Below are 288,358 nucleotides of genomic sequence, written 5' to 3' on the forward strand. Positions count from 1 at the left end.
AAGCGATACAGTAAAGGATATGTTTGAAAAATTTCAGCGGACTGGGAACGTGACGGATGAACGTGCTGGAAAGGTAGGGCGACCGCGTACGGCAACCACAGAGGGCAATGCGCAGCTAGTGCAGCAGGTGATCCAACAGCGGCCTCGGGTTTCCGTTCGCCGTGTTGCAGCTGCGGTCCAAATGACGCCAACGTCCACGTATCGTCTCATGCGCCAGAGTTTACACCTCTATCCATACAAAATTCAAACGCGGCAACCCCTCAGCGCCGCTACCATTGCTGCACGAGAGACATTCGCTAACGATAGTGCACAGGATTGATGACGGCGATATGCATGTGGGCAGCATGTGGTTTACTGACGAAGCTTATTTTTACCTGGACGGCTTCGTCAATAAACAGAACTGGCGCATATGGGGAACCGAAAAGCCCCATGTTGCAGTCCCATCGTCCCTGCATCCTCAAAAAGTACTGGTCTGGGCCGCCATGTCTTCCAATGGAATCATTGGCCCATTTTTCAGATCCGAAACGATTACTGCATCACGCTATCTGGACATTCTTCGTGAATTTGTGGCGGTACAAACTGCCTTAGACGACACTGCGAACACCTCGTGGTTTACGCAAGATGGTGCCCGGCCACATCGCACGGCCGACGTCTTTAATTTCCTGAATGAATATTTCGATGATCGTGTGATTGCTTTGGGCTATCCGAAACATACAGGAGGCGGCGTGGATTGGCCTCCCTATTCGCCAGACATGAACCCCTGTGACTTCTTTCTGTGGGGACACTTGAAAGACCAGGTGTACCGCCAGAATCCCGAAACAATTGAACAGCTGAAGCAGTACATCTCATCTGCATGTGAAGCCATTCCGCCAGACACGTTGTCAAAGGTTTCGGGTAATTTCATTTAGAGACTACGCCATATTATTGCTACGCATGGTGGATATGTGGAAAATATCGTACTATAGAGTTTCCCAGACCGCAGCGCCATCTGTTGTTGAAAATTGTAACTACTGTAATTTCGAAAGTTTGTCTGCCTGAAAATGTACTGTTGTCCCAAGCATATTGCAACAAACGGTGTATTTCTATCGCTGCTCGTTTAGTTTTTATTGCCGTTTCAAATATACCGGTAATTTTTGAAACACCCTGTATGTAGTGCCAATTGTGTGGTACGAAGAATGTGGTGTTACGGTGTGGGTATGTTTCTCGCGGTTAGAGTATGATCCCCTCAGTGTCGTTAAGAAGGCGATAAATGTGAAACGGTATGAGCACATTTACAGCACTGCCTGGTGCGTACAAGAGGAGAACAGTTTGAAGGAGGTGACTGAATCAGCATGGCAGTATACCATGCCAGAAAGCGGCAAACGTGACGCTATGTTTAGTGGACAGTAACGCTCCTGAAATGGACTGACCTGCCCATACCTCCGACCTGAACCCAGTGCAACAAATCTTCGCTGCGGACCCCAACGTCCAACATCTACATAGTTTGACTTTGACTCTTGAGAAAGAATAGGCTGCCATTTGTACAAAGATATTCACACACTTTACTGAAAATGTCTCCAGCAGATTTCGAGATGTCATAAAGGAGGGAACACCCCATATTAATGTCGAATAAGATGTATCCAAATGCTGTTGATCAGACAGTACACGCCTCTGTACACGTTATCTCTCTCTTATCTTATTCTCACTAATCTTACGCGAGACATATTATGGTGGCAGCAGAGTGGTCACACAGTCTTGTTCGAATAACTGTTCTCTAAATTTACAAAATACGGTTTCACCATAACTTCGTTGTTTTGTTTCAAGGAGTCCCACTGGCTCGCGAGCATTTCTGTAACACTTCCATATTGACTATGTCAGCCTTTTACGATGCTGGAAGTTCGACTGTAAATTCGATGTTTGTTGTGATGTCTACCTCATAATGATTCTAAAAGCTGGAACAACAGATAGGTCGGACTAGCATTTGCAGTTTTTATGGGTAATAACTTAGAAGGCGGTGAAAAACATAATAATGCTTTATTTTGTTTCAGGATTGTCAGCAAACATGGCGTTACCGTTTGAACAACGGAAATGGGTGCTAAAGTGTTACTGGAAAACAGAGTGTGAGTGCGGTACGCCGACGTTGGAGAGAGGAATCTGGAACACCATCACCTACAAGAGTAACAATTACAAGAATCAGAGATAAGTTTGAAGTCGAAGGAAAGGTGCACTATATGAAGAAGGGACATAGCGGACGAAAGAGAAGTCCAACAGACAATGCGAATGTTGATGCAGTAATCCAGGCATACACAAGATCCCCGAAGAAATCTGTGCGGCAATGCTCTCGTCGGAGCGGGATCTGCAGAAGCAGTGTTCATAGAATATTGCGGTCTGAGAACTTTAAGCCTTACATTCCAAGACTTCTCCATGCTCTTAACGAGGATGATCCTGATAGGCGAAGCGAATTTTGAGAGTGGTTCATTAACAGGAGTGAAGAAGAGCAACGTTTCCAATATAGAATTCTTTGGTCAGATGAACCGACGTTTGATCTAACAATTAACTTCTGCTCCTATATCTCGGGTTCTCAGCACTACATCAAACGCTCCACTATGGTGATTATGTGGCTAAAGAATCGTCTTGACTGGGGTGTCACAGATCCATCTTTTCCGCTGCTTCCTCGGTTCGACGGGTTTTTGGAATGAGTGTGAGCACTCGTAGAATACAGCGAGCGGCAGTCTTTTTCATGTTCAAAATATTGTACAAGATGAAAACCGATCCACAGCTGGTTTCACTTTTTCCACTAGAGCCACGATTGTGATACGCCGGGCTTCGAGCACCAGGGCCTCCAATTCTTTCGTGATTCCCAGTTCTTCACAGGATGATGGTATGTCAGTTCGTTCTTCTTCATTCAGACTTGTTTGACCACACTGGAATAATCTGCGCCACCTGGTCATTGTGACATACGGTGGTATATTGTTGTTGTACATTTCCACCAATCCAGCGAGGATTGTTGCAGCGTTATTTCCCTTTAAATGTAGAAAACGAATTACTGCACAGAGCTCCTCTCTACCAATGGACTGGGCCACTTCGTTTCGGATCATGTAATGGCGTTCTACGATATTGTGGCGTATGGATTTCAGTGTGTACCACGTTTGCAGAGAAATCTGAAATTAATTACGTGGAAGTAAAAGCTCTTAGTCTTATTACCACTGCACAAGATGGAGAGAGAGGCGGGCCTATCGCCTCCGCAGCATATTACCCCCTATCATTGTCAAACTAGACCTGTATATGTGAATTTTTTTTTGTTCCTAAGCTATAACACCACGACATGTGTAGTACCCTTGGAAAAGTAACAAACGGTTTAATAAAAGTATTACTGTGACTACTAACACCACCACCGCTACTGTAGATGTGTGACGTAGGAATCTGGATCGCCGGCCGATGTGGCCGAGCGGTTCTAGGCGCTTCAGTCCGGAACCGCGCTGCTACTATGGTCGCAGGTTCGAATCCTGCCTCGGGCATGGATGTGTGTGTGGTCCTTATGTTAGTTAGGTTTAAATAGTTGTAAGTCTATGGGACTGATGACCTCAGATGTTAAGTCCCATAGTGCTTAGAGCCATTTGAACCATTTGAATCTCGATCGGAATCTCCGTGCGGCAAACAACTTTAACTTGTCTGAAAGGTTGATTTCGTATTTCTTGCATTTTTCACAACGTAGCACATGTTATCAGAAATATGTTTAAAAAGGAAAAGGAAACGGTTAATACGCTTTCAGACTGACAAACAATAATTGAAGCAACTAAACCAAAAAATATATACAGTGTCTTCTATGATAATTCGCCGTTACAGGTTACGAGCTATAGTGTTCTTATGAGTAAGATATCAATAAAATTGAGTTTAACTTTTCTTGCGAGTAGCTGCCCATGTGTTGGAAGATCTGAGGATATCTAGAGAGTGCCCAGTAGTAGAGAAAAAGACCGTGCGACTGCTACGGTCGCAGGTTCGAATCCTGCCTCGGGCATGGATGTGTGTGATGTCCTTAGGTTAGTTAGGTTTAAGTAGTTCTAAGTGCTAGGGGACTTATGACCACAGATGTTAAGTCCCATAGTGCTCAGAACCATTTGAACCATTTTTTTTTTGTTGCGTATAGGTTCACTGAAATTGCACGTTAGTCTATGACGACAAAGTTTTCTTTGTAGCACTGTGCGTGCGGTTCGCTTCAACGCTCGAACCGTACGTCTTCCGCGAGAGAGAGAGAGGCGGGGAATTTCGCGGCGCTTCCTCTGCACTCAGAACTCGCGGTCCCCAGCGAACGCGTATGCAGGCCACTGTGTGAAAGAAGTCGAGATTTGTGCAGAAATTGGAGGATCTGCTGGAATTGCGGCAGTGCGGGGAGAGGGCGGGGCGCCCGCGAACGCTGGGGTCGGGTTTCGCGGCGCGTGTTTGCCTAGCGGAGCAGCGACGCTCAGATTCCGCTCATGCCTACAGTCATGAGCAAAGGCGGCCGCCACCGCCACTGCAGCCGCGGGAAATTCATAACACGGCGGCTCTCCGCGCACACAACGCGATGCCCCGTCCGCTGCGTCCTTTCCAATTTTGGTTTCTTGTACGAATAAAGCGCAGTTGACTGTACGTCAGGCACAACCATTCGTCATAAACATTATCAATCCGCAAAAAATTAAATTTCGGCTATGATATACATGGCAAACTGATATGGTACATCGCGCATCTAAGAACCAGTAAACACATAGGAACCGGTGATCGTAATGGCAATCCCGGCAACTATATGGCTTTGCAGGTATTTTGTCACATGCTACAAATTGATGCACACTACAGGAGATGCCCAAAGTTTTGTCCAGATGCATCGAGACACGCCTGAGATCGACGCTGCATTGAACGGCGCACCCTCTAAAAGATACATGGTGTATCTCGAAGATAGCCGGGGATGTAACAGACATTTCAGCAACAAGGCCCTTCAGGTGCCTCCACGGGAAAAATCGACTGGAGACAGCTCGAGTGATCGTGTCGGCCATGCGACTGGCCCACCACAACCAATCCAGCGTCAGCAAAAAGTTGCCTCCACATATGCCCTCGCTTGTCTGGTGAAATGCGCGGGGGCTCCATCGTCCTGAAGTCGAATGCTGCGGTGATTAGACATGGGAACATCATTCAGCATGTCCGGCAGAACCTCTCGCAAGAATATGAGATACGTGCGACCGTCAAGTCGGTCCAGGAAAACATACTGCCCAATTAAACAGTCTCCGACGACGCCAGCCCACACGAGACCGTAGCGCCCTCTTGTGGTGTTTGCGATCCCCGGTTCCTATGTGAATACGGATCCTTGTTCTGTGCCCGATGTCGCCAGTTTGTAAACCCTATAGAAGATGGTGTTGGTCCTTCTCTGTACTGTCACCCTCAAATGTGACACATTATTCTCAACGATGGATGACTTGTCAGACTTTGGTTGTACTCCTCTACATGTTCAGGTAACGATTCACGACGAAAATAACCTGATCTTGATGTAGAAAATGCTCGCCCCAGAATGATCTTGAACCATGTCGAAGTATCGACCTTGCTACGTCGGGGTCGAGCCGCAGTTTTTCGACTGTTCTTCAGAGACACAGGCTAAGCAGCTGGTCTGTATAATGGATATCTGAATGTTGAGGGGGGGGGGAGGGGAGGGAATAAGCTGGAGGGCGAGGTTGGTGGACAGAGCGGCGAGCGCGAGCGTGGCGTGGCTGCCTGGAAGTGAGCGTGATCACCCTGAGAGGGCGCACCCAGCCGAGCAGCACGGTACCGCTGGGCACTAACACCGGAAGTGTACAAATTCTCCTTCCAGCCTGCCTGCCCCTATGCCCACCGCAACCACAAAAGCAGTTCAGCCTGCCACAACGGCAACCTAGAGTACGTGTGTACTGGAAATGGAAATGAGCGTTTGACGTCATTGGCCGGGAGGCCAGTTGCGGTTCGGTCCGGCCGCCCTGGTGCAGGTCTTATTACGTTCGACCTGCGCGCCGGATGGGGATGAAATGATGATGAAGACAGCACAACACCCAGTCCCTGAGCGGAGAAAATTTTCGACCCAGCCGAGAATCGAACCCGGGCCCATAGGAGGCAATCCGTCACTCTGACCACTTAGCTGTAGGGGCAGACTACGTGTGCACTGAAGCACAGTGTCGAAGCAGGCCGACCTACGTTTCCGCAAGACTGGCAACCTTTACTGGACCTGTTGAGCCTGCTGCATCTGACAATACGTTGGGCTTTCAATTCAATGTGACTAGCCTGATACAAGATTGCGTGAGTAGTTTCATTGCAGCTTATCTACCATAACGTTGGCAGCAGCAAAATGAACAAACTAAACTTAAAAGAGATTAAGAAGAAATTAATTTGAGAACGTACACTAGTGACGAAGCAGACCCAAACTCCAGCAAGGGAGAAGCAGTCATATATTTTTGAGACAGCTTCAAATAAATCGATGGGTGCCTCGCAACGTAAATTGTGTAAAGCACTCATTCGGGAACCTCGAGTATGTTACGAAATGTTTATAAATGTGACTAGCAGCTTCCTCACTCCAGAATATTTTGAAAGAGGAAAAATACGTAGTGGAAATGTGTGCCAAGAACTTGAGGTCACCTAGCAGTGTACAGGATTTCTAAATTTAAGCATTGATTGAAATAAGAAGCAAATTTGGCTCAGTAGGGATTAAAAACATAACATCGTGGTTGTGTGCAAGGTGGTGAGGGGAAAGCACAGCATGCAAGAAAAGCTTCTTTTATCAGACATGTATTGCTTACACTAACATCATATGGGAAACAACCTTCGTGTTTGAGAAAATGCATTTGGTGAATTTAGAATGAACTACTTTGGCTACTTAGAACGAATTCAGCGAAACCGCGGTACACATTCTGAAAGAAGTAACTAAAATTGGGTTCGTATTGGGGTGGAGCACAGTACGTTACTGATAATAATATTCTAAAACGTTACTTTATAGACGTCTTCAGGTTTATAGGCACAAAGGAACTCGACTTTCAGAGACAGCTCTGCTTACTACAGAAACGATTTGTTAGATGATTCTAACAGAGGATAGCCACTACTAGTGTAAGGCTGAAGTTGAAGAGAAAAGCGTTCATATCGAAAAAAATTAATAATCTCGAAGTATACCGGAATAAAGAAAATGGACATATATAATAAAATCCACTGTTTCGAGGCCTACAGTGATCCAAAATTAAGATATATTTCACTGAGCATTGTCTTATGATACTCGGATAAAGAAAGTCTTTTCAACAACTTCCGAACCCTACTCACAAAATTACAACGTACGCGTAAAAAATAGACGGGGAGGCAACTAACAAGGGAACCTCCCCATCGCACCCCCCTCAGATTTAGATAAAGTTGGCACACTGGATAGGCCTTGAAAAACTGAACACAGATCAATCGAGAAAACAGGAAGAAGTTGTGTGGAACTATGAAAAAAGAAGCAAAATATACAAACTGAGTAGTCCATGCGTAAGATAGGCAACTTCAAGGCTAACGTGAGATCAGGAGCTCCGTGGTCCCGTGGTTAGCGTGAGCAGCTGCAGAACGAGAGATCCTCGGTTCAGTTCTTACCTCCATAGAAAATTTTAATTTCTTTATTTTCGCAAAGTTATGATCTGTCCATTCGTTCATTAACGTCTCTGTTCACTGTAATAAGTTTATTGTCTGTGTTTTGCGACCGCACCGGTAAACCGTGCGATTAGTAGACGAAAGGACGTGCCTCTCCAATGGGAACCGAAAACATTTGATCGCGAGGTCATAGGTCAACCGATTCCTCCACAGGAAAACGCGTCTGATATATTCTATACGACACTGGTGACGGCATGTGCGTCACATGACAGGAATATGTTATCGACCCACCTAACTTGTACACTTGGCGAATGGGTAAAAAGATTCTTCTACCTTACCCGATTTCGGTTTTCTTGTGGATGTGATAATCACTCCCAAAAAAGTGATGAAAACATAAGAGTTTGTCACATAAACTGAAAAAAAATTAAACTTTTCACTGGAGGGAAGACTTGAAGCAAGGACTTCTTGCTCCGCAGCTGCTCACGCTAACCACGGGACCACGGCGCTCCTGAGCTTACATTATCCTTGATGTTGCCTATCTTGCACATGGACTTCTCAGTTTGTATATTTTGCTTATTTTTTCGTAGTTCCACACAACTTCTTCCTGTTTTCTCGATTGATCTGTGTTCAGTTTTTCAAGGCCTATCCACTGTGCCTACTTATAACTAAATCTGAGGGGGGTGCGATGGGGAGGTTCCCTTGTAAGATTCCTTTAGCCTACTCGTGTTGGGTGTAGCTTGCCTTGGATGGGAAGTGCAGCAGTCTGAACTTTTTGCCTGATAACGTAGGGCAACTTGCCTGTCTACCTAACAGGCTAGCATGGGCACGGTTAAAGCGGAATGCGAACAGCTCTGAGTGACACACGAAACAGGCAGAGCAATGGACTCGTCAGCTAGTGACGAGGTGGACAGCGTGTGGAGGGGAAGTTCTATCCACTAGCTGCTGCTCGACTATGCCATATCACCGTGCGTCGATTGGTAAGGATTCAGAGAAGACAGAGGAACGGGCAGCTGATGTTTGACAACGCGCTGAGACAGACGGTAGATGAATCTGGGGAATCGGCAGATTTAGTAACCAGTGAAGCCATGTTTTTGCCATGTGGCAGTGCTCGCGAACACAATTAAAGTGTATTACAGTTCTGTCCAATACAGGCAGAGTATGACTGTCAAGTAAGTAGGACTCATGCGTTACTGTAGCTGGCGAATGGTAACTTCATAAAATATGTTTAATTTTGCTGCGTTGTTCGTGGAAAGTCGGAGACAAAACGTGACGTTGTCTGAAGTTAAGAGAAACAGACCAGTCAAAAAGTAGTGCTTAAAAAGTAAGTAGCCTTTAAGTATCAGGTTCAAGTTAAATGCTGCATGTATACTTTGTATTGTCTTTTACTGGGTGTATACGATTGCTAGTGGCAAGAAAAGTTTATAAATTTTCTGAAAGACAGGCTAATACAACTAATGTGTTTAGAGCGTAGTTGTCCAAAGTTCTGTGTGACGTGTAGAAGGCTAATAAGACAGTTAACAGCAAGTGAAGTTATTTTTATGAATTTATAATTTTTATTATCTGGTCTACAACGTAAAATTGAGAAGAAAATTTCCTTATTTAGACAGTATTTAGAGAATTAATCTTTCTGCTAATAACTGAGTAACACTGTAGAACGCGGTATAGCTGTGCAGCAAAGTTTGATTCTTGTTTGGAATACTGGTGTCAAATAAAAGTTTCTAGAAGTTTCCCTTAGCATTCAGTAAATCTCCAATACGTTCCGCTCCCATAATCAGTGTCTTGTGATTGTTCGGGTTTCTTCACCCCAGAAATGTTACCGTGTGCCATACGAGAAGAATACAAGGGGCGGTGGGTGGAGGAAACTTTCGTAGTACAAAGAAGCAACGACTGTCCTGTGCAGAATGACCTGAGGCCTCGTCATGGAGGACAGAACAGCGTCTGGAAACCTTGTCAGCAGATTTCACTAGTATGCCCTTGTGATGGTTTGCTCCTTACGACCAAAATCTATAACCAGTTCCAGAAAATACTCAGCATCACCTTGCCCGATTAAGACTGCTTCATTGGCCTAGGTGAATCCATATTTTTTCACCATTTCCTTTGCTCCTGTATCCCGGGGTCATAGCGCTAAAACAAACGCTCCGCTGTGGTGAATAGTCGTCTGGACCGGCCCGCCACATATGCCCGCCACATATCGCTTCCGCTGCTGCCTCAGTTCGACAGGTTTTTGGAATGAGTGTGAGCATTCGCGAAATGTAGTGAGCGGCAGTCTTTTTCATGTTCAAAATGTTGTGCGGGCTGAAAACCTATCCACGGCTGCTGTTCAGTTTTTCCATTACAGCCACGATTGTGATATGCCGTGCTTCGAGCACCAGGGCCACCAATTCTTTTTGCGGTTCCTAGTTCTTTACAGGGTGGATAGTCTGTCAGTTTGTTCATCTTCATTCAGACTTGTTTAATCACACTGGGATAATCTGCGACACCTGACCATTGTGACATACTGTCACAATGTTGTTGTTCATTTCCACCAATCCAACATTGATTCTTGCAGCCTTACTTCACTTCAAATGCAAAAAAACAAATACCGCACGGAATGCCATTGTACCAATGGGCTATGCCATTTCGCTTCGCATTATCTAATATCATTCTACGATATTGTGGCGCAGGGGTTTCTGTGTGTAGCATGATTGCAGAGAAATTGGAAATTAATTAGCTGACGGTAAAGACTGTTTTGCAAACGCAGGAGCCGGCGGCTGGTGGCCGAGGGGTTCTAGGCGCTTCAGTCTGGAACCGCGCGACCGATACGGTCGCTGGTTCGAATCGTGCATTGGGCATGGATGTGTGTGGTGTCCTTAGATTAGTTAGGTTTAAGTAGTTCTAAGTTCTAGGGGACTGAGACCTGAGATGTTTAAGTCCCATAGTGCTCAGAGCCATTTGAACCAAACGCAGTTCCGGGCTCTTGGTTTGACTACCGCACAGCGAGGTGGAAAGGATGGCGTGCCTATAGCCTCGGCAAAGCATTACACCTGGGAACAATTGCAGGTATTCATTTGACAGTAGACCGAGTAGACCTTCAGCCAACCTGCAGGTACTGGAACGAGAAAAATTCCGTACTCTATCCAGGATTGAACCTGGACCTCCAAGTCTCTAATCCAGTGCTCTATCTACTAGACTATCGTGTACTAGCTGGTTTGTTCAGGCTGTAACATTACTTTTCCAACTCAGCCAGTAACCGTAGGACGAACTGCTCTAAATTTGTCTCCAATACTTTTACCCAATCACTTAAAACACTCGTATACAATAAATTAAAAAAGGTAATTCATCATAACCTTCAGCAACGGCGGATACCCTACATAAAAAAGATAAATCTATCGATAACCCTAAGGTTCATTTCAGCACTAGATTGCTTTACTTGGTTTGGTCCTATTGGATGACTATGTTTTTGGATGTAGAGTGCTTAACATCTATTAGCTTACCCAGATATCAACAGGGGGAACTACAATTTAATGTCGATCAGAACCATGACCCGACTAGATATTTTTTACATTAACCAGTCATTACACAAGAAGTTCTTGGGCCAACTGGGATTCAATCCCTGTACCCCCGTATTTCCAGTCAGGCATTTACCTGCTGAGCCACGAGACCATCCAAATAACTAAACCACTAAAACACCCAGGACCGTTAACTCACACAAAAAGCAGCTACCAGCCATCCACCATTTGTCAGGCTAAAACTACTAACTGGCCAGATACTGAGATTGCCTCTTCCCAACGCCCTTCATACCTAAAAGCCCTGTGCTACTAGAATGAAATCTGGGTCATCCCAAAAAAGACTTGCTTCCTACATACGAACTCTTTCATAATACGAATGAATCCCTTACCAGCCCAACAAATTAGCTTTATGTTTCGAACGTATATACCAAGCGAGGCGGCGTAGTGGTTTACACACTGGACTCGCATTCGGCAGAACCAGGGTTCAAACCTGCGTCCGACCATCCAGATTCAGGTTTTTCGTGATTTCCCTAAATCGCTCCAGGCATGTGTTGGCATAGTTCCTTTGAAAGGACACGGGTGATTTCCTACCCCATCCTTGAGACAATCCGAGCTTGTGCTCCGTCTCTAATGAACTCGATGGCAAGGTGACGTTAAACCCAATCCTCCTTCGAACATCTACTTATATCCACAACGCTTTGAGACGTCTAAAATGACATTATCACTTTCCCCCAGCCCCCCTCAGGTTTTCATCGATCACGTGTCTAGATCTGGTAGACTCTTCACTGATTTCATCCCATCGACCCCTTCTCCACACACGAAGTAAGGTACATGAGCGTTCTCTGAGGTTAGTAAGTAAGAAGAAAATATTTACTGTACTATCTATATGTACATTATCTGATGAAAATATACGGACACCTATTACTGGACAGTAATTTGCAACGTGACCTCGCGCGCCTTTACGACAGCTTGAACTCGACACTGGAAACTTTCAGTGAGGTGCATGAATGCCTGCGGGAGGATGGCAGATTGTTCTTCCTCCAGAGCCCAAACCCAGAGAAGGTAGTGTCATGTGTGTCCTCCGAGTCGTTCGTAGCACCACGTCTGAATAAAATCTTTTCGGTTTTGAAAGCGGGGAAGATCTCATTTAAGGTAGGGGTGTTGGACGCTGGGGCCTGGAGGGAAGTCGACGTTCCGTATCATTCCAAAGATGTTCCATAGGGTTCAGGTCAGGATACTGTGCAGACCAGTCCATTTCAGGAGCATTTTTGTTCATTGCCTCACAAATTCTGCTTTATGTCACGGTGCATTATCGTGCTCATACAGTTATCGTCTCCGAACTGTTCCTCCACTGTATGTCTTCAGGGGTGGATACCTGAGAGAGAATCAGCACAGTGGTCGTGCTTTCACCAAAGATAATTCCAGTGGACATCTACAGAGCTTAGTGTGTGAAATTGCGGGTGGCACTGAGGAGATACATCATGAAAGCATCGTTGTTGTCTGAGAAACAATTCTCAACTTCTTTCTGATTTTATAAGTAGAACAACAATTCGTGGTACGACAAGTCCAAGGACTCTTTGAAACAGGTGCAGGACACTCTGTGTATTTTTTAAGATTCATCGATACAACTGAAAAAAATTTACTGCTCTCTCTTTTGAAATAAGAGTGTAAAATCTGAATAATGGTTGCTACGGCTCGTTCGTAAGTTTAGCAGGTCAACCAGACATTTGTGAAGACACGTTTCTACAACACTTTTTTACTTCTCTAGTAGGGCTGCAGCACATCATCAACACTTGTAAGGGCCGGCCGAAGTGGCCGAGCCTTTCTAGGCGCTTCAGTCTGGAACCGCGAGACCGCTACGGTCTCAGGTTCGAATCCTGCCTCGGGCATGGATATGTGTGATGTCCTTAGGTTAGTTATATTTAAGTAGTTCTAAGTTCTAGGGGACTGATGACCTCAGAAGTTAAGTCCCATAGTGCTCAGAACCATTTGAACCATTTTTTGAACACTTGTGTTACTCAGGCTCTCGCTGTTCACGAACAGATTGTTATTTATTTACTCAAGAGTCATATTAACTGCTCTTGCGTACATCGATAAAAGCGTCATTAACAAGAGAGATCACCTAGTAATGGTTCCTCATAGACTCCATTCCATTTCCATCGCTTGCTTCCTCTGTTCATTTAATTTTTATAAATTTCCTTTATATACACATTTGAATTTTCAGTTGATTTTTCTTTGTTATTCATTAGGATAATGTTACACTTCCATATATGTAAGTAATTACTCTGTAAAAAACGTTTTTGATACGTCTTTATCCAATACACGTGAATGTTTAATACTTGTAGAGTGTCTTTTATTAAAGAAAGCTTTATTATCTATGCCACTTCACTTATGATGTCACCATTGCTTCGGTTGTGTTGCGCTATTATGCATCCCAAACTGTAATTATTTTCCCACCTTGTTCTTTGACGTCCCCATTGGAGACATTTTAAGTCTCTGTTCTCCTCTCTGCCATTCGTCACATCTGCTATGTTTATAGTTGCCTCGCCCGTGTCACCATACAAGCCTCCCTAAGTTCCGATGACATGATCGAATTCATCTGCGAATTAAGCCTTTGTTACTTCTAGTTACTTTCACATCTATACCTTCCGTTATTGCTTTTTATCTCAAGATGCAAGATGAATAACAATGGTTGTAAGTTGTCATCTTGCCTCATTCATATAGTGATAGACAGTACGCTGACTTTTAATTTGTTTTCAGATTATTACAGCTTCAGTTCCGTCGTGAAAAATTGACACTTCAGTGCTTGTAATACTGAGCTGCTGTTATTTCACTTGGTGGGTAGGTTTTATAAGGTGACTAGCGTGAGATATAACATCCTTTTATTTCGTTAACGTGTGAAAACATAGGTTTTTTCGGAAAATGATAATAGCAGATGGGCATGGCACTTAGTTTTATGTTTAATAGTCAGAACACTTCTCTCGATCGAGGTACCAAAGGAAGTATGATTTTTTCCCATGGAACGATATATTTTTGCGAAAGTTCCTGAACCCTCGATCACTTTTGTGTAACACTTGTTAATGTTGTCATTGAAACTTTTCGCAGAAGTACCGCAGAAAAATTGAAGGGCAAGACAGCTGAAATCGCCCAATGCCATGCAAACACCGTCTGGTCGGACTATCATGCTAGTCTCCATCGTTGTGTTAAGCCTTTCTATTGTTTACTTGTTTTACACAAAAGCTGTTCACTTTAAATACTAACTAGTACACGCATTTTAAAGGAGTTTTGCTATTTTGGGAGCAAAATAACTGATGATGGTCGAAGTAGAGAGGATATAAAATGCAGACTGGCAATGGCAAGGAAAGCGTTTCTGAAGAAGAGAAATTTGTTAACATCGAGTATAGATTTAAGTGTCAGGAAGTCGTTTCTGAAAGTATTTGTATGGAGTGTAGCCATGTATGGAAGTGAAACATGGACGATAAATAGTTTGGACAAGAAGAGAGTCGAAGCTTTCGAAATGTGGTGCTACAGAAGAATGTTGAAGATTAGGTGGGTAGATCACATAACTAATGAGGAGGTATTGAATAGAATTGGGGAGAAGAGGCGTCTGTGGCACAACTTGAAAAGGGGCCGGTTGGTAGGACATGTTCTGAGGCATCAAGGGATCACAAATTTAGCATTGGAGGGCAGCGTGGAGGGTAAAAACCGTAGAGGGAGACCAAGAGATGAATACACTAAGCGGATTCAGAGAGATGTAGGTTGCAGTAAGAACTGGGAGATGAAGAAGCTTGCACAGGATAGAGTTTCATCAAACCAGTCTCAGGACTGAAGACAACAACAACAACACGCATTTGAAACAGTATCCCCAATCACTACCTCATACACTAGAAGTCAGCATGTAATTCCGTTCACAAATCGTAGCGGACCCTGTATCTCTGTTGTACGGCATAAAATAGAGCCAAGAAGAAATTTGTTTTATCTCAATAGCGTAGGACTGTCTTCTCGCTACCCATTGCAACGGAGCACGGCATCAGGGTCTCTCATGGCGGTGTTTACACCACACTGGCCAACCACAGCCACACTGGCTTTCAAGTTTAGCTTATGTTTAGGACACTTCTGCGAAGTTTTCGACGTCAAAAAGCGTTACATCGCTGTACACATCTTTTCACTTGATATCTGCCTTTCCTCTTGTTCTATCGTTTGCTTCTCACACTGCTCCCGTCACCGCATAGTATTCGTCCTCATCACATGCAAATATTACGCTTTTCAGTCTCATTTCTCTTGATATGGTCCTCATGCTCTGGTACGTTTTTCCTAAGCTGAGAAAATGGCAAGAAAAATGCAGTTGTAGTGTCAACTGTACTACTTCGTTGCAGCTTATTCTGCTTACAAATGCTAAACAGAAGCAGTTGCAGATGAATTAGAATGCCTAGTCAGTCAGTTAGTTACGTGTTCCATAGATCATATTCTTATACCGAAGTGATATGGAATGTGAAGTGTTGGCAGAAGAGCCAACACCGTGTTGCTAGAGGAGGCCGAAATGCACGCTTTTAAGCTCACGCAGAGTGGCGTGAGGTCTGGAACAGTTAAGGGAATTAATAGTAGCAATTAATGTACGTAATTGATGTAATACTTAACTTTAATCCATAATTGGTGAACTTTGGTCTGACGGTACAGGCATCACAAGTTAAATATCTATTGATAATGGCGCCTTGCTAGGTCGTAGCAAATGACGTAGCTGAAGGCTATGCTAACTATCGTCTCGGCAAATGAGAGAGTAATTGTCAGTGAACCTTTCCTAGCAAGGTCGGCTGTACAACTGGGGCGAGTGCCAGGACGTCTCTCTAGACCTGCCGTGTGGTGGCGCTCGGTCTGCAATCACTGACAGTGGCGACACGCGGGTCCGACGTATACTAGCGGACCGCGGCCGATTTAAATGCTACAACCTAGCAAGTGGCGGTGACACCACAGAATGAGTTATTTTACAGGTGTACGTAATTAGTCTTAACATGAATGAACGCATTACTTTTTAGTTGTACTCATGGCACTACACTTGAAAACTGGTTTCATTCTATTTTATTTTTTGTTATGTTTCTGAATAGGAATTTGTCCATGTAATAGAAGGAGTTGTCCAAGAGAAATGATTTTAGGTTAGATGTAAAACATGCTTTGTCAGACACTGTATGGTATTGGGAAAATGATAAAAAATCTTTGTTGCTGCGTACTGAACTTCTTTCTGAGTCACTGACACCTTTAAAATGTGTAATAAAGATCTTTTTTCCTCAAGTATCGTAGGTATGGATGTCTAAATTTTTCTCAAATTGTGATGCATTCCTTATGACGAATTTCACTCGCGAATATATATATTGTGATGGTGCAGTTAACATGCTAAACTCCTTGTAACTACATAACCACTATAGGTGAACACCACATATTATTCTCACTGCTCGATTTTGTGCGATCAGTACTTTCCTTCTCCATAATTGATGCCCTGTCTCAGAAACCGTGACCTTTTTGCAATAAATAAATAAACAAACACCGTCTGGACTACAAGTTTTCATTTACCAGCTACTGGTTTCAGACTGGCGTCGCAAAGTGCAGAGTTTTTGACGATGGTGTTAGTCAACTGTTGACAAACTGTACTTTACTTCGCCAGATCTGAAGATTATCTTCAGCGCAGATTGAAACCAGTAATTGGTAAATAAAAAATTGCTTATGTACATCCTTCTAAGTTATGAGATACCTTAGAAAATTACTGCATAAGACATTGCTGAGAACTGAAAGGAACATGCTACACATTTCAGGAGGTTGATTTGTTTATTTCCAAGACTAGCAATTGTACGAGGAGCAAAAGTATCTGTACTTAATTGTTTGAGAAGCTCAATAATTTGGTTTTTCCATTTGATGTTTGCATCAATATGTACAGCCAAAATGTTGGAGCATGCTACCCAGTTTACTTACTCCTGTTCATGTGCAACATAAGATGTTGGTATGATTCTGCTCGTTGCACAGAACTGAATATAGTGTATTTTTTCAAAATTTAAGGGTAGCCAGTTTTCAAAGAACCAGTCAATAATTCGTTATAGACCATCACTAACAACCTCTTCTGTTACTTTCTTTGTAATAGAATTTCTTATCAGACTAGTATCATCTGTAAAAAGTACCAATTCTTCTTGATGAATGTTAAGTAGAGGGTCATTTACATACACAGGGAAGAGGAGTGGAGATATAACTGAACCCTGTGGGACTCCCTTTGTGATTTCTCTCCAGTCCCTAGAATTTAATAACTTTACAATATTGAATTATTCAGCGCAATTACTTACCTTCTGCTTGTTAAGGATCATTGAAACCAGTTGTATGTAAACCGTAAGTTCAATTAAACTTCAGTTTTTCTGAGCGAGTAACATGATCTACACAACGAAAAACCTTAGAAAGATAAAAAAAATAGCAACTGTCGATACTTCATTATATATTTACACTACTGGCCATTAAAATTGCTACACCAAGAAGAAATGTAGACGACAAACGGGTATATATTGGACAAATATATTATACTAGGACTGACATATGACTATATTTTCACGCAATTTGGGTGCATAGATGCTGACAACCACCTCTGGCCGTAATAACGGCCTTGATACGCCTGGGCATTGACTCACACACAGCTTGGATGGCGCTTACAGTTTCAGCTACCCTTGCAGCTTCAACACAATACCACAGTTCATAAAGAGTAGTGACTGGTGTATTGTGACGAGCCAGTTGCTCGGCCACCATTGACCAGACGTTTTCACTTGGGGAGAGATCTGGAGAATGTGCTGGCCAGGCAGCAGTCGGACATTTTCTGTATCCAGAAAGGCCCGTAAAGGACCTGCAACATGCAGTCGTGCATTATTATCGTGCTGAAATGTAGGGTTTCGCACGGATCGAATGAAGGGTAGAACTAGCGGTCGTAACACATCTGAAATGTAACGTCCACTGTTCAAAGTGCCGTCAATGCGAGCAAGAGGTGATCGAGACGTGTAACCAATGGCACCCCATACGATCACGCTGGTTCATACGCCAGTATGGTGATGACGAATACACGCTTCCAATATGCGTTCACCGCGATGTCGCCAAACACGGATGGGACCATCATGATGCTGCAAACAGAACCTGGATTCATCCTAAAAAAATGACGTTTTGCCACCGAGGTTCGTCGTTGAGTACACCATCGCAGGCGCTCCTGTCTGTGATGCAGCGTCAAGGGTAACCGCAGCCATGGTCTCCGAGCTGATAGTCCCTGCTGCTGCAAACGTCATCGAACTGTTCGTGCAGATGGTTGTTGTCTTGCAAACGTCCCCATATGTTGACTCAGGGGTCGAGACGTGGCTGCACGATCCGTTACAGCCATGTGGATAAGATGCCTTTCATCTCGACTGCTAGTGATACGAGGCCATTGAGATCCAGCACGGCGTTCCGTATTACCCTCCTCAACCCACCGATTCCATATTCTGCTAACAGTCATTGGATCTCGACCAACGCGAGCAGCAATGTCGCGATACGATAAACCGCAATCGCGATAGGCTACAATCTGACCTTTATCAAAGTCGGAAACGTGATGGTACGCATTTCTCCTCCTTACACCAGGCATCACAAAAACGTTACACCAGGCAACGCCGGTCAACTGCCGTTTGTGGATGAGAAATCGGTTGCAAACATTCCTCATGTCAGCACGTTGTAGGAGTCGCCACTGGTGCCAACCTTGTGTGAATGTTCTGAAAAGCTGATCATTTGTATATTACAGCATCTTCTTCCTGTCGGTTAAATTTTGCGTCTGTAGCATGTCATCTTCTTGGTGTAGCAATTTTAATGGCCATTAGTGTAGTAGGTAAATGTGTATATAGCATTCTAAATTACGTAACCTCTCTAGAACCCATACTGTGATGTGCTAAGTAATTCGTTTCTATTTAAATGTGAGACTAGTTTCGAATATATTGATTTTTGGAGTTTGTTATAAAACACTGGCCCTGTCACGGTCGCCATTTCAGCACGTGCAGCTCCGCAGGCCCGCTGACTTTTCGGCCTCCCCCCACCCCCTCCCCTGCTCCCCCACCGGGCCTGCAGCGAGTGCCGATAAATTCCGGCAGCCCGGCGGCTCCCCGGCTCTGCTGGCTTGCGATGCATATCGGCGCGCATATCCTGCGCCGGAGCGTCCGCGCGCGCGACGCCAACAAATTAATGACGGCCGGCCCTTCCGCCCCCAAATTGAATTCGTAATGGTTTTCCTATTCCAGAAATCGTTACATTCGCAGCAGCGAAACAATTCGGCCGCCCCTCCGGACATTACGGTGGGCTCGCCATATTTCATTAGCCCGCGCCGCGTCGGCGTGGAAGCCCGTGGGGGAGCAGCGCCGCGACGCAGCGCGCCCCGTTTCGGGCGTCGGCGCCAGGCTGCCCGGGAAAACGACGCCGCGATTAGACGGCAGATTGGAAAGCCGCCCTGATTATGCGTCCTCCGCGGGCGCAGCGAATTAATAATGTATATTCTAATCGGGCGGTGCCGTGGGACCGCCTGCAGAACATCTCGTCTTACTCGTAAAAAAAGGGTATTTGGTGTATTCTTTTATGGTTCATTGAAAAAACTAGTTATTAAACTGAGGATTTATAAAGACTCCACCGCGCGTGATATAGGGGCTTCACTTTCAAAACTGTTTCAACGTGGTTTTAGGGAGAACGCCGCTATTCGCAACGGTAGAATGGAACACAAGAAGCTCAGTAAAAGTTAAGTGCTGAATGATTTGAGACAATAACCCACAAAATTGCTCCTGAAGCGAAATAACTTCTTTTCCAAGCCCGAGAATCGGAGAAAATAAAAAAAACAAAAAAAAAGCTTAGAACTAGTGCAACTGAGAGATCAAAGGCTTGTCAGTATAAAAAGGTCTTGTAGACTGCGTAACCCTAGACATTATTGGCACGGAACTAAACATCTATCGTCCATAGCATGCTAAAACGACAGTACTGGCGAGCCTCTGCAACACAGCTACTACAGGTAACCCCAGATGCTCGACCCATCGAAAAACAGGCAACCGCTGGGAAACCGTACTGTACACAGCACGCAAACAAACCAGCCACACACACCCCATACACTGTGAACCGATCTATTACCGATCGCCCACTAATGTATGACCACCTCGAACTGTTACAGGGACGCAGCAACTGCAGCAAGCCCCACAACGAGCTTCCGCAACCACAAAGGTAACGATGCACGGTACCTCGCACTAACATAACCACACCTTGCATGCGCTGTCGCAGATAGAAAGCTGCTACTGCCCTTACTACCCGTCCTACTGTCGCAGGGGTTTTTTCCCTTGGCGCTTGCCTTGGTACTTTTTTCCCTCTGCCCTTACAAAGCGCTACCCTTCGATCGCTTTCGTCCACTTTCTATCTCCTGATGGACAATGTTAATGACTAATCTTACGCATGGATAACATAACAGCACGCATCCTGTGACTCCTGATTCAAAAACTAACATGTTATACGGAGGTGACAGTAGCACTTTTGGCTTGGTCACCACATCGGTGTGGGCGTGGAGGGGCCCCATCTTTTGCGTAACCCTGTGCTAACTGCTACTGCCCAACAGCCTTTAACCTGAGTGTATAACTAATATGATATCGGGTATTAATGCTCTGATAATATTTCCCTTATTTTACGAGTCTTTTATCCAGAAAATGGCTACGCAAACTGGCTTCTATTAATGAGGTATTAGGAAATAAACATGCTTCCACAGCGCAGTGGGTTAAATCAAGAGCTCTCTAATGTGTGTTCTACATTTTCATCAATATGTACATCAATAATCCGCAAGACACCTGATGGAGGGTACTTCCGGTACCACTGACCCCTCCGTCCCCGGTCTATTAGCTAGAATTTTCTCGTCGTGGTCATTTTGCGAGTTTGTGGGAGTAAGTGATATGTTGCCCCGACACTTCCCTGAAACTACTCTCTCGAAATTTCGATAGTAAAACTCCCCAGGATACAAAACGCCTCTCTTTTAGTGCCTGCCACTGTAATTTGGTGAGTATTTGTATCAAGTCCCTGTTACATGATACATTTTCTTGTCTCAAATGATTACTCGAAACAAGAGAGTCTACTACAGTGCCTCTGTGGCTTTATTCCTGTGCTGAAACTCGGCCTGTTTCGAGTGGTCATTTTCGTTTACACGTCAGAGCCAAAATTGCGTGTGTTCTGAGAGCTGTCTGCTGTGTAGTTTGGAGGTGAAAGTGAGGTTACGAGAAACTAACCTTTCTACGAAAAAGTAAAAATGTAGTACCAAAATATTGAAACAAAAATGATAATAAAGTTTATCAATGTCCACAGCAGAATTCTTAGGGAAGTTCTTGTAAAGGAATGTACCAGTATACATTTATTTGCTCGGGAAAATATATACTTGCAAATTACAATAACTTTAAAACAGTAAATGGTGTCTTTTTGCTTTATCTTTTATATCTCGTTTTCTTGCAAAGTGCCAAATAACATCGAAAATTATGTGGTGGCTCTGAGCACTATGGACCGATGAAAAATATGGTTCAAATGGTTCTGAGCACTATGGGACTCAACTGCTGTGGTTATCAGTCCCCTAGAACTTAGAACTACTTAAACCTAACTAACCTAAGGACATCACACACATCCATGCCCGAGGCAGGATTCGAACCTGCGACCGTAGCAGTCGCACGGTTCCGGACTGCGCGCCTAGAACCGCGAGACCACCGCGGCCGGCGAAAATTATGTATTTCATCAGATAACTCTGCCTTTTACACGGTTGAAACCATTTTCATTAAAGCACATTATCTACTTACGTTCTTATTTGTACATAGTGTATGCTTTTTCTCTTTAATACATAAATACCTCTTTGGTTTCATATATTTCGTATATCTTGTAAGAGAAGACTAGAAGAAAAAAATCTCAGGATCTTGTACAACTTTTCAGTGTGACAGGAAAACAAAGCGAACCGCCCAATAAGAATGAAGGAGGAAAAAAAAGACATTTCTATAATAGGAGTGAGCTCGGCCAGAATAGGTTAACTTTCGATATTAGCAGACACCGCCAAAGTTCCTTGTGTGCACCATATCCGGAAATAATGAACTCCGCTCTCGGCACACTCTACAGATCAGTGACGTCCTAGACACACTCTCATCGTGGTTGGTTTCTGATTTACATGCAGCCACAAAAGGTACACGTACTTTGAGTAGTCAAATTTGACCAGAAAGTCGCTCGGGTAAAGCGGGCTTCACGCTCTCGCGCCGACTGAACGATCAAGTGACTAAACTCGCCGTTGTTCGTTGGATCTTCTCTATCTGTTCTGTCAGTCCTACCTGGTAATGGTCCTAGGCTCAGGAATGTGTCAAACAATTGCCTTCTAACGCACTTCTCCAGTGGATGAATTTATTAAGATTCCTACGAATCTCAGTCGCTCATTTGTTTTTCCTGTCCTTTGTTTTGAGTGTTCATTCCACTATTCCGGATAAATACTCTTGAATATTTTAATGTCCTTACTGTGTCCTGTATTAATGCAGAATTATAACTACAACATCTAATTATAAGTGCGTCTTCGCTTATAGAAAGAACGCGAGCTATGCAGATATTCACTGCACCTTGCATTGCCTAACTCTCCATAGTGGGAAGCAGGAATCTCACAAGAACCAACTCTCGATCTATCCAGGACCGCAGCACATGACTCGAAGGTCTCTGAGACTGAAGTTAAAACCTTCTGGGTTGTTAGGCTGCGTCATATTTGCTCTAAAATAATCGACGTTTGACCCCTCTGCTGGGATCTTCTTCACGATCTTCCGGTGTCCAATACTGCTAGTGTTCCCCTATTATTTCTGCTGTGGACATTGATAAACTTTATTATCATTCTTGTTTCAATATATTGCTACTATATTTTTACTTTTTCGTAGAAAGGTTCGCACGACGCAGCGGCCGACCCGTTCACGTGGAACTTCACACAGGAAATCTGTGAGCATCCAGCTCAAACGCTGTCATTAATGCATGGGTACTCGAGCCGAAAGCTGTTCCTCATTATATTAATTCTGCTGAAAGCAGATTGTTTTTCAGTTAACCGTGCTCTTATCAAATACGACGTTGAAGAAATGATAAATAAACATTCACAGTGTGATTCCGTGCTGATGCTACAAACCTTCAGAGATAATGGAGAAGGGTAAATGTATCAGTTTGTGGTAAGCGTCCATGGCCCGGAAACGACCGAGACGAAAGTTATAAGTGAAAATCTTTTTGATACCTCAGACAGAGGACCTTGTCTAATGTAACCTCTTTGCTTTCCATATTTTGAGAGGAGGTAGTATGGAACAAACCAAGAAAAAATATCCAGCTAACATCTCATCTAAAGTGCATACCTTAAGAGAAATGAGCACTTGATCATCTTTACCGCGGTAAAACTCGTCCCTTCTAATGAACAAGTGCTCATCGCTCGTAACGTATGCGTTTTAGAACCGATGTTTACTGGACAAATTTTACTTGCTTTGGTTCTTACTATCGCCTTTCAAAAGGAAAGGAAAGAACTTTCATTAGAAGAGATCCACTGTCAGAGGTATGAGAACGATTTTCACTTAAAATTTTCGACTCGGTCTTTTCCTGACCGGTGTCCCTTACGTCAGACTGATGCATAATTTACTCTTCCCCATCATCCACGATAGTTTTTAACCTAATCACGGGATTACTCGGTATTAAATGAGCATAAATGTTGAGCCAATTTGGTGCTAGTTCGATCTCGAATGCGATAGCGCGATTTGGTCTTACGTGTACTACCATTCGCCTGAAGTTGGCAGCGGTGTTTCTGGCGGCGGCGCCGTGTGTTTTGGCGGGGCTTCTTGGTGAGCTGTTGCGGGTACGAAGAGTCGGCTCGTGAAGCGAAACAGTGAGGTTCCGCCCCATGGCTATGACTTCTTGTCGGCAGCAGTCAATGTTTATCTGTGGAGTCGCGCGCAGAGTCCGTAAAGAGTGTAGGCGGAACCGTGGTAACGCTTATGTACTAGCCTGCTAGGTACAAGGGACAAACCTCATTCTCAGTCAACTTCGGGCAGCCTGTGTATCCCCGCGCTCGGCGTCACTAGTGGTTTACGGGACGTGATGATGTTTTGGTAGATCTGGGTCGTTTCTTGGGCGTAGAACGGTCATGGTCGTTGAGGGACGAGGTGTGATCTGGTAGACTCTGCAGTATGGCGGCCGTAGATGAGGGGCTAGTTTGCAGAAACTGTCGAGCCTAACTGCTGAACGCATCGCTTGGCAGGTTGCTGTTTGCGAAGGGTGAGCGTCGCGTGTGTTCGACGCATGAGCTGTTTGCCCGGGCTACTTTCTTCGCATATTATTGTTCTAAGAATTCACCTTCAATATCATTTGTATATTTTATTGTGGTTTCAGTCATCACTTTCTTATCGCCAATTGCTCTCTGCTTAACTTCCGAGTTTTTGAAAATTAGTCTAACCACGAACAGTAAGTTGTGGAACCCAGATTTCTTGTTTACCTCTTTGTGAAATGTTGTGCACTATTACAACTTCATGATCGATCATTAGTACTTAAGCTGTTTGCTATAAATAATTTGTCTCTGTGGTGCAGAAATAGAGTTATTGAGTTTGCTGTAAAGTTTACCTTACTTAAATTCATGAATTTGATGTCTTTCAGTTGGTCAGTGTTATTTAAATGTTCTTAAAGAGCTCATTACTTACAGCTGAAATCACAAATCTTAAATTTTACATATTGATTAGTTTGTTTTAAAGATTTTTTTATTATCTAGAGCTAAACACAAACGTTTCATTATTTAAGGTCTTGTTGCTCACTTCTTAAAAAGAATCCTTAGAATATCGCTGTCTAGGTATATGTGTCAGATTCTGGCTGGCCTTAATATTTTGTGTTTTACATCTTCTGCAATGTACCTTCTCTGTGTGTTAGTTGTGCCTTGATTGTCCAAGGGGCCTGTCTGAGAATCCGTTCCTTTGTGTAGGAACTGCATCATCGTAAAATTAAATTTGAAGTGTTCTTCCTTTTATAAAATGCTAAATTTTGCTACGAAATGCTGCAGTCTTTATTCGTTGATTCACTTGGGCTGGTTGTATCAAATATTCTCAAGGATGAATAAGGGACTAGTTTTGTTAAATATTTTCGTGGCTCAGATGGTTACCTTTCGACTTAAATTCTTTCTCCATACCAAATACCACAAAATTTAGAAATGTTTATAGGAGCAAAAAGATAGAAGTTAAACTTGAAATGAATTCACGTTGTTCACAGAACAAATCTGCAACGCTAAAAAACATATAATGAGGAATTACGCCAACGCAACGCTAGATAGGAGAGCTCTCACTATAAATCCTAAATAGTGCTGCTTAGAAATGCCCATCTCCGTAATACGCAAGAGGCCAATGTCTGAATTAATCACATAGAACTAAATAGTTCGCTGCTGCAATTGCCGACCACGCGAAGATCACAACGGCAAAAATGTCGGAAAAGGAAGTAACGTTCTTTGCGTCCATATGGGCCATGCGAACCTAAATCCTAACCATCTACCCACTTGGGATACGCAGGATTCAGCCTTCAAAGTACTTCTCTGTAAAACTAGAGGTGTGAGTCTCCTAGCTGTCGAAAACAGTGAACAGACAGTCATTGAGACATGTTAGTGACTTGCAGCTCTTGTTATGATAAATAACACGAAAGACATTTCTAACAGACGGCTTTCACCTTCATTTATCTCGTCGTGGGGAAGGCTATTGTTCGCAAGTCTGCTGCACACATGAATAAGTCTTTGTCATCCCTCTGCTTACTAAGATCGACTGTCGCGGCACATATCGATATTTTTGCAAAGCTCGTCGTTCACACGGCGTTTGACACATGCTTTGCTCTGGGGACGTGACGTCGCAGGACTTCCGTCGGCAAAGCAAAAAGAATGGTATAGGGCAGGGGTTCCTCCAACTTCTTCTCTGACGGGACACTTTGAGAATCTTGGCACTTTTATAGAACATGTTGTTTATTTTGAAGATTAATACATTTTTTTAAAGAAAGTGGGAACTTATTTTATTCAGTATTACTTCAATTTTAAATCGCACTTAGAAACAAAGAAATCATATTCACTTTTTCAAAAAAGTCAATAGTATCGTCAATGTGACAAAATAAATAAAGCAAAAAAGCTATGTTATCAATAGTCTTTCGCAGACTACTTACTCGCTTCGCGCGGACCACCAATGTTCCTCGGAACACGATTTGGGAAACCATCGTATACTGCAAGATTGCAGCACTGCAGGAAAGATATCATAGTCGGACGCATGACGCAGCCACGTGGCACTTCACACAGCAAATCTATGAGCATCCAGCTCAAACGGTGTGATTAATGCATGGATACCCGAGCCATACTCAGATTAATAGACTCCGAACTGATATTTTTTGAGTCTCTTTCCAAAATCACGACACATTCTGCCACACGGTTCTTTCTATCTTCGTTCAATAACGTGCACTCTTTCTTGTCACTATGAGCTACCACGAGCTTTTCTTGATTAGAACAATTAACATTTTCCACAGTGCAGCAGACTTGTTTACTGGTCTTCATAAGCCAGTGTTTGGCATTGAGCTCACGTAATTATCCATGTTTGTTACTGATTCCCTGAAATCAGCGATTTTTAGTTTCTGTAACTTTTATTACGTCTATACGACTAAATGGAGTAGAGATATAGAGTTAATTCCTTCTTTTATACGACATGGCCAATCTTTCTTTGAAGATCCCTGCCAAGATTTACCATGTAAAAACAAAAGAAAAAGAATCTTTCATCTGAAAACGAAACTTCTATCAAAATTTTAAAAAGGAAACTTTGAAGTTGGTAATTTTTTATTGATTAGCAGTCTTTTGCTACATATGGTAGTCTTTTTGGGAGCGAATGTTGGGCGGCGACTAGATTGCAAGAGTGTGTGTCATTTGTAGCGACGCCACACTACACACGTCTTACGGGTAGCTGTGCGATATGTGGATGAAGCGTGTCGGTAATAAAAGAGAAATATACACACAACTAAACTTTAAAAACTAATTTACACATTGTTATGGAAGGCCAAGTAAAGTTTATTCATTGCTGAGCTACATTTCAAATTAACTCAAATATATGACACTATTTTTCAGTATAGTTACCAAGACTCTGTAAACAGTGGTCGGAACGCTCAACCAATCATTTAATTACTTAACTACAGAGACCCGTTCCTCGATCATGGTGACGTTCGTGAACCGTTGTGTGAACGTCCTCATTGTTGGAAAAACTCCTTCTCCCTAGATATTCGTTCAGTTCGTTGAAAAGGAGTAAATCGCATGGTACAAGTCTTGAGTTCCGAATCAGTATCACCCATGGCTTTGCGGTTTTGGTCAAATAGTTAGCGCCATTTCACTACGGCTGTATACGATGATGCAGCATTTGCTTTATATACCACCACTTAGGCAGCTGCCGCACAATTTCACTCGCACGCTGGGATGGACGTGTTATCCATATCGCAGCAGAACTCTGTCTTCACGGAACACAGAAAATGTACTCTCTTTTGACAATGTGCCATTTCTGTTGTGCAATGATATTAGCGTGGAACGAAATGTGTAGAATACTTTCCGAAGTCCATACGTTCCGCGTTCTGTCATTACGCGGGCCAGTTGTATCCACCTTGCCGCCGTGTCATTCTTCGGCATCGATGTCATCGGATGCGGTATGGGGGTCGTGTGGTCAGCAGACCGCTCTGCTAATCCTCGATGTGTTGGATTTCTCGACCTTGGAACCGCTACTAAAAAAAAATGGTTCAAATGGCTCTGAGCACTATGGGACTCAACTGCTGTGGTCATAAGTCCCCTAGAACTTAGAACTAGTTAAACCTAACTAACCTAAGGACAGCACACAACACCCAGCCATCACGAGGCAGAGAAAATCCCTGACCCCGCCGGGAATCGAACCCGGGAACCCGGGCGTGGGAAGCGAGAACGCTACCGCACGACTACGAGATGCGGGCCGCTACTATAAGCGCGAATAGCTCGTCAGTTGGCCTCACAAGGCTAAGTGTAATTCCCAACCAATCCTCCCACCAAGGGAAAAATTCCTGCCAGCACCGGATATCGAAGCCGGTTCCTCCGCATGTCAGTTATCCGCGCTGACCACTACGGATGCGGAAACTTGCGTACTTAGAACGCATAAATTCTGTAGACACTGGAATCCAAACTAAAATTTTGTCCATCTAAGTTGCCAGGTATTGTTTGTATAGAATAGATCACACATCTGTAGTCGGACGTGTTCACGGCAGAAATATATACGTGGATCTTACTTCAATTCTACCAAATAATGAACAAAACACAATGATCTGAGTTCAGTCTGTTTATTAACTAAAGTCCCAGCCTGACGTAATAATGTTTAGACCGGCACTGTGTCGGGTTTCTGCTGGGCATTGTGAGTATCTCATTATCCTTCACAGATCTCATTGTCAGATTTTAAAAATGTAAGAACGATGCACTGATTGTAACTCTTACCTTTGAATACTTTTCTGATCTCTCGTACAAGTTGGGACAGCGCAAGCAAGATGAATATCACTAGTAGAATAAAATGTCTGCTTGGTAGCCAACTGTCCAGTGTGTTTGACTGCCAGAGGGAAATCTCAAGTTTGATCTCTTCGTCAGCAATTATGTTTAATATGAGTAGGAGGATTGTAACAGGCTACATAGAATCTAGTGAGGTTAGACGCTGACCACGTATCTTTGCAATACTTTCCCCGAGGAGGCGTTGCAATAGTTCCCCCAAGGAGGTAATGTGATTAAAGGATGATTTCGCCTCTGAGCTAATATTGGTTATGAATATACACTCCTGGAAATTGAAATAAGAACACCGTGAATTCATTATCCCAGGAAGGGGAAACTTTATTGACACATTCCTGGGGTCAGATACATCACATGATCACACTGACAGAACCACAGGCACATAGACACAGGCAACAGAGCATGCACAATGTCGGCACTAGTACAGTGTATATCCACCTTTCGCAGCAATGCAGGCTGCTATTCTCCCATGGAGACGATCGTAGAGATGCTGGATGTAGTCCTGTGGAACGGCTTGCCATGCCATTTCCACCTGGCGCCTCAGTTGGACCAGCGTTCGTGCTGGACGTGCAGACCGCGTGAGACGACGCTTCATCCAGTCCCAAACATGTTCAATGGGGGACAGATCCGGAGATCTTGCTGGCCAGAGTAGTTGACTTACACCTTCTAGAGCACGTTGGGTGGCACGGGATACATGCGGACGTGCATTGTCCTGTTGGAACAGCAAGTTCCCTTGCCGGTCTAGGAATGGTAGAACGATGGGTTCGATGACGGTTTGGATGTACCGTGCACTATTCAGTGTCCCCTCGACGATCACCAGTGGTGTACGGCCAGTGTAGGAGATCGCTCCCCACACCATGATGCCGGGTGTTGGCCCTGTGTGCCTCGGTCGTATGCAGTCCTGATTGTGGCGCTCACCTGCACGGCGCCAAACACGCATACGACCATCATTGGCACCAAGGCAGAAGCGACTCTCATCGCTGAAGACGACACGTCTCCATTCGTCCCTCCATTCACGCCTGTCGCGACACCACTGGAGGCGGGCTGCACGATGTTGGGGCGTGAGCGGAAGACGGCCTAACGGTGTGCGGGACCGTAGCCCAGCTTCATGGAGACGGTTGCGAATGGTCCACGCCGATACCCCAGGAGCAACAGTGTCCCTAATTTGCTGGGAAGTGGCGGTGTGGTCCCCTACGGCACTGCGTAGGATCCTACGGTCTTGGCGTGCATCCGTGCGTCGCTGCGGTCCGGTCCCAGGTCGACGGGCACGTGCACCTTCCGCCGACCACTGGCGACAACATCGATGTACTGTGGAGACCTCACGCCCCACGTGTTGAGCAATTCGGCGGTACGTCCACCCGGCCTCCCGCATGCCCACTATACGCCCTCGCTCAAAGTCCGTCAACTGCACATACGGTTCACGTCCACGCTGTCGCGGCATGCTACCAGTGTTAAAGACTGCGATGGAGCTCCGTATGCCACGGCAAACTGGCTGACACTGACGGCGGCGGTGCACAAATGCTGCGCAGCTAGCGCCATTCGACGGCCAACACCGCGGTTCCTGGTGTGTCCGCTGTGCCGTGCGTGTGATCATTGCTTGTACAGCCCTCTCGCAGTGTCCGGAGCAAGTATGGTTGGTCTGACACACCGGTGTCAATGTGTTCTTTTTTCCATTTCCAGGAGTGTACTTTCCGAAGTCCATACGTTCCGCGTTCTGTCATTACGCGGGCCAGTTGTACCCGGCTTGCCGCCGTGTCATTCTTCGGCATCGATGTCATCGGATGGGGTATGGGGGTCGTGTGGTCAGCAGACCGCTCTGATAATCGTCGATGTGTTTCTCGACCGTTGGATTTCTCGACCTTGGAACCGCTACTAAAAGCTCGAATAGCTCGTCAGTTGGCCTCACAAGGCTAAGTGTAATTCCCAACCAATCCTCCCACCAAGGGAAAAATTCCTGCCAGCACCGGATATCGAAGCCGGTTCCTCCGCATGTCAGTTATCCGCGCTGACCACTACGGATGCGGAAACTTGCGTACTTAGAACGCATAAATTCTGTAGACACTGGAATCCAAACTAAAATTTTGTCCATCTAAGTTGCCAGGTATTGTTTCTATAGAATAGATCTCACATCTGTAGTCGGACGTGTTCACGTCAGAAATATATACGTGGATCTTACTTCAATTCTACCAAATAATGAACAAAACACAATGATCTCACTTCAGTCTGTTTATTAACTAAAGTCCCAGACTGACGTAATAATGTTTAGACCGGCACTGTGTCGGGTTTCTGCTGGGCATTGTGAGTATCTCATTATCTTTCACAGATCTCATTGTCAGATTTTAAAAATGTAAGAACGATGCACTGATTGTAACTCTTACCTTTGAATACTTTTCAGATCTCTCGTACAAGTTGGGACAGTGCAAGCAAGATGAATATCACTAGTAGAATAAAATGTCTGCTTGGGTAGCCAACTGTCCAGTGTGTTTGACTGCCAGAGGGAAATCTCAAGTTTGATCTCTTCGTCAGCAATTATGTTTAATATGAGTAGGAGGATTGTAACAGGCTACATAGAATCTAGTGAGGTTAGACGCTGACCACGTATCGTTGCAATACTTTCCCCGAGGAGGCGTTGCATTAGTTTCCCCAAGGAGGTAGTGTGATTAAAGGATGATTTCGCCTCTGAGCTAATATTGGTTATGAATATATATTTGGAAACTCTAAAATTCAGGTTGATATCTTTTGCATTTGTTGATCCATTTGCCGGCCGAAGTGGCCGTGCGGTTAAAGGCGCTGCAGTCTGGAACCGCAAGACCGCTACGGTCGCAGGTTCGAATCCTGCCTCGGGCATGGATGTTTGTGATGTCCTTAGGTTAGTTAGGTTTAACTAGTTCTAAGTTCTAAGGGACTAATGACCTCAGCAGTTGAGTCCCATAGTGCTCAGAGCCATTTGAACCATTTGATCCATTTGTCGCAATGCTAAAAGAAGGATGGTCCTGTGAAAAGAATCCTGTAGACCTAGTAGCTCTAGATCTGGAGAACTCTTTCGTCTGGTACGTCTTTAAACGCCGTGTCCCTGTATCATGCGTCCCAGCGCCTTCGTACGAGTACCACCTGCCGCCCAGTGCGTAACATCACTCTGTCGTTTTCAGCAACTTTTAATCCGCATGGAGATTTGTATACGGACCAAACTACATCCGTGAAAACTAACAAAGCTGTGTGTAACGTGCCGTTGAGCTGCCCCGTCACTATCACCACGGGAAGTTCTGGTTCACTCTCCGGCGCGGGGTGCTGCAAGTTCACTGCGTAGCGCGTGATATGCAGGCTTCTCGCAGCGCGGGATGGTCCGTCATGTCCCCTGGTTCAGAACTCAGCCAACCACGGCTTGAAAAAGAGGCATGAAATGTGAACAGTTGGAAGCAAGGAGGAGGAGGAGATTAATGTTTAATGTCCCGTCGACGGCGAGGACATTAGAGGCGGAGCACAAGTTCAGAGTGGGGAAGGATGAGGGAAGAACTCGGCCGTGCCCTTTCAAAGGACTCATCCCGGAATTTGTCTTATGCGATTAAGGGAAAACCCGAATTAGGATGGTCGGATGCGTATTTGAACTGTTGTACTCCGGAATACGAGTCCAGTGAGCTAAACACTGCGGAGCAGCTTGAAATAAGGCACGGGGACTGGTTTTTCTACTAACATGCTCGTGAATGACTTAGCAAGTTGAACATTTAATAAAGGCTTCTCACTGAACTTACGCTGGTCCCCCGCACACGGAACTGCAACAAGAGGTTGTTAACCGTCAGTGATTTTACTCTACGAAACAGTTATAACCTCAGCTATATTTTTTATTACGTCATTTAATTTGCAAGACAGTCGATTGCGGAATCCTATGACAGCATCCTCAGGCACTTGTAACACACGCTCCCTACATCAAACTTCCGCCAAACCCCAGTAAAGTACCATGGCTTCAACGGTGTACCAACATGCCGACAGTAACCTTATGGATTTACAGAGCTAAAATGATGTCTTCTACCACAATAAATACTTCTGACTGATATTAGAAAGTTATTGAACAACTTTTAATTAAGGAAATACCAAGGTTTGCCGATCAGATAGTATCTGAGTCATTAAGGGGCTACGGAAAGGCTCAAAATCATGAAAAGTTCAATTTTTACTTTTTTGCGTTTTCTGAATCTGCAGACTATTACCTTTTAATAGATATATAATTTATTCAATTCCGAAGACTACAACTATTTTTAAATTTTTTTTGAAATGTGTTCTACATGGGCGTGACCCACTGTGGCGCTGTTAAACTGCTGTCAAATGGTGTTATTATTAACGTCCGTGTTCATCAGGTACATTTTAGTGATGTGAGATAAAGTATGTGTTGTGGCTAACCTGTGATGGTTCAATATATATCGCTGGTGTGATTGTCGATTGTTTCATGTTTATTTACTCTGTCGTTATCTCGAAAATATTCGTAATTAATTCTGTTTCTTGAGTCTCTGTTTTGTTGAAGTATAATAATGAGTAAAAGTAAAGTTATTAGAAATCCTCTGAAGGCTTTTAAGAAAAGGAGAAATGTTGGAAAGCCAAAGGTATTTAGAAATATGGGAATGAAGATAGGTTCTAACATGGTACGAGCGATGCTTGCTTTAGACAAGGAACGCCTTCGGGCTGCAGACAGGGCTGTAAAGAGTCTAGAAATACAAGCAAGAGTAAACAGGAGGAGGAACAAGAGGAAGCTGGAGGAGGAGTTTGCAGAGGATGAAGATAATCCATCCTATGGACCTGGAATGCGCTAAAAAGTTAATCCAATCTTTGTCGCTCGATTCCAAAAACTTTTATTTTCTCATACTAATTACATGTTTTCTAAGGATCTCCCAAACATATTTGTTTCAAACTTTCAGTAAATGTTACACAGTACCTTCTGCATAATTTAACACAGCCTTTTTCCAAAAAACTGTATATTTTTGAATATATAAATAAAAAATTGCAAAAAAATGTTGTGAATTTTCATTACAATCGAAAAAAAATCATCTTTAATAACTGAACTAAAATTTTGTAAAATCCCTGTGTTAAGTTGTAGCCCATATTCCAATAAATAATCTGTAAAAAGTTCAACTTCCTACCTCAAATACTTTGTGAGGAAAGATGTAATTTATAAGCGTTATTTTAACATTGCAAGTATAGGGCGTTCCGGAGCCCCTTAACGCTGCAGAGCTTATACCAGGAGGGTCGTTCGCCATCACAAAGAGAGTTCTCTAGTAACAGCTCTTTTGCTTTTGGATAGTCCGAAAAGACACATCATCAAAAATTACTTCTACCTACAGATTCACTTAATACAGAAACAGCGCTCATAGCTTCAAACAACACTTATTAAATCTGTATCGGCATGTGATCTGTCTCCAGGTTGCCGAGGGAGTTCTTTGACATCGAATATTAAGTTTCATCTACACTCTCGAGCAGCCGCTATAAACTGGGAGTACTCGTGCGATATGACTTGACGAATCCGTATGGGGGACGTAATCTGACTTTGGTGGCGAAAGACAGCAAACATCCAAGGATTGTGCGTTTAGTCATGCGTTAGTTTACACAACTCAAGAGCCTTGCAGAAATGATGATCCAACTCTTGTGACAGAGGAGTTAAGTAAGCTGCAGTGCATCACAGACAGACTCTGTGAGGTAAAAGTTCCAAGAAGTGTCAAGCAACTTGTTCTAGCAGTAGTGGACACCATAGTATCCTGAGGAAGATCTCAGCAGAGGGGTTGAAACGTCGATCATTTTAGTAGAAATTTGACGCGGCCAAATAACCCAGAAGATTTTAACTTCAGCGTCAACTTGTTTTTTATCACCGCGTGCAACACATGAAACGGCTGTGATATTTAAACAAGAGAAGTATAGGGTGTAACGGCAGTACTGCAGATATTTTTATTAGTGGTGAAAAGAGTGTCCCAAACATCACTAAATCAGTATGCATTTCATTTGCAAACTAGTAATTACAGCTAGTAGGCGTGGTATGTTTTTACGTTAGTTAGCACCTCCAAGAACATGTGCCAAGAGAAAGTCATTAATACTTACTTTCCCCTGGACAGCACTTCAGGTGTTGATGTGTGGATACAAGGGCACATAACGGTTAATGTATACTGCATGCATAGTGGTGCAGTTACCACCACACAAAAAACATCAGGTAATAAATTATGTGATCTGTTTGTGGGAAGACTGTTTGATGCAGAGAAAGAACAACCAATACAATGCTGTGTGTACATGATAAGGTACCACATATAAAAGTATTTGCATTTATACTCATTACACATTGTACATGGGCATATATGGAAAGTTATCAGCACTCATTCTTCATGAACAATGTTCAGGTCTAGAAGAGTACTATGGTACCATAATAATGGAACTCGATACATCTCCATAACATGCTTTGACGAAAAAAGCTAGTCTCAAAAGTATGGACGTAAGTAAAAGTTTCTGCACTTGCCAAGATGAATATCCATGTAACGAACCTTCGAATCTCTGGTCAGTGCTGTTGCGACCAGTGTAACTTTTCATTTAACAAGTAAATCGACTTGTGATGGAGGCGCTATAGATCATTTTGGATGTGGGCATCTTGCATCCACAGCGTTAATTACTTTCCTAAATTCTTCCTATCATACCTACAGTTTTCGTCTACTACCTTGATAGGTCGTACGCAGAGCCACCATCTCCATTATAGCTTTTTCCTGCTGTAGTCTGGTCAAGCAACTGCTCCATGTTTATATAAAAAAAATTGGGCTGAAAATGGAGCCTTGTGGGCACCCTTCTTTTTCTCTGTTCCTCTAGTGAACTATAACATTCTAGCCAGAAATATAGGCCACAGAACGGAACCTTGTTTGCATCCTTTTTCTCTGTTACTGTAGTCAACTACTACATTTTAGCTTGCCAGTCACTGCAGTAGTCCCTAAGGTACCTAAATGAAATTAACATACGCTTATGATAGTGCACGAATGTTGAACAGCAGGCCTACTTGGCGGTGCTGAGGTAGAGACCAGCCGCGCTGTGTGGCGTCTGCGCGCGCCGCGACTGTAGCGGACGGGTTGGCGGGCGTAGCCGGGTGGCGATTATGCAGCGGCCCTCCAATGGCGCGCCGCGGTCCCCGGCTAATGAAGAGACACAGGGCCCGGCGGGGGGGCGGAGCACGGCTGCGCCTGCGCACCGCCGCTAATTACTCGGCCAATTAACGCGCGCCGACGTGCAAAGTGAGGAGCCGAGTCCGCCGTGGCGACACCAAGGCCCTGCCCGGCACACTTCTCGCTATAGCCGGCCACACTGTCGAACCATAGCAACAAGGACCATCCGTGACAGGCTGCACAAGTGATACAAAATATTTGTCACCCCGTTGAAAGTACACACTGGTCGCTCTGGAGCGCTGTGGATGATGTAGAAGCCACCACTACCCAAAGTCACGGCAGTGACTTGGTGTGTGGCGGGCAGTTGCGTGGAATTAGCATAGTAAGATGGTCCACATGGACACGTTACCATAACTGCGCTCTAAAAAAAGTTTACAGATTTGTTGATGAGTCACAGCGGACTAACCAACGTACCATTCGGAAGTATGTACACTACTGGCCATTAAAATTGCTACACCACGAAGATGACGTACTACAGACGCGAAATTTAACCGACAGGAAGAAGATGCTGTGATATACAAATGATTAGCTTTTCAGAGCATTCACACAAGGTTGGCGCCGGTGGTGACACCTACAACGTGCTGACATGAGGAAAGTTTCCAATTGATTTCTCATACACAAACAATTCACCAGTGTTGCCTGGTGAAACGTTGTTGTGATGCCTCGTGTAACGAGGACAAATGCGTACCATCACGTTTCCGACTTTGATATAAGTCGGATTGTAGCCTATCGCGAATGCGGTTCATCGTATCGCGTACATTGCTGCTCGCGTTGGTCGAGATCCAATGACTGTTAGCAGAATGTCGAATCGGTGGGTTCAGGAGGATAATACGGAACACCATGCTGGATCCCAACGGCCTCGTATCACTAGCAATCGAGATGACAGGTATCTTACCCACATGGCTGTAAAGGGATCGTGCAGCCACGTCTCGATCCCTGAGTCAACACATTGGGACGTTTGCAAGACAACAACCATCTGCACGAACAGTTTGACAACGTTTGCAGCAGCATGGACTATCAGCTCGGAGACCAAGGCTGCTGTTACCCTTGACGCTATATCACAGACAGGAGCGTCTGCGATGGTGTACTCAACGACGAACCTGGGTGCACTAGTGACAAAACTTCATTTTTTCGGATGAATCCAGATTCTGTTTATAGCATCACGATGGTCGCATCCGTGTTAGGCGACATCGCGGTGAACGCACAATGGAAGCGAGTATTCCTCATTGCCATACTGGCGTATCACCCGGCGTGATGGTATGGGGTGCCAGTGGTTACACGTCTCGGTCACCTCTTGTTTGCATTTACGGCACTTTGAACAGTGGGCGTTACTTCTCAGATGTGTTACGACCCGTGGCTGTACCCTTCTTTCTACCCCTGCGAAACCCTACATTTCAGCAGGATAATGCACGACCGAATGTTGCAGGTCCTCTACGGGCCATTCTGGATACAGAAAATCGACTGCTGCCCTGGCCAGCACATTCTCCAGATCTCTCACCAATTGAAAACGTCTGGTCAATGGTGGCCGAGCAACTGGCTCGTCACAATACGCCAGTCACTACTCTTGATGAACTATGGTATCGCGTTGAAGCTGCATGGACAGCTGTACCTGTACACGCCATTCAAGCTCTGGCTCAACGCCCAGGCGTATCAAGGCCGTTATTACGGCCAGAGGTGGTTGTTCTGGGTACTGATTTCTCAGGATCTATGCACCCAAATTGCGTGAAAATGTAATCACATGTCAGTTCTAGTATAATATATTTGTCCAATGAATACCCGTTTATCATCCGCATTTCTTCTTGGTGTAGCAATTTTAATGGCCAGTAGTGTAACATGGCTTAAGAACAGTGGTAGTAGCGAGACCCTAATCGACAGGAACCGGAGACGAATGGGGCCCATTCTCAGTAACAATCGATTTCACATCTCGCGTTTAGAAAAGTCATGGGATGACGATATGCACATATACGTATGGCGGTAGTATCACGAACACGAGGTGTAAAAGGACAGTGCATTGGTGGAGCTGTCATTTGAACTCAGCACAATTCATGTGAAAAGCTTTGCGACTTCATTAGGATGGCACGACGAGATTTAACACATTCTGAACTCGTATGGGGCATTACAATTAGGAAATCTATAGGGAATACAATATTCCGGAATCCCCAATGACATAAGTGTGCCGAGAATACCAAATTTAAGGCATTATCTCTCATCACAGAATGTAGTAGCCGACAGCCCTTAGTTAATGACCTTGAGCAGCGGCGTTTGCGAAGTTGTTAGTTAAAATAGAAGGAACACTGCGTCAAATAACCGCAGAAGTGGAATGTACTACGATCGAATGTGTTAGGACAGTGTGGCGAAATTTGGCTTTAGTGGGCTATGACAGAATACGGCCGACGCGAGTGCCTTTTCTAACAATACGACATCGCCAGCAGCGCCTCTTCTGGGCCTAGATAACTCTAAAACCGTGACCTACTCAGATGAGTACCGATTTCAGTTGCTAAGAGCTGATGATATGCTTCGAGTGAAGCGCAGATCCCACAAAGCAATAGGCCTAAATTGTCAACAAGGCATTGTGCGAGATGGTGACATCTCCATAATGGTGTGGGCTGTATTTAGATGGAATGCACTGTGTCCTCTGGTCCAACTGACTGGAAATGGTTGTGTTCGGCTACCTGGAGACCATTTGCAGCCACTTATGCACATCAAGTTGCGAAACAATTATGAAATTTTTATGGATGACAATGCGACATGTCACCGTGCTAAAATTGTTCGCGATAAGTTTGAAGAATATTCTGGATATTTCGATCGAATGATTTGGCCACCCAGATCTCCTGACATGAAAGTCATCGAAAATTTATGGGACATAATCTGTAGGTCTGCTCGTGCACAAAATCCTGCCTCGGCAACACCATCAAAATTACGCGCAGCTATATACGCAGCATGGCTCAATGTTTCTGCAGATTACTTCCATCTACTTGTTGAGTCCATGCCTTGTCGAGCTGGTGCATTTCGCCGGGCAGAAGGAGGTTCGACACGATATTTAGAAACAGCCCATGACTTTTGGTCACCTTATTGTATTGCTGTTGACAGCGAATACAGGCATTCACAATGACAATCGATTTTATATCTCTATACAGATGCAGCTCATATAGTTTGCGAGTTATCATTGCGAAGGTAATTGCACACAACGACATGTTGGAGTCTCGTAATTCGCAGAAGTCTATTGCGCATACGGCCAAACAACACAGAAACTGGACAGTGTATTCAGACGAGTCATGTTTCGCCTCTTCTCAAATGAAGAAAGCCTTCGAGTGCAACGACTGTTCAATGAGGCATGTCGTTCTGTGATGTTTTTGGGGCCCACTGCTTCATACTACCGTGTCAAGAACCAGGAAGCATACTTCAACAGCGCCAGTGATTAGGTGTTGACATTTCGTCTACATCTTCATGAAAACTGTGCTGTGGTCCTCAAGATCAGAACAGCCATGATCAGACAGTTACACACATACCAGATGTATCAGTAAAATAATAAGAATGACATCATTGAGACCAATGTGGCAACGGTACGTTAATCTACTTGTGAGGAACGGTCTGTTCGCCCCTCAGTCAGAGTTTCAGTCGGGTACAGTCATCACGTCATTTTTGACAGCGCTATCATTAAAGTTTTGTTTATGGTCTAAGTTACGAAAATGAAGGGAAATTGATATTACGTTATGCCATCAAGTTTTTTGTTACTTTTGGCGAATCCGCGAGTGTGGCCTTCGAAAAGTCGAAACAGGCCTGTGAGGACCATTCCTTATCAAGAGCACAAATCATTTTTGGAAGGCAAAGGGGTTGAATATAAACTTCGCTCAGGGAGACATTCAAATTCAAAAACGTCGAAATTGTGCGTGTTCTTGTGTGACTGTTCCTCCGGGACAAACTGTCAACCAAGTGTTTTACAAAGGGCTCAGGAAAAGACTGAATAGAGTGCAACCGGACATTGCGGACAATCGAATACTGCATCATGGCAGCGGCCAATGTCACATGGCCACATCTGTCAGGGAATATTTGGCCTCAAGAGGCATTCCTGTTGTTACATATTCCCCCTATACACCTGATCTGAGTCCTTGTACCTATTTTCTTTTTCTGAAAGGACCTCATTTTGGGACTCTACCTTTCAACGCTGTTGTCAAGACGGGGAACAACGACTCCACCGGTGTAAAGCCGCGGTAGATAAAAATCAGACTCATGACTATCGCACGTCGTCTGTCTTGTTGTATCACCCGAGTTCACCCCACAGGAAATGTCTGGGACTAGTGGGAGAAAGGCAGCAATCAAGATCTTCACACTGTGGCAGGTTTGCGGAATGTAATCATCAATAAGCGGCCACATCTGGAAACTTATGAACCGTATTCCTTGACAAACTGAACTTATTATCAAGGTTATGTGTGTTGTTACACGCTGTTGGTGTGGTGTCTCCTGAAGGTTACTATCTTCTTACTCAGTGTGCTTACAAAAACACACATGACGAAAATTATCGTTGTAGCACAGAATATGCACAATGTGAGAAAAATAAAACTGGCTCGAAATATGAGCACCAACACCACTCTTAATACTATACACGATTGTTTCACCTACTGTGGACAATTTTCTAATGTGTACTGGAACTTGTTTTCTGAATTAACTTTCTCAATCTGCTTGAACCAAGAGGCCACTTCGGAAGAAAAGGAAAACGGAGGACAAAATTTTCCAAAATTGTCGGAAAAACTGAAAAATGACAAGCTGGTCTCGAATCTGTAACACTTTTTCAGCAGATAATTTTTAAGGGTATACGGGCACATCCTATTTCATAATGTCTTGACACGGAGATTAATTCCAAGTTGCAGACGTGACCGTCGTTGCTTTTTTGACGGACCTTCGCGCAGCTCCTCAACAGTTCGTGGACCTGCGGTTAGCTTTGTAGACTCTCGATCACGGGGACTCACGTTCGATTAACGGCCAGGTCGGGGATTTTCTGTGCTCGGGACTGGTTGAATGTGATATCCTTACCACAATACCGTCATCATCAACCCGTATGTCACCGAAATGGCGTCAAACAAAAAGACTTGCAAGAGGCTGGTGAGCTCTTCGGAGGAGGAGTCCCGTGCAGATACGCACATTTAATTTTGTGCACTTTATCTTTCACTTCAGTACCGTTTCCTGCTATCGGCATCTCATTGTCGCTCGGAGCACTTTGTTACTAAACACCTGAAACACTCTTCATTCTACTTTTATTCTGTCGCAAGGCAGTACGACCTGGAAAGATAGCACTTTTCAACTGCCACAGTCAATAAAGTTTTTTTCTTTTGCGATACTGGTTTAAATAATGCACCGTTTTGGTAAAAGTGCAGTAGTATTATATAACATATGGTAAACTACGTAAACTGTGTCAAACTGTCGGATTATGCAATAATATTCTCTGGTTTACATTGTCTCATCTAGCGCATGGAGCCGAACGGTTGCCAAAATTTTAGTCTCTGGACGTGCACCTCACGAATAAACAGTAGATTAGATATGATTTGATCGTCTGGAAGCAAGGAAGGAAGGGAGATTAGGGTATAACATCGTGACAACTATGACACCACTGGAGAGAAAACAAAAGTTTGATTGGGGAAAAATTGGGAAATAAATCTGCCATACTCTCTTCAAAGGAACAGTTCTTACTGGGAGGAACAGAGGAATTATGATGAAATCGCTGCTACAGCAATTTCAGATGTTTTGTTCAGTGATTCATTATCACACACTGTTCATCCAACCAGTTTTTACAGTTCTAAATATCCCTGCAGTAATGCCAACACTTTCATCACGTAGGCATTCTTACTGCCTGCGCGTCCTTTATCTGGTACCGCGCGCTGCGGAATTTGAATCCGCGCCAGACGTCATGGAGGCGCCACAGTGGAACACTTGGTTCCAGCGGCCAATAGCGGCGCCCCCGATAGAGTACTTAAGCGCCTGTCTAATCTCGCGTACGTCCCCACGTGGATCCTCTATGATCTCATTCCTTTCCCCCATCTGTTCCTATTCCTCGAACACATCCGCATCCTCTACACCTCCCACCGCCTTGATACCCCTCACCCCCTGGTTGCTCCTCTCCTCTCCCATCCCCGCCCCCTGCCACGTCTTCACTGTTGTGTCCCCCCTACCCTCCATCTCTAGACCCTACATCTCCTCTCCCAAGGTGGCTTCATCTACATCTATACTCCGCGAGCCACCTTACGGTGTGTGGCAGAGGGTACTTATTGTACCACTATCTGATCCCCCCTTCCCTGTTCCATTCACGAATTGTGCGTGGGAAGAACGACTGCTTGTAAGTTGCTTCCATCAACTCCCCCTCCCGGATGATGCCCTCTCTCCCTCCATTTATCCCTCCTATCAACTCTGATCCTCACTCCCCCTCCTTTCCATTTCCCGGGCTCCCTTTCCCCCCCTTCCATCCTCTTTCTTCCCCACCTCCCCTCTCTTTGCCCCCTTCTCTCTGCCGAGTCCTTTTACATTTCCCTCCTGTGCCTCCTCTCATTCCCTCTCGTGTCTTCCTTCTCCCACTTTATTAGCCCTCTCCCTCCTTGGTTCCCCCCCCCTTTTTCGTTTTTTTCCTTCCTCCCTCCTTGTTCTTCCCCATCCTCCAGGTCCCCCCCCCCCTTCATCTGCCTTTGGCTCGGGAGTGTCATCTTTGTGCCGCCACTTTCGTGCAGTGTTCTACAGTGAGTGTTCTACAGTGAGTGTTTTACAGTGAGTGTTCCGTGTTGTGTTTTTTGGGAAGTGTTGCGAACGGCCATCATACTGTCGCTGGGTGTGCCTTTTATCTCTTGCGAACAGAAACCAGACTGTCGCCGTGTTTTTTAATTGTGTGTGTACTATATTACTTGTCTGATTCCTGTGTCTTTTATTAATGTTGCCAACCCCTTTTGCTTTCTGTTTTAACTTTCCGCATTTTTCCGCCATTTTACACTTGATGTCACCGTTTTATCGCCCGTTTTTCTTGTTTCTTTTCTTCTTCCGGTTTTTAAAATAAAAGTCTGTAGGCTGTAGAGCAGCGTACTAAGCTGATGCCAGCCCGCCCCCTTCGGGGGGAACTGAAAATCAATAAAGGAAAAAAAACAAAAAAAAAACCTCGCGTACATCTGTCGACACCTCGCCTCGCCTTAGACAGCTTATTTCGTTGTTCTGTGTACAAGTGGACGTGTTTGTTTCGTTGTGGCTCCGTTGTTCGATCTTGTTGTATTCGCTCTGTCCTTCGTTGGTCGTGTCCGTCCTCTCCCGTTGTGTTGTTGTTAGCGGGCCTCTCCGCGGGTCCCGCCGCGCTTTCCGTCGTTGCCACCCCGCGACCATTCCGGTCACAGTTAAAACAATTTCCGTATCCAGTAACACTCTACCTATAGCGTGAAGTCCTACAAATTATTCTCGCAGTCCATGGAGACGGTACTATTTCAGACACTATATTACTTCTACCGAAATACTCCGATGAGGCAAAATATTTTTAACCAGTGCCCACAGCGAGAGTGAACGCTTTCTGGTTGTGTTGCGGACATATGACGCCGTGAGGAAAGTGTATGTAAGCAGAGCAGAAACGAATGGGGAATCGTTCTAGTGACGTCACGGGCCGCAGATGGAAGAATACACTGACATAAACGACTTTGATAACAAGCAGGTCACTATGGCCCGGTACCAGGGCACGAACATCTCGGAAACGGTGAAACTGGTCGGCTGTTTCTCTGCTACTGTCGTGACCTATCGAAAGTGGTTGAAGGACAGTGGAACCGCGAGTAGGCGAAAGGTGTTGGAAGTCTACGCCTCATCACAGAACGTCGAGTTCGGAGGTTTGCCCGCTCTGTAAAGCTGAATAAGCGGCGATCAGTGGCAGATCTGGCGACGGAGTACAATGCTGGTGCAGGCAAAAGAGCTTCGGAGTACATCGCTCACATTAATATTCACGCAAACAAATAGTTGACGCGGTGGCTGACGGAAGCGACTGTAAATGGGAAATGCCTTTAAGGTCGTTCTCATCAGCCAATGCGCCGAGTGTCAACTTGGTTTGCGTGTATAACACATTGTCGAACTTGCGGTTCCGCAGCAGGCGATCTCTGTGTGTTCACATGTTGACCGAACGACATGTCAGTTACCATTGCAGTGGGCGCGGGATAATGAAGACAATACCGTGGATCAATATAAACGTCCCGTCTGGTCGGATGAATCATCTTTCTTGTTCCACCGGGTTTATGGTCGTGTCCAGATATGCCATTGTGCAGACGAGCGGCGACACGATACATGTGCAGCATCACGGACGCAAGTCAGTGATGGGGCGGGGGGGGGGGGAGGGGGTGTACTATGCTATGGGGGAAATTCACTTGGCTTGCAAAGGAAATGAAGTTACCGTGACAGCTATTGAGTGCGTGAGCATTATCGCAGGTCACCTGTATTCCCTTCATGCTTGATGTCTAAAGCGATGACATTATCCAATTGGACAACTGCATGTGTCAAAAGACCAGAATATTGCTACAGTGGTTTGAGGAGCGACATAGTGAACTCACATTGATGTTTAGGCCATCAGATTCGCCTCACCTTAAACTAATGGAACACATCCGAAATGCTACTTGGCACCTCCTCCACACCTGCAAACCACCGGTTCGTAGTTGGCATGTGTGTAAATATGCCGTGCCACATACCACCCGAAACGTAGTAAGAACTTATCGAGTTCACACCACGCATAATGGTTGTTGCATTGCGTTCCGAAGTTTCACCAATTCGCTAGTAAGCAGGTGATTGTAATGTTGTAGCTCGTCAGGGCAGACATACCGTCAGTCTTTCTTCTGGTTCACTATACGTGAATGGAACGGGAAAATGAACGATTCTAGAACAATATCTTCGCGGCAGAACACCTGTATTTATTGTTTTTGGCTTTAACTGAGACAGATTATGAAGCTAGAAGAGAAGGGTGTAGGCATGTTATTCAGGAATCGGTGTGCAGTGCAGCCGGAGGTACACTTCTGTGCAAAACTTAAGGACAAGATAGATAAAGCAACATAACATATTAACTACCTGGTGGAAATGAATTGAAGTGCAAGAGGATGTTACCAGATATCTCCAAGTGGTGCACAGAAAGCTGGACGTCACATGGCGTGACGTCACAGTGACTATAGCGCCAAATGTAAGGCTGGTCCCGCAGCACGAGACAGTCGAAGGAACAAGAAAGAAAAGTGTGTGCCAATCAGCGAGCAGCTATTTGTGGGCTGTGCTGGTGTTCTTCATTACAAAATGGCTTGGAGACAACAACTGGATGGCCTCTCACGAGGAGGGAGAAATCACCGGCGACTGGAGGAAGGACGAACTGTGACGAGTACAGCTCAGGAGTTTGGCATTTCTAACAATAACGCTTCACGTGCATGGAGAGCGTGCCGAACTTCAATCACTGCTGTCCGAAGGAGAGGAACTGGTCGGCCACGCTCGACTACGATAGCAGATGACCGCTACATTGTGCAACAGGCAAGAAGAGACCCGCGTTAAAGCGCGGCTGCAACTGGAACCACGTATAACCGACGGCAATCTCACGCTCCACAGTGGCTCCGACCACCAATTCCTTGTGTTCCATTGACACCAGCACGTCGACGGCACCGTAAGTGATGCTACCAAGAGCGTAGAGTCGGTGGTGCCGCGTATTCTTCTTGGATGAGAGCAGATTCAGAGATTCTGGAGGTACCCCCATATGGCAAGAGGCTGGAACACATAATGCACCAAGGAATATGCTATTTGATGTAAGACGTAGAATAAATTAGTATCTGAATTCTATGTTCATGAATGGCATCTGTTCCTCGCTCCTGTATCCACTAAAGAACCACACAGCGTGCAAAGGAAGACACAACAGACTCCATGGAGGAAACATGATACTGCTTCCTTTAGCTCACTGCCATTGCTCTTGTAGTAATTAATGCAGACATTTCACTCATAACTAGTATGAACTTACTAACCAACTTCCACACGGAGCACGTCCATATCTCACCACTGACTTCTAGTATCAGTCGCGCGCAGTTGACGTCAACAAGAGTATGGGCCTGAAGACGAGGTTGTTACAACGCTGAAACTAGTTGCCAAAATGAAATCGACAGCTTAAATACAGCTGGAGAAATTTCTTCATTTTTAATATAAAGTTACACCAGCTGACGTCCCACTGTCCTCCATATCAACTACGGATGTAAGAAGATTTCACTAAATGGTATTCGAAGTGCCGCGCGCAATGGCCGCGTGGTTGGAGGCGCCATATCACGGATTGCGCGGCCCCTCCCGCCGGAGGCTCGTGTCCTCCCTCGGGCATGTGTGTGTGTGTGTGTGTGTGTGTGTGTGTGTGTTGTCCTTAGCGTAAGTTAGCTTAAGTAGTGTGTAACTCTAGGGACCGATGAAAAATATGGTTCAAATGGTTCTGAGCACTATGGGACTCAACAGCTGAGGTCGTCAGTCCCCCAGAACTTAGAACGACTCAAACCTAACTAACCTAAGGACATCACACACATCCATGCCCGAGGCAGGATTCGAATCTGCGACCGTAGCGGTCATGCGGTTCCAGACTGAAGCGCCTAGAACCGCTCGGCCACACCGGCCGGCTAGAGACCGATGACAGCAGTTTGGTCCCTTAGGAACACACACAAACATTTGACATACGAAACCAGTTGAAATCAAATTTAACGTCTCGATGTGGTATAGACGCGATGATTATTCAAATTACTTCATCAGTATGAAAAGAGAGCACGAGTTTATGATATACTAGGATCGCATAGCACCAATCCCGAAAGTAAATGAACGATCACAAAGTCCCAAACATCGTCAGCAGTACTGCCAAGTCTCAACTTCACTACTAACATGAAGAACTTCGTGGACAACTCAAGCCGGCCGCGGTGGTCTCGCGGTTCTAGGCGCGCAGTCCGGAACCGTGCGACTGCTACGGTCGCAGGTTCGAATCCTGCCTCGGGCATGGATGTGTGTGATGTCCTTAGGTTAGTTAGGTTTAAGTAGTTCTAAGTTCTAGGGGACTGATAACCACAGCAGTTGAGTCCCATAGTGCTCAGAGCCATTTGAAACATTTTTGGACAACTCAAAATGACCTCACTGCTGTCCACAACAAACTCGAACCAGCCCTCAGTGAAGATGCGCTACCAGCGCTGATCGAACTAATGGCTTCAAACCGACGTCGGATTACACGACTGAAAAATACGAAATCCTGTTCGGCTTCTGGAAAAAGCTTTTTTTAACAAAACTAAAAATGCGTGCAAAACGACCTTGCCCAGAAGTCAAAAACCAGTCGAATACTACACACTGCTGCCTTCAATCGCAGTGCATCTATGCCTGGTCTTATGTGATACACAACTAGAAAACTAGAATATCAGGAATAACACCAAATTGTGGATCTGTTATGGACAATAAACTAATACATTGATGATACAGATTAATAAATCCAAACTGCGGATTTATGTTCCGAACCAAGTACTTGTTGATCACTTTTTTTTAAAAAAAAATCTTTATTAACACGATACATCACAACTATATGAAGATACAAAAATAACCCACCATCTAAATAATTAGTGGGTCTATGTATTAAACTACTAAAATACAGCAAGTTCTACATTTCATTATTTTAACTGGCTTAATTGTGGACAAGGTTAATCTGTTAAGCTATTCTACTTTTCTAGTTTATTCTGCAGCGATTACAGGTGTGCCAGTTGGTATTACAAACCTACTGTTTTAAGGCCTGCTCACTGAGCTAAACCCATGTGAGCGTACCCCTAGCACTGGGCTGGCCAAGTCTGTGTTGTCGCTGCAGTCCCTACTTGTTAGTGTTGTTAGTGTTTTAAATCTACTACTACTGCTAATTGAAATAGTCCTATGACTAAAGTAGAGTGCAGTTGTCGTAGTCTGGTGGGTGATGCACTCGCTGGCCTGGTTCAGTAGTGCGGCGGATTCCAGTCAAGGGAGTCTGGCGAACTCCGCACCCGGCGGAATGGCGAGTACATCTCAGTCTAATTCGGGTTCAATATCATCTATATTGGGTTCTTAAAAAGTCTCGCAAGATCTTCTGTGATACCTCGTTTGCCAATGTGTTGAGAATACTGAAGGTATCGGCATGTCGTATTAGGGCATAAGTGTCGTGATCAGGTAATTGTGCTCGCAGGTCATGCGTCACATCATCATATAACGGGCAGTCATAGATGATGTGCTCAGGTGTTCCGTCTTGAGCGCCACAGTCGCACGCTGGTGTAGCTCTTTTCCCAAACCGACATAGGTATGTCGGTTATGGTCCATGTCTCGTGAGAAAGTGCAATAGTCCCCTGCTTGGCTCGAAGTGGGTCATCCCAAGCCGCTCTTTAATATTCGGTAGCAGCTGAAAGACCCTTTTACCAGTTTTTTCATTCTCCCAAGATGTTTGCCATAACTCCTCCCCACTATTTTTTATGGCAAGTTTATCTCCTAACCGAACCCCCAGAATGTCTCTTGTCTTGTCTATCTTTCCCCTAGCGATCCAGTACCATGCGGCTTGTTCCCTTAGCACCAGTAGTGCCCCCCCCCCCCCCAGGAGTCGTTCTATAGGCCCCTACAGACCGCATTATCATGTTTCTTTGCACTCTTATCACGGTCATGGCCGGCATCACCCTCGTGAGCCTGTGTGCCCAGACCCCACACGCATAACCTACTACTGATGACAGGATGCTATTGTGGTATAATTTGATAAGAGCAGGTGGCAGTTGAAATCTTTTGTGACCAATGTTGATGAGGTTCTTCAGGGTTTCTATGGCGCGTAGTGTAATGGTTTCGATATGAGATGTATAGCTCCATTTTTCATCAATGATTACTCCGAGATATCGCGCTTCGCGACGCCGAAGAACTGGTGTTCCATCTATTCTTACCGTGGGATGCCTAACCAGACTGCCTTTTAGGAGAAGGTATGTTGACTTGCTTGGCGCGATTTTCATTTTAGCTTGTTGACACCATTCAGCTAGTATGTTTATTGCTCTTTCTACTTTTGGTTCAAGTTCTTCAGGGCTACGGCCGCCGACCACCAGGAGGAAGTCGTCAGCGTAGGCTATCACGTCTAGCACGTCCTCGCTCAGTTGTAGTTTTTCTAGTAGTGGTTCTATGTTTACGTCCCAAAAGAGTGGCCCCAGTACGGAGCCCTGGGGACACCCCCTCGTAATGGTCTTGCTTATCTTGTCGCTAGGCGATGATAACCAGACCTCCCTGTCCCTGCAATAGCTCCTGAGACAGCCATAGAGGGGCCCTGGGCACTCCTTCTCACGCAAACGGGAGAAGAGCGAGGGCCACCACAGGTTGTCCAAGGCGCCACTGATGTCCACCATTATGCCGATCACATATTTGTACGGGGCGGAGCCACAAACCTCAGCCGCCAGGGCGATTGCGTCAGACGCCGATCGCCCCGGCCGGAGGCCGAACTGCCGGTCGCTCATCCCGCACAAAGTCCTGTGTGCGGTCAGTCTGTCAGCCAATAGCTTCTCTAACAGTTTCCCCATGATGTCAAGGAGAGATATTGGTCTGTAGGACTTTGACTCCATGAGATCTTTGTTCTTGCCCTTCTTGATGATAACCATATTTGCCCTTTTCCAAATTTTGGGGAACTTACCGGTCCTGAGACATTCGTTATATAAACCTGTAAGAGGTGCTATTAGCTGTGGGGCGAGGAACTGTACCACCTCCGCTACTATATCATCTGGCCCTGGTGCTTTCCCCCTTTTTAGAGACTTTATCTGTGCAGCAATTTCTTCTTCAGAAAAAGGATACACCCTGGTGTTGTTGGTGTACTCCTGCTGATCTGCCCTGCGGATTTGCTGTTGGGTCTCTGTTTCTCCATTTTCCTCATCATCTGGAAGTAGAGTCCGCAGGAGGACCTCTGCGGTCTCCCGCCAGGACTCTATTGTTCTTCCAGCCTCTCTGAGAGTGGAGAGGACCGCTGGGGACCTTATCTTCTCCCTTACCAGCTTGTAGGGAACTCCCCACGGGTCAGTTTCAAGTTGTCTTAGTACGTAGTTCTCCCAGCTCTTCATCCTTACCTGTTTTAATTCTTTCTGGAATGCTTCCTTCGCTTCTCTGTATTGCTGCAGCCAGTGTTGTTTTTCGGCCAGATGGCACTTCGCTGGTAGTACTTCCTCGCCCGTCGTACAGACTGGCGCAGACGTTCGAGGTCGACAGTCCATGGCGATTGGGAGGCCGCTACGGCCCTTCTCCTAGTCGGAACAGCGGCTTTTACCGCTCTAACTACTAATCCCACCAGTTCCACGGCGTACCTATCCACGTCCAGGTAACCCTCGGGCAATGGAGGAATACTACACTCTCGAGCCAGGCGTTCTCAGTTGGTTTTATTAAAGTTGTACTGTGTTTTACACCCCATGTCCCAGCGGCACTCTTCCTGACTGAGCTGAAATACGATCAGATTGTGATCGCTTGTAGTGACTTGATCTTTAACTACCCAACTTTGGATGTTACTACTGATGTTAGATGTGGCCAGGGTGACATCAATGTTGGTGGTCCAGACATTATGGTGTGGGGAGAATGTGGTGTCACCGCCAGACACCAAACTTGCTAGGTGGTAGCCTTTAAATCGGCCGCGGTCCGTTAGTATACGTCGGACCCGCGTGTCGCCACTATCAGTGATTGCAGACCGAGCGCCGCCACACGGCAGGTCTAGAGAGACTTCATAGCACTCGCCCCAGTTGTACAGCCGACTTTACTAGCGATGGTTCACTGTCAAAATACGCTCTCATTTGCCGAGACGAGAATTTACCATAGCCTTCAGCTACGTCATTTGCTACGACCTAGCAAGGCGCCACTATCAGTTACTATTGATATTGAATCATGCACCGTCAAGACCGACGCTCACCATTAACGGATTAAAGTTAAGTATTCCATCAGCTACGTCCTTTTTTCTAAATTCTAATTTCCTTGTCCTGTTCCAGACCTCACGCCAGCCTGCGTGAGCTAAAACGCGTGCCTTTCGGCCTCCTCTAGTAACACGGTGTTGGCTCTTCTGCCAACCAAAACAGAGAAGTAATGTTGCATGAGCATTCTGACCTCCAAATCTTTGAACACGGTACACTCAAGGGTAAACGTTATTGTGACACTGTAAGCCTTCCCTTGCGAGTAGTTTCAGAGGTGCGTTCGGCCCTGACTTCATTTTTATGGGTAACAATGCGCGGGGGATGGACCTCTTGGAACGGGAGGATGTTCGTCGAATAGACTGGCCTACCCATTCCACCGAGTTAAATCCCATGGAGCAAGTGTGGGACGTGTTGGGGTGACGTACTGCAGGGTGCCACCGACCACCCATCAGTAGTCAACCACGCTTGTAGAGGAATGGGACGTTTCCACAAAAAATCCATACCAACTTCGTGGGAAGAGCGAGAGCGCGCTGCAGGACATGCATTGTCGTCCGTGGCGATCACACACCCTGTTAAGTACCATATCCAGCGTTTTCCAGTTTTCACGGTACCACTATAAACAGCGGTGACTTCAGTATAATTTTTGTCTCGGAATGAATGTGCTATTTATCTTCGTCTCGTTGGGTATTTCTAACAATTACTGGTGCACTATGGTGTAGCATATTGTCCACGATTCATCGAACTATGAGACTGGAAAGTAACACATCATGCGAAAGCTAGACTACTGGCCATTAAAATTGCTACACCAAGAAGAAATGCAGATGATAAACGGGTATTCATTGGACAAATATATTGGTACAGACATGTGAATACATTTTCACTCACAACCACCTCTGGCCGTAATAACGGCCTTGATACGCCTGGGCATTGAGAAACACAGGTTGGATGGCGTGTACAGGTACAGTTGCCCATGCAGCTTCAACACGATGGCACAGTTCATCAAGAGTAGTGACTGGCGTATTGTGACGAGCCAGTTGCTCGGCCGCCATTGACCAGACGTTTTCAATTGGTGAGAGATCGGGAGAATGTGCTGGCCAGGGCAGCAGTCGAACATTTTCTGTATCCAGAAAGGCCCGTAGAGGACCTGCAACATGCGGTCGTGCATTATCCTGCTGAAATGTAGGGTTTCGTAGGAATCGAATGAGGGGTAGGGTCACGGGCCTTTTGATATGTAACGTTCACTGCTCAAAGTGCCGTCAATGCGAACAAGAGATGACGGAGACGTGTAACCAATGGCATCCCATACCATCGCGCCGGGTGATACGCCAGTATGGCGATGACGAATACACGCTTCCAATGTGCGTTCACCACGATGTCGCCAAACACGGATGCGACCATCTTGATGCTATAAACAGAACCTGGATTCATCCGAAAAAATGATGTTTTGCCATTCGTGCACCCAGGTTCGTCGTTGAGTACACCATCGCAGGCGCTCCTGTCTGTGATGCAGCGTCAATGGTAACCGCAGCCATGGTCTCTGAGCTGATAGTCTATGCTGTTGCAAACGTCGTCGAACTGTTCGTGCAGATGGTTGTTGTATTGCAAACGTCCCCATCTGTTGACTCAGGGATCGAGACGTGGCTGCACGATCTGTTACAGCCATGCGGATAAGATGCCTGTCATCTCGACTGCTAGTGATACGAGGCCGTTGGGATCCAGCACGGCGTTCCGTATTACCCTCCTGAACCCACCGATTCCATATTCTGCTAACAGTCATTGGATCTCGACCAATGCTTGCAACAATGTCGCAATAGGATAAACCGCAATCGCGATAGGCTACAATCCGACCTTTATCAAAGTCGGAAACGTCATGGTACGCATTTCTCCTGCTGACACTAGGCATCACAACAACGTTTCACCAGGCAACGCCGGTCAACTGCTGTTCGTGTATGAGAAATCGGGTGGAACCATTCCTCATGTCAGCACGTTGTAGGTGTCGCCACCGGCGCCAACCTTGTGTGAATGCTCTGAAAAGCTAATCATTTGCATATCACAGCGTCTTCTTTCTGTCGGCTAAATTTCGCGTCTTTAGCACGTGATCTTCTTGGTTTACCAATTTTAACGGCCAGTAGTGTACTTTTGCCCTCAAGTTCTGCACATGAGTATCTATTTGGTATGAGGCAGCTCATTCATCCGTCGACAGGTGTAGAAACAGCTGAAGTGCCAGCTCTCGTAGCCCGACTCGCGGCCGCAGGGCCGGGGTCCGCTGTGTCGCCGGGCTGCAGATGCAGAGCGCGTGCCTGGCCCAGCGCGCTGCGCGCAGCCGCGGCCCGCCCACGCCGCCTGCTTAATTACCGGACGAGAACTCGGCGACAGGGGGGGAAGCGGGGGTGGGAACCGGTGCCTGGCGCCGCTAACAAGCGCATTATTCGCGACGCGCGGCGCGCCTCAGCCTTATTACCGGCGAGGCTTCAATTCCGCTCCCCCACACCCGTCCCACTAGCAGTCGGCAGGCAGAGTTCCGCGCGCTGATAAAGCCGGGGCCAGGAACAGAACCAGAACCAGTTGCTGCGTGCGCCTGGAAAGCGCGATTACCGGCCTCCCGACTCGCTTCCTCTTCAAGTTCACCAGAGCGAGATCCGTGTCAAATCTGGCTGGAAATGTTGCGCCATTCGCTCGAGCACTGCGGTTAATTACCAGTTAAGGGAGACGGGAGAAGCGAGCAGGGGTGGGGCAGACTGGCGGAAGTACAAAGGAGGCGGCCCGGAGGCGGATCAGCGTGCGGTGGCAGAGTCTGTCCGCTACTGTAGAGTGGACAAAATGTGCGATATGCTGACTGCTATTAGTCCCTGTGCGCCAAGTCATAGCGAATGAGTGACAGTTGCACTCTGTCCTTATTTGCGCCACTGAGTAAAAATCGTTCATATACAAGGTGTTTCCGTGATGTTTCGCACTATCGGTAATGATGGAGAATGGTAAATGTATTAATTTGAGATAAAGCACCGTGATTTGAGTCGAAAATTTCTAAGCGAAACGTGGTGTGGGATAACTGATACGTCGTGGTATGGGAAAACTTAACCAAAACGTAAGCTAAGCAGAGCTCATAGCCTGCAGGGTGTGAAAGCGTAGACCTAAATGAGGTTACAGTTTCAAACACAATTTAATTTTATCAAACATTAAAAAACACTTGTTCACTGGTACAATATATATATTTCGTAAACCACATCAAATACTGACGAACCGATTCCACAGACCGAACGTGAGGAGAGGGGCTAGTGTAATTGGTTAATACAAACCATAAAAAAACGCACGGAAGTATGTTTTTTAACACAAACTGATATTTCTTTAAATGGAACCCCGTTAGTTTTGTTAGCACATCTGAACATATAAACAAATACGTTATCAGTGCCGTTTGTTGCATTGTAAAATGTTAATTACATCCGGAGATATTGTAACCTAAAGTTGACGCTTGAGTACCACTCCTCCGCTGTTCGATCGTGTGTATCGGAGAGCACCGAATTACGTAGGGATCCAAAGGGAACAGTGATGGACCTTAGGTACAGAAGAGACTGGAACAGCACATTACGTCCACATGCTAACACCTTTTTATTGGTCTTTTTCACTGACGCACATGTATATTACCATGAGAGGTGAGGTACACGTACACACGTGGTTTCCGTTTTCAATTACGGAGAGGAATAGAGTGTGTCCCGACATGTCAGGCCAATAGATATTCAATGTGGTGGCCATCATTTGCTGCACACAATTGCAATCTCTGGCGTAATGAATGTCGTACACGCCGCAGTACATCTGGTGTAATGTCGCCGCAGGCTGCCACAATACTTTGTTTCATATCATCTGGGGTTGTAGGCACATCTCGGTACACATTCTCCTTTAACGTACCCCACAGAAAGAAGTCCAGAGGTGTAAGATCAGGAGATCGGGCTGGCCAATTTCCTCCACGTCCTATGAAACGCCCGTCGAACATCCTGTCAAGGGTCAGCCTAGTGTTAATTGCGGAATGTGCAGGTGCACCATCATGCTGATACCACATACGTCGACGCGTTTCCAGTGGGACATTTTCGAGTAATGTTGGCAGATCATTCTGTAGAAACGCGATGTATGTTGCAGCTGTTTGAGCCCCTGCAATGAGGTGAGGACCAATGAGGTGGTCGCCAATGATTCCGCACCATACATTTACAGTCCGCGGTCGCTGTCGCTCTATCTGTCTGAGCCAGCGAGGATTGTCCACGGACCAGTAATGAATGTTCCGTAGATTCACTGCCCCGTGGTTTGTGAAACCCGCTTCATCGGTAAACAGGTAGAACTGCAACGCATTCTCTGTTAATGCCTATTGACAGAATTGCACTCGAAGATTAAAGTCATCACCATGTAATTGCCGATGTAGCAACACATGAAACGGGTGAAAGCGGTGACGATGCAGTATGCGCATGACACTACTTTGACTCAGTCCACCGGCTCTCGCAATGTCCCTTGTACTCATGTGTGGGTTCATGGCAACAGCAGCTAACACACCAACCGCACCCACTTCTCCTGTGACGGGCCTGTTACGGACCCGTTTGCGTGCTACGACCATACCTGTTGCATACAGTTGGCGGTAGATGTTTTGCAATGTGCGGCACGTTGGATGCTCTCTGTCCGGGTACCGTTCTGCATACACCCTGCAGGCTTCAGCTGCATTTCGTCGACACTCGCCATAGATGAGTATCATCTCCGCCTTTTCAGAGTTCGAATACACCATGGTCACAGTTCCTACAACACTAATCACAGACGTCTGGTAACACGGTGTACTACAGTTGGTCTGCGTGCGGAGACGAATGCAGAAACAATAGCAGCAAGCGCTACATGCAGACACTGCGACAGCTAGACCAAACCACAACAGTGCACTACAGCCACACTCGTAAACACGGTCATCATCGTAAACATGTCCCTGCAGATGCTGCTCGCCGACCGTGGCCCGTGTTTGTTACAACACGCAACTGAACGTCGGAGGTTCCAAGCGTCAACTTTAGGTTACAATATCTCCGGATGTAATTAACATTTTACAATGCAACAAACGGCACTGATTACGTATTTGTTTATATGTTCAGATGTGCTAACAAAACTAACGTGGTTCCGTTTAAAAAAACGTAGGTTTGTGTTAAAAAACATACTTCCGTGCATTTTTGTATGGTTTGTATTAAACAATTACACTAGCCCCTTTCCTCACTTTCGGTCTGTGGAATCGGTTCGGTTCGTCAGTATTTGATGTGGTTTACGAAATATATCCAGCGGTAACGTTAGGTGATTTTATATATATATATATATATATATATATATATATATATATATATATATATAATCACCGTAAAATTTTTTAGACTCCAGGCCTGAAGGGCCGCTGAACATTCACAACTGTAATGTCAGAATGACAACCTTAAGATTCAACATAAGGAGATAATCACGGTCTGAAGGACCCAACACCTTTGATTAATTATTGACCAATACAATAAGCTGCTGAAAGGAATGACTTTAATCATTCAGCCAGAAGGGCCAATCAAATATAACCACAAATGCTGTTTTGATAATGCCACAGGCCGGCCGAAGTGGCCGTGCGGTTAAAGGCGCTGCAGTCTGGAACCGCAAGACCGCTACGGTCGCAGGTTCGAATCCTGCCTCGGGCATGGATGTTTGTGATGTCCTTAGGTTAGTTAGGTTTAACTAGTTCTAAGTTCTAGGGGACTAATGACCTCAGCAGTTGAGTCCCATAGTGCTCAGAGCCATTTGAACCATTTGATAATGCCACAAGAATGCAAAACCAATTTTCTTCGTCCAAAGGAGCAGTAAAGACCAAAAGACAAATTCATATACCAAAGGCTTTTTTTTAAATGAAACAAGCTAACAACATGAAATTAATAACCAAAAAGTGGTAGTGACGTCGCCACTCGGCCTGATGGGCCTGAATAGCAGTAGTAATAAATATTTGAGAATGGTTGAAGTTAGTGAGTTAGCACTTAAAACCAGCCCGTGCTCCTCACCACTAGCAAAAATTTACAATCACCTGTGCTAGGACTGCCTGCTTTAGCAATATGGCACAGACCAGCAGAACAAGTAGAAACTTCACCAACGTGGCGAATCGTCCACATAGGGCATGACAGCAAAAATTACTAAACATTGAAACACATGGTTCAAAACATAACGCTTATCTAGGCGGGAACTGTTAATGACGCCCACTGGCCTTCGTAAATCTTCGACTTAAGAAATGTGACGGTCAGTACTAAATAATAATACCACTCAAATTGTAAAATACAAGATCCTTATTGCACTTGGGTCAGAATAAATTTCAACCACAGATAATATTTTACGTTCAGTTACTAAGGCACAGAGAGTTAACTCTCTTTTCTAGTGGTAGTTACACTTGACAGTATAACAGCAGATCATTGAACCGGGATTTCGGGCACGCCTGAGCTTACTAAAATTGCGAATCACCATGGCATACGACCTTAGAGCAAAACACACCCGACGACTCGGGCAGAAATTGAGTGAGACACATCCAGTCAAGAAATTCTCACCGTTAGTCTAGGAGGCAGAAAGCATTCGGCGACAGGTTGCAACCACCACCAACTCGAGTTATGTCAATCGCCCCAGTTCCGCCATAGCAACGCGGACACGCCGCGTCAACAGCTGCCACGCCGAGCTTCCTTATCACACAGCCCGTCCAGAACGACTGCCGCCGTCCCGAATACACACGCTCGTAGCAATCACGTGCGTTCACAGGAAGTTATACCACCTTTCCCGCAACGTTGCACTGCCACACAACCGGAAACTAAACTCCCCGTCTCACTCCGGCACCAGCACTCGATACTCTCGTCGTCAGCAGGTCTCTCCCCAGAACGCAGCGCCCTCCGAAATTTAAAAGCAGACGGACCAATAGCGTCAGAGCAAAGCCAAGGCTCCGGAAGACGATATGGTTCAATAACTAGGCAGTGAAAACGATAGAACGATTCATTATGTACATAAAATACGGCCGGCGGTCAGCCGACGCGGATTCTAGGTCTGCGCCGATCACAACCTGTACAAATAAACCCGCCGGCCGATATGGCGATGCGGTTCTAGGCGCTCCAGTCCGGAACCGCGCTGCTGCTACGGTCGCAGGTTCGCATCCTGCCTCGGGCATGGATGTGTGTGATGTCCTTAGGTTAGTTAGGTTTAAGTAGCTCTAAGTCTAGGGGACTGATGACCTCAGATGTTAAGTCCCATAGTGCTGAGAGCCATTTGAACCATTTTTTTTTTTTACGCTACCCCGCCCGTAGTCTAGCGGCTGGTATTCAGGCGCTTATTGACGTGAATGGTAATCTTACTCGCCTCATAGAAGTGAGTGGAGGTGACCTGCAATGGAGTCCCCTCTCTATTATTCGTGCTGTTTCTGGAGTCCTAAATGCGGTGCATAGCTGCTTTATTGGGTGGCTGGTCCTTATTGGGAGCAAGGGTTATCACCCGCGCGTATGACGATCACGTTATGGTAGTTCTTCGTACTAATGACGACATACCGGTACTCGAGGGTTTTCTAAATGCATTTTTCCATTTTGCGGGAGCACAGGTTGATCGTAAATGTCGGTTGCTCAGTTTTCGGGGATCTGTCGCGCTTGGGGTTGCCTGGGCTGTAGCGGTTGCCCGCCATCGATCGTTGGGTGTTATTTTTGATCACTGCCCAATGAAGATGGCTGCATTAAATTGGGAGTCCGTCACGGACTGAATTCAAGGAACGATCCTTGAACACGAGCGTCACTCCCCCTTGTTACTTCATAAAGTTCAGACCTTAGCAACTTATCAGTTCAGTAAAGCCTATTTTCTTGCACAAATTTTTTTCTGTTCCAGCGATGATGTCCCAAAAGTTACAGCGACTATCAAGCAAGTTTATTTGGCGAGAATCTATTTTTCAGGTGCAGTATGAAGTTATGGCTAAATCCTGGCTGGTGGGAGGTTTGGGCCTCCCTGAGTTTCGAGCCAAGGCTTCTGCTTTATTTCTTCGACGCACTATTTTAACGTGTCTTCGCGTCCCCCAGTGACTTATAGCTCGCGTTTTTGCCTGTATCCAACCTACGAGCTTAACTCCTCCAGTGGTTGTTGGTAAGATAAATAATGAATTAAGGCATATTTGGGGATTATTTCAACGGACATCTGTCATTCAGGGCTTGATATTGTTCCCCAGTCGCATCCCAAACATTTTCTTCTGTGGAGTGCCTGTCGTCAGAGACAGATTGGAAAATTGTTCGGTCCGGTGTCAGCCTATCCATTTTTCCGACGGAAGTGGCGTTCTCGTGGTACAAAATCGTTCATAACACTGTCCCCAGAAATGTTCGACTTTTTGCATTGGCCTTAGTCCGTTGCGGTCGTTGCCACAAAACAGATACATCGTCATCGGTTGGTCTTTAGAGTTTCCTCCCGTTACGTGAGGGGAGGGACGGGCCGGGGGACGGGGAGTGGGAACGGGTATGCCCGAACCATTGTGCATCTTACCAATATATAGTATATATCTGATATTATAGTCTTGCAGCGGTTTCTTGGTCTTCCCCGTGTTCTTCTTCCTACGAGGTACAGGTTGAAATACTTTTTGGCAGGTCTTTCGCTGTTCATTCTGATTTTATGCCAATACCACTGAGGCCTGCGTTTTTTTATGTCGCTAGTAATAGGAAACTCAATAGCAGCTTCTTTTTTATTCACCGCATTCCTGATTTTGTCCTTTATAGGCTTCTGATTCATAGTTCTAATGAATCTCATTTCTGTTGCCAGAATTCTGCTGAGTTCTTTCTTTATTAGGGTGCAAGTTCTTGATATTTCTTAGAATTTGTCTAACTTTGATCTTCGAAAGTGATCCGAGGCTAGGTTATATGTTTCAGAATCTTTACGTTTTGGATCTCTTGTTTCGCTTTCTGTGCAATGGTGACATTGTCAATTCGGAATTCATCGCGATTAGAATGTGGAGATTTCCAGATCTTCTGTTTTCTCGACAGGCGTTTGAAAGCAGTTGAATTTAAAACCATATTAAATACTCTATATAACTCCACTAGTTTGTCTCCAGTGTAGCTGGTTTTTCTGCTTTCATGTTAGCTTCTGATACAGTAAGAGATCGATATTTTTAAAACTCAAGATTTGACAATGCTGCGCTGTTATCGTACCAGAGACTCTGTATGCCGCAGAGGCTCTTAAAATGAGCAGAAAGGTCTAAAGGAGAAGCTTGAGGACAGAGAAAGCAAGGTATTGCGTAAAATCCTCAGTCCCATCAAAGAAAACAGCAAGTATAGAAGGCATCACAACCACGAACTATATAAGCACGTGGACAAGGTAAGTGACACCGTTCGGAGAAGAAGGATTGTCTGTTAAGGCCACATGACACGTATGAGCCCAAGAAAGATATCTGAAGGGATATTATCCGGATTTCAAGATATTGAATCCAAACAGGTATGTTTCAGGGATGTCGAGAAAGACCTACGTCTACTGGAAATTACTTCTGATGATATCCAGGAGCGTGATAGGCTTAAGGAAAAATTACGAAACCAAAAATTCTTCAGGAAAAGTTGAAGGTAAAGGCAGTGAAAGCGTGGGCCCAAGGGAGAAAAGATCAAAGCAGGAAACGAATAGAGGAGCAATGAGCGGCTGTTTAAGTTCGGCAAAAGAGCTTTGAGTTTTCTTAGTCCCGAGTTGGCTGGGACGACAAATAATAATAATAACAATAACTCCACTAATGAGCTGCAGACGAGGTGATGTGTACATTAATGTGGCCAGCCTTGAAGTAAAGATATGTACTAGTGCAGTGCATGTTTACATGTTGATGTGACGTTCGATCAGCCATAGAGAAAGTTGTATCCAGTTATGGAACTGGGAGGGATGTAAGGGTTGCCTAGACAGAGTCTGAGCCGTGCACGGCTCGCGTTTACCCCATTTATTGTGTGTCATCTTCTATTACGGTACTGCCGCCTCGTTTTCTTATTCCATTCACTTGCGTCACTAACTTCCTGCCTTACTTGCCCGTGTGTGGCAGCAGCAGCGCGTATTGGTAGTGCACTTTCGTACCATCTCTGGAGCGACCGACAGTATTTTCGGGCTGTCGTGTGTCTGGACGTCAGTGGGAGATGGACGAAGAGGGCGGTCGAGACGCAGCTGCAGAGAAGACGGAGACAGAGCCCCAGTGAGGTGCGCACAGCAAGTACCAGCGGGAACGACCGTTGGTTGGTCGTTCGGTCGGCAGTCTCATCGACGACGTCTATTTGGGTGGGTTCCTTCCTGTGCAGAGATGTAGGTTGTGTTCCCTCTGCATGGCTGGGTCCGAGCCAGTGTCGTCCGTCTGAAGGAAGTTCAGTTGGAGAGGGACCAGGAGTGCAGTCTGACACGGAGCAGTGAGTCGGCAGAGTGAGTCGGAAGGGAGACAGTGCTAGTATGCTCCGCGACCGTGGTCGACGAAGACGAAGGCCGTTGGTCGATCGATCGGCTGGTCGTCGCATGGCCACATGTGGTCTGCTGAGTACTGACACCAGTATCAGTCGGGAAGAGTTGGCAGCCAGCAACAGTCGGGTCCGTATGGTGTTAGTATTCGCCAGGACCGCTGTCCGCGAAGATGGGAAACCGTTGGTCGTTTGCTCGGCCGGTAGTCTCAGTCGACGACGTCTTGGATCCTCAGGACGAACACCATTTTCCGAGTTGGGATGTGGTGCGACCTTGTTGGTTCGTTGGAACTGAGCAGCGACGCAGTCTCCACAGCGTGAAGCCGGGCTGGGGCTTTTGACGGCGGGCACGCGCTGTTCCATCTGGAGGCGCTAGCTGTGCGAACGACTTTTCGCTTTCTTCCGAAGCAGGATCCTCAAGTTCAGTAATTAGTCTGATCTTAAAACTCGCTTGCTACGATTTGATCGTTATTTGAGGATTGTTGTTTTCTCAGCCCATGACGCGTGTGGTAACAAGTCGTATGTGGTCTTGCCTAGAATCTGCAGCCTTGACAGTTGTGACTTGTATTTTCGGATTCATTTAAACTCGTCTTGAGTGATGTTTGATGCCTTGATCTTGGTAAGGCACAGTTTGAAGTTATTGATATCTCGGTTTACTCTTCATCGACCGATATTTTCCATTATCTGTGCAGTTGGATCTGACCGTTGAGAATCGGTCAGATTGTCGGTCGGTCGTGAACCGTCCCTTGGTTGTGTTCCCTTCCGATTAAGAGCTTGTCGGTCGGGCTCCCTGTCTCACCTCAGCCCGCGTTAGTGTTACTTCTCAGGCCGATCCTTGAAACCTCTTGAGTTACGCTCCTTCTGTTTTACTTAGTGATTTCCTTTTACTTTTAATTACCGTGTGTGGCCTTCAGGCGAGTTTTAGCGTATTTAAATCGCAAGGCTGTTCTTTTAGGCCTTAAGCCGTAAAATTGTTTTCTGCATGGTGTGTGTGACCCTCAGCCGAGTTTTAATCTCTCTTAAATTAGAAATTCAAAATCTTTGTCTCGCCCTTAAGTCATAACATTGTTGTTCTTTAGTATGAGGCCTTCAACCGAGTTTGCACGAAATGTTTTAAGCTAAGGCCCTCAGACTGTTAAATTGAAAGCCCTTCTTTAAAACGTTAAATTGTTTGGTTGATATGCGGCCTTCAGTTGGGTTTCAGCCTATTTAGACTTGACACTGAAAATCTTTGTTTTGGCCTTAAGCCGTAACACTATTCTTGTTTAATGTGTTGCCTTCAGCCTATTTTTTATTGAAGTAAAAAGAAAATTTTTGAAAGAAGCGAAACTTCCAGAAGAACTCCTGTATCTCAATTCCTTGCTTAGGCCTTGGGCCCTGGATTTTCGTATGTCGCCTTCAGCCCATTTAAATCAAATCAAAGGAGCTGTTTCGTTAAAACCTTGAGAGTTTTTAATTCTTGCTAATGTTATTGTGTGTTTTAACTCATAAAATTTATATGTTGAGCGTAACTGACAGCACCTTATTTTGGCCCTTTTCCACAAATACAGCCTCACCTGCTCTGGCCTGCTAATTCAGGGATTTCAGCGTTATTATTTTCTTAATATTTTCTTTAAAAATATTTTCTGATATTGTTCAACTACAATTCATTGTGGCCTATGCGGATTATTAGTTCCTCTGAAGTGCTGCCAGTCTGTAGTCAAGAGAGAACGTGGGTGAGTGTTCATCAGAGTCTGGGGCATCGCCAGCAGTGCTCCAGGAAAGTGTGACGTAATCTCTCATGTTCTCTGTAGTGGACTGACAAGGCAGCCAGTCCACAGAGACGGATAGCCGAAAGGGCACACGTACACACACGCCGACTGGCGCGATGTCTGGAACAGGATACGTGATGAATGTGATAAAGAAAAGAAGTAGCTACTAGAACACTTAACTTTTATATCGTCCTTTGGTATACAGCATTCTGGATGATACAAGTGAGACTCTATCTTGAGGTACATGCAACGTTACAAATGGTTAATGGCGCCTTGCTAGGTCGTAGCCATTAACTTAGCTGAAGGCTATTCTAACTGTCTCTCGGCAAATGAGAGAAAGGCTTCTTCAGTGTAGTCGCTAGCAATGTCGTCCGTACAACTGGGGCGAGTGCTAGTACGTCTCTCGAGACCTGCCTTGTGGTGGCGCTCGGTCTGCGATCCTGACAGTGGCGACACGCGGGTCCGACATGTACTAATGGACCGCGGCCGATTTAAGCTACCACCTAGCAAGTGTGGTGTCTGGCGGTGACACCACATTCTCTATATGCATAAACAATCTTACGGCTAAGTGAGCAGCAATCTGAGACTATTTGTTCATGACGCTATAGTGTGCGGGAAAGTGTGGTCTTTGGAGGATACAAGATGACTTGGATAGCATGTCTATTTGGCTTTATAAATGGCTGCTTGCTCTGTATGTGGAAAAATATAAGTTAATGCATATGGTAGGAAAAACAATCGCATAATTTACGAATACAGTTTTAGTTGTATGCTGCTTGGCGCAGTCACGATAGTTAAATATCTCGGCGTTACTTGAGAAGCGACACGAACGAGCCCGTATGCTTGGCTTTAGAGAAGTTAAGGGGTGTACGGAACGTTTGTGCGAGCCAGTCTTGTGTACTGCTCGATTGCTTAGGACCCCCGCGAGGTCACATAAAGGACATTGAAACAATTCAGAAGCCAGCACGCGAGTATTTCAGAAATGTTACCTGAACTCAAATGGGAATCACTAGAGAGAAGAAGACATTGTTTTTTCGCGAAAACACTAATTAGAAGGTTTAAAGAAGCTGCGGAACGATTCTGGTGCCACCAAAATGTAGGCCTATCTCGCGTAAGGAATGCAAAGACATGATAAGAAAGCGTAGACCGGCTGGTGTCTTCGCAAACCATACTGGAACCGATACCCAGCAATGGCAACAGCTCTGCCTTCATTGATAGTGAACTACAAACAAAGAAAACGCCTAAGTACTTAAAATTATCCAAATCTGAACGATGGTCAACAGGAACCAGACAGCAATTTAGAAAACTGGTACATCATCACATACACAGGCAAAATTTCAGACACCTTGGCTAAAAAATTACATTCTCACATCTATAATGTACGTTTTATAATCAAAACAACGTAATTTTATTTAATGATGAAGGCGAACTGCAACCCCTGGGGGATAGCAGTGTGCAGAAAATCACATGCAAGTGCAGTAGAAAGGTATATGTGCGCTAGACAGGTAGAGCTATGGCAATTAGGTTCTCTGAAGCTGAGAGAAACTGGAAGCTGAGGAAGGTTCAGCCTTTAATGATCATCTTTTAACAGAAAACCACTGATATGATGTAAAATGTAAAGTTGTAAATTCTGTTAAGAAAAGCAGGAAGATGACCCTACTGGAAATAATGGAAATCAACAACGTATGACACAGAATTCCAACTTTGTATTAAATGAGCAAACTGTTTTCTTCTTCCCCTGTATTAAATTAAGATGTCGTGAAATCAGTAAGAATTAGTTAAATTCATCTTTAATTTTCATCATTTATTAAACGTATTTCCACATAAAAAGCTTGATTTCCTTTTTTAATTACTGTAACCGTTTTTGTGTTGCATAAGCTATGTAATACTTTCCATCGTAAACAGTCTACTTGTCATCATATTTGTATTGTCGGTGTAAATAAAATCTATATAAGTAGCCATAGAGCAGAAATATCTCTGAAGTGAGCAGTCATATGCGGAGAACGGATTTTGTGTTGCCAACATACATTGCCACCGTGCTCACATGGTCTCGAGCTGGCGTACATTTGTTCCAATGCGTCCTATAAATTTTGAAAGTCACTATATATATAACCTCTTCACCTCATGCATTACTTTTTTCCTTTTTTTTAACACAACTAATAACATCATAAGCAACTGCATTTTTCTCCTTAGTTAAAGCTGACCATTTCACTTAAAATGTTATAGTGTTTCGTAATGGAGATTTCTTCATCAACTTAAGTCCTTTTATATACATTGTGAACGTCAGTTCTGTTCTGTTTTTGTAAAACCTAAATAATTTCAGATATCTGACCTAGTTTGCCCAAGAACACTCAATGGAAAAAAAAATCCAAATCGCCATGGAACATTTGCCGTCTGCCACGAAATAAACTAAATAATAAAATGAAGCGTTCGAAGAAACAAAACCACAACATTCACTACTAAAACCTGACAGCGCGGCGATGATAAATTAACTTACGATGTTAGCGAAGATGGTACCGAGAAATCTTGACGTGCCCTGACGTGACTTGACGTGACAGCCAGTGTGAGCGCAACCATTTGAAATGCATTTTGGAATGATTTGACGTGACATGACGTCACGCCCGATGTGAATTGGCCTTAAACAGCGTCGTCCCGAGATCACGTGACATTTCCAGCTTAATGCTGACAACATGTGCACAACGCAGTGCTCACTCCAGTTACATTTCTACTCTATGTAAGTTGCACGTCATTTTCTCTGTGTTTGTGGCTTTTAGACGAAACCCGGTAAATATAATTCTGCAGAACATTAGGAAGTGTTTCCTATATAGTATGGTTATTATGTCTTCCAAGAACCAAGGGAAAATTCAGTTTGTTGTAAAGTGTATTTATTTATTTCGTATTAGGATCTCTCGAAAATATGTGCACCACTATAGTTAGACAAATACGATATAAAATAAAACAAAACATAAAACTACCAAACAGACTAGAAGAATATTATAAAACACGAGAAGTTAGACTAGTTAAGTGACTTTTGGTGAATTTGATTTGCATCCTATGTGTTGAGATAAGTGTGGAATTTATTTAAAATTTCTTCAAAAGTTGTCGCTTTAGGAAAGAGTCCTAGGTCGCCTGTTTCAGTAAAAGACTTGGTTGCAGATCCAGTGGGCTGGTCACCTCTGATGTGTATTTAAGACAAGAGGCACTAATACCATGCCCCGAGATATGCCGTTACGTTGTAATCTCCATTTTTCCTTTCTTCCCCGAAATTACATGAAAAAGGAGCCGGTATTCAAATAGTATACAGTTAGCGCAGCCAGGTATCAGCTGTGTACGGTATGATCTGTCTCATGTACAGCAGTTAGATGCACAAGGAAACTCGCGTCGCATTTCATCAAACCCATTCTCTCTGTGATGTACAAGTGTATGCGCCCTGTCTTCAGTCTGAGTAGTCTAGATTGCGGAAGGATCAGGTTACACACTGCAGTTGTCGCTAGTCTCTTTGGATTAATTCCTACCAGGAGTGTTTAAAGGTGACAATAAAGGAAGATAGGTCAGTAACGTTTCGTATCTGAATGTTTTCCTTGTTTTAGGAATTACTTCGACACGAACTTTTTCCCACATCTATAGGATTTTCGGTGAGGTGAAGCTGTTGGTGGAATGTGGGGTTAGTTAGTAAGTGCTACGCTTGCCCAAAACAGATATTGTCAAAACAGGTGTCTCTTCCGTTTTCCATATTCTGGGATGCCGTTTCCATCTCCAATAGAGTAATCGTTGAAGTTTGGCTATTGATGTTACGTGTGTCCTTCCTTATGTTCTTTGGTCTTTTTTCAGATCTTGCCATTCCGTTTCAACTGGTGACTTGATATGAACACGACATTGTGACTTGCTATGAGCTAGACGCTATGATTCGGTTTTGTAGAGAAGTATTTAGATTTTTGAGAAGTATTAATCTTTTTTTGTGAGATCGATAGCTGCTATAGTCGATATCCGTTTTTATCTGATCCTATTACCCGCCTCGACAGTGTTCTCCGATAATGATTTGCAGTTTTGGAAATTCGTGTCGATGTGGAGTTGTTTCGGATATAAATCCAGATGTGAACTGTGCCTGGCAGTTTCTTAGAGTTGACCTCATAAAAGTTTAATTGTGGCGACAAAGGGGACTTTATTTCTGAGATAGATTCTATAGCGTAAATATTATCAAGTATGTGGGAAGGTAAAAAATAAGGGTAATTTTTTAAAAAGAATCTTTTCATTCGGAAAACACGATAGTAAGCAGCACCGTTTCCTTGTGTTATCTGCCTCAACCTCTGTTAAGTGGGTCCGTATTTTGACGAGGTTCCTAATTCCCGTCCCGGAAGGAGTTATCGCATAAGTCCACTCTTATAACGCCTCAACAGAAGGCAACTCAAAATCGGGTGGGGCTGGATCAGGACTGTACGGTGGGTGTTGCAGCAGCTCAAAGCCAAGATTCAGAATACACTAGATTGTTCTCCCAAGTAATGAGAGCGGACATGATCCCAAAGCAAAATCACAACTTCTGGAAGGTTCTGTCTCCTCTGTGTCTCGAGTTTGGGTTTCAGGGCTCGCAGTAGATCGCAGTAGCGTTCATTAATCACGGTTTAGCCTCTACGAGTGCAAGGAACCAGCAGTGGACCTTTCATATCCCAAAACTTCATAAACTTTCCTACAGAAGCAAGACCCTTGAATTTCTTAGCTGTCGGAGTAAGCTGAAGTTTCCACACAATGCTTTGCCACGTACCGAACAAATATACTCGGCATCTGAATCTTCCTGATGAAGGTATCAACAGTGAAACGCATAACGAACCTTAGCGTAGCAGTGACTGAAGCAGTAAATCGATGTACTGTTTTCGTGTATTACCAAACCAGTTTCAACCAAGTACTCCATTACGGACGAAGAACTTCTTCTACCAGTTTTATTAATGAACTAGCTGAGTACCCGACGGTGCCTGGGTATTCATTTATTCCAGTCTTCTTTTAATCCACCTCCTCCCCCTCCCTCTGTCCATCTCCTCTTCCCCTCACTGTGTGTTTCTCTCATCCTGCCCTTCTCCATCTGCTCTCCTCCCCTCCCCCCACTGTGTATCCGCCTACTCCTCCCCCCACGCTCCCTCTCCATCTGTTCCTCTCCCCTCTCTCTGCCCAACGTCTTTCCCCCCCCTCTAACTCCCCCTCCTCAACCCTCTTCTAAGTTCTAGTCACCTCCTCTAAGCATTCTCGTCCTCTCTCCGTCCACCTCCTTCTCCCTCTCCCTGTCAGTGTCCTCTTCCCCCTCTCTTTGTCAATCGTTCCCCTCTCTGTCAGTCTCCTTATCAACACTCTCTCTGTCCATCTACTCTTCCCCCCTCTCTGCCCAATTCCTCATCCCCCCATTCTCTGTCCCTCTCAATTCTCTTCCCTTTCTCTGTCCACTCCTTCCTCTACCTCTCTCTGTTAACCACCTTCTCCGCCTATGTGAGTCTCCTCCTTCCCTCTTTGTCTATCTCTTCTTCCTCCTCTCTCTGCCTCTTTGTCTATCTCTCTATCTTGTGGGGGTCCCAAACAATCGAGCAGTTACACAATACTGGGTCGCACAAGCATTCCGTTCACCCTTACCCTCTCTCTGTTCATCTGCTATTCCATGTCCCTCATTCCATCTGCTCTTCCCCCCTCCTCTGTTCTTCTACACCTTCCCCCTCTATCCATTTTCTCCTCTCCCATCTCCGTGCCTACCTCCTCCTCCTCCCTCTCCTCCTCCCCTCTACACCCGCCCCCCCCCTTTCTCTGACCATGTGCTCCTCTCCTCTTCTGTCTTGCACCACCTCCTCTTTGCTTTCTCTGTCCATCTCCTCTTCCTCCCCTCCTGGTCCAGCTCCTTCTTTTCCCTTTTTCTGTCCATTTCCTCCTCACCCCTCTCTCTGTCTGTCTTCCCCTTCCCCTACTTCGCCTTTCTAAGTCCATCCCCTGTTACACCCTGTATGTCCACCAGCTGCTTCATCCTCTCTCTTTATCTCCTTCTCCCTCTTCATGTTATAACCCCTCCTCCCTAATAGTTGGTTGTTTGCCCTTACTCCCACAATATTTCTATCCAGACGGGAAGTAATATGTGTACCAAGTTACGTTGTAATCAATCCAGTGGCTTAGGAGGAACTTTTTACTTGCAGCTTCGCCAGAGTACACACATGTCACGTACATCTCGTATATAGTTTACGTATTTCTCACATATCTGTACACATATTTCACCTGCATCTGTAGCTGATTTCACCTTGCAGTTTCATTTTCATTCTGCTCAATTTTTTGTTTGTTATATCTTCTGAAAAATTTGTTGTACAAGAATTTAATTTGCAGGTACATTCAGTGGTTCATTCGGATACTTTCTGCGAAATGTGAATAGAATTCTTAACAGAGAAGTAATAAATTTGGTGCTGTCTTTTTACGAATCTCAGTGTTTATGACGTCGTACCTCCTGAACAATGGGTCGCACAATGATATAGTTTTGTAAGTACGTCCAATGGCATTTGTGAATATCGTTTTCGAAATTTTCTGGGAATAGAATTAGTAGCAGAGAAGTAATAAATTTCAACGGTATGCATGATGCGGCAGTTTTTCACGTATCTCATGTTTGTGACGTCATGTCTTCCAAACTATACGTCGTACGCTGATATAATTTTGCAGGTACATTCAGTAGTACTGTCTGCACAATGTGTCGTGAATACAGTTAGTAATAAATAAATAATAAATTGACACGTCATGCCTGATGCGGCAGTTCTACTGCATGAACAGCGAAAATGTAATAAGCGATAAACTCTTCCTTTCATCATTTTGTAGGGATTGGACGCGAGAATAAATTTCGCAACAGTTTTAAATTATACGTTAAGTTTGTTACAAGTTGCTAAGCGCTCTCATTCTCAAATAATGGATGAACAAAAACTTGGGCTTCGCGCGTCGCGAGGTACCCTTTTTTCCAACTGTGGAAGGTGGCACAGCGGTTAGCACACTGGACTTGCATTCGAGAGGACAACGGTTCAAACCCAGATTTAGGTTTTCCGTGATCTTCCTAAATCACTCCAGGCAAATGCCAGGATGGTTCCTGCAAAAGGGCACAGCCGAATTCCTTCCCCATCCTTGACACAATCCGAGCTTTTGCTCCGTCTCTAACGTCCTCGATGTCTACAGGACGTTAAACTCATTTCTATTCCATCTTTCCGCCTTTTTTACTCCCGCTCCTACTTCTTTGATGGTTTCTTCCCAGACAGTAAGTCATAAGTGTACCAAGTTTGCTTGAAATCTGTCCAGTAGTTTAGGAGGAGATGTGGAGCATATATACATATAAAGATACTTACATATGTTCATCCATTTTTATGATATGTATGGAGTATGTGTGATATATTTTTGAGGAAAAGAGATTTTTCATCAAACAGCAGAAGCTTGAATGTAAATTGAGGTCAATGTAGCGATGGAGATAAATTATGAGACGTTTTAATAATGACAGTTAATCATTGAAATACTTGCTGTGGTAATGGGCTATCCAGTTCGACAACTATTTAACATTGACAGTGTGCGACCTACCACCTCCGATCAAGCAACGGGGTGCTGGCTTTACGTAGGCTTGTCTTTAATGCCGCTTCAGTGCCACGTGAATGGTGCTCAGCAGGCACCCTCGAGAGGAAAATTCGCGCGACCTGGCGGAATTCGGCGTGCATTGGAACGCCATGGCGGGCGGCGTTAATGCCATCTTTTTTCCCCAGGCATTCGAAGCCATCAGCAGCGCGAAAATTGCAGCGGTGGCGTGACGCGACCTCCTAATGGAGCCAGCCACCCCCTACCCCTCACCCCTCACCCCTCACCCCTCACCCCTTACCATCCGACACTTGGCGTATGACGGTAATTATTCCTTCAACCCTTTTCTCTCCCTCAGCACGGCTGAATGAGTTGTCGGCAATAATGACCAACGTATTCACTACTGCCACCCCCCTTCCAATTACGTGCACACATACACAGACTCATATATATCTACGTATATATATATATATATAGTTTCTCTTTTCATCGGCCCTCTCTTTCCCGCTCGCTCCCTCTCTTCTCATCCTGCACTGAAATGTTATTCATATGAGTGCCATGGGGCCATCACGTGTACTCTCAAAATCGCTGCCGCAGTGGCCATTTGACGTTGGACACTCAGTGACACGATTATACAATGCAATACTAAATACTTTCTGACTTGAAGTTGGAAACGTTGATAAGGGGATTTAGGCGTATCTGTAGGTGATTGTGAAAGTAGGCGACTCACAGTGATGATATAGACAGGAAATTTTGTTCTGCGTTTGTATGCAGTTTTATAAACAATACACAGTTCCGAAAGAGTACCTGCTAAATCTCTATTATTCTCACATTAAGACTCTTTATAACTGTTTCTGACGATAATAACTTTGCTTGCGCTACGACAGAGCTAAATAGTTTGCGCAAATTGTGTTTCCCGCGCGGAATACATCTCTGCCAACATGTTTTTTTAGTGCCTGTAGCTGGCAATAATTCTTTGGTCCCCATCGTGCATCAATAAAAGTAAATCGAAAGCAGTGAGAAAGTTTTCTGCGGTGTCACCGCCAGACACCACACTTGCTAGGTGGTAGGCTTTAAATCGACCGCGGTCAGTTAGTATACGTCGGACCCGCGTGTCGCCACTATCAGTTATTGCAGACCGAGCGCCGCCACACGGCAGGTCTAGAGAGACTCCCTAGCACTCGCCCCAGTTGTACAGCCGACTTTGCTAGCGATGGTTCTCTGTCTACATACGCTCTCATTTGCAGACACGACAGTTTAGCATAGCCTTCAGCTACGTCATTTGCTACGACCTAGCAAGGCGCCATATAGAGTTACTATAATGTATTCTGAACAGATGATATTGTGAACCATGTACCGTCAAGAGCGACGTTCATCATTAATGGATTAAAGTTAAGTATCAAACTAATTACGTCCTCTTTCTGAATTCTAATTCCTTGTCATGTTCCAGACCTCACGTCAGTATAGTTCTTCCCTCCTCACGCCAGCCTGCGTGAGCTAAAACGCATGCATTTCGGCCTCTACTAGTAACACGGTGTTGGCTCTTCTGCCAACACAACATTTTCTGTCTATACTTGCAAATGGCTAGCGAAATACGTCGAGGTGACAGAAGCCATGGCGTAGAGATATGTCCATACACAAATGGCGGTAGTACCTCGTACACAAGGTATAAAACAGCAGACCATTGGCAGAGTAGTAATTTACTCTGTCATTTCAAAAACGTAAGAAAATTTCCGACGTGATTATGGCCACATGACTGGAATTAACAGACTTTCAAAGCGGAACTGGAGCTACACGCGTGGGATATTCGATTTCGGAAATCGTTAGGGAATTCAGTATTCCCAGATCCACAGTGTCACGAATGAGCCAAGATTACCACATTTCAGGCCTCACCTTTCACCACGCACAACGCAGTGAACTACGGCCTTTGCTTAACGACCGAGAGCAACGGCGTTTGCATAGAGTTGTGAGTGCTAACAGTTAAGCAACAGTGCGTGAAGTAACCACAGAAATCAGTGTGTGACGTGCGACAAACGTATCCGTTAGGACATCGTGGCGAAATTTTGCGTTAATGGGCTGTAGCAGCAGACGAAGTAATGGAATACCTTTGCTGTAGCACGACATGGCCTGCAGCTCCTCTCCACATCGGTTGGATTCTACACGACTGTAAAACCGTGGTGTAACCAGACGAGTCCCGATTTCAGTCATTAAGAGCTCACGGTAGGGTTCGAGTGAGACGCTGACCCACGAAGCCATGGACTCAACATACAAGACTCTGGTCCAAATGGAACGATCTCTGAGTGGAGATGATTATGTTCAGCTACCTGGAGAGCATTTGCAGCTTTCCTTAGACTTCATGTTCCTAAACAACTACGGAATTGTGACTAGGCCACAGCTGTGCGCGATTGGTTTGAAGAATATATCGGAAAATTGGAGCGAGTGATTTGGCCCTCCTAGATCGCTTGACATTAATCCCATCTAAGATTAATGGGACGTAATCAAGAGTTCAGTTCGTGCACAAAAAACTGCACCGGGAATTTCCATCTACTTGTTGAGTTCGTGCCACACCAATCCGCTGCTCTAAGCCGGGCAAAAGGAGGTCCGACACCATATTAGGAGGTATCCCACTGGTTTTGTCAACTCATTGTAGACGCAGGTTGTTTTCCAGCCTACCACACCTCTACCTCAACAATTTTAATGTCTCTAGCTACCAACAATTACTTGTTTCCTTTCATGCATCAATGAAAGGAAATCTAAAGAAATGAGAATGTTAGCTGTCCATACCCGCAAATTTGGAGCGAAATATGAACCACGATTTTACGATGGAAGCTTAATATTCATAGCCCTATGCACTTGTGCTGTCGTAAGTACTGTGAATGTCCAGCATATACCACATATCCTACACCTACTATCCTATCTTTTGCACCAGTTTCTTGAATTTTGGGTTCCTACCAGACCTGCTCCAGCAGGTGCACCAAAACTAGTATCAGTTCATCAGGTTTGCCTGGAGATGACAAGAAATCGGCTTGCCAAAATATCGCGCCTTCTGGACGAGGCCGCCTGGTGAATAACCCAGAAATATTCAAAATCCTCCTACGCCGAGAAAATCTATAGTCTCACGTCAAATACCTTTATGGGAAGAGGTGAATAAGAAAATTAAGATTCTTGACGAGCTTTGGAAGACGGATGATTGTCTGTTGGACTCGTTTGTCTTCTGCTGGAAGGCCGAGAGAATCTAATTATACCATCTTTTGCGAAGATCATTCATCACATCAGAAAACTAGTCACCAAAGAGATCACCAAAAAGTCCAGCCTGACCTTGGTCACGGAGAGGACCCGCCACACTCGAAGCAGACACGACGAATCCTCTAGACAACGATTCATGCTCCACCTAGAGTTGGCGTCAACCCTCTCCCCCGACTCCTGGTCATGTACAGACGCTTTTAATTGGGCTCAAGACAACAGAGCATGGCTGTTTGCCACTTTCAAAGAATCCGATAACTACGAACGCCTTGTGGATAAACCACCACAAGAAGAATCTTGGAAAACTGTAATCGACTGTAGTTGACGATGCTATCTTAGTCATACTAGGATAGAGGATAAATTTCGCATTGACACCGATGGGCCTACCAACAGCGGAATTTATCATCTGGTGGAACAGGTTGCTCTTGCAGAGAAATGCGACGTGGGACATGCTATACGTTTACCAGGGCTGTTCCACTGAAGTCAAACATCTCCAAGGAAGAGGGAAAGCGCTATAAATGCTTCTGCGAAGATTCTGAGACAGTCAGACAAAGGAAATTCTAGGGTCTTGCTACCACGCCAAGTACACAATCAAAAAATGTACGACCTTTTACAGGAGGAGGCATACAGGATTGAAGACAATCCTGCCAACCGAGTGTAGAGAAAGACCATCAATCTTTTCCGACACATCCCAAGACAAGAAGATGGTGAAGAGATTTCGACCACCTAGAGCTTTGCCGTCCAGACTTTGTGGTTTATCTAAATTCCACAAGGAAAGCATTCAACCTGCCCAATTGTTAGCAACAGTAGCGCATACCGTATGAATTATAAAAACACCTGACAGTGATGCTCGGCTCTTGTGTGGGTAAATGACAGCATCACATACGAAATTTGGCCCATTTCATATAGCAGTTCCAGAACTTCCAAATGGGCCAAGAAAACTTCATAGTTAGCTTTGACATCGTGTCTCTCTTTAGAAGGGCACCCCTAAGAGACTCACTAAGGTTCGTAGAAGGAAAGCCAGCGCTAACGAAAGAAATATTTGAATTTGTACTTATATCAACCTACTTTCTATTTTATGGAAATTACTATGAACAAATAGATGGAGTGGCGAAGGGTTGCTATCTATCAACGTTGGTGGTGAATATGTTTATGGAGCCATCTGAAGAAGAAGCCCTGGAGTTGACAATCTAAAAAGCCTCCTGAGGGAGAATCTCCACATCTCAGATAACGAGGCTTCAAACGTGATAAAGTATTCCAGTCAACATATGTGTATGAAAGGCGTTTTCGATTTTGAAACTAAATAATGCAGGATTATGTAGCAACATGAGTGCGAAAGTCTGTGAAACTGTCTGTGTCTTTCTGTATGCCAATGTTATGTACTACACGAAAATTATATTTTGTTTTCAGTGTGCCAAACATAATTAAAAAACAGTGAAATTTTTTGTGGTCTGTGCTGTTGAGCAGTGTGAAATATGAGATGAAGTTATATGTAGTGCAGCAGCATTGCCATGTACGTAAATGTGGCTCTTCCCCAGCTACCGTTTCTTCCTCCTCCTGACGCGTAGACAGCATGGCATGGTGCAGGGGCTAGTGAGCGCTGTTCACATGCTGAATTCTTGTTGTCACTGTGATATGTCTACTACATAACCACAACCAAGCAACAAGAAGTCTTCTTTTAAGCGTCTTTCAATATATTTTCAAAAAATGGTTCAAATGGCTCTGAGCACTATGGGATTTAACATCTGAGGTCATCAGTCCCCTAGAACTTAGAACTACTTAAACCTAACTAACCTAAGGACATCACACACATCTATGCCCGAGGCAGGATTCGAACCTGCGACCGTAGCGGTCGCGCGATTCCAGACTGAAGCGCCTAGAACCGCCTCGGAAGAGTCGTTAAAATCGAGGTAACTACAATAATACAATTTAGTAACATAGGCTCATATACCTAGAATTCCATTGATAAACTAAGTGCTAGCCCAAAAATGTAATGACTTGGCTTCACTACTTGATATACTGCTGCAATATGATACAGAACAGATTCGCATGTTAGTACGTGAGGAAGACAGAACTATGTATGGGTTGGAAGTTTCCTCTGGTAGCAGCGGGCAAATTGTTTACATAATTTTTCTGTTTAACGGCTGCTTCATTTTTATTTATTATTTTTAGTACTAAGAGATAATTGTACACGTTTTATTTATGAACGTTTCTCGTTGATAAATGTGTATGTACTTGGTAGCTTGATTCACGATTCAGATGTAAGCCACCAGTGGTAATGAGCAGATTCCGCAGCACGAGAACACTGCATAAAAGCAGTGAAACAACGCGAGTGACGGCGTGAAATATGCACGCCATCTGCTGGCCGCGGCGGGCAGAAAGTAATTAACATGCAGTCCGCGGCACGGCGTCGCCTCCCCAGCCGGCGTGACGCGCCGCTGTTGTAATTATAAGCGAGTTGACAATCACGGCGCCGGCGCCCCCGCCAAATTAGATTTGTACGAATGCAGGCACGACGGGCGCCGGGGAGGCGGGCGGCGGATTAGCGCCGCGGCGACGAGCAGAAATAATCGGGCAGCGAAGTGTTACAGACACTGACAGATGACGTTGTAACGCGGGGAGGCGCGCGCGCCGCTCTGCTCAAGTCGGCGGAATCTGACGGGACGCCGGCGGCTGCAGCGACCTGCGCTGTTTGTAAACACTGCAAGGCGACAGAATACCATGGCGAAAAAGGGCAGGCACTTAGACCAAATTGTCCAAGACCCATATAGGCACAATATTCTATATTCGCTATTATTAACGACACAGAACAGCCTCTTCATAGACAGCTACACTTCAATTATTACTAACGCTATGGCTGTTCGGAAAGTAAGGTTCGATACATCACTAAATGGAAACTACAGCGAAAATCCGATGAAGATTTCCACAGATGTGCTGGGCAGAGTCTCTAGTATCCGAGTCAAGCACGTCAGGTCGCCCTTTTCAGCTCCGAGCACACAACGAGCATGTAAAGATGCCTAAAACATGTCTCCTGCCAAGCATGGATGCCCAATGAGAGGTTGCGCCTGAGTTCATGCAACCCCATATAACGTACGAGGGTAGGTACTTTGATAGTGGCAACTATTTATTCACAACCGACACAAAAGAGTTACATATTTGAACCTGTTACTGTCCTTCAAAATAGACACCAGCTTTGTGTAGAATCCTTTGCCAGCGATGTGGAAGGCCTACTATACCTTTACCAGAGCCTGTTTCGTTGATGGTGCGAATGGAGCGGTCTACTGCCTGTCGAATCTCTGGAACAGTACTGAAGCGAATGCCACGAAGTGTTTTCTTCATCTTCGGATTCAAATCAAAGTCACAAGGACTTACGTCCAGGAAGTATGGTTGATGGTACAGTACTTTCGAGTCCCATGGACCAAACAGAGCAGCCACAGCTTGCACTGTATGTGCCCTCGCATTGTCGTGCAAAATGATAGGCGGGTTGTTCAAAAAATGTCGCCGCTTCTATCGCAAAACTGGTCGCAAGGGATGCTCTAAAAGCAAACAGTAATACTGTGCATTTTCTGTATGCCGTGGAGGAACGTAATGCGTTAGGATAACACCATCACCATCGTATACGACAATCACCATTACTTTCACCATACCGGGGCTCTGACGCACTTTCGACTTCCGCGGCGACCCATAATGACGCCATTCGTTGGATTGGAGTCTCAGTTTTGGCTCGTACGATGTGGCCCATGTCTCATCCAGTGTTACGATACGGCGTAAGAAAGCCTCTCCTTCGCGCTCATCCCGCTCTAAGTGCGTCTGAGCAGCGTAGTAACTCATCCATTTCAAAGTGTTCAAATGTGTGTGAAATGTTATGGGATTTAACTACTAAGGTCATCAGTCCCTAAGCTTAGCTTACTCACTACTTAACCGAAATTCTCTTAAGAACATACACACACGCCCATGCCCGAGGGAGGACTCGAACCTCCGCCGGGACCAGCCGCACAGTCCATGACTGCGGTGCCTGAGACCGCTCGGCTAATCCCGCGCGGCATCCATTTCTGCATTTCCGTCAATTCATGCGGAACCCATCGTGATGCAGTTTTTCGCATGCCCAGGCGTTCCTTCAGGATGCGAAGCACAGTCGTATCCGCTAATCCGGTTTCGTGGGCGATCTCACGAATCGTATGACGTCGGTCACTGTCCACTCGAGGCCCACGAGAAAGACAGGCCGCGGCGCGTACGTCACGAAGGTAGTCCTGAACTCGCTCGCTCGCTCAGCTCAGCAGACAAAATGCGTTTCAAAACCTGTTAACTCGCAGCTGGGCGTGTAAGTACTAACGATAATTCCATCTTCCACTGGAATCTGCTGTTACTAAGTCTTACTGATTAACAGTACTACAGCAAAATTTAATTTAAGAACAATACTCGCTATAAATGGTATAACGGCTTGTTTATAGCATTTAGTCTCTTCTACTTATCAGTACTCATTACATGCTGGAAGTTGTGCCTTATGCTACTGGTAATAATTTTAGCATGATTTTACTTCACTGCAAGCCAGTAAAGCCGTAACAAATTACACTCCTGGAAACTGAAATAAGAACACAGTGAATTCATTGTCCCAGGAAGGGGAAACTTTATTGACACATTCCTGGGGTCAGATACATCTCATGATCACACTGATAGAACCACAGGCACATAGACACAGGCAACAGAGCATGCACAATGTCGGCACTAGTACAGTGTATATCCACCTTTCGCAGCAATGCAGGCTGCTATTCTCCCATGGAGACGATCGTAGAGATGCTGGATGTAGTCCTGTGGAACGGCTTGCCATGCCATTTCCACCTGGCGCCTCAGTTGGACCAGCGTTCGTGCTCGACGTGCAGACCGCGTGAGACGACGCTTCATCCAGTCCCAAACATGCTCAATGGGGGACAGATCCGGAGATCTTGCTGGCCAGGGTAGTTGACTTACACCTTCTAGAGCACGTTGGGTGGCACGGGATACATGCGGACGTGCATTGTCCTGTTGGAACAGCAAGTTCCCTTGCCGGTCTAGGAGTGGTAGAACGATGGGTCCGATGACGGTTTGGATGTACCGTGCACTATTCAGTGTCCCCTCGACGATCACCAGTGGTGTACGGCCAGTGTAGGAGATCGGTCCCCACACCATGATGCCGGGTGTTGGCCCTGTGTGCCTCGGTCGTATGCAGTCCTGATTGTGGCGCTCACCTGCACGGCGCCAAACACGCATACGACCTTAATTGGCACCAAGGCAGAAGCGACTCTCATCGCTGAAGACGACACGTCTCCATTCGTCCCTCCATTCACGCCTGTCGCGACACCACTGGAGGCGGGCTGCACGATGTTGGGGCGTGAGCGGAAGACGGCCTAACGGTGTGCGGGACCGTAGCCCAGCTTCATGGAGACGGTTGCGAATGGTCCTCGCCGATACCCCAGGAGCAACAGTGTCCCTAATTTGCTGGGAAGTGGCGGTGCGGTCCCCTACGGCACTGCGTAGGATCCTACGGTCTTGGCGTGCATCCGTGCGTCGCTGCGGTCCGGTCCCAGGTCGACGGGCACGTGCACCTTCCGCCGACCACTGGCGACAACATCGATGTACTGTGGAGACCTCACGCCCCACGTGTTGAGCAATTCGGCGGTACGTCCACACGGCCTCCCGCATGCCCACTATACGCCCTCGCTCAAAGTCCGTCAACTGCACATACGGTTCACGTCCACGCTGTCGCGGCATGCTACCAGTGTTAAAGACTGCGATGGAGCTCCGTATGCCACGGCAAACTGGCTGACACTGACGGCGGCGGTGCACAAATGCTGCGCAGCTAGCGCCATTCGACGGCCAACACCGCGGTTCCTGGTGTGTCCGCTGTGCCGTGCGTGTGATCATTGCTTGTACAGCCCTCTCGCAGTGTCCGGAGCAAGTATGGTGGGTCTGACACACCGGTGTCAATGTGTTCTTTTTTCCATTTCCAGGAGTGTATAAGTAGGCCCATGGACTTCCCATCGTTATAAGACTAATAACAATAAGATTCCATAATAGGACATTCCAGTAGAAGATTCAGTTTTCATTTCTACCGACACGCCTAGTTACGAGTTAACACTTGTAGAAACGTAGTTTGTCTGCTGATTTGGGCTATCGAGCGAGCGCAGGACCACCTTCGTGACGTACGCGCCGCGGCCTGTCATTCTCGTAGGCCTCGCTGTCCACTAAAGCGGTAACAGCTTGCGCTTCTTCTTCAGAGACGCTAGGACGACCTGCCCAAGGCATATCTGCCACAGTTTGCCAACCTTCGTTGAAGACTTTTACCTAACGTGCCACTGCTCTGTATGGCATTGCAGATTCCCCTCACGCCGTTTGAAGACCTCTATGCCAGTGTCGTGCTGTACGAGTTCTGGCACATTCAGTCTTGATCCAACTACGTTATTTCTGTTTCGAAAACATAGTGACACCGTTTCGTTAGACCGCTCGCTCACAAGTGATTGTGTTTCCCTCGATTGTGCGCACTCCGGTGACGTGGGACGGGCGAGTCCATTTGCTCGGAGGTAAGGTAGGTATGTCAACAACGTGCGCTATCAGCGACAATAGTAGATTCCATTACATAGTGTCTACACAGCAGCGTTGCCACTATTTAAGTTGCAAACTACGTACCTGGCATGCATGTCCTTCTTTATGATTATTCTCGGCCGAACACTGCAGGGGCAATGAGGACGCCTCTGCAGCGTGTTCGATGGGAAGTATTTGATCACCAACTATACAGCCTGGACATGGCTCCCTATAATGAAATGACCTGCCGTGTGGCTAGGGCCTCCCGTCGGGTAGACCGTTCGCCTGATGCAAGTCTTTTGAGTTGACGCCACTTCGGCGACTTTCGTGTGGATGTGGATGAGATGATGATGATGAATGCAACACAGCACCCAGTCCCTGAGCGGAGAAAATCTCTGACCTAGCCGAGAATCGAACCCGAGCAATTTAGCTTGACATTCCTCCCTGTAATGTTCGTCTCTGAGCAGATCAACCCCTTGGCTATGAAGACAAAATTTTGGCACAGACAACGAACTGCAGACCAGAGTAGAGAAGTGGCGGGAAGCACAGACCAATGCCTTCTATGACGAGGATTGGGAAGGCGTAGTGGCCACTATGTAGAGAAGTAGCTCGAAGGTGTAGCAAAGTGTTAGGAACTTTTTTTTATTTTCATAGTTTCCATTTCGTCACAAATCACACTTTAAGTACCGGATAGCTCACATACACAGCTGGCCATTAAAACTTCAATATAAGGAAGAAAGGAATGTCATAAGCACTATCCGAACAGAACTAAAAGCACATCCATACACGGGCATTAAAATGGGGTGTGCATCCTTCGCCTTTACGGTAGCTTGAACTCTGCTGGATACAATTTAAATCAGGTATTTCTTAAGATGCGTTTACACTTGTGCACCTTGCGTCTAGATGACGTGCGAGTGTGGCTGCTTGGTGGGGCATTCGGATGTGACAGTGGTCTGATGTTGTACTGCACAAGAGCGAGAGAGCAGCCATAATCTTCATCATGGTTCCTGTCGATCACATCTGCCCAACACAGTGGAAGTCGCCGTATTGTGTTCCAACCATATTGTAACCTCTTCAAATCTACGCAAGTAATGGACTCCCTCCAACATTCTGTGTCACCCTGCACTATTGGTCCGACAACAGCCAGCACTAGGGAATCACCGTCCTACACGTAGCCTACTGTTAATACCACAATACAAACACCTGCGTTTGGACTGCTGATTAGTGGCGTCGGACAGCGTTGAGCGGTGGGTCGCTATTCTGCACTACTCCGGATGACCGTCGTCAGCGAGTAAGGTGGCTACCTGGGAAGAGATCCCGTCCAATCAATGTTTCAGTGATTTATAGCAGTGTTACTCCTGAGGTCAGGTTGTGGGGAGCCATCGGTTATGACATCAGGTCACAGCTGGTAGTGATTCACGGGACATTCGTACCTCATGGACATCGTGCATCCTCATGTGTTACTTCCTACGCGACAGTATCGTTGTATCATTTCCACAAGAGCATGCTCGTCCGCTTCAGTCCGGAACCACGCGGCTGTTACGGTCGCAGATTCGAATCCTGCCTCGGCCATGGATGTGTGTGATGTCCTTAGGTTACTTAGGTTTAAGTAGTTCTAAGTCTAGGGGACTGATGACCTCAGACGTTAAGCCCCATAGTGCTCAGAGTCATTTGAACCATTTTGAGCATGCTCGTCTGTACGAGGTGTGGCTAGAAAAAAAACGGACTAGTACTGGTGAAACAATAAAACGAATGCAATATGGCTGAAAGTCGCGTGGCCTGTCACGTGACTCTCGCTCCGCCTACTGCTCGAGTTTCATCTGCCTCCTGCACTCAGTCTGCCCGTGGCGTCTGTTTTAAGTAGTTGACGTTTTGTCTGTGCGTCGGAAAATGTTGAGTGTACAGAAAGAACAGCGTGTTAACATCAAATTTTGTTTCAAACTAGGAAATTCTGCAAGTGAAACGTTTGTAATGTTACAACAAGTGTACGGCGATGATTGTTTATCGCGAACACAATTGTTTGAGTGGTTTAAACGATTTAAAGATGGCCGCGAAGACACCAGTGATGACACTCGCACTGGCAGACCATTGTCAGCAAAAACTGATGCAAACATTGAAAAAATCGGTAAACTTGTTCGACAAGATCGCCGTTTAACAATCGGAGCAGTGTCTGAGTTAACAGGAGTTGACAAGGAAAGTGTCGAACAAGTTTACCGATTTTTTCAATGTTTGCATCAGTTTTTGCTGACAATGGTCTGCCAGTGCGAGTGTCATCACTGGTGTCTTCGCGGCCATCTTTAAATCGTTTAAACCACTCAAACAATTGTGTTCGCGATAAACAATCATCGCCGTACACTTGTTGTAACATTACAAACGTTTCACTTGCAGATTTTCCTAGTTTGAAACAAAATTTGATGTTATCACGCTGTTCTTTCTGTAAACTCAACATTTTCTGACGCACAGACAAAACGTCAACTACTTAAAACAGACGCCACGGGCAGACTGAGTGCAGGAGGCAGATGAAACTCGAGCAGTAGGCGGAGCGAGAGTCACGTGACAGGCCACGCGACTTTCAGCCTTATTGCATTCGGTTTATTGTTTCACCAGTACTAGTCCGGTTTTTTTCTAGCCACACCTCGTATATGGCACGTGCACTGTATGCAGGACGCTGAGGTATTCCTGTGACCAGCAAGCTCCGGATATGTTCTCGATACTTCTGTGTGACACCAGATCGGACGTCTACTACGTCCAAATTTCAGTATTCTGAATATCAAGGACCAATTACAACAGTTGTGGGCCAGGTTGCCGTAGGAGAGGTTACAACGGCTCTTTCAAATCGAATCAGTGCTTCCAGGGCAAATGGGGCGCAACATCGTACTGATAAATGGGGTTATACGGCCAAGTTCATTGTCAGTTCGGCTCGATGTTGTAACGACTCAAATAACGTCACATACGCTCTTAGTGTGAGAAGTTTTATTTTGCTTCATCTCAGCCCGCATGGTGGCTCACATTTTTTAATTGGCCGGCAGTGTAATTATCGCGATCTGACAATAATAACGATGATGAAACTCTCCGTTATAGTGTTTAAGATTTTCTGATCATTTGGCTTCGGTTTAGTTAGGCATATCACCGACTTAGGGCAAATAAGAGATGTCCGCAAAGAAATATATTACAACAAAGAGAATCAGTACTATAGGTTGGCAAAGGACTTGGAAGAGCAGTTGAACGAAATGGACAGTGTCTTGAAAGGAGGATATAAAATGAACGTCAACAAAAGCAAAACGAGGGTAATGGAATGTAGTCGAGTTAACTCGGATGCTGCTGAGGGAATTAGATTAGGGAATGAGACACTTAAAGTAGTAAAGGAGTTTTGCTATTTGGGGAGCAAAATAACTGATTATGGTCAAAGTAGAGAGGATATAAAATGTAGACTGGCATTGGCAAGGAAAGCGTTTCTGAAGAAGAGAAATTTTTAACATCGAGTACAGATTTACGTGTCAGGAAGTCGTTTCTGAAAGTATTCGTATGGAGTGTAGCCACGTATGGAAGTGAAACATGGACGATAACTAGTTCGGACAAAAAGAGAATAGAAGCTTTCGAAATGTGATGCCACAGAAGAATGCTAAAGATTAGATGGGTAGATCACATAACTAATGAGGAGGAATTGAATAAAATTGGGGAGAAGAGGAGTTTGTGGCATAACTTGACTAGAAGAAGGGATCGGTTGGTAGGACATGTTCTGAGGCATCAAGGGATCACCAATTTAGTATTGGAGGGCAACGTGGAGGGTAAAGATCGTAGAGGGAGACCAAGAGATGAATAAAAAAAGCAGATTCAGAAGGATATAGGCTGCAGTACGTACTGGGAGATGAAGCAGCTTGCACAGGATAGAGTAGTATGGAGAGCTGCATCAAACCAGTCTCAGGACTGAAGACCACAACAACAACAACAACAACAACAACAGGTTAGCATTATATTACAGTATCTACATATATGCATTACTTACAGCTAGAGAATCTACCGGGAATTAAAATATAATTTCACAAACTTTGAGAGGGTTTCCTTAGACCAAAACAAGGAAATAATCGTATAAACAGACGACTAAAAATCCTTATTTCATGAATGAAACTTGATTAAACTTTAATGAAAATTCATGTGGTCACTTCAATTACAAACTGTCAGGTTGAAAGTGTCATCAACTCAGAAGATCATAATAAAGGTTCAAAATTTCCTCCTCTCGCTCCACATACGGATGCACTCTTCGAATCACGGACTGTCACACCCTTTAAAATGCTCTGTACCGTATCGGATAGTTCCGCAAGCTGCTACGGTACTTCGGTGGAAAGTTTCAGCACCTTGGTAGTGTGATGTATTAACCAATTGCTCAAGATTCCCAGAGACAAGAATCCGAAAGACTGAGGTCGCGAAATTGTGATGGCCGTGGAACTGGTCTTCCTCTACGTATCAATCCCTCATGATAAATAACAGTCGGTGCATCTCGAACGAGACTAAATGTCCTGAAGCCCCATTACGTATAAACCACAAGTTCCTCTTTATTTGTAGAGCTACATCTCCCAACAAGTCTTGCTGGGCTTTTTCCCTGCAGACAATACCTATGAGGTGTGCTGGGAAATGTAAGGATCTACCAGACAGTTACATAAATTTTCAGTCCTAAGCATTAATCTAAATTTTATGTTTGATCTTGGTGTCTGCCCTGGATTTAGATCGGCCCATATGTACTGGTTTTAGAAATTTGTTGTTCCATCTCTTCTATACGTAGCTTCGTGTGTAAATTTTCGTTAATAACTCGAAAACAAAGGACTTTCGGGGAAATATTTACATGGATCTTTTTCTCGTTTTGATGTAGGTAACCTGTCTCCAAAGCTACTAGAGCTATTATTGAATCACACTGTGTAAGTAAAAATTATAACCAGAAAAGAATACCGAAAGAGATCTCAGGAGTTTACGGAACATAACCTGGAAGACAGTGGATATGACGTAAATAAGATGACACAAAAAAAATTGTGAACACAGGTTACTGGCTCGTATAAAAACAACAACGGTCTTTTATACTTTGACATATTCATGAAACTCTTGTTAGGAGTGGCGCCTTCATTTTTACAGGATTTTGAAAGTAGTGTTTTCTCTGTACCTCGGAAAACTTATAGATACACAATAGTTGGTTTAGAAAACATGTCATGTTAATGTACAGGGCTATTACAAATGATTGAAGCGATTTCATAAATTTACTGTAGCTCCATTCATTGACATATGGTCACGACACACTACAGTTACATAGAAAAACTCATGAAGTTTTGTTCGGCTGAAGCCGAACTTCAGGTTTCTGCCGCCAGAGCGCTCGAGAGCGCAATGAGACAAAATGGCTACAGTAGCCGAGAAAGGGTATGTCGTGCTTGAAATGCACTCACATCAGTCAGTCATAACAGTGCAACGACACTTCAGGACGATGTTCAACAAAGATCCACCAAGTGCTAACTCCATTCGGCGATGGTATGCGCAGTTTAAAGCTTCTGGATGCCCCTGTAAGGGGAAATCAATGGGTCGGCCTGCAGTGAGCGAAGAAACGGTTGAACGCGTGCGGGCAAGTTTCACGCGTAGCCCGCGGAAGTCGACGAATAAAGCAAGCAGGGAGCTAAACGTGCCACAGCCGAAGGTTTGGAAAATCTTACGGAAAAGGCTAAAGCAGAAGCCTTACCGTTTACAATTGCTACAAGCCCTGACACCCGATGACAAAGTCAAACGCTTTGAATTTTCGGCGCGGTTGCAACAGCTCATGGAAGAGGATGCGTTCAGTGCGAAACTTGTTTTCAGTGATGAAGCAACATTTTTTCTTAATGGTGAAGTGAACAGACACAATGTGCGAATCTGGGCGGTAGAGAATCCTCACGCATTCGTGCAGCAAATTCGCAATTCACCAAAAGTTAACGTGTTTTGTGCAATCTAACAGTTTAAAGTTTACGACTCCTTTTTCTTCTGCGAAAAAAACGTTACAGGATATGTGTATCTGGACATGCTGGAAAATTGGCTCATGCCACAACTGGAGACCGACAGCGCAGACTTCATCTTTCAACAGGATGGTGCTCCACCGCACTTCCATCATGATGTTCGGCATTTCTTAAACAGGATGGATCGGTCGTGGTGGAGATCATGATCAGCAATTCATGCCATGGACTCCACGCTCTCCCGACTTAAACCCATGCGATTTCTTTCTGTGGGGTTATGTGAAAGATTCAGTGTTTAAACCTCCTCTACCAAGAAACGTGCCAGAACTGCGAGCTCGCATTAACGATGCTTTTGAACTCATTGATGGGGACATGCTGCGCCGAGTGTGGGAGGAACTTGATTATCGGCTTGATGTCTGCCGAATCACTAAAGGGGCACATATCGAACATCTGTGAATGCCTAAAAAACTTTTTGAGTTTTTGTATGTGTGTGCAAAGCATTGTGAAAATATCTCAAATAATAAAGTTATTGTAGAGCTGTGAAATCGCTTCAATCATTTGTAATAACCCTGTATATGTACGTCGACATTAACTGCTCAGTGAAGAGCACTTTTTATATTTTCCATTCTACTACCGTATTAGCTCCACGTATATGCCCGTCTTCAACACATTACAGATCGCAAAATGTATTTTACAAAACGGTTACCTCTAGCGGCCGGTGGCGTATATGAGCTAATCTGGCTACTATCGACTTACATCAGTTTTTTGCATGTGTCCAAGATCTTTCTGATAACAATAACGTCTTTCTTCAGTCATATTGCCGTGGCATATGTATATAACTTTTTATGATGAGCAATTGCCAAAGCTGTTGTTCTTTACATCTATTGATTTGTGATGGTATTTTGGTACTATATAATAAACTATTTTCTTCCTAATTTGTTTTATCTTTGTTACCTAAATTCCAGAAAGTATAGAGTAGCAAGCAATATCTATGCAGCAGAACATTCAAACGCGCAGAATAAAATTTTTGTCGCCAACATACACAGATTTCAAGAGTCACTTGATTGTGATGTGGGGAAGATTCGTCCGTAAGCGGATGTGTTAAAAATCATGAGATCTCTACTATACACATATTTCGTTCTAAAGTACCGTGGTTTTGTACCCACGTTTCATAGCTATAGTAATAATTTGCATTCGACGTCTGGAATGAACTTGAGTTAGAACATTCGGAGTGAAAAATGCAAGGGCACTGCGACAAGTGTCACAGGTCGTACGACGCAATTTTTTTTCTCTTGGGAAATAATGGATAGTCATTGCTATTCTTTAGATTTTGTACTGCGACTTGTCGTATTGTCAAGTCTCGGTGGCGTTTCGAAATGGCTACCCGGTACGCCAAAGTGAGTGTGTCACGACAAAAATCAAATTTGGAAGCGTTAAGGAATTAGCCATATCGCATTCTGAAATATGTTCAGAGAGGAAAATCTCCGGTTTTTCATTTAAAGTAATGCACGTTCTTTCTCAAAGAATTTATGTTATAAAATAACGTGGCGCATAGTTGTTCTCCATTCATGGGTACTAGTATTCTGGTTTCCCGTTTTTACCATTTCACAATGAGCGCAGTGGCATGGAGATCTGCATAATCCGGAGATAATGAATCGGGCTGTCTTATATATATCTTATCTGCAGCTGTAGATTGTTGGAACTGGGTACGCATTCAGTTGATTAAGTGGTGGTATACTACACTGCCAGGATTTATCTAGAACTCGGCTCGTAAATACATGGCCTTACAGTCACACAAGCTAGCCTCACGGTTTCATGCATTACCTTGGTCTAAGTCTCCATATTACACAACACATAAAGCAGTTCTTAATTGAACCATAACTACAACCGGGCCTTAAAGATACCTGCGAAAGGCAGTTTTTTCTCCCTTGACGAATTAGTTTGCACCTATACCAGCAGAAATTTGGGAACATTACTGTTACTAATAAAAAAAGTGTTTAAAAATGGGCAAGCACCTGTAATGAAAAAATTCTGTCGAGTTGCCAGCGCGTCAAGTGGTTTAAAATTCAAGACCTTTACGGTCTGGTACTCCTCGGCCATTGTCAAGTGGTGACTATCTTTTCGTTGTTGCTACCTTTCTTACACAGGCGAGGTGCTTTGCCTTCCGTGGCGTTTATGGTGCGCTCTCCAGCACCATATAAGGCCTGCTTCAACCTTCCGATGGCCGAGTCCCAAACCGTGCTTAACTGCAGGCCGCCAGTTTTGTAGAGGGTGTTGTCACAATTTTTTATCTCGATTGATTCCCTTACTATATTATCTGAGAAACTATTAGTTCGTGTAGCAACAGATGTCTCTTCGAATGCAATACGATGTCCGTTTTCTAGAGCTGCTCTGCTACTGTTGATTTCTCAGGGTACCGAAGGCGAAAGCGTCCATCGTGTTCTACACACCACCGTTCTATAGGACGTGTAGTCTTTCCGACATAAAACTGTTCACATCCACACGGTATTTTATTACTTCTGACATTCTGAGGCCTGTGCCTTCTTTCACAGGGCTCATGAGCCGTCGAATTTTTGTCGGAGTGCCTTGAAGTCCGAATTGATTTTATGCCTATTTAGGAGCCGGCTGATATTTCCTGTTACTGAGCCACAGAAAGACAAAAACAAAAGCTCCTCCTCGGGGTGCCTCTGCGTCCTTGATTTCAGAAAGATAGCATTCGTTCACAAAGCGCATGTAAAATTAAAGTTACGGTCTCAACGAGAGATGTAAAAAACAATAAAATATGAAATGTGATGATTTCTGTTCGATGTTGGTGACATTGATTGGTTGGTTGATGTGGTGGAAGGGACCAAACAGCGAGGTCATCGGTGTCGTCGGATTAGGGAAGAATGGGGAAAGAAGTCGACCGTGCCCTTTCAAAAGAACCATCTCGGTATCTTCCTGAAGTGATTTAGGGAAATGAAGAATAACCTAAATGAGGATGGCCAGACGCGGGTTTCATGGTGGTGACATGTGCAGTGTGCTACACTCATTCCAAAGATACTCCTACTGTATGCGTACAACAAATGACTAACTGTTCAGACGAATAGTGGTGAAATTTTTTATGAATTGCTTTCTTTCTTTTTTCTCACTTTTGATCAGGTATTAAGTATAAGGATTGCCAACGCCCTTGCCGCAGTGGTAATACTGGTTCCCGTCAGATCACCGAAGTTAAGCGCTGCCGAGCTGGGCTAGCACTTGGATGGGTGACAGTACGGGTCTGCTGAGCGCTGTTGGCAATCGGGATGCACTCAGCCCTTCTGAAATTAACTGAGGAGCTACTTGATCGAGAAGTAGCGGTTTCGGTCACGAAAACTGACAACGGCTGGGAGAGCGGTATACTGATCACGTGCCCCTCCGTATCCGCATCCAGTAACGCATATTGGCTGAGGATGGCACGGGGGTCGGTTGGTACCGTTGGGCCTTCAGAGGCCTGTTTGGACAGAGTTTACTTTTACGTATAAAGCTTCGTACACAGTTTACACTGGTAGGTTTTGTTTACGGTACATGGAAACACGCTGTGTTCAAGAAAATGTTTCTGTATCTTCTTTAATGTCCCTGCTTCATATTTTCTGTGGCTGAAGAATTTAACAATGGATCAGGTAGACAAACTAGGTCTGGTTCAAACCAACTGCTGAAGAATTTACCCAGTTAAGGAGTGGTAGGGAATGCCACAATGTGGATTGCGGCAGGTATCCTGAAGGTCACGTGACTGGCCCACTCCGCCACGTCTTCACTGTGCGGGGCACTGCTCTGTATGTTAATACGCTCTGTGGCGCTCCACCGAGGACGTGGTTGCATGATTATTCAAAGCCAGCGCCCGCGCAGCTGCACGCCCGAGGATCACAAGGGAAATTAGACGCGGCGCTAACTTTTAATCCGCCCTCAGTCGCCCCCACAGCCACCCCCACAGCCACCCCCGCTGCCGCCTCCGCCGCTCTTCGCCGCGGATGCTGCCCGCCGGATAATTATCGCGTGGCTGCTAACAAGTTGGGTACGACCCGGAGCAGCGCCCAAGTTGGTAACAGCGTAGCGTCGCCAACTGCGGACCGCGCATGTGCAATGCGCCTGGGTGGTTATCTCTGTCTCCGCAACGCGAATTTCCAAGTTGTGGTCCACACCAGCGAGTCACCGAATACGGAGGCTCCCGGCAACAGCGTCTATACAGCAACGGTTACGCCACTGGAACGTAGCCCTTATGACAGAGCAGCCAGATTTTGTGGACACTCTCTGATCAAAGTATGCGGACACCTTTTAGTGGTCATTAATATGAGGTCTGTCCAGCATTAGCTTTTACGACGCATTGAACTCTGCTCGGGTCACTTTCAATGAGGTATCGAAATCTCTGTGGAGGAATGGTAGGCTGTTCTTGCTCAAGAGCCCTAATCAGAGATTATAGTACTATTAGACGCTGGAGTCTCGAGCGAAGTAGACCTTCTAATTCATCTCAAACGTTTTTCATTATATTCGGGATTCTAGATTGGCCAGCCCATTTCAGGAATATTATTGTTCACAAACCATTCTCCGATATACGCTGCTTTATGACAGGGTTACGTCATGTCACGTTGATGCAAACCATTATCATCTCCGATCCGTTCCCCTAATTACGCCGTACAGAATGCTGCAAAGTGTGTTCATGTCCTTCTATACTTAGCGATTTCTTAAGCGTAATAAGAGACCACATCCTAACTTCGACAACCACCCACCTCCTTTTCTGTAGTTCACTGTCGACATTACGCAGGTAACGTTTTTCAGGGACTCACCAAATCCAAAACTTCAGTCCCATCAAACTGTCACAGGATATCGTCTGTTTCATCACTCTAAACCACTCGTTCCCAGTCATCCACTGTCCACAGTCGCCACTCTTTCCCCTACCACAAGCGTCACTTAGCATTTACTACTGAAATGGTTCATCGTGAGTGGTTGCTCGACTATTCTGCACCATTCTTTTTAATACCACATCCACAGTCATTGTGCTAGCTGGAATACTGCTAGCATTCTGAAACTCACGAGTGATTCCTTCGGCTCATTTCATGCGATTTTTACAACCACCCTTTCCATAGCTCGATTGTACCTGTCCGTCAGTATGCGATATCTATACACACTGACGAAAGCTTGAACTGGAAGAAGCATATTACTGAGCTTCTCAAGGAATTAATTTCAGTTACTTTTGCTTTTCGTACTAGGGAACAAACGAAACAACCTCCTGACATTTTATGCATACTACCATTCAGTAATGTCTTATGGAATAATTTTCTTGGGTAACTCTCCACTTAGAAAGAAAGTGTTGGTTGCAGGAAAGAGAGCAGGAAGAATAGTATCTGGTGTTCACCGACTGATGTCATGTAGGTACCTTTTCAAGGAGCTAGTCATTTTAACTGCACAGTCACAATACGTGTAATTCGTAATGAAATTCATTATAAATAATCCATTGCAATTTGAGAAGAACAGCGATGTCGACTGCTTCTGTTCTTTAATTTCATGTCGATAGTAAAATCTTTCAAATGATCAATGGAATATGCAACTACCTAGCTGGTCTCGGTTTAGCTCTGTTGGTTCATTCGCGTTTCGAGTTTACAATCACTTGCCAACAGCCGACTTTGGCAGCCTTAGAAGGGATGAGATGTCCCTGATGGATTCGTCACTCAGTTGACATCTAATGACTGGTCTACGTTCAAAGTCAAAGAGCTCTCGAGACCGACCCATCCAGCTGAAATTGCTTCTCTACTGTCTCCGCATCGTTTTATACTGATGGGACTGCCCCTTATGACATCTAGTGGTCAACTGCTCATTAGAATGCTTCGGGTGCTTGTGATCTTGTAGCGTATCTTAATAGTAATGTCTACAGTTTTTCTTGTTCTCTGTAAGAGGTACCGTGAAAAACGAAAACTGCCACATAAAATCCATTAAACTTGATGATAGCTTAAAACTGCATATCGGAATGGAATCTTTGTTTTTACTGATAATTATTGTTACCATATGAACTCTATGAGGGTTCTTCATTTTGTGACTCCTCATCCCAGTTAACCAATTCAGTTCTCCCTTTTGGTTCAGGCAAGAGGTGGTTCTTTGAACTTTTGAGGGTGTTTTCCATAGGATAACACGGGCCCATTCATTCACGTTACCCTGAACCAGAACCAGGGTATTAACATCCTCGGTGAACAAGTAGTGTCGTCCTTCCTGAATCTTCATCTATATAAATACCCCGAAAACCAATGTTAAGTACTTCCTGGCACATTAAAACTGTGTGTCGGACCGAGAATCTAGCTCGGGACCTTTGCCTTTTGCGGGCTATGGCTAAGCCATGTCTCCGCAATATCGTTTCTTCCAGGAGTGCTAGTACTGCCAGGTTCGCAGAAGTGCTTCTGTGAAATTTGGAACGTAGCAGACGAGGTACTGGCAGAATTTAAGTTGTGAGGACGGGTCGTGAGTCGTGCTTGGGTAGCTCAGATGGTAGAGCATTTGCCCGCGAATGGCAAAGGTCCCGAGTTCGTTTCTCGATCCGGCACACTGTTTTAATCTGCCAGGAAGTTTCATATCAGCGCGCATTCCGCTGCAGAGTGAAAATCTCATTCTGTCAATGTTAAGTACATTGTAACTTAGCCGCTTGTCTGCTTCTGTCTATCTGAGTAAATCTTTCTAAAACTGTTTACAAAAACTTCTCAAAAATTAACACCAAACAACTTATACTCATGTGCTCCGCAAAACTCTGACTATACTGAATTATGCAAAGACTTAATATGATTTGCTCAACACTGTCTACAAAGTCAAACTAACTGTGTCTATGAAAATGCATTGCTATCCTGAATGTAACCCGACTTCTGAAAAAAAAAAAAGCGCAACGGAACTTACAAAGAAATTCCTAATCCTAAACTGCATTCTTCATTTACCTCTTGGCCTGAAAAACATTTTTGCAGATTTCTGGAAAGCAGCGCACAGCATACAACAGCAAATCACAATTAAAAAAACCATTCAAACTTCTGCGCCATGAACTGAAATGTGTGTACGTACATAAAAAACTGAATGGAGGGAGGGAACTTTAACTGGTAAGAAATGACAAAATTCCAACGAAACTCTATATTCAGAAATGATGCTTTAAAAATCTGCTGAATGTTCACGGTACTATTTACATAACCTGAATTTGAGAAATAAGTTTTAGCAAGGGGAATTTTATCTTCCTATCAGAGCGATCCATATAACAATCTGCTACCTGTACTTCGTTACTACAAGCCCAATAACGCAAAACAATACTACGCGCTTGTGTGCTTATCTCAATCGCTCGACGTTCCAGAAAAACTCACAAGTAATCTCCTTAGCTTCTCTCTTCATAATTCCATCAAAAATATTCATACTCAAATCCCATCAGGCATATCATACTGAAACATGTATGTATTCAGTACAGCGATGGCGAGGCATGACAGAATCTCTGACCAGAGAGTTGTTTATCGTTGCTAGTCTGCGCTTGACCGCGCGAGAGTTCAGTTGCGAGTTGTACTCAGTCGGAGTTGCGTGTAGCGAGTCGGTAGGAACAGTTCTGTTGTGAGTTGGACTGAGTCGGAGTTGTGTGTGAGGAGTCGGCGGGCGTCGACATGGGTCTCTGGTCAAGGTTCGGGACGAGGCATATTGTTAAATAAGGTAATGAAGCAGCATTGCGCACATCTGATAATGTAATGTATGTTAATTGTAATTAATTTGTTCAAGAAATGCCTCAATAATAATTTTGTTTTCAAAGCAATCGTTTTTAAGAAAAGAATCATTCCAATTAAAACAATATTTCCTATGTTTTTCCTCCCAGAATCAATTTACCAGGTTAATTATTGCACAGGGCCTAAGGTCAGCGATGCTGCCCTATTATTGTGGGTTTAAGGATTAATCTTAATTTCTTAATTTTTGTGTCGAGTTTACATTGGGTCATTAATATTCTATAATTTTTGTGGGGAGCAAACATTTGGCTCGTTTTCATTATCATAGACTTTTCTTTTATTTCTGCTGGGAGGTTGCGTTTAGCACGATGTCCATTTACATTTAATTATTGTCCTTTCAAATTTTGTGGGGAGGTTACACTTGGCGACATCCGGACCAGGATCGTATTTCTTTGAGAATCTTTTGAGAAGTAGCCAGATATCTGCTTTTATTTACTAAAATATAATTAGCATTTGGCGCAACGCTTTTACTAATTTTGTGACTTTCTCTCACAGATCATCGGCAATTCGTTGCTCTTTGTTGTATTTGTGTGTTGGATTTTGCATTGTTTTTGTCTCATTTGTGAATAATTGTGACTAGTGTAAAAATGCCGCAAAAGACTGTGAATAGTGCATCGCGAGGTATAATGAGTGAAATAACGGAATTAAACAACTTGACCGATAGTAACTGTGACACGCAATGTAATGATGACAATCATCCATTTAGTGACAATCAGTACGTACCGACCACTAATAATGGTTTTGATCTTAGTGATGAACAGATGAATTCAATTGTGTCCTCTGTTAATTTGACGACAATTGATGACGCGGGGCGTTCTGTTGTAATGAGAGCTGCCCATCTCAATACACCCGGTTTGGAAAATTCTAGTAACGTACAGACAAATTTTTCTAATGAAAATGGACAGTGTACTGAAAGTACGACGGATTCATTTAATTCCGAAATAGTGACTGACAGTGTACATTTGACTGGCAAACCTTTTTGTAAATCTCAGAATAACCAAATGGTTACAGAAAGCGAGGCAATTCCAGATCCACCATTAAACAGCACAGAGAATAGAAATGCTAATTTTGGCTTGGATCAAACGACGGCATTATTGTTACAAATTCTTGAATCAAACAAACACCTTAATGAAAAACAAGACAATCTTAATAAAAAACAAGACAAACTTAATGAAGATAACAAACAATTTAAAGAAAATTTCAAACAAGTTAATGAAAAATTAGACAACAATTCCAGACAGCTTAGCGAGCAAATTACAGCCGTTGCCGCGCAGTGTCATGACACTAAGGAACAATTACGCGAGGAAATTGAGGCTTGTGCTAGGAAAAGCAGCGAAGAAATTAGATCTGTTGCGCAAGAATTAAGGGATATGCAAACATCTACAACAGAATCGCTTAGGGACGAAATTAATGCGGTCGGTAAACAATGCTCTGAAAAGGCTACACAATTACGCGACGAGTTTAAACTAATGACAGCAGAACTTTCGCGCACAATGGATGCAAAGATAGACGCGAAATTCGACCAACAGAACACTCAGATTGACGAACGTTTTAATCATCACATACAAAACAGTGATACGCGTTTCCGCAAATTTATACAGGATCAAAATAAAGTAAAACGTCAAGTAATGGAAACAATCACAGCACAGAGACAAGAAGACAAACGTAAATTGTTTGCGAAGGCAAAAACATACGTAGACAACAATATTGCTACAGTGTCCGACGAAATTAATACCATCAAACAGTTGAACATAGAATTATGTGATGAAATTTCTGATCTTAAATCAAAAACAGATACACACACAGCAGATATTCAGACAGTGACAGACAGATTCGAACAATTAGAACTATCACAGGATTCCGATGTCGTGAAAGCTGACGTTAAAAAATTGAACGAAACCACACGTAAATTACAAAAACAGATTAATGCTTCTGACAGTAAAAACGATGATCAGGCAAAAATACTGACTGAAAAATATGATGAATTGGCCAGTCGTATTGATGTTATCAAAAGTAATAATGACAATAAATCAGACGATACTGCACCGATTTCGTGTAACCAAACACCTGAATTCCAAAATTTACAGCAGACAATCAATGAGATCGATTCATCTAATAATACATTACGTAGAAAATTGTCAAGTTTACAGCAAGAAGTAACAGAGATGAAAAATATTTCAGTTAATAACACATCACAGCAAACGCCGCTTTGCGAACATTTGTCAGACTCATGCAGCGCGTATAATTTGGGTAATCTACAGAGAGTACGGGACTTAGATTCCGAACAACCACAGTTCAACAGATTCTCTTACAATCCTGAACCTGTTCCATCATACAGAGACGATAATTTTGATTACAAACATTTTCTGTCAGTGAGAAAATTTAAAGAATTTAATAATGACAGAGCACAGATACACGATTTGAACAGGATACGTCGATTTATTTCTGTATTTTCAATAGCATTGCGTGTAATGAAGAAACAACAATTAGCATGGATACAGCAATTTATTTCTGAATTTTTACCGCCATTGCCAGTAACGCAAAAGCTAAAATTTATTTGCAGTACGTAATTAACCTCAGGGGATTCATTACGCTTTAATGACTATGTGCCGTAGCGTGCATAGGGCCCCGAGCTGTAGTAGTGCTGTTTCATCTTTAGTTTTCTGCACTGCTGCCTTCTCTTCTACTATCCTTTATATCTATCAAAACAGCTCTTTAACTATTGCTCTACCTAAGATTAAGAATAATTAATGAAAACCGGATGTGACAAGTTTTTTTTTTTTTTTTTTTATACCGAAAGTGACATTTTTTCATTAGACGCTCCAGAAATGACAACTACGAGAACTTTAATATCAGAGAAAATTTTAATCATCAGTATGTACAAAATTATCAGCAACAGCAAACACATTTTGGTAACAATAGAGGTTTTTCTCCGCAATAGCATCAAAGCCAGCCGGTTAGCATACCTAACCAACAATGCAGTCTACAAAGTCAACCAAACTTTAATGTTTCGCCGCGTGCACGTATAGTCTCAGCTCCAACAAATAGTAACGCACGGAAGCAAGGAAATAACTACGTGCAGAAAACACAGTACTTCAATTCCTAGCGCAATGCGCCGTATAGCAATGACTATCACGACAGACGTAAAAACAATGAGCACAATTTTCAGCGTACATCTAATAACAGTCGGTCTTACCAACAGCAAAATCATCCGGAAGAACATATTCTCATGAATGAACCAGATAGTAGATATCATCCAGAACGTACTACGTCAGGAAGAAATAACAGAACAGTTCAAATAGTGGAAATGCCACAGCATCCTCCAGAAATAATAACACGTCAGATAGAATTTGATTAAATACAGTACAGATTGCATATTCCAGTAACGTAAGCAATAATTTTGACACGCAGAATCTTGTTCACGAAAACGTTATCTGAAACATGCTTTGTTGAATGTACTACTTTTATCACACCCAGATCTTACCAAAAATTATTCCATTGCCACCGACAGTTCTAACACCGCTTTAGGCGTACATATTCTCCAGGAAATTGAAGAAGACGGTTCTACAATAATTAAAAACATCGCATTTGCAAGTCGCATTCTGTCACCTGCTGAACGAAATTATTCTGTTACTGAACTTGAAACATTATGTGTTGTTTGGGCTTTTACGAGATTTAGGCACTTTCTTTATGGCAGACATACCACCGTATACACAGACCACAGAGCTATACAGTTTTTACTTTCCGCTAAATTTACTCACGACAGGTTAAGTAGATGGAAGCTTTATTTACAAGAATTTAATTTTACAATAGTTCACATTCCCGGCACACAAAATGTTGTACCAGACGCACTATCTCGTTCTCTCAGCAACAATCAGCAAGACATCGCAACCAACTTCTGTAAAGCAAATTTCAGCGTCATGTACATTCAACAAGTTGCATTTGAAAATTTTATTTCGTCGTCATTACAGGACATAGCACAAGAGCAGAATAAAGACAACGTGTGGAAAGAGATTAAACACCTTTGGCAAGATAGGAAAAATGTTACTATTAGAAACCATTACACTGTACGCAATGACATTCTATTTCGCCGCTCTGATCCTGACAGCAACAATTGGTTATTATGCATTCCTGATGAGCTTGTTAACAAATTAATCTGGTATACTCATTTAAGTTACGCACATTACGGAACCAGAAAATGTTTTCTTATATTGAGACAAAACTGTTATTTTACCAACATGGAGAAACGTATACGACGAGTTTTAGCGTCATGTAAAATCTGCCAGAAAGCTAAGTCAGACACAACTTCACACATTCCTCCATTATATCCCATTGTACCTGTTAAATTAAGACATATGGCCGCTGTAGACATTTTTGGTCCGATTCCCAGAACTAATAGAGGTTTTTGCTACATCTTTGTCGCTGTTGAACTCACTTCAAAATTTGTTACCTTCACTCCGTTACGCAAAGCTACTGCTAAAACTGTTTCGAAAGCATTTGTAAAACATTTTCTATTTCATGTAGGGCATGTGTTGAAAGTAATTTCCGACAATGGATCACAGTTTCGTTTTGCTATATGGACACGCATGTTACGAGCTAGAAACATTTCTCCGATCTATATATCCAAGTACCATGCTTCTTCGAACCCTTGTGAACGATTAATGAAAGAAATTGGTAAACTGTGTAGAATATACTGCCACAAAAGACATATTGATTGGGACACACACATATTCTCACTCCAAGATGTAATTAATTCCATTCCAAATGAATCCACTATGCTATCTCCGTCTGTTATACTGAAAAATGTAGAACCACCTAACAAAATTACAGAATTAGTAAACTTTCCCACATCTCGTCGATTACGACACCACGAAATAATCGACATTGCGCTGAACAACATCAAACGTGCCGCAGAGCGCCGGAGAAGACAGCAAAAACAGGTTTGTACACGCCGTGACTTTCACATTGGACAGAAAATATTAGTACGTACACACTATTTATCCAAGAAAGGAAAAGGTAGGTGCAGTAAATTTGAACTTCTATACGCAGGTCCATATCGGATTCGCAGCATTCCTCACCCCAATGTTGTAGACGTCGAAACTTTGAGAACCAGAAAATCCAAAGGCAACCACCATTGGTCAAACATCAAACCTTTTATTGAATGAAGACACTTTATGATTTAACATGCTATAATGCCATTTTGCTAGTTTTATGATCACTTATGCAATTATATTCACAAGACTAATTACTGATGATTATCGTATTTTTTTTTTTTTTTTTTTTTTTTTTTTTTTGGCAAGTTCCCGGCAAGGTAAGGTTAGCAGGTCGCTCTTCTTGTCGTTACACATCAGACCGTGCATATATTTCCAGATGAATTTACACATTTTATGACCACTTATGCAATTATATTTATGTGACTACTTATTGATGATTATCGTATTTTTTCTTGGCAAGTGCCCGGCAAGGTAAGGTTAGCAGGTCGCTCTTCTTGTCGTTATACATATCAGACTGTGCACATTTTTTCCAGAGAAACTTACGTGTCTTATGAATAATTATGCAATGCTATCTAGTGACATATTAATTTTATTAAATTTTCTCTCCATTAAAGTCTTTAATTCTCGCCTCTATTAACTACACAACATACAAGCTGAACACAACGACGTCACATTTTGTCTTTCTTAGGTATATACGGTTGTTTCATGTTTTGTTTGTATGCACTATGAAATAGTTAAGATATAGCAAACAACAGTTGACTTTGACATTTTGCCTTATGATATCTCAACATCGTGACTACTTTACTGTTACAGTGTGATAGACTGAGTACATTTTTGCCTCTGAACACTATCTAAGTTTTTCACATATCACGTTTTCTGTCATGTTATGCTGTATGCTTAATTATGTTACCATAAACCAGTCATTATTTAATGAGTATATGATTTAAATGCAAGACATTAATCTCTGTTCATCAATTTCAGAAAGAAATGATCCGTGAAAGAAATAAATTAAACAGAAGTGGGAATTTCACCTTCGGAATGAACGAAAGAGAATGCAATACTTCGTGAGGAAGAGTAAATGGATCAGGATTAACAAGCACTAACAAGAATATACTATACACATCGTAGAATAACAGTCTTAACTAATTTTTTTCTTTCAGAATACAAAGCGGTTGATGCAGGCTGTCAGACAGAACTACACATCTTAGTTTTAGTGATGGAATATGCTATAGACAAGGAATAGTTATGTAATGAGTAATGAAGTGATTTTTTGCAGATGATAATGAATGCTGATGAATAATGATGAAGAATAATGCTACTATGGATAATGAAGTTTTTCTTTACAGGTGATGATAATAATGGAGTTATGATAATATAGATAATGAAGTGATGGATAATGAAGTTTTTTTTCTTTACAGATGAGGATAATGTGGAAGTAATGTATTCATGCTATGTAGTTATTTAAGTATTTGTTGCAGTTCGCTTTGACAGCAGGTGTTATATTGCATAGTATAATGACTGAAGGTTTTGGAAAGGACAGCTATGGAACACATCTTTATACGCATTTCACTACCTGTTAATTCGAAGTTCACTACTTTTCAGCATAAAATGCGTTTCTTCTTTCAGCTTAAAAATCCATTTTTTTATATTTTTGCAGGAGAAATTATTTATGAAATTAATGTGCTATAAGCAGTTGTTCATTTAACCCATGTCATTTATGAATGTGATCACATATACTCTACTTGTCATAATCTTGCTACAGCTGACTCATGACGAATGACGTTACACATTTTCATTTACAGCAGCAACGCAAATGCAATTTTTTTTCTCTTTCCCTTGTAATTACCCAACGCAATGCATTGCCAAAAACAAATGTATTACCAGTCCCAAATAATGCTACTGGTTTAAGAGAGTTCTGAGTAATACTGATTAGCTCTGAATAGTATGTCACTTGAATAATGAATGCATAAATACTATGTGCATAATTTCATTACCGTATTGGGATGACCAATGATTAATTAATAATGTTTTGTAACTGGGAAATGAATGCTACTAATTACTGTATTGAAATGACCAATGATTAATTAATAATGCTTTGTAACTGGGAAATGAATGCTACTAATTACTGTATTGAGATGACCAATGATTAATTAATAATGCTTTGTAACTGAGAAATGAATGCTAATGCTACTAATTACTGTATTGAGATGACCAATAATTAATTAATAATGCTTTGTAACTGAGAAATGAATGCTAATGCTACTAATTACTGTATTGAGATGACCAATGATTAATTAATAATGCTTTGTAACTGGGAAATGAATGCTACTGATTACTGAATTGAGATGACCAATGATTAATTAATAATGCTTTGTAACTGAGAAATGAATGCTAATGCTACTGATTACTGTATTGGGATGACCAATGATTAATTATCAACATTATTTTGTAATACTATGTTATTGACTACCTCCTGTTTTAAGTAATGACTTCTGATGATTTGTAATTAGGGAATGAATGCCAATGTTCTCTGTAAAATGTTCTCTGTAAAACGAGTGACTTCTGATGATTTGTAATTAGGCAACGAATTTCAATGTTCTCTGTAAAACGAATGACTACTGTTGATTTGTAATTAGGCAATGAATGCCAATGTTCTCTGTAAAACAATTTATGAACATTTTTCTGTAATACTACACTCCTGGAAATGGAAAAAAGAACACATTGACACCGGTGTGTCAGACCCACCATACTTGCTCCGGACACTGTGAGAGGGCTGTACAAGCAATGATCACACGCACGGCACAGCGGACACACCAGGAACCGCGGTGTTGGCCGTCGAATGGCGCTAGCTGCGCAGCATTTGTGCACCGCCGCCGTCAGTGTCAGCCAGTTTGCCGTGGCATACGGAGCTCCATCGCAGTCTTTAACACTGGTAGCATGCCGCGACAGCGTGGATGTGAACCGTATGTTCAGTTGACGGACTTTGAGCGAGGGCGTATAGCGGGCATGCGGGAGGCCGGGTGGACGTACCGCCGAATTGCTCAACACGTGGGGCGTGAGGTCTCCACAGTACATCGATGTTGTCGCCAGTGGTCGGCGGAAGGTGCACGTGCCCGTCGACCTGGGACCGGACCGCAGCGACGCACGGATGCACGCCAAGACCGTAGGATCCTATGCAGTGCCGTAGGGGACCGCACCGCCACTTACCAGCAAATTAGGGACACTGTTGATCCTGGGGTATCGGCGAGGACCATTCGCAACCGTCTCCATGAAGCTGGGCTACGGTCCCGCACACCGTTAGGCCGTCTTCCGCTCACGCCCCAACATCGTGCAGCCCGCCTCCAGTGGTGTCGCGACAGGCGTGAATGGAGGGACGAATGGAGACGTGTCGTCTTCAGCGATGAGAGTCGCTTCTGCCTTGGTGCCAATGATGGTCGTATGCGTGTTTGGCGCCGTGCAGGTGAGCGCCACAATCAGGACTGCATACGACCGAGGCACACAGGGCCAACACCCGGCATCATGGTGTGGGGAGCGATCTCCTACACTGGCCGTACACCACTGGTGATCGTCGAGGGGACACTGAATAGTGCACGGTACATCCAAACCGTCATCGAACCCATCGTTCTACCATTCCTAGACCGGCAAGGGAACTTGCTGTTCCAACAGGACAATGCACGTCCGCATGTATCCCGTGCCACCCAACGTGCTCTACAAGGTGTAAGTCAACTACCCTGGCCAGCAAGATCTCCGGATCTGTCCCCCATTGAGCATGTTTCGGACTGGATGAAGCGTCGTCTCACGCGGTCTGCACGTCCAGCACGAACGCTGGTCCAACTGAGGCGCCAGGTGGAAATGGCATGGCAAGCCGTTCCACAGGACTACATCCAGCATCTCTACGATCGTCTCCATGGGAGAATAGCAGCCTGCATTGCTGCGAAAGGTGGATATACACTGTACTAGTGCCGACATTGTGCATGCTCTGTTGCCTGTGTCTATGTGCCTGTGGTTCTGTCAGTGTGATCATGTGATGTATCTGACCCCAGGAATGTGTCAATAAAGTTTCCCCTTCCTGGGACAATGAATTCACGGTGTTCTTATTTCAATTTCCAGGAGTGTACATACATGGTACAGAAATGTTCAATAACTGGGCTATGACTGCCGCAAACTACTAATGTAATTCCCAATGAAGACTAGTATGTGACTTAATGTCCTTCACCTTCTGACCTAACTACCCTGAATTACTGCAATATCCATTTGTCCTGTATATCCTCTTGATCATGGAGCACTATATTTGGTTTTTGCACTAATTCTACGTTGGTGTGCCTTGTAAGAGCGTGGTGTTGACACGACATGCTGTCCACCACCGTGAGCGATGGAGACGTTATTATGATCCCACTGTTCGGTGTACCTTGTAAGTAGGCTGTTTAGGTTTTTTTTATTGGTAACGCCACCTCTGTATGAAAATCACTGGCTGTGCTGTGTGCAGCCTGTGGCTGCTTTGCATTGTTGTAATACTCGCCATTGTAGTGTTAGGCAGCTGGCTGTGAACAGCGCGTAGCGTTGGGCAGTTGGAGGTGAGCTGCCAGCAGTGGTGGATGTGGGGAGAGAGATGCCGGAGTTTTGAAATTTGTCATGAACTGCTATACATATATATATGATGATATCAAGGTAAATACATTGTTTGTTCTCTATTAATATCTTTCATTTGCTAACTATCCCTATCAGTAGTTAGTGCCTTCCATAGTTTGAATCTTTTATTTAGCTGGCAGTAGTGGCGCTTGCTGTATTGCAGTAGTGGGAGTAACCAAGATTTTTGTGAGGTAAGTGATTTGTGACAAGTACAGGTTAATGTTAGTCAGGGCCATTCTCTTGTAGAGATGATTGAAAGTCAGATTGCGTTGCGCTAACAAAATATTGTGTGTCAGGTTAAGCACAGTCGAGTATAAATTGTTTAAAGGGGAAGTTTCATATGGCGACCCTGCCAGGATTCGAACCTGGAATCTTCTGATTTTTTCTTGTAGTTTGTGTAATTAGTGTAGATTTTGTTTATTGCTAGCGCGTAATTGTAGAGAAAATCTCCTTTGTAGTTGCAGTCTTTCATTGTTGTACAGTAAAACAGGTGTGGCACGCATGTAGATTTGCACCAAGTATTTCGCAGCTGCAATTAACTAGATATTATTTTCAGTGTTATGTTAATGTGTTCTCTTATTTTTGCTCTTCAAATTGCGCTTTTCTGTGTTGTCGTGTGAAATACTGTGACAATAATGGCGTATGAAAAACGTAATACTAGGCTCCAAACTAAATTGAGAAATGACAGTGAAGACGAAAGCAGTGTGTTAGCGCCGCAGAGTAATGAATTAACTAATGTTCAAAGTAGTAATTTGGTAATTGTGCATAGGGAAATGGAGCGGGCGGCAAACAATGGTGTAGACAGTGAAACAATTAGAGAACAGGGAAGCATTATCGATCGATCGGTCGGCAACAGCTCGCCTCAGGAATCCGAAATGACAGGAAACAATCTCGCAAATATTGTAGACTCAGGTTTTGGGTCCTCACCGTTTTCTCAAATGAGTCAAGACACATTTTCTGCTTGTCAAAATGTGAATGTTGCCGGAGCAACTTCACTGCCGAATAGCACTGAGGAACATGTTTCAGACACCAGTGCACTGTTATTACAATTAATGCAACAAATGGGACAAAAGCTTCAAAAGTTAGACATAATGGAACAAAATCTTCAAAAGTTAGACATAATGGAACAAAATCTTCAAAAGTTAGACACAGTGGAACAAAATCTTAAAAAGTTAGACACAATGGAACAACACCAGAGACAAACACAGGAACACTTAGACGCAATGGAACAAAATCTTCAAAAGTTAGACACCACACTTGAACAAACAAGTGAGGATTTAACTAATGAGTTACATCACATTGAATCGAAATGTCAAAAAGTCTGTAACGACGTAAAAACACAAATTTGTGAGCATTTCCAACCTATTTTTCCGCGTCATGAAAATGCTCTACAGAATCACGAAGCAGCCATAAAAGAACTGCAAACGACTGTTCATGAAAATCATGAGACCTTACAAGCTAAATTTGACTCAGTTGCATCTACCGATTCGGTTACGCAACTTGCAAAAACTCAGGAAAACTTGAAGGACACAGTAGATTCGATTTCAACACAAATGGACAATCTGAAACTTGGTTCAGAAAAACACACTGAGGAAATGTGTTCACTATCGGAGAAAGTAGCCGAACTTTCGGATCAGTTCACTAACTTATCTACGAAGGTAGATGATAATCTGAACGACACAAAACCGGTAGTCTTTAATGACACAGAAGAGAGCGAACAAATTAGGAAACTGAAACAAAATCTGAGTCAAATTACTACGCAACACCAAAGAGAAATCCGCGAAGTACAAGATCAGCTGACACAGGTAATACAAGAATTACGTATTTCAGAGGACACTCGCGCCCCAATACGGGAAGAGGGACATAGAAATACGGATCAACCACAAAATAATAACACAGGACACTTCGGAAATTATGAAAGAAATTGGCAAGGCACACCGAATTTTGAGATGGAACCGCCGACACGACGTAACAATGACCGATATGCTACTCGCCGACACGATGATTTTGACTATAAGCTGTTCATTACTACACGTAAATTCAAAACGTTTAAGAATTCTGCCAACGACATTCATCCACAAGCGTGGCTCCATCAATTCTCTCATTGTTTTCCTCCCAACTGGTCATTGGAGCACCGGTCAGAATTTATGTGTGGCTACTTAGAGAATGAACCAGCTGTAAGAATGCGATCGGTCATTCACGATTGCCACAGTGAAGGAGAATTTTACCATGCCTTCCTCTCAGCATATTGGTCTCAAGCCACACAAGACCGAGTAAAACATGGCATCATAATGATGAAACATTTCGAACAATCTGAATTCTCCACTCTTGTGAAATATTTTGAAGACATGTTGCACAAGAATCAGTACCTGTCAAACCCATACAGCTCCTCAGAACTCATCCACATTTGCTTAATCAAATTACCTGAACATTTACGACATATTATTTTAGCAGGACGTTGCAAAGAAGACATTGAGGCTTTACAGGGTCTGTTACAAGAACTGGAAATTGACACTGACAATCGCGGAACGCGAAAACATGAAAACAACAATTATAGGTCACATCAGCCACATTTCCGTGATGACAGAAATAATAAATGGACACAACAAGGCTATTCTCACAACACAATTCGTGACCAAAACAGACACCACCCTTATGACAACCGCTGGCAGAATAATAATTACAGGGAAAGCTCACCTTTCCGCGGTAATGACTATCACAGAGACAATAAGAGAAACAGACGATATGGTAACCAGAACTATTATTATCAAGGGAGACAGAATACTTTCAGACGCAACAGTTCAGCGCGCAGTTACGATTCAGGGAGAAATTCTCCACCACATGACCGACAAACAAGAAAATATGTAAACTACCGACATGACGACAGACGATATATTCGTAACGACAGACCTGAATTGCATCAGAACTGGCGGGATTTAAACAGGGCAGGGCCTTCTCGTCAAAGTGAATTTGTAGAAGTTAGGTCTCCTAATCCCAATAACGGCGCGCGCCAACAAAGAGACAGACAATGACTCGCACAAGCAGGCAGCTGCGTGCTCCCGCTGGCTCCGAGAAAAATAACATAAGACGCTAGCCTTGAGAAAAATTTTAGCATTCTTTACCGACGTATACCGCATGATAATTGCATTCAAGTTCAAACTCTGAGTACTATGAAGAGTAAAGGATTGCACCACACTTCACATGTAAAACCTTTTATTGAAAGATAATCTGCTTTTTAACTTAGTCTTCGCCATAAAATTTTTCACTGTACATTACTAGTATGCATTGTCAGACTTAGAAACTGTTACCATGCAACAATGTTTGAAGTTAAATATCCAGTCAAGAACCAAGAGATCTTATTTAAGCAGAAATTACGAATGCATTGTTATAGTGAACAGACGACACAGTGTTGTATTTGTACATTCTTGCTTGTTAGCTGCACGATTACGTAACGACTATCAGGCTTAAATACTTAGGACACATACTGGTACTGCTAATGAGATTTTAATGCAACATTTTGGTTTAGTTGAAAATACATTCTGGGTTTAAAGTACTTTCTGTGAGATACCAGATGACACAGAGGTTAGTTTATGTGACAGCTACATGATTTTATCACGACGCTACTAATGAGTGACAATTTACAATGTTGCTTTTGCGGTGTATCTGTTTTATATTTGCACAGTTTTCTGAATTCTTTTGGAAAGAAAAACATGTTTTATTAGTAACTTTTGTGGTATAGCTACAATGAGACAGCCTTTTCCGTAGCACAACAATACGTTACAGTACAGTACTTCCTTCATCACAACAATAAGCGTAATAACTACGATATCTATAAGCAAAGCATTTCACTTTTGTTTATCAACAGGTAAGTACATTGACTTCTGCAGAACTGAGCTTTCGGAGGACGATAATTACGACACTTCCACAGAATTATCTTACAGCAAGACGCACATTTAGCGCTATAGGACACGTATTTAAAACATTTATTTTTAAAGACTTTTGAATTACAAAGAAAGTTTTCCGTGATACATTTCATTCCATTGCTGTAATTTGTAACACCTGAGGGTATAATTACATTTATCCTCAGGGGGGTACACGCTTACTTTGTGTACCATGTGTTTGGCACGCACAAGGAGCCCTAGCTAATATGGTATTTGCTTACACAACTTTACACATCGGTACCATATTTCTCTAACACATAATTACACAGCTATCTGATTATTTGACAGAGATAAACATTTTTTTACTACATCAGTGACACATGTTTACGCAATTACACAGTTGGGTAACTTCACACTTATGAAATTGTATTTTGTCTGTACTTTGTGAACTGTTCATATTTTTGCGGACCCATTGTAATATTATGAGAGCTTTGAATGATATATTTGGTATGGGATCATAATATTTAAAGTACGTTTGAGGTAGATGACACTATTGAAATGAGCAGAGAATTTTTTTTAGGTTTTGAAATTATTGGAGGAAGCTACGACGATTTTGAGAATTGACTGAGATGTTATGATGTTATTTTTACGACGACGATGTGTATTATGCTGTTGAGGTATGTTTATGATCAATAAGCTGATGCTATATAAGGAATGTGATTACGTGTTTATATGTATATGAATAATGGATAGAAGTTAGGGACTCTTGACTTGTGAAAAAGGATGTTGGAAACCAAGAATCGTACTTTAAGAGTTATGAAATGTGTGTAAATGCGTGAATGTATCACAATGACGGCGAAAATTTCTTGGACACTGTTATATTCATAGGATTTTGTTTCTACACATTTGCAATGTAAATTCTCGACCTCTGAAATTTTTATATGAGACTGTCACTGTAGCGGAAACTGCTGTCGTAAATATTTCCGTAAGAAAGTTAAGTGACCACCTGCACGTGCGTCGTGGGCACACAGCTGTGTCAGACACCTGGAGAACAAGCCATTAGGGTGTGCCTTTCCCGAAGCACAGGTAGAAAAAAAAAGGGGGGAGGCCATTATCCTCGCTATTGACATTTCCTTGTTGAAAGCATACTGTGGAGCTCGTAATTTATGATATTTACTGAAATGCCTAATGAAATGACGAGAAATATTTTTACATCTGCACACCTGATTACGACAAGCGTCTTTCTACGAGAGTTGTGAGAATTTCTACTAACTTATGAAATGTCACATGACTATTGAATGATATTTTTATGCTTTGCCTTTCATAGTTGCTTATTTCATTTGATATCTAGTTTCCAGCTGTGTTGCAGCATGGGTTTTATAAAAAAAAATTCATTTGCTAATGTGAACATTTTCTGTCAACAGATCTATTAAATAATTATTTTATGACCCACATTCTTCGAAAAAGGAGCTCTTGGAATGGAAAGAACAATAAGAAGGGACTAATAACAGGAACTGCATACATAATTTTCTTTTCAACTACTTGGTAATTTTTTTTCGTAGAGTAAGTTTTTTGTGATGCATCACTCTAGTGTTAAGATGTGACGTAAGTTTTAAACATGGCCATTTTTACTGTAATATTTTTTCTGCTTGAGCTATGTCATGTTTAGGTATAAGTTGCTGCTGTTTGCCAGGCATAGTGTTATTGAATTTGACTTTGTATTATTCTGTTAAGCCAGTTTTACTAATGATTTATTTTCATTGTTTGCTGCACATTGCCTTAGATTAGTTGTAATATTACAATTGCTTTGCTAATTTCTTAATGCTGCTTGCTTCGCAAATCTGCGTTTTTTTTTCATTGCTGTTTATATTAATTGTTTTATGTGATGCTGCATTGCCTCGTCCCTTGGTATATATATCTGAGCTCAGTAGATTTAAGTTAGCTTAAGAGGGGATAGACTATATAAGAAACTAACTATGATGAATTGGAAGCAATGCATTAACAAGGGATATGAAAAAGATTTGGGCCAAATGAGTATTGTACAATGAGAAATAATTATTTTGAGAGAAATATGAATAGAATACAGGAAGGAGGTTTAGATAGGACCTTTTGGAAATAATGAAGAACGCAGGGAGATCTCCGAGAAGTAAAGAAAGTTTTGTTTGCAAAATACTGCACTAAAAGAAACCCTGTCCTTTCCTTTTGTGTTATCCCTCTATGTGTTTGTGTACCCTTGTGTATTTGTTTTCTTCCTGTCTCTGTGTAGTTTCATAGAATTTTTTTTCTTATACTATTCACTATGATGAGGAATACTGTTATCCTCAAATATAATTGGTATTAATAATATGTTATTTAACTTGTAAATATGCTTAGATATTATTTATTCTGTTTTGTTTTAATGCTCATGTGTGAAGTTGATGTTTCAATAATTATTCTGATCGTTTATGTATTTACTTATGTCATAATTCCTGTAGCATTGATGCATATGTTTATTTTTATTGTGTTGTAAAGCCTGTACTACAAATGTTATCTGTATTGTTATGTTCTTTAATGATGTATTTTGTACCTTTGTAATTGTACTCTCATGTTATAAAATTGTAATTGACAGCAGTTCATCAAATTAAGTAACTTGTAAGTTCCATTTCACTGCACACATTTCTGTTGGTCATACTATATGGACAATATGTGACAAGTAGGGACTGTTAGTGTTTGCACATGTGTTAATAATTCAGCAAGGGACTGGATAACAGCATTGCTGGTTCTAAGGACAATTCCAAAAACTTTGTGAGTGGACAAGTGGTGGTTTATGGACTTGCTATATTAGCCGCAAGACTCTTCAATGGTGATTGTGCACCTGCACAGTCACAACAGATGGCTGCTGGCCATCTCTACAAGGACTACAGTGGGTCTGCATCCTTGATGACCCACCAGTACCATTATCTCTACAAGGACTACAGTGGGTCTACCTCTTTGATGATCCATCAATACCATTATTTCCACAAGGACTGCAGTGGGTCTGCGCCTGTGGTGGCCCACCAATACCGTAATCTCTACCAGGACTACAGTGGGTCTGCTCTGTGATGACCTACCAAACGATATTCTTCAAAACTTCGATTGACTCCGCTGTGGGTTTGCTCTGTTGTGGCCCATTACCTGTCAGCATGTCAAGAGTCAGCACTGTCTTTCCGTTGGAAGGACAACACCACTTCTTCAAGACTGCATGGAAATCCATTACTTCCGTGTGCATTTTCTTTTACTGCTCAGACTTTGAGAAAAATACTGCAATGTGATGAATGATCAGGACTGTCTTTATGGACTGTGAGAAAATTTTAGCTTTTGACCAACATTGTATCAATAAGTGTGTGCATTTGATTTCTTTGTTATTGTAATTATGAAAAATTTTTTTCAAATCTGTATTGGGCACTGCCCAAACCAATTTGTAAAATGTTTTGTGAGGAGCATGGGGGCTATGTAAGTAGGCTGTTTAGGTTTTTTTTATTGGTAACGCCACCTCTGTATGAAAATCACTGGCTGTGCTGTGTGCAGCCTGTGGCTGCTTTGCATTGTTGTAATACTCGCCATTGTAGTGTTAGGCAGCTGGCTGTGAACAGCGCGTAGCGTTGGGCAGTTAGAGGTGAGCCGCCAGCAGTGGTGGATGTGGGGAGAGAGATGCCGGAGTTTTGAAATTTGTCATGAACTGCTATACATATATATATATGATGATATCAAGGTAAATACATTGTTTGTTCTCTATTAATATCTTTCATTTGCTAACTATCCCTATCAGTAGTTAGTGCCTTCCATAGTTTGAATCTTTTATTTAGCTGGCAGTAGTGGCGCTTGCTGTATTGCAGTAGTGGGAGTAACCAAGATTTTTGTGAGGTAAGTGATTTGTGAAAAGTACAGGTTAATGTTAGTCAGGGCCATTCTCTTGTAGAGATGATTGAAAGTCAGATTGCGTTGCGCTAACAAAATATTGTGTGTCAGGTTAAGCACAGTCGAGTATAAATTGTTTAAAGGGGAAGTTTCAACCCGATGTACTGCCAAAATGATAACATGGAATATTGCTACGACATTTCAGTGTCTTGGGTACGCTGATAAATACTTCTGGGAAAAGATCTTCTGATTGTCTCACTTGGTGTTGTACTTCTGTGGAAAGATATGGACTTTCAGTGCAGCTGCGTGCAACCTAAAGTGCTACAACCATGATGCAATCCTTCCCTTTCCTATCCTAATTCTTGTAACATAGTGAAAATCAATTTTGCTAACATGATTTATATTGATGGGCTATACATTTTTTTGATATATTCTGAATCATAGTGCGTGTGCACTTTTGTCATTTTTTTAACATGATTTCTATTCATTGAATGTACTTTTTTTTTCATTTGCTGATATGTTCTGAACTACAGTACATGTGCATTTATGTCATTTGTCAATGAGATTTGTACTCATTATGTCTATTTGTTGTGAAGACTTTGAAGAATTTTTCAGTGCATGTGCACTTATGTCATTTCTTAATATGTTTTGCGCTGAACGTCAACGAGTGTGCACTTTTGTCATTTCGCAATATGATTTGTACTCGTTGCCTAGACATTTGTGATTTCCTGATATGTTCACTACTTCAGTAAGTGTGCACTTTTGTCATTTATGAATATGATTCGTTTATACATTTTTTGTGATTTGCTGATATGTTCTGTACTCATTGTATATATATTTTTGTTATTTCCTAATATGTTTTGTACTCGGTGCATGTGCACCATATTTACTTCATGTTCTACATCTGTATATTCTCTGTTTGTGAAGTCAATTAGTTAAGAAAAAATTTGTTGCTCATGGTAAGTCCAAATGACTCACCATCGCTGCCAAATTTTTGCCCCCCCCCCCCCCCCCAGTGGAGGGTTATGAAACATGTATGTATTCAGTACAGCGATGGCGAGGCATGACAGAATCTCTGATCAGAGGGTTGTTTATCGTTGCTAGTCTGCGCTTGACCGCGCGAAAGTTCAGTTGCGAGTTGTACTCAGTCGGAGTTGCGTGTAGCGAGTCGGCAGGAACAGTTCTGTTGTGAGTTGGACTGAGTCGGAGTTGTGTGTGAGGAGTCGGCGGGCGTCGACATGGGTCTCTGGTCAAGGTTCGGGACGAGGTATATTGTTAAATAAGGTAATGAAGCAGCATTGCGCACATCTGATAATGTAATGTATGTTAATTGTAATTAATTTGTTCAAGAAATGCCTCAATAATAATTTTGTTTTCAAAGCAATCGTTTTTAAGAAAAGAATCATTCCAATTGAAACAATATTTCCTATGTTTTTCCTCCCAGAATCAATTTATCAGGTTAATTATTGCACAGGCCCTAAGGTCAGCGATGCTGCCCTATTATTGTGGGTTTAAGGATTAATCTTAATTTCTTAATTTTTGTGTCGAGTTTACATTGGGTCATTATTATTCTATAATTTTTGTGGGGAGCAAACATTTGGCTCGTTTTCATTATCATAGACTTTTCTTTTATTTCTGCTGGGAGGTTGCGTTTAGCACGATGTCCATTTACATTTAATTATTGTCCTTTCAAATTTTGTGGGGAGGTTACAATACTTATAAAAAAAAGATTCCTGACAATACGGTTGCTATTGTACTGAGCTCAGAATGTGTGTAACTTTGCTAGTGCTCTCAGGGAGAGGCAGTGTAGCAACACAAAAATATTTTAGCAATAGTCAGATATTAGTTAGCTATATAGTTTTGCTCTGTATAAACTATGTATATCGATAGTTACGTAAGAAACAGAATTTACAAAGTGACACAAATAACATGTATACCTCACAACATGGCAGAGAGTATATAGCATATTACAACTAATCTTTGTGATTAGAGTGTTGCGGACTGTCCCGTCTTCTCTGCTGACGAAAGCTGTATTCAGAGAGCAGGGACACATACATTCCTGGTTTTCGAACAGTCAGACACTCTTCTCCACATCTAACTGTTCGCTAAACCGCCCAGTCTTATTCCCATGGAGTGTTTCGGCAACGAGTTGAACGACGGGTAGAAAATAGCAGTCGACATCCCCACGTTTTGTGACTCTAGGGGGGAGTCTGATCATCAGTGAGTGACTTAAGCTGGATGAGACATACCTGTGGTCTATCTTTGTCATCGAAATGAGGTCATTATCAAGGCTACAGGTGATTTCAGACGGTAGTAGCCTCATGTATCCTGTGGGTTGTGGTGTTTACGACACTTTGAGGGCTATGACTGATCATATCGTGCAGGTTAAGTTGCCCTTGAGTGACGGCAAGTCGTAGAAAATCCCGTATTTGGCGCAAAGATGCGTAACGTCTGGTATTAATATTTAATACACTGGAGGCATGAATTAAAAAACGCCTTCAGTAACAACTTTTCGGTTTTATTAAATACACGATGCATTTCGGACCCTATGGGTCCATCATCAGGTGTAATTTGTCTTAATACATGTTTTATTTCTTTTCTTGAATGAGGTGAAATGCATATTTGTGTCACGAAAAGGTTTAATGTTAGGTCATGAATTTCGTAAGTCTAACGCGGGAAATATGTGCAAAATAGTGGAAAAGAAGAACAGTGTAAAGTTACCACATAATGCAAGAAAAGCTTTTTTAATGTTTTAGCACCAGCAAACATTCTTTTCTCCGTCGTTTTTGTACATGTCACTTCATTCAAGAGGTACATTTGCACACACATCTTTGTAAACACTTTGGTAATTTTCCAGTTCTCAGAATCCTGGGGACCAGGGAAGGAGTGCCCCCCCCCCCCCCCCAATCGAAAATGGTGGGTACTATAGGGGGTCTGTTCCTAGGCAACGGTTAATACCGAATAATTCTTCCACGAAGATGCTGCAAAGACAGCAACAAGTATGCAGCAGAACCTATATATGAACAGTCGTTTTCAGGCCAACCATACATGGAACACACATTAGTCCCCATTGAGATCAGAGAAAAACAATATTTTCCTTGGGACCGCCAATTTACCCACCTTTCCGCTACTTCTAACGCAGAAATCTGTCACGGCAGGAGCTTCTTGTCTTTTTTAATATAACATTTTTTAAATTGGGGGGGGGGGGAGCACGAAAGAGTGACTCTTTTGGCTGGTGTACTTGCACTCTGGTACTACATTATCAGTACGAAGCCGAATTAGGAATTCAACAAAAATTTTAGGTTTTATTCGAGTTTCGGTGCAACGATGACCTTAGCTGAATCTGTAGCTGTGTAAGCGCCGCCTGGCAGATTCTCGTTACACCTGCGGTGCTTTGCTGGAGTAACGGGGTCCCGCGCCTGTCTCCATACGGCGGAACCTCCGTCAGAGAACAGAGGGCAGAGCAGCGCCGGTTGCCGGTAATTACGCAGCTGCCGCGCTGATTACGGCGCAGTACACTTTCCCCACCCACACCTACATCCCTCCCCACCCAGACCACCATCCGCCTTCCGTTCTCTCTTGCTCCTACACCCCGACCGCCTGCCGCCGTTGCAGTAATTACACCGGCAACTATTTGCATAATTCCGGATAATTACGCCGCCGACAATGCTTCCATAATTCATAAATGAAACGCAACTGGGGCTTGAATCGCGCCGAATGAAGCACGGACTAATGATCTCCCGCTCCGCTCGCTATGATAAGTCGTGGCGCTGGCGGGCGGCTCCCCGGAATGGCGAATTACTGCCGAGGCCGTGCCCCACAAAGCGCGCTCGCAACAAGTCACTCCCTCCCTCCCTCCCGCGCTGTAGGCGGCCAGGGCGCAGAGCTGCCGGTTTCTCACACGTGCGCTTTCTAGTCTCCATTGACTAAACCGTCTTCAGAGCTAAGGACGCGAGAGTGGCGGGAATCAGAGAGGTGAACACACCGGTCGTCTTCATTCTACAGTACAGTTCGGAAAAAGTGAAATATGTGAACACAGTGAAATTTATTCCTTGAAATAAATTGTTATAGCTCTGTCATAATTTGCACTGAGAAGTATCTATTTTTTATTTCTTGATGGTGACTAGTTTCGGACACCTGTGTACATTTTCAAACCACCCGTGCTGTAAGTGTGACAAATACAGACGATAGCCCATGTATAGAAACTGACCCTGCAGTATCCAAAGTGGTATATGGCTCCGCAGTATGCTGCAAGCTCGGAAACTTATTTTACCGATTACGAACATGACACTGCACAAATGATTAGCATTAGAGAACTGTACATGCACTGTCACTGTGGAAATTCAGTACGGAGTAGCGCCACCGTGTGCTGCAATCAGAGCAGCTAAACGTCATGATTTGGAACCAAAGTGGACCTGAATGCGCTGCTGGGGAATACTGTGCCACGCACTTTGTAGGCGCGTCCAAAAAGCAACAACTGTGGCTGCAGGAATAACTGAACGAACAAGTTGCTGACTGACCTCATCCCAGACATTTACCGTGGGCTACATATCAGGCGAAAGGGCAGGCTAGGGAAACAGTGGTAATCGTTGTTCTTTGAAGAAGTCTTGTACATTCCATGCCACTTGCGGCCCGGTGTAATCCTACTGAAATATGGCGTGTGGAACGGATTTCAGGAGGGCAGTGCCTCGGGCAGTAAAACCTCCTTGATCTAATGGTAGCTGTTCAGATTGGCCTCAAGATGTAGGAGGTGACATCAATTGTTGCACGCAGTGGGGTGGCCCAAACCATCATACTTGGCGTTTGTCCGCTGTGCTGCCCAACGGTACAGTCTGCTCGATTATACGCACCACGGCGTCGTCGAACGCGTTTGCGGCCATCACTATGGGACAAGTTGAAGCGAGATTCGTCCGAAAACACTGCATTTTGTCGATCACCACGCCAGTGCCAACGTTCACGAGCTTATTGCATTTGTATGCATTCCACTAGTTCAGCCCGCAGAAGACAGTGTAGAACCATCGACGCAGATATGTCCACACTCGTTGCAGTGTTCAAACGTCTCGCCAACACAGTGAACAAAGCTGTCCGTTACGGCCAAGTGGACAAGATGGCGGTCACCTCGCGCTTGGGTGACATTGTGTCGTGCAGTACCCTGTCGGCGCTGTGTGCGACCCTCTTCTGTCCACTGTTTCCACATACGGCCGGCCTGAGTGGCCGTGCGGTTCTAGGCGCTACAGTCTGGAAACGGGCGACCGCTACGGTCGCAGGTTCGAATCCTGCCTCGGGCATGGATATGTGTGATGTCCTTAGGTTAGTTAGGTTTAATTAGTTCTAAGTTCTAGGCGACTGATGACCTCAGCAGTTAAGTCGCATAGTGCTCAGAGCCATTTGAACCATTTTTCCACATACGCCTCACTGTTGAAGCAGCGTGCGCTATTTGAGCCGCAATGTCACGGAACGACAGATCCGCCTCTCGGAGGCCAATACTTCTGCCTCGTTCTAACGTACTTACAATCCAATATTCCACCGGGTGATATTGCCAGCCGGCCGGGGTGGCCGAGCGATTCTAGGGTTCTAGGCGCTACAGTCTGGAACCGCGCGACCGCTACGGTCGCAGGTTCGAATCCTGCCTCGGGTTAGTTAGGTTTAAGTAGTTCTAAGTTCTAGGGGACCGATGACCTTAAAAGTTAAGTCCCATAGTGCTCAGAGCCATTTTTGATATTACCAGGGCATTATGTCTCTTGGTTACACGTTTCCACTTCGTATGACGACTCCGCACCGACGGAGCGTTGCGTAACACTGACCTGTCCGGTCACACAAAAGTGGGCGATGTTGGGCCTACATGCACGACACCTCTGTGCCTTTTAAATCGTTTATTAAGGTTCCGCTGTTTTATACATACTTTTATCCTGGCGTGTGGCAGACCTTTGCTTCTGAGGGTTTCACTTTTTACAAACAGTAGTGTACTTCTGTCATCTGAGATTTGAATCGACATTCTTCTGACAAACTACCTGACATGGATGCACATACACACTATTTGCAGAACAGGGATTCTTGCTCAGTATCTTTAAGTGAATAGTTTCAAAGGGATTCATTTTCATACTTTTTTTATTTGTTAATGGCTTTTAGTCATCAGTCAACCTCAGAATGATTTTTTAATTTTTAAATGTGTAACATTTATTTACGTTCGCGTAAAACACACACTTTAAAAACGTAAGCAATTAAAGACTTTAAATTAACCTACAAAAACAATTAAGTCTAAGAATAACACCATCATCAAATCAACAATTTTGAAGATACGACAATGAAATTTTGTGCCGTGCTTTACATGAAATAAACGCATTTACTTTTAAGTTCCTTGGATTATATATACTTATTTTTTTATTGAATTTAAAACTTTTAGTTTCAAAAAATAATAAATTGTACGTTTTCCTGAGAAGATATTCAAGAGATTTCTACAAAATTTTCTCTTTTTAATGTCTTTGCATATAGTAAGCTTCTCTCATAAGGTTTCTTAAATATACCGTATAAGATAATTTCAATAATTTTTAATTATAATTCTATAACTACAGTATAAAATGTGTAAAAATTCCAAGCACCCTGCCCCCTATCTCAGCTTATGCTTAGAATTTCAAAATTTACTCTTGAGACAAGATTTATTGGATTTATAGAAATAAGCATACAAAATTTGAAAATTCTAGCGTTCATAGATTCTGGGAGAAAGGTACATGATCCTTAAAAAAACAATTTAAAGAAATGCAATTTTCAACGTAACGTTTTCCCTTACATCACCTTTTCAGAAGACCCCAGATTTGTAGTCAGGGTTCTCTTTCCCTTCAGGTCCTCTCTTCTGGTTTTCTGTTTTCTGCCTTCTTTCCTTCACCAGGTCTTCAACAGCTGCACAGATACTCTGTAAATCTATGTTTCTAAAGAAGTCTTGAGCGAAATTTTCTATCTTGACGCCCATTCTCTCTAATAGAAGGACTGCATAATACAAGGACTGGATAATAAGTTGCAGTTCTGATAACTGTGGCAGATCAAAATATGTCAAAATAAGAACCACTTCTTTGTAAACATAGGGGCTGATTCGTTATTGTTTCTAAGATACTGCAACAAAATCGAACACAATCTGTAAAACCAAAGACTGTATGTCACTGCTTTCTAAAATTATCCCGTGCAAGTCTGCTTGAAAGTGATCTGCAAAGTCGTTCAATAAAATTTTTCTGAGTTTGTAACCAAATTGTCAATATATTTAAAACTACCGACGTTTCGGTCCTTGTTGCAAGGTACCTTCTTCAGGGTGTTTTTGTTTACTGCTTAATGAGAAAACTTTGTTTCTTGTATACCTCCTGACATGACTGTTATCTAACTCTGACAGGCTGTTTAGGATGAAGGGGAGGGATGCCATATTTCATTGGTGTTTTTATTATTTCTTTTCATTGGTGAAAACCCGACGTTTTGATTGGTGTTTGCATTACTGCTTGCGACTGGTGGAAATCGGCGAATGGAAAACCAGGCGGCAGCTGTGACGTGGCGTTGTTTTTTCTTGGTTTCTAGCGCCGGCCGAGGCGCCACAGTGCTCTAAGTTCCTGCGGCTGCTGCGGTCTCCCGTACGCCTGTGTGTGTTGCTTCACGTGAGCTATCGTCCCATAGCGCTGTTACAGCTGGCAGCCAAGACGTCGGAAGTCGGTACCCGTCTTCTCTGTTCATGTTGGCGGGTGGCTTGGCGATTTCTATAGCCTCTCTAATCTTCGTCCTGAAAGTGGGAGGCTGTTTCGCCAGTAAGCGAGCTTCACCAAAATCAATCTGTTTGCCGAACTCAGCCACCGCCGACTTGGTGTACGGTCTTAGTCGGATATATCTTTCGTGTTCAGATATCCGTATGCTGAAGGGTCGCCCCGTCTCGCCTACATACACTAATACACAAAAATGGTTCAAATGGCTCTAAGCACTATGGGACTTAACATCTGAGGTCATCAGTCTCCTAGAACTTTACTTAAACCTAACTAACCTAAGGACATCACACACATCCATGCCCGAGGCAGGATTCGAACCTGCGGCCGTAGCGGTCGCGCGGTTCCAGACTGAAGCGCCTAGAACCGCTTGGCCACTGCGGCCGGCTTAATACACGTTCACACCTGATTTCGTAAACTCCGGCGGCATCTAGTATCTTTCATTGTGCGAAGAACATCTTTTATTCTGTTGCTGTTTCGGAAAATGGGTTTGATGCCTGCTCGGCAAATTTTGGCGACCCGTTCAGTGACACTTTGAACGTATGATAATAGAGTGATGTTTTGTGCTTCCTTTTGCTCTACTCTATTGGCTTCATTCTTTGTCGCCATAGTTTTATCTATTACTTTCAATCCATAACCATTGGCACATAAATGGATTTGAGGTTCTGTAATTCACCCTTTAGATGTTCCTCATCGCTGATCCTGTGAGCCCTCGTGGTTGTACAGTGCGGATTTCTTCTGCGTTGGGTGATGATGGGAGGAGACATGCAGGTACCTGTCACTATTGGTTGGCTTCCTGTATACTTTATGGCCCAGTTTACCATCAGGCTTTCTGTAAACTTCCACGTCGAGGAAAGACAGCACCACATTCTTTTCTATCTCCATACTGAATTGGATTCTACTGTGCTGCTGGTTGAGGTGTTGGTGGACATTTCGTAGCTTTCCCTCTCCATGTGGCCAGACAACGAAAGTATCGTCAACGTATCGGAGCCAGCAATTCTGGGTGTAATGGTGTGGACTGGAGCTCTCGTTCTTCAAATGCTTCCATAAAGATGTCCGCTGCAATAGACGAGAGAGGGGAGCCCATAGCTACACCAACTGTCTGTTCATAAAATTCTCCTTTCCACCTGAAATAGTTGCAACATGGGCTGAAACGTCGGTAGTTTTATATATATTGACGATGTGGCCACAAACTAAGAAAAATTTTATTGAATGTGACAATGGCCGCGGAAGCCTACGTTTACACGGAGTCGTTGTTCATCGAACCAGTATTGAAGTGTTTCTTCAAAAAGTATGCGTGGCTGGAAGGTTCCAACACATATTTGATTATTTTTCAGGGAGTTAGTATGCAGTTTCATTATTGTCCATGAGTTCTGCTTATAAATAAAAAATAAAATGAAAATTTATATTTTCGGTCAATTTCATGAACGTCCCCCCTGAACCTAAAGTTAAATCATCGGTCTAAAGAAATTAAAATACTTTCATTACACTGAAAGGAGGCTTGATAGCAAAAATCATACTTATTCATTTACAACATTATGATGTATAATACTGAATAAAATAGCCTTTCCTGTAATCTTATTTGTCCTTCTGCTATAAAATCGTACAGGAGTTTATACACTTTCGTGTTTTCTGTCGCTAAATGAGTTTGAGCGTCCGTTGATAAAATATTGCTAGAGGACATCAGACGCTGCATTAGTACTGTATTTTCTTTGCATCTTCTTTCGCAGGTTAGGAAAATGTGGTCAATATCTTCCTCGTCACTGTGTTCAAATGAAGAATACGTGATCATGCCGAGATGGCAGGGTTTTCGCCGAAATATCCCGTGACTGAATCGAAATCATGCCATTGTCACTATAAAGGTTCTGCTGAATTTGCGATGTTGGTATCAAAGACGTGATGAGAGATAATTTTTAACATTTGATATTCATTTGAAACCACCACGGGAAGATTCAAAACGCTAGCCAGTATTGGTGCACACAGGTCGTCATCAGAACCGTAAGATGAAAGCAGAAAAGATCACACTGATACGTAACGTTTTACCATGGCTTTGTGAAGCATTTTAGGATTGTATATAACGAAAATAAATTGTTAACAGTTTAGTCACTCTCATTCTTCCACGACAAAATGTCATTCTTTCCGTTCACTTACAATTTTGCTATAAATCTGAAGTTTGTTGTGTAACACGCAAATTTATATTAATACCTTGGCCCTCTGCAGTTACAAACTTGTCTTCTCCAATATTCACGTTATTACACTGCAGACTACACATTAATGGCAAGTACGAGGCGTGTCACTTGCCTACTTCACGTGTTTATGAAAACCGTGAGCATCCCGTGGCAGGTCTTCAAGAGCAGCAGATACACAGTGTATGGCGAAAATAGTGAAACACACACATATAAAAATAAGGAGAATACACTATAGAAAACATCTCGAAATTAAATATTAAATGATGTTAAAAAAATTTACTAGGTATCCATCAATAATTTATTACGTATCCATTTCAAATTCCTTCTCTTCAAACACTCACAGAATGGTTCGTAGAGGCTCTGATACACCTCGGCTAAAGTTTCGACTGAAATGTTATTCAGAATCAGAGTCACCTTCCGTTGATTCTCTTGAACATCCACAAAATGCCCTCCCCCCCCCTCCGCCCCCTCCCCATTGAAGACAGGTTTGGCTATGCGGAAAAGCATTAAGAGCGGCCAAATCAGACGCGGACTGTAATTCCGGCTTTGGAAAAAAAAAAAAAAATGCGCGCAACAACACTACCGTGGTCCGGAAGGCAGTGACAAAGGATAAACGAGCACTATAGCACATCTTGATGTATACTCGAAAAACACAGTTGCCAAGCGCTGCGAATAAAATTATTGTTAGAACGAAAAACATTATTCTAGACAGTTTCATAGTTGTTCGAGTAATAACGACAGTAGTTTCTTTTGCAAAAATTCAATCCCGGTACGAACTAAACCGAACGTGTAGCTTAGGAGCATAAGTTCAGAAATACATAGGTTCCAAGTTATGGCACAACTGAACCGACCATTGACTGGAAATGGCTATGCTCTCTTACATGTAAACCATCTGCAGCTATTCATCGACTTCATGTCCACAAACAACAATGGAATTTTTATGGATGACAATGCACCATGTCACCAGACCACGATTGTTCGCGACTGTTTTGAAGAACATTCTGGCCAATTTGAGCAACCGACTTGGCCACCCAGACCACCCAGATCATCCGACACGAATTCCACCGAACACTTACGGGACGTAGTCGTGAGGTCAAGTCGTGTCCAAAATTCTGCTCCGCTAACACAAATATTTCAGAGGGGCACTTCCAACTACTTGCTGAGACCATGGCACGTCGAGATGCTGCACTACGTTGCGAAAAAGGAAGTCCGACTCGATATTAGGAAGTACCCAGTGATTCTTGTCATTTCAGTGTATTCTCATCTCTACTAGTTAATCTCTACTAACTAATTGTTACGAGATTCACTGCCGTGGTTTGGCGCTGAACCTAGGCGTCCCGCTCTTTACGTCGCCGGGTTTTGTTCACACTTCAAGTATAGAAGGTGCTCTGTGTCTGATACCTTGCCATGCATCCTTGGAATATTGTTAGGGTCAGCTGTAGCCGCTTTGCTCGCCGTACGCTGTTAGCGGAACTGTTTCAATCTTCCCGCAGACCACAGAAATGAACTGCAATTCTCCAGCAGACCGGTTGACATCGGATTATCCTCTATAACTGAAAACTGACACGGAAAAAATCCAAATGCAACTACAGGATAGTAAGGGTATCGTACGGAAACTGCGAAATCTATCAGCATTGCTAATTGTAAGTGCCGACAATAGTCAAATATGAGAGGGGAACATGAAGACAGCTAAACGAACGCAGAACAATATTAGCTGCTTTCCACAGGCTGAAATACGGAAAAAAGCAATCTTTGCTTCGATATTGGGTCGTAGGAGTTATTCTGGACGTAAACTGTCTAGGAATGGTGGTTATTGGTTGTGGTTCAAATTGCTCTGAGCACTATGGGACTTACCATCTGAGGTCATCAGTCCCCTAGAACTTAGAACTACGTAAACATAACACCAATGCCCGAGGTAGGATTCGAACCTGCGACCGCAGCGGTCGCGCGGTTCAAGACTGAAGCGCCTAGAGCTGCTCGGTCACTGCGGCTGGCTATTGGTTGTATTTTTAGAGCAGTTAATGATGAGGTTTCAGCTTCTGAATGCAGAAAATGTGTCAACGAAGAAGATAACGCACTTGATATGCCACGAAACGCCTTTATTTGAGCTGAATGTCTGTACCACCTCCGAAGTTTTTATCGGTAGGTCCTTACAAAAGTAGTAGTTTTTTTCTGAAGCTTCATTAGCACATGTTTTATCCTCATTGTGGGGCATTTCCTCTATAAGAGCTGCGAAACCTATCTGATAGTTGAATGCCTTCATTGAATGCAAAGACAGTGTCCATCGTTTCACTTTAACATCGCGGTATAATTAATATTCTAACAACCTTGCCACTTAAACACAGTATTTCTAATTACGTGATGCTGTCAGCGTCAGTCACTTTCAAAGTCATGGTTACAGAGTGTTCTATTAAAACGTAAATTGGTGCACGTTGACGTTGTTTTCAGGTTCTTCGGTAGATGAATGTTGAATTATGAGTTTCGGCCGTAGGAATGGCTGGCGTTGTCGACTGAGCACCCTACACTGCCGAGGGCGGATTGAAATTGAGCTGACCTTTCCGACAAATCCAAATCATCCTTTTGCTTTCTTTAACACTGATTTTGCGTGATGGTCTCATTTCATATCGCTTCTTGGTATTACCCTTAAATACTTATACGATGTGACTTGTGCAATACGTATACTACTTATTATGCAATAGGACTGTGTTGTTTTCGGGACTTCTCCCGCTCCTTCTGTAAATATTTTAATCTAATCCGAAGAAATACGGTAATGAAACCCAGAAAAAGAAAAGCAGATAAGTCAGACGTGATTTTTGGACAGAAGATTCCCTTTGACCACGTTAAGACTGTTCCTATCTTTGTGCTGCGGGTAATAGTTAGAAACGAACCCTCTACCATTGTACGGAATATCAGCAAGTTCTCATCCAATAAATGTTATTTTCTGTTGCCATAAGAGGCTATGAGACTCTTCGTTTGAATAATACCCATGTTGGGAACGTCCTACAGGTTTCAGTGACAGGAGACATATGGCTTATTGTTCTCCGACAAATTTACGAAGACGCCATTAAACATCGTCAACGTCAAGTACAACGCAGTAATTGCACGTCCGTTCGTAGACCATTCCCGTAAGTAACCTTGTCAACATTAAGGGCCGCAATGGGATTTACGTATCCATTTATGGACGCTGTGACATGAACAAACGCTATAATTTTTTTTAATCTTTGTAGTAGGTGAGGTTGTCCAGAACTATTTCTGAAGTTACGGAAGTACAAAACTCTCTTTAAACTTTGACCTAATTCTGCTCGAAGTACAGATAACACAGTAATAGTCATGCTCAGGTGTTTCAATTACGTTGCAGATACCGTAAATAAGTGTGTACCTCCCTAAGGAAAAGTCAATTCTGAAGACGACAAAACTGCTCAAAGAAAATAAAATTAAATTCATATCCCATACTGTTAAAATCAACTGTAAATTTCTTGCACCAAAAATTTCTGCGATTTGTCAAAAAAAAAAAAATATTTACTGTAACACGAGTTGTTAGAGGTCTCAGTGCTAATTAGTTACATGATCCATAGATCATCGGCACGATTTTTTTCGAAATGATGACGATCGAGTCAGTTTGCAGGCTATCTATATATGTTTGAGTACGCTACCTCGACGTCAGACTGTCATAAACAAAATGAGAAATATTTATTAGTCCTTCAATTTAGTTTTCTTTAGCTACATATGCTACCTACTTCAATTAAATATTCATCTAGGGAAAGGAAAAAGTTGTCGAGAAACAAATAATTTGAAACTAGGTTCAAAATTTTCTTTGATTCCCATCAGACATTTAATGTTCTTGGGTGAGCGATCATAGATTTCTGTGGCTGCATATTGAATTCCTTCTTGAGCCACTTACAGCATTATTACTGAACAACAAACGTCACTTTTTTACACCGAGTGCTATAAATGTTACCTTTATAGTAATTTATTTACAGTTTAGAATTTTGTATAATACGTTTCGTTATTTATTATTAATTTGTGTTCAAATGTTTAAATGTAACGGAGAAATTCTTGAGCATTTTAATGTTATATTTTTATTAGAAAAATAAAAAAAACCATAACTTGCAACTGACGTTTCAGGAGCACACACGTAAACGTTATTTACACAACACTTACTTTAGAAGAGAAAATATAATGAATTTAATCGAGATACATGTACGGAAATGAGCAAATCAACTGACTGAAACCGTTCTAGATGAAGAGACTGATATCCAACAAAACGAACTCCTCTGTCTCTAAAAAGAAAAACATTATAACGTCCAGCGCCAATCCAAATTAGTGATCAGGTAATATCCATTGACCCTTTCAAGCTTTTACGCTAAATTAGACAAAAATGGTTCAAATGGCTCTGAGCACTATGGGACTTAATTTCAGAGGTCACCAGTACGCTAGAACTTAGAACTACTTAAACCTAACTAACCTAAGGACATCACACACATCCATGCCCTAGGCAGGATTCGAACCTGCGACCGTAGCGGACGCGCGTTTCCAGACTGTAGCGCCTAGAGCCGCTGGGCCACTCAGGCCGGTTAAAATAGACAGCTTCCATGGTAACCAATGCGAGAAGTAGCAAGTATCACAGTGTTTACGTTTTCTGCTCCTTGTTCTGTATTTGGACAATAGCTAATTTTTCCATAATTGCTCTTAAACTATGTATGACTGCAATTTTTGTCGTGTCTATCTCTAAAAGTGAAAGTTCGAGCTCTATAGCATATTATGTGCTCGTACGCAGTTTCACAAACACCTTTCTGTTAAAGACCAGTTTTGTTTCGCGTTGATTAATAACGACCTGATCGAGTTTTCACCAGCATCATCACTTGAAGACGACAAGGAGGATCAACGTAGAAATTTCGATCAGTTTTATGGGTTAGTTCCGGATCAATGCTGAGACCCACAACAACAACAACACTATCATATCTTATAAGATTAACTAATTTATATTTACTTGTAAAAATGTATTTATGACTCTAGATTAACTTTTGAAATTTGAAGTCCCGAGGGTTTGAAATGTGGTTCACTGTTTCGGCAGCTAATCACCGTCATCAGTCATTCGACATAAACTGCTCGACACAGGGTTACTATAGCCTTTTCCATTGCATATATTCTTCAGCTATGCTCATCTGTATTCCGTCTGGATATTTTCAGATGCTGTGTTCTCACCTTCTGTTAGATCACCACCTGGGTCTTTTCTTAACTCTCAGAATCTAGCAAAGGACATTCTTGCTCCACCTTAGAGTACTTTAAAATAAACACAAACATTCTCGACCGCCAAAAAGTTTTGGTTCTGTAGTTACTCGTTTCGGTCAGTTTTTGACTATCTTCAGACCTCATACCATGATTGTAGGTGGTGGCGGTGAACTGAGCAGGTGTCACGACACCACGAACTTCAACTGTTCAATCAAAAAGCTAATCTAGGCTATTTTTCTTTTCTGTTTACTTATTTCCTTTCCATATAGTAGTTGTCCTCAGTCACAAGGACTTAAGTCGTATTACTGTTCAATTTTGGAGCATCACCTGCGACCAGCTTTGCGAAAGAAGCGGCGACGTTTTCTGCGCAGCCCTCCCATCATTTTGCACGACAATGTGATCTGTCGCTACTATTTCTATCAATCCTTGGTAGTCATACATATGATCAATGATAACGAAAGCAGGCTACGTATTAATAGTTGTTGAATGACGCAACCAGCCACAAATACTTTTTAAAATGTTATATTTCAGTGCCATACATTGATGTAACTGACAATATTAAGTGTCTGAAGATCAGCATGGTAGCCCAAAAAATCCTCAACGTAACTGAAAATATCAGGCATCTGAAGATGGACGTGGTAACCGCTACGGTCGCAGGTTCGAATCCTGCCTCGAGCATGGATGTGTGTGATGTCCTTAGGTTAGTTAGGTTTAAGTAGTTCCAAGTTCTAGGGGACTGATGACCTCAGATATTAAGTCCCATAGTGCCGCATACAGCGCAAGCTGTGGCTGCTCTGTTCAGTCGATGGGACTGGGGAGTACTGTACCATCCGGCATACTCCCCGAACTTAAGTCCTTATGACTTTGAATTGATTCTGAGGATGAAGGAACCATTTCGTGGCATCCGCTTCAGAACTGTTCCAGAGATTCGGCAGGCAGAAGACTACTCCATTCGCACCTTCAACAGAACAGGCTCTGCTAACGGTATACTATGCCTTACACATCACTGGCAATGGGTTCTACAGAACACTGGTGACTACTTTGAAGGACAGTAACAGGTGCAAACATGTAACTTTCATTATCTACAATCAATTGCCAATTTTCGCACTATTCACACATCTTGTCTAAATACACTCCTGGAAATTGAAATAAGAACACCGTGAATTCATTGTCCCAGGAAGGGGAAACTTTATTGACACATTCCTGGGGTCAGATACATCACATGATCACACTGACAGAACCACAGGCACATAGACACAGGCAACAGAGCATGCACAATGTCGGCACTAGTACAGTGTATATCCACCTTTCGCAGCAATGCAGGCTGCTATTCTCCCATGGAGACGATCGTAGAGATGCTGGATGTAGTCCTGTGGAACGGCTTGCCATGCCATTTCCACCTGGCGCCTCAGTTGGACCAGCGTTCGTGCTGGACGTGCAGACCGCGTGAGACGACGCTTCATCCAGTCCCAAACATGCTCAATGGGGGACAGATCCGGAGATCTTGCTGGCCAGGGTAGTTGACTTACACCTTCTAGAGCACGTTGGGTGGCACGGGATACATGCGGACGTGCATTGTCCTGTTGGAACAGCAAGTTCCCTTGCCGGTCTAGGAATGGTAGAACGATGGGTTCGATGACGGTTTGGATGTACCGTGCACTATTCAGTGTCCCCTCGACGATCACCAGTGGTGTACGGCCAGTGTAGGAGATCGCTCCCCACACCATGATGCCGGGTGTTGGCCCTGTGTGCCTCGGTCGTATGCAGTCCTGATTGTGGCGCTCACCTGCACGGCGCCAAACACGCATACGACCATCATTGGCACCAAGGCAGAAGCGACTCTCATCGCTGAAGACGACACGTCTCCATTCGTCCCTCCATTCACGCCTGTCGCGACACCACTGGAGGCGGGCTGCACGATGTTGGGGCGTGAGCGGAAGACGGCCTAACGGTGTGCGGGACCGTAGCCCAGCTTCATGGAGACGGTTGCGAATGGTCCTCGCCGATACCCCAGGAGCAACAGTGTCCCTAATTTGCTGGGAAGTGGCGGTGCGGTCCCCTACGGCACTGCGTAGGATCCTACGGTCTTGGCGTGCATCCGTGCGTCGCTGCGGTCCGGTCCCAGGTCGACGGGCACGTGCACCTTCCGCCGACCACTGGCGACAGCACCGATGTACTGTGGAGACCTCACGCCCCACGTGTTGAGCAATTCGGCGGTACGTCCACCCGGCCTCCCGCATGCCCACTATACGCCCTCGCTCAAAGTCCGTCAACTGCACATACGGTTCACGTCCACGATGTCGCGGCATGCTACCAGTGTTAAAGACTGCGATGGAGCTCTGTTGCCACGGCAAACTGGCTGACACTGACGGCGGCGGTGCACAAATGCTGCGCAGCTAGCGCCATTCGACGGCCAACACCGCGGTTCCTTGTGTGTCCCCTGTGCCGTGCGTGTGATCATTGCTTGTACAGCCCTCTCGCAGTGTCCGGAGCAAGTATGGTGGGTCTGACACACCGGTGTCAATGTGTTCTTTTTTCCATTTCCAGGAATATATATATATATATATATATATATATATATATATATATATATATATATATATATGGTGTCCCAGCTATCTCGTCCACCCAAAATATTTCTGGAACAATAACATCTATAGGAAAACGACTTTCACCGGTATCAATGTAGGGCTGGGGCCCATGAATGTACATATTTGGAAACATTCTAAAACGAAAGCATATGTGTTTTTAACACAAACTTATGTTTTTTTAAATGGACTCCTATATTTTTTATTCAGCAATCCATAGTATGACAAAGCACATACACAATGGCGTTGATTGCATCGCAATATTCCCATTACATCCCGAGATATTAAGACGCGAAGTTGACGCTTGAAACACACGACATGCGCTGCTAGCGCACGTCCTGAGGCTCAGGCGTGAACCCCATGCAGCCCGTAATCGCGATGTGATTGACATGCGTAATCACACTTCCATACTTATCAAGAGGTCCGAAACGAATAATACGGTCTGCTGCCATCAACTCTCATAAGCACATAATAGTTTCCCTCTTGCACGTTTTACGTATCTACGTACACAATATGAATCAGTACCGATCGGTGTACACCCGTCAGGTTGTGTTATTTATCCTGCACACCCAAAACAAGGTTCATCTAATGCGTTATATGACCCATTGTGCCTGTAGCGCTGTGCCTGGCTCTACCTAGTCAAGTGTCCAACGTAGTTCCCACTACTGCCACAGTTACCACTTCGCCTTGTTTATGATTTGCGACCCATGCAAACTCCTGTACTCTACCACCCTCTGAGCATCCCATTTGTTGTTGCTTTGGCGTGCAGTACACCGCTTGCCAGTGTAGTCGTGGATCAGAGTAATCTAGTGACGGCACGGAGGTAGTACACATTGTGAATAAACGTTGTGTTGTGGAACTTATACTGTACAGTATAATGTACACACATGAAGGTATGGTAGAAATGTTGCTGATCTATGGACAATGTACGTTGGCGGGAAATACGTTATGAGATTGCTTGTTTGTTGATAGTACTGTTAGCGAACATTATGATTATTAAGTTCATATGTCTGTTTTCTACCCTACTCTACATACCTGTACTGTACCCTGTTGTAGGTGGACGAAATGCTGTTCAGGCTGAACGACTGTACAGAAGACGATTCCCTGACAAGCCATCGCCTTCGCGCCGGATGTTTGGTCGCCTCACATCTCGTCTACGTGAAACGGGAAGCTTAAATCCAAGACCTCGACATCGTCCTAGAACACGCACGGATGAACGTGCTGAAGTTGCTGTGCTCGCTACCATAGCTGTGAATCCTCAAATCAGCACACGTCAAATTGAACGTGAAGTTGGTGTGTCGAAATCAAGTGCACAGCGTATTCTTAAACGTCATAAATTTCATCATTACCATGTTCATTTACACCAGGATCTTCATGGAAATGACTTACGCAATAGGGTAACATTTTGTCCGTGGGCTCAGCGAAAACCTCTGACTAATCCAAATTTTTTGCAGATGTTCTCTATACCGACGAGGCATCATTCTCCAACAAAGGAATTGTCAATATGAGGAATATGCATTATTGGTCCGCAGACAATCCAAAATGGCTCCGTCAGGTAGAGCATCAACGTCCGTGGAAAGTTAATGTTTGGTGTGGGGTTATTGGAGATGCCATTATCGAACCTTTCTTTATAAATGGCATCCAAAATGGCAGACAATACTCCAGATTTATACGACACAATCTTCCTGTTCTCTTGGACACCGTACTTCTGAACCGGAGAATGGTCATGTGGTATCAGCAAGACGGATGCCCTGCACATAACGCCTTACGAGCACGACGACTTCTGAACCGTAAGTTCCCTGGTAGGTGGATTGGACGAGGTGGCCCAGTTAGGTGGCCTGTCCGATCTCCGGACCTTACACCGCTGGATTATTTTCTTTGGGGAGCAGTGAAGGATGCTGTTTACCAACATGAACCAACAACACCAGAGGACATGAAGAAACGCATTATTGATGCTTGTACAGCCATCAAAGAGGAAACAGTAGCACGAAGTAGGACATCCTTCATCCGCAGAGTGACTCTATGTATGCAAGCCAATTGGCATCACTTTGAGCATGAGATGTGAACGCTATGTTTAGTATGTAGTGCTGGTATCACAGTGGAAGTTTCTACAAAGGGCCATTTTACCCAGTGATGTTAAGAAACATTTGTTTGCAACACTTTGTCATTTAACGCATTAGATAAACATAACATTGATAATTATGTGATAATGAAACTAATTGGTTAAAGTTTACATTCATCTTCTATGTTCTACCTGAACTTCCCAAATCAAAACATTTTTACCTAAACAACGGTAAAACGTTTAGTACACTTGCTCGTTTCACTAAAACCTTCAACATGAATTTTACTATTACGAGTGAATGATTAACTGTCACTTGCACTAGATCTACAGTAAAGCAAAGTTTTAACGTTGAACGGCATTACCTTTTCAGTAACGGATTAACGATAAGCGAAGTTAACTTTGTGACTAACGTTGGAGTACACAGATATGTTACAGAACCGCATCACCCCTAACCTAGGGGATAAATACCTTCTGCAATGTACGACGTTAATGCAGGATGGCAGCAGACCGTATTATTCGTTTCGGACCTCTTGATAAGTATGGAAGTGTGAATACGCATGTCAATCGCATCGCGATTACGGGCAGCATAGGGGTCACGCCTGAGCCTCAGGACGTGCGCTAGCAGCGCATGTCGGGTGTTTCAAGCGTCAACTTCGCGTCTTAATATCTCGGGATGTAATGGGAATATTGCGATGCAATCAACGCCATTGTGTATGTGCTTTGTCATGCTATGGATTGCTGAATAAAAAATATAGGAGGTCCATTTAAAAAAACATAAGTTTGTGTTAAAAACACATATGCATTCGTTTTAGAATGTTTCCAAATATGTACATTCATGGGCCCCAGCCCGACATTGATACCGGTTAAAGTCGTTTTCCAATAGCTGTTATTGTTCCAGAAATATTTTGGGTGGACGAGATAGCTGGGACACCCTATATATATATATATATATGGTGTCCCAGCTATCTTGTCCGCCCAATATATATATATATATATTCCCCCATGAACCATGGACCTTGCCGTTGGTGGGGAGGCTTGCGTGCCTCAGCGATACAGATGGCCGTACCGTAGGTGCAACCACAACGGAGGGGTATCTGTTGAGAGGCCAGATAAACATGTGGTTCCTGAAGGGGGGCAGCAGCCTTTTCAGTAGTTGCAGGGGCAACAGTCTGGATGATTGACTGATCTGGCCTTACAACACTAACCAAAACGGCCTTGCTGTGCTGGTACTGCGAACGGCTGAAAGCAAGGGCAAACTACAGCCCTAATTTTTCCCGAGGGCATGCAGCTTTACTGTATGGTTAAATGATGATGGCGTCCTCTTGGGTAAAATATTCCGGAGGTAAAATAGTCCCCCATTCGGATCTCCGGGCGGGGACTACTCAGGAGGACGTCGTTATCAGGAGAAAGAAAACTGGCATTCTACGGATCGGAGCGTGGAATGTCAGATCCCTTAATCGGGCAGGTAGGTTAGAAAATTTAAAAAGGGAAATGGATAGGTTAAAGTTAGATATAGTGGGAATTAGTGAAGTTCGGTGGCAGGAGGAACAAGACTTTTGGTCAGGTGATTACAGGGTTATAAATACAAAATCAAATAGGGGTAATGCAGGAGTAGGTTTAATAATGAATAAAAAAATAGGAGTGCGGGTTAGCTACTACAAACAGCATAGTGAACGCATTATTGTGGCCAAGATAGACACAAAGCCCATGCCTACTACAGTAGTACAAGTATATATGCCAACTAGCTCTGCAGATGATGAAGAAATTGATGAAATGTATGACGAGATAAAAGAAATTATTCAGGTAGTGAAGGGAGACGAAAATTTAATAGTCATGGGTGACTGGAATTCGTCAGTAGGAAAAGGGAGAGAAGGAAACATAGTAGGTGAATATGGATTGGGGGGAAGAAATGAAAGAGGAAGCCGCCTTGTAGAATTTTGCACAGAGCATAACTTAATCATAGCTAACACTTGGTTCAAGAATCATAAAAGAAGATTGTATACCTGGAAGAATCCTGGAGATACTAAAAGGTATCAGATAGATTATATAATGGTAAGACAGAGATTTAGAAACCAGGTTTTAAATTGTAAGACATTTCCAGGGGCAGATGTGGATTCTGACCACAGTCTATTGGTTATGGACTGCAGATTGAAACTGAAGAAACTGCAGAAAGGTGGGAATTTAAGGAGATGGGACCTGGATAAACTGAAAGAACCAGAGGTTGTAGAGAGTTTCAGGGAGAGCATAAGGGAACAATTGACAGGAATGGGGGAAAGAAATACAGTAGAAGAAGAATGGGTAGCTCTGAGGGATGAAGTAGTGAAGGCAGCAGAGGATCAAGTAGGTAAAAAGACGAGGGCTAATAGAAATCCTTGGGTAACAGAAGAAATATTGAATTTAATTGATGAAAGGAGAAAATATAAAAATGCAGTAAATGAATCAGGCAAAAAGGAATACAAACGTCTCAAAAATGAGATCGACAGGAAGTGCAAAATGGCTAAGCAGGGATGGCTAGAGGACAAATGTAAGGATGTAGAGGCTTGTCTCACTAGGGGTAAGATAGATACTGCCTACAGGAAAATTAAAGAGACCTTTGGAGAGAAGAGAACCACTTGTATGAATATCAAGAGCTCAGATGGCAACCCAGTTCTAAGCAAAGAAGGGAAGGCAGAAAGGTGGAAGGAGTATATAGAGGGTTTATACAATGGCGATGTACTTGAGGACAATTTTATGGAAATGGACGAAGATGTAGATGAAGATGAAATGGGAGATAAGATACTGCGTGAAGAGTTTGACAGGGCACTGAAAGACCTGAGTCGAAACAAGGCCCCGGGAGAAGACAACATTCCATTAGAACTACTGATGACCTTGGGAGAGCCATTCATGACAAAACTCTACCATCTGGTGAGCAAGATGTATGAGACAGGCGAAATACCCACAGACTTCAAGAAGAATATAATAATTCCAATCCCAAAGAAAGCAGGTGTAGACAGATGTGAAAATTACCGAACTATCAGTTTAATAAGTCACAGTTGCAAAATACTAACGCGAATTCTTTACAGACGAATGGAAAAACTGGTAGAAGCGGACCTCGGGGAAGATCAGTTTGGATTCCGTAGAAATGTTGGAACACGTGAGGCAATACTAACCTTACGACTTATCTTAGAAGAAAGATTAAGAAAAGGTAAACCTACGTTTCTAGCATTTGTAGACTTAGAGAAAGCTTTTGACAACGTTAACTGGAATACTCTCTTTCAAATTCTGAAGTTGACAGGGTAAAATACAGGGAGCGAAAGGCTATTTACAATTTGTACAGAAACCAGATGGCAGTTATAAGAGTCGAGGGGCATGAAAGGGAAGCAGTGGTTGGGAAAGGAGTGAGACAGGGTTGTGGTCTCTCCCCGATGTTATTCAATCTGTATATTGAGCAAGCAGTAAAGGAAACAAAAGAAAAATTCGGAGTAGGTATTAAAATTCATGGAGAAGAAGTAAAAACTTTAAGGTTCGCCGATGACATTGTAATTCTGTCAGAGACAGCAAAGGACTTGGAAGAGCAGTTGAACGGAAATGACAGTGTCTTGAAAGGAGGATATAAGATGAACATCAACAAAAGCAAAACGAGAATAATGGAATGTAGTCAAATTAAATCGGGTGATGCTGAGGGGATTAGATTAGGAAATGAGACACTTAAAGTAGTAAAGGATTTTTGCTATTTAGGGAGTAAAATAACTGATGGTGGTCGAAGTAGAGAGGATATAAAATGTAGACTGGCAATGGCAAGGAAATCTTTTCTGAAGAAGAGAAATTTGTTAACATCGAGTATAGATTTAAGTGTCAGGAAGTCGTTTCTGAAAGTATTTGTATGGAGTGTAGCCATGTATGGAAGTGAAACATGGACGATAACCAATTTGGACAAGAAGAGAATAGAAGCTTTCGAAATGTGGTGCTACAGAAGAATGCTGAAGTTAAGGTGGGTAGATCACGTAACTAATGAGGAGGTATTGAATAGGATTGGGGAGAAGAGAAGTTTGTGGCACAACTTGACTAGAAGAAGGGATCGGTTGGTAGGACATGTTTTGAGGCATCAAGGGATCACAAATTTAGCATTGGAGGGCAGCGTGGAGGGTAAAAATCGTAGAGGGAGACCAAGAGATCAATACACTAAGCAGATTCAGAAGGATGTAAGTTGCAATGGGTACTGGGAGGTGAAGAAGCTTGCACAGGATAGAGTAGCATGGAGAGCTGCATCAAACCAGTCTCAGGACTGAGGACCACAACAACAACATATATACATATATATACACACACATATACATATACATATACATATATATATATATATATATATATATATATATATATATATATATATATATTGGAAAATCCGGGATGGAATGTATGGAATGTAACAATACCATAGAAGGAAAGTTGCTACTCACCACATAGCGGAGATTCTGAGTCGCGATTGGCACACTAAAATCTTTTTATTATGCCTATCGCGTCATAACACACAAATATTGGTTGATTTCCGATACACGGGAAGTCAGCCATTATTTGTGTGTTCCCTGTCACTTTCCTCCATTCCCTTCAATCATCGTTTAGTCCACAGTAGCTCCAGAAATCGTACTGCTCAACACAAAGTTCGTTCGGGTATCAGACTACTTCCATTCTGCTCTGTTCGCATCCCTGGCTTTCAGACATGGTAGCTCTTCCCAGTGCCTCCCTCTCAGTAAACTCAACATTAATTTTGTCCTCTCTACTGGACTTTCGTCATGTTACTATTTCTGCTCTCTCTGGAACTAGCGAATTTGCTCTTTCCAAACTCTGGAAGAACGCAAATCTCATTTATTATTCGACGAACAGACACTACAAAAAATACATAATAATCTAGTATACTACCTATAAACAAAAAATATCTTCACTCACTTTCTTCTGTCTTAACACGCATCATAAATAAGAAAACAGAAACCCTCAAAACACAGATAAAATATATTAATTTTTCACTAGTAAAGATTCCGCTGCTGAAAAAGAATGCAAACGAGCGTACAGGTGAGCGCAAAATGACCACTAGAATATTTGATTTTCCTCCGAGGCGTGTGAAAGAAGATATGAAGCTGCGGAAACTGTAATCCAATAATATGCACACTAAATTGCACCTCACCGAGCTGCTTCTAATTGCTGTTGTCAGACCATTCCAGACTTAGGAATCCAGGATTAGGGTCGACATGAAACGTGTATCTCGTTGGATCGTTGCTGTGTGAGCGCACGTTCTGGTGCTCGGCAGTGTAGAGTGCTATCTGCCTGCCACACTTAAGTTCCCAACACACAAAAAGATATACTGACTGGTATGAGCCTTACATTGCCTTAACCAACCAAATTGTTAATCACAGAAACGAAAAATCCTCTGTGGTCAACTACTGTTGAACATAAATGAGAGCAATTCTCATAAATTGTTTTATGTAAAATTAATTAAATTTCTTACGACACATTTATGCTTCCGTGTTGCGGCACCTGATTCACATTGGAAAGCTGTCACAATTCATTTCAGTTACGGACAATAAATCGGTCATATTTCTTAACTGTGGCATCCTGACGTAATTTGTTGTAGGACTACGGAAATAATGGATAACAAATCGATTCTCTTGAATGCTGGATTTGTTTCCACTAAACTGGTTCACAAGTAAAATATTTTCTTGAAATGAATCTATGAACAAATGGTTCAAATGGCTCTGAGCACTATGGGACTTAATATCTATGGTCATGAGTCCCCTAGAACTTAGAACTACTTAAACCTAACTAACCTAAGGACAGCACACAACACCCAGCCATCACGAGGCAGAGAAAATCCCTGACCCCGCCGGGAATCGAACCCGGGAACCCGGGCGTGGGAAGCGAGAACGCTACCGCACGACCACGAGATGCGGGCAATCTATGAACAGTTTATTATTTAATGCTCGGATAAGAGACAAATAGTCTCTCCAAGAATCTAACAAATCAGATTTTACAGTGCATTGCAAGTTTAAGTAAAAGAAACGATACAGTAGTATTTCCCAGTTTGTCAGAAATATCAGTGTTAATATGTGCAAATAACGTTGTACAAGAAACGATAGTTTGAGTGAATATCACTTGTGACAGAATATTCTGCTAACAACTGGTGGATACCTCTAACTGAAAAGAAGATTGCTATGGAATCGTTATTGGCTTTCCGAAAGCTGTGTAGGTCGTAAACGCAAGTTAAAAACTCGATCGAAGATCCAAGTAAGTAAAGAAACGTGATTTTGAAAATCTGTAGAGAGTAATTGAGCGACCGAAAGTCACAGAGTTGCTTTTAAAAGTATCTGACGATGTGAATACTGCGTACGAGGTTTTACAGTCTAATAACACGGCACTATTCGGTACGGAGACAGGCTGTATTAGAGAAACGAGCACGGCATCGGGGTCCGTGTCTAGATATGAGAGGTTGCTTGAAAAGAAGGGACACTCCGTCTCGTTACGTAAAGTTTTGTAGGCAGAGACCTACCTTTCGAAACTTGGATGCTCCAGTTTTTAAATTGCCTAACAAGCTACTGGTATATCCGAGTACAATTAAAATTTATTAGTAGCCTCTTGAGTGGCGAAGTTGTTGCTGGAGTGTTGCCGTAATACGAAACAGCACAACTAGCGTGAGCTTTAAGTCCGAAACACTAAAGTAGTATGGGTCAGCGGCACAACAGAACGGAGTACACTTGAGCATCATTAAAACCTTCGCTCCTAGCAGCGAAGCGTTTCCAGTCGTACGATGCATACTTCAAAAAAGTACTTAGAAAGGATCGACATCTGGATCAATCGTGGTGAGGAGATCCCCTTATTATTATAGTACTCGGTGCCAACAGGACAAAAACGACGCTCGTAGGTGTGCGAAAGGAAGACGTTGAGGCTTTCCGATTAATTCTGTTTGACCTGGGTGGTTTCAGTCATGAGGAAAAGATAGAGGGTGTTGCGTAAGACTCGCACTTACATGGAAACGATTGGAGTAGATGCTTCAAAGCCGAAGTGGCGTGGTAAAAAGCCGCAGTAGTTTGAGGAAGAAACGCCTCTGAACTCACGGAATGGAGCGAGGAAACGGAGATGTTGGAATGACAGAATTACCGGATCGTGCTCTAGGTCGCAGCCTGCAATCCTGATCTGATAGCCGAGCAGTAACGAACGTAGACGAGGGCCGAGTTTACGTTCTAAACATACTGAAATACGACTGAAGTCAGATAATGACTTGTTGACCGAGATGGGAAACGCCGAAGGGCCGGTATGTCCAATCACAGAAATAAGTGTTTACTTTAGTATGTAGTTTTTTGTGCTTCTCACGACTTCTTGTTTTAATTCTTACACCCATTTAGTGAAGATCCTTTCATTGTTGGAAAGCTAATTCATATTTTCGACTGCTGTAGATGATGTAATGCAACGGCGTGCATCGAGTACTATCGGCATTCTTTACTGGGAGATATCATATGCAGATTTTTTCGGAAGCTTCATCTGCGAGATGTAATAAAATGTCGAGTATCGTTCCGTCAGTTTCTTAAACTCTCTGCATTTTCTGAGCGAGCTAGACAAAGTATTTATGTTGTGATACTGTATATATAGCCTCTCTCTGACACCCTAACGAACTGTTTCGTAAATGCAGCATAGGGCCTATATATTTATAGGGCTTTGCGGAACCAAACACGTAGAAATTCCAACTCATATTTGCCTATTACTAAGACCGATTTAGAATGAGAGTACGAGTTGTGTGTTTAGACGTAATTTGTTTGTGAAGCACTGGACAGGCCACAAAACTACACACTGACACTTAAGAATAATAAGGTTGGCACAACTTTTTCATTTTATGCATTTATCTGGCTGAATGAGGCAACTACTACAGCTATATGGATAAGTAACATTATTTCATTTTTCGTAAATGTCCATATGTTGAAATCATTTTGAAAGAACATTTTGGATGATTTTATTAACTTTTTTTTTACATATCACTACAACCCCAGCATGTAAACTTCAGTCTGAAGATGCTACTGTATTAAGATGTCATCTATTCAAAGTTTCCCAAGATTTATATGCTTACATTTTCTCGTCTCATCAGCTGGAAGATTGCTGGGAGTTTCGGGACTTCTTGATTCCGGTGCTTAATATGGAATGGAATTCATCTCTCTTGTCGAGCTATAGTGACGATCTAGGATCGCCAAGAAGGGTCTTTTATTCTTTCAAAAACAGGAGGTGATTGGGTGATGTGACAGTACCGTCACACGTGTCACTTTGTGATAATAACTAAATCTGGGAGCTTAACGTTCTTAACTGAGCCGGAGGGAAATACGTCTCTAGTGGCCTCTAGTGTAAGATACGTGTATTTACCTTCGCTGAAGCAGGCCTGGTAGCGTACAGTCATGGACCAGGGTGGTGGCAACGCTATGAATGTGGGATGGCTCAAGCTCTCCCCTCTGGGGCTGCTGGCTCGCAGAAATATTGTGACCACACGCTGACCGATTTTTGGTGTCTACGATGTGGCATGGCCTGAAGGCAGCAGAGCGACCACAAGTCACCTGATCATTTCTGGAGTGACGAATTTACATTTCCTGTCGGCGGTTGCAACCATGCGACAACAAGATTGCGCCGTGTTCAGTGTGGGAAAATTCGTGGATCTTAACTGTCTGGGTGATGTCAGCCAATCTTAAAGTTTACGGCTGTTGGTAAAGTTTATTGACACTGAAAAATCATAAGGGCGGTTAGCATAGGTACCATAGTGAGAATGTCTGGATGAATGACTGGCGACACAGCATATACAGTGTACCAAACTCTGGGCAGTTAATGGGCATCCCAGAAGCGTTACTGGAGAAGTTTTGGACGTTTACCCCTGCGTTTCAGCATGAAGAATTCTTGGTAGTCACTGTGGCGAAAGTTGTATATCCTCTCCTCCAAATGGTTCAAATGGCTATGAGCATTATGGTACTTAACATCTGAGGTCATCAGTCCCCTAGAACTTAGAACTACTTAAACCTAACTGACCTAAGGACATCACACACATCCATATCCGAGGCAGAATTCGAACCTGCGACCGTAGCGGTCGCGCGGGTCCAGACTGAAGCGCCTAGAACCGCTCGGCCACACCGGCCGGCCTATTCTACAAGCTGTAGTTTTATGGAAGCGAAGAGGAACGTTAAGTAGCTATGAGATCGGTGCGAGGGCGTGTGGGCGAGAGGTCACATCAAGAGAGAGAGTCAACTGCTCGCAGCCTGGTCCAGTTTTCGCTGAATCGATACAGTAAGTGTTGCCTTATTAGCGCTAGGATTGCTTTCGCTCTGAGCAGCTCGCAATTTGCGAGACCACTTCCCGAATTCGTGTTGTTTGCCAGTGTTTTTTCTTATATTTTGGATCCAGTTTTTAACTTGCGTTTGCGAATTGCACATATTTTGGGAGGCAGTTGTGGTTCCAATCTTCTGTTCAATGAGAGGTATCTACCACCTGTTAGCTGAATCATCTGTCCCAAATAATCTTCGTTCAAAAGACCCGTTTCTTGTACTTTTTGGCACATAAAAGTGCATGCCATTTTGGAAATTGATTTGTTAGATTCTTGAAGAGCCATTTGTCTCTTATCAGATCATCAAATAAGAAAATGTTCACATATTCATTTCGAAAAAATATTCCTGTTACTTGTGAAACAGTTTAGAGAAAGCAAATCCAGCATTTAAAAGGATCGACTTGCTTTCCTCATTTTCTTCAGTTCTACAAAAAATTAGGTCAGGTGACCCACAATTAAGAAATATGACCAATTTATTCTCAATAACTGAACTGAACTCTTGCTGTGACAGCTTTCCTTTGTGAATCAGGTTCCCAACAAGGAAAAATAAAATTGTGGTAGGAAACTGAATTAATTTTACATAAAACAGTGATGACAATTGCTCCCATATATATATTAGTTTTTGAACCACAGAGGCTTTTCATTTAGCGTGATTAAAAATTTTCTGGGTTAAGGCAATATTAGGTTATAGCAACCTGTATATCGTTTGTGTGTTGAGCGTATAGGTGTGGCAGGCAGATGGCACTCTCACTGCCGAGCCCTACCATGTCGCACTTACACAGAAATGCAGCAGCTACATGCACATTGCAACGTAAGACAGTGCGCCACCCTTCTTATGTTATGTATTGTACTTATTAGCCCTTTACACCTCCCGCATCTTTCAAAATTACACATTGTCATCTGCAAATAGAAATTTTTTGAATCATCTATCATATAACCTGCTTTCTGAAATCACGTACTGTTGTTTCTGATTGCCCTATTAGCTCGATCATTTGCATTACATTTCATGTCATTTGTGTCATCTGCGAAGAGATCTTTTTAAAACTCATCTGTCGTTTTTACTGGCAGATCACTCTTAAATCACTGCAACAACTTTTGATAGACTATTCGCTGATTCTTTCTTGCGACGTTAGGGGTCGTTTTGTCTTTGTTATGCCCCTGATAAACAGCAAGGCAAAGACATTCTGCAGCGTGTGTATGAAATGTGTGTTGCCTATAATGCAGTCATCTGCTCCACATGAAAGGGAGTAGGCCAAGCCCATTAAAATTAATGATTCGATTCTAAAATATCCTCTTCTACTTAGACACATTCAATGTTAAGGCTCTCTTTGGAAATCACTCCATCAGTTTAATGGAGTGGGCGGTATTCAGCACACTGCTTACTTGACCCTGCTTGTTCGATGCAGTCTCCTCCTCCCAGAGCCAGCGAACTCTAAAGAATATTTCCGGGTCGTCGTCTGTCGGGAGTGCAGTAGGGGGACGGAGCGCCAGTGAGGTGCGGACAGCCAGTACTCGCCGGCCGCTGGCGACACACATGCACTGTCCGACGGAAGGAGACTTGAGTAGCGACGACCGTTGGTTGGTCTTTCGGTCGGTCGTCTCATCGGGCGACGTGTATTTGGTCTTCCGATCGCTTCTGCGCCCCTTCAGTTGATCATCTTGCAGGACTTTGGTCGGTTCCTTCCCTGTACAGAGATGTCGGCTGGCCAACGGGCCGGTGTACCGTCTGCATGGTTAGGTCCGAGCCACTGTGCCCGGGTCGCCGTGTCTCCGAGATCCGAACGGACATCGAGTTCAGTCGGGACGGAACTGTAGTGAGCTCCGGACAGTCAAGACTTGCCCGACCGTTGCCGACACTCGAGTGGGAACGACCTTGGTTGGTCGTTCGGTCGGTCGTCTCGTCGGACGACGTGTCTTTGGTTGCCGACTGCTTATGGAAACTCTCTCTGTGTGTGACTTGTCATTTCTCCTTGTTGTTCCGCGGTGATTGGCTTTATGATTGACGGAGTTCTTGGTGCAAGTGTTTACGTGGAACTGTGTAGCTTCTGTGGTTTCCACTGTGCAGTTATGAACGCTGTCTGCGTACTGGAGTAGGCAGGCGGTCGGTTGGTTGTCGTGCTGTTGGTTGGGTGGAAGGGAATTGATTAGGTTGTTGGTTGATTCTTCAGGCGTCACTAGGTCTTGCTGCCACCCGATTGTTTAGTGTTACGCTTGGCTGCCTGTCTCACCTAAACTGTTGTTAGAGTTTACTCCCCTGGCCGACCCTTCGAACACTTCTGAGCACCATTTTTCTATTATTTGGGATCGTTCAAAACGGTGCAAATGGCTCTGAGCAGTATGGGACTTAATGTCGGAGGTCATCAGTCCCCTATAACGTAGAACTACTTAAACCTAATTAACGTAAGTACATCGCACACATCCATGCTCGCGGCAGGATTCGAACTTGCGACCGTGGCAGTCGCGCAATTCCGGACTGAAGCGCCTAGAACGGCTCGGCCACCGAGGCCGGCTTTGGGACTGTGAGTTTCTTTTGTCGCAAGTACTGTGCCAGGCCTTCAGCTGTGTATTAATTTTGTCTGTTCTGTGTTTAGTATATGGCCTTCAGTCGAACCTTATGTGAAGTATTTTAACATTAGGCCTTCAACCGGGTTTTATTTAAAATTCTTGTTTGCTCTGTATTTAGGCCTTCAGCCGCGTTTGCTTTAAAATTTGTGGCTTTCAGCCGTAATGTGTAAATTCCTGTCTGTAAGGTTTCTCTTTAATTATCTTGAATTCTTAAAAATGGCCTTGAGCTGTACTATGTAAATGCTTATCTTAAGGGTTGTCTTTATTTATTTTGTTCAAATGTGTGTGAAATATTATGGGACTTAACTGCTAAGGTGATCAGTCCCTAAGCTTACACACTACTTAACCTAAATTATCCTAAGGACAAACACACACACACCCATGCCCGAGGGAGGACTCGAACCTGCGCCGGGACCAGCCGCGCAGTCTATGACTGCAGCGCCCCAGACCGCTCGGCTAATCCTGCGCGGCTAATTATCTTGAATAATTGTTTGGGACTTCAGCCGTCAAGATATTTCAATTTTTTTAAAGATGGTTTTCTGTTGTATTGTGTAAATTCTTGTTTTTAAAGATTGCCTTTTATTACGTTGAGATATTATTGGGCTTTCAGCCGAGGAATTAATTTAAATTTTCCGTAAACTGTCGTTTAGCCAAAATTGGTAAATGCTTGCCTTTTAAGAATTTTCTTTGCTGACCTGAAATATTATTTAGGCCTTTAGCCGAGAAGATATTTTAATTCTATTGAAGTAAGGCCTTCAGCCGTTTCTCTAAATCCTTGTGTTTTAAAAGGAATTATTTAAACTTTGTCACTGAGAAGTTACTTGGGCCCTTAGCCGTGAATTGATCCTTTTTGTTTTACAGAGAAAACTTTGGAGGAATAAAGTTGTGTGTTCTTGTATAACTAACAGTAACTGATCTTGGCCCCTTTCCACAACCTGATTCGCCCCGTCCTGAGAAAACAGATTTTATATATGAAGAAGAGCTAAGGACCTAAAATATAACTTTGTGATGCTCTGCAGTTTACATGACTCTGATCATATTCAAATATCTTCCCTGTTTATTGCCACTGGAGCACAGTCGTTTACTTTCCAGAAGTGAAGTGAAGCACTACTGACGGTTAAAAGGAAACTGTGAAAAGGAGAAAAATCATCAAGAGAGAAAGAGCTCGAGCGAAATAGTTCGGAAATGTCCTATCTGACCTGCCGAAGGAGCTTCTTGATGATGAGGAGAATGTAATTAATGCCTCATCTATATTGCAGGAGAAGTTTGGAGCACCTCGCACTGCTAGACATAAGGCTAAATGAGACTGGAAGTACAGAAGACTACAATTCACTTTTTAATGTTTGTAATGTAGTGGATCGACTCGTCCGATGCAGAAGCCCGAACCCTCTGACCTTCCCCCCCCCCCACCCCACCCCACCCCACCACACCCACCCCAAACCCTCGACAGCAGCTGGCCAGGTGCCATCCTCGTAGCAAGCAGCAGCGCTGGAGGCCCCCGCTGCGCTCGGCGCTACCAGCTGTGAAACAAAAAAGCCGACAACACATGTACCGCGCCCTCAATGGGCAGGCGCGCCTCCATTCAGGCCGGGGGCGGCCCTCCTTATTATCCGGCCTCTAATTTATGCAAGCGCAGCTCCTGTGTCATGCAAATGCGGCCCGGGATTATCGCCGTGCTCGTCCGCCCACGTTGCCGCTCGCTCTCGACCTTTTTTGTCGCAATTCTCTAATTGCGTCTGCATGCAGATCGGTCCAGTTGGCACTGGAGAGCCGCGGCCCGGGGGCATCTGGTAGCGCCCGCGGCAAGCGGCTGCGACCGCCAGAAGAGTCCATTAACAGCCAGCGCTCTCCAGGCGCCCGGGCGGCTGCGACACGCCTCTCAGGCATTCATTAGCGCCTGCGTCACACGTCCCCGCTCGGCAGTTCGCCGCCGCCGATGAATCACTTTGTAGTTAAGTGAATGATGCCCCAGTCTTTGTGTTAATTTTCCATCATGCCGCTGGTGACCCCAGCTGTTCGCCGGCGTTACAGGCTATTCGCTGTCTGTATTGAGCGAACGTTATCGCATTATCACTGCTAATACTGATGTCTATTGGAGCGCTTATGAGTACTTACCAATACTGCATCTGCGAACGCTGAATGCCACCATAAAAATATTTCATCCATAACAAACGGTACAGTCGGCACATACTAACAAAAACGTGGAAATGATGTGTTAGAGTTCCAGGCAACTTATACAAAGTTTCCAATCAGTTAATGCAGAGAAGGGCATGGGTAATGAAAAGGCTGTAATAGAATAAATACTTATACGTCCTAGTAGGAATGTGATGAGCAACAAATTGCAAAGTATCTGAGTAATTAGCATCAAATACTCAACTATGAGGACCAAGATATGATGCAAAACCGGAATTCATGGGCATTGTGCAATACACCTTACACTGACAAAAGTCATGAGATATCGATATACAGGGTGTAAATTTTAAGTCTGACAAACCAGAATAACACGAAAAATAAGCTTCATACCAAAAAATGTGTAGAATCCAAAGTTGATTATTTTCGAGAGGGACATCTGCTGGTGCACCCCCTGGGGGTGGGGCGGGATGCAGCTTTAAAATTTCAAATTGGAAATCCCACTTTTTATTCCAGAATCAGATTCTACATAAAAAACTACGTACATTTTGTCTTAAACATTTGTTTTGATTCTTAGTAGTTGGCTTTGTAATTCAAGAAAATCCATGTTCTCATCTTTGCGTGGAAAATAGTTACGGATAAATAGAAAATACTTATTTACTCTGTAAATTTTGATTCGCTAAAACTAAAACTCTACCTCTCTCCCCATAGGGTGGGTTTTGAGAAAGACAAATTAAAGTTTTACAAATGCTGACCAAAATATTTGGGTCAACATTCGCAAAACCCTAATTCCTGCCAAATGGTTACGGATGAATAGAAAATACTAATTTACTTCGTGAATTTTGATTCGCTAAAACTAAAACTCTCACTCTCTCCCCATAAGGTGGGGTTTGAGAGACAGGAATTAGAGTTTTACAAATGTTGACCCAAATATTTGGATCAACATTTGTAAAACTCTAATTCCTGTCAACATTGACCCAAATATTTGTGTCAACATTTGTAAAACTCTAATTCCTGTCAACATCTGTGAAACTTTAATTCCCCTCTCTCAAACCCCACCGTATGGAGAGATAGTGAGAGTTTTAGTTTTAGCGAATCAAAATTTACGAAGTAAATAAGTATTTTTTTTATCCGCAACCATTTTCCACGCAAAAATGAGAACATGGATTTTGTTGAATTACAACGCCAACTACCAAGAATCAAAGCAAATGTTTAAGACAAAATGTACGTAGTATTTTATGTAGAATCGGATTCTGCAATAAAAAAGGGGGTTCCAACTTGAAATTTTACAGCTGCCTCCGGCTCCATCCCCAGGGGGCTGGGGTGTCAGGCTAATTTTAGCACCAGCAGATGTCCCCCTCGAAAATAATCAACTTTGGATTCTACACATTTTTGCGTGTGAAGCTTATTTTTCGAGTTATTCTGGTCTGTCAGCTTAAAATTTACACCCTGTATATGGCTTTGCCGGAGCTACCATTTGCACTCACGTGATTCAAGTGAAAAGATTTCCGTCCTCATTATGGTCGCACGAAGGGAATTTACAGACATTGAAGGCGAAATGGTAGTTGGATCTATATGCATGGCACATATCATTCCGGAAATCGTTAGAGAATTCATTATTACGATATCCGCAGTGTCAAGAGTGTGTCGAGAATATCACATAGCAGGCCTTACCTCTCACCACGGACAGCGCAGTGGCCGGCGACCTTCACTTAACGACGGAGAGCAGCGGCGTTTGCGTAGAGTTGACAGTGCTAACAGACAAGCAACACCGCGTGAGATAAGCACGGAAATCGGTGTGGACGCACGACGAACGATTCTGTGAGGACAGTGCAGCGAAATTTGGCGTTAATGGACTATGGCAAGAGACGGCCGATGCGAGTTCCTTGCTAAGACCACGGGATCGCCTGCAGCGCCTCTCCTGAGCACTTAACCATGTCAGTTGGACCCTAGACGACTGGGAAACCATGGCCCGATCAGATGAGATCCGATTTCAGTTGGTATGAGCTGATGGTAGGATTCGAGTGTGGTGCAGACCCCACAAAGCCATGGACTCATGTTTCCAACAAGGCACAAGCTGATGATGGCTCCTTGAGGGTGTGGCTAGTGGATCCATGGACTGGACTGGGTCATCTGGTGCAACTGAACTGAACGTTGACTAGAAATGCCTATGTTCGCCTACTTGGAGACCATTTTCAGCCAAGCAACGATGGAATTTTTATGGACGACAATGCGCCATGTCACAAGTTTGAAGGACATTCTGGACAATTCGAGCGAATTATTTGCCCGCCCAGATCACCCGCCATGAATCTCATCGAACATTTATGGGGCATAATCGAGGGGTCAGTTCGTGGACAACAGTCTGCACCACCAATACTAGCTCAATATTTGTGAAGGGGGACTGCCATCAACTTGTTGGGTCCAATGAGACGTCGAGTTGCTGCACTACGCCACACAAAACGAGGTCCGACACGATATTGGGAGGTATCCCGTGAATTTTTTCAACTCATTGTAATTAACTATTGCACGTAGTGAGTTTTGTCGCTTCAGTGTACGTGAGTACAAGGTTTTGATGGACTATAAAGCACCACAATGGCACAAGAGCCATGTTAGAAAGACCCTACGAAAACAAAAAGAGCTTCGTAGCTGATAAGGGGCTCCGGAAAGGCTCAAAATCATGAAAAGTTCAATTTTTACTTTTTTGCGTTTTCTGAATCTGCAGACTATTACCTTTTAATAGATATATAATTTATTCAATTCGGAAGACTACAACTATTTTTAAATTTTTTTTGAAATGTGTTCTACATGGGCGTGACCCACTGTGACGCTGTTAAACTGCTGTCAAATGGTGTTATTATTAACGTCCGTGTTCATCAGGTACATTTTAGTGATGTGAGATAAAGTATGTGTTGTGGCTAACCTGTGATGGTTCAATATATATATATACCGCTGGTGTGATTGTCGATTGTTTCATGTTTATTTACTCTGTCGTTATCTCGAAAATATTCGTAATTAATTCTGTTTCTTGAGTCTCTGTTTTGTTGAAGTATAATAATGATTAACAGTAAAGTTATTAGAAATCCTCTGAAGGCTTTTAAGAAAAGGAGAAATGTTGGAAAGCCAAAGGTATGTGTTATTACTGTAAACAATAAAGACGATAACCAAGTGAGTGAACCTAACCTCTCAAGTACACCTGCCCATAGCAGTCAAAGTGGGAAAGAAAATACTTCACAGAAGAAGCTTGGTTCAATGAGTGAAAACTATGAATGTTTTATGGGCGAATCGGATGTGAATGAAATATTTGATATGTCGGTTCTCAAAGAAATTTTTTCAAACTGTGTAAGATGTATTCATTGTAGTGAAGTTGGTCTGGAACTCTCCATAATAAAGCACGTAGGACTTGCTAGTGAAATACAACTGAAATGTGATAAGTGTTCATACATGACCACCTTTTGGAACAGTGTTGCAGTAACTGCAACTGAAGAAAATGGTAGCAAAATCTACGAACACAACAACGAGCGATGCTTGCTTTAGACAAGGAACGCCTTCGGGCTGCAGACAGGGCTGTAAAGAGTCTAGAAATACAAGCAAGAGTAAACAGGAGGAGGAACAAGAGGAAGCTCGAGGAGGAGTTTGCAGAGGATGAAGATAATCCATCCTATGGACCTGGAATGCACTAAAAAGTTAATCCAATCTTTGTCGCTCGATTCCCAAAACTTTTATTTTTTCATACTAATTACATGTTTTCTAAGGATCTTCCAAAGATATTTGTTTCAAACTTTCAGTAAATGTTACACAGTACCTTCTGCATAATTTAACACAGCCTTTTTCCAAAAAACTGTATATTTTTGAATATATAAATAAAAAATTGCAAAAAAAAATTGTGAATTTTCATTACAATTGAAAAAAAAATCATCTTTAATAACTGAACTAAAATTTTGTGAAATCCCTGTGTTAAGTTGTAGCCCATATTCCAATAAATAATCTGTAAAAAGTTCAACTTCCTGCCTCAAATACTTTGTGAGGAAAGATGTAATTTATAAGCGTTATTTTAACATTGCAAGTATAGGGCGTTCCGGAGCCCCTTAACCGAAATCAAAGTCTGGCTTATAAACACAAGCTGAACGATGGAAAAATGACCGTAACGCGAGCAGCACGAAAAGCGTCCAGTGAAGATGAAAGTAAGATGTTCCCCACAGATGTGAGTAAGAATCGTAATACGCTTTGGACATACGTAAAGTCGAAATATTGTACTCAGTCCCACAGTGATCACACTGGCACCGAAACACAAGATGACGGAGAGAAGGCCGAAATACTGAATTCGGTCTTCCGAAACAGTTTCACCGCGGAATATCGTACTGCAGATCCTCCTACCGTTGCAAGAATGCTGTAGTGAAAGATATTGTGATACACGATCGCGGGAGAGAAATGCATCTACAATCACTTAATAGTTGAAGGCATCTGGACCGGAGGTATCTGTGAAAATCTACCGGATTATGCGAATGAACTCGTTCCCCTTCTATCGTTTGCCGTTGGTTTGTGGAGCACCGAATGGTATATAGCGGCTGTAAAAACGATCGATCCATGCTTCACGAGGATCTAAGTTTATCAAATACATACATTGTGGTAGCACAGTGTGCCGATGGTCACCACATGTGTAACATGAAGAAGCCTTTATCGCTTTGAAATCGATAGCGATTAATAATGAACATTAAATACAGCTCTGTGGAGTAGTTTTCGTAGTAAGGATAATAAATAGTTCCTTTTTATCCCCAAAAAATTTGTGCAGTAGTATTGAAATATACTGGGTGGTCTAATGTCGGAAACTTTTTAAGCTATTGGTGTTTAATGATATTGTCCATCGCTCATTAGCTTGTACGAATTTTCAAAACGATACATTCGTACTGCAAGCATCCTGTGTAACTTGTTTGATATAATTCAGTCCAGTTTATTCATTATGGAATTATTACATCAGCCCCTTCCTTCTACACACTTAAACTCCCTTTCATGTTTCAGTTGTGGAACTAATCACTCTGAGCTGCGGCACACTAACTACTGCGATTACATCCCCATCTGTGTAGAGATTTTCGAACTATTTCAAAAGTTATATATAACTTCTGTGTAAGATTCTTACAGCTTTCATAATACACATAGCGTTTGGTGCACTCGGTTATCGATTATAATTTTCGAGATGTTTAATGTTGAAATTAGGGACTCCTTTGCTTGACACTCTGCATATGGACGAAACCTCTGTGCAACGTGGTCAGAGTCGTAGTACTTCTTTTTTTCCCCTTTATTGTGATTTCATGGCTGGCAGCGGCACAATCCGCCGCTCTTCACCTGAGTGACATGACAGCTAATAAAAGGAGAAAATTATACATATAAAGGCGGTAAAAAGGGGGCTTACAAACAGGAAAGGGGAGACAATGGAGTGAAAATATACACTGACACGGAGACGTGCATGGGAAGACAATTAAAAAAGTATAAATAAAGTTAAAAAACACAATTGGCGAGTCGTAGAGCACAAAAAAGACATTGAAGTCAAATGCACTGTTTAAAAGTTGACCACAGTATTAAAGCACTCCAGCACAAAGACACCATAAAACCACTTTAAGAGGTGAAGCAAACATGACAGAGGACAAAACCTGCCAGGAGGGACCTGCAGAGAGGCTTGTGGGAAGGAAAAAGAGGGCAGCGCAAGGTGCAGTGTGTGAGGGTGTGGGATGAAGGAATAGGGGAGTCAGGGGGTTTACCAGGAGACAGGAGAAAGGTGGGGGTGGGATATGAAGAGGGAAGACAGGGCAGGAGGGAGTGCAGAGACACTGAAGGGGAGCCTGGGAGGGAGGGGTTGTAGGAGGGGGAAAGCTGCTCAGGAGAAGGGAGTGGAAGGAGAGCCAGCCCTGAGGAGGAGGTAGGAGGAAGGTGGTGTTAGAGTTGGTAGGAGGGGTAGATGTCAGGGCGAAGTTCTTCATCCAGGAGGGGTAGGTGCTGGAAGTAGCGTTGGGAATGGAGGTGGAGGGTGTGGAGATGGATAGAGGGCGAGAAATAATGGTAAAGGCATGGCAATAGGCTGTGGGGTGGAGAAGAAGGGGGACACCAGAGAGTGGGGCAGGCAATATACATGGTGCAGATGTGTTCAAGGAAAAGGAGAAGAAGGCAGGGGAAGGCGATGAGGTCGTAGAGGATTTGCATGGGGGATGGAAGATGGATACGGAAGGCAAGGCAGAGGGCATGGTGCTCGAAAATTTGGAAGGTGTTATAGAACCTGGGAGGGGCGTAAATACAAGCAATGCTGGCATAACAAAGGATGGGTCAGATCAAGGATTTGTAGGTGTGAAGAATGGTGGAAAGATGCAGTCTTCATGTTCAGCCAGACAGCAGTTTCAGGAGGTGGAGTCTGCTGTGGTCTTTGTGTTGGATTGTAAGGAGATGGGAACTCCAGGTGAGGTGGTGGTTGAGGGTGAGGCCAAGGTATTTGAGGGTAGGTGGATAGGACAGCCATAAATGGTTAGGTAGATATCATGGAAGGAGTGAGTGGTACGGCCTATGATGATCGCCTGTGTCTAGGAGGGGTTGATACAAAGGAACTGCTGGTTGCATCAAGTGGTGAACTGGTCAAGGTGGGTTTGGAGCATACGTTGGGACCATTGAAGGGTAGGATAAAGGACGAGGAGGTGAACAGGTGGCGGAGGTTTGGGCATATCAGCAGTGTACATGAGATAGAGGAGAGGGGAAGGGACAGTGCCTTGGGGCATGCCGGGGGAGGGCTAGAAGATACAGGAGTTGGAATTATAGATAGTGACATAGGAGGGACGATGGGAGAGGAAGGAAGCAGCGAGATGGACTATACTGATAGGGACAGTATAGGTCTGGAGTTTGAAGAGTAGCCCAGGTTGCCAGCCACGGTTGTAGGCGTTCTGGAGGTCAAGGGAAACAAAGATAGTGGAACGACAGGAGTTAAGTTGGAGGGAAAGAAGATTATTAAGGTTAATGAGCTGCTCATCAGCTGAGAAGGAAGGCCAGAAGCCACACTGGGTAAGGGGAAGGAGGTGCTGCTGGTTAAGATGGCAGTGAATATGGCAGGAGAGGATGGTCTCAAAGACCTTACTGAACACAGAGGTGAGGCAGATGGGATGATAGGAAGAGGTATGAGAGGGGTTTTGTTCAGTTTAGGGAACAGCAGGACATGGGAAGTCTTCCACAGGTCAGGGTAAATAGCCAGTCGAAAGGAGGACATCGTACAGGGTAGCAAGGTCAGCCAGGAAGGATGGAGGGATTCCTTTAGGTGGCAGTAGGTGATGCCATCATGACGAGGAGCGGTGTTGTGTTTGGAGTGGAGGACAAGTGTGAGGTCGTGTGTGGTGATGGAAGTGTTTATGTCTGAGAGGAGTAACTGATCTAAGTACTGAAAGCTAGGGGCGAGTGGTGGAACAGAGGTATCAGTGCGGTCAAGGATGGTGGGGAGGAGAGAGTAATCATAAGGGGGATTGTCAGGAATGGAGAAGACCTCGGAGAGTTGGAAGCAAAATGGTTCGTCTTACTGAGGTGTTGTGGAAGGGGTAATTGTCGTGGAGGGTAGGGTAATGTGGGGTGGGATGGCTACTAGTAAGGTGGTGGAAGGCTGACCAGTACTTGGAGGAGTTGACAGGGAGGGTGAAATTGAGGTGTGTGCGTGTCTGACACCACTCCCATAGTTTCTTTACTGTAAGGAGGTTCCGGATATGTCATAATTGCCGGTGGCAGATGAGTGTATCCCAGTCACGGGAGTGGAGGAAGGAGCAGTAGAGCCTGTGGGATTCACGAATAAGGACAGCCTATGGAGGAAGGGTAGAGCAGTGAGTGTGCATGAGTTTGGTAGGGACATGGGCCTCCACAGCGTCATTGATGGTCTCCTGAAAGATGGAAGAGGCATGGGTGATGTCAGCAGAAAGGTGAAAGGTGAGAGGTTGGCTTTCAACCTGTGAGGCAATGGATTCCCAGTAGGCATCCCAGTCGGTACGGTGGTAGTTGTGAATGGACTTTGGAGGGGCAGCTGGGTGGTGGGCTGCAGGGGGGCGATGAGCAGAGGAGACGGTGACAAGGACAGGGATGTGGTCACTACCAACAGGATCAAGGACATCCACTGCAGTAGGACCAAGAAGGTTGGGGGAAGCGAGGATAACATTGGGGAGGAAAAGTTACTTTCAGGATGGGTGTGTTGTGGGAGAGGAACAATGTCACCATGGAGGGTGGCAAGGAACTGATGCCACCACTGAAGGCTGGCAGGGTCAAGGCTGTGGGTGTTGAGGTCGGTGACAAATGGTTCAAATGGCTCTGAGCACTATGGGACTTAACTTCTGAGGTCATCAGTCCCCTAGAACTTAGAACTACTTAAACCTAACTAAGGACATCACACACATACATGCCCGAGGCAGGATTCGAGCCTGCGACCGTAGCGGTCGCGCGGTTCCCGACTGTAGTGCCTAGAACCGCTCGGCCATCCCCGGTCGGCGGTCGGTGACAATCACACGGGAAATGAAGTCGTGGGAGAGGAGCTGTGAGAGGGATATAGATGATGTCACAGGTGATGGTGAGAGAGGGAAAAAAGATGCTGAGAACATGTTCAGTTGGGTCATTGAAGAGGGGTTGTGGTCGGACAGGGAGATGCTTGAGGTGGCCAATAGCGACCGCGCCTCGGGCGAGGGAAAGAGGATTGTCGGTGTGGTGAAGGAGATAGGGAGAGGTGCGGACAACATGGTGAGGTTGGAGGAAGGTTTCATTAAGGATGAAGAAGTCAACCTGGTGTTGAGATAGGGTACGCATGAAGAAGTAATTGTTGGCAGGGAGGGAGCGAATGTTGATGTAGAGGAGATGGTACAGGTGACGCGCCAGGAGGTGGTAGGGGGGATAGTACTTCATGAGACAGTACGCCTTAAGTTAGGTATTTTACTCCTAAACACCTCAGGTATGTAACATTATTGTTCTGACAGTCACACAGTTTTTGTACTGTAAGTTGATACAAGTTGTTTAAAAAAGATTCTATCGATTTCATAATGGTAGATCTGCTACATGAATGAAGATAGCAACTCGCGTTGAATTTTAACAAGTGCATCGGAACTAAAAATTTACGTTGACGCCGTTTGTCAGTTGCTGTTTCCTGTGGTTGCCGGTAGGCGTCTCCTCAGCGCAGCTAGATCGCTCGCACGCAAGTTCGTATGTGCGTCGAATTGAGGTGGTGACAGTAAATCGAGAAGAGGCGTTTTACGTTCTCAGTTTCAACAGCTGAAATTCAGTTGCAAGTGCGAGGTACAATTTTCTTTGAGAAGTCGGCACTGTATCTCCTATAGCATAAGAAGCGTTCAACTCTAGGAGTGACCCACTGCCCTTCAAGGTCGACGGACCTCACGGTATGTGATTTTTTTGTGCGAGTTGGTGAATGACTGTCTCTAAGTGGTTCCCATTCCAACAACCATGAGGAGCCGCGACACCACGTAACAACAGTGAATGCGGTAACTCAAGATATATGTGGGTAAATACGGGACGAGTTCGAGTTGCGTATTGTCTGGAACTTTCTCCTGTGGCCGGTGGAGGGCACATCCAACATTTGTGGAAAGTAAATGAAAATTTTGATGTTAAACATTAAGTTTACTAAGCAGAGCAAGGTTGTATGTCGATGTATGTAAAAGACATACGTTTGCAAAGCTGAGTAGTTATTTTAAAAGTGGAAACCTTATAGTCCTAAGGATGAGTTAAAACTCACGCCGTATTTATATGTTCTTTGATAGATGCAGTGTTTTGAAATAGGATGGGTGTTTTAGAAGCACCTTCTATCATAAACTGCGAAGTTAACTACCGGTATAAGTCTTTTACGTTGTTCTCTGTTCTCTGTGGAGACGGGACAGCCACAACTGTCATTAATATTTTTAGAGAAATGATGTAACAGTTGGACCAAACATACATAAGTGAACCCAGTTTTAGAGTCATTCAGAGAAACAGAGTCGACAAGATACTGAAAGTAGAGAGCAGAGAAGCTACAACGTGTATGAATAAAAAATATGTAAAAGGGGGACACTGAAAGATAGTGAAGTAGTGTGCAGGAAACTGAAGCCTATTACACATACTATAAGCAAGAAAAGGGATTTTTTGCTTTGGACACATCATGAGGAGACCAGAAACAAGATTAACAAGAGTAATTATGGAGAAATTCTGGAATCATTTAGTAGCCATTTATACTTGTACCAGATTGAAATCCACGCAGATTGTTTGATGATGCCTAGAACAGGCGAAACGCGTCACACTTGGATATTAAACAAACCTATCTTGTGCAACCAAGACTGTGTTTCTGTATCTGAAAAGGTTTGACTTTATGGACAAATAATTGAAAACAGAGTTTGGATACAACTGTTGTGAAACTCTTGCAATCAATTGGATGCCACTTAGGCGACTTGCACGTCCATAACCAATTATCCCACAGGGTAAACGAAGGTTAAAGTTTTACGTAAAATGTGAGCCATGATTCAATTCTGGCGAATCTCCACGTCATTGAGAGGAGAACGCTAGGTTGAAAAACTGAGTGAAAAAGTGGTCAGCTGGGATTCTAACCCAGGTCTCTCGGTTTACACACCCACGCTCCGTCGCTAGACTACAAAACCAAGTGCGAAGTAGTTATGCATGCTGCACTCTCTAGTGACTGCTGCTTTTCCAGGTATGGCAGCTGTTCGCCAGGTGCCAGTGGCATAGTTTTATCAACATAGTTTTAATTTATCATAATTCGGGTAAGTTGTACGAAATATTGATAACTTATATGCGAAAACCTTCCTGGTGAATCAGTGTATCTATTACTGAAAACCAGATCAGAATCCCAATTTTACAGCGTCGAATTCGTCCATGATGTCCTTTAAAAATAGAGGGTGATCAAAAAGTCAGTATAAATTTGAAAACTTAATAAACCACGGAATAATGTAGATAGAGAGGTCAAAATTGACACACATGCTTGGAATGACATGGGGTTTTATTAGAACAGAAAAAAAACAAAGTTCACAAAATGTCCGACGGATGGCACTGGACAGCAAAACTGCTACCGTGACGGGTGAGAGGTACGTCGATATGTTACAGAATCGCATCATCCCCAGCCTGGCTGATAAACACCTGCTGGAACGCACAACATATTGCTAGACGCGTGAAAGATCTGTTGCGCGCGTCGTTTGATCATAATCGTGTGCTCAGCCGCCACTTTCGTCATGCTTGACCTCCCAGGTCCCCAGACCTCAGTCCGTGCGATTATTGGCTTTGGGTTTACCTGAAGTCGCAAGTGTATCGTGATCGACCGACATCTCTAGGGATGCTGAAAGACAACATCCGACGCCAATGCCCCACCATAACTCCGGACATGCTTTACAGTGCTGTTCACAAAATGATTCCTCAACTACAGCTATTGTTGAGGAATGATGGTGGACATATTGAGCATTTCCTGTCAAGAACATCATCTTCGCTTTGTCTTACTTTGTTATGCTAATTATTGCTATTCTCATCAGATGAAGCACCATCTGTCGGACATTTATGAACGTTTGTATTTTTTGGGTTCTAATAAAACCCCATGTCATTCGAAGCATGTGTGTCAATTTGGACCTCTCTATCTACAATATTCCGTGATTTATTCAGTTTTCAAATTTATACTGACTTTTTGATCACACCACAGTTACGAGAATTTCATCGGGACCCCCCACCACCACCCTGCCCCCTCAATCATTGTGTTGGAGTAAACCAGGCTCAGACTCATAGTGTTTCGATAAAAATAGAAACAAGCGTTTTACTTCATATCATGGAGAACACGTCTACGGACGCCTACCGTTTCTGCGCTTGGTCGCGACGAAAGCCTTTAGGAAGCTGGAGGAGAGCACGGAGATTCGAGGATGACGTCAGCAGGACGAGGTCGCGCCAGAAGGCGTAATTGCGATCCGGCAATAAGCTGGCTGCGGTCTCGGAGATCGAAGCCAGGAATTAGATGGCGGCGCCGAGACCGCAACTCGGCTCGGAGGTCGCCGGCAATCAGGCAGGATTAAGACCGCCGGCGCGGGCTAAGATTACCGCAGTCTGCGCCCGAGGCGCCGCCGTCGCCGTCGCAGGCGCTGAATAAAAATGAGTCCGGCGGCAACTTGCGCACTTACATTAATCTCGGCCTAACCAAATATATGCCAGCGTCGTCTCGAACTTGGACAAGATACACAGCGGCGCCGGCGGCGAGGAGGCATTTCGCAAGTTTGTGATGATATGAAAGGAAAGGGGCGGGCCGAGCCGAGGCGGCGGCAGCGGGAAAGGGCGTCGACATTAATTTAGGCCCGCGGGCGGGAGGGGGGGGGGAAGGATGCGATGGGGGTGGGACTCCGACTGTTTAATAACCGGAGGATAAGGCGGCGGCGGGGGCGGCGGCGGTGGTGGAGGCGGGCGTCTGCGACGTGTTTATTAAACCAGAAGTCGGATCCACCTCTGCGACTCGCTCTGTCCGCTCGCACCTCTTGTGCCGGCCGTCTTGCGTGGTACAGAGAAGCGCAAGATTCTTGCATGCAGGTCACGTCCTAGCGTACGAGCGATCTCGAAGCAGAAAACGTAGACTACGACAAGAACTTAGATTATCACGAGCGCATTTTCTCTTTGGTTCTTCCTCATGTACATGATCAACTGAGAGGAAAGAGATTACTGTATGATTATCGGCTTCGAGTATTTTCGCTCATGTACGCAAATACTTTCATCTTGTAGTTTGAATAAATGTTCACTTACTGAACTGATTTACACCATCAGTTTACGTATTTTGGCTTCTGGTTTAGTATCAACATATTATTGCTTGACTGAATGACTTTCTTCAGCTTTCCTGCGGCCTTCAAAGCTGATTTCTTTTCTATCAGATTTGCTTATTTTCGACACCTGAGTGGCTGTTTCTGAGATCGCCACCAGATGCATTGGGCTGACCGCACACTGCTCTAATAAACTTCCCCATTATTTTGTACTGAGTGAGCTCTGATGCATGTTAATAATCATACAGGAAGTCATCAAAGCCATGTGTACACTTTGCATCTTTCAGACACCTCGTTTTGTCAATAACGAAGAAAACGTACGTACGATGATTCTATCAGTCCGCAGAAATGCTCTTGATGCCAGTGGCAGACATATGTATACTGGCGTGTGAGTCATAAATGTGTGTTCTGGTTTGTTATCTTGTTTGAAGGCAATAATGAGATTTGTGGTGTCACACACCAACGGTTCAGGACTCATGAGTATGTCTGGGAAATACAGAAAATATCAATAGCTTTATGTCTACCAAAGTTCCTGCTTTTCACATGCAGTATCGGCTAAAATGAAGACTGAATTTGGCTTTGCTTTTGTCTGGGGGTTGAAATGATAATGAGGACAACACAATACCCAGTCCCTGAACGGAGAAAATCTCCGACCCAGCCGGGAATCGAACCCGGGCCCCTTGGCATCGGCGTGGACAGATATTCTATAACTGACTTTTTTTTTTTTTTGCAAAAGTTGCTGTTTGGACTGGAATGAGGTATCTGAAAATACATATACAAGCTGAAAATACAAGTCATTCAGATGTGAGATTAGCGTCATTACATGTTATTTGCTACAATCAGGGAGATCAACAACCAAAGCTCTTACTGTATCAGAAATCATTTTGCCATTACGCTTGAAGGTTAGGTTGATTCACAACTACAAGGACAGACCAACGTTTGATCGGTTTCATAAATGGAGAAAACATCGTGTAGAGACGATAATTCACTCATTGAGGAGGTACATCCCTTCACTTAATTTTCTTGACATAATTATATTTACAAACAAACAGAAATATGGATGCAGTTCTGTATCCAGAGCTGGCACTGGTGCTATTTTCTTTATACTGCGCACCGGTGTGCAACGTGCATTGAAATCATGAGCAATGTTTACCTCCATTGAAAGACAAGTGTTTTAAATGGAAATATTTGTAATAATTCACCAAAACTTTCCATAAAATCCACTCATCTTAGGGCACCACTCGGTAAGCTTGTCCACCACACACTTCACAGCTGACATATTAGAGGCGATCAAAATGTTTCCATTCATAGGCCACTCTGACGCCTTGCCTACATATCGGTGTTTATATTCCTACATTGGTGTCGTATTGCATAGCATATATGCTGCAGCAATGGTGTCAAACGGGAAGTCAGATCGCCCCTTTTACATCAAGTTTCTGACTGTAGAGCCCTGAAGCTGAATGCACTTTGTGCTATTTGCTGTTCCGTATCTTTTCACAGTTCCTGTGAAGTTACCATCAAATACTGTATATTCATCCAGCAACACTGCTAGCGTTTGAGCAACACCACTGTTGAACGTCGCAGCTAGTAGCATTGAATTCGTGCATAATTTAGTAACACTACCATCTTCTCACTCTATCGCAGATTTTCGAAAATTACCACTACGTTGAACTCCCGATCTGAGGCGACAACAACACTTTCACTGTGGTTAAGCTTGTGGATTAAATAGAGTAACAACACTCTCTGCACTCCGCACTCTGGGCAAAGCTAGTGACTCAATCATCAATGCACACATTGGCGATAGCGGAAAGGTAAAGTAGGCAAACAATTCTGCATGCTCTGCTGCTGCTTTCCTGGGTCGACCACACTTGATTGCTGTCCAAGTGTATAAGAGATAGCATCATCTAAATCTACATCAGAGAGCTATCATCCTGAATCATCATCTGAGGTAGAAATAAAAGAAAACTCTGTGTTTTTGCGATTCTCGCAGGGAAATACGTAGACACAGTGAACAAGAGGAGTTAATACTTTCGACCATGTGAACCTGATTTTTTCGTCTGACATCAGACAGGTTAAAGGTCGGATGCTTCATGATGATGATGATCAACCTATCAATGGCTGAACACTAAGAAAGTGAGCACATTTATCTGCTTTCGGTTAAGAACACCTGCACAGAGAAAGTTGAATCCAGTTCTTGTTTCCTAAATCAGTTTTGCTACTTCATGAGAAGAAATATACCAGGATGCAATCCAGAAGCAGGAGCACAAATGCGCTATATCACCCACCTTGCATTCATGTATTCCCCAAAAATTTAATTAGCACGTGCATTATTTCCACCATCTTGCGTTTTTAACATCCAAACATTTTATGACGTCAGAAGGAGAGGAAGAGAGTAAATCACGTAACATTGTATGATGTCATAGGGGAGAAAGGGAGAGCGAATTTGGCGAAAATGTAGGCTGTCGCAGAACTCTCATTGTGTGGCTACTTACACTTCACACGGTATTTTAATTAAAAATAACATGAAGTTGGAATTTTGGTGGCAGTGCGTCGCAACTACTATGACAAGTCGTATTGCGCGGTCCCTCCCGCCGAAGGTTCGAGTCCTCCCTCTTAGCATAAGTTAGTTTAAGTAGTGTGTGAGTCTAGGGATCGATGACCTCAGCAGTTTGGTCCTTTAGGAATTAACACACACTCACACACATACTCATCTTACTTTTGAGTAAAAACCTCGAGGATTTAGGAACAAAATGCTGTTGTCATTTCCACAAGCTATGTTGGGATTAAGAAAACAGTTTAGAGTTTACCCAAAGATGCAGAAGGTTTCAAGCATGTCCGCGAAAAGTATTCTCATCTAACAGAAGCGAAATTAACAGAAGGTGAATTTGTTAGGCCTATCAATTGAAATATATTCGATTTCAGTTGTGAATCAAAGATGGCTCTGAGAGGTATGCCTGGATGTCATTGAAGGAGTTTATATCAGGGATGCTGAAAGGAAAATGTGATAGGAATCTAATGCTGGTCGCTGCACCAAGACATACACTATCAGATGCTTTAAGGAAAAGAGTGAAAGAAAATATAAGCCAATGCAAACGTAATACCTATGAAAAAAGGTATGTTCCTGTTTGCACCGTACTTCATAAACTCATTTTACCACACTTAAATATTTAATCACTTTTCATTCCAACTTCATTTTATTTTTTAGTGGTCAGTCCCCTGACTGATTTGTTGCGGGGCACCATGAAATCCTCTCCTGTGACAACCTCTTCAGAGCAGAGTAGCACTTGCATCCTTGCTGGACGTATTCCAATCTCTGTCTTCCCCTGCAGTTTTTATCCCGTACAGGTTCATGTAGTACCACAGCTCATTGATGTCTCAGCACTTGTCCTATCACAGTGAAATTTCTTCTTGCCAGCGACTCCCGTATGTTCCCTTCTTCGTCGATTCTGCGGAGAATTTTTTCGTTTCTTTTCTCAATGGCCCATTTAATTCTCTAAATGCTTCTTTAGCACTACATCTCAAACGCTTCGATTTTCTCGTTTTCTGTTTCACCAGTGTCCCTGATAGACTACCACACAATGCTGTGTTTGGACCGTACATTCTCAGAAATTTCTTCCTCAATTTAAGGCTGCCCTTGATAGCAGCAGACTTATTTTGGCTACGCCTCTGCTAGTCTGTTTTTATGTCCACCGTGCTTTGTCCGTCATGTTTTAACTTGCATCCACAGGTAGCATAATTCATTAACTTTGTCTACTTCATTGTACTCAGTTTTGATGTTAAGTTAATCGCTAATCTCAAAAAAAAAATGTTCAAATGTGTGTGAAATCTTATGGGACTTAACTGCTAAGGTCATCAGTCCGTAAGCTTAGACACTACTTAACCTAAATTATCCGAAGGACAAACACACACGCCCATGGCCGAGGGAGGACTCGAACCTCCGCCGGGATCAGCTGCACAGTCCATGACTGCAGCGCCCAAGACCGCTCGGCTAATGCCGCGCGGCAATCGCTAATCTCATATCTGGTACTCCTCATTACTTCCGTCTTATCAGATTACTCTCAATGCAAATTCTTCACCCACTGGATTGTTCACTCTATTCATCACGACCTGTAATTCTTCTTCATTTTCACTAAGAATACCAGTGTTATCTGCGAATCTTATCATAGATATTCTTGCATCCTGGACTTTAATCCCAGTCTTGAACCTTTCTTTTATTTCCGTAATGGCTTTTTGGTTGTATAGATTGAAGAGTATGGACATAAGACTGCATTCCTGTATTATGCCATTTTAACCCTTTGAAGGGCGGGCATCGTTGTAACCTACCACATATGTGGACGATTTGAAAGGGCGGTAGTCACTGTAGTTACCCACTTATTCTTCTCAGCTTACCACTGAGGGGTGGTAGTTCTCTGAAATAATCAACAAATTGTTAAGCAAAGTTTCGCTAATGGCACGAGAATCACAGTACAATACTTTTGTGGTGCATTTACGACACAAGCTAATATTTTATGCGTTGTTGGTGTTGTTCGTGTAATTGTCGTGCATTTCTCTCTGCAGCTCTTCTTTATACGGCTGTTTTTGGTACGAGGGCAGTTCAATAAGTAATGCAACACATTTTTTTTCTCGGCCAATTTTGGTTGAAAAAACCGGAAATTTCTTGTGGAATATTTTCAAACATTCCCGCTTCGTCTCGTATAGTTTCATTGACTTCCGACAGGTGGCAGCGATGTACGGAGCTGTTAAAATGGCGTCTGTAACGGATGTGCGTTGCAAACAACGGGCAGTGATCGAGTTTCTTTTGGCGGAAAACCAGGGCATCTCAGATATTCATAGGCGCTTGCAGAATGTCTACGGTGATCTGGCAGTGGACAAAAGCACGGTGAGTCGTTGGGCAAAGCGTGTGTCATCATCGCCGCAAGGTCAAGCAAGACTGTCTGATCTCCCGCGTGCGGGCCGGCCGTGCACAGCTGTGACTCCTGCAATGGCGGAGCGTGCGAACACACTCGTTCGAGATGATCGACGGATCACCATCAAACAACTCAGTGCTCAACTTGACATCTCTGTTGGTAGTGCTGTCACAATTGTTCACCAGTTGGGATATTCAAAGGTTTGTTCCCGCTGGGTCCCTCGTTGTCTAACCGAACACCATAAAGAGCAAAGGAGAACCATCTGTGCGGAATTGCTTGCTCGTCATGTGGCTGAGGGTGACAGTTTCTTGTCAAAGATTGTTACAGGCGATGAAACATGGGTTCATCACTTCGAACCTGAAACAAAACGGCAATCAATGGAGTGGCGCCACACTCACTCCCCTACCAAGAAAAAGTTTAAAGCCATACCCTCAGCCGGTAAAGTCACGGTTACAGTCTTCTGGGATGCTGAAGGGGTTATTCTGTTCGATGTCCTTCCCCACGGTCAAACGATCAACTCTGAAGTGTATTGTGCTACTCTTCAGAAATTGAAGAAACGACTTCAACGTGTTCGTAGGCACAAAAATCAGAACAAACTTCTCCTTCTTCATGACAACGCAAGACCTCACACAAGTCTTCGCACCCGAGAGGAGCTCACAAAACTTCAGTGGACTGTTCTTCCTCATGCACCCTACAGCCCCGATCTCGCACCGTCGGATTTCCATATGTTTGGCCCAATGAAGGACACAATCCGTGGGACGCACTACGCGGATGATGAAGAAGTTATTGATGCAGTACGACGTTGGCTCCGACATCGACCAGTGGAATGGTACCGTGCAGGCATACAGGCCCTCATTTCAAGGTGGCGTAAGGCCGTAGCATTGAATGGAGATTACGTTGAAAAATAGTGTTGTGTAGCTAAAAGATTGGGGAATAACCTGGTGTATTTCAATGCTGAATAAAACAACCCCTGTTTCAAAAAAAAAAAAAAATGTGTTGCATTACTTATTGAACTGCCCTCGTAGTAAATGGTTTTATTTATTTTTTTCATAAATCCACATGTAATATTACTTTTTATTCGAATAGAATTGTCTATACTTCACATACGGATCTCTGTATGGTTAGTTGCGCTGAGAATAACAGAGGACGAATTTTGACGAATGTTATTTGATGAAATTCTTTCTAGTGAACAACAATGTTGACAGTGATTAAAGTGATACCAACGACCCGACAATCACTTTTGTCAAGAGGTATAAAAAAGTGTATTGGCTCCAAACCTAGTTTCATCGACTGCTACTTGATCCTCTGTATACAAAAGTAACTTACCATCTCAGATCAAGGCTCGTAAGCCGTACGTAAAGTATTCTCGACGAAAGCAGTAAACGACAGCCTATACACTCATCGTCTAGAAGATGAGCAGTTTGCATTCCAAGAAAAAGCATGCTCCAAACCGTGTGGATGTGCTCACTGTGCAAAGTACCTCTCTGCCTGAGAGCAGGCAAGAACTATTTCAAGAGATACCATGTACATTAAAAGAGAGTTATACCAAAGTTGAAAAAACCAACTATCGTCCTTGTATACTGTAATGGGATAATGTCTAGCTGCGGTGACTACATTTAATATTGGTATTTTGCTGTTGTTAAGGGGAATTGTTACAACTATAGGAAAACTATCACAATAATAAACTGAAGCGTTACGACTAGATCAAATTTTAAATACGTAAACTATTGTTCGTACCCCTCTAAGGTAATTTTTTTTTGCGTTTACTGAAAGAGCTAAATACGCGTACACAGATAATGGTCTTCGATTCTTAGTGATCTCTGTTGATTCTTGTACACTCTGTATATTATCCTCTTTCTCTGTAGCTTATTCCTATTTTCAGCGGAATGCCGAACATCTTGAACTGTTTTATACTATATAATGTTTTTTTCTAGATCCGTAAATCCTATGAACGTATCTTGATTTTTTGTAAGTTGTGCGTGCTTCCACTATCATGTGAAATGTCAAAACAAAACGTGTGTTTTGTTAATTTTCTAGCTTGTAACGGACTCACACTGTGTCAAAGCCGTGAGTGACAGTAAATAAAGAGGCCAGATGTGGATTCAGTGCCCATAGACCCACATTATTAAGGTAGCTACAAAGTCTTTCACGACGGAATCCTTGCATAAAAGTTTTCGGTTTGCTTCCTGCGTCAGATTCGGATGAAATCCCGAGCTATCGATGATTGCCTCCGTCATGACCGTCAGTGGCTAAAAAGGTGACCACAGGGTAGACCGATTTATGTAATTATTTATATTTATGGTATGTGTAGTTCACAACAGAAATAATAATCTTCCAAAATAGATTGCAACTTTCAGAAATTCTCGAGAAAACTGGCTCTGAAGACTTGGCTGTTTGCTAGAACTCTCATTTGCGCCGGAGGGGCTATACGTTCGATCCTCCACTGATGTTCAATTTTAAACGGAAGTGCATGTTTTACTTTGAGTTTACAGTACATAAAGACGATGAAAAATCAAGTTTGTCGAGACTGGTAATCGTTAGTTCGAGTCTCATTAATAATTTATCCGTTTTTTTTTTTTCCAGTTCGAATAAATAAGTCATTTGAACATAAAAGTAATCAAACATTTGCTAATCAAATATCTAACTGATTTTTTATAAAAATTCAGGTCTTCATATTTGTAATTATACTCCGGATACAAAAATTCAGTTTCCATTGCGAATAAAAATCCTTAATTACTGATATTTTACAACAGACTCTCTAACCTCAAAAAATTACAAATGAAATTCTTCTTCAACCGAGTATATATTACGCTTTATGGAAACGTTCATGGAACATGCACCTTTTTCTAAAGTTTTGGCAGGGCTAGGGCTCGAACCTGCGCTACACATATTGTAAGCGAACATTCTACTACAGAAACAATCGAGCTCTGGAGAAAAATTGACCTCGCTTTAGAAAAGTTAAGATGGATGGAAAACTTCAAAGTCGATTTTATCGAGAATTTTTGAGAGTTGCGGCAAACTGCTTCTAGTAATTGACATAGTCCAGAACTACACATATGATAAATATAAAAAAATCCAAAAATACAATAGCCATATGGTCGCCATATAAATCTGCCTGTCGTGAAATTGGCGAGGCTGACACTTTTATGCCCGATGACGGCATCTGATTGGCTGGATTACGTCATTGTGTCAGATTTACCTTCTAATGGCGATGATAGAGGTAATAATCAAAAGCTCGGGATTTCATGCGAATGTGATGCGGCAAGTAAACCGATAACATTTTATGCAACCGTACGATAAATTATTGTCAAAAACAATGCAATAAAAATAATTTTTCCTTAACCTTCTTTGTTGTTTGACTACTATATCCGCCATTTCTCACTGATATCAATCAAACTGTCAAGTACATAGGAGTATCTGAACTAGTTTAAGGTAGAATAACTACCCAAACGTAGTCGTTTGTAAGGTATAAGAAGTACCTATCTGAATTAACATAACAAATGTTTGTCATACACCAATGTCCACTTACAAAACCATAGTTCAACGAATTCTTGAGTAAAGTTCGCCCGTTGGGGAGCCTTAGGAAACAGAATTGGCAAAGAAAAGGAGACGATTTAAAAAGCTGGAGAGCCATACAGCATTGATCCGTTTAGTCAGGTTGAGAGTATTACAGCAAAACTCAACAAACAGTTTCGGATGCTGGAAGAAGAATATCACACAGTAAAAATCCTACGAGCACACAGTGGAATAACTCTCAAGATGCGTACTATTTTCTACAGTAAACAAACTGTGTAATGACCATGACACTTATCGACAATGTTTCTTACCGCGTGAAAGCCGTCGATTAAAAGTTCCTTTTATTCGGTTTGTGAATCACTAAAGTAGTTTAAAGGCATTCTGTGTCCTGGTTCTCAACTGCTAAGCGTACAACAGACTTTCACTGGCAAAATGAAGGTACACTATGTGATCAAAAGTATCAAAAATGGCTCTGGGCACTATGGGACATAACATCTGAGGTCATCAGTCCCCTAGAACTACGTAAACCTAAGAACATCACACACATTAATGCCCAAGGCAGGATTCGAACCTGTGACAGTAGCGGTCGCGCGGTTCCAGACTGAAGCGCCTATAACCGCTCATCAAAAGTATCCGGACACCCCTAAAACATACGTTTTTCATATTGGGTGCATTGTGCAACCACTTACCATCAGGTGCTCCATATCAGCGACCTCAGTGCTCATAACACATCGTGAGAGAGGAGAATGGGGCGCTCCGCGAAACTCATGGACTTCAAACATTGTCAGGTAATTGGGTGTCACTTGTGTCATACGTATGTACGCGAGATTTCCACACTCCTAACATCCCTAGGTCCACTTTTTCCGATGTGATAGTGTAATGGAAACATGAAGGGACACGTACAACACAAAAGCGTAGAGGCCGAACTCGTCTGTTGACTGACAAGACCGCAGACAGTTGAAGATGGTCGTAATGTGTAATAGGCAGACATCAATCCAGACCACAACACAAGAATTTCAAACTGCATCAGGATCCACTGCACGTACTATGGCAGTTGGGCGGGAGGTGAGAAAACTTGGATTTCATGGTCGAGTGGCTGCTCATTAGCCACACATCACGCCGGTAAATGCCAAACGATCCCTCGCTTGGTGTAAGGAGCGTAAACATTGGGCGATTGAACACTGGAAAACGTTGTATGGAGTGACGAATCACGGTACACAATATGCCGATACGATGGCAGGATGAGGGTATGGCGAATGCCCGGGGAACGTCATCTGCCAGCGTGTGTAGTGCCAACAGTAAAGTACGGAGGCGGTGGTGTTATGGCGTGGCCGTGTTTTTCACGGAAGGAGCTTGCACCCCTTGTTGTTTTGCGTGGCATTGTCACAGCACAGGCCTAAATTTAAGCACCTTTTTGGTGCCCACTGTTGAAGAGCTATTCGGAGTTGGCGATTGCATCTTTCAACACGATCGAGCACCTATTCATAACGCACGGCCTGTGGCGGAATGGTTACACGACAATAACATCCCTGTAATCGACTGGCCTGCACAGTCCTGACCTGAATCCCATAGAACACCTATGGGATGTTTTGGAACGCCTACTACGTGCCAGGCCTCCCCAACGGACATCGATACCGCTCCTTAGTGCAGTACTTCGTGAAGAATGGGCTGCCATTCCCCAAGAAACCTTCCAGCACCTGATTCACCGTATGCCTGCGAGAGTGTAAGCTGTCATCAAGGCAAAATGGGGGCCAACACCGTATTGAATTCCAACAATACCGATGGAGGGTGACACAAACTAGTAAGTCATTTTCAGCCAAGTGTCCGGATACTTTTGATCACATAGTTTACATCTGTAGTTAGTACCTTTGGAAGTATAGTTGACAGACAAATCACATGACTGCGTGGAACAGTTCGGTGGCAGTAGGTCCCTGTGAATGCTTGACAAAGTCTCAGTCTGTTGCCTGCTTTTGGTCGCGCTGGCTTGCTTTTCTGGAGTAACTGAGAGCATATCAATCAGCGCTGTGCCGAGTCTATGTTACGTTTCGATGGTCACTTCCATGCTGTAACCTATCAGACTTACGGTAAAATCGTGACTCTACTGGCAAAGATTTGCATAATATCTTGTTCGCAACGCTTTCAAGGCTGTAGATGTACCTTTCGTCGTCCCAGACTTAATAATTGCTCTTCAAAGACATAGATGTTGCTTCATGCTCGTTGAACAGCATCGGTACAGTCCGTCCGTGAGACTAGGGTATGGTATTCACTACTTTGCCATTATTTTAATACTGCTCGGAGTATTCTACACAGTCTGGAACCGCGCGACCGCTACAGTCGCAGGTTCGAATCCTGCCTCGGGCATTGATCTTTGTGATGTTCTTAGGTTAGTAAGGTTTAAGTAGTTCTAAGTTCTTGGGGACTGATGACCTCAGAAGTTAAGTCCCATAGTGCTCAGAGCCATTTGAATTTGCAATTATTCTACAGTGCATGGAGTTTCCTGCTGTTTGATTATCATGTTTCGTGTATTTGCACTCCACGAGGCCCAGCATAGGGCAAAGGTAATTTTATTGCGATCATTGCTTATTAAGGTAATTATTAATAGCAAACAGTTCTAACGTACTTTTGACTTATTCTCATTCCACAGTCATTCATCAAACTCGATTTCTAAATTGTTTCTATTTGAGTTTTTAATTTTAGGTGCAACAGTATGTAATGCGAGAACAATTTACCTTGTACATTCTGCCTTCAGTGGGATTATTATTTAAAAAAAACTAGTTGCCATTCGCAGAAATATATTTAATTCTTTTCACGTATATTACAGCCAGTAAGATGAGTCAGTATTGGCGAGATTCCGAGACTTCGTACTGTTCTAGATTAAGCTCACGCTATTTTTGTAAACAGGCGTTAGGCTTGAGTTTTCACGTCCTCATTGCACATCACCTGCCTACATAGGTGGTCATAGACACCCGTAGGCAGTGCTAGGAAGATAGATAGTGATGTTACATTCGTCCAAATATTCGTTAAGCTCTTCTTTTTGTCTCCGTTGCGTAGCGAAAGCAATTTTTACCTCTGAATATCTCTGTTTAGAAGGAAGTAATGATTATGCTTCTGTCGAAATCAGGGCACTTTACCGGAGTCACAACTTTTAAGTACTCAGTGTAGTTCCAAAAAGTCGGCCAGGTTCGAGTACGACTCGCACAATGAGGGTTCAAATGGCTCTGAGCACTATGGGACTTAACATCTGAGGTCATCAACTCCTAGACTTAGAACTACGTAAACCTAACAAACCTAAGGACAACACACACAATCATGCCCGAGGCAGGATTCGAACCTGCGACCGTAGCAGCCTCGTGATTCCAGACTGAAGCGCATTGAGTGTTCCGTACAAACTTAATCACGTATTCAGACAGCTTATTCATTCCGCGAATGGAGGATACCTATGATTTTTGCCTATTATCGACGTTAATACAGCATGATATTGGTCTCATGGATTCCAAGATTTTCAAGAATGTTTAAAGTTTGAAGAAGAACACATACGAGAAAAGAAATAATTTTTTCGTATGATACAGTTACAAATTACCAATTCCGGATATTTTCCTTTACTTCTTGCCAAATTTCATGAGGATAGCTCTCCGGGTACTACCCTACAGAATCTGACGAGTGAGTTTTCAAGTGTCAAGATATGTGACGTTAATAGCCGTATCTTTTGACTGAAATGACCTAGAAAATTAACATTTTTACAATGTCAAGGTACCATTGACCTTAGTATGTGATAATAATTTGAATCTGATTTGCCAAATCCATCAAGGGAAAAAGAGTCTTAACGGACGGACAGACAAACGGGCAGATGGATAAAAACAATAAAGAATATTTTCTCGTGTTGTATAATTATAATTTAACAATTTCCGGATATTTTACTTTACTTCTTCTGTGAAACAAAGCTTCTTTCTAAATTTCATGACTCTAGGCCAATGGAAAGCACCCTAAAGGTCCTGATGAGTGGATTTCACAATATGAAAATATGTGTCGTAAATGTCCGTATCTTTTGATTCCACAGACTTTGGAGCGTAAACTTTCTGCAGCGCCAAGAAATCGAAGACGATAGTAGGTGCCACATACATATGAACTTCATACATCAGCTCGTACCTGAGAAAAAGGGTTCTTAACAGTTGGACGGACAGACAGACAACAAAGCTACCCAGTAAAGGTTACGTTTTTTTCAGACTGAGGAACGGAATCCTAAAAAGAAGCAGGAGTGTTTCAGTAGAACCCAACAGAGACAGAAAACGAAGAAAGGACTAGTGATTCCGATACCATTTTCCCCCGCGCAACGTACGATTTCTTGGAGAGTACAGCTACGGGTGCAGATGTAATTTCTGGATTGAAACATTTCTCCAAGATACTAGAGCTGAAGGGAAAACTAATAAGAGCTAGGAGAGAAAACCCAAGATTTTGCAGACGAGACGAGACTTTTAGGTGGTACTTTGAGAGGATGCTGGGGTGTTGGGTGGAGGCGGCGGCCATCTGTTGCGCCAGCGCGCCCTAACTCAACCCTCTCGTGTCTCCGAACAGGGCGCGGCTCACATAGCGGGCCGGCTTTATTGGCACTTGTGCGCCGCTCTGAGCTACCGACGCCGCGTGTTAATGCGATAATCGATAGGCCGTGAAGCGGAGCGATTACTGGGCGCCGCCAGCACTGGCCGCATGCTACCCAGCGCCCCGCCCTCCCTCCTGAGGATGGGACAGATGGTGCGAAACCCGCCCACACTACACAAAGCCGCCGCTGCAGGGAGATAACAGGCTACCGCACCGGTCGTCCCCCAGTGGGAAGTGGATGTTGCTCTACCGGTCTCCAGACTGACAACACCGAGAGATCGACCTGAGTTTGGGCTGCGCTGTGGAATACAGGGCACTACTGAAGGTACAGTAAACGAGTGCACTTACAACTCGAAGAACACTGTTTTGACTGATCGTAAGTCGTTTTAAACTTTCGAATATAACATACACTGTTTCATATTTGAAGATAATGTTGTTATTGTTATGGTCTTCAGTCTAGAGACTGGTTTGATGCAGCTCTCCATGCTACTCTATCCTATGCAAGCTTCTTTCTCCGAGTAACTACTGCAACCAACATCCTTCTGAATCTGCTTAGTTTATTCATCTCTTGGTCTCCCTCTTCGATTTTTACCCTCCACGCTTCCGTCCATCATTAAATTGGTGATCCCTTGATGCCGCAGAACGTGTCCTACTAACCGATCCCTTCCTTTAGTGTAGTTGTGCCCCAATTTCCTTTTCTCCCCGATTCTATTCAAGACATCCACATTAGCTATGTGATCTACCCATCTAATCTTCAGCATTCTTCTGTAGCACCAAATTTCAAAAGCTTCTATTCTCTTCTTGTCTGAACTATTTATCGTACATGTTTCACATCTACAGATGGCTACACTCCATACAAATACTTTTAGAAAAGACTTCCTGACACTTAAATCTATTCATGATGTTAAAAAATTTCTCTTCTTCAGAAACTTTTTTCTTGCCATTTTATATCCTCTCTACTTAGACAATAATCAGTTATTTTGCTCCCCAAATAGCAAACTCATCTACTACTTTAAGTATCTCATTTCCTAATCTAGTTCCCTCAGCATCATCTGATTTAATTAGACTACATTCCATTATCCTCCTTTTGTTTTTGTTGATGTTCATCTCATATCCGCCTTTCAAGACACTGTCCATTCCGTTCAACTTATTTTCCAGGTATTATCTTTTGAAGATAATATTTTGCTAAATTTTCTGAAAGTTCATGTCATCCTTGGTGTTTTCTAGGAATATATGTTGAAGAAAGACAGCGAACGTCATTAGAAAATTATTAAAATACACTCCTGGAAATTGAAATAAGAACACCGTGAATTCATTGTCCCAGGAAGGGGAAACTTTATTGACACATTCCTGGGGTCAGATACATCACATGATCACACTGACAGAACCACAGGCACATAGACACAGGCAACAGAGCATGCACAATGTCGGCACTAGTACAGTGTATATCCACCTTTCGCAGCAATGCAGGCTGCTATTCTCCCATGGAGACGATCGTAGAGATGCTGGATGTAGTCCTGTGGAACGGTTTGCCATGCCATTTCCACCTGGCGCCTCAGTTGGACCAGCGTTCGTGCTGGACGTGCTGACCGCGTGAGACGACGCTTCATCCAGTCCCAAACATGCTCAATGGCGGACAGATCCGGAGATCTTGCTGGCCAGGGTAGTTGAGTTACACCTTCTAGAGCACGTTGGGTGGCACGGGATACATGCGGACGTGCATTGTCCTGTTGGAACAGCAAGTTCCCTTGCCGGTCTAGGAATGGTAGAACGATGGGTTCGATGACGGTTTGGATGTACCGTGCACTATTCAGTGTCCCCTCGACGATCACCAGTGGTGTACGGCCAGTGTAGGAGATCGCTCCCCACACCATGATGCCGGGTGTTGGCCCTGTGTGCCTCGGTCGTATGCAGTCCTGATTGTGGCGCTCACCTGCACGGCGCCAAACACGCATACGACCATCATTGGCACCAAGGCAGAAGCGACTCTCATCGCTGAAGACGACACGTCTCCATTCGTCCCTCCATTCACGCCTGTCGCGACACCACTGGAGGCGGGCTGCACGATGTTGGGGCGTGAGCGGAAGACGGCCTAACGGTGTGCGGGACCGTAGCCCAGCTTCATGGAGACGGTTGCGAATGGTCCTCGCCGATACCCCAGGAGCAACAGTGTCCCTAATTTGCTGGGAAGTGGCGGTGCGGTCCACTACGGCACTGCGTAGGATCCTACGGTCTTGGCGTGCATCCGTGCGTCGCTGCGGTCCGGTCCCAGGTCGACGGGCACGTGCACCTTCCGCCGACCACTGGCGACAACATCGATGTACTGTGGAGACCTCACGCCCCACGTGTTGAGCAATTCGGCGGTACGTCCACCCGGCCTCCCGCATGCCCACTATACGCCCTCGCTCAAAGTCCGTCAACTGCACATACGGTTCACGTCCACGCTGTCGCGGCATGCTACCAGTGTTAAAGACTGCGATGGAGCTCCGTATGCCACGGCAAACTGGCTGACACTGACGGCGGCGGTGCACAAATGCTGCGCAGCTAGCGCCATTCGACGGCCAACACCGCGGTTCCTGGTGTGTCCGCTGTGCCGTGCGTGTGATCATTGCTTGTACAGCCCTCTCGCAGTGTCCGGAGCAAGTATGGTGGGTCTGACACACCGGTGTCAATGTGTTCTTTTTTCCATTTCCAGGAGTGTAGATTTTGTCTCAGTGATGTGGAGGGTAGTGGCAGGGGGATGTCAGGGGCGTAGGGGTAAGTCTGGTATGTTTGGAATAATAGCAGCCGAACTAGACTCACATATGAATTAAGTGATACAGCCCGTAAAGTAATAGAACTGCATGGGCTTTCGCGGGCCAGTGTTAGTTGACATAAAAGCTTTCGGAGTAGCGTAATGGAAAAAAAAGACGGTGCTGGAGAAACGAATGTTTCGGCCACGATAACAGTGGACCCAGAAGAAGGCAACTGTGACAGTGGCGGAAACGTTGGTTTCTCCAGTGTAGTCCTTACATCATTGCGCGGTACGATTGGTGGTCAGTTGGTCTGCTTATTTGGGGAAGGGGACCAAACAGTGAGGTCATCGGTCCCATCGGATTACGGAAGGATGCGGAAGGAAGTCGGCTGTGCTCTTTCAAAGAAACCATACCGGCATTTGCCTGGAGCCTTTTAGGTAAATAACGGAGAACCTAAACAGGATGGCCGGACGTGGGTTTGAACAGTCGGCGTCCAGCATGCGAGTTTAGTGTGCTAGCCACTGCGCCACCTCTCTCGACATTACAATGGCCAGAAAAGTTTTATGCCTCCAGCAAAGTAAGTTCTAGACTCAAGATAGAACGTTAATTGTTCTAGGATCATTTAGTAATCGCGAAAGCGTTACGGAGATGATAGATAGACTCCAGTGGAAGGCTCTGCAAGAGAGACGCTCAGTAGCTCGGTACGGGCTTTTGTTGAAATTTCGAGAACATATCTTCACTGAGGAGTCAAGCAGTATATTGCTCCCTCCTACGTATATCTCGCAAAGAGACCATGAGGATAAAATCAGAGAGATTAGAGCCCACACAGAGGCATACCGACAATCTTTCTTTTCACGAACAATACGAGACTGGAATAGAAGGGAGAACCGGTAGAGGTACTCAAGGTACCCTCCGCCACACACCGTCAGGTGGCTTGCGGAGTATAGATGTAGATGTAGATGAAGACAGGACATATCACAGAAGCTATGGTGGAAGTAAAAGTGCACACTTTTAATTGAAATTTGATAGTAGGTTGAAACAAAACTTCCGTCGTGGCCGGAATATGCGCTCTGTTACCTTCGAGTTTTCCGTTCTGACGAACCGACGCGCAAAAATCGCTGTACGAGAGCAATAAGTTGGATGGTGGTTGGCCGCCTTAAAATGCAGCACAGTGCGATGAATCATGTCGCAATGACAACAAAATTAATCTGACTTCGTAATACAAACAATATTAGACAGCAGGTTCCGAAACAGAGGTACCCCAAACAATAACCGTAAAAAATCAAAATAGGGCGGCGGGTGGGGGGGGGGGGGGGGGAGTTAGAGAGCATGAAAGACCAAAACACTGACGTAGAGAGATTGAAGGATAAAGACAAAGCACAGGAGATTGTCATTAAGGTGCAAAACAAATCTGATATTGTAACAGTTGGAGATAACCATGACGTAGAAGACCAATGGGAAATGATAAAAACAAATGTGGAAGAAATGGCACTAGAAGTATGAGGAAAAAGAAAAAAGAAGAAATAAAAATCCTTGGTTTTCAGACGAAAATGAACAAAAAAACCTACACCTACAGGAGAATTCCAAAGAAAGTAAAGAAGCATATGAAAACGTTAACAAAGAAGCAAAAAGTCTTCTCAGAAGTAAAAAGAGAACATGTGGATTGTTTAATCAAAAGAGCAGAGGAGGATGGAAGTCAGGGAATGCAACAGACGTTTAATGATCAGCCAGATTTTTGAGGAAAAGGTGTATACCACAGATGTATGGCATTAAAGATAAAAGTGACAAGACATTTCTGGAAAGCTCCATGGAAATGTTTTCTAAATGCTGAAGACAGAAGTGCAGAAATGGACCAAAAACATTATTATCAGAGCATAGATCCCTTCGTGGAACAGCCAAACAATGAAACACACAACTAACTCAATCAGAATACTAAAAAACAACACAGCTCCAGAGAGAGATGGCTTAACAGCTGAATTGTTTAAGAAGGGAGGGATAAAAATTGAAAAACAAATACACAAACTTGTTAAGGACATCTGAAACGAAGAAGGAATGCCAGAGTAGTGGACAGAAGCGATAATAATACCAATTCATAAAAAGGGCGACAAACAACAATGCAGGAACTACATTAATTAGCACCGCCTATAAAGTGTTCTCCTTGATCCTCCCCTCCACAAAAAATTAGAACCATATTTAAAAGAGGTAATAAATGAGAAACAAGCGGGATTTACGAAGAATCGTTCAACTACTGACCAGATATTAACACTGAAAGAAGCCATATACAAATATTGGAAACATAACAAAACACTGGTAATACTATTTATTGATTCTAAGAAAAAAAGAGTCAGGCAAGACGATGGAATATCACACCTCTTGTTCAACATTGTAGAACAGGAAGCGGCTGGTGCAGCAAGTGAAGCAGAAGAGGGAATTAAAATAGAAACAAAAATAAATGTAGTGGCCTTTGCAGATGACGTAGCAGCAATCGCTGAAAATCGGGATGACTTTAAAATACTGGCAAAACGATTCTTTCAAAAAGCAAAGGTAGCTGGATTAGAAGTAAATGATGAGAAAACAAAATTCATGGTAGGAGAAAGAAATTAGAGAACAAAAACACGGGAAACTCTGCGCATTGATAACCACATGTTTGAAGAAATACATGAGTTTAAATGTATGGGGGTAGTAGTATACAAGAAAAACAATGAGACCAAGAAATAGAGGCGAGGATCAAGGCTGCATCAGAGCATCATGCAGACTCAACAAACTACTGCCCTCTAAAAATTTGTCAAGAGGAAACGCTTCAGTCTGGAACCGCGTGTCTTCTACGGTCGCAGGTTCGAATACTGCCTCGGGAATGTATGTGTGTGATGGCCTTGGGTTAGTTAGGTTTAAGTAGTTCTAAGTTGTAGATGACCTCAGATGTTATGTCCCATATTGCTCGGGGCCATTTGAACCATTTTAATCAAGAGGAAGCAAAGTAAGAATATATGAAACCATAATCGGACCAGTATTACTTTATGGGGCGGATACATGGAGAATATATTAATACACGGAGAGAAAGATAAAAGTTCTTGAACATAAAGTCCTGCGAATGATATTTGGACCAGTCTATGAGGGAGCAGATTGGCGAAGAAGAAAGAACAGGGAGCTCAGGGAGCTATACAATGAACCAGATGTAGTTGCGGACGCCAAAACAAGAAGACGAAGATGGGCCGGCGACGTATATAGAAAAGAGCAGGAATCCTTACTGAGAGAAGTCTCAGAGAATAAACCGTAAGGACGAAGCCCTCTAGGCAGACCAAAAATGACATGGAGGGACCAGGCTGCCAAAGATCTCCAGGTCCTGGGAGCAAGGAAAGAAGATGCTGAAGACGGAATACTGTGGAAGAGCCTACTTGACGAGGCCAAAAAGCGACTGCAGTTTGTGGGGCCTGTTACGGATTGAAAAGTTTTATTGATCTTAACAAACAAATAAGCAGGACTGGAGTGATGACGATTAAAAAAACAAAACAAAAAAAGAATGAAACGTTGCCGTAAGATGGATCTGCAAGAGAGGGGCGGGTGAGGAGGAAGGATTTCGTTGCCAGCAACTACCATAGTCACGCCTCTGAGTTCACAGTCATATTAATTCACTGCCGTATAGAACTTTTTAAAAGACATCAATGTCGCATACAACTTGTAGAATTATTTATAAAATGCATTATTTCAGTTTTGGCCTTCAGTGGTTTCCGAGTAGAAGACGGCACTTTTTGATGCACAGACTATTCGGACTGCACCATTCTCAAATATGCTTAAAAACGAATTTTCTGCAGTTCGCCATTTTAAAATGGCTTACGGCCGAATCTACAATCCACGACTTATAAATAAGGTGACAACGATGTCTTGAAAATATGTTAGTGCTGAATCGATAGTTTCTGGGTTTTCGGGGATGATTGATGATTGATGACAACACTGGATGGAGTGTCCATATGAAAGAATGGGATATGAAGCATAACCCTGGAAATAATGGAGAAATAGCAATCAAAATTAGCTAACGTATCTCTTACTATATAGGGAACACTACTGGCGGGGAAAGACGGGATGGGGAGACTCCATCAATATGACCAGGAGTGCGAGCAGAAAGGGGAAAGTGTGACCTGCCCTCTTTTTCGTTTCCCTTCATCAGGGTGTGTTACAGTTCTTCACTTTCCCCTGTCGTTCAACCATATTCCTTCCGTAACTACTTTGTTCTAGTCCAGATTCCTTCTTAAGCTGGTCTTTCGATTCAATACATCTTGCTCTGGGACTGCCTCTTGCCCACAAACTTGGCCGCCATAATTCGCTCTGGTGTTCTCCCTTTCGTTTGACCTAATCTTTTCAGTTCTATCGTTCAACTTTTCTACTCCAGTTTTCTTTGTAACATATCCATTTCTCGCTCTTTCTCTCCTAGTTTCCCTAACACACTTCTTAGAAATTTATGTTCATTATCTTGAATTCTATTCTCCTCTCTTCTTGTCATGGTCCACATTTCCAAGTCTTATATCAATATGGGTATGAAGTAATTTTTTAGAGTACTGCATTCCCAGACTAAACTCCTCAAACAATTGTAAAATAAATTGCTCTAGTACTCCATTTTGCTAATTTCTACTTGCATCCTTCCATTCTGCATTATCTCACTCAAAAATTCTTTAAAGTTGTCTTCAGTTTCAGTTATCTACCCTTTAAATTAAGTTGTGCTTTCCTTTCTCTATCTCCAATATATCCAACAACAGTCTCACTTTTCTTCAGACTGCATTTCATGGCATATTTCTGAGTATTTTTCGTTTAATATGTCCGAATTTTCTTGTAAATTCATGTATTTGGCAAAGTTCATCTCAGGAACTGTTCCCAGAGCCATGAGAGGCCAGTTAACTACGGTAACCCAACTACAACTAGATGTTTAGCTGTCTTGTTCGCAAGAACTGTGTCTAGAACTCCAACAGATCAGTTTTGCTATGATACCCCCACAACAGCCACTACTTTGTCAGTTTTCGTCTCAGGAACTGTGCTCAGAGATACGACAGACCATCTTTACAATAATGACCCATCTGCATCTCATTTCGGTACCTTCTCAGAGTTCGTCAGATCGTCTGTACTTAGGTGATCACCACTATTATACATTTATCTGTCTTGATCTCAAAATTGTGCACAAAGCTCTGACAGTCCAGGTTTACTATGACGGCTACTATATTCCGAGGTTTTGGTCTCAGGAACTGTGCACAGAGCTATAACAGATCAGCTTTACTGTGATGAAATCTTCACTTTGTTTTCTGCTTCCTTTATATGACCATAAGCTAAAGAAAATATGCAATAAATATGTCGATTCATTCTTGGAATATGGTGTTTGGAACTTTGTCAATTCATGTTGATGAATAGATAACACATACACACACACACACAAACACACACACACACACACACACATATATATATATATATATATATATATATATATATATATATATATATATATATATATATATATATATATATATTCCATTGTGAGATTTAATGGATACACATTAAATCACAAATACCCATAAGTGGAAAGTTTTTTTTTCTGATTTGGGGGCTAACGTGGGACCACACATACAACGACAGTAGTTACTGCGTACTGAATTTCTGAATACGAGTTTCAGTATGAAATTTGAATACAAATTTTGAAAATCAAGCTGATTAAGTCTGTTACTTCGTTAAGTACTCAGGCATTTGAATGCAAATTCATTCAACACAGTTTGCGATGTCCACTGTCAGTAAGATGTTTGGAGCAAGAGGTATTTCCTGTTCCTACATTTGAAGCCATACCTTTGACATGATATTAGGAAAACTATATTTTTGTGTTGATATCTATGGAACTGTCCAAACAATAAAGCTGAAGAAAAAATCATTCGAGTGACTGCTCAGTATCATTTCCAACACCAAGAGTGTTTTTACGTTTTTGCGGCTGGATTCTGTGGAGATATTCGTGGAGAACACGAGATAGTAATATGAAAAGCGGCTCCACTGCCCGAGGCGCTAAATTTAGAGAGCAGTGGTGAGAGGGGAGGGCGGGCGGGCTGGAGAAATATCTGGAGAATCTTGAGGCCGGAGCGCTTTGCTCACCCCTCGAGGCTGGAATCTCTCCCCACTTATTGCTAATTAGCCCCTTCTGATGAGCACTTGATTACATAATGGGGCGCGGGGGAGGTCGCTGGAAGGGTTAATTGGCTCGCAGCTCGCCCGCTTTGTGGCTCAATTGGCGGTTGATGAAGGAGCAAACACGGAGCCCGGCTGCGGCGAGCCGAGCCGCGCAGACACGACACTTCTCTGGCACTCCACTGGAGCAGCAGCAGCACAGCTTGTTGTCAGAGGCACACGAGCAATTGCCAGGCCGTGACTTCGAGCTCTGAGAGGTGTCAAATCCCACCAGAAAGTCTTTCTTCGACTAATAACTCAAGTAACCGTTTCTATGTGCTGTCTTTCATATATTAGGACTCACAGTTACTCAAGTCAGAGAAAACGAAATCCAACTGCCTGGCTTCAATAGGTTAGAAACACACACGCAAGTACCTTGCAAACACATTTAAGTAACTTCGGTAATTTCATCTCTTACGCGATGTGTATATTTATTCCTTGTGTATTATACGTCATCAACATCAGTAGTACTTGAAACTTGAAAGAAGTATGAAGTCTGCAGTCAGTTCAAGCCTTCACAGATTATAAGGGTGTACCAAAAAGAATCATCCGATTTGGCACTTTTATATTTCTGCAACTAAACTACTGGTAATTAAACTTGCTACACCACAAAGATGACGTGCTACAGACGCGAAATTTAACCGACAGGAAGAAGATGCTGTGATATGCAAATGAATAGCTTTTCAGAGCATTCACACAAGGTTGGCGCCGGTTGAGACACCTACAACGTACTGACATACACAAACAGCAGTTGACCGGCGTTGCCTGGTGAAACGTTGTTGCGATGCCTCGAGTAAGGAGGACAAATGCGTACCATCACGTTTCAGACTTTGATAGAGGTCGGATTCCAGTTCATCGTATCGCGGCATTGCTGCTCTCATTGGTCGAGATCCAATGACTGTTAGCAGAATATGGAATCGGTGGGTTCAGGAGGGTAATACGGTACGCCGTGCTGGATCCCAACGGCCTCGTATCACTAGCAGTCGAGATGACAGGCATCTTATCCGCAGCCGGCCGGAGTGGCCGTGCGGTTCCAGGCGCTACAGTGGAGCCGAGCGACCACTACGGTCGCAGGTTCGAATCCTGCCTCGGGCATGGATGTGTGTGATGTCCTTAGGTTAGTTAGATTTAATTAATTCTAAGTTCTAGGTGGCTGATGACCACAGAAGTTAAGTCGCATAGTGCTCAGAGCCGTTTGAACCATCTTATCCGCATGGCTGTAACGGATCGTGCAGCCACGTCTCGATCCCTGAGTCAACAGATGGGGACATTTGCAAGACAATAACCATCTGCACGAACAGTTGGACTATCAGCTCGGAGACCATGGCTGCGGTTACCCTTGACGCTGCATCACAGACAGGAGCTCCTGGGTGCACGAATGGCATAACGTCATTTATTCAGATGAATTCAGGTTCTGTTTAAAGCATCATGACGGTCGCATCCGTGTTTGGCGACATCGCGGTGAACGCACATTGGAAGCGTGTATACGTCATCGCCATACTGGAGTATCACACGGAGTGATGATATGGGGTGCCATTGGTTACACGGTCGGTCAGCTCTTGTTCGCATTGACGGCCCTTTGAACAGTGGACGTTACATTTCAAATGTGTTACGACCCGTGGCTCTACCCTCCATTCGATCCCTGCGAAACCCTAAATTTCAGCAGGATAATGCACGACGGCATGTTGCAGGTCCTGTACGGGCCTTTCTGGATGCAGAAAATGTTCGGCTGCTGCCCTAGCCAGCACATTCTCCAGATCTCTCGCCAATTGAAAACGTCTGGTCAATGGTGGCCGAGCAACTGGCTCGTGACAATACGCCAGTCACTACTCTTGATGAACTGTGGTATCGTGTTGAAGCTGCATGGGCAGCTGTACCTGTACACGCCATCCAAGCTCTATTTGACTCAATGCCCAGGCGTATCAAGGCCGTTATTACGGCCAGAGGTGGTTGTTCTGGGTATTGATGTCTCAAGATCTATGCACCCAAACTGCGTTTAAATGTAATCACATGTCAGTTCTAGTATAATATATTTGTCCAATGAATATCCGTTTATCATCTGCATTTCTTCTTGGTGTAGCAAATTTAATGGCCAGTAGTGTAATAAACATATACAACGAATTTTGTTTTTTGGTGAACGGGAAATTCAAAATGTCTCTTCCCATTCCTTTTCATACGTGATCCATATGCCCCCCCTAGAGATGCATCGCACGCATCAGGCGGTATTCAAATTGTTCTCACACTGCAGCGAGCATGTTTTCGGTTACAGCTTCCACAGCTACTGTTACGCGATGTCTCAGTTCATTCATTGTTGTTGGTAACGGAAGCACATAAACAGAGTTGTTATAAACCTCCAGAAGAAATAATCATTTACAGTCAGGTCATGTGACCTTGGAGGCGTTCAACGTAAGGCTGTATCATCTGGTCCAGTTGTAACACCATAGCTCTAATGCTCTAATGCTCTACTCATCTATTTTGTTTTTTTTTTTCATTTAATATTACATCGATAAGAACCTGTAAATGTTTTTGATTGAATAGATAACACAAAATTGTATACTCTTTTCTTTGTTAAAACTTTGATGTCGTAGTTTGTTTCAATGCAAAGTAGTGTATCTGTACTGTAAATACTTTGTCCCATTTGGAGGGAACAAAACTTACTGTATATAATTGTAATTTTGTGTGAATAATTTTTTGTAGAAGTGTCAATATGTGAAAATGTTCTGCCTTATTTAATGTATTTGTTTGCTGTTATGTAAACTGCTGATCCTCACTTAGGGCTCTTAGTTATTCTGTATGTAAACGGTGTAGTGGTTCCCCTCGGGAACGGAACTGTGTAGCGCGCGCAAATTGTGGTTGGCCTAGGTGGCAAAGGTGGAACTGATAGTCAGTTGGGGACGAGCAGGCAGTCAGGGACGAGCCAGCAGTCAGAGATGAGCTACGAGTCCGTGCACTGCCGTGTAAAAGTTGCATAGTGCTGGTTTCGAGAGAGGCTTTTCTGTTATTTCCCAATGCCTCGGATGGATGGATAAATAGCTGGGCTATTCTGGAATTTGCATCTATCTTCGCCACCAAGAAACGACAGAGTCCAGCAATTCTGCCTGCAATTCCACCTACCAACATGCAGTAGCCACCACATTGCGCAATCATTGCAACGTAATATTATAAGGATGTACAGTGAAGGATCAGCTTAATGGATGTGTTATTGTGCTGAAATATAAGGTAATGTGTATCTGAATTTATGTACCTACCTTGATTTTTCTCCTTATCATAACACCTCTCAGGGTCCTCTCCATTTGAAGTAAAGTGATTACCGAGTATCCTTACTAAAAGAAGTTAATGCCTATTGGACAAAGTAAAGTTAAAGTTAATGTGGCAATACAGTGCAGTTAAAGTAAATATTATTTGCTCAAAATAACTTTCCTATTAAAACTGCTATTTAAAGTGCTGTTGCTAACTTCAATATTAAAAGTTCTTAAGACTGAGGCTTATAAGGCAAATAATCACATTATTGTCTGTAATAAATCCTAAAAAGGTGAGTCAGTTTCTTGCAATTTGGTCATTATTGTGTTTCGCTGTAGTAAAAGTGAGAAAGCTGCAGTTGTGAAACTTTATACATTCATGTTTGCTATGTGTTTGTGTATCTTGTATATTAGAAGTGCAAGTTAATAGTAATATTATAAAGACCATTCACTTTATGTAAGCCTGAAAGTAATAGGGTGTTTCGGTATCTCTTATAATTTAGCAGATAGTTTGCGCTGCTCCAGTTGTTAGCTTCAAACTTAAAATATATGTGTGTCAGAGTTCATTGCACTCGCGTGTGGCCAAGTCTAGGTTGTGTTTGTCCATTATAGTTACTTATACCTACTTTCTTGAACGAGAATGTTAACCTTTCTCTTGCCTAGTTAGGCTGGCGGCCGTTTTCTTTATCTGTTGAACAGTGCAGATAGGCTAAATTTTGTTTGGTACTGTTCAAATATTTACGTAATTCTGTTCTTTCATTTCCGATAAGCCACTTCCGTTAGGTACAACACGGTCAACTTAACAAAATTCCTCCCAGAGGGTAACACTGCTCTGCTGCTTTGTACCATAATTGCTTTTACAAAATAGTTTTATGTCACAACCTGTTTCTAGCATTGAGGTTATGGTGCAGTAATAACAACAGACAGGAGTGTTATACGTGGCTTTTCCGTGACAGGACTATTTGTTCTGTTGGGGCATACTACGTAATAAACCAAACTTGGTACGTCATAGTATAAGCTACGTAAATACGCTGTTGTAGTGTTATACGTGGCGACCGTGACAGGACGTTATTCAGCATTTTATAAACATAGAGTGAACATAAAACGTCCAGCGGCACGAACCTGTAACTTATTTGGCAGAACTGGTAGTGAAAGTTCAGCATAAATTGAAAATAAAACGTTCAATAATTAATAGCAACTAAAATGGACAGGAAATTAGAAATAAATCTCGACACGCGAGAACAGAAAGCAATCGAGAGCAGTTCAGGGAGCACACCAACAGATGGCATTACTCGCGAGTTAAATTACGTACGGTATCACGCCGATGTAAATGAACAGATAGAAGCTTTGAATGTCGCGCATACTAAGCACGACAATATGGGTGATGTTGTGGAAGACAGTGGTTATAATGAATCGCGGGATATGTTCGAATCACCAGAAACTGAGAGGGGAGTAGTACTCGAACCTGAAAATGCGGTAGAAACGAAAAGTGAAAAGACACCAGATCTGACTGATTTACTTAGAATACTGTCTGCGCAATTTGCAGCGCAAAATGACAATATCAATGACAATATTAAGGCACAAATTACAGCACACAGTGACAATATTAAGGCGCAAATCGCAGCACAGGGGCATCAAATTGCAGCATTGGGGCAACAAAATGCAGCACAAAGGCAGCTAATTGCAACACAGGGTAGCGATATCAGTAAACAAATGCAAGAGCAAGGCAAAAATCTTAGTAAACAGATTGAGAAGGTTGATGTAAAAGTAGACATTGTGAGTAATGAAATTAAAAACCTTAAAAGCGAAATTACTGTGATCGATGGCAATATTGCCAACATACAAGGACAAATTGATGACATTAACGAAAGATTTGATACTGAAGTAATTAAAATTCAAGATCAAATAGAACCCTTAGTCTGTACTAAGGTTGACGAAAAGATATTCGGTATTAAATCCGAAATACAAACCGAATGTAACGCGGAATTTGCACAGATTAAACAGTCTGTAACAGAAACAAGCAGAGTTCTAACCAAACAGATTCTTACTTGCGAAAAGAAGTGTGAACATAACACTTCACAAATCCAAGGCAAAATGTATGACTTGGAAAGAAAAATACAAACCGGACCTACATATTTTACTGAAAGAATGCCTCTCAGTAAAATATTAGAGGGCGAAGAGAAATTCGACGCTGCAAAGAGGCATAACGGATGGCACCCCCTAGACTTTGTAAAGAATTGCGAAAGAAATTTTCCTGAATATTTGTCCGACCAGGAAAAAATTAATGTCGTAATTAGTGCACTAACGGGAGAAGCTAAAAGGTGGGGGTTGAATCTGGATACAAACCAGATGTCTTTTGAAAATTTTAAGCAAAAATTTATTGACGAGTACTGGTCAGAACAAAAACAAGACCAGTTGTGGCGTGAATTTCTAATGGCCAGACTGGATGATGTCAGAGGTAGGCAAACCATGAAAGAATTCTGCGAATCATGGTATAGAAAACTGATACATTTGAAGGCTAGAAGGACTGAAGCTGAGATCGTTTGGGTTCTTTGGCAGAAATTTCCTGAGGATTCTAAAAGATATTTTGGGAGTACACACAGCAGTTTTTCTGCGTTTCTGGAAAGGGTAGAGGATGAAGATCACTGGCGCAGAAATCGCGAGTCCCGTCCCCATCATAACAACAATTATTCGCGCGAAAATAATGACCAAAACGAACGACAGGAAAATGATAGATTTCGTGTAAACACGATTCAAAGAGGTCGTGCGAGAGGCAGGGGAAATTTTACGACGCGCGGCAGAGGATACATGGCGCGGAATTTCCAAAATAGAGAAGAAATGGAAAACTGAAAACCGCGTGTGTTACGGGCCGGATTCACGCGGAAACTGGTTTTGGGCCCAAAGAAAAGATGTCCAATATTAGGTTCGAGAAGGAAAGATGTAAACAACGGGGCAGAAAGGTTAAGGACGCGCCTATAGCAGACGGGCGCGGAATGATACATAGTGGCGTTCCCAGTGCGAAGTCACGTGACCGTTCGTGCTCGGGCCAGCGGTTGCCGGAGCAGCGTGCATTGCACTTGGCAACAGACACAAATGGCAGACGTCAGAACAAGATGGCTGCCGTAGAGAGAAACAGAAGAGGCGGGATCGGACACTTCCGATGGCCGGTTTCAGTAGTAAATGAATATAAAAATGAAAATAAAGTTAATACGTCATATAATAAAGATAACTCAGTATCGGAATCGTGCAAAAAAACTTTATTAAAGAATGAAAGGGAGACAGAAAAGGCGAGTGAAAAGGGAAATATTGGCACTGTTAATGATGTGCATGAGGTAAAGGACGTAGATGTGTGGGAGGTTGTGATGAATAAAGAGGAAAGGGAGGTAGAATATGCCACGCAAAAGACGTGTGCACAGTTAAAAATAGGTAAAAATGATGTAGAGGAGGACGTTAGTAATCATGACATTATAAGCAGTGCAGATGAAATTATTGTTGATGGAAAGTTGTTTAATGATTGTAATGCAGAAGGGCCTAGTAAGAATTTCGCACGATTACCTGAAAATGACAGCATGGAAGAAAATGAAATGAAAGTTATCGAAGTATATGACGATTATACTAAGTATGAAGTTAAGGCTGAAATCATTCAAAGTGATATAACAGAAGTGTCTGACTGTCCAAACGATGTGTATTGTGTAGAAAATGAGTCAAAAAACGAAGTGGCTGAAACATCTAGTGATAATCTGCCTCACTGTTTAAAAGTTGCTTTCCTGCTCGAATCTGATGACGAAAATGAAATCAGTGATAGTTCAGATGATGAAAGGTATATGAATACAGATAAGAATGAATGTACTAACTTTGCCTATTGTTCAAAAGTCGCATACTTAACTGAATCTGATGGTGAGGAAGAGAGTAGTGATGACTCGAGTGAAGATGAATTCTCAGGTGTAAACGAAAGTGAATATACTTTTACTGAAAGAGGTTACGAAAAAATTAGTGACATTTTTCCAAAGCAAGATACAGAAAGTAGAACTGGGCCAAAACCGAAGGAATTATTCAGTAATGTAACACAAGGGCATAATTTGCAGGAACCTCCAGATGATACTATACTGGGGCAAGCCTTAACAAATGTTTTAAATGAGTGTAAATTACAGGAACTAAAAGAACCACCTGATAAAATGATAGCAGAACAGGAGATGTTGTACCTTGCTAAAGATTTTGAATTTCCAAAACCTAAAAAGCCACCTGATGAAACAAAACGTTGGCAAGATCTGAATAGCTTAGTGAAAGATGTAGAAAATGGGAGGCCTAAAAAGCCACCAGATTTAAGTAACTGTTTTTGAACCATAAAAGACTGCCTTGTTAATAAAGAGACTGGGGGCAGGATGCTGTATATATATATATATATATATATATATATATATATATATATATATATATATATATATTAAAATAATGCATGTCTTTATTATTATTGTATCTGTGTTACCTGAAGGTGAATTATTGTGTTGTTGATCCTGAGACCTGGGGGAGGTTGCTTATTTATTGTACTGTACTGTATGACTCTGCTTAGGAACTGTTTCAATTTTAATTGGATACTTATTGTTGCCAGTCTAATTATGAAGAGAGGGCCATGTAATGTGAGAAACCTGAGAACCTTATGAATAATGATGCTTATGGTCACTTAATGAAAATGCAAATAACTCTACAAGATAATAATTTATTTCTAGTATGCTTAAAAATCAGAAAGGGCTTATGTTTGCTGTATGTGGTTTATTTAAAGATTAATGTCCTCAAATGAGGGTTGTTCAAGCCTCAGGGGACATGCGCTCTTTGCATTGTCAGGTGTCTGACGAGCACCAGGGACCCAAGTCGTTGCCAGCACTACTTCCATTTCTTTTCGTGCTGCCAACCTTCCTCTTCATCATTCAGAACTTCTACTATCTTCTTTCCTTCTTCTCTATCAGAATAAACTGAATAGTGTGGAAATAATGTAGGATACTGTGTATTGTTTGTGGACAAGTAAATAGAAATGAATAATTACATTGGGTACACTAGAAAATGACCAAGAATATGAAAGTAAGTATTGTGGGTACTGTAAAGGAAAAATGTAATGGGAAAGTAATTGGAAAGAGAAGTATAGATGAGAAAAGGTAAGAATACTGAAAACAGGGTAAATGAATAACATATTATGACTAAATGTAAATGTTTTTGAAAATAGGGATAATTATGATGTTGAAAAACTTTGTGTGTTAAAAAAACTGTGGAGATGAACCTGGCTAATGTGTGTAAGATGGATAGGAGATGTATATGTCTAGTGCCACTAAAGGCAAAAAGCACTTGCAATAGGATATAAAATTATTGTCCTGGACTTGATGTATGTAATGACCTAACTATGTGTCGAAAAGCAATGGTAAAGGAGTAGTAAGAAATTCTTAATCCTGACTTGACCCCAAGTATGACATTTAATTGGTTCTTGATTAATGTATATGTTACCTGATGTTGTCAATTGAAAAGAAATGATTTTGTTGCCAGTGTCTCATTACTGTTTCAAAGTTGCAGGTTATATGTTTTGTACCATTAAAGCAAATTTTACCAAAAATGTGACATAATGATGGAAAAACCTTGGAGATGATAACAATAAACTGCTCAAAAATATATTGTTGGGCAGCAAAACAAGACAAAACAATAAAAATGCTGTAGTCCTGAAATTGAGGACTACCATATATGCTATGTGAGCAGTAGCCAAAGGACTTGCCATTGTGGGGGCAAGGAGTTGATAAGTGGTCACGAACTGCCAAACCTATAGGATGGGGCAGTGTGTCCATTTAAAATGTGTTTTCTTTAGTGTTTTTTTAATCTAAAGTGTGTTTTTGTGCCTAAATGTTTATAAAGACTGCCAAAACAATAATGGGCAGATTGTGTAACATATCTGCTAGTGCTGAGGCAAGCAGTGAACGTAGTTAGGTTTATTGGTCAATGTGTTATGAACTGACTATTCTTTCTGAAGTCAGTGAAAATTTATTATAGAATATATATGGAGTCTTATTCAGATCGATGTAGATGTTTTTGATACTAGGGTTTTTGGAATAACTTAAAGTTTTGGACTGCCTTGTTGTAAACACAGCAGTGATGATTAAAAATAGGTTCTGAATATGTTAATGTATTTACGTGCAACAAACATTTTGGACTGCTATTAATGAAGAGCAGCTTTAAAGTTAACTGTATTGAGAAAACCTTGAAAAGTTACTTTTGTATTTAAAGAGTCAGTTGGAAAAAGTTCTCATAGTTGTTTTGTGTAAATATTGGTACATATATGGATGCAGACCGAAATTTTCAATATTTCATGAATTGCTGAATCTTGTAAAATGCACTGTAATTACGAGTATGTTTGGGTGTATGTGAATATTTACATTCCTTTGAAAATATTGGAAGTCAAATTTGTGTTTTGTTAAGTTAAAATGATCTGTGCTATTGTATATGTGTATTATTTTATTTTATTTGAAGGCTATACTTTTCTCCTAATATGCAGATTTATTTTGTGTATTGTTTGTCTATTATCTGAACTGTATGTGTGTGAAATGAACATGCTTAAAGATATCTTGTGTAAAGATGCAAAATTAATTTCCTTAAACCTGTCTGTGGGTGAAAATTACTGTAAATGCTTTACTTTGAAAATGTTTTTGGAAGAAGTGTATGAATCTCCTTAGTGTATATACTGTATATTTGTAATATGTGTATTTTTTTTGTCCCAACTGAAGTTGGATGGTATAATTTTTTTTCTGTAGCCAACACCACTTAGGTGTTATAGATGTTTCCTTGATATATCCCGTACGGGAAACTTCAACGAAACATGGGGCATGTGTAACACCATAGCTCTAATGCTCTAATGCTCTACTCATCTATTTTGTTTTTTTTTCATTTAATATTACATCGATAAGAACCTGTAAATGTTTTTGATTGAATAGATAACACAAAATTGTATACTCTTTTCTTTGTTAAAACTTTGATGTCGTAGTTTGTTTCAATGCAAAGTAGTGTATCTGTACTGTAAATACTTTGTCCCATTTGGAGGGAACAAAACTTACTGTATATAATTGTAATTTTGTGTGAATAATTTTTTGTAGAAGTGTCAATATGTGAAAATGTTCTGCCTTATTTAATGTATTTGTTTGCTGTTATGTAAACTGCTGATCCTCACTTAGGGCTCTTAGTTATTCTGTATGTAAACGGTGTAGTGGTTCCCCTCGGGAACGGAACTGTGTAGCGCGCGCAAATTGTGGTTGGCCTAGGTGGCAAAGGTGGAACTGATAGTCAGTTGGGGACGAGCAGGCAGTCAGGGACGAGCCAGCAGTCAGAGATGAGCTACGAGTCCGTGCACTGCCGTGTAAAAGTTGCATAGTGCTGGTTTCGAGAGAGGCTTTTCTGTTATTTCCCAATGCCTCGGATGGATGGATAAATAGCTGGGCTATTCTGGAATTTGCATCTATCTTCGCCACCAAGAAACGACAGAGTCCAGCAATTCTGCCTGCAATTCCACCTACCAACATGCAGTTGCCACCACATTGCGCAATCATTGCAACGTAATATTATAAGGATGTACAGTGAAGGATCAGCTTAATGGATGTGTTATTGTGCTGAAATATAAGGTAATGTGTATCTGAATTTATGTACCTACCTTGATTTTTCTCCTTATCATAACACCTCTCAGGGTCCTCTCCATTTGAAGTAAAGTGATTACCGAGTATCCTTACTAAAAGAAGTTAATGCCTATTGGACAAAGTAAAGTTAAAGTTAATGTGGCAATACAGTGCAGTTAAAGTAAATATTATTTGCTCAAAATAACTTTCCTATTAAAACTGCTATTTAAAGTGCTGTTGCTAACTTCAATATTAAAAGTTCTTAAGACTGAGGCTTATAAGGCAAATAATCACATTATTGTCTGTAATAAATCCTAAAAAGGTGAGTCAGTTTCTTGCAATTTGGTCATTATTGTGTTTCGCTGTAGTAAAAGTGAGAAAGCTGCAGTTGTGAAACTTTATATATTCATGTTTGCTATGTGTTTGTGTATCTTGTATATTAGAAGTGCAAGTTAATAGTAATATTATAAAGACCATTCACTTTATGTAAGCCTGAAAGTAATAGGGTGTTTCGGTATCTCTTATAATGTATCAGATAGTTTGCGCTGCTCCAGTTGTTAGCTTCAATCTTAAAATATATGTGTGTCAGAGTTCATTGCACTCGCGTGTGGCCAAGTCTAGGTTGTGTTTGTCCATTATAGTTACTTATACCTACTTTCTTGAACGAGAATGTTAACCTTTCTCTTGCCTAGTTAGGCTGGCGGCCGTTTTCTTTATCTGTTGAACAGTGCAGATAGGCTATATTTTGTTTAGTATTGTTCAAATATTTACGTAATTCTGACTTTCATTTCCGATAAGCCACTTCCGTTAGGTACAACACGGTCAACTTAACAAAATTCCTCCCAGAGGGTAACACTGCTCTGCTGCTTTGTACCATAATTGCTTTTACAAAATAGTTTTATGTCACAACCTGTTTCTAGCATTGAGGTTATGGTGCAGTAATAACAGCAGACAGGAGTGTTATACGTGGCTTTTCCGTGACAGGACTATTTGTTCTGTTAGGGCATACTACGTAATAAACCAAACTTGGTACTTCATAGTATAAGCTACGTAAATACGCTGTTGTAGTGTTATACAGTGCGACCAATCCATCATTTAGTAATCCTTTGATTTAAAAATTCCCGCATTCCCAGATGCCAGTGTGGTGGTGCCCCATCCTGTTGGTAAAAAAAGTCGTTCGAATCAAACTGCGGGAAAAGAAAGGTCTCAAGCATATCGAGATATTTGCTTCCTGTAACAGTGTTCTCTGCAAAGAAAAATGAACCTTACACCTTTTCTCTTGAAACTGCACAAAAAACATTAAATTTTGGTGCCTCCCTCTCATGTTGTACCACTTCGTGTGGTTGTTCCGTACCCCATATTCTCACATATGACGGTTCATATTTTCATTTAAATGGAATATTGCCTCGTCACTCAACACTAAGCGTGGAAGACACCTGTCATCCTCCGTCTTGCCAAGAACGAAATTACAGAACTCTAACACGTTGTTGTCCGTCACTTTCGCGAAGAGCTTGCAGTAGCTGAATTTTACAAGCTTTCATATGTAAACGTCGACGCAACACGCCAGACGGACACCGTGCGCATGTGGAACTGTCGAGCTGCACGACGAACGGATGATTTCTGCGGACTGCTTGTGAAACTATGGCGGCTGCGTTCGACGTCTGTGTCAGACCCTCGGGGACGGCCCGGTCATTTGCCTTTACACAAAAAACCTGTTTCTCGGCGTGGTTCATGCCATCGTCTAATGCTCTGTACTGTAGGAGTATCCACACCATATGTAGTACGAAAATCACGCTGAACAGTTACTACTGACCCGCTCTGCGCGAAAAGAAGAACACAAAACGCTTTCTGTTGTCCCGACACCATTTTTACTAGAACTGAAGTGGGCGCACACTGCTACTGCCTAGCGAGAACCATGTGAAACTCCAGTCTTCGCTCTTTCCAAACGTAAGTTTCTCACGCACATACGATTTTTTTTAAAACGGATGATTTTTATTTATACACCCTGTGTTTTGGTTAAACACTTATTGCTCGGGAACGACTTCTACCTATCACACACGGCCAAAATAAGCGTGTTCTTCGTTTTTGAAGCCTACATCTATTTCAATATGCCGGCCGCTGTGGCCGAGCAGTTCTAGGTGCTTCAGTCCGTCACCGCGTGACCGCTACTGTCGCAGGTTCGAATCCTGCCTCGGGCGTGGATGTGTGTGATGTCCATAGGTTAATTAGATTTAAATAGTTCTAAGTTCTAGGCGACTGATGGCCTCAGATGTTAAGTACCATAGTGCTCGGAGCCAGTTGAACCATTTCTTATTTCAATATTTCTCAGATATTTCCTTAATTATCTTGTCACTGGAAGCTTCAAAGGCGCGTTAATTGCCAAGATATTTCGCAATATGAATAACGAGAAAGGATCAGGCGTCGCGTAAACTTTAATAAATATTAGGCGATACTGTGTAGTATGCTTTGTATATAGTTTTATCGTTACATCCACATGGTACAAATCCAAGCGAATGATGTGCAATAATTCAACCTTCAGGAATAAGTACATAACGACGCTTGTATCTTACCTACTTTAACTGATGTAGAATGATTTAATATGCTGTCTGATGTAAAACGCGGCGAAATTCTGTGTAGTGGTTTAATTATTGGTAAGTGTACTTCCTGTAAGGGCATTTTTCGTTCTTACAATGCGTAATCTGAAACTGTTTGTTTTTAACTTGACGTATATCAATGCCAGCCATCTTGATACGGTTTACTAATCCCCAGTTCCAGGCGACGTTTTCCAGAACTTATAATTATTTATTTATTCAGTGCATTGCAAACTCACTGATAAATTCACATGTTTAAAACAGCAAAATAATACATCAAAGACAATTAGAACATATGACCGACCTGCATGACATTACAGTAGGTGGAGATTAGGGACGCTATTAAAATCTATTACAACTATTTGGTGAGACCTCTTTGAAGTCATTCCAGTCCCTCTGAAAGCTTCCTATTGACTATTCATTAATGCCGTATTCATCTGTTTTCTCCATTCCGCCACAGCTACATTCACTAATGTGTACTAGTTTCCTCTGAATATCAAGAGAAAGCCCAACTGGAAATCATCTCCTAAAAAATGTGCAACTCAGAACTCTTTTGCTTAACTACCAACTTTCGAGCTTTAGGATAGAACAAATTGCGTTTGTAGCCGTCCAACTGCTCTCTTGTGTAGAGAGAGAAAAAAAATGGAAAATTTCAATTAAATGATTTCCAAATATATCTATTTTCATAACAGAAATAGCTTCGTAAATGTTGTAAGTAGACCTACACTATTTCAGTTCTATGTCATTTGGTTTATTTATGCGACATTAATTTCTCCATTGCTCTTAATGAATCATGTACGCTTCCCGTCATTTGTGAAGAACAGTGTCTTTTCCTGTGCATCAATGCAAGAATACAATATGCATCAGAAGCATTCGGTGGCCTGTGGAGTATGTCTGTAGATGTGCCCGCACAACCTCTCGGTCTTGCAAGGCAGCTGAAATGTCAGGGGTTTCCAAACTATTTTACCCTCATCCCCATCCCTATCGAACAGACTTACAACAAAGGGACTTGATATTGCATTGTAATCCAATTATGAGCTATGCTTAAAATTTCATGTCTGTAGCTCACCGGGAAGTTATTTTAAAATCAACTGCAAACTTTTTCAGGCAGACAAGAAAGTGACATGAAGAAGGGGTGAAATCGGTCTCGGGAGATACTGCTCTGTCATGAAATCTGTCGTGGTGTCGGCGCGTAATGGTGCTGTTACAGAACAGTTAGACGAACGTTCCATGGAGTCTTCGGCTATTTTTCAGTTATTTATTTCGAAAGAGGAACGAGAACTAAAGAGAGGACAGAGGTGTTTCCTTGGTGAATATTTGCTAGAAAAAAATGGCTCTGAGCACTATGGGACTTAACATCTGTGGTCATCAGTCCCCTAGAACTTAGAACTACTGAAACCTAACTAACCTAAGGACATCACACACATCCATGCCCGAGGCAGGATTCGAACCTGCGACCGTAGCGGTCACGCGGTTCCAGACTGTAGCGCCTAGAACCGCACGGCCACACCGGCCGGCGCGAGAAAGAAGTTAGAATAAAAGATATTCAGACTACTTTTAATGGTTGATAGCATCTAAGTTTAGTTTAAGTGTCGTAGCTAATCGACATTATAACGAGGTCTATAGGTGGAAAAAATTTGAAGAATTAATTTGGTCGAGCATTAATAGTTTTAGAAACAAAGGTAGAAGCAACAGATAATTGTAAGGTTCAGATGGCTCTGAGCACTATGGGACTTAATATCTGAGGTCATCAGTCCCCTAGAACTTAGTACTACTTAAACCTAACTAACCTAAGGACATGACACACATCCATGCCCGAGGCAGGATTCGAACCTGCGACCGTAGCGTAGCGGTCGCGCGGTTCCAGACTGAAGCGCCTAGAACCCTCGGCCGTAACTAATTGTAAGGGTTAGCAGTAGTTCGACAAAGTGAAAATAAACGTGTTTACTAGCAACCTAACAAATTCAGTTTTGCATGTACTGTTGACACTAAATTACTGTATTTTGTTAAGCCAAGAAGCGCTAGTAGCTCCCTTTTATTTTGTTTAAAACTTTTACTTAACACCACTACCACCACAAAAGGAGAGGAGTAAAAGTCCGTGATGACTGGGTGTTGTGTGCTGTCCCTAGGTTAGTTAGGTTTAAGTAGTTCTAAGTTCTAGGGGACTGATGACCATAGATGTTAAGTCCCATAGTGCTCAGAGCCATTTTTGAGTAAAAGTCATGCACGTTTCCGCGCAGTACCGGTGACATCAGCAAGGCAAGAACTAGAGCGCTGGTCACCGAATCAAAATAATAACGAAAACATTGAGGATGAAGAGAAAACTGTCGCAGCAGGGACACAAACATTGCTGTTAAATATTATAGTGGCAGTTGCTGTTTAAATTATCAGAAAATATAGAATTAACTTTACGCTGTAGGAAGAATTTTAATATAATAGGAGGAATTATAACGAGAGTTTATGACAGTGGTAGATATTGCAGCTCTATTTCACCAAGACAATTGCTGTGATAACTTTCTCTCAGGCCGAACTTTGCGGAGCAGCTTTACAGATGTAGATAAATTCGCATTTCTTAAAGAATTCTGAGCAGTGATTAGGAAATCTCATAGCCAACGTTTACTTTCGATGTTTAAATCTGAACTTACAGTTTGCGCTGTAGAAAATCACAACAATAACCAAATTCAGTCTTTACCAGAATCCTTCACGTAACATAAACTCCGTAAATAAAAGCTTTAATTCTCAGATTATGCTTACAGTTTCTGCCGAAGTTACCGTATGTTTAAATTTTACTGTAAGTTTATTCATGAAATTGTGGTGTATTTGAGTGATTGAATGGATGAATGAACGCATGTAGTCTACGTGGTTTAAAGGGGGGTTACTGAAGAAGCAGTGTATTCGAACATAACAGTTTACTAGAGAGTAATTAGCAGTTGTTTCAGCTAAACGTACAGATTCAACAGTAGCGACAGCTGCAAAGTTACAGCAGATGATATATCACAAGGCTGAGCAGTTACAGCATAAGGAATTAAAGAGTTACGTCCTAAGTGCAGTATTTGCTTTAACTTACTTGCAGTTCATTGTTTTTAAACGTACAACAACGTTTTTCCGAACACATGGTCGTCAGAAGTACTCTGAAAACCTTATAAAGTTGTTGCATGGTAGGTTATGCTGAAAACTAGTTGTTAAGAAACAACTAGATACGTTTCACCGTTTTTGGGTTAAATAGCACTGAAGCTGGCCAGTCAGGCCGGTTCGCGAGCTAATTGAAGGCGGCCCGCAAGAGACGGTGTCGCCAATAGTGTTCTTCGTTTAGTTTCCTAAAACCAAAGAGGAGAGGGATACAAAAATTGGGCATTGAACTTCAGTAACTATCGAACCCAAGCCAAAAACTGGGCAGTCTCGTGCGCTATCAACCACGCTACAAGAACAACCGACAGTAATTTTATTTGACGACTCCCATAAACCTGCGTGCGCAGCTGCCTGATGGTCTAACTTCAATACAATTATGCTGGAAACGGCGCAACATATGAAATTTTTTCTTAACAATTATTTCTCAGCACAACCTACCCCGCAACTCGTTTACAGATTGTTTCTAACCACCCTGTATATCATCCGTGGAAATAGTCTTTTACGAATTTTAAACAATTTGTACATAGCTCATCTTCGTTCTTATGAACTCCGTTAACTGAAGAGTGGCGTAAAGAAATGACAATAAAGAAAGGGAAAAAAAAGAAATCTTATCATAGTGTAACCAGTGGCCCTTCAAAATAAACCCTGCTTACATAAGGGCGAGAGGTGGACCAACGCATTATTCACTCGCTCAGTTTGTGAACCTCTGTCTGTTGGATAAATCATGAAGTTTTTCCGAAACTGTAATAATTTGATACAGATTTCTCACAGTTGGCACCATTTGTCCAAACATTCTCACCACAATAACTAGAAACAATAAAAATAAATGTTCGCACGACGATGCTAAATTTTTATAAATGAAACCTTAATATTACTGCAAATGAATACAATTACTGTTCTGTTTCATGAAACGCTAGAATAAATTATCTGTTTCCTTACTTTAAAATAGTCGTCTAGACCTTAAATTATTGCTGAACAATCTTCAGGTACAGTCTTGCAGATGAAGGTGTACATTAGCCTGGAATTGTGGAGTGACCATTAATCTTTCTGCTGCAGGTACAGCTCTACTAAACAGATGTCGCCTTTAGAAATTTTAAGGCCTACACAATATCATAAAAACTCGAAATCTGTAGGTTTCATTACGAAGAAAAGTGTTAAATAGTCCATATTCCTATTCACCTTTAATGACAGACGTTAAGTTTGTTCCATTACACTGATCCCCTATGCTTAAAAGAGTAGTCTTCCACCAGCGTCGTTTCTTCTCCTTTTTTCCTATTACCAGCTTCTTGCAATGAAGTAAATGTTGGACAAGTGACGACTACTAAATTCTCTTTCTTCCTCATAATATCGGCCTCTGAAATTTCAATTAAAACCCTACTTCAGAACTAGAAGAAAATGGAAGCTACCTCGGCCGACTGAAGTGGCCGAGCGGTTCTAGGCGCTACAGTCTGCCTCGGTCATGGACGTGTGTGATGTCCTTAGGTTGGTTAGGTTTAAGTAGTTCTAAGTTCTAGAGGACTGATGACCTCAGCAGTTGTCCCATAATGCTCAGAGCCATTTGAACCATTTTTGAAGCTACCTCGATGACGTATCAGAGCCAACTGCTGTACCAAGTGGACGAATCCCTTGGCTGTAACCGCTTGGTGTGCGGATGAGAGGCCGAACCCCATTACGTTAACAACCAATGTTCGGCCGAATCAAATGGCTGGCCCAGTGTGTACGTGCCTTTACGCGAATCCTCTGCGAATTTATTAAATTCGTTACTGAACACCTCCTACACTACCTGCAGACTTAACACCAACCACCCTATAGTTTCTCTTCTGCTCTCCGACCCTATTACTCTTCCGCGCCTACACCAACACATTTATCCAACACTACATTTGCACACTCTCCACATCCTCTCCCTACGTAAATCCCCTTACCGACTTTGGAACCTGACCAGATACATACCCGTCCTCTCACATCTAACAGAACCCACCTCCGTTTCCTTTGTCAGAGCTCTTGTCCTCACCAATCCTCTCCACCCACAGCCTAGTTCTTGATTCGGAACCTCATCCATCAGCCTCCAAAATACCTCTTGCAATCATCCATCCACATAAAACCCTTATTAGACACCACACAAAAACCCACATATCCCAGGATAGCCTTACCCCTGACTCTCTGCACTTGTGGTTCCCTATCTTTCTGAGAGCATTACATCTGTGTACAACCAGATATAAACTTGTGCCTGCGCCTACATCAACCACCATCAACATTTTTTTTTCTGTCAGTCTTGACTGGTTTGATGAGGCGCATCACGAATTCCTATCCTGTGTCAACCTTAGAGTAGCAATTGCAACCTGCGTCCTCAGTTACATGCTGCATGTATTCCAATTTCTATATTCCTGTACAGTTTTTACCCTCTACAGCTTCCTCTTGTACCAGGGAAGATATTGCGTGATGTCTTAACAGAAGTCCTCATCATCCTGTCCCTTCTTCTTGTCAGTGTTTCTCATATATTCCTTTCCTCGCCGACTCTACAGAGAACCTCCTTATTCCTTACCTTATCAGTACACTAATTTTAAACATTCTTTTGTAGCACCGCCGGCCGCGGTGGCCGGGCGGTTCTAGGCGCTCAGTCCGGAACCGCGCGACTGCTACAGTCGCAGGTTCGAATCCTGCCTCGGGCATGGATGTGTGTGATGTCCTTAGGTTAGTTAGGTTTAAATAGTTCTACGTTCTAGGGGACTGATGACCACAATGTTAAGTCCCATAGTGCTCAGAGCCATTTGAACCATTTTGTAGCACTACATCTGAAAGGCTTCGATTCTCTTCTGTTCCGGTTCTCCCACGGTACACATCTCAGTACATTGCAGTACTCTAAACGTAAGTTCTGAGAAATTTCTTCCTCAAATAAAGACCTATGTTTGATACTAGCAAATTTCTCTTGGCCAGGAATGCACTTCTTGCCAGCGCAAATTTGCTTTTTATGTCCTCCTTGCTCCGTCGATCATGGGTTATTTTGTTGCCTAGGTAGCAGAACTCCTTGACTTCACCTACGAGGTGCATTCAAGTTCTAAGGCCTCCGATTTTTTTTCTCCGGACTGGAAAGGGATAGAAACATGCGCATTGTTTTAAAATGAGGCCGCGTTCATTGTCAATACGTCCCAGAGATGGCAGCACCGTACAGCAGATGGAATTTTACCGCCAGCGGCGAGAATGAGAACTGTTTTAAATACTTAAAATGGCGATGTTTTCCTTACTTGAACAGCGTGCAATCATTCGTTTTCTGAATTTGCGTGGTGTGAAACCAATTGAAATTCATCGACAGTTGAAGAAGACATGTGGTGATGGAGTTACGGATGTGTCGAATGTGCGTTCATGGGTACAACAGTTTAATGAAGGCAGAACATCGTGTGACAACAAACCGAAACAACCTCGGGCTCGCACAAGCCGGTCTGATGACATGATCGAGAAAGTGGAGAGAATTGTTTTGGGGGATCGCCGAATGACTGTTGAACAGATCGCCTCCAGAGTTGGGATTTCTGTGGGTTCTGTGCATGACGACCTGAAAATACGAAAAGTGTCATCCAGGTGGGTGCCACGAATGCTGACAGACGACCACATGGCTGCCCGTGTGGCATGTTGCCAAGCAATGTTGACGCGCAACTTCAGCATGAATGGGACTTTCTTTTCGTCGGTTGCGACAATGGATGAGACGTGCATGCCATTTTTCAATCCAGAAACAAAGCGCCAGTCAGCTCAATGGAAGCACACAGATTCACCGCCACCAAAATAATATCGGGTAACCGCCAGCGCTGAAAAAATGATGGTGTCCATGTTCTGGGACAGCGAGGGCGTAATCCTTACCCATTGCGTTCCAAAGGGCACTACGGTAACAGGTGCATCCTACGAAAATGTTTTGAAGAACAAATTCCTTCCTGCACTGCAACAAAAACGTCCGGGAAGGGCTGCGCGTGTGCTGTTTCACCGAGACAACGCACACGCACATCGATCTAACGTTACACAACAGTTTCTTCGTGATAACAACTTTGAGGTGATTCCTCATGCTCCCTACTCACCTGACCTGGCTCCTAGTGACTTTTGGTTTTTTCCAACAATGAAAGACACTCTCCGTGGCCGCACATTCACCAGCCGTGCTGCTATTGCCTCAGCGATTTTCCAGTGGTCAAAACAGACTCCTAAAGAAGCCTTCGCCGCTGCCATGGAATCATGGCGTCAGCGTTGTGAAAAATGTGTACGTCTGCAGGGCGATTACGTCGAGAAGTAACGCCAGTTTCATCGATTTCGGGTGAGTAGTTAATTAGAAAAAAAATCGGAGGCCTTAGAACTTGAATGCACCTCGTACTTTTTGATCCCAAATTCTGATGTTAAATTTTCTCGTTGTTCTCGTTTCTGCTAGTGGTCGATACTTTTGTCTCTCCTCGATTTACTTTTAATTTATGTTCTGTACTCATTAGACTTGTTATTCCATATAACACATCTCTTAATTCATCTTCAATTTCACGGAGGATAGCAGTATCATCAGCTAATCTTTCACCTTGAATTTTATTCCCACTCTTCAACATTTCTTTTATTTCCGTCATTGCTTCTTCGATGTATTAGACTGAACAGTAGGGGTGAAAGATTACACGTCCGCCTTAAACCCTTTTTAATCCGAGCGCTTAATTCTTGGTCTTTCAGTCTTACTGTTTCCCCTTTGGTCTGTACATATTGTACACATCAGTCTCTCCCTATAGCTTACCGCTATTTTTCTCAGGATTTCGAACATCTTGCACCGTTTAACATTGTCGAACGCTTTTTCCAGGTCGACAGATCCAATTAACGTGTCTTGAATTTTCCGCAGCCTTCTTCCATTATCAACCGCAACGTCACAACTACTTCTCTGGTGCCTTTGCGTTTCCTAAAGCCAAACTGATCGTCATCTAATATATCTTAATTTTCTTTTCCCAGTCTTCTGCACATTATTCCTGTCAGCACCTTGTATGACCTGTTAAACTAGTTGTGCGATAATTCTCGCTCTTGTCGGCTCTTGCTACTGTCTGTACTGTGTGGGTGATGTTCCTCCAAAATTCTAATGGTATGACTACAATCTCATACAGTCTACACACCAGGTTGAATAGTAGTCTTGTTGCCACTTTTGCAATTATTTTAGAAATTCCGATGTCATGTTATCTATCTCTTCCGCATTTGACCTAAAATCGTCTTAAAGCTCCTTCAGTTTCTGATTCAAATACTTGACCGCTTATCTCTTCCCTCTCAACTCATGTTTCTTCTTCTGTTACGTCATCACACAGGTATAGGCCTTGACTGTACTCTTTCCACCTATTCACTCTCCTCTCTGCATTTAATAGTGGAATTCTCATTGCACTCTTAATGTGACAGCTCTTGCTTTTAATTTCACCGAAGGTTGATTTGCCTTTTGTACATCCTCAGTGCGTCCTCCTAAAAGGGAACAGCTGACAGCGAAAAAGTCAGCGTGGTGTGAGATGTGCATAATATGGATGCTGATAAAAAAAATTTGCACACTTACAAAAGTTGAAACTTTATGCCAGAAGCTATACCAAGTTCTGCGACCACAGTAGCAATGTGAACCCCATGAATTTAAAAAATGGGATTCCACCAGCTGAGATGCAAATATCTTAACAAATTGACTGAATCGAAAAAAATGCAGAAATGTTCATTAATATAGAGATGAAATGCTGTAACCAAAAATGTTCCTGAAATTTACATAACTTGTAGATCTTTATTATTGAGCTGTAGCTTCGCTGCAAACACTCTCGACCTATTCTGATGTGTTGCTGTACATACAAAACTAATCTTGTAGTATACAAAAGTAATTACAGGTACAGATTTTTCACAAAATTGCTTTATCTTCAAGGATGATGTTCGGCGGCGAAAAATATGTAAACAAAATTCTATGTGCTGTGCTGTTGGTAGCTGTTAAGAAACTGCCACCCTGCTGGATGCAAACTGCTGGTATTTATATGATTTTCAACAATCATTGACAATAAGAAATTACAAATTTTAAGAAATGACAATTAAAAGTGTGTAACAAGATTAATTCACACACATGGAAAAATAACGAAAATAACGCTTTACAATTTTCTGTAGACATGGACATACTTTCCTTAAGAATTCCGAAGTACTTTACAAGTTTCCTGCGAAAAAAAAATCATATTACATTTTAGTTAATTACAGTCGAAAGACACACCGAAACGTATTCCTACCACGTGTGTGAATTCCAAGTAATATGTTTATCAAAAACAGAGAGCTAATTTGCCGATAATAAATATGCCAGTTGCAAAATACTCTTTGTGCATATCATTACAGTTTTTGATAAATGCTGGTTAATAGGCTCATCAAAATTACAAGTTTAGATCAGTTATTTAGTAATTATTGGAAACAAAGTATTCATAGCATTCCCAAAAACTTGTTATTGAGTGCAGATTCAATGTGCAATGCACCTACACCAGTAATTATTCTGTCTGAGGCAACTTATGGGAAATTTATATTTGTGATTATATTCTGCACTCCATAACAAGTTTGTGAATATGCTACGAATACTAGTCCACCTAAATTTGAAAATTCGTTTGTAACACCACATATCAAATCCTTCGATTCTCTTCTTTTCTGGTTTTTCCACAGTCCATGTTTCACTACTATACAATGTTGTGCTCCAAACGTACATTCTCACAAATTTCTTCCACAAATTAAGGCCTATGTTTGATACAAGTAGACTTCTCTTGGCTAGGAATGTCCTTTTTGCCAGTGAAAGTCTGCTTTTGATGTGCTCCTTGCTCTGGCCGTCACTGGATATGTTGCTGCCTTGGTAGCATATTTCTTTAACCTCATCTACTTTGTGGCCAAGTTTCTCGCTATTCTCATTTCTGCTACTTCACATTACTTTTTTGTCTTTCTTCGATTTACTCTCAGTCCATGTTCTGTACTCATTAGAATGATTATTCCATTCACTTCTTCACTTTCACTCAGAATAGCAATGCCATCACCGAATTGTATCATTGATATCCTTTCACCTTCTACTTTCATTCCTGTCCTGAACCTTTCTTTTATTTCCATCATTGCTTCTTACAAGGGGTAGGCCTCAGACACGGCCAACCGATTCGGCTCAGATTTGGCAGGTCGCTTGTGTACAACCTAAAACGAAGGAATCTAAAATATTTTCGGTCAACGCCCACGCGTTTTTGAGAAAATCACCCCTAAAGGTTCTGACAAGCAATCGATTCAAAATTGGCGGGATCGATTGATAATTGTAAATAGCGCATTTTTCATCATCAGGTATGGGGGCCGAAAACGCATACTATTGCAGAAATCGAGGTAAGAAACTTTTTCAACTGCCACTTCTGTACCTACATGGTAAACGCTTTATCGCCGTTGGCATGGATAGCGCGACGGCCAAGGTAACTGGTTGGGAATCGGAGAACCCGGGTTCGATTCTCGAAGAAACCTAGCGGATGTTCTTCTTTTCGTTTATATTTTTCCATATCTCAATTGATAGGGATATGAGAGTTAATAAGGAAAATAAAGCAATAAGGAATGATAATAATAAGGTAGGAATATAAATTTATCAAACCTCTTGGGACAGTAAACAACTAAAATGCTACTCCAGGTTACTTTACAGTGGTTCTTCCAGTCACTGTTACGTGTCCTCACTTTTCTTCGAACAACTACATGGAAGGTACTTGTCATACAAACATTCGAAACGAATATACTTACGGCACCAAGAACATCTAATGAATGCAAGCTTTTGACAGCTACACTGTTCCTTCCGAAGAGTCGGCCGAAAATATACTTGGTTTACATTTAAATATCTGTCTTTTTCGGGAATTAATTTTGATGCCTACCACGCATATGATATCATTGCCTGAAAAATCGGTGCTGAAAGTTGGTTGTGAATTATGCTGTGAATAGTTATTGCATCCGTGCGGTTGTGCAATTCCCGCTGGGTTTCCAGAAGCACACTGCAATTCTGAAGCCTGGAAATAAAGTTTTTAACTTGGCGATAGAAATAAACATCACACGGCTGGCACACAGGTATGCAGTTTCGCAGTATTACTTTTACTGTGCACGTCGGCTGACCCTCACCATCTATAAACATTGTGTCATATACTGTAGTATTAATTTGTCCACTCCAGGAATTCAGTATTAGACAAAACTTATGAAGAGAAACGTATGGTTTTAAAACATTCTCAAGAAATGTTCTGTAAATCGCATGCGTCAGTTTCCCCGATTTGGAGAAGGTAATGTAAACATTTTTCAACGAGTCGGTTAAACGATTGACCTCTTCTATAACCCGAGGACCAAATGTAACATTCGTGTCTTGTAAACACAGGAAAAACTTAGGCAACACTTTTCCAGAGGCTGTGATGGCATATTGCGCCGTGTACAGATGTGTTAGTTTGTTTTTACTACCAACTGCGACAAGGGTTCGTTTTTCTCCCTTATGCGATAACGTACGTCGAATGTTCACCCGATACTCGCACCCTGTTTGATCGGTGTTGATCACGTAATCACGATTAAAACCGGTGTTAAGTGACTCCGTTTGCGTGCTGAAAAGAGCCGCCACTTTCTGTATATCTTCTACATTTTGTACCTCCTTATGAGAGACGTATTTAGTGACGTACCGTTGATGAATTTTACACTCCGATTTGAAATTTCTTGCCCAAGATAATGATGCAGCAAACGTAAAATCCTTGTTGGCCATATATTGAAACGCTGCACCTGCAGCCCACTCCTGAAGTATTCTCGTTGTTACATTCTCGTTACGACAACGAGATCTGACAAATCGGTCGTATGTCCACTTATTTATCGCCTGGTATTTGTCATACCTTGTCCCTCCTTTAACGATATCACTTTCCCAAAATTTCTTCTTTCTTTTTAGGGCTGTTGTTGCTCCATTCTTTTGCAGTGTTTGTAAGCTCCAATTTGGATGATTCTTCGCTAGCGCTACCGCCTTTACTTTTACTTCAAGGGGTATAGAGCACCGTAGTTCAATCGTTTAGTAACCGGTTCGTAATACTCATCGGGAACAGACGAAGCACATATTCCCAGTGACGTGGAGATTTCCAAAGTGTTATGACCACTTTGAGATTCACTGGTCGGGGTATCTTCCACTGCATCACCTACTGCTTCGTCTTCATGGTATAGTACTTCAGTATCAACAAAAGTCATTTCGTTCGTCAGCTCCAAAAATCGCTCGACGATAGTCGCTCCTATAAATATGGAACGCCGAGAAGCACAACTGCCTGCTTCTGGTAGTGCTTTGACAATGCATCTGTCTTGCAACACTTTTACAAACCAAATCAAAGCGTCGGTAACTTCCCGCTTGCCATCGTCTGTGAAAGGCTCCCAACTATACAGTATATTACAGCGCTAGTCGAATGGTGTACATCCTCCATTATTCAGATTATGCCCCTGAAAGTTATGACACAACAAACAATAACTAGTTACTACGGAATAAACGGACGAGCTAATTACTACAAACTACATATAGTACTCGTCATATGTTACTTACGGAGGAACACTGTATTCATTCACAAAACGTATTTCATTCGGCGCATTACCGATGGGAAAATCACTACATTTACCCGCGAGGTTGGCGGCAGCCTAATGACGGAAAACAGCTCTTTGTGATTCACTTCTATAAGGATCTTCCAGTTTCACAACTACGATATGACGAAGAGGCAACCGGGATAACATAACTCTCCCCTCGTGCATTCCGTCCCGTGCCTCGCTGTAAACAAGCGTCGCGCGGTTAGCTATCTGTGGTCCCTTGTGAGGAATTCGCAGCACTCTTACTCGGAGTTGTTTTCATGTGGCAAGGCTTAAAAGTTTAATACTTTACTAACTCATGGCGTATGGGAAATTAATTTGCCTACCTTATTATTATCATTCCTCATTGATTTACTTACCTTATTAACCATTCCTATTCCTATCAATTGAGATATGGAAAAATACAAACGAAAAGAAAAACATCCGCCAGCTTTCTTTTTTTGTTTTTTTTTGTTTTTTTTTGTTTTTTTGTTTTTTTTACTACCCCTTTTTTTATTTTTTTTTAATTACTAGGAGGGCGGGGAAGGCAGAGCGATCAGGGGTCGTAACCCGAGGCCTGGTCACAGTGTCCCCCTCGTCCGTCAAGGAATCAAGGAATCAGGGATGGGAAGGGGAAATCCTTTGTGGGAATTATTATTTATTTTTTATTGTTATTTACTGTTTATAATACATTCTTAATGTGGTTTTACTTTGTACCACAACAAAAATAAATGTATCTAGCGCCGCATCGTGCTCTGAGAAAAAGAAAACAATATCTCGGCACGTTCCTACACCGAGGTAAAGTATATGGTGAAAACGAAAAAATAGTGCTTCATACAGGGTGCAGAAGTGTGTGTCGCTACTCTCCTTACGCTTCATCATCCAGGTACGTCTTCACGTATATCATATTATTCCACCGAGAATCGAACTTAGTCTTGGCAGCTCACTCAATGGGTGTCTTCTCCTACCTGTGGATGATCCAGCTGCGTGGAGGGTCGCGTAGGGCACTCCCTAAGTAATTACAAAAATACTGTCTGTAGTTTGGGTTCCGTACGATCTTGCAATGACGTTCTTGTAGGTAGTTCCAAAAGTCGAATACATCTTTAGGTCCTTCGTGAAATAAGTAGTGTACCGCATGCGCACGGATCCACGTGACAGCGTTGGTCTTGGCGCGCGGGAAATACTGTTGATCCAGAAATAGTAGAAACCGAGGTGTAATGTGTTCCGGAGTCACTCGTAGAAAATACGACAAAATTTGTCGCACCAAGCGCCATACGTCTTCTGCCGCGCCACATGTGAGACGGTGTTCGTCCGTGTCTGGTATCCCGCAGTCAACGCAGAGAGGTGATTCCGCCATGTTTATCTTGTGGAGGCGTCATCGGGTGATCTGTTTACCATTGACTGTGATGTACCATGTGGATCGGACGGCTGTGTCCAGTGTAACCGCGTGAATCGTCTTCCACACCACCTTCCAATTAACCTGAGGGCTTTTGGTCTCCACGATGTTCGGTGGGCGCCTCTGCTGTAGGACATGATATATATCCCGCGCCGACGCCTGTTTCGTCGGTGGTACTGCGATACGGATATAGCTGTGCTCAATGTAAAAGTTCCCGAGGTAGTAGAAGGGTGGGGATATGTCTTGCGTCGTCAGTGGGGGCATAAGGTAGGGCGGAGATAAGGACTCCAACAGCAAACTTGTCAAACTTTCCGGGCGGTGGCGCCACAGCTTGAAGTGTGAGCTGACATACAGGGCCACAGCTCTGTCGCGGACATGGACTAGACCAAGACCTCCCCTTTCTGGTTGAAGGGTCAGTGACACATAACTGACTTTGAAGAGCATGCCTGTACTGACGTAGGCTCCGAATGCCGCTAATAGACGTCGAGCCATCAGTAACGGTATTGGAAGGACACGTGCTATGTGTGGAAGGAGCGATGCGAGGTAAACATTGACGAAGTGTGTTCTTTGAAGAATGTCGAGGGTCCGCAGACGAAGATCTGGACCCGAATTTGTTGTAATAAGCGGCGGTAGTTAAGAGCCGCAGTGCGCCGTATGTCGTCGTGAAACTCTATTCCGAGACATTTGATAGTGCCACGAAGCTGTAGGGGTTCGACACACGCTGGGGTCAACCCGTCTCCTATGGCCATGGCGACCGATTTGGCGACGTTGAGACAGCTGCCGGAAGCCACACCGTACGTGGTAATCCAGTCGAGTGCTCTGTTGACATCGTCGCGATTGCGGAACACGAGAACCAGGTCGTCTGCATATGCTGTACAGCGAAATGTGACGTCACGTAGGGTAAGACCGGTGAGGCGTTGACGGAGGCCACAGAGGAGCGGTTCCAGTGCCAGAGCATATAGTAACGTTGACAAGGGGCAGCCTTGACTCACGGAGCGGCAAATCGGGAGGGACTGCGAGAGACGCCCATTAACGATCACATTGGAAGTCGCCCCTCGAAGGAGGCGCATCACGACGTCTGTGAATTGCTGTGGGTACTGCATGTGCTGGAGAACGGACGTTGGGTACGCGTGATCCACTCGATCAAAAGCTTGGCTAAAATCTAGTGATGCCAGCGCTCTCGAGATGCGGAGTGCCCTGGCTAGGGCTATTAAGTCACGGTATCGACACAGTGCTCTGTGGATGTTGTTGATACCCCCTAGGGAAGTCTGATCTGGCGAAATAACGTAAGGTAGGGTCGGTCGTAGACGGTTTGCTAATAGTCTGGTGAATATCTTCATGTCGCAGTTGACGAGTGTTAGAGGGCGGTAATCTTGTATTCGAGCCCCACCTTTAGGTTTGTGAACCGGTATAATTATTCCTTCTGCGAAGGTCGCAGGGAGCGGCACCGCGGGGGACATAAGCTCCCGACAGACTTGGGAGCCAGTAAATACTGGGAAGTTCTATAAAACTCCACAGGGAGCCCGTCGGGGCCAGGAGACTTATTCGCCGCTCCTTTACCGATGGCGTCGATAACTTCGTCTTCCGTAATGTCGTTTAATAATTCAGTTTGTAAATCCTGTGGGACAATACCGTAAACCAGTTGTGAGACTGCTGTCACCGTCGTCGGGTCGGAACATTGAGCAGAATAAAGTCGTGCGTAATGGTCGAAGTAGGCTGCAACAATATCGCGTTGTGTGGTGTGATGACGGCCGTCCTTTGTGGTGATGGCATGTATCAGCGCCCGTCTTCGCAGTGTACGTTCTCGGATGACGTGGTACATGGTTCCGTTGCGAGTCTGTCTTGTGTTCGCGCTCGGACGATCGTCCCTTCGAGGTGTCAGCGCATATGGGCTACGATCTGTGCTTTCGTACGCTGAACTGTCAACTGTCGTTCCTGTGTGGGTGGCAAGGAGGCGCATTCGCGAAGGACGGTGAAATAAAAATCAAGCGTCTGCCGCCTCCAAGCAGCAGTCTCACGACCATACGTAATAAAGATTCGCCGTAGGGCCGGCTTGGCGCAGGTTAACCACCAACTAATCGACGTAGGATACGTTGGAAGGCGCTGGACGCACAAACTCCACGTGTCTTCGATGGCGCGTCGACAATCCGGAGAAGCGAGATGAGCAAGGTTTAATTTCCAGGGATGTCGGCTCCGCCACACCCGTTGGCGACGAAGGGTGACGGTACATATATAGGCCTCGTGATCAGAAAAGGCTACTTGCCACACCTCCTCATCACTCACTGTTGCCGCGAGGGAACTGGAGACGTAAATCCTATCGATGCGACTAGACGAGTGACTCGTGAAATGGGTGTATCCCGGTCTATTTCCTCGGACATGTTCCCATGCTGGAGATCGCCGATGAGTGTCCCAAGTTCGGGGCACGGTGAATGGCGTGGCAGCTGATCTTTAGGTGCTTGGGTGCAATTGAAATCGCCCCCATCGTGCCTGCCCTGAAAAAGCGGTGCTATTCCTTCTGCGTAGAAGAGCGATCTGTCACGACGGCGATTCGTTCCGGAAGTGGCGTACACATTGATAAAGCGGACGCCTTGCACCGTTACGGCCATTCCTCTAGCGTTGGGGGGATAACGGACCTCGTCCGCCTCGAGGCCCTCTCTGAGGAGAATGACTCCACTGTTAGTTGGCGAGGCATGGGACACATGAGCCGTATAACCATACATACCCGGGAAATCGGCGACGAAGACTTCTTGGAGAAAGACAATATCAACGTCTGCTGCATTGAGCATGTCTTGAAGCAGAGACAACTTCGTACGTGTCCGAATGGTGTTAATGTTGATGGTCGTTAAGCGATAGGTCTGTAGATCGTCTCCTGGGGTGGGGGCCGCCGTCAGTGTCGCCGTAAAAGGTGATCTGCTGGCCGTGTCCGCGCCGTCATCTGTTGCTACTCGGGAGGGGCCGAGGTGTGGGAGGAGAGACCCCTCTCCTCATCCACCACAGCGGCAGTAGAATCGTCTTCAATGTCATCCGCCCAAGGTCCGTAAGTTAACGGTGGCTGCGGTAGAACACTTGTGGGCTGAGTGACTAAGAGTGAATCCGCAGTTGTTTCCGGTTGTGTACCAACGGCGGCCGCTGTGCTGGCCATCCGTTTGTCCGAGAGAGCGGAATCGGGTTTGTCAAAATCAGACAAAGTGACAGGTGAGGGCGATCTCGTGTCATCCATTTTCCTCGTCGTTTCGTCGGCCGTCCGGTCGTCAACTGGAGAAGACGTCCGCTGGAGGCAATCGTCTGAGGGTGTGCGACGTCGCTTTTTATGTTTTCTCTGTGACCTTTGTTTGCGGACGTGGGTTTCTGTGTCCGAAATAGTTTGCGGTTCCCGTATAGCATCCCCCTCAGGTAGAAAGGCAGAGGTCGGTACAACCCTAGCGTCGAGTTCCATTCTCTCGTCCGAATCTTCATGTGGAGTCGGTGGGCGGCGGTCCTCAACCTCTGCAGACACCGTAATGGTGTTGGTCGATCCAGGACCGGCGACAGGTGCTCATTCTAACGCTTCCTGTCTTCCGGGGGGGTTGTCGTCTGTCATGACGGTCGATCGTGTCACCTCTGCGTAATTGAGGGGGAGGGCCGTGAGCGTAAGAGGTGGTGTCGTGTCATGCAATGGAAGTTGTGTAACCCGACGTTGAATACACGCCGAGCGCACATGACCCTCCTGGCCGCAACCAGAACAAGTACGAGGTTGTCCGTCGTACATTACTATTGCTCGACAGCCACCTATGACTAAGTACAACGGCACATGTTTCTTTAATTCAATTTTCACTTGTCGGACGCCGTTGAGGACCTGGTACGTCTCGAAGGTGTTCCATTTTTCGGCCACGTGGCTAATTACCGTCCCATAAGGGCGGAAAGCTGAGGTTACGACGTCCGGTGGTACTTCGAAAGGGAGTTCGAAGACTCTTAGTGTGCGTAATCCTAGTCTAGCATGGTCAACAGTAACCTCTCCGATGTGACCATCGTAGTGTTTGAACTTGAGAGTGTTCGCGCATCTGTTCACAACTGCGTGACATAACTCGTCATCGACCATCTTGACGTAAACGACGCTACTTGTGATGGATAGGTGGATACCGATGATGTGCTGTGTGGGTATTTCAACTTCGTCACGGATGAATCGTTCGATTTCAAAGGCTCGTGGTTGTGCGTAGTCGGGCTGGAAGCTGATCTTGATGGTAGCTTTTCTGTACGAATGAGCCATGGCGACTCAGTGTTAACGGACGCGAGTATTAGCTGTGGCGAGAAAGTAAACAAACTACGCGCGCTCGCGACTCTGCGGACGGGACGTAAACAAGACGTCCTCGCCGCTCACCGGCCGAAAGCAGACTGACTTTCTTCATCATTCGAACCCGGGTTTTCCGATTCCCAGCCATTTACCTTGGCCATTGCGCTATCGGCGCTGTCGGCTAAAGGCGTTTACCATGTGGGTACAGAGGTGGCAGTTGTAAAAGTTTCTTTCTTCGATTTCTGGAAAAGTTTGCGTTTGCGGGCCCCATACCTGATGATGAAAAATGCTCTATTTTCAATTACCTATCGATCCCTCCAATTTTGAGTCGATTGCTCGTCATAACATTTAGGGGTGATTTTCTCACAATTGCGGGGTTGTTGACCCAAAATATCTTAGAGTCCTTCGTTTTTGGTTGTACACAAACGAAATGCCAAATCTGAGCCGAATCAGTTGGCCGTGTCTGAGGCCTTCCCCTTGTTAGATGTAGAGATTGACCAATAGAGGTGAAAGACTACATTCCTGTCTTACACCTTTTTAATCCGAGCGTTTCATTCTTGGTTGTCCACTCTTATTATTCCCTCTTGGTTCTTGTAAATATTATATAGTACCCGTGTTTCCCTAAACCTTACTCGTGTTTTCTCAGAATTTGGAACATCTTGCACCATTTTACATTGTCGAACGCCTCTTCTGAGTCTAAAAATCCTCTGAACGTGTCTTGATTTTTCTTCAGTCTTGCTTGCATTATCAACAGCAAGGTCAGAATTTCCTCTCTGGTGCCTTGAACTCTCCTAGAGACAAACTGATCGTCATCTAACACATTTTTCCGAAAGTCAGGTCATATGTCACCAGAGTCATACATTCTATACACCAGCGAGAATGTCATTTTGTTGCCATTTCCCGCAAGGATTTTAGAAATTCTGATGAAATGTTATTTATCCCTTCTGCCTTATTTGATCTCAGGTCCTCCAAAACTCAGTTAAATTCTGATTTTAATCCTCGATTCCCTATATCTCCTAAATCGACTCCTGCTTCTTCTTCTATCACATCAAACAAATCTTCCCCCTCATAGGGGCTTTCAATGTACTCTTTCCACCTATCCACTCACTTCTCTGCATTTAACATTGGAATTCCTGTTGTACGCTTAACGTTACAACCCTTGCTTTTAATTTCAACGAAAATTATTTTCACTTTCCTATATGCTGATTCAGCCTTCCCGACAGTCATATCTTTTTCGATTTCTTCTCAATTTTCATGTAGCCATTTCGTCTTAGCTACACTGCACTTCCTATTTATTTCAGTCCTTTAGCGACTTCAGTTTCTGTATTTCTGAATTCTGTCACCCATGATTTCTTCGCAGTTACCTTCTTTGTACCTATGTTTTTCTTTCCAACTTCTGTGATTGCACTTTTTAGAGATGTCCGTTCCTCTACAACTGTACTGCCTACAGAGCTATCCCTTATTGCTCTATCTATAGCCGTAGAGAACTTCAAGCGTATCTCGTCATTTCTTGTTACTTCTGTATCGACTTTTTTGCGAAGTGATTTTTCTTGGCTAGTGTCTTAAACTTCAGCCTACTCTTCAACACTACTAAATTGTGATCTGAGTCTATATCTGCTCATGGGTATGCCTTACAATCCAGTATCTGATTTCAGTATCTCTGATTAATCATGATGTAATCCAACTGAAATCTTCCCGTTTCGCCCGGCCTTTTGAAAGTATACCTCCTCCGGTGATCTTGTACAGAGTTTTCGCTTTTACGAACTGAAATTTAACACAGAACTGAATTAGTCTTTCTCCTCTCTCACTCCTTGCTCCAAGCCCATATTCTTGTGTAATCTTTTCTTCTACGCAACTGCTTTCCTCTGCCCCATGACCATTAGATTTTCATCTACCTTTACACATTGTGTCTGCCTTCCAATATGCTCACATACTTTGTCTATCTCTTGATCTTCAGCTTGCGATGTAGCGATGTATACCTTAAGTATGGCTGCCGGCGTTGGTTTGGTGTCGATTCTGATAAGAACCAGCCTATCAATGAAAAGTTCACAGTAACACACTCTCTCTCCTATGTAACACCCCAAGAAACCCGAAAACCTAAATAAGAATGTCATGATAATTTAAAGTAGAGAACAGTGTTATCCTGACAGGTACGACAACTTTGACAATAATATAACACCTTAAAGTTTTGATGAACACTAATTTCAATAATTATTGAGTATGTCATGATATAGAGGTAAAAGGAAGAAAGGTTATTTTTAATTAGCTATAAAACATCTCAGTAATAACTGCAAATCAGTACGACAAAAGTTAAGTCCAAAGTAATATGTCGGTCAGAGATAACATTTATTGTGAAAGAGAGTTGTAAACGCTGCGAAAAGGAAATTCAATGAGTCTACAATGCTCGATCATGGAAATGTTAGTCACTTGCTAGCTTGCTTGCTATCAAGTCGTGAGAGAGCACCGTTTGTTATAGTTCTACAAACGGAACGCTACGAGATTGTTTCTATTGAAAAAAAGTACTATTGCGTGATAGAGATGCGCGGACTTTGTTCTCAGTTATTCTGACTCGAGAAGAACTGAAGTGATATACTGATAGTGTACGACGAGTTAATGAACTTTAATTATTGGAGGTACTATTGTTAGACTCAACCTTCATCAAAGTGAACAGTTACAACGAAGAATGGACATAGTATCGAAGACTGCAATACCTGATTAGCCTGGAGTAGGAAACATTAATACGACCACACGAAGATAATACAAATACGCCGATTGTAAAAGTTGTCGCAATTGCCACGATCACCGAACTGAAATGAATCGTCATTGATCTGGTCCATTGTTGTGCGTGTGGTGTGATGATTAAAAACCAACTGCTAAGAAGGAACAATAAAAATTGTTCGTCAGTAATGGAAATCTCACGTGTTGGCTCCATCATTTATTGAACTGTGTGATAGTTGATGATCAAAATTAATTAACTGTGAACATTTTAACTGAAAGAGTGACTTGATGAACTTTGAGCATTGAAGGGAGTGTTTTGCCGAAATAATATTACGACGCACGAAAGCACAATAGCATTATAGATTATCTCTGGATTTGCGTCGTGTCGTAGTGAATAATTCTGCCTAGCAACGTAACAAAAACAGTGATACTGAACCGAAAATGAATTTTTCCTCGCTACAGTAGTGTGAAACGACACCGGTTATGAATGATTCACTCAATACTGCAATAACTAACTACCCGGGCATAGCAAATCATCATAAAATCATAACAGACAGTTAAAATCAGCAGTTCGCTTCGCTGAGAAGACTGTGCGGACTCACAAACGGACTTTCATACATTACGCGAGGAAGTATTTTCTTTAGAGATTTTCAGATGCTGTTCCACGTTATCCAACGGGGACAACCATCACTGCGCGTCACGTCTCCATTCCACCGACCGAGCTGTGGCAGTAGCGGCTCAACATCAACAAATGGTTCAAATGGCTCTGAGCACTATGGGACTTAACATCTGAGGTCATCAGTCCCCTAGAACTTAGAACTACTTAAACCTAACTAACCTAAGGACATCACACACATCCATGCCCGAGGCAGGATTCGAACCTGCGACCGTAGCGGTCGCGCGGTTCCAGACTGAAGCGCCTAGAGCCGCTCGGCCACACTGGCCGGCCAACATCAACAGCGACAACAAAAGGGGAGAGGGGACGTCATACCTACCTTCCTATTCACAACGAATCCTATTCCCGTTTTGCCATTTCCTTCTGCTGTTAATGTTACCCTGTACTCATCTGACCAGAAATCCTTATTTTCTTTCCACTTCACTTCATTGACCCCTACTATGTCTAGTCTGAGCCTTTGCATTTCTCTTTTCAGATTTTATAGCTCCCCTACCGCGTTTAAGCTTCTAATATTCCACGCCCCGACTCTTAGAACGTTATTCTTTCGTTAGTTATTCAATCTGTTTCTCATGGTCACCTACCGCTTGACAGTCCCCTCCTGGAGAACTGGATGGGGGACTATTCCGGAATCTTTTGCTAATGGAGAGATCGTTATTACTCTTTTCCAATTACAGGCCACGTGTCCTGTGGATACACAGTACGTGTCTTTAATGCAGTAATTTGCATTGCCTTCTGTATCCTCATGCCGTTGATCATTGCTGATTCTTCCACCTTTAGGGCAGTTTGCCACCCCAAGGACAAGAAAGTGTCGTGAACCTCTGTCCGCTCCTCCGCCCTCTTTGACAAGGCTTTTGGCAGAGTGAGGGTGACTTCTTATGCCGGAAGTATTCAGCTGCCAATGCTGTTTAAAGCAGTACGCCGGGAAAAAGGAGGTCAGACCCGGTATTGAGAGCTATCCCAAGACGTTTGTAGTCTCAGTGTAGTTAATGTTGTGCTGTACGTCAGTTCTTTGCTTTACTGTTATAAAGTGAACAATGAAGCACTTCCTGGTCTGCTGTAGAAACTACCTACAACTATGAGAAGATATTTTCACGAAATATTTAAATATATGTGCTATATCTGTGTCAATTTTACAGTTATAAAAGCACAGTGCAAAGTGTGTTCAAAAATGGTTCGAGTGGCTCTGAGCACTATGGGACTTAACTTCTGAGGTCATCAGTCCCCTAGAACTTAGAACTACTTAAACCGAACTAACCTAAGGACAGCACACACATCCATGTCCGAGGCAGGATTCGAACCTGCGACCGCAGCGGTCGCGCGGTTCCAGACTGTAGCGCGTAGAACCGCTTGGCCACACCGGCCGGCAAGCAAAGTGTGTGTGTGTGTGTGTGTGTGTGTGTGTGTGTGTGTGTAGTGCGTGAACTATGTGAGAAAGATGTATGAAGTCTCATTTCACAAGCTTTAACTTCCACCACAGTGTGTCACGTGTTAATGGCTGTATGTAGAAAAAAATAATTGTTAGTAACTTACGTAAACAGTATAAAAACGCGAAGCTGTTATAATAATAATGATCTTTTAAAAATAAAATAGTTTTGTGATCTTAACAGCCGGCCGGAGTGACCGAGCGGTTCTAGGCGCTACAGTCTGGAACCGCGTGACCGCTACGGTCGCAGGTTCGAATCCTGCCTCGGGCATGGATGTGTGTGATGTCCTTAGGTTAGTTAGGTTTAAGTAGTTCTAAGTTCTAGGGGACTGATGACCTCAGCTGTTGTCCCATAGTGCTCAGAGCCATTTCAACCATTTTTTTTATCTTAACACAATTGAACGTTTTTGTTCTTATCCTTCAGAAAATTTCATTTTACCCCTCGAAAGGTAATTACGCGCAGGGTGGCAACCAGAGGTCTGCATGAACTCATAACCTCAGTACTGCTCTGTGTAAATATTTTAAAAAAATCAAAAATCATCCCTTTATCTTTTAACCAGTGCATCTTACCATCTGTATTTTATTATGTGAAAACATTCAGTTTTACATCTACATTTGCATTTATACTCCGCAAGCCACACAACGGTGTGTAGCGGAGGGCACTTTACGTGCCACTGTCATTACCTCCCTTTTCTGTTCCAGTCGCGTATGGTTCGCGGGAAGAACGACTGTCTGAAAGCCTCCGTGCGCGATCCAATCTCTCTAATTTTACATTCGTGATCTCCTCGGGAGGTATAAGTAGGGGGAAGCAATATATTCGATACCTCATCCAGAAACGCACCCTCTCGAAACCTGGCGAGCAAGCTACACCGTGATGCAGAGCACCTCTCTTGCAGAGTCTGCCACTTGAGTTTGCTAAACATCTCCGTAACGCTATCACGGTTACCAAAAAACCCTGTGACGAAACGCGCAGTTCTCCTTTGGATCTTCTCTATCTCCTCCGTCAACCCGATCTGGTACGGATCCCACACTGATGAGCAATACTCAAGTATAGGTGGAACGAGTGTTTAGTAAGCCACCTCCTTTGTTGATGGACTACATTTTCTAAGGACTCTCCCAATGAATCTCAACCTGGTACCCGCCTTACCAACAATTAATTTTATATGATCATTCCACTTCAAATCGTTTCGCACGCATACTCCCATATATTTTACAGAAGTAACTGCTACCAGTGTTTGTTCCGCTATCATATAATCATACAATAAAGGATCCTTCTTTCTATGTATTCGCAATGCATTCCATTTGTCTACGTTAAGGGTCAGTTGCCACTCCCTGCACCAAGTGCCTATCCGCTGCAGATCTTCCTGCATTTCGCTACAATTTTCTAATGCTGCAACTTCTCTGTATACTACAGCATCATCCGCGAAAAGCCGCATGGAACTTCCGACACTATCTACTAGGTCATTTATATATATTGTGAAAATCAATGGTCCCATAACACTCCCCTGTGGCACGCCAGAGGTTACTTTAACGTCTGTAGACGTCTCTCCATTGATAACAACATGCTGTGTTCTGATATTCCGTAGGCTCTTACTTTGTTTATCAGGCGACAGTGCGGAACTGTATCGAACGCCTTCCGGAAGTCAAGGAAAATAGCATCTACCTGGGAGCCTGTATCTAATATTTTCTGGGTCTCATGAACAAATAAAGCGAGTCTCACACGATCGCTGTTTCCGGAATCCATGTTGATTCCTACAGAGTAGATTCTGGGTTTCCAAAAACGACATGATACGCGAGCAAAAAAGATGTTCTATGATTCTACAACAGATCGACGTCAGAGATATAGGTCTATAGTTTTGCGCATCTGCTCGACGACCCTTCTTGAAGACTGGGACTACCTGTGCTCTTTTCCCATCATTTGGAACCTTCCGTTCCTCTAGAGACTTGCGGTACACGGCTGTTAGAAGGGGGCAAGTTCTTTCGCGTACTCTGTGTGGAAACATTTTAATTACAAATTTTACTATGTTTTAAGTTTTTAAAATTGTTTGGCTGAAAGACGGCGATTTGTAGCCGCTATCAATCATCACATTGCCCGTGTAGGTCTAAGGGGAGGAAATAAAATAAATGGAAAAAATGAGACACGGAATTTTATACACACCTAGCTTCAGTAGGATCAAGTCTTTTTTCATAGAGCCAACAAATGTGGCTATCTTTGGTGCAGGCTGAAAAATAGCCTTGACTTTATGTTTGGAGAGCATACGAATTATTCTAGAAGAAAAATTCGCTACGAACAGTGTGAAGGCCATAGAAATGAATCTTTCCACTTTTTGAAGTGCGACTCGCATCTTTATGGTGAATTACAAAGCCTTGCGGATTTTCGTGGTGGAAAATCCATTATCTTCAAAACCTTTCCTGCGATTTTCTAGTTATTCCCGTCTATGGTCCTTATCAGGGATTATATATGCCGTCTGTACTAGTGTGTTATAAACCAGTCTCAGCAGAATGATAACAGCTGATTGATCTAAGTTACAGACCTGTAAGTATCGCCTTGTGAAAAACACCATGCCGTAGGGTGTCATCGGTTTTGTGATGAAGTAACCTACACACGAGAGGGAGGTATCGTTCTTTTTCAGCTCCCTGATAAAATGAATGTTCCCATGAATCGAATTCAGATGGTTCAAGAATTGAAGAAGTTTCTCTTCACAATGGGACCATTTTGTACTGACGAAAGTGTCACCACATGCCTCCAAAAGGTGACATAACGAAGTTGGCCACCTTGGAGGACGAGGGACATTACATGGAAACCTCGTCAGCTTGTTCATAAATTTTTTTATGGAATAAAATTTGAGGAAAGTATATGCACAAACAAAGTTGTAATCATATACATTATTCATCAAGTCAACATCCGTTTCTCTCAGCACATATTAATCGTACAGATGAATGAAGTATCGTTAGAAAAGTGTTTTAACCGGCTTCTGACGTCTAATAGTGATTTTGTGGTCAAACTTACTATTTGTGGAAAATTTTAATAAAAGAAATTTTTTAACTATCATAGGCGAAAGGGTATCGTGGATGCCAGGCTTAGTATGTGTATTTTATGTATCTAACTTAATCATGAATAAGAACCCCCTTTTCATATTATCTTACTATGAATACCATTTTATTTCCTTTAGTCCGCAGCTCGTGGTCGTGCGGTAGCGTTCTCGCTTCCCGCGCCCGGGTTCCTGGGTTCGATTCCCGGCGGGGTCGGGGATTTTCTCTGCCTCGTGATGACTGGGTGTTGTGTGATGTCCTTAGGTTAGTTAGGTTTAAGTAGTTCTAAGTTTTAGGGGGCTGATGACCATAGATGTTAAGTCCCATAGTGCTCAGAGCCATTTCAACCATTTTTTGAACCATTTCCTTTAAAGTACTTATTGTAAGTAGGCAGTTTAGGTTTTCATGTTGGTAACACCACGTTGCGCTCTGTATGACAATCACTGACTGCTGTGTGCAGTCTGTGGCTGGTTGGCATTGTTGGAATATTCTCTATTGTAGTGTTGGGCAAATGGATGTGAACAGCGCGTAGCGTTGCGCAGTTGGAGGTGAGCCGCCAGCAGTTGTGGATGTGGGGAGAGAGATGGCAGAATTTTGAGAGCCTAGGATCTGGATGTGTGTCCATCAGAAAGAGTAAATTTGTAATACCGGATATCATGAACTGATATATATGCCTTTTTGAACATTATTAAGGTAAATACATTGTTTGTTCCTTATCAAATTCTTTCATTTACTGAGTATGCCTATCAGTAGTTAGTGTCTTCAGTAGTTAGAATCTTTTATTTAGCTGGCAGTATTGGCGCTCGCTGTAGTAGTTCGAGTAACGAAGATTTTTGTGAGGTAAGAGATTCATGAAAGGTATAGGTTATTATTAGTCAGGGCCATTCTTTTGTAGGGATTATTGAAAGTCAGATTGCGTTGTGCTAAAAATATTGTGTGTCAGTTTAGTGTTGATCAGAATAAGTAAAGAGAGAAATGTCTGAGTACGTTCAGTTTTTCTCAGCTGTTTGAAAATCAAATAACGTAGAGGCTTTCCAGCACAGTAATTTATAAAGTTTTTTTTTTTTTTACCGGAACGTTACATTATTAAATGGATCATTTGCATACAGCACTTATTATGGATTATTTGCATACATCACTGCCATAGATAAAAGTTGCGACCGCTGCACTAGTCCATTACCTTTGCCGTCGTACGAGTTGACTTCTCTAAACGAATATACTTTCTGAAACTGCAAACATATTTGTCATTGTATAAAGTACGAAATACATTTAAAATCTCAAAATACAGTTAGAGGTTATTGTTGCCATAGTGATATACCAGGTAAGAAGCGAACACTACGTTCTAACTTATACATTTCGCATTTATTTACTTCTTTGTATTTTATATTCGTATTTTTCACCAATCATCTCTTCAATAAGAGGTAGATGTAAATATAACGTTTCAAGGCCGGAAATTACAAGCAATAATGCATGGAAATGCATATACAAGGACGTATCATAAATTCGTGACTATTATTTCACGTCGTTCGGTTCATTTTTAAAAATATTGTTTCTCCACTCCCACAAAATACTCTTATGCCACCGACTACCTTTTTCCCAAGTAGTGTCATTATTTAAAACCAGTAAAGTGCGAAAGTTTCGCATGTGTCCCCTGGTCTGTTTATTAAAACAAGGATAAGGGCTCTGCTAGTAGATTTTTGGTAAATAATGATACAGCGTCAAATTTAAGCGGGAAATCGGTGCTAATGAACCATAGTCTTCAGCGTTTTCATGAAAAATGCTTACTTCTAGATGTAGGGGGCGGTGGGGGGGGGGGGTTAGGAGGGGGAAGGGGCGCTCCCCAAGAAGATAACTCCAGAGCGAAGTTAATTTCTTAGTCACGCAATGTGTAGGAGATACAGCTTTACTTACTAGGGGATGCAGGGGTACCCTAGGAAGCACATATAATCTCGACGGAACCGTGCTGTGGGTTTTCAATCTGCTCACGAGTTATTTAGGTTAGGCGGGCGCATTCAGGAGGTAGGCCATCTTGTGAAACAAGTAAGTGGGATGCTTACTGACCTTACGGTATGCGGAAACGTTCAACAAGCGGTACGTCTTTGAACTGTAGGGTTTACGTAGTATTAACGAAGTGGCATCTCCTTAATACACTGTCATGTGGTTTTCGTAGTGCCACTCTCTCTTCATTGGAGAGATCTTGTGGACGAGGCTTCACAATCGCTTGATCGTGATCTACGAGGGGGCCATCTACAAGAAGAATTCGAACATTTCAAAACAGATTTTTGAGGTAATGGTGGCGCACCAAGAATGCTCCGCATTGCCTTACAATTCGCGCTTGATGCTTCAAAACAGGTCAGATAAGGGTAACAAAAAACCTCGTCCGGAAGAATGTAGCCGCGGGCGCCAACGTGGCATGCTTACACTGCTCCAAACATTTCCTTACTTGGATAATACAAGAGATAAATCACGTAAAATTTCTGATCCTAATCAGCTACCGATTAAAGAATTAAATAGGGTAAGCTCTAAACCAGCGCAATAGAAAACTGTCTGTAGGGTGCACACAGAGAGGAAAGGCAGTTTTGCTATGTTATATATATGTTTCACTGAAAAAAGCCGTAATATTGATGGTGAATATTTTGGCTATACATGCAGCTATCTTTTCATTTTAACTGAAATTAAAAACGGATTCAACCACCTCAGTCTTTATGTAGCATTTATGCTATATCCCACTTTTGTTTGTTTGTATCTCAGACAATCAGTTAAACTTTCTCTGCCTGATTGTAGCGTTTACTTTGCCACGTGACATACATATCGCTAAGCGATATTTCTTTATATTTCTGCCAATTTCTTAGCTATTCTTGAGGAGAGTACAAGACTAATGACTCATGAGGAGGGATTCAAATTTTCTTGTTAAGAAACGAGCGGACTCAGGTGCTCACTCATTTTTCTACCTTGACCACCGTAGGTCACTCAATCAGGTACTGGAGAAGAGAAGTGGGTCTTCGGTGCAGTGCAGTTCGCAGACTGTGATAACACCGTGCCCCTGACTTTGGCTGCGAACATGGTTTCCTGCTTCGAAGACAGCTACTATTATGTCACTGCGAGTCCGTACAGTGTGACCGTGCGTGACGAATTCATCTCTCTGTTTCCAAATCTAAGTGTAGACCACTATGGTGCTGCTCCTTCATTGTGACAATCTTCGTTGCCTTTCCCTCCAAATGTTGTTGAGTCTGTCCACCACCGTATTTAAGCGCGAAGGTCTCGACCAATGAGTGGAACACGACTACCAGCCGACACCAACCTCTTGCATGTTAAGATGCGTTTCGTAAGCCAAAAATAGGAAATTTCTTTAGGCTTCCAATGTTTTCAAATAAAGCGAAATTCTCGCTGATCACTGTGGCAGTGGCAGGGTGTCCTCCGCGCTTTCAAAAAGTCGGAAGTTACGTTCAGGCCGGCCGAAGTGGCCGTGCGGTTAAAGGCGCTGCAGTCTGGAACCGCAAGACCGCTACGGTCGCAGGTTCGAATCCTGCCTCGGGCATGGATGTTTGTGATGTCCTTAGGTTAGTTAGGTTTAACTAGTTCTAAGTTCTAGGGGACTAATGACCTCAGCAGTTGAGTCCCATAGTGCTCAGAGCCATTTGAACCATTTAGTTACGTTCAGAGGAGTAGAATTTTGGGCACTTTTCGTGAGGCATTCGTAGTCCAGAGGTCGTCATGACAGCTTTCTTCTTCAACCATCTCGGCTGTCTTTCTCCGGCGCTGGCTGGTACTTGTTTTGCTAGATTTGGGTAGATGTTTCATTTTACATTAGCATTTCTGAGTAGTAAACAGTTTTCGGGATTTACTATTCAACTTTAGTGGCCCAATTAATTTGATTGTTTCGTGGGTCTGCGGCTCGTTTACGTTTGCTAGTTGCACTGATTATAATAGCTGTTAAGGTTCCCCAAACAATGTCCCACCTAGATGACGTAGATACCCACACTGTTAGCGGAACACAGGTCATTGAACTGAATTTGTAGAGAGGTACGTTTTTCAATTTTTAGGTGACTTTGTGCTCGTTGCACAGGAGCAATTTCTCTGTCAATATTACGACACTTTGTGTTCATTTCGTCGGTAACTTATTTATTTTCTCCCAGTATAATACTATCTGTGTCGAGATCATAAAGTAGAAAAAAGTGATTCATTAATCTCAGACTTGATCTATATGTCAGAACCAAACTATTGTCATAGAACTGATCCTTATTAGGGACCCTCTTGAAACAAATACAGCCTCTGCAGTCTTAATTTGTTTTCCTGATTTTGACACGTGCCACTGCAAAGCAGGCGTCGAGGTTTTTTGGTTAAATGGTGAATGGGAGTGTTTTCTGATCTATGATTGTGATTTATGTTTTACAAGCATTGCACTGAGCTCGTCTGAGATCTGCTAAAGGCAGGATAAAGAGAGAAAAATTTAAAGATAGGCAGCACGGGAATAGCTCAACTTTAGATCTTGTGATTTGTGTGCATCACTTCTTTTAGTTTCTGCAAGATCGCGGTAGTTTTCAGCATCTGATACAAGAAAGCTTTTTATCATAGTGCATCTTAACGTCGAGAAATAGAAGTAATTTCTGACTGATTTTAGTAAATTTGGAACTGAAATGTGTTTAATATGTGCTGCAGTGCCGGCCGGTGTGGCCGTGCGGTTCTAGGCACTTCAGTTTGGAACCGCGTGACCGCTACCGTCGCAGGTTCGAATCCTGCCTCGGGCATGGATGTGTGTGATGTCCTTAGGCTAGCTAGGTTTAAGTAGTTCTAAGTTCTATGGGACTGATGACATCTTGTTGAGTCCCATAGTGCTCAGAGCCATTTTTTTTCTTTTGTGCTGCAGTATTGTAATATAGCCTACGTTATTGAATAAGTTATTGCTTAATTTCCAAGTAATAATATAACAATTTTTTTGTGTAGCACTGCGTCTACATCAGTAACTACCTATACTTTCGCATTCACAACACAGAATGAAAGAACAAGAAGAGATGGAGTGATCAGAAGGATGTTGCAGTCCCAAATACAATACTTTCCAGAATAGAAAAAAGCCTGTGCCGTCACCAACACAAAGGATGTTCCATGTCGTACACCTGTCTGACATAGTGAATAAAACCAAGAAGAGTCGTTTTTGATGCGCGCTGACTCGATGAACAACTTTCTTCTTTTGGAGTTCCGTAAAAATAGTATATAAGAACATATTTTTGAATGTGTCTTCAGATATAATAAGAAAATAAAGGCTTTGTGGTAGTTACATAGGTATATTAGTGTATTTCAGTTGCCAATTTATAAATAGATTATATCATAGCAATTCCTTCTCTAGGTAAAGGAACATATGTCAGCCCTGATGTAACATGTATGCTGCATGCCTTAAAATTCTGTTGAATCGCAATATTTCTTTAAATTTGGTATTTTATACTGGATATGTCCCAGGACAATGCATTGACCACCACAATCAACTTTTCATTAAAAAAATGTAACCTTACGAGTGAGGAGCTTAAAGAAGAATGAACAAACCAACTATTTAATTTACCCAAATGTTGGAACTTTTCTTACGTATCTCAATAAACGCATGAGCCGATGTTGAACACTAAGCCTGGAATGCGAGAGCCGTTTCATAAAATTCGCGTACTTCTTTTTACTTTCTCCATCAGAGGCGGTATGGACTTAGGGAGGATTATCTTTTAAATTAAAACGGTAGGAGGCGGGGATTAGAGGAGGCACGGCGGACTGGGTTCCGGCGGTATTTAGAGAAGTGAATTCGTGCGGACCAATAACAATAATTATTATTTTACGTGCGGGCTTTTCTTCCCCACGACTAAGTTTTTCTTTCCGCCAGAGAGACCGAAACTCATTACTGGAACTCGTCCACGCTGCAGATGCGCTCGCTTCGAGTGCAATTAAACGGAACCGCGGCGGGGCCGGCATAGATGGCGATGAGGGGGCGGGGGGAGAGGGGAGGGGAGGGGGGAAGCACAGATTTGCGTCAGCGATGCAGAAATGTGACTGGCAGGCGGTACAGGAGCCTCACACCGGGCGGAAGCAGAAATGGCCTAACAACGCCTCGGGATACGACCAAATCCCAGTTTTTTTTGCGAAATATCTATTTTAAGTTTCATGTTGTAAATCGAAACAGGAATAAAGTAAGGTGATAGTCTTTGTAACTCGTGTGTCTGTGTTGCAATCCTAAACAATAGAAGTAGTGTGATTACGTAAGCGGTATCTGATAAAATGAGTCGCCAAATGTCTGAAACTGTATAGCCGTAATTTAATTAACTTCAACCAAATTCATTAGAAACCATATATTAATTAAACTGTACTGCGGAAACTTCCTGGCAGATTAAAACTGTGTGCCAGTACTGGCGGAAGTAAAGCTGTGAGGACGGAGCGTGAGTCGTGCTTGGGTAGCTCAGTTGGTAGAGCATTTGCCCGCGAAAGGCAAAGGTCCCGAGTTCGAGTCTCGGTCCGGCACACAGTTTTAATCTGCCAGAAAGTTTCATCTCAGCGCACACTCCGCTGCAGAGTGAAAATATCATTCTGTACTGCGGAACTCTGTTTCGTGCGGCACAGTGAACAGTGCTACAGTTCATGACGCCACAATTCGTGAACTGCAAATCAAACACACACAGTTAACAGAATTAAAAAATTGCATAAAGTTACCAACCGAATTTTGAAAGCATAAAAAACTAAAATGTTCAAGTAGGGTGGGTGCATAAGGCAGTAGCGTTTATCCATAACTTTAATAAACACAAAAGAGACTTTAGTCATCAATATAATATTCTTCTTCACTATTTACAACAATGTGCCAAAACTGGGGTAACTTTTCGAGTCCGCGACTGTAGAAATGTTGTTGTTTTGAGGCGAAGAACGTGTCGAGCAAGTTCGAAGAGAATTTTCATCCGGAAGGAAGTTCCTTGAAGGTTATTCGATAGGGAAAAACTTCTGAGGTCATCAGTTCCCTAGAACGTAGAACTACTTAAACGTAACTAACCTAAGGACATCACACACATCGATGCCCGAGGCAGGATTCGAGCATGCGACCGTAGCGGTCGCGGGGTTCCAGACTGTAGCGCCTAGAACCGCTCGGCCACCCCGGCCGGCATTCGATAGAGAGCGGAAAAGGTGAAAATCTGAGAGTGCAAGATCAGGTGATTAAAATGGGTGCGGAATGACTTGCTAACCCAACTCCTGTATAGTGTTTTTTGCCCGTCCAACAGAATGCGGGCGGGAGTCATCGGGGAGCAGCATCACTTCATGTTGTCTCATTGGTGTTGGACTGCGTCTGCAAGACATCTCAGTTGTTGACAATAAATGTCATCAGTAATGGTTACAGCTCAGGGAAGCAATTCACCGTCACCGTTCCACCAGACGCATAATATTGTCTTCCGGATGCGATGAAGATCGTTTGAACGCATTAATTCACAATGATCCACGGCACTGAACTCGAGAACTCGCAAATGTGATGAATTGTGATGTTTGTATAGGGAGTTGCTCCTATGCTTGGGCTCATCCATTCCTTTGTTTTCGTTATGTTAACATAAAAGTACCATTTCTCATCACCAGTAACGATACAGGATAGGAATGGTCGGTGTTGTTCACGAGTCAGTTGGCGAGCAAGCAGAGATGGAGGCAGAAATGTTTTTGTATCCTCCACAACTCAAACAGAAAAATGTGTCGGAAACATTCCGATTTCTTCAATTGGCACTGCATTTTGTAACGTCCACAGCTCCAGTCACTACATTCAAATGACAAATTGACGAAACGTAAATTCAAATAGCAACAGTGAACTACAAATAAAAAATGACAATCGATAAATAAACGGGAATATCAACGTTCAGAACAAAACCGCTAGGGACTTAGGCACCAATCTAATAAAAATATGGCCTGACAATTTACACACACAATCTTCCTGAACAAAATTCCGAATCCTGAATAAAAAACACACGCAAATTTAACACTGCACTGTGAGAACAGCTGTCTCGATATGAAATGGAGTGTGAAATAAAAATTACCTAAACTGGCTGTCACTATGAATTTGGAAAATGAAACCTAGCTGTAAATGATCTTATTTTCTTTACTGTAATGTAACTAGCCCTAACAAATTTTCATGTGGCTTGCCCGCGGAATTGGAAATTTGATAATGCTGTCAGTGATGAATATAAAAAGTACAGCGCAGCAGTTGAATAGGAGAGAAAGCCTTGCGCAGTGTAACGGTAGGACATGTAACTGTTCTAAAGAAACCATGTTTTGCTTTTACTTTCTGCATCTGTATTCCACACCGTGCAATGCGGTGACGCACACAATCAGAAAATAAAATTATTTCGTGAGGAGCCGGTGCCGGACTTTAAATTGTTAAATGATTGAAAGTATCTGACCATAAAAAAATTGTATTTCAAAAACTTAAACTCATTATCTGACTATTACAATCATTACACAAATATTTATCCGCTATATCAAATTTTACTCTTCCAAGTATTTAATTTCTGAAAAATGGTAAAGAAATAGCAAAATCTATAATATCTGAGGGTAAACCATATGAACTGATAACATTACTCACTGTTGTCTCAACAACGAACTATCTGTCCCAAGCCAATAAAGAAAAAATTCCACTAAAACTTTCTGTTTATAAAACACATTACAATTACGCGCAAGCAAACCATGTAGCAACAGTTTACCTCAAAAATTCTTCACTTGTCCGGTTAAACTTTACAAAATCATAGTTCACAGTCCATCCTTCTTTCTATCTTTATCTGTGATCTCTGAAAGCCATTTCCATCCGCTCAGTAGCAAAACCAATACCCGACTCTTTCGCTAGCTTCACTTAGAATGCCTATTGCAACAACAGCACTACTGACAACCAAAGATCAAAATGCTTGTACTCAGAACCTCTCTGGTGTAACATATCGACTATGGAAAACTACCGTTTTGAAAAATGTTTAGCGTAGAAGTGTGCAATACACAAAGGTGACAATAGTCATGGGATAGCGATATGTACATATACAGATGAGTCAGTATCGCGTACATAAGGTATAATAGGGCAGTGCATTGGGGGAGCTGTCATTTGAACTGATCTGATTCATGTGAAAAGGTTTCTGGCGTGATTATGGCCTCCCGACGGGAATTAACAGACTTTGAACGCGGAATGGTAGTTGGAGCTAAACGCACGCGACATTCCATTTCGGAAATCGTTAGAAAATTCAATATTCCGAAATCCAAAGTGTCAAGAGTGCACCGTGAATACGAAATTTAGACTTAGCCTCTCACTACGAACAACGCAGTGGCCGACGGCCTTCACTTCACGGCCGAGAGCAGCAGCGTTTGCCTAGAGTTGTCAGTGTTTACAGACAAGCAACACTGCGTTAAGTAACCGCAGAAAACAATGTGGAATGTACGCTGAACGTATTCGTTGGGACAATGTGGAGAAATATGGCGTTAATGGGCAATGGCAGCAGACGACCGACGTGATTGCTCCTTCTAACCCTGCGACATCGGCTGTAGCACCTCTCCTGGGGTCGTGACCATATCGGTTGGACCCCAGACGACTGGAAGACCGTGTCCTGCCAGATGAGCCCCGATTTCAGTTGGTGAGAGCTGAGGGTAGGACTCGAGTGAAACGCAGACCACATGAAGCCATGGAGCCAAGCTGACAACAAGGGGCACCGTGCCAACTGATGGTTGCTCCATAATGGTGTGGGCAGTGTTTACATGGAATGGTCTTTGTCCTCTGCCACAACTGACTAGATCAGTGACTGGAAATTATTATGAGGTGCATTCAAGTTCTAAGGCCTCCGATTTTTTTTCTCCGGACTGAAAGAGATAGAAACGCATTGTTTTAAAATGAGGCCGCGTTCATTGTCAATACGTCCCAGAGATGGCAGCACCGTACGGCAGATGGAATTTTACCGCCAGCGGCGAGAATGAGAACTGTTTTAAATACTTAAAATGGCGACGTTTTCCTTACTTGAACAGCATGCAATCATTCGTTTTCTGAATTTGCGTGGTGTGAAACCAATTGAAATTCATCGACAGTTGAAGGAGACATGTGGTGATGGAGTTATGGATGTGTCTAAAGTGCGTTCGTGGGTGCGACAGTTTAATGAAGGCAGAACACCGTGTGACAACAAACTGAAACAACCTCGGGCTCGCACAAGATGGTCTGACGACATGATCGAGAAAGTGGAGAGAATTGTTTTGGGGGATTGCCGAATGACTGTTGAACACATCGCCTCCAGAGTTGGCATTTCTGTGGGTTCTGTGCACACAATCCTGCATGACGACCTGAAAATGCGAAAAGTGTCATCCAGGTGGGTGCCACGAATGCTGACGGACGACCACATGGCTGCCCGTGTGGCATGTTGCCAAGCAATGTTGACAGGCAACGACAGCATGAATGGGACTTTCTTTTCGTCGGTTGTGACAATGGATGAGACGTGGATGCCATTTTTCAATCCAGAAACAAAGCGCCAGTCAGCTCAATGGAAGCACACAGATTCACCGCCACCAAAAAAATTTCGGGTAACCGCCAGTGCTGAAAAAATGATGGTGTCCATGTTCTGGGACAGCGAGGGCGTAATCCTTACCCATTGTGTTCCAAAGGGCACTACGGTAACAGGTGCATCCTACGAAAATGTTTTGAAGAACAAATTCCTCCCTGCACTGCAACAAAAACGTCCGGGACTGGGCTGCATGTGTGCTGTTTCACCAAGACAACGCACCCGCACATCGAGCTAACGTTACGCAACAGTTTCTTCGTGACAACAACTTTGAAGTGATTCCTCATGCTCCCTACTCACCTGACCTGGCTCCTAGTGACTTTTGGCTTTTTCCAACAATGAAAGACACTCTCCGTGGCCGCACATTCACCAGCCGTGCTGCTATTGCCTCAGCGATTTTCCAGTGGTCAAAACAGACTACCAAAGAAGCCTTCGCCGCTGCCATGGAATCATGGCGTCAGCGTTGTGAAAAATGTGTACGTCTGCAGGGCGATTACGTCGAGAAGTAACGCCAGTTTCATCGATTTCGGGTGAGTAGTTAATTAGAAAACAAATCAGAGGCCTTAGAACTTGAATGCACCTCATACGTTCGGCTACTTGGAGACCATTTGCATCCACTCATGGACTTCATGTTCCCAGACAAAGATAGAATTTTTATGGATGACCATGCGTCATGTCACTGGGTCACAGCTGTTCGCGAATGGTTCGAGGAACATTGTGGACAATTCGAGTGAATAATTTGGCCAGCCAGGTCGTCCGACTTGCATACCCTTCGAATATTTATGTAATACAGTCGAGAGGTCAGATCGTGTACAAAATCATCCATCAGCAATACTTTCGCAGTTATAGACGGCTATAGAGGTAGCAAGGCTCAGCATATCTATAAGGGACTCCAAATGACTTGTTGAGTCCATGTTAGGTCCAGTTGCAGCTCTAAGCCGGGAAAAAGGAGGTCCTACACAACATTAGGAGGTATCCCGTGTCTTTTATCTCCTTGACGGTTTCTCGTTATCAGAGGTCATTTTCAAAGCTGGAAGCTGCGTAATACAGTGTAAAGATGCGTTTACACCTGTGCGTATGTGCTTGCCCCATACGCGTGTGGATTTCATGCCTCTTTGATGATGGTCGAAGTAGAGAGGATAAAAAATGTAGACTGGCAAGGAAAGCATTTCTGAAAAAGAAAAAATGTGTTAACATCGAGTATAGATTTAGGTGTCAGGAAGTCGTTTCGGAAAGTATTTGTATGGAGTGTAGCCATGCATGGAAGTGAAACATGGACGATAAATAGTTTAGACAAGAAGAGAATAGAAGCTTTCGAATTGTGGTGCTTCAGAAGAATGCTGAAGATTAGATGGGTAGATCACCTAACTAATGAGGAGGTATTGAATAGAGTTGGGGAGAAGAGGAGTTTGTGGCACAACTTGACTAGAAGAATGGATCGGTTGGTAGGACATGTTCTGAGGCATCAAGGGATCACCAATTTAGTACTGGAGGGCAGCGTGGAGGGTAAAAATCGAAGAGGTAGACCAAGAGATGAGTACACTAAACACATTCAGAAGGATGTTGGTTGCAGTAGGTACTGTGAGATGAAGACGCTTGCACAGGATAGAGTAGCAAGGAGAGCTGCATCAAACCAGTCTCTGGACTGAAGACTACACAACAACAACCTCAGCATGTGCTTGCGAGATTCCATTCCCACCTGTGTTAACACTGGACGACTCTGTTTTCGTGTGGGGCAAACTATGGCGACTAACCGCAAGGCGGACAGGTATAAACGCTCCTTTACACCGTATTACACACCTTCCACCTTTGAAAATGGCCTCTGCTGACGAGGAAGGCGATTCACAGTTGCTTAAGGTATGCCGTATTGACCTGTAGCCACTCAGTGATCATTACTAGACCCTGCAGATAGGATGACTGCTAATTTTAATCCAATATTCAAAATAGCCCAAGACATTTTCTAAGGGCTTAAGAACGGAAGATTTAGAAAGCCAATCCATTTCAGATAATGTTACTAAATGATTGTCAGACGTATGTGTGTAGCCCTGTCAAGGGGCTGTTGTCAACTTGGTAGCCAAATACTTGTGCGAAAAACACTCGCAAAACATCGCGCAACCACCTATAGTTTCAACTACACCTTCCAAATACTTAGGGTTGAACGCCTTTTTCAGCCGTTGTCGCACTCAACACGTCGCATCAACTCATGACTCATCGGTTCACAATTACACGCCTCCCGTCAGCCAATATCCAGCTACGAATAATTGTATTCCAGTAATATGTTTGACAAATGAAGCCTTCGGAGTGGTACGGCAACGTGTAGTTCAACTGTAGTGGACTGTTAAGGCAGCCAGTCCACAGTGAAGTAGCCGAAAGGGCACGCGTCAACTCACGCCGTCTGGCGTTAAGTCTGGAACAGGATTCGTAATGAATGTGATAAAGAAAAGAACGTAGCTACTAGAACACTTAACTTTTATATTGTCCTTTGGTATACAGCATTCTGGATGATACAAGTGAGACTCTATCTTGAGGTACATGCAACGTTACAAATGGTTAATGGCGCCTTGCTAGGTCGTAGCCATTAACTTAGCTGAAGGCTATTCTAACCGTCTCTCGGCAAATGAGAGAAAGGCTTCGTCAGTGTAGTCGCTAGCAACGTCGTCGTACAACTGGGGCGAGTGCTAGTCAGTCTCTCGGGACCTGCCGTGTGGTGGCGCTCGGTCTGCGATCACTCAGTGGCGACACGCGGGTTCGACATGTACTAATGGACCGCGGCCGATTTAAGCTACCACCTAGCAAGTGTGGTGTCTGGCGGTGACACCACATCAACATCAGAAGAGTAAGATGAGGCCATTCGCAATGCGGTTGCACAAAAAGACATAGGAAATAAAGTAAAAGACACAACTTTCCTTAAAAGAACTATACGAGAATGAGAAAAATCCTTGATAGAGTAAGAGACAGATTAATTTAATGTACAAAAGTACTTTCGTTGTCAGTGGAAGCAGAGAAACTGAAAAACTGGAGACAGACATAAAGTGCAGAACATTTTGAAAAATATTGATTAGCGACTATATTAGGGACTGTAGATATTCAGAGAGAGAAAAATTGTTGCAAGATAGAAAAAGATGGTATCACGTCATTATACGGACTGACAAGTAAACAAATTTCACGGATGTATTTTCGGCATAATAAATTAATACATGAGCTAACGAGCAAACACTCACTTCATTTCCTCTGTAACGTTTCGATTTGTGTGGTGCCTTTTCTTATCTGTGGGTAACGACATTGCACTTTTGATTCCATTGCTGTGAATTTTCGATAATTTTAAAGTAGTGTTTCGAGCAAAAAAATTTCTTTCAAATACAGCAAAAATTGTTAGTTTTTGTACGAACGTAACCGGTTTCCAGTAGAGATAGTCATCTTCAAACGTTGCACTTCTCATCTTATAATCAAATTTGGAATTTATCCTTGTGGAAATATAACCCGTGAGAGAGTAACCATATTGTTGTACACAGTACGAAATACATCATACGTAATACTCCGCTGCAGTCAGTACACACAGTAAATTCCGCTTGCAAATAACATAAAATCTATTGCCAGGTACTGGGGACCAACCAGCTTACACTACAGTGAGTGACCAGCAAATTTATATCTAACAAGAAATGCAGTATCACCTGAATAAGTTACTAACCCCGTCCGTTGCCACGCTGAAGTGGCTTGCGAGGCACGCCGACGCAGATGGCTTCACTGAATGTGCAACCATATCGGAGGGATATCTGTAGAGAAACCACATTAAAATATGGTTTCTGAGGATGGGTAGCAGCCTTTTCTACGCTTTGTTGGTACTGCAGAAGACTGTAAGACTGCGGCCGTTATATGGGGACATGTATCTCTACTATCTGGTGTAATGATGGCGGAATCCTCTTGAGTAAAATCACCATGGAGTGAAATATCTTACCATTCGGATTTCTGGGAAGAGACTATTCAGGAGGACGTTGTAATCAGGAAAAAAGTCCGGGGTTTTACAGATCAGGGTATGGAATACTATATCCCGTAATCGGGTAGATAAGTTAGAAAATTTGAAAACAGAGGTGGATGTGTAGAAGTTAGATTTAGTGAAAATTACTGAAGAACAGTGGCAGAAAAGACAGAACTCCTAGCCATGTGAGTACTGGGTCATAAACACAAAATCAGAGGTGATGCTGAAGTATCGTCTAATAGTGGGTAAGGAAATAAGAATGCAGAAAAGGTACATATAGACATTATCACAGCCAAAACGGCCGCAAAACCGACACCTATCCCAGTGTTAGAAGTTTATGTGCCTATGAGCTTCGCAGATGATGTGAAGATTGAAGGTATGTACGATTGATAAAGGAAATTATTCAGATCCTTTAAGGGAGACAAAAATTTAATTGTGATGGGAGACTGAAATTCGAAATTAGGAAAATGAAGAGAAGGAAAGATAGTAAGAGAGCGTGGACTGTGGGAAAGGAAAGAAAAGAGAAGCCATATGGTTAAATTTCACACAGAGCACAACAAAGGAAAAATAGCTGGAGAACGTACACTAAAAGAAAGCAATGAAAGAAGTCACCTGGTTGGATCTTGCACAGAGCACATTTCCATAGTTACAAAAAAAGTATGAATCACGAAAGAAGGTTGTAAACGTGGAGAAGATTAGGAATAACCGAACGGTTTCATTCAGACTACATGATAGGAAGGCAGAGATTTATAAACCAGATTTTAAACTATAAATCATTCTCTGGGGTAAATGTGACTCTGACTATAATTTATTGTTTACGACAGGTTCACTGAAACTAAAGAAATTGTAGAAAGATAGAAAATTAAGGAGACTACACCTGCATAAAATGAAGTATCCAGAGGTCGAGAGTTTCAAGCGAAACATCAGGTATCGATTGTTGAAAAACGGGGAAATGAGCACAATATAAGACGAATGTGTAGATTTGAGAGGTGAAATAGTAAACGCAGCAGAGGATCCAATAGGAAAAAGGACAGGGCTTAGTAGAAATCCTTGAACAACACAAGGGAACAGAATTTAATTCATGAAAGGAGAAAACACACACACAAAAATAAATGCACCAAATGAAGTGGGAGCAAAGGAAAATACATGCCTTTAAAAAACTAAATTGGTAGAAACGCCAAAATGGCAGATCAAGAATGGCTAGAAGATAAATACAGAGCTGAAGAAGCATGCATGACTAGTGGAGTGCCAGATGCCGCTAGTAGAAGCATTAAGGGACAATTGGAGAAACACATATACGAGTATTAACAGCTCGCATGACAAATCAGTATTACGTAAAGGCGGTAAAGTGCGAAGGTGGAAGGAATGTGTAACAAGTCTATACAAGGGAGTGAAAGGAGTTACCTGGTTGAATCCTGCGCAGTTACAAAAACAGGAAGAGATCGTAGATAAATAGAAGACAGGAGAAGTGATACTGCAAGAAAAATTTGACAGAGCCCTCGAAGACTTAAGTCGAAACAAAATATCTGCAGTGGACGATATTCCCTCAGAACTATTGACACTTGGGAGAGCCAACCGTAATAAAACCATTTCAGCAGGTAAGCAAGTAATATCAAATATGTCGCACTCCCTCAGGTCTCAACATGAATGAGTTTAACAAACCATGGTTGCAAAATACTAATTAAGGATACAAAGACTCGTAGAACTGACATCGGAGAGAATAAATTTGGGTTAAGGGGAAATGTAGGAACTCGCGTAACAGTTCTGAACTTAGGACTTGTCTTAGAAGATAGGCTGAAGAAACAGAACCAAAGTTTATATGATTTGAAGATTTGGAGAAAGATTTTGAATTTTTTTTCTTTTAATACTCTGGTTGAAGTTAAGAAAGTAACAGAGAAAGAGCACAGGAAGCGAAAGGTTATCTACAACTAGTACAGAAACCAGAGAGAAATTAGAAAAGGGAAATCCGAGGAGAAGAACTAAAATTTTTAAATTTTGACGACGACACTGTATTTGTGAGAGAGACGCCAGAGAGCTTGAAAGATCAACGGAATGCATAACGTCTAGCAAAGCGATTGTGAAATTAACACCAACATTTGTGAAACAAGTGTAATGTTGCGTGGTAAATTAATTCAGACGATGCTTAAGATATTAAAGCAGGACATCAGACACAATCAGAAGACGAGTTTCGCTATTTGAACGACAGTAGAAGTGAGGTGCAGAGTGCTAATGCCAAGACAACAGTTTCTAGAAAAGAGAACTACTTTAGCATCAAATATAACTTCTTGTGTTATGAAGTCTGTTTAGAAAGTATTTGTGTGGAGTGTAGTTTTATATGGAAGTGAAACGTGAGCGATGATCAGGGCAGCCGGAAACAGAATATAAACTTTCGAAATGTCGGGTTGCAGAAGAATGTTGAACATCGAATGGATACATATTCAATTGTGTTCAGAATGTCAGACGACTCTTTATGACTACTTTGTTTACTGTAGCAGCCCGGAACGAGCCTAGTCCCTTTTTAAATGTAAAAGAATGTAGATGCTAACACGTTGGCAAAACTGAGCAATACGAATTTATTAATAAGGAGGCGTCAGCAATTACGCAGCCATTCTTTCACGAACCACGAGCTGATTACACTGTGTAGAACGCCCCCATCAAAAGGTACAGTTTCAATTGAGCGTCATTTTTGTTCAGGTTGATTGGTAACGCTTGATACGATTGCTTCAACACCCGATGTACGCACAACAGCCCGTGTCTGGAGCGAAGTTAGAGCCACGCTTTCTCAAACATGCTGCAGGTAATGCACTGATTGTGAATATCTTAAGTTATTGTACCGTGAAAAGTGAGTTCCTTTGATACTAATATGTGGGGATGGATTTCTAAAACAAGTGGTCTTGGCAAGACGACACCATTTGTCGTACCACTAACAAATCGTCCGCACTGTTGCGCCATGGGAACCAAAACTGGCCAGCTATGTCTTATGACATGACTATTTTTCCGTGGAGTTTGTGCAGTCACGTTTTAACGTGAAAAACTGACCATGACTCCCGAATTAAAGGATGAAACTTAGCCCTTCATCGTTGAAATCGGTCCAGATAACGCAAAATACCATTCGACATTTTGTAAAAAGAATAAGAGATTATTAAGAAAGCTCTAGCGAACATCTGTCCGATGCCATTTTCGGCACGTAACATCATTTTGTGCTGACGAGTCTAAAGCTAAAGTACCGTTTGGGCAAATTAAAACTGGCGTGGAAATAATTGACGCTGCATCATAGAGGAAACCTAACATACAGGTACCGACGATGCAGGTCGGGCTACCTGTCTTAACCTTTTATTCACTGTAATTGTAGAAAACATAAAAAATCAGGGTTCAAAATTTTTACTTTATTACTTGATGAACCGTTACTGAATTGATAACAAATTACAGGGTGATTCAAAAAGAATACCACAACTTTAGGAATTTAAAACTCTGCAACGACAAAAGGCAGAGCTAAGCACTATTTGTCGGCGAATTAAGGGAGCTATAAAGTTTCATTTAGTTGTACATTTGTTCGCTTGAGGCGCTGTTGACTAGGCGTCAGCGTCAATTGATGTTAAAATGGCGACCGCTTAACAGAAATCTTTTTGTGTTATTGAGTACGGCAGAAGTGAATCGACGACAGTTGTTCAGCGTGCATTTCGAACGAAGTATGGTGTGAAACCTCCTGATAGGTGGTGTATTAAACGTTGGTATAAACAGTTTATAGAGAATGGGTGTTTGTGCAAAGGGAAAAGTTCTGGACGGCCGAGAACGAGTGATGAAAATGTAGCATGCATCCAGCAAGCATTTGTTCGCAGCCCAGGAAAATCGACTCGCAGAGCTAGCAGAGAGCTGCAAATTCCACAATCAACTGTATGGAGAGTCCTACGAAAAAGGTTAGTTATGAAACCTGAACGTCAACTACCCGAGGCGATGGATCGGCCGCCAGGCAGCCCGTGACAGAGCACTTCATCACTGGCCTCCAAGAAGCCCTGATCTTACCCCCTGCGATTTTTTCTTATGGGGGTATGTTAAGGATATGGTGTTTCGGCCACCTCTCCCATCCACCATTGATGATTTGAAACGAGAAATAACAGCAGCTATCCAAACTGTTACGCCTGATATGCTACAGAGAGTGTGGAACGAGTTGGAGTATCGGGTTGATATTGCTCGAGTGTCTGGAGGCGGCCATATTGAACATCTCTGAACTTGTTTTTGAGTGAAAAAAAAACCTTTTTAAATACTCTTTGTAATGATCTATAACAGAAGGTAATATTATGTTTCTTTCATTAAATACACATTTTTAAAGTTGTGGTATTCTTTTTGAATCACCCTGTATTTTATTCCAAAAATGATACAATGCCATGAAAAGGCATAAAATGTTCAGAGGATTTGTTAAGTTCCGACAGAATTATGCAGGCATAGTACGCTAAGCGACTGGAAGTCCCAAAGGAATCATACAGGTAGGTGTATTGCCTCTGGTGATAATCATCCTTTCCTTTTTCATTGACACACAAAAAATTTTATGCTCTGAACAGCCTGAATGGCGTCTAGATTCCATCTTCGTAGACGAGTAAAGTTCACATCTGCCTCCTGAACTGACAGTTGTTGGCCACTAAGGTCCTGTATTCCAAAAAGATGTGTCGTTTGGCATCGAAGTTGCTGTCTTTCTTCTCCTAGAAATGAAAGTGTACAATATTGATCCTTTTTGGGCCTTCAACATTCTTTGGGCATTTTCTCTGCAAAAATGTATGTGAAGCATGTGTAGTTCTACATTTGAAATCAGTCAATGGGAGCGTCCCTTTTATTTCACAGTATAAAACATAGCAATTCACAAGGGTAATTTCCACCGTTGCATAGAAGAGTCTGCATCAATACTTTTTTCGCTTTGTGCTTCATAAGTTGACCTCACTATATCAGTTTTAATTGCGTCACCCATGTTTGTACTCTTGTGTAACTATAAGTGCCCCATTTCAATAGTTGTTCCGTATTTCCAAGTTCTGCAAATGGTGCATACTTCATTTCCTTGATAATTGGAAAGAAAGTGAACTGCACGTTTGTTAATTCATACTCTGTGAACTACTTGCACATACCTCAAGAGATACAATTTGCAGATATTCTTTACTGTCTGCCTCTTCCTCATTAGCACTTAGTTCTGGTTCTGAAATATTCTGTGAAATACTAGCAGACACCTGAAGACATTTTGCATCATAATTCCGCAGACTGTTACGCAACATTTAATCATAGGTGTCATCACTACATACAGAATTTATATTTGTCTGTAAGACTTCTTCTGTAATAGGTAGGCATAGCCTGAAACAAAAAACAATATCTTACTAATTTCACTATTGTTTTACAAGTCACTCATTATTTCTATTTTATTTATAAAATGAAATGCTAAATCGTCCTCAGCAAGGATATGGTTTTACGAAAGGTCCTGAAAGCAGAAGAGGCTATAAACGTCAAAGCAAATCAAGCAAAAAGCAATGTAATCTCATCTTGTGAAGTCACTGCCTTGGGCCTGACAGGACTGCTAAATCACAATAACATTTTTAAAATTTGTAATTAACTATTACAGGGGTTGTTGTTGTTGTTGTGGTCTTCAGTTCAGAGACTAGTTTGATGCAGCTCTCCATGATACTCTATCCTGTGCAAGCTTCTTCATCTCCCAGTACTTACTGCAACCTACACACCGATCGAGATGGCGCAGTGGTTTGCCCACTGGACTCGCATTCGGGAGGACGACGGTTCAATCCCGTCTCCAGCCATCCTGATTTAGGTTTTTCGTGATTTTCCTAAATCGTTTCAGGCAAATGCCGGGATGGTTCCTTTGAAAGGGCACGGCCGATTTCCTTCCCCATCCTCCCCTAACCCGAGCTTGCGCTCCGTCTCTAATGACCTCGTTGTCGACGGGACGTTAAACAACACTAACCTAACCTAACCTGCAACCTACATCCTTCTGAATCTGCTTAGTGTACTCATCTCTTGGCCTCCCTCTTCGACTTTTGCCCTCCAATGCTAAATTGGTCATCCCTTGATGCCTCAGAAAATGTCCTACCAACCGATACCTTCTTCTAGTCAAGCTCTGCCACAAATTTCTCTTCTCTCCAATTCTATTCAATACCTCCTCATTAGTTAGGTGATATACCCATCTAATCTTCAGCATTCTTCTGTAGCACCACAATTCGAAAGCTTCTATTCCGTACATGGCTACACCCCATACAAATACTTTCAGAAAAGACTTCCTGACATTTAAATCTATACTCGATGTTAACAAATTTCTCTTATTCGGAAACGCTTTCCTTGCCATCGCCAGTCTACATTTTATATCCTCCCTACTTCGATCATCATCAGTTACTTTACTCCCCAAATAGAAAACTCATTTACTACTTTAAGTGTCTCATTTCCTAATCTAATTCCCGCAGCATCACCCGATTTAATTCGACTACATTCCATGATTCTCGTGTTGTTTTTGTTGATGTTCATCTTATATCCTCCTTTCAAGAGACTGTCCCTTCCGTTCAACTGCCGATTCCAAGTCCTTTGCTGTCTCTGACAGAATTACAATGTTATCGGCGAACCTCAAAGTTTTAATTTCTTCTCCATGGATTTTAATTCCTATTCCGAATTTTCCTTTTGTTTCCTTTACTGCTTGCTCAATATACAGATTGAATAACAACGGGGATAGGCTACAACCTTGTCTCACTCCCTCTCCAACCACTGCTTCCCTTTCATACCCCTCAACTCTTATTACGGCCACCTGGTTTCTGTACAAAGTGTGAGTAGGCTTTCGCTCCCTGTATTGTACCCCTTCCTCAGAATTTGAAGGAGATTATTCCATTCAACATTGTCAAAAGCTTACAGGGGTACAGTATTAATCTTTTATCCGAATTAACATTATGATGTTTAAAAGTAGCTACACAGAAACTATCACTCGCCTCAGTTCATTTGTAAACCTTAATTTTATTTATGTAACCTTGCAGCGATATCTCACTCACCAAGCAGCCATTTGCAATGCGGCTGTTGATATTTCATCCTGATGTATAAACTTCGGAATGGCGTGCAGACTATACTGACATTCAGTGAAGGAAGCACAGACTATATGAAAGTGAACCTTTTGGCCACTACAAGTCTAACGGGCTGTTTAGTTACATACGCCCACAAAGATTCTGTCGGGACACCTAAGTCCCGGCAGTAAACAAAGGGTTATGGTGCATGAAATATTTTCCCGGTCAGTTATTAATGTTGTATGTGTGGTGTTTTTGCTGTTGGACGTGTACAAAAGAACACACATCACACAGACTTGACCGCATTTCATGATATACCAAAGGTATTCTGAAAGAAAGGTCAGATCGTTCGCGAAATGGAAAGGACAGTGAAAATCAAGAATGTTTCATTTGTTACGGTTGTCTACACCTTCCAGCTGATTCTCTACATAGACGCCACTTCGGTGTAACGCTGTACCAACATTCCAATATCCTACTCGCAAAAAGCATCTGCTTGTACTTTCTTTCACTTCTCTACGCTGGTCTGCAGTTCACTGTCTGTGCGAAAATGTTCTCTTCGTAGCCAGTCGTTCATGTGAGCAGATATGAACGTCAGAGGGCGCCACGTGCAGACTGTATGGTGGGTGATCAAACACATCCCATCGAAAATTGCCCCTGGAGAGTGTGGCTGGGAATTGTCGTGAGGAAGGAAATGCAAGACAGGTATGTTATGTGGGGTTGCATGAAATCAGGCGAAACATCACAGTGCGCACCCATACTTGATGAGAGCCAGTACTGTTCTAGGCATCTTTACGTGCCCACTGTGTGCTCAGAAGAGAAAAGAGCGACGTGACGCGATCAACAGGCATATTAGAGAGACTTCTCAAGACACCTGTGAAAAACGTCATCGTATTTTCACTGTCGTTTCCATATCACTATGGACGCGACCTTTCTTTTTGGATTTCTAAATGTTACGAACATTAAGGATGGTGGATAGGAGGACTTTACGGAAATAGCGTTGGAAATTTGGGTTGGATGGGAAGCCTAGGCCGTTTAAGACGACCTCTCACTTAAGGCTGGGTATCCGAGTTCGATACCTGGTCCAGCACAAATTTTTACTAGTCTTCAGCGAATTATTTCAACGCTATCATGAGGCTGATGTCGGTATTTTTCCTTCACCAGATCAGTTCGATATTACCCAAGATGTATTTCAACTTTTGAAGTGTGTTCTGTGCTTTATTCCAAAAATAGGATTGTACACTCTTATCGAGACGCCATTTAGTAGGACTGAAAAGTGAACTTAAGGTACGAAGCAGCTTGAGAAGAGCCACTAGCGTAAAATGTGAAACCGGTAGATGTGGGAGACGACCATATGTTGTGGGCGAAGCGACTTTTTCGAATGGGTGATTAATTCTCGCGGTGGGATAAGTCAACACGCAGCCAAGTGTCCCGTGTCCGAGAGCGGTCCCCGGCTCGGGAGGCTGTGTAATTAATCTCCGGGCGAGCAGATGAGGGACGGCGGGACGGGAAAGGCGGCAGCCGGCGTATCTGGGATATTTTGGGCAGGCGAGTGCCTGTTTAAGGTGCGGGGCAGCGTAATGCGTCTTGGTGGCGGCGGTGCGCGGCCAAAGCGGCTGGATTAATTGTTAACGAATACTGGGAGCGGGCTAAGTGGCCGGGCCGGTCGCGGGCGCGCGCTAACTGATGCGCCTGCCGCGGGGCCGATAATCAGGCGCTCATTTGGCCCGCTCGCCTTTTTCGGCAGGCGGCCGGCTCAGCGGCCGTTCCGTACCGGCTAATGGAAAACAAAGGTTCGGCAGCCGGCGCGAGAATGCGGCCCGGCCGGCCGCCGTATCGGGGACCGTTTGTCGTGAGGCGGCGGCAGCGGCAGCGGCAGCGGCGCCGCACCGCGCAACCATCGGGCAGCGCGGCGCAGCAAAGCGCACGACGGGACGGGGCGAGTCGGCGCGCCGCGCAGCCTGCGCAGTCGGCGGACTGCGTGCTCTCATGGCTGCGACGCCACCCCGTATTACACTACTGGCCATTAAAATTGCTACACCAAGACGAAATGCAGATGATAAACGGATATTCATTGGACAAATACACTCCTGGAAATGGAAAAAAGAACACATTGACACCGGTGTGTCAGACCCACCATACTTGCTCCGGACACTGCGAGAGGGCTGTACAAGCAATGATCACACGCACGGCACAGCGGACACACCAGGAACCGCGGTGTTGGCCGTCGAATGGCGCTAGCTGCGCAGCATTTGTGCACCGCCGCCGTCAGTGTCAGCCAGTTTGCCGTGGCATACGGAGCTCCATCGCAGTCTTTAACACTGGTAGCATGCCGCGACAGCGTGGACGTGAACCGTATGTGCAGTTGACGGACTTTGAGCGAGGGCGTATAGTGGGCATGCGGGAGGCCGGGTGGACGTACCGCCGAATTGCTCAACACGTGGGGCGTGAGGTCTCCACAGTACATCGATGTTGTCGCCAGTGGTCGGCGGAAGGTTCACGTGCCCGTCGACCTGGGACCGGGCCGCAGCGACGCACGGATGCACGCCTAGACCGTAGGATCCTACGCAGTGCCGTAGGGGACCGCACCGTCACTTCCCAGCAAATTAGGGACACTGTTGCTCCTGGGGTATCGGCGAGGACCATTCGCAACCGTCTCCATGAAGCTGGGCTACGGTCGCGCACACCGTTAGGCCGTCTTCCGCTCACGCCCCAACATCGTGCAGCCCGCCTCCAGTGGTGTCGCGACAGGCGTGAATGGAGGGACGAATGGAGACGTGTCGTCTTCAGCGATGAGAGTCGCTTCTGCCTTGGTGCCAATGATGGTCGTATGCGTGTTTGGCGCCGTGCAGGTGAGCGCCACAATCAGGACTGCATACGACCGAGGCACACAGGGCCAACACCCGGCATCATGGTGTGGGGAGCGATCTCCTACACTGGCCGTACACCACTGGTGATCGTCGAGGGGACACTGAATAGTGCACGGTACATCCAAACCGTCATCGAACCCATCGTTCTACCATTCCTAGACCGGCAAGGGAACTTGCTGTTCCAACAGGACAATGCACGTCCGCATGTATCCCGTGCCACCCAACGTGCTCTATAAGGTGTAAGTCAACTACCCTGGCCAGCAAGATCTCCGGATCTGTCCCCCATTGAGCATGTTTGGGACTGGATGAAGCGTCGTCTCACGCGGTCTGCACGTCCAGCACGAACGCTGGTCCAACTGAGGCGCCAGGTGGAAATGGCATGGCAAGCCGTTCCACAGGACCACATTCAGCATCTCTACGATCGTCTCCATGGGAGAATAGCAGCCTGCATTGCTGCGAAAGGTGAATATACACTGTACTAGTGCCGACATTGTGCATGCTCTGTTGCCTGTGTCTATGTGCCTGTGGTTCTGTCAGTGTGATCATGTGATGTATCTGACCCCAGGAATGTGTCAATAAAGTTTCCCCTTCCTGGGACAATGAATTCACGGTGTTCTTATTTCAATTTCCAGGAGTGTATATTATACTAGAACTGACATGTGATTACATCTTCAGGCAATTTGGGTGCATATATCCTGAGAAATCAGTACCCAGAACAACCTCCTCTGGCCGTTATAACGGCCTTGAAACGCCTGGGCATGGAATGTAGTCTACAGTGCAGCACGTGCCAATGGTCCGTTTATTCCACGGGCTTTAGTATGGATAGGGACTGCGATTGTTGTGTGCAGATGCGAGCCGAGTTGGTGACACTTCGCTCTCAGCTCCAGGCTCTGACGGCTTTGGCTACACAGCTTGAAGCTGCAGTGGATGGGCATCGTTCTTGTGGGCCGGCCGTGGGGACCCAACGGACGTCCAGCGCGTCCGAGCCCTCCGATGTGTCCTCACTGGTGGCGATCCCAGTTACTGCTCGCATTGAGGATGACCCCTCACCTGTGGTCGAGTGGGAGATCGCCCCGGGACGTAGCAGACGGTGAAAGACTTCCCAGGGCGCCCTATTAAGGTCTCCCCACATCAGTCTGACAAACAGGTTCCAGGTGCTGACTGTGGCTGACCCCGGCGCTGAGCCAGATGCCGTCGTCTGTCCTGTTTCAGAGGAAACCTATCAACCTGCAAGATTCGGACAATCACAGAAGGTGGGGTTATTTATAGTTGGGAGCTCCAACGTTAGGCGCGTTATTGGCCCCTTACAGACATGGCTACCAAGAAGGGTAAGAAAGCTAGTGTTCATACTGGGTGGAGTCATTCCAGACGTGGAAAGGGTCCTCCCGGATGCCATGATGAGCACAGGGTGCAGCCAGATGCAGGTGGTGGCTCACGTCGGTACCAGTGCTGTGTGTCACTTTGGATCAGAAAAGAATCTCTCTGGTTTCGATCGGCTAACAGAAATGGTAAAGCCTGCCAGTCTTGCTCACAAAATGAAAGCAGAGGTGACCATTTGCAGCATCGTCGACAGGACCGATTGCGGACCTCTGGTACCGATCCGAGTGGAGGGTCTGAATCAGAGGCTCAGACGGTTCTGCGATCGTGTAGGCTGCAGATTCCTAGACTTGCGCCAAAGCGTGGTTGGGTTTCGGATTCTGCTGAATAGGTCAGGAGTCAACAATACGCAGGAGGCGGCTACACGGGTAGCAGGGGCTGTGTAGCGTGTGGACTGGGTGGTTTTTCAGATTCGAGAGTCTCGGGAAAACACAAAACAGGCTTCAATCACAAAGGGTACTGGCCGAACACAGGAAGAACGCAGATACAGGAACCATCGGTATAACGGTTATAAATTGTCGTAGCTGTGTTGTAAAAGTATCAGAGTTCCAAGCGCTAATAGAAAGTTCTGATGCTCAAATCGTTACAGGAACTGAAAGCTGGCTAAAGCCGGAGATAAGCTCAGCCGAAATTTTTGCGAAGAACCTAACGGTGTTCCGAAAGGATAGGCTAAACACGGTTGGCGGTGACGTGTTTGTTGTTGTTAGAAGTAGTTTATCTTTCCGTGAAACTGAAGTAGGTACTTACTGTGAGTTAGTATGGACAGAGGTCACTGTTGGCAACCAGAATAAAATAAGAATTGTATCCTTTTACCAACCTCTCAATTCAGTTGATACAACTGGTGAAAGGTTCAAAGAAAACTTGAGTTTGATTTCAAACACGTACCTGACACATACGATTATAGTTGGTGGTGACTTTAATTTACCCTTGATATGTTGGCCAAAATACACGTTGAATTCCGCAGGTACGCATACAACATCATCCGCAATTGTGCTAAATGCATACTCTCACAATTAATTGGAGCAGTTAGTTCATGAGCCCACGGGAATAGTAAACGGTTGAAAAAACACACTTGACTCCTTAGCAACAAATAAGCCTGAGTTCATAACGAGCATCAAAACGGATGCAGGGATTAATGAACACAGGGTTGTCGTAGCGACATTTAATATTGTAATCCCCGAATCCTCCAAAAATAAACGAGAACTATACCTATTCAAAAAAGTAGATAAAAGTTTACTTGACGCCTTCCTGAGAGACAATCTCCACGCCTTCCAAATTAACAACGTAAGTGTAGGCTAGATGTGGCTTGAAGTCAAAGAAATTGAGACATTTACACCAAATAAATTAACAGACGACGGAGCTGATCCTCGTTGGTACACAAAACGTGTCAGAACACTGTTGCAGAAACAACAAAACAAACATGCCAAATTTAAACAGACGCCAAATCCCAAAGATTGACGATCTTTTACAAAAGCTCGATATTTAGAGTGGACTTTAATGCGAGATTCTTATAATAGTTTCCACATCGAAACATTGCCTCGAAACCTGGCAGAAAATCCAAAGACATTCTGGGCGAATGTAAAGTATGATAGCGTCAGGGCACAATCAATGCCTCCCCTGCACGCTAGCAATGGAGATATTATTGAAGACAGTACCACCAAAGCAGAGTTACTAAACACGGCCTTCCGAAATGCCTTCACAAAAGAAGACGAAGTAAATATTCCAGAATTCGAATCAAGAACAGCTGCCAACATGAGTACCGTAGAAGTAAATATCGTCGGAGTAGTGAACCAACTTAAATCGCTTACTAAAAGCAAGTCTTCTAGTCCAGACAGTACACCAATTACGTTCCTTTCAGAGTATGCTGATTCAGTAGCTCCATACTTAACAATCGTACACAACCGTTGGCTCAACGGGAGATCCGTATCCAAAGACTGGTAAGTTGCACAGGTCACACCAGTATTCAATAAAGATAGTGGGAGTAATCCACAAAATTACAGGCCCATATCATTAACGTCGATATGGATTTTGGAACATATATTGTGTTCGAACATTATGAATTACCTCAAATAAAACGGTCCATTGACACAGTCAACATGGATTAAGAAAACATCGTTCTTGTGAAACACAAGTAGCTCTTACTCGCATGAAGTGTTGAGCGCTATTGACCGGGAATTTTAGATTGATTCCGAATTTCTGGATTTTCGGAAGGCTTTTGGCACTGTACCACACAAGCAGCTTGTAGTGAAACTGCGTGCTTATAGAAAATCGTCTCAGTTATGTGACTGGATTCGTGATATCCTGTCAGAGAGGTCACAATTCGTAGTAATTGACGGAAAGTGATCGAGTGAAACAGAAGTGATTTCTGACGTTCCCCAAGGTAGTGTTATGGGCCCTTTGATGTTCCCTATCTATATAAACAATTTTGGGAGACAATCTGAGAAGTCCTCTTCAGTTGCTTTCAGATGACACTTTCGTTTGTCGACTAATAAAATCACCACAAAATCAAAACAAATAGCAAATAGATATAGAATAGATATCTGTATAGTGCGAAAATTGACAATTGACCCTAAATAACGAAAAGTGCGAGGCCATTCACGTGAGTGCTAAAAGGAATCCGTTAATCTTCGGTTACACTATAAATCAGTCATTCTAAAGACTGTTAATTCATCTAAACACCTAGGATTTACAATTACGAACAGCTCAAATTGGGAGTTACACATAGAAAATGTTGTGGGGAAGGTTAACCAAAGACTGCGTTTTATTGGCAGGAAACTTAGAAAATGTAACACATCTACTAAGGAGACTGCTTACACTTAGATTTTAGAATACTGCTACGCGGTGTGGGATTGACGGAATCGATCAAAAAAGTTCAAAGAAGGGCAGAAAATATTATCGAAAAATAGCGGAGAGAGTGTGACTGAAATAATACAGGAATTGGAGTGGTCACCATTAAAACAAATTTTCGTTACGGCGGAATCTTCTCACGAAATTCCAGTCGCCAACTTTCTCCTCCGAATGCAAAAATATTTTGACACCGACCTGCATAGGGAGAAATGATAACCATGATAAAATAAGGAAATCAGTGCTCGTACTCAAAGGTGTTGGTTCCTTTCGAGCGCTGTACGAGATTGGAATAATAGAGAATTGTGGAAGTGGTTCAATGAACCCTCTGCCAGGCACTTAAATGTGATATGCAGAGTATCCCTGTACATGTAGATGTAGCTGTCGATGTCGATGTAGACTTAGGGCATCCAGTTAACCGCTGTAGGTGAGATACAGCAGTCTGCTACAAATGCGCCAAACTGGGACACATCCAAACCGATTGTACTGGAAAGGTTGCACACCATGAACACTATGTGATCAAAAGTATCCGGACACCCCCCAAAAAATATACGTTTTTATATTAACTGGATTGTGTTGCCATCTACTGCCAGGTACTCCATATCAGCGACCTCAGTAGTCGTTAGACATCGTGAAAGAGCAGAATGGGACACTCCACGGAACTCACGGACTTCGAACGTGGTCAGGTGATTGAGTGTCACTTGTGTCATACGTCTGTACGCGAGATTTACACACTGCTACACCCCTAGGTCTAATGTTTCGATCCGCGGAACTCACGGACTTCGAACGTGGTCAGGTGATTGGGTGTCACTTGTGTCATACGTCTGTACGCGAGATTTCCACACTCATAAACACCACTAGGTCCACTGTTTCCGATTTCATAGTGAAGTAGAAACGTGAAGGGACACGTACAGCACAAAACCGTACAGGCCGACTTCGCCTGTTGACTGCAGAGACCGCCGGCAGTTGATGAGGGTCGTAATGTGTAATAGGCAGAAATCAATCCAGATCATCACACGGGAATTCCAGACTGCATCAGGATCTAGTGCTAGTACAATGACAGTTAGGCGGGAGGTGAAAAAAACTTGGATTTCATGGTCGAGCGGCTGTTCATAAGCCACACATCACGCCGGTAAATGCCAAACGACGTCTCGCTTGGTGAAAGGAGCGTAAACATTGGACGATTGAACAGTGGAAAAATGTTGTGTGCTGTGACGAATCACGGTACACAATGTGGCAATCCGATGGCAGGGTGTGGGTATGACGAATGCCCGGTGAACGTCATGTTCCAGCGTGTGTAGTGCCAACAGTAAAATTATGAGGCTCTGGTGTTATGCTGTGGTCGTGTTTTTCACGGAGGGGCCTTGCACCCCTTGTTCTTTTGCTTGGCACTATCACAGCACAGGCCTACATTGCTATTTTAAGCAGCTACTTGCTTCCCATTGTTGAAGAGCAATTGGGGATGGCGACTGCATCTTTCAGCATTATCGAGCATATGTTCGTAAGCACGGCCTGTGGCGGAGTGCTTACACGACAGTAACATCCCTGTAATGGACTGGCCTACACAGAGTTCTGACCTGAATCCTATAGAACACCTGTGGGATGTTTTGGAACGCCGACGTCGTGCTCAGCCTCACCGACCGACATCGATACCTCTTCTCAATGCAGCACTCCGTGAAGAATGGGCTGCCATTTCCCAAGAAACCTTCTCGCACGTGATTTAACGTACCTGCGAGACTGGAAGCTGTTATCAAGGCTAAGGGTGGGACAACACCATATTGAATTCCAGCATCACCGATGGAGGGCGCCACGAACTTGTAAGTCAGTTTCAGCCAGGTGTCCGGATACTTTTGATCACATAGTGTATGTACAGAAACCGTACTTGCAACAGAGCCCGCTGTCTGGAATGCCGCACATACAGTGACATGAAAAACTGATCTCTAACAAGGACTATATTATCATAACTTTGTCTATTAAGACCGTGACATACCAAGAGGACCTGCATTCCACATACCTCGACCGCGCATTCGAAGACATTCAGCCGGCCGAAGTGGCCGTGCGGTTAAAGGCGCTGCAGTCTGGAACCGCAAGACCGCTACGGTCGCAGGTTCGAATCCTGCCTCGGGCATGGATATTTGTGATGTCCTTAGGTTAGTTAGGTTTAACTAGTTCTAAGTTCTAGGGGACTAATGACCTCAGCAGTTGAGTCCCATAGTGCTCAGAGCCATTTGAACCATTTGAACCATTCGAAGACATTCACCGCCAGCTACCAGGGCGAGGTTGCGCAGTTCCAGACTGAAGCGCCTAGAACCGCTTTGCCACCCCGGCCGGCTAGGGACCGATGACCTCAGCAGTTTGGTCCCTTAGGAATTCACACACATTTGAACGTTTTTTGAACTGAATGCAAACAACCAGAAACTGGTTAGTATGGCGGTACCTAAACTAGTCAAATGGTTCAAATGGCTCTGAGCACTATGGGACTTAACATCTATCGTCATCAGTCCCCTAGAACTTAGAACTACTTAAACCTAACTAACCTAAGGACAGCACACAACACCCAGCCATCACGAGGCAGAGAAAATCCCGGACCCCGCCGGGAATCGTACCCGGGAACCCGGGCGTGGGAAGCGAGAACGCTACCGCACGACCACGAGATGCGGGCCCTAAACTAGTCGATGAGGTGCACGCGGACTTGGTCTGCTTGCAGGAACCCAGCACCAGGAACGCAGACTAGTAGGTTTCGATCACAAACAATCATTTAACAGGTACATCCAATGAGAAGGCAGCGATCGTTGTCACAAATCGAAACTTTAAAGTTACACAGATAGAGCGTCGCATCAATGGAAATACTACACGAAGGCTGCAAGTGCATTATTGCGTCGCTATAGGCGAACTACTCGCACAGTATTGAACCATATCTCAGCTACATCAAGAAATTGTCGAATATGCCAGTAACAGAAACTTACTAACAGCTGCAGACATAAATGCTAGTTCGACTGTATGGCACTCTGACACAACGGACGAACGGGGCCACCAAGTCCATGAGTTCCTAAATGAGCACAACCTATACATCGTCAACAGTCCGAATCAGTCGCCCACCTACATGGCGCCATTGGGAGCCAGCAGCAGGATTGACATAACAAGTGCACTTATAACGGGGTGGGAGGTCATGGATGGCGCTACTCACAGCGACCAAACACATATGCACACCTACATAGGACAGATATCAGCGATTGTTATTTCATAAGGCGGACTGGGCAAAACAAAGACAGATGATTGAGAGCTTCCCTCTACATGCAGTTGAGGGGTTAGTGGATTATGTATGTATGTATGTAAGTATGTATGCATTGAACTGGGGACCTAACACGATGGAGAGGCATCGTCCCCGGCGCAGCCCTCAGTGGTACACAAATCAACAATAGGCTACAGCAGTCCACTCACCCCAGCGCCGCCAGACACTGAACCTAGGGTTGCTGTACGGTTCGGCCCGCAGTGGACCCCCCAGTAACGTCTCACACGAGACGAGTGCGACCCCATTGTTTGTGTGGTAGAGTAATTCTGGTGTACTCGTACGTGAAGACAGTGTTTGCGCAGCAGTCGCCGACATAGTGTAACTTAGGCGGAATAAGGGGAACCAGCCCGCATTTGCCGAGACATATGGAAAACCGCCTTAAAAACCTTCCACAGGCTGGCCGGCACAACGGACCTCGACACTAATCTGCCGGCGGAGCGTGCCGGGGACCAGCACGTCTTTCTGCTCGGGAAGCAGCGCGTTAAACCGCATGGCTAGCCGGGCGGGCACCAGTGGATTATAAAGCATATATTGTGACTTACTGCAGAAAGCACAAAGGGTTGCAATTCCGACAGCTGACAGAGGACGAAAGTTAAACATACCATGCGTGGTATCGATAGCTACGATGCCACGGTGTAGGTACAAGTTCTTAGGTTGACACTAAGAGAGTGAACGACCGACGCCGACCACAGCGCCCTCTAGCCGACGCTGTGGAGCTCGACGAGCGCCGCTCCACATTCAGTCCATCTGGTCACGAGCAGACGACCAAGCAACAAAAAAATGGTTCAAATGGCTCTGAGCACTATGGGACTTAACATCTGTGGTCATCAGTCCCCTAGAACTTAGAACTACTTAAACCTAACTAATCTAAGGACATCACACATATCCATGCCCGAGGCAGGATTCGAACCTGCGACCGTAGCGGTCACGCGGTTCCAGACTGAAGTGCCTAGAACCGCACTGCCACACCGGCCGGCGACCAAGCAACATTTTTTCTTTTTTATAGTGGGCGAGCCACTACAGATTTTGCCTTTGTAACTTCTAGTGGATGTTAGCTTTGATTGATGTGCGGCTTCGCTCCTACGTGCCCATCTCAGCCAAAGTTAGGTAACAATCTTCCTATAGTAAATGTGCTTTAAATTTACACGCAGTACTGAAGTACTTCACCCTTTCCTGCTCCTACTTGCGTCCTTCACTCTCGGCCTATTTTGCAGAAGCAGTTCACAGGAGCAGATCCACGCGCGCCTGTCCAGGCGGAATACAAAACCGTGGACTAGAAGACTAACAAGGTTGCCCAAAGAAGCAAGAAACAAACGGAAATGGTATCAAAGAGCGACAATAGGAACGGACAGACATGTCAGACTCACACAGTTCAGGGAAGCAAAACAATGCTACAAACAAGAGTTACAAAAAACACGAGAACATTGGAACACACACGTCCATAAGGAGCTCCAAACCAACATCTGGGGAGAACCCTTCAAAATGCAATCGGTGCGCCTGAAGACGCCACTAGTCTTAGCAACCCTGATCCGAGATGACGGTACCATAACAGGGGGATGGAATTCCTGCTAAATAAACTCCTCCCCGACGACGAGCAACAGTTGGATGAACAGATTCATACTGGACAACGAACCTTAGTGATCTCTTGCTATGAAAGTGGTACCGTCATTATTCCCTTTGCAAGTAACGAGGTCATGCTTGCGATTGCCAAACTAAGGGACAAAAATGCCCCTGAGCCAGATGGTATCCATTCCGAGACAATGGAAATTGTCGTTCCAGAGACTGTTCCATACCTGACGGATCTTTTCAGCGAAGCCTTACGGGTCGGACGGGTACCTTCTGTCTGGAAAACAGTAAATGCCGTCATAATTAAAAAAATCAGAGGACAAGGATCCTTCAGATCCAAAAAACGTGTAGACCTGTATGCTTAACTGACATCTTGTCCAAGGTCCAAACGCACAGGGAGCTTGTTGGCCATAGCCCACACCAGGTCGGTTCCACGGCGGTAAAATCTATAGATGACGCACTAAATAAGGTACTAATCACTGTTAATAACATAGGAAGCAAATACACAGTTGCTATTTTTATAAACATTTCGAGCGCCTTTGATAATCTCTGGTGGCACGCAACGTTTTCAAGAGTCAGGGAGGTGCAGGTACCTGAGGCCCTCTACCATAGCCTCTCGGACCACTATAGAAAAAGGTTGGTTGAATGACGCGCGGGAAATCAGAGCGTGATTAAAAGAATCACCAAAGGTTGCCCGCAACTATCAATCTGTGGCCTCATCTTATGGGGTATCGCCTTTAAGGGGCTCCGGAACGCCCTATACTTGCAATGTTAAAATAACGCTTATAAATTACATCTTTCCTCACAAAGTATTTGAGGTAGGAAGTTGAACTTTTTACAGATTATTTATTGGAATATGGGCTACAACTTAACACAGGGATTTTACAAAATTTTCGTTCAGTTATTAAACATGATTTTTTTTCAGTTGTAATGAAAATTCACAACTTTTTTTGCAATTTTTTATTTATATATTCAAAAATATACAGTCTTTTGGAAAAAGGCTGTGTTAAATTATGCAGAAGGTACTGTGTAACATTTACTGAAAGTTTGAAACAAATATGTTTGGAAGATCCTTAGAAAACATGTAATTAGTATGAGAAAATAAAAGTTTTGGGAATCGAGCGACAAAGATTGGATTAACTTTTTAGTGCATTCCAGGTCCATAGGATGGATTATCTTCATCCTCTGCAAACTCCTCCTCCAGCTTCCTCTTGTTCCTACTCCCGTTTACTCTTGCTTGTATTTCTAGACTCTTTACAGCCCTGTCTGCAGCCCGAAGGCGTTCTTTGTCTAAAGCAAGCATCGCTCGTACCATGTTAGAACCTATCTTCATTCCCATATTTATAAATACCTTTGGCTTTCCAACATTTCTCCTTTTCTTAAAAGCCTTCAGAGGATTTCTAATTACTTTTACTCATTATTATACTTCAACAAAACAGAGACTCAAGAAACAGAATTAATTACGAATATTTTCGAGATAACGACAGAGTAAATAAACATGAAACAATCGACAATCACACCAGCGATATATATTGAACCATCACAGGTTAGCCACAACACATACTTTATCTCACATCACTAAAATGTACCTGATGAACACGGACGTTAATAATAACACCATTTGACAGCAGTTTAACAGCGCCACAGTGGGTCACGCCCATGTAGAACACATTTCAAAAAAAAATTTAAAACTAGTTGTAGTCTTCGGAATTGAATAAATTATATATCTATTAAAAGGTAATAGTCTGCAGATTCAGAAAACGCAAAAAAGTAAAAATTGAACTTTTCATGATTTTGAGCCTTTCCGGAGCCCCTTAAACTGCTCCTACATCAAGTGGATGGGGATAACCGTGCGAACGGGGCGTCAGTATACGCAGATGGCCTGCTGGTGATGGTCTCCGCGGACTCAAAAGCGCAACTAGAACACAGGTCAACACAGCTACTCACAAGCATCAGCCAATGATGCAAACATAATAAACTTCAGATGGCTCTACACAAAGCAATTTATATACCACTCAAAGGGACACTACAAAGTAATCCAACAATACACGACATTACATACGCAGACAATGGAAAACACAATATCTTGGTGTGCAACATCTGGTGACGAATCGGAACATCGTGCGGTGAGGGCAGAGAAGTGGTGTGGTAAGGCTGTCAGCAGCTTTCAACACCACCTCTGTGGAACCACTCTGCATCGTGCTTGGAACCTTCCATATCGACATAACCATTCGGTTTCTGGCTGAAATGTATGGGCTGAGGAGAGGGAGACAGGATAAGGTAATCGAGGATAGGACATTACCGAGAAGCGCCAACTCGTTAAATGGCGGTTGGATACTTGGCAAAGGCAACGGAAGTTAAGCGATAAGGGCCGTAGGGTGTATCATTTCTTCCCGGAGATCAAGGAACGTCTGATACTGAGCCATATCACTTCCAGCCGGGGCATGGTTCACGTTCTGACAGGTCACGGCTCTTACCCGCACTTACACCGCTTAGGCCGCAGCCAGGGTACTTCTTGTTCACGTGGGGCACATGGATCCCCAGAACACATACTTTTTCACTGTCACCGACACAGGGCAACATACCAAACACCAAAGAAGTACAACAATGACATGATACGGGCAATAGGAGACGCAAACAAGTGGACAATAATAAATAAAATCGCTGATGATGTCTGAAGGACATTACATGACGAATACAGACAAACACGGCCGTATAACAGAACACATCAACGCTCACGAAGCACGTAAGACAGCAGTTCCAGTTCGTACACCAAATAGAAACAACACTGAAACACACACTCATTCAAACATCATTCACTTTCACCAACACGTACCGGAGAGAACTTTACATAGTATCTAGAATAATTAAACTGTATCGGAATAAACAGTCAATGCAATCAATCCCGTAAGTCGGTTATAACTTAAGTATAAACAGTAGGCATATCATTATAACGCTGTTCTGATGTAACATTTGTAACTGAACATTTATTTTATAAGCAACATAATAGGTAAAATTCAAGACACATAGTATTGGAACTGAAGGTTAAATAATTACTTACAAACCACTGCGCTTTCCATAATGTACATAATAGTTATAGTGTTTTTGTAAGCAGTGTTCAGAAAAATTAATCCATAAATTAAACTGTAGCTAACCGGGACTGCAAGGCTCGAACTAGTTCCGAGGTTTTAGAACAAACTGGCTCGAACAATAACATTTCTCTCTCTCCCACTTCTTCTATACAAGTCTTTCCTATTAACTATCATCATATCTTCTTAAAATTTGATGATTTTTTTGTGTTTTTTCCTTTCAATTTATAATGTATTTATAATTTATTATTACTGACATTTTAATTGCTGAAAACAATAATTTTTGTTTGTAATACAGAATATCTACATGAAAAGCTGTAAAATGAACGACCTGTTATAAAATGAAAGGCAAAAGATCTATAAATGAGCAATAAATCAAATCAAATCAAACCACCACACAGAAGTGGCTGTTTGTAATGCATAACGGTTTCTGTTGAGAAATAGCGTCTACGGCGACCTTCAAAATGCAGTTCGTTAGCCTGCAGTAGTCGAAAACTAGATGTTCGGATGTTTCTAATTGTGGGAGGCTCAGTTTTAATCTGTCAACGTAGTTATTCCAGTCAGCTTTCTCGATTTTCCATCACTGCGCAGGACACATCCAGCTCAGTTCGTCCTCTGTGTCAGGTGAAGTCAGGACAAATGGCAGGTAATCGAAGACCAAAGGACCTGCTTTTACTTCCCACTTAGTTAGCGATCCAACAGGAAGCGATGAGAAGCTGAGGTGTATTATGACGGTGGGCTTACACAACGGCACTAGGGTTCGCCTTCTAGGATTGTAGTGAGTAGGACGACATGCAGTGAGACTCAGTTTTTACGGTTTCTAATACACAATTCAACAAAACCCGATGTTTTAATTTCACAGAATGGGCATATGATTACTGAAACTGAACAGTTCAAATTTATAGCTCTTCAGATATATAGTTGGCTGTCATGGAAAGCCCACATTCAGGATCTTGTTCAAAGAGTTAATGCTGCCAATTTTACTATTCGAACGGTATCTGAAGTAAGTGACCGTTCGACGCGAAAAGTTGTCTACTTTGCTTATTTTCATTTGCTTATTTCGTATGGTATGTATTTATGGGTTACTCTTACCATTCTCAAAGGAGATTCTTGACTCAGAAACGGACAGTTCGACAATAAATAATGTAAGTTCGCGTATCTCTTGTCGATCCCTGATCACTAGTCAGGGTATTCTGACATTGGCCTATCAATATAAATATTCTTTACTGTCGTTTCTTGTTAACAATATCAGCTTATTCCCAGGAATAAGCTGCTTTCACTCAGTTAATGGTGGGCAGAAATCCAATCTGCATTTGGATCGCACTTCCTTGACTCTTGTGCAGAAATGTGTGCAGTGTACTGCTGCATCAACTACCACAAGAATTCAAAAATTTTAGCAGTAATTCACTCGCTTTCAAATCGGAACTTAAGAGTTTTCTCATGGGTCACTCCTTCTATTCTGTCGAAAAGTTCCTTGAAAAAATTAAGCTCATTCCTATGTTATATTGTTGACTGCGTTTACTTAGACATATGGCTTGTCTTCTTTTGGGTTCATAAACATTTTCTTTTATCTGTTATTACTTTTATGTTTCCATGACCTTGGAAATTTGCTCCTCAATTTGGTCTCACGGAACTAGACGTGTAAAATAAAAAATAAATACTAAACACACTTAAACAATCGCAATCGTCGTACGCGTATCTCCATGATGTGTGATGGACGTTAATGTCTCCCATCACAGGCAGTGGACCGCCAAACTGTTGTAATAGAGATGTATTATCGGCACCTGATAAGAGCGCGGTAGGTGGCCTGTAGATAGTATATTCAGATCGGATTGTGATGTACGTGTGGACGTTGTTCTGGCTTGTATGTTTTGGTTGTTGCACTGAAGTTCAAGAATATCGTAAGGAATATTTTCTTTCACAAGTATAGCTACCCTCCATTCCCGTCATTGATGTCACATCTAATGACATCGCAGTGAGGGATGTGGAAATCCCGTGGGGGCTAGAGCCACATACAATAGGCTGAGAATTTATGTTTCTGTGTAGTAGACCAGACTCTTTAATGGATCAAGGGTACCTAGCATTCTATTGCAGTATGCTCGTGACGACTTTCACTATCATTTAAAGGAAATGAAGAGGGCAGAACAGTACCACTATGCCTAATACTCTCTACTTTCCGCCGCAGCGTGATCATCTATAGGTATCGCTGGAGTAAGTTGTTGCAGAATGTTAAGTATGAAGGTATAGACACAATTAGCTACGAGATTTTTCGTTTGCTCACTCGTAGGAGGTGTATTTATTAGCCTGCCACAGCACGCGTTGCCTTTCTTATTGTTTATCGACATGCACACTTCGGTGTTCTACGTCCTGTGTATGTGTCGTCATCGGCAGCAAGGCTGTCCTCCATTTTTGTGGTTGGGGGGTTGGCGGGGCCGCTGCATGCCGCGACTTCACTGACGATCTACACAGGGACTGCGTGGCTGGTGGAGGCAGCTGGTGGTTGCTGAACTTAGTGAGGTGACGGACCAGGTGCAGGCACTGGCAATGGGAAACGTAATGTTGATCAATCGCATTGCCGTCGTGTTTCGTATGATATACGAGCTTCTTGGTAACTTATGTTATTGTAAAACATTTTACACTTAATTTCTTCTTGTATTATGTACTCAGGATAAGCTTTATCCATGGAGTTATGAGATCCTTGGCAGTGGAAACATATATGAAGTGATTCTTTTGAACTTTAATGCTGTGTGTATCAGTGCAGTGAATGCATCTAGTTTGGCTATTGCATGTTTTGCTACCATGTTCATAACGCAAACACTTGAGGCCCTGCATCACTAAGTAAATATTAGACTCTAGTAGGTATCGTACACCGTGTATTTTTAGATACCATGGCCTCCGCTGTGATTCGATTGTAAATGCACATACTAGTTGGAGGCTGCTTTCTGCATCTCCTTGCGTGGTCGTCTCATAATATCTCCTTGCCGACACTACTGCCAGAGACATGTTGACATTGTGAATTATCCTTTGCATTCGGTATGTAATCATCTAGGTTGTTCAGAGAGATAACTTTCCTGCTAATCAGGGCTTCCAAATGATGAAACGTTCAATATATGGTTTTGTATGTTTCTGTCGTGGCTTACTTTAAGAGTTTTGGCGACAGCAATCGGATGTTGTCTACCACAATTTTTGGTTATGCTCTCCATAAACGCGACTGATATAGGTAGGATGAGAATTGCTGCTACTACACTATTGCCTGTGATTGCAGACTGTCCGCTGTTGGGATGTGCAGGTCAAACGGCTTGTTGCCTATTCCTTGTAGGCTATTTGGCCGATATACGTAGACATTTATCGGTCTTTTTGAACGTGTTGATCCTCCTCATGTTGTCCTTTCGTAGGTTGGTTGATGATAGGCGTGTCTTGGTCATCAGCTAAGTTGAGTCATCCATAGGTTCTTTGTTAATGTTCAGAAGCTGAAGAGCATTGTAAATGCTGTTGGAAACCTCATGTCGTGACACTGGCAGATAATTGCTCCGCCGTTACCCCCCTTCGCCGTACTGGCCACCGCTCATCCCGCACCTGTGACGGGTTAACAGATCTATCATTTTATTATATGCACACGGAAAAAACAGCTAATACACTGTTAAGTCTATCACTTGCAAGGAGAAATAATATCTCGAAATAAGTTAAATGCTGACGAGCTATTTAGATTTTGACTTCTGTGGAACGGTAGTTGCTAGGTAACCCTTGTGAGGACTCAACTGAAAGAAGTACATCTGGACACGTTTTAAGCCTCAAACTGAACGATTCTCTGGTATAAAGGGCTGTCGCTACAGCTGCATTATAAAGGGATGGTAGGATGGCTGGTTGGGAGTCACGGTTCTCTGCTAAAGATGATGGCAGTTACAGCAGGAGAAGACAGTTTGTAGGTACAAGAACTTCTTTATTACTGTGCTGCCTTTGGCGGTAACTGGCTGCACATCTGGCTGCGTCATGCTACAGTGTCACAGAACGTAGAAGTCCTCCGTTGACAGCTCGGCGGAGGCCGGGATGGCTGGACCTCCTTCTCGTATTCTCAAGACGGCGGCCAAGCGCTGATTTGCCCGAGCGCCCAGGTGCTCAGGTGGCGGCCAGGGACTCCTGGCTCGACGGTGGTCAATCCGGCTGCGTCATCAGCACGGCGCTGTCCGTCACAGGCTGGGCGTCAGCTAACTGCCCCACCTGTTTGAAGATGTCGATATGGTTACGTCTGGAGTAAATGCAGCTGCTTCTTGGTGACTTTGCGGTAGTTAGCTGTGTTTGTATGTCACGCCGAACGACCTGCAACAGAGGCAATGATCGACTGTTGTAATCGCAAGTGGGCCGGGCACTGGAGAATTCCTGGAGTCTGGCACGGCATTGGCACGCGGAGGTCTAACGACACGGGACCGGCTTCCGCTCATCACTCAGTCCAGTGACCAGCCACGACTGGCTGTGACTGTGGCTGTGGTCTCATTGCAGCTCCGGGCTCCGTCTTTTGCTTCAAATTGTGCTATATTTAACTCCCTTACGATACTGAAGTCCCGACAAGAGGACGCCCAACCATTGAAGTTCTTTTCTCAATGTCTTGGGACTACAGGTAGAAACTATTCTGCCAGGGAGCATCAATATATGCCACATATGTTACTAATTGGCTGTGTGTGACTTACAGTCACTTCGCTGCCACCTCAGCCCGTCCTTAGCTTCTGCGCTTTCCTCCATCCTGTTGTACACGACAAAATAACACTCATCAACATAGTGATGGGTTCTTAGTTTTGTGGCCGTGCGGTTAAAGGCGCTGCAGTCTGGAACCGCAAGACCGCTACGGTCGCAGGTTCGAATCCTGCCTCGGGCATGGATATTTGTGATGTCCTTAGGTTAGTTAGGTTTAACTAGTTCTAAGTTCTAGGGGACTAATGACCTCAGCAGTTGAGTCCCATAGTGCTCAGAGCCATTTTTGTTCTTAGTTTTACTCCGAAAAGAAGTCGAGATGACACTAAACACTGTAACCTGGAAGTCAAGTAAGGCAGGATTCGGTTACGATTGTGGATGTGGTCGTAATCAGTTACTATTGGTTCCCTTTTACAATTACACATTTATTTTAAAACGGTAATTCCAGACTCAGCAATAAATAAGGTATGACACGTAATTAATGAAGGAATAAGCAAATGTGTAATTAATAGTGCTTTCAGTGCGTTACAGTTTACCAAATGAGTATAAAATACAGACACAGCAAATAATGTTTTAAAAACGAGCCAATGTGATTCCAGTGAGAATTTTAAGGCAAGTAACCACAGTCACGGCTGAAGGCCTTTAACGCCAAGAACGGCAACCACTAAAAATTTTAACAAACATACTGTAAAACAGCAATGCAATAGCAAAGGTTAATTTAAAAAGACAGGCAACTGATCACCAAACAGGTGAGACAAAATGATGATAAACTTGGTCGCACAACTATTTGAAGCTGCTGTAACGCCAAGAATGGCAATTTTATAAAAGAATTAAAAAACGTACAGTAAAACATCAAATGCAACCGAAAAGGTTAATTTAAAAGGACAAGCAACTAATAACCAAAAATGTGCGACAAAATGATGGTAAACTTGTTAGCACAATCATTTAAACCTCCTGAACGCCAAGAATGTCAATTATATAAAAAATTTAGAAACATACAATAAAATATAAATACAATAATAAAACACAAGGGCCAGTCACAGACGGTGCACCAGGAATCGAGCTCTGAGTAGGTCCGGCAAAAAACACTTTCGTGAGCGAGGAGATAGGCAGCCAAGAATTTCATTCACTTCACAAGATGGTAACTCAGACTAGTGGCAGTCTAATGAATGACTAATGATAACCTTGCTGAGGCTACCTGACGTCCAATAAACCAAATGAAAAGGTGTAAAAATACGCCAAAGTTGGAATCGGCAACCTGGACTCCGCCCACAGAATATTATGCTTAGAGCGACCGAAACGAGGAAGGAATCACTACCACCAGAGTAGAAGAATCGCCAACCAACCTAAAATCAAGAAAGCTGTCAAAACTACAAGCCTTACTGGACAGCAGCGGCAAGACAAGGAAACGTACACTGCCGTTTCATACACTAACCCCCAGGGCAGGTAACTGGGGCATTAGCAGCCATGAGGCAGGAAAAATACCGCTGGTTGAACTTAACAAATAGTAGTAAAACAGTGAATGCAACGAATAGTAATTAGAAGTCCAGGAAAGCTAATCCGCCTTCCCCAAGCATCCCACTCGTTGCTCTTCGCCTCGGCAACACTACAAGCAGCAAAATGAGCCCAAGTGGAGAATCGGAAGATCTCACAGTGGTGGGGTTTCTCTACTTGAATCCAAAAGCACTCAAAACTTGTAGGATCTGGTTTATGACGAGGTCACCACAGGCCTTCGATCCAGAAGTCCATGTGCGCCGCCAGCAGTCCCAGCATGTTCTCACACTGCGTGGATCTGGCTCCTCCTGAGTCCCCAACCGAACTGCTCAGTGACACGACTTGGAAAAACAACGACGTCGCCCCAAAAATAGGGCCACAGTTACTACATATCGACAACCACCGCTGCTGCCACCAGCGGACAGGCAACGCTTGCGAAACCAAGTGGCGCCAGTCAACACGAGAAGAAGACAAACAACCGCAACCGTGTCAACTAAACGATACGGTCTGGCCTCCAGCAGAGGACGGAAACCTACAAACAGCACCAACGCGAGCCGCAGCAGGGCTCAAACAAGTTAAATAGTAGATCACTTTACTACAACTTGAACAAGATGAACTATACTCACTGAAAAAATCGCAGTACTAAGAAGGATTGTGCGACATAAATGAAAGTTGGTAGGCGTGTTTCTACACCTGAGAGACGATGTCGAACCAAATTTCGCGCCAGTTGCGTAAGAGTGGCGCTAATAGAGTTACTACGATGACGTACATCAGATTTGCTTAAAATTATAGCTGTAACGGTCGTGACTTACCTTTGTGAATGGACATGGTGAATTCACGTCAGTTAAAAATCCCTTCAAGGCAACAATGGCGCCACTATCAACACCTCACAGAGTTCGAACAAGGGCTACGAGGAGCTAGATGTTCCCTCTGCGATATTGCAAAAAGACTTGGCTGTAATATTGCTACTGCCCATGGTAGCTGGCAGGGGTGGAAACGAGAATGTACGGTCGCAAGAAGACTGGCCACCCGACAACCACGTAGCACTACTGAGAGGGTAGATCATCAGGTTCGGTGGATAGCTTTGGCGTAATGTGCTGTATCTGCAGCAGGAGCTTGAGGAGCAGTTGTCACCACAGCGACACAGGAACTGTTACAAACCGGTGACTTCGAGGACAGCTCCGAGTCAGATCAGCTGTAACATGCATTCAACTGATTCCAAACCACCACCATTTGCGACTTCAGTGGTACCAAGTCAGAGCTCACTGGAGGGCAGAGTATAGTTTTCCTGCGTTTTCCAATGAAATCTGGTTCTACCACGGTGCCAGTGGTGGCCACGTGTTGGTTAGAAGGAGTTCAGTTGATGGCTTGCAATCAACCTGTCTGCATGCCACGCACTGGACCTACACCCGGAGTTATGGTGTGGTGTGCGATTTCTTATGACAGCAGAAGCGCTCTCGTTGCTATCCCACGCACCCTGACTGCAAAACTGTACGTCACTCTTGTGATTCTCTCTGGTGTGCTGCCATTCATAAACAGCATTCCAGAGGGTGTTTTACAACAGATAAACGCGCGCCCACATACCGCTGTTGCAACCCAAGATGCTCTACATGTCGTCGAAATCTTGCCTTGGCCTGCTAGATCGCCAGATATGTCATATCGGACATCACCGGATGACAGCATCAGCTTCATCCACAAACAACATTAACCGTACCTGTATTGATGACCGAGTCCAACAGGCGTGGAACTCCAGCCCACAAACTGACGTCCGGTACCTGTGCAACAGAATGTACACACGTCTGCATGCTTGCATTGAACATTTAGGTTCTTACACCTGTTATTAAAGTACCAACATTTCATATTTGTCTCTGCCGTCTCTTCCGTGGTCACCCACATCTATATTCCCTTATGGTTTGTAATTCAATGCTTAATTTGTTAGTCCTTCGATTGGCATCCTAAGAATATGTTCTTCCCATTTTAGTTTGTTTTGTGACATTGATTCGTTAACTAAATAAATCTCCATTTCACCTCATGTCTTCGTTTCTTATCTGAACCCTTAGACTACAGCCTTTCGTGCTTCTCGTAAATTTCATTTCAATGGCGTACACATGTGTTTCAGCTTATTTTCTTCTTGCCCATATCTCTCAAATGGCTCAAATGGCTCTAAGCACAATAGGACTTAACATCTGTGGTCCTCAGTCCCCTAGAACTTGGAACTACTTAAACCTAATTAACCTAAGAACATCACACACATCCATGCCCGAGGCAGGATTCGAACCTGCGACCGTAGCAGCGTCGTGGTTCCCGACTGAAGCGCCTAGAACCGCTCGGCCACCGCGGCCGGCTGTCCATATCTCTGAAAACTTAAAATGGTTCAAATGGCTCTGAGCACTATGCGACTTAACTTCTGAGGTCATCAGTCGCCTAGAACTTAGAACTAATTAAACCTAACTAACCTAAGGACATCACACACATCCATGCCCGAGGCAGGATTCGAACCTGCGACCGTAGCGGTCACGCGGTTCCAGACTGAAGCGCCTTTAACCGCACGGCCACACCGGCCGGCCGAAAACTTTAAAAATAAGTGTAACCATTACGGTATAAAATTTCAGTTTTGATTCTTTCCGCACTTGTTTGTCTTGTGTTCTTTGTAGTGTACAACGCAGCACTTGCGTATTTGATCAGTGCAGTGTACTATCATTTGGAGATCATATTCATCGCCTTCTGAAATTATTCGGTCGTCCGCGAACATCAGGGATTCACTGACTTGGACAGCCTGCCAGATTACACTGAACACGTTACATGTCTGACTGCGTTTGACAAACTGAAACTGCCTTCATAATGAAACGCTGGTCTTTTGCGGGAAGTGCTCCATCAGTACACAGGAACGCGGCTCGAGGACACGCTCAAAAGTCTCGCCACTGGTACCTCTGCCTTCCTTTCGAATTTAACTGATATATCAGGAATTATTATATTGTATGGGTCGAAAACTGTTATAATTTATTATGTGTTTATCCAGACGGAAGCGACGAAGGAAAAATTTTGTACCCAGGGCAGGATTGGAATCCGGAGCTGTTTATTTTGTAGGCAGATGCGCTAACCACTACGCCATCCTGGCACCGTGGCTTTGTACAACTGGACTACCTTAGTACACCTCACTCCTCGATCCAAATTCCCATGCACACCTCAGCCCTCTTGGTATTCCCCCTGAACTCGATCAGCAGTGCAGAGGCTCTCCAACTGTATTGGAATAACACCTGAGCATCTAACGACACACTGGCGTAGGTAGTTTAATCAAATGAAACTACTGACACATCTATATATTCCAATACAGGATGAGATTTTCACTCTACAGCGGAGTGTGCGCTGATATGAAACTTCGTGACAGATTGAAACTGTGTGCCGGACCGGTAAAGCTCTTGGTAGAGCACTTGCCCGCGAAAGGCAAAGGTCCCGAGTTCGAGTCTCGGTCCGGCACACAGTTTTAATCTGCCAGGAAGTTTCTTATTCCAATGCAGTTGGTGATCCTCTCCAATGCTGTTCGATTTTAGAAGGAACACAAAGTGGGCTGTTGTGTGAATGGGAATTTGGATCGAGGAGGAAGGTGTACTAGGGTAGTCCGTACAGTTCTGCAAAGCCAATGTACCAGGGTGGCATGATGGTAAGTGCGTCTGCGTGCTGAGCTGGGGTCCTGGGTTTGAATCCCGGCATTGGTACAAAAATTTTACTCGTCTCTTTAGTCTGCGTGTACACACCATAGATCTTTGAGACATGGTAAGATCTCTGGAACCATATAGTTTCATTTGTAATCATTTAATTATGTTACCAGCAGTCATTTTGTAATACTTTCTCTCTGTGTTTCCGTACGTTGCGGACCTAGCGTTATCATTTTGGCAGCCAATGTGTAAAACAAAAACCAGTGCTGAACATTATAAGAAGGGCGGCAGTGTTTCTTAACTGCGGCAACCGGCGGAATTCGCTTCCCTCCCCTCGCGTTTGATAAAGGGAGGCGGCGAGCTCGTAAAACGGCCGGAGCCGGCTTAAGTGCAGGCGGCGTTATCACGGGGCGTTCCCGCCCATTGGCTAAGACAAAGGCCGGGCCCCGCTTTTAATTCCCAGATAGCCATCGCGGTGTGAACAGAAGGGATTGCGTCACGTAGCCGTGATATATTCGGGATGCCGCCGCACTAATTTAACAACGCCCGCTCCGCGCCATTAAGCAGGCGCCGAACAAGCGCGGGGAATTCGCAATCAGGCGCTCCGCTTTGGCGACCGGTACAGGCCGCGCGCTACAGGCTGCAGGCGCGAATATCAGCTGCAGCAAGTGCAGCCGCCTCCACATCTCTGCCAACGCTCCGCCACACCTCACTGGTACCACCACGTCGGTGAGATCAGTTTACACGAAATAAAACAGTTCATTACTTCAGACGAATTGTTTTACTAGTTATCAGCCACCTTTCCACCAACTCTTCTAAATTTCCAGTACTACGAATGAAAATCATATCAAAGTTATCGCTGATTTGGAGCAGAGTATGGCAAAAAGGTGCAGACTGTCGGGCGGGATTATCCGAGCGGTCTAGGGCGCTGCAGTCATGGACTGTGCGGCTGGTCCCGGCGCGGAGGTTCGAGTCCTTCCTCGGGCATGGGTGTGTGTGTTTGTCCTTAGGATAATTTGCGTAAAGTAGTGTGTAAGCTTAGGGACTGATGATCTTAGCAGTTAAGTCCCATGAGATTTCATACACATTGCATGGGGGCTTAATTATTTAGAATGCAAATATTTTTTAATTTTAGTGGCTGTCTGTACGATTACGAAGTCTCGTAACCGGTTGGCCCTGACTAGTATTAGTACGCAATCTGACTGCATAGAATAACAACAAAGAATGAAAGGAAAAAAATGGTTCAAATGGCTCTGAGCACTATGGGACTCAACTGCTGAGGTCATTAGTCCCCTAGAACTTAGAACTAGTTAAGCCTAACTAACCTAAGGACATCACAAACATCCATGCCCAAGGCAGGATTCGAACCTGCGACCGTAGCGGTCTTGCGGTTCCAGACTGCAGCGCCTTTAACCGCACGGCCACTTCGGCCGGCTAATGAAAGGAAATTTCCGTTATCACAATTAATTAATTAAGTCCCCAGCAACTATGAAAGCTACGAAACAAAAACTACGGAACAACAAAGCACAAGTGTGACTGTTCTGTGTGTGGAAGTGTGATTCAGCGTACACATCTGGCACGATTCTTCCTCAAAAAGACAAGATATTTTAAATACCATTTACACTGAATTAATTAAATAAAACTGAAATACTATACTTGCACATAGAAACCAGAATTACACTCTAATACATGAACACAAGCCAGATGCTTTGTTCACTGAACCTGTGACCAAGAGGCATTATTGTTTAAGACATTTGAAATAAAAAAATTTTCTTTACCTTCATATATATTGACGAAAAGTACACTCTGACCATTACAACATCTCCATTCGAACAACATCTGCCGTCTAGCCCATCAAAACAACTGCACACGACATGGCCTCAAATAATACAGCTATCAACATCCTCTCAGCAAAGCACTAACCACCACAACTTCTGAACAAGCACTCTCCACGACGACTTCTCAACAAGCACTCTCCACGACGACTTCTCAACAAGCACTGCCAGTGGAGGCGGCTGAATAATACTCTTTGGCGCAATCTCTGGCGCTGTGACTCAGTGTAGCCACCTTTCAACATTTGAACCTTTTTTTGCAGGGTGTCTCATATCTCTGAGTCAAACTGAAACAGGTGATAGTGAGTCCGCAATCGATTATATTGAGACGAGGAACCAATTGGCGGAAAAGCATCTTTATTGTGTTACGGATATACACAGTGTACACCGCGTAACAACAACGTAGCTCATAGCAACTGTTCAAAGTCTCAATGCATGAATGGCAATGGCTCATGAAATTCTGCCGCACTCTGTCAAACATCCCTGGTGCTTGACCCTTGCAGGTCTTCATCCCTCTCTATGGGGGTTTCATGCACCAATGTCTTGACATAAACCCAGTGGAAGAAGTCCAGAGATGTGAGTTTCGGAGACCGCGCTTGCCATGGGAGAGGACCACCCCTTCCAATCCAATGATAAGGGTAAGTGTTGTTGAGCTGTTCGCTGACATTAACGTCGAAGTGGGCTGGTTCGCCGTTGTGCTGATTCCACATCCTTTCACGGACAAAAAGGGGTACAATCTTCAAGAACTATTGGAGCACGTCTAGCATGAACACTAGGTAACATGAGCCAGTCAGACGGGGAACATCAAATCTTGCTGGTGACCACCAGTGTGGGTGGTATGTGGATTGAAACTTCTTGACAAATTAAAACTGTGTGCCGGACCGAGACTCGAACTCGGAACCTTTGCCTTTTGCAGGCAAGTGCTCTACCATCTGAGCTACCCAAGAACGACTCACGACCCGCCTTCACATCTTCAATTCTGCCAGTACCTCGTCTCCTACCTTCCAAACTTCACAGAAGCTCTTCTGCTAATCTTGCAGAACTAGCACTCCTGGAAGAAAGGATATTGCGGAAACATCCCCCAGTCTGTGGCTAAGCCATGTTTCCGCAATATCCTTTCTTCCAGGAGTGTTAGTTCATCAAGGTTCGCAGAAGAGCTTCTGTGAAGTTTTTAAGGTAGTAGACGAGATACTGGCAGAATTGAAGCTGTGAAGGCGGGTCGTGAGTCGTTCTTGGTAGCTCAGATGCTAGAGCACTTGCCCGCGAAAGGCAAAGGTCCCGAGTTCGAGTCTCGGTCCGGCACACAGTTTCAATCTGTCAGGAAGTTTCATAACAGTGCACACTCCGCTGCAGAGTGAATATCTCATTCTGGCATATGGATTGTCCCCATTTCAGACATGGTCGTTGCGATCGTTGAAACCACCGTCGCAGGTAAATGAGGCCTCATCCGTTAAGAATACAAACTAATACATACTGTAGGAAGTTCGGCACTACAGCACTGGGGTGGATAATCCACTGACAGAAGTGAAAACGGGGCCCATAATCCATTTATCCCAGAGCTTACACACGTTTTTCTGATAGGGGTGTAATACCTATCCCACCAGCACTCTCCACATTGTCTCCGAAGTATGTGTTTCTCGGGCAAGATGACAGTGTGCTTATTGCTGGGTGGTCACACGATCAGACACCATGTCCTCAAAGTGTGGTGTTCAGACATATATTTGGAAGGAACCTTGGGCAGTTCTCTGTGACATGAACGAGCCCGTCTCTCGTTAAGTCGATGTCCACGGAGATAAACTTTTTTCAGTCAGCATGACGCCTGTTGGAAAAGTGTTCGTGCAGCTTTAGTGGCGCTCCGTGCATTAAATACATGTCTGCCGGCCGCTATGACCGAGCCGTTGTAGGCGCTTCAGTCCGGAACCACGCGGCTGCTGCGGTCGCAGGTTCGAATCCTGCCTCGGGCATGGATGCGTGTGATGTCCTTAGGTTAGTTAGGTTTACGTACACTACTGGCCATTAAAATCGCTACACCAAGAAGAAATGCAGATGATAAACGGGTATTCATTGGACAAATATATTATACGAGAACTGACATGTGATTACATTTTCATGCAATTTGAGTGCATAGATCCTGAGAAATCAGTACCCAGAACAAACACCTCTGGCCGTAATAACGGCCTTGATAAGCGTGGGCATTGAGTCAAACAGAACTTGGATGGCGTGTACAGGTACAGCTTCAACACGAAACCACAGTTCATCAAGAGTAATGACTGGCGTATTGTGACGAGCCAGTTGCTCGGCCACCATTGACCAGATGTTTTCGATTGGTGAGAGATCTGGAGAATGTGCTGGTCAGGGCAGCAGTCGAACATTTACTGTATCCAGAAAGGCCCGTACAGGAACTGCAACATGCGGTCGTGCATTATCCTGCTGAAATGTAGGGTTTCGCAATGAAGGGTAGAGCCACAGCTGAAATGTAACGTCCACTGTTCAAAGTGCCGTCAATGCGAACAAGAAGTGACCGAGACGCGTAACCAATGGCACCCCGTACCATCACGCCGGGTGTTACGCGATGACGAACACACTCTTCCAATGTGCGTTCACCGCGATGTCGCCAAACACGGATGCGGATGCGGCCATCATGATGCTGTAAACAGAACTTGGATTCATCCGAAAAAATGACGTTTTGCCATTCGTGCACGTCATCTTCGTGGTGTAACAATTTGAATGGCCAGTAGTGTAGTTCTAAGTCTAGGGGACTGATGACTTCAGATGTTAAGTCTCACACTGCTTAGAGCCATTTGAACCATTAAATACACGTCTGCCAACGCTCGTGAAGATTAACATTCCATCTATGATTACTCGTCATGTTCGAGTACACTATAACACACCTCACCTTGGACACATCAAAAGCATTCTTGTGCAAAGGACATGGATAGTGGTGTGCTTGCAGCGCAGGTTAAAGCGTCGGCGCTATGCATGCGGGAGTCGCGTGACACATGTGGTATAAACTAAGTTTTGTAGAGTACACCTGTTTGGTGGTTAAATTTGTACGCTGTTTGTCAACCGCTTCCTGTTCCAATGTATGAAAGATATTTGCGAGAGTTGGCAGAACTGCATGCACCATTGCGATACATGCACTGCGACAGGCAGTCGTCATTTTGAACAGCTAGTATGAGCTACGTCGTTGTTATACGGTGCACGCTGTGTATGTCCAAATCGCGGTAAATATGATAATATGATACTTTAGTTTCTCCCGGCGTACAGAAAGTACGGAAAAGCAGCCGGGGGACGTCCATAACCGCCGAAGTTTCGACGGGGGCATACCCTACCACTTTCAAGGAAAAACTACAGCAAGTAAGCGCTGTGCTAGAGAATGTAAAAGCTCTGTTTCCACAGAAATTTGGTAAAGATAACACACACAGACAGACACACACACACACACACACACACACACACACACCACACGCACGCACGGACACACACATACACACAGCCTGTAAACACTAGCGCCATCACAAACCAAAGATGACTGACGTCGGACACTAACGATGGCGAAATTAATAATAAACTGATGCGGTAGCAAAAGCTGTGTCCCTCCGTTTTTTGACACTTGGGAGAGCAGGACTCCATGCAGAATTCAAACAAAAACCACTATCTCTATTTATAAGGTTACTTGTTAATTCAATTTCAATAGCTTCCTTAATAACACTATTCCAGTAGCTGAAAGTGCATGCCACAATCTTCGTGTTGTTATATTTTATAGGATGACCGGTGTCAAGACAATGGCGGATTTTCTCGGTTGTTACAGGAGTGCGTGCCACTTACGTTCAGTACACCGGTCCTCCAGAGACCTGACAGTCTGACCAGTATAGGACACATGCCACAACTGCATGGAATACGACAAACACGCAGACCAAGAATATCCTTTACGGACACTGAAAGCACCCTGATCTTAGGTGGCGGTGAAAAAAAAATGCACATCATATTATGAGATGACATGGGCCCTGTGGACCAAAATATGAAGTACCCCTTCACGCTGAGCTGGATGGTGAGAAGTGTCAGCCTGCAGATACAAATCAGTGTGAGAAGGCTTCATATAAACAGCATGCCCCAACGCTACCATTCACCTTCCTCCTGACCAACACATCAAGAAAGGGCAAACACCATTTTCATCTCCATCGTGAAATGAATATTCGGTTGCATTGAATTCAGGTATCCTCTATATATATGAAAAAAAGGACACAGGAAATTAATTCGAATGACTCACATATACTAGGTAGTTTTCATGTGGTCTCCAACTTCACTCCTGTTCCTCTGTCTGATTCGTTGCGGTCGATTGAGGTTAGGTTTGGTGCTGATTGAACGAACCTATTTCCACATTGGTTGCCTCGCACTTATTTTTTACTCAGTGATTTGTATGTACTGTGAGCTGACAGATGGAGTTGCAATGGGAAACCCGTTCGCACGTATTATTACCAATTTGTTTATGGAAGACTTCGAAGATCGTGCCTTGGAGTCGGAGGCTTCGAGACCGCGTGGTTTTTCAGATACATAAATGATACTTTCGTTGTTTGGCCTCTCGATAGTGAGGATTTAAACGGCTTTTTACAACATCTGAATTTATTCCACGATAGAGGTGGAAAATGATGGCTATCCTCCATTCGTTGATGTGTTGGTCAGGATGAAGGTGGATGGTACGTTGGGATATGCCGTTTAGGGAACCCTGCTCACACACTTGCATCTGCAGGCTGACACTTGTCACCATCCGGCTCAAGGTGAAAGAGTACTTAGTACCTTCGTTCACAGGGCCCATGTCATCTCTGAGCCTGAGAGTTTGTCAACTGAGATAGCCCATTTCGAAGCCACCACTCGCCAGAATGGTCACAGCGAAAGACAGATTAGACATGCGTTGCTCTATCGACCAACTGCTCACCGAGTGAATGATGATAATACCGAGGTGGCACCGAAGTCTACAACCTCTTTGCCTAACGCAGGGAGCATTTCGAACAGAATTCGTTGTCCCATAAAATTTCGAGCGTGCAGCCGCATAAATTCAAATTTTATGGGAGAGCGAAAATATGAAGATACACAGGATTGGTTGTATTATGCCGAAATATGATGCGAAATGTGTTTTTCGTCCACCATCTAAGATCACAGCTCACTTAGGTTCCATAAAGGATGAGATTGGTTTGGATAAGGTGGATGTCTACGAAATTCCTTTCAGTTGTGGCATGTAATATGTCGGTGAGAATATCGGATGTGGTGTCACCGCCAGACACCACACTTGCTAGGTGGTAGCTTAAATCGGCCGCGGTCCATTAGTACATGTAGGACCCGCGTGTCGCCACTGTGTGATCGCAGACCGAGCGCCACCACATGGCAGGTCTAGAGAGACGTACGAGCACTCGCCCCAGTTGTACGGACGACATTGCTAGCGACTACACGTACGAAGCCTTTCTCTCATTTGCCGAGAGACCGTTACAATAGCCTTCAGCTAAGACCATGGCTACGACCTAGCAAGGCGCCATTAGTTACTTCATGAATCTAAAGAGTCTCACTTGTATCATCAAGAATGCTGTACACCCAAGGACGATATAAAAGTTAAGTGTTCTAGTAGCTACGTTCTTTTCTTTATCACATTCATCACGTATCCTGTTCCAGACTTCGCGCCAGTCGGCGTGTGTGTACGTGTGCCCTTTCGGCTACCCGTCTCTGTGGACTGGCTGCCTTGTCAGTCCACTACATCGGAAATGTGGAGAAGCGTTATTCTCAGCCTAAGCGGCACACACGCTTACAATAGGTGAGCAAATCTGCCATTGCAGAGCATTGTCTTGGCACCACTCATCCTAAGGAATATAACAACACGGAGATTCTGGCATGCAAAATTGGGATAGTGTTATTAAAAAAGTTGTTGAAACTAAATTAGCGGCCGGCCGAAGTGGCCGTGCGGTTAAAGGCGCTGCAGTCTGGAACCGCAAGACCGCTACGGTCGCAGGTTCGAATCCTGCCTCGGGCATGGATGTTTGTGATGTCCTTAGGTTAGTTAGGTTTTAGTTCTAAGTTCTAGGGGACTAATGACCTCAGCAGTTGAGTCCCATAGTGCTCAGAGCCATTTGAACCATTTTTTTAACTAAATTAGCAAGTATCCTTACAAATAGAGATAATGGTTTCTGTTTGAATTCTGCATGGAATTCTGGTCTCTCACTTGTCGAAAAGCAGAGGGACCGATATTATGTTACCTCGCCCGTTGATTATTGATTTCACTATCAATAATATCATCTTTGGTTTGTAATATCGCTAGCGTTTATAACGTGTGTGTGTGGGTGTGTGTGTGTTTTACGGGGTCTTTTTGAAGACCGAGGTTCTAAATTCTCTTGCACAGCGCTTACTTGCTGCAGTTTTGCCTTGAAAATGGCAGGGTGTGCTCCTGTCGAAATATCGGCGCTTGTCGATGACGTCACCCAACTACATTCCCTTAAGTTATTTGAACACGATACAAACGCATTTGCGATAACTGGTTCCCGATCTCAATGTATCGATTGTGGACCCACTATCACCTGTTTTTATTTAGCCCAAAATGTTTGAAACACCCCGTACAAATGTCATGTAGCTCCCAGACTTATGAAGCTCTTACGTTTTCAATTCACTCCGTCACCCTGTATGTCAATTTTGCTGTTCGTTTGTTAGACAAGCTTCCCATTTAGCTTCTTCAATGATTGAAGTCTGCGCCAGACAATAATCCAAGATGGCTAGAGAGGACCGAAAGCAGTACCACGAGTGAGTAAATACCAGACAAAATTGTTTATTTTCCCACTAGCACATTGTCTGACCGAAAGTACCCAAACATTATCCGCTGACATTAATGTGGGGTGCGTCCACCTTTCGCCTTCAGGATGACTTAAACTCTGTTGTGCCACTTTCAGTTATGTTTGTGAATATCTGTAGAGGAATGGTAGCTCTCTCTTCCTCAATAGCCGAAACAACAAACGGTTGTGCTATTAGACGCTGAAATCTGAAATTGTTCATTATAAGCAGTACACTTAGAATTCTCTGGGGGACTGATGACCTTAGCTGTTTAGTCCCCCTTAAACATCCCAACAACCACCACCACCACTTAGAATTCTCTTAAGGGGAGGTTTATTATCTTTGGCCCGAAAAAAGCATGTTCTTTGAGAATTGTTCTCTCGGGAAGTGTTATAGATATCAATGTCAAATTTGATCAAAATGTTTATTGATAGTTCCTATACAAGCTGGAATTTTTTCGACTGGAACTGTCGAAGAGCAAAGGCTGAAGCCGTCGGAACGAAACAAAATTTCGATGTAGACCTCCAAGAGCGGTATGTCACAGGTCAGATGACTGTCATTTGTGTCATACGTTTGTACGCGACAATTACACACTCCGAAACAACCCTAGGTCCACTATTTCCGATGTGATAGTGAAGTGGAAACGTGAAGAGACAAATACAGCACAAACGCCTACGGGCCAACCTCGTCTGTTGACTAACAGAGACCGCCGACAGTTGAAGAGAGTCGTAATGTGTAATAGGCAGACATCTTTCCAGACCATCACACAGGAATTCAAAACTGCATCAGGATCCACTGCAAGTACTATGACAGTTAGGCGGGAGGTGAGAAAACATGGATTTCATAGTCGAGAGGCTACTAATAAACCACACATCACGCCGGTAAATGCCAAACGACGCCTCACTTGGTGTAAGGAGCGTAAACATTGGAGTATTGAACAGTGGAAATACGTTGTGTGGAGTGACGAATCACGGTACACAATGTGGCGATCCGATAGCACGGTGTGGGTATGGCGGTGAACGTCATTTGCCAGCGTGTATAGTGCCTACAGTAAAATTCGGAGGCGGTGGTGTTGTAGTGTGGTCGTGCTTTTCATGGAGGAGGCTTGCACCCCTTGTTGTTTTGCGTGGAACTGTCATAGCACAGGCCTACATTGATGTTTTAAGGACTTTTTTGCTAAACACTGTCGAAGAGAAATTCGGGGATGGCGATTGCATCATTCAGTCCTGTAATGGACTAGCTTGCACAGAGTCCTGAACTGAATCCTGTAGAACACCTTTGGGATGTTTTGGAATGCCAACTTCGTGCCAGGCCTCAACGACCGACATCGATACCTCTCCTCAGCGCAGCACTACGTGAAAAATGGGCTGCAATTTCCCAAGAAACCTTCCAGCACCTGACTGAACGTATGCCTACGAGAATGGAAGCTGACATCAAGGCTAAGTGTGGCCCAACACCATACTGAATTCCGGAATTACCGATGATGGTCGCCCGAACTTGTAAGTCATTTTCAGGCAGGTGTCCGGATACTTTTGATCACATAGTGTACAAACATTCATTCGTTGCTTCAGTGTGCATATTTACGTCATATATATTTGAGACTTTGGAAGGTCTCTGGAACCATATAGTTTCATTTGATCAAAGCTCCTAAGTCTGGATTTTGCACAGGATCCCCCATTTCGCTTGATGCTGAGGTGGTATGCCAATACAGTTCGGGAGCCTCTGCAATGCTGTTCCAGTTTTGGGGGCTAACCAAGTGGGCTAAGACGTGAATGGGAATTTGGATTGAAAAGGGAGGAGTGCCAGGGTATCTGAGCAGCTTCTGCAAAGCCGCTGTGCCTAGTGATCAGGAAATGCGCTTTAGAATCCCGTCCTCGGTACAAATTTTCATTCGTTGCTTCAGTCTGCATATATAGGCTACCAAACATTTCTGTGGCCAGTTCAAAGAGACGCTTGAGGTGATGCAAAGACGCCACCGGACAGTTGATGATGGGAAACAAGTGACCTGGAGTGATGGATCACACTTAACGTTTTGGGTTTGGCGAATGCCTCTATGATATTACCTGCCATCATGTGTAGTGTCAAAGAGGATATACGAAGGACAAGGAGTTATGGCAGTTTTTTTTTCATAGCTGCGGCTTGTTTCCCTATCTTTGCTTAAAAAATCCTAAATGCGGAATGACAAGAACATCAGAATTCCATCCATCCAGTACCGCGGTGAAAGTTCTACCTAAACATTTTTCTGTCTCAAATATCAAGTACTATTAGTCCTGCTCCCTTAACACCTTTATTCGAAGCAACGACCCATTTTACTTTTTCATCTTTACAACAAGGTTGAAGCAAGATTAGGCCTTGTTAGTAGTATCACAGAAGATAGTGGAAATGCCCACCGTTCAGCTCGATGCATCGCTGTGCACCTGTGCCTGAGGTGTAGAAGAAATAGCGTTTTGCCGACCGTTGTGGCCGAGGAGTTCTAGGCGCTTCAGTCTGGAATCGCTGCGACCGCTACGGTCGCAGGTTCGAATCCTGCCTCGGGCATGGCTGTGTGTGATATCCTTAGGTTAGTTAGGTTTACGTAGTTCTAAGTCTAGGGGACTGATGACCGCAAATGTTAAGTCCCAAAGTGCTCAGAGCCTTTTTTTTTTAATAGCGTTTTCATTGTTCTGCTGTAGCTCTTTCAATGTGTGAGTAATATTCGGGTAGCCGCTACCCTTCATTTTGCAATATAGGTCAAAATCACAGGGTCAGAGATCGAGCGATCGAGTGGGCTTGGAGATTGCACGGACATTTCTATCCCTATACAAGTACACTGACGGTGATGCGACTGTGAAGTGGAAACGCGGATGCAGTTTGCTTTCTCCTCACCGAACACCTCATGCAGTCTCGGCAAGGTTTACAAGACACTGTCTGCTGTTGCTCTGTCTTGCTGAAAATATCCATACAGTCTTTCATTGTCTGTGAGTTGGCCCATGTACTAGTTAAGGGGCAATGTACGTAAAATTGGTCAAAAATGCTGAAAACTTTTTTTCTCACCAGATAATTCTGTACCATGTTAGAAATATTGTCTCCAGTTTTCAGAGTTTAATTAGTGTTACAAATAACGTAAAAGCCATCCAGTTTCAACCAAAGTTCAGTTCCATGCCCCATTGTCTACACGACTCTGTCCTTGTTTGAGATATTTTATAATTTCCTGCAATCAGAGAAGATATCTATAGGATAGAGAAGTTTATGAACCCATTTTGAATGCGATTAATTACGATTTATTAAAGCAACGCACCGATGGTTGAAGACGAAACCTGAATGAAAGCTTTAATAACCTATTTAGAAGAGTCGCCCACAGTTTGCTCATCTACTGTTGTTAAAATTTCCTCACATGATGCTTGTCTGAAGCTCCGTGATGGTAACACAGGAAGAATCGAGATCCTTATGATTCTAGGATTTGATGCAGGTTGCTTCACTGAAATCTACTACAGGAGATTCCTGATGTTATGAAATGTTATGAAATGTCAGTGAAAGATATTGCCAAAACAGCACTCCAGAAGGATCAGACTACAAGAAAATAGCTACACGATCAAATGTATGGTTATGACCAACATTACGGTACTTGTTCCTGGCATAAATGCCAACAGAATCCTTTATCTTCATTTTTCATCAACTTTTTTCAGGGTACAAGGGACATTTTCTGCTGAACTATTGCACATAAAAAGGTGAACTTTGCTACAGACTTTGTACATAGCATAACGTCAGTTACTGTCATACAAAATTTTTCAAAGTGCATTACAGTGAAATTTATTTAAATGTTTGTGAAAAAATTGTTTGCAAACATACACATAAGTTTTAAAAATTGTTGCGAGATTTCTAAGACTGGTACAAATATTTGTTTAACTAATTACCAAGAATAATCTGCCACACTTTGAAAGTGACAATTAAAATAATAATTGAGAAAATCTTCCGCATTTGCCAGTATGTATTCTAAAAGTAGCCAAATATGTCTTGATCAAATTATTTGACAAAACAGTTGAAACAATGATCCAGATTATAACAAATAATATAATGACAAAATGTGCAAAATTTGGTTCAGTTATCTATCAACGAGTAATATTTTTTCATACGTCGCCCCTTTGTTTCTGGACTCACCGGTTCGCATCAAAAGTTTGGTGAAACAAACTTATTACGATGTGGGCGTCAGACGCAGTTCACCAAACATCTGCCTTGAAATCATGCAAGCAGTGTTGGGGATTTTCTGAGGCATACCGGGGCATTTTCTGTGAGTCCAAACACGTCTTCTCCTTTCACTTAATCAAACGTAATGACACAGCAAAGTCCTCTGGAGAGGCCATGAGGGAGGCGTGCAGGCTTAGTTAGCAAACAAAACTGGCCCATTTAATACACTGCCCGGCAAAAAATGCGAAGCACACAGAGGTGCAGAAGGAAATGAAATAAGAGCTTGATTATCAGTTAGACGTTGTGCCCCTTCTGGCATGGATGCATGCACTGATTTGGTGGGAAAGGTGTCATAAAGCCGTTGTCCCTCTTCTGAGACAAAATTGCCTCCAAGACTTGTAAGTGGCTCTTAATACCCCGGATACAGGGGCTAGGACTGACGTCCGATTTGGTTCTACACATGTGAAACCCAACGCTACGCAGAGTTAATAGAGACAAGTGCCATGTGTGGACAGGCACCGTGCTGTTAAAAATTACAGCATGATACAGTCTCATAAGAGATTAAGTATGAGGACGCACAGTGGGGGTTGGTGGGAGGTGGAGGGGAGGGGAGGGGAGGGGGAGAGATGGAGGGTAATTACAGTGATAGTCTGCGTTCCTTCTGCCACGTTCCGTACGGTGGCTTGCCTAAGGTAGATGCACGACAAGCGTTCAGTATGTAGTGGAAGACATTTTTTTCTGAAATCAGGTTGGTGTTACTCAGGACTTCCATACACCACATTATTACCCATTTTTTTGGCTACAAAACCCAATTTTTCAATATAACCTCCGTTCAGCGCGACAGCCTTAGGCCACCTTACTGGGAGATTCTGTGTGCCCGCATGATACCACTCTACTGGTCGACGTCGGAGCCAACATCCTGCTTCATCAGCAACCTCCTCAACATCCACGTTCTGCTTCACATGGAGTGCATCCTTCATTGGACCAAATACACTCCTGGAAATTGAAATAAGAACACCGTGAATTCATTGTCCCAGGAAGGGGAAACTTTATTGACACATCCCTGGGGTCAGATACATCACATGATCACACTGACAGAACCACAGGCACATAGACACAGGCAACAGAGCATGCACAATGTCGGCACTAGTACAGTGTATATCCACCTTTCGCAGCAATGCAGGCTGCTATTCTCCCATGGAGACGATCGTAGAGATGCTGGATGTAGTCCTGTGGAACGGCTTGCCATGCCATTTCCACCTGGCGCCTCAGTTGGACCAGCGTTCGTGCTGGACGTGCAGACCGCGTGAGACGACGCTTCATCCAGTCCCAAACATGCTCAATGGGGGACAGATCCGGAGATCTTGCTGGCCAGGGTAGTTGACTTACACCTTCTAGAGCACGTTGGGTGGCACGGGATACATGCGGACGTGCATTGTCCTGTTGGAACAGCAAGTTCCCTTGCCGGTCTAGGAATGGTAGAACGATGGGTTCAATGACGGTTTGGATGTACCGTGCACTATTCAGTGTCCCCTCGACGATCACCAGTGGTGTACGGCCAGTGTAGGAGATCGCTCCCCACACCATGATGCCGGGTGTTGGCCCTGTGTGCCTCGGTCGTATGCAGTCCTGATTGTGGCGCTCACCTGCACGGCGCCAAACACGCATACGACCATCATTGGCACCAAGGCAGAAGCGACTCTCATCGCTGAAGACGACACGTCTCCATTCGTCCCTCCATTCACGCCTGTCGCGACACCACTGGAGGCGGGCTGCACGATGTTGGGGCGTGAGCGGAAGACGGCCTAACGGTGTGCGGGACCGTAGCCCAGCTTCATGGAGACGGTTGCGAATGGTCCTCGCCGATACCCCAGGAGCAACAGTGTCCCTAATTTGCTGGGAAGTGGCGGTGCGGTCCCCTACGGCACTGCGTAGGATCCTACGGTCTTGGCGTGCATCCGTGCGTCGCTGCGGTCCGGTCCCAGGTCGACGGGCACGTGCACCTTCCGCCGACCACTGGCGACAACATCGATGTACTGTGGAGACCTCACGCCCCACGTGTTGAGCAATTCGGCGGTACGTCCACGCGGCCTCCCGCATGCCCACTATACGCCCTCGCTCAAAGTCCGTCAACTGCACATACGGTTCACGTCCACGCTGTCGCGGCATGCTACCAGTGTTAAAGACTGCGATGGAGCTCCGTATGCCACGGCAAACTGGCTGACACTGACGGCGGCGGTGCACAAATGCTGCGCAGCTAGCGCCATTCGACGGCCAACACCGCGGTTCCTGGTGTGTCCGCTGTGCCGTGCGTGTGATCATTGCTTGTACAGCCCTCTCGCAGTGTCCGGAGCAAGTATGGTGGGTCTGACACACCGGTGTCAATGTGTTCTTTTTTCTATTTCCAGGAGTGTAGGTAGAAGTAAGAAGACCTGAGATCCGGCCCGTAGGGTATATGGGAAAGAACAGCCCTACGAAGTTTTGTGAGCTCCTCTCGGATGATGAGATTTGTGTGAGGCCTTGCGTTGTCATGGAGAAAGAGTAGTTCATTTGTGTTTTTGTGGCGACGAACATTTTGAAGTCGTTTCTTCAGTTTCCTGAGAGGAGCACAATAAACTTCAGAGTTGATTGTTGCACCACGAGGGAGGATATCAAACAGAATAACTCCTTCAGGGTCCCAGAAACCGTCACCACGACTTTACCGACAAAGGGTGAGGCTTTGAACATTTCCTTCCTAGGACAGGTAACAGGGCGTTATCCCATAGATCCGGTTCAAAGTGACGATCCCATGTTTCATCGCTTCTGTTGTTGTTCGAAAAAAATGGCCAAGAGCAGCATCGAAAAGCGCAAGCAATTCTACGCGGTTGGCCCTTCATTGATCTTTTGGACGACGAGGAACGAAGCGGGCACACACCTTTGAGTACGCCAACTGGTGGACGAGTGTGTCAGCACTACGAACAGATGGGTCAAATTGTGCGGCGAGGTATTTGATTGTGATGCGTCGATCACCCCCGAATGAGAGTCTCCGCAGCGTTCCAACACTGCAGAAGTCACAGGTGTGTGCGGCCGTCCGTTAACGCGGGAGACTGGGCGGGATTGCGACACCTTGTTGCGACGATGACAGACTCCTCGTCCTGAGTTTTGTTTACTGTAAGGTCTCCGTCACATTTCTCAAGCACCTATGAGTATCTGCGATGCTCTGGTTTTCCGCCAAAAGAAACTCAATGACAGTTCTCTCCCTGGAACGCACCTCCGCTACTGACGCCCACAACGAATTCCGCATTTTTTAAAACCGAAACTGTCCGAAAAAAAGTATTGCTTTACTTATTGAACGCCTCTCATAAATAAAAAATGCAAAAATTTGGAAGAAAACTGAAGTTCAGAGAGAAAAAATTGAAACTTTGCTTCATTTAATAAATTGAAATACCTTTTTTCTTGCTACAATATATAAATATTCCTACTTCATCATTACCACATAGGAGAGAGAGATGTACCTGGAGAGTAGTGTACCTAGAAACACATGATGTTTGCTGTTCGGTGTTTCAACCTACTGAATGTACCACCATATGAAGGAATGCACAATGCAAATGATGTGAGGTCGCGCTTTGTGGGGTATTTGTAAATGTTACGGCCGGTCCAGGTGGCCGAGCGGTTCTAGGCGCTATAGTTTCGAACCACCCGACCGCGACCCTAGACTTACAACTACGTAAACCGAACTAACCTAAGGAAATCACACACATCCATGCTCGAGGCAGGATTCGAACCTGTGACCGCAGCAGCAGCGCGGTTCCGGACTGAAGCGCCTAGAACCGCTCGGCCACAAAGGTCGGCAGATGCCATACACAGTTCTCGTAAGTAGAATCCGCAGTTAATGCCGGACCAATAGTTGTGTTCCACAGCAGTTAGCTTAAACTAAAAAACGAAAAGATCATGGCGCGAAAATGTGCTGATGTTTTGTAAATGAAGTGACAATAGGACCTTTAACCTGCGACCAGACGAGAGGAAACGCAAATTGGAGTCGAGAATACGAATAACTGTAAGTGATCAATTATTAATGTATTTATCATAAAGTGAACTATTCCTTAATGCTTAAGTGTGGCTGATAAAAATAATACTCCATTGTTTTCGATTAAATCCACTGAAAACGTAACAGGCGAAACGCTTCTAGAACATAAATGAATATAGAGCAATAAGAAAAAGACTTCTGAATTTACAAAACGAATATTTCTGTACTGGTTGCAGATGATGGTCAAGAAAAAAAATACTTGTTAATAGCTTTGATGTTTGACAATCGCAATACAGTTCTGTTAGACACAGGAGAGGTCTTGACAGATCAGTTGAATGGAATAGAAAGTGCCTTGAAAAGAGGTTATAAGATGAGAAACAACAAAAGCATAACAAGGGTAACGGAGTGCATTAGAATTGAAGGAAGTGATGCTGACAGATTAGCAAATGATACAATAAAAGTAGTAGCTGGATTTTATTTGGGTAGTAAAGTAATTGACGGTGGCCAAAGTACAGACGATATAAACTGCAGACTGTAATTAGCAAGAAATGATTTCTGTAAAGGAGAAATTTGCTAACATCGAACATAAAGTTCGGTTACGAATTCAACTGAGAAAATAATTTCTCAGGAATGTATGCTTGTCGAACAAGAATGGAATAAAAAAGTTTAAATGTGGTTCTACAAAAGAATACTGAAGATATAATTGAGCAGAAATGTTATTTACGGGACAACGTGAGTAAAAGATCTGGTACAGAACCCAAACACTCGAGCAGTACTTAAGAGAAGGGCGCACTGGTGTCATATATGCTGTCTCCTTTACAGACAAACCACACTTTCCCATCAACTGAAGTCGAGTATTTACCTCTCCTATCATAATCCTCACACGCTCGTTCCATTTCGAATGCTTTGCAACGTTACGCCCAGATATTTAAACGACTTGAACCTGTCAACCAGGACACTTCTAATGATTTATCCGAAGACTACGGGTTTGTTTTCCCTACTCATCTTCTCCGACTTACATTTTTCTGCAGCCATTCATTGCACTAACTAGAAATTTTGTCCAAGTCATCTTTTGGTCTCCTACAGTCATTCAACTTCGACAACTTACCATACGCACACCGGCAAACAACCACTGATTGATGCCCTCTCTGTCCGCCAGATCGTTTGTGTATATAGAAAATAATAGGGTCCTATCTTACTTCCCTGACGGTACCTTTGTTGCTGATGAACTTGTAAAAGCTTGCCTACACTAAGCAGGTTCAAATTGATGTAGGTTTGAGTACTTACACAGAACAACAGTATTTCAGCTTGAAGATCAAAGAGCTCAATAACCAACAAATTCAAGACGACAGAGCTGACTAGAATCGGAATCTTATAGGAATAAGTAGTGACTCACTACCTCTCAAAATTAGAAGCTATCGACCAAGAAGGCGGACAACATAAAGAACAAAAAATACCCACTGCTGTGGCGAGCGTATACCTATAACAAGAAGCGAAGATGACGACGTTTCCATTCGCTACGAAGATGTCGTGCTACGCTTTGATGATTCCGAACCACTGTGCCTTATTATAGAGCCAATTAATTTGAGCGAATACACATTTCTATCAGGCCACCTGGAAGAACGAAGCTGTCCATGTGGTGGAGGCGTAGTTAACGTTGAAAGCGAAGGGCTGAAAGGAAGCGGGTAGCGGTGATTACGGAAGGTCACCTACCTGCCTTCATTTCCCACAGACTCCCGCCTGCCGGCGAACAACAGGTGCGTTCTGACAAATGAAGTTAATGAGGCGACGCACTCGGACGTAATAACACGGACCGCCGCCGTTAACATTGTTTCACTGCGAAGGCCGCCGTGCAGGCCCGCATCCGTGCGTGCGTGGGACCCCATCCCCCCTGTGGGACGAGGCTGCGCGCACCTGTGCTATTTTTATGGGGGCTGTAAAAGTTTTCTGGCAGAGAGAGTAAAATTTAGTTGTTACGGTTCCTCCACTATGTCATCACGCTCCTCCCAGGGCCGCGCTAGCGCGCGCGCCTCCTCGGCTTTAATCAAAAAGTTTTGTTGTTGTCCCCTAAATGCACGAGCGTGCTTTTAGAGCCGACAGTTTTAAAAATTAATGTCAGCGATATAAGATTACTTTCGGAAAAATTTTCGTCCCTGTTGCCGAAGGATTAAGGCTTTCATATTAACGACACCGACGCGTGCTGAGGATACAACCGGGTCGTAATTATTTTACTGCGAGGTGCACTACCAAAGTAAAATTTCATTTGGATCGAAAGTGCATTATAATAGTGTCCAGAAACCTCTAACAGGATGAGCCCATTTGCTTGTGTAAAAGCTCTGAAAATGCTCTATCTGATATTCCCTCATCGATCCAAGCTGGAACTTGAAAGAAACATCTGAAATATGCCCACTTTAGTCTTGCATAATAATGGTATTAACATCTGCGTGACGACTTCGTAATTCACACTTAGGTGCCTGGCAGAAGGTTCATCGAACCACTTTCACATTATTTCTCTTCTGTTCCACAATGTAACAGTGCGTCGGAGACACTAACACTTTAATTTTTTCCCTTGGCGCTCTGATGCCTCTTATTTTATTACAATGATCACTTCTTTGCATGTCGGTTGGAGTCAACAATATATTTTCGCATTCGGAGGAGAACGTTTCAGATCGAAATTTCGTGAAAAGATCGCACCACATCGATAAAAGTATTGGTTTGAATGGTTGTTACCCCAATAGCATATCATATCTGTGACAATGGCTCCTCTATTTCGAAAAAATACAAAAAGTGTTACTCTTCTTTGAACTTTTTTCATGTCTTCCGTCAATCCCATCTGATAAGGATTCCATACAGTACAGCAATACTGTACAGCACAGGATTGACAAGTGTAATAAAGGCAGTCTCTTTAGTACATCTGTTGCATGCTCTGAATATTCTGCCAATACAACACAATCTTTGGTTGCTTTCGCTATAACATCAATTACGTATGAGGTGACAGCTGCACACAAAGTCCCCTCCGACACACACCATAAGGCGCATTGCGAGGTGTCGCTGTAGATATAAATGCAGATTAAGTGCTGGTTGGGCACTGGACTCTGTAAATGAAAGACTTGAAATCACCCTGCCATATTAATAAAAATGGTTCAAATGGCTCTGAGCACTATGGGACTCAACTGCTGTGGTCATTAGTCCCCTAGAACTTAGAACTACTTAAACCTAACTAACCTAAGGACATCACACACATCCATGCCCGAGGCAGGATTCGAACCTGCGACCGTAGCAGTCGCACGGTTCCTGACTGCGCGCCTAGAACCGCGAGACCACCGCGGCCGGCGCCATATTAATATTATTGAAAAACAATACTTGTTTGTTGAAACACTATTACGGAACACTGACTAACTGGAGATTCGTTTGAGAAGAAAGTTCTAGAATATGACTGTGGCTGAAGTATATAATTTGTGTCCTAATTTGCAATGAGAGATTTTACTTTAGAAATCTATTTTTCCTTTTTTCTGTTTTTGTGAATTTAGCGGTGAGCATAATGACCGTACTTATTGCTTGATTGAAATTATTACGCATTTCTTCTATGCGACCAGCCGTCAACAGACTCCTAATCAACACACGATAGATATTTTTTTATTAAGAGAAAAAGCAATGTCGCTGTTTAAAACTTTTTGCAGTATCCACCGTCCATACCGTCCCAATCTTTCACCATGCGGTTTCCATATTTTTGGAGCCCTGAAGACAGACACTCGAGGCTGTTGATCTGCTTCGGACGAAGAGATGCACGCCTGAGTAGAATCATGGTTCCAAGAGCAGCCGCAAACATTTTCCATGGAAGCACTGACCGTCTTGTCTCACAGTGATATAAACGTATTAACAGTTATTGTGATTACATTTGGTATAATAAAGAGTTTACATACCTTTGTTTCCATCCGACTGATTTTCATTTCACTGCACTTTATATCTAGCAGTTTCCTGTTTTTTTTTTCCTTTTTTTCACTATGCCTGTCTGCCACTCAACGCCTCGTTTATGTGGCCTGTAGCTGTTGAATAGTCTGCCATTTGATTTGTACCATATCGGTGTAACATGCTATACAAATTATGATCGATTAAACATCATGATTGTAGGTACCTGATCATAATGGTATGTGAACCTGAACGAAAATGAGCAGTTTAGTGGAGCGATTTTTTCAAATTTTATTTTCAAAGAAATTCACGGTTCATCAGACTGTTTGTTGTTGATTAAAATTTGATGGGAAAGAATAATTTACATCTGTTGAGAGTTACACATGGTACCAAGTGACTTCCTGGAACAACAACGAGTTTGCAATACTGGAGACACTAGATCCATACTTAGGAAGAAAAGAAACTGGATCCTTGTGCATCCATCCAGACTTTTTTCTTCAGTAACTTCAGTAATACAACATGGGAAATAGCGGCGCAGGGTGAGGTGAGGTTCGTGATGCAACAACTTAAATTGGAACGATCACATACTGTATCTCCCGAAAAGTCGATGACGTTAGAGATAGAGACGTTCGCCAACAGTCCTTCTTCCCGCGCATCCAGTCCCGACTGGAGAAAGTTAGGTACTGTATCTGGGAATAACGAACAGATGGGTTGACTCTTCTAGCAACGTACGCTTTCAAAATTTTGATAACAAACCAGTCGCTGATGCACAACGCCTCTCGTGAATTTGCTACTGGAGTTGGATGAGAATCTCCGTGAAGCTTTCGAGGTTAATAAACTAACCTGTGCCTCAACGCATTCCTTTTCTTTGGATTGTTTCTAGTTCATCTTATCAGTTATATCTGCTGAAGGTCTAAGACTGACGAGCAATACTCAAGTACCGGACGCACGAGTGTTCTGAAAGCGACGACTTTCATAGGTTTACTACACTTCCTGCGACTCTCACGTTGAACCTCAGTCTGACGTCTGCCTTTCCTACATTTAGTTTTATGTGACAGTTCCACTTTCAATCGATCGGCACGTGTACTCCAAGGTATTTCCTGAACGTCACTACTTTCAATAATGGTTCGGCAATCGTGTAATCATACAATAACGGGCCTGCCCTCCTATTTATGCGGTACACGTTACAATTATTTACGTTCAGCATAAATGCCCACATCTACAACAGGCACCGATGCTCATCAAGTCTCTCTGAATTTACTACGATTTTCTAGTGTTACAGCTGCAAGATGCCGGTCGTGAGTTTCGACATGCTTTCGGATTCAGATTCTGACGCTAACTGGATCTTCCGACAGTCATACAGTTCGCCATTTGTTTGGATACGTAAATGAAGACTTAGTGAAATGAATTAAGAAGAAGAAATATTAGAAGGCATTCGTAAAAAAAAGAGCAGATGACGGGCTTGCAATAGCACTGAATAAAATAACATTGGGAGAGATTCACTAGATATGGAATTAATGGATAAGTTCAGTCACTATTTGTGTTATTGATTCTAATACATTCATATGTATGAAACGTGTATGTAAAAATTACACTCGAATGCCAGCAATGTACTTGGGGAGAAATTAAATGTCATGAATTATGGTTCAGATGGTTGATTGGTTGACTCGGGGGACTGGACCAAACAGCGAGGTCTTCGGTCCC

Source organism: Schistocerca nitens, chromosome 4 (assembly GCF_023898315.1).
Source record: "Schistocerca nitens isolate TAMUIC-IGC-003100 chromosome 4, iqSchNite1.1, whole genome shotgun sequence".
Classification (NCBI taxonomy): Eukaryota; Metazoa; Arthropoda; class Insecta; order Orthoptera; family Acrididae; genus Schistocerca; species Schistocerca nitens.